The sequence below is a fragment of the Hoplias malabaricus genome, chromosome 15 (genome assembly GCF_029633855.1).
Source record: "Hoplias malabaricus isolate fHopMal1 chromosome 15, fHopMal1.hap1, whole genome shotgun sequence".
Lineage (NCBI taxonomy): Eukaryota > Metazoa > Chordata > Actinopteri > Characiformes > Erythrinidae > Hoplias > Hoplias malabaricus.
Genome location: NC_089814.1, coordinates 19,608,424 through 19,824,092, shown reverse-complemented (window position 1 = coordinate 19,824,092; position 215,669 = coordinate 19,608,424). Strand labels below are relative to the sequence as shown.

General features: G+C 40.1%; 1 protein-coding gene across 2 annotated transcripts; it reads right to left on the bottom strand.

Moving 5' to 3' along the window:
- Positions 1-8,089: 8,089 nt before the first annotated feature.
- igsf9bb (immunoglobulin superfamily, member 9Bb) lies at positions 8,090-141,574 on the bottom strand. Of its 2 annotated transcripts, XM_066645711.1 has the most exons (21): positions 141,403-141,574; positions 105,962-106,153; positions 98,176-98,322; positions 70,834-70,985; positions 61,292-61,409; positions 56,211-56,352; positions 53,353-53,498; positions 49,389-49,531; positions 48,769-48,909; positions 48,565-48,681; positions 47,917-48,067; positions 46,784-46,895; positions 39,931-40,106; positions 38,895-39,121; positions 36,703-36,787; positions 34,862-35,023; positions 33,674-33,719; positions 23,925-24,011; positions 15,757-17,397; positions 12,306-12,433; positions 8,090-11,052 (listed from the first exon to the last, which is right to left on the bottom strand). In XM_066645711.1, exons 1-21 carry the CDS (start codon positions 141,464-141,466, stop codon positions 10,838-10,840), a joined length of 4,392 nt encoding a protein of 1,463 aa, XP_066501808.1. In that variant the 5' UTR covers positions 141,467-141,574; the 3' UTR covers positions 8,090-10,837. The 2 variants fall into 2 exon arrangements, with proteins under 2 accessions (XP_066501808.1, XP_066501810.1); XM_066645713.1 differs by lacking the exon at positions 23,925-24,011.
- Positions 141,575-215,669: the final 74,095 nt, after the last annotated feature.

The following is a 215,669-nucleotide window of genomic DNA, read 5'->3' as shown; positions in this document are numbered from 1 at the left end:
ACTGAAAATGGCTCAGTTATTTAACAACGCCTGAGGCAAAGTTTTACAGTATTTTTGCGATTAAATATTTGGCCTAAAAAGTTTATTTACCAATATCTCACTCATGGTGTCGGTGTAAATGCAAAGGCTGAAGTAATATAAACCTTTATCATATCATATGGGTTTTTTATGATTCAGAATGGTAATTAAATGGCCGTTTTTGTGTTGCAGACATATCACCACCAGTAATCTTAGGCACAACCTTCAACAACACTCTACATTATTTGTTTTCAATCCTGGGGCATTTCTGCAAAATGGCAGTTAATGATGGCGGGGACTGGATTGTGTTTTTGTTTGATTCTCAGTTTTGTTTTTACCTTTTACAATATTATCACAATTGATTTACAAATGAATGAATGGGGACATTGAATTCAGGTAATAATATTAATAAAACTAATACTGTTATCTTTTTGATTACTAGCATAAAAGCTAACTGACTCATCTCATTAATTGGAGTCCTGAGGTAGTCAAAATATTTATCTTTTAAATTATTTGAATGTTTTATTAATGTTTTATCGTTGTAAAAGTACAAATAAATAATGTCTAGTACAAAATAAGATAACATTGTTTATATGAAGCAAAGGCATAAAGAAAGCAGGGAGAACATGGCACTTTTGGGCAAAATGCTCTTCACGGAAGGAGTCAATAAATAAAATAACAGCCTTTATAAAGGCTCAGTAAAGCCCCTAGCCCAGTACTCAAGAATATGTGAAACACATGAGAGATAATAACACATGGAAACAAACGGATGGAGGATTATCAAATTGCAACCAAAACTGCCCCACACTACTACTAAATTACCACAAGGCAAGTGTTACAACTGGGAAATGCTTAACTCTAGTACTCAGCATAGACCTGCCTCAAAGCATTCCATTACATGTATAGCATATATTGGCCACCACCACACAGCCCTGACCATCGCTTCATCCAGTCAGTCCAGAGCAAAGTGCTATTGTCCAGGGGTGCTTCAGAGAAAATGCAGTTCCTTTTCCAACACTGTTCACCCCTACACACCTCTTCTGTGGTGCACTCAGGCCAGCTCCCCACTATCCACCCAGGGGCACACAAGCTTCCTTGGGCTGAAGAGCCCCTTTTTCCCATCATTTACCAATCTCTGCAACTTGACACATGGAGCCCCCCCTGCACCACACAACATGGAGCTGGTTACTATGGGGTTCCCCCACCTAAGATTATTTCTGTGTGTGCTACATTCACTGCTCCTGGTCCTCAGTGTACTCTCCACCCAGTCATTAGGTGTGTATTTGCCATGTTCTTCTGCTATCTGGCTAATATGGCTTGCTGGTGTGAGAATTGCTAAGAGCTGCTCTACCTAGGTTTGTCCATCCAGCACATAAGCACATATAGCAATGTGTACAGATGCCATGTTGTTATTTCAGTTTTTTTTTCAAAGCAAGTGATTAATAGACTTTTTGCAAATGGGGTGGCAAATGAGGTAATTAATTATTGGGAATTTAAGGGCTATTAAAAATCAAATATTAATGAGATATATGTATAAAATGTATAAATATCCTGCTGACAGGATCTGCTAGCACAGGCTAATACTCCAGCAGCAGTACAGTGTTTTTCTGACAGTTAATTTTGAGAGAGTAACCGCATAGCCAGTTCAGGGTCGCGGTGAGTCTGGAGCCTACCCGGAATCACTGGGAGTAAGACACTACCTGTTGTGCCATCATGCCTCCCCTAAACTGAAGATGATTATTCATATTTGCAGTTTCACTGAAATTACTGTGTATTATATCACCAAATACATTTTAAGCCTTTAATAACAAATGGGAATAGCAACCCTCTGAAAATATATATTTACATTTTTTTAAATGGGAACACATGTAGCATATATATAATGTATAAAGTATGTTATTTATGTATCAGTGGTCTATGCCCATGTCTGTATTGTGTTAGTTAAGTCCTGGTTTACTTATAATGACTGTAAAATTGTTGTTGGTCTTGACTGATAATTAATGCCTGTAAATAAAGTGCAATTTTATTGGTTTTAATGTGAAATGTCAATAGCTGAATATTGTCTATTGTAGTTAAATGCCACTTGTGTTCTAGGCCAAAACATTTTATTCACTGAAACATCAGGTATCACCAAACCAATTAATCAATCAATATATCAATCAATCAACATATTGATTATATTTTATTATGGGAAATTTCCCTGTTGTACCCTGTTTTTAAAATACTGCCCAAAAATGTAAATTAACATTATGCAGACTCACACACATAGCTTGTGTTTTGATTCTTTTATTATATCAAAATACAAAACATTTCTGAAGCAGAGTAAAGGTTACATGACACTACAGCATCTGAGCATGTCAACGTAATGAGCTTTGGAGCATGTAAAAGAAAATTAAACTTAGTATATCTGAAATTACAGCTCTATTTTTTTATCAGGGCTACAAGTGTCAGATGACATGCCATGGTTTGAAATTATAAATCAATATGACTGCCCCCCCAGAGACATCCCACCATCTGAATCACTCCAGGCTGCTACTGAGCTGGCACAGCTGAATTAAACATACAGGAGCTTTATGAACTTTTGATAAAGGAAAGATTTTAATGGCAACATGTTTCATTCCTCACATTTCCCCCGTTTTTTCAGTGATTGAAAAGAGGTGGGGAAATTTGTTACAGAAACTGCCTTTTGGCTTGATCTTAATCCACTGGCTGTGTCAGTCTTTACATAATGAACAGACAGAAAAAAATTAATATGCACAATAATAAACACAATGCTATCTACCTTCTCACCATTTCAAAGGGAGAGGCTATGAACTGTTGGATTTACATTCAGTTTGTTTAATAGTGGTGGTAATGGGCCACCGTGTACCACATGTCTTTTAAAATAAATTCACTAATCTGTATTTGATTAAATTATATTTGATATCAATCAAATCAATATCTGAAGCCATCAAAACAGTGATTATATGGCCATTTGGTCATTTTAATTGTGCATAAGAGAAATCTGATTTGTTTTTTCTTTTTTTCAAATACCACATGGTTTCAACAAAACATATTCATGAGTTCTTAAATAAACGACATGATGTGTAAACCATTCTAGGAGATGCTATATGTTAAAATGTTTGGGAAATGACTGGAGCTTACATCACAAAGGGAAATACTACAGACTCTAAAGGGTAAACACTCCTATTACTGCAATTAGCAAATGTGAATAGGAAAAATCAGTAAGAATGACTTCAACAAATATTTCGAAAAACTGAATCAAACAACAGTAATGAACGTTCTGGCAAACTTGTTTAGCTGCAAACAAGGAAGGCAGGACCTAACTGTTCTACATTTTCTTATTTTCATGTATTTTTCTTGCATAATCTTCAATATAAGTATATATTTTTTCCCATAATGAGGCCTACATTTACATATGTTCACTTTTGTCTCTGATAGGGGCTTGCTGACAGTGTCATATCGTATTTCTTGCCATTATAGCACATTTTTATACGCAATTGCTTAGACTGCAGTAAAATTAGTAGTCTAACAGAAATGTTCTCTTTTGTATCAAATATCATTCACAAATACTCTCAGCTAGGTTTTCATTTTAATCTGCAGATGTAAGTGTGAGTTGTACCACACAGATATTTCATTAGTGATGGAGTGCTTACAATAAGCGTGAACCAGAATCATCACTTGAGTAGACCACAAAATGGATCAGAAATAGCACCAAGTCATAATGTGGTCAATGTTGTAGCTGAGTAAATGTACACCACAGATGTTTCTAGAAAAAGTTACTGTGAGTGGAAGAGTATTTACTACAAAAGCAGTTCTGGAACATCTGCTGTATCGCTAACAACCACACTTTCGCTACCACTGCAGCAGGAAATAAATAAATAAAAATAAAACATACATTTTCTTTTTTCATAAACAACACATCTAACTCGGAATACACTTTCTGGACTTTTATCTTAGTACAAAAGTAAGATTCCCCAATTATCTTTTTATATGTAGCTATAAATATGTTATTTATACATACAGTTCACTGCCAAAATATCTCTACTTGTACAGTCTGCTTACTAGAAGAATACATATTACACATATCTTGCACTGTGCTGCTATACATATTGCATGTGCCCCACACCTCCCATCCATCAAAAGCCATTGAAGTCAATGAAAGTAGACACAGTAATCCCATGCAAACCCGTCACTGACATAAATGGCCTTATAGGACAACAATGCATCGTGGCAAAGTTTGTGATGAAGAAAAATAATAAATCTGTGTGTATACAGACTGGTGAACAGCGAGACATAATATAGGGATGCAGTCGAAGGGTTTTTTCACAGTTCAGAAACTTACACAAATGGGAACTGATGGCATGATGACACGTTATGTCACTAAATGATGAGGTTTGGTCCATGTAGAAAATGTTTCTAAAACTATTTTGTTATAAGCTGGCAAAAAGAATCAATCAGTCAGTCAATCAATCGCTTAAAGAATGTCAAGCCTAATACAGGAGCCTAATTTATGCATAAGTCTTCAGCTCATGTAAATGAATTACCCCAAAATCTGCCATAAACCCAGCCGTTTTATCCTTGCGCAAGTGAAACAAAGCGCGTTCATGTCATTGCATTTACAAGCACAATGTTAATCTTTCAGACATCTGCATATGATACGAAAAAGGATATCGTCAATACTCTAAACACAAGGTATCGGCATCTCTCAGCAGAACTGCGCATGAAAATGAAACGGATGAAATGATATGCTCTTACAAGCGGAAAACTTCCTCTCCCCCAGTAGAAGACAATGCCATCCACTTTGGTTTGTAACATATATATCTTTAAATCCCTTTGTGGACTCTTAAGCTAGTTTGTTACTTTATAATTCATATAGTAAATATCTTAAACTGAAAGGCCTGCTACATGTTCCACTATACAGACCATAAAATGACTTTTTCTCATTCACCCATCAATATCCACAGTGTGCAACAATTTTTCATATACAAAAAATATATATTGCAAGATATGTGTTCTTTATTTACACCTTGTGATAAAAGTTCTATTGTTGTGTGTGTGTGTGTGTGTCTGCTGTTCGCTGATATCCTGATAATATTTGTTCCATATTCCCCCACTCTCCACATTGTGCTGATACCATGCCTTCAGGCCTCCTTCTCTCTCTAAAATGTACATCAAAATGATAAGCAGCATCAAATCCCTGATGTTCTTTAAGAGGTCAACTTTAAAAGGAATAGTTTACCCATACATGTTAGTGCCACAAATAACCAGTGGAAGCTCGCTGTCACCAATCAGCATGAGGGCTTTTGCTAATCTGTGACAATTCACTTTCATTCATTGATTGCGACATTAGCATCACTAAACCATTCCTTTGAACAGGCAATTTGCAGATCTTTGATATTTGTGTTGATTTCTAGAAGTATCCAAGCGTTATACAGCTATGGTTCAATTTTTGAAAAGATATACACATGTTACAACATAGTTTGGACATTTTAGTGTCTCATTTATGACACTTTAGTTTAACATGGTGTAATTAATGTTTTTGTAACATTGAAACAACTGTCACTACTGGATCAAGCAAGTAAAAAAAAAATGAAATACAAAGAACAGCATTATTCTAACATTTTGCATTCGACCATATGTCAGATGAATTAGGCCAAATTCACCACACTGCAGGTTAAAATACGTTATGATTAAAAAAAAAAAAGATGACATTATCTGCACTTGAAAATATGAAATATACAGAATATTCATAGTTCATCTATTTGTGTAATTTAGTGTTAAAACTGCACTATGTAAGTTTAGAGAATTGGTGACCACTCTGGTGGAAATATTTGCATGCACAATGTACAGAAGATCATTTCGTAACGTGGGCTGTGCCATGTTCCATTTGCCAGAGCAGATTTTTATGATTATAAGCATGTTCATGTTGAACTAGAATTCAAAACTCGTTAATGGAAATGTCTTCCATGTTATGAAATTAGGTTTGTTTCTAAAGAACTCATTTTCAGGAAGCAAACAAAAGAACATATCATTTCAAACTGAAAAGAATGACAACAAAATATAAACTCTGGCCTCCATTTTCTTACTTGCTCCATGATTCAAATCATTCCATATTTAGGGATGCCTTACTTTTCCATTCACTAATTTCAGAGCTGTATATATAGCACTGTGAGACAGGCCCAGCTTATGATAATCAGGTAACCAGCCCATGGACGTTGACATTAAATGTGTGTGTGTGATGATAAAACGAAATGATGCCTGACATTGTCTGAAAAACTCCCATCAAATCCAACTGAACTCGAGTTCTAAATAAATATTTCAGGCTTTACAGAGTGAATCACAGCAGTAGAAGCACACTGTATTGTAGAAATGCCACTTCTTTCTCTTTTAAAAAACTTACATAGTGTGGCTTTACATTTGTGGTTGCAAAGAATAACCATAGGCAATGTTGGCAGGTTTATCTCATATTTTTTCACCACTACTGTCATCGCTATAAGTGATATAAAACAAACCAAAGAAGACACTGCTCATTTCAGGCAAACAAACAGCAGGCAACTCTCTGCACTCACATCTCTCAAACACATCTGCTCTGGATAATAACATTCAACAAAACGTCAAAATCATGCAAAACACATACCTGCTACTTATGTACATCCGTTACATGTGTTTTAAACTGCCAAGACATTGACAAGCTCTGACCAAGAGTCTATTAAAAACAAAACGGTGATAATAATATATTTTAATCACAGTTAAACATTTCAGGACCCAGCTTTGAAATGAAATGTATATTTAACATACAGGTTTCTTGATGACACTGATGTACATTTAAGATAATGTAACCAGTTTAAGCATTATTATAGTTTTGAATGAGTTTCATTAGTTTGTAATTGTTTTTAACGAGGGTTCTTTGTTTAGCAGCCCCTAAAGAAAGAAATCCCAAACATAGAAACTAGACACAGCACAGGTCAGTAATAATACATACATCTGCAAAGACAGCATGGATCTGTTTAAGAAATCCTCTGAGATTAAACAATCAAATTATTAGGCAAGACATTGTCGTAAGTGATTTCTCACAGATATGGCATCGGATAAATGCACAGATGGGTAAAAAAATATATATACATAATAAAACAACACAAAAAATGAATCATGCTCAATCAAAACAAAGACTATAACAATGATTTACTAATATGGTTGTTTTATTGAAAAAATTAAGCAAACTCAAATAATGGATTGGAATGGAAAATATTTTGTATTGAAAAAAAAAAGTAATATAATGTTTTGTCTTTGTATAGATATAAATGCTGTAAAAAATAAATACAATATAATAATAATAAAAAGTAAGGTTAGGTTGAATTGAGGTTTAAATCACCAGCGTCACAGCCACTTTATGACAGTTACAGTGCAACTCTATGACATTCAGTCATTCTGAGCTCCACAATTCACTTAATCAGACTCTTAACTTTCTTTTATGGCCATGTTTCTTCTACACTGTTAATGAGCCAATGTTCTGTCAGTAATGAGTACTCTCCAAACACTTCCTTTATGACTGTTGCCTTGCCTCAACGTAATTACATAAGACCTGATGGTGCTACAGAGAATTTATGATAGGGCCATCATTTTTATAAATTAATGAAAATTGGTGTGTGTGTGTGTTCCCATTAAATACATAAAACATACCAGGTAAGTAACAACAAAATGTTCATGAGTGAATATGTTTTCAAATGCAGGGTCAGAAATGTTTATTTTCTTGTGTGTTTCTAAAGCTGAAAAATGTTTTCATGCATCAAAACCTTCATGGAAAAAGTAATGTACAAACACACAGTTAGAAACTGAATCCAAAATATGAGAAAATGTTTTATGAATATAATAAGTTGCGTGCATATATTGTCCAATATATTCAAAATTACTCAAATTTTATCATACATTGTGCAATATATGCTATTATATATATATATATGTATATATACACAGTCTTTTGACATAGTACAGTACATTCCTAATATTTTGGATATTTTTCTTGATATTACTCTTTTGTAAAACAAACAAAAAGAATATTTTCTTTAGGTAATTAAATAGTTCTATATCTTTTACAAAGCACCATAGTTGACAAAAATTGCCCAGATAAATGTATTGTAAATACTTGATGAGCACATATTTGAACTGAACTACGTGACCTATTGTGAACATCTGTAATCTAAACTGGTATTGCCACTTGCCACGCAGTAGCATTTCTAGGTTTGTAACTGTTATCTAATCAGACAAGTTACCTTAATTATAAATGGAACAACAATTACGGATAACAAATTTCAGCTTTTTGCAAAGACTGAAAATCCTTCTAACAGTGTAAAAAGTAGCATGATCTATAAACAGAATCGCAAACAATAAACGTTTCTCTCAGTACAGCATATCTATAAGCTTCAAATGCTGTGGAACTAGTTGACAGTCAATCCCCTGACCAAGGCAAAGTGAAATCTCCCATAGGATTTTCCTTTATCATCATCATGCCTACACACGGACACACTGTAAATGCGCTGGTGCGTATGCACATAAGCACAACATACATCAGAGAACTTCCTGCATTTAACAAAGTGCAATCACAACAAAAGAAAACTGCATCCACGCAACTTTCCAGCAGGCAGATTTCCTTACTTAAACTCAGCCTGAGGTACATGCCTGCTCCTGTACATCCAAAATGTTCTCACTGTAGCTAAAAATGTAAATGCAAGTTGGTGATCACATTCAGCACCCAGATGTAAGTCAAGTATGAACAAGGAAATCCTTAACGCTAAAGTGCATTTTGATGGACATTAAAGAATGGCCCTCAAGATGCCACAGCAGACATTGGAAGGCTGACTCATAATAGACGTTGGATGATGTTGAAATCCTATTAAACATCAAATACTGTGGTGTTAAGGTGAAGAGCAGCAGCCATGTCTGCTGGAAGATCAACTTAGCGAAACTGAGTAACTTCAAGAGATTACAGTCTGAAGACTCCATAAGGTCTATAGCACCGGAAGTAGGCTGTTGAAAATGCCTGTGTTGTACTGATTGGCCATTGGGAGGGGCTTGATCATGAACCAACGCAATCAATTTGCAAACCCAAACAGATTAATGCTCACCCTAGCTTAACATTGGAGTTCCGTTTAGATGGCTGGAGTAGCAGCAAACCATTCAGCCAAGCTACGCCCTTATCAGCTTTCCTGCAGGTCCAGTGTTATTCAAAAACATACCCACAAGTTGAGCACCACCCTGACCACCACCAGCAGCATCCCCCTTCCTACACTGGCCACCAAAGTGAATGTACATGAGCCCAGATATGTCTGTCCTGACAGTGAGAATACATATTAACCGGTAGAAAAGAAGCACCCTTGGATGACAGATACACATTAAAAAACTTTGGCCACATGAGGAAAGCCTAGTCATCTCACAGGCATTTCCCCTAAGGTCTGTCCAGAGGAGACAGACCGGCGCTGGGGTGCTGCTTCTACTCGCAGCCAAGATAAACCAGGAAACAAAAGGCTACAAAAATGGCCCACGAAGGCAGTTGGTTTACTTTTTAATAAACTAAACAAAAATGAGAAACGAAATGGAGGCAAGCACACAGGAGCCCTATTAAGGCTTAAATATGCCTGTCTAAGACTAAAGGGGAGTATGTTATATAGATGAAAAAAATACTACAGTACAATATGGCACAAAATCCTATCCTCCTCACAGTACAGTACACTTATTAGTTTTATTGATTAAGGAAGCTGTAGTATTTTTGGCATTACTATAGTTTGTTTTGAATAGGAGCTTGTCAAATTAACAGAAGCTAAATGAGCATCAGCTTAAAACATTACATCACAGTGATTACCAAGATTTTGCTCCAATGCAAAAACTTACTTTCAGAAATTAAGCTCAGAATATGCACACACATGGCCACAGCAGTTTCTGGTCATAGAGAAGAAATCTGTGTGCAGCTCTGGGCAACCATTTTGTTCCCTTTTCAGTATCATTTCACCACTGACAGCAATACACATGAATCGTTGTGCTTTGAAAAAAGTAAGGCCCTCCGCCAAAACTGGAAATACTGATCATTCCACCTTCCAGGAGAAGCAAAGGAAGAATCCTATACTGTATGTGAATGGAACAGACCAAAAGCACTGCACAAACACACAATGCTTATTATGTACCTTTTATACACAATACCATCATGGGTATAACAGTCATGACCTGAAACATCTACACTCACGCCAAAACCCTAACATGCAACAGTTCTCAGAAATGGAATGAAATGTTTGTAAATATCTGGAGATTATTGAACATTAGTCTGTACAGCAGTGTTGAGCTGAGGAGTCTCAGGCGACTCTGAGGTATATTTGGTCTACGTGTGAGAACCCTGTGTTCTACGGAGACAGAGTGAGACTACTGGCAGAATGGAATTACAGCAGGAATGTGAGGAGTCATGACAGCTGTAAACTATACTGATGAACTAAATGCTGACCTGCTGCCGACTCTGCAGGAAAATGTACCCACCCCCCCAAAAAAAGGAAAAAAATGATACAATACTGAAGGACCCTCCAGTAAATGTTTAAAAAGGACCAATTTTTCATTTGAGGTAATCTTGCACTGGAGCAAAACCTTGGAACACTACCAACTGACAATATCCCGTGACAAAAGAAGAGAGAGGGGAAAAAAAGAAAGTAAAAAAAAAAGACAGTGGAGTGGGACGTGAGGTGTGGATACGGAGTGTGGCTGGCTGAGCCGAGGTGCCAGGATTACTCAGTGCAGGATCAGTGGGCTTTGGGAAGAGTGTGGCCTGGTCTGTTGGCCCTCACAGGAGAGTGGCGTGGTCCGGATCTGCTGTGTCCATACTGGCCAAAATGGCCTTCTGGTCTTCTGATGGAGGGCGACGGTACAGCAGAGCAGAGAAGCGGGTGTACGGGTCCTGTCTGGTTAACTTCCTCTTCTTCTTACGGAGGTAGAGAGCTTCTTCTGGTGGGAGGACCTGAGAGGTGTGGTGCTGCTGGGTCTGAGAGGGCGGCACACCTGCAGCCAGTGAGGAAACATGAATCACAGATTATGAGGACAGACAAGGAATGTGGGTTAAGGATGTGTAGCGCGTTGTACGTCATTCAGAAAGAAAAGAAAGAATCTTTGAAGTGACATTGGAGTGCAACACAACAAATACATGATCTTGAAATTAATCTCATGTCCTTTTGAATGTTTATGAGAAATGTCTCGTTTCCAAGAAATCTCTGTTAAAAGTCTCAGTTTAGCATTTGGTTAAAGTCACATGCCGTGACAACACTGGGTTCTGGGGGCACAGCTAAAAGCAACGTGAAACAGCAGTGAGACTTCACATTTAACCCATTTATAGCAATGAACACCCACATACACCCAAACAGAACGATGGGCAGACAGCCACAGTGCCTAGGGAAGAAAAGTAGTGCCAGGGAGAACAGAACACCCATTTATGTGAATCGTCTGTGTTTGTCTTAGACACAACACCAGAGGGTATTGTTTTAGGGCACCAGGCACAAAATATGTAAATTTTTCCTTTCCCAAAGACTTTAATCCATCGCAGTTAGTTGAGATTTACAACACTACAGGAGCTATTTTCCTTACAAAAGTGAGTTTTAAATTCATATTACTTACTAATATAGTACTTCTCTAATAGGAAATAGTTGTACTTGAACAACTAAGCCCTTTAAATAATTGTACACTCTTCATAACCTTCATGTTGGTACTGCATCCTGAGGTGCTTTCTGAGGATGTTCATACACAGCACTCCACACAAACACAGGATAAGCAGGGCAGCCATCTTACACAAATAGATAAAGCCAACCACAGCCCTAAGAATGCTTAATTACATATCTGAAAGTCCATGATTGTGATGATTTAGAGATTTGCTTTTAGGTGTTTTTAGTTGATCTACTAGTTGTGAAGCCACACTGGAGAGTTTAAGAGATTTAAGACATACAAAGCAATCAACAAAAGTGAAGCCAGAAGTGCTGGTGTTGGAGAAGGGCTCCCAAGAAGGCGGTTCAGTAACACAACACTAACTACTCACACCTCAGTGCTGTGCTGTTTGCTGCTTGGAAAGATTCAGTTGATGTATACAGACTATTTGACTGAGATCTGCAAAACAGGGTGGGTCTGGTCAAATTAAGAAGGCAACAAAGTTCTAAAAAAGGGAAAGAGAGGGGTCATAACTGCAGCATGTAATCTGCATTCGTCATTTAGCATTACATACACCTGCCACTGCACACCGCTGATAAAAAAATAGTAAGAAGACTCACCAATTTTCCTTCTGGTCTTTGAGTTGTTATTGTTGACTGCAACCTTTTTGACTTTTTTGACTCGTTGATATCTCAGTGCTTCTATCCTCTCAGACCCTGCAGGGCCACTTGGCATACCTCGACGTTTTCTGCGAAAACGACAAAGAGAGGCAAAGCTATCACACAGAGGAAGAGCTGTCCCATGGCCTACTATTGATAAAACACTGGCCACATATGGCTTGGCCCAATCCAATCTCAAGTTACTGTAGTGAGTGCCAAGCTATAGGCGTACCAGATTACCTACAGACCAGTCCAAGACATCCACACTGTCAGAATCGGGCAGCTTGTTCAGCATGACAATTATGGAGCAAAAAGTGATTTGAGTGGAAAGAGAGGTATACGCAAAGCTACAAAGGTATGTGTCTTTCTGCATAGTCAGAACAATGAAAGATAAATCAGTAGCTTGAAAGTGTTAGAAATTTTGAAATTTGAGCTTGAGATTACTGTAGAAAATAAATTGGACTTTAAAGAGGCATACCTTAGTAGAGGAACATATTATGTATCTGTTTAGAGAGAAATTTGAAGAAATTACTGAATGGCATAGAAAGTAAGGTTACTAAGATATAGAAATTGTATGCTATTAATAGCAGTAAAAGTATGCATTGTCAAACATTTAGATTGTATTCACAGTCTTCCCATCCAAATACAATATGGAGGCACTAAAAATGGCAGCCCACATACTCTGCCACACACGCACGCACACACACTCGGCTCTGACGAGGCACGGTAAAACAAGGAAAAGAGCATTATAGTGGGGCCGTCCGTCTGCTGGGGCTGCAGAGAGAGATTAAAAGCCATTAGTAGAGGGGGGAAATCACAGCTGAGCGACAAAGCATTGTCAAAAATGTGTTCATAGACATGAATACTGTCTACAATGGGCTTCACCATGCTGACAGGGGGAGAGATGGCGGGAGGGGAAAATGGCTACTTGGGAACAGTCACATAATGAAAAATAAAACAAAGCACTCGGACAACAGATGTAACAAGAATTTAATCAGATATTTGTTCGTTTTTCAACTGAAGAGCAATATTTAGCGATGGCATGCATGGAATTTTGCACATGGAACAGAACTTTAAAGGGGAATACTCTGAAAAGCACTTCACTGGGCCGGAGATGTAAATTAAAAGGGACAGCTGTTTGGTGCCCAGAGCAAGTAGTATTTTCCCCATTACAAAGAAAAGTGCATGAGCTCTTTTGATAAAATCCTTTTTTTTAACATGGTAGTGTTCTGCAGTCCAAACTTATACATGCAGTTCAGTGCAAACATGTGCTTTGGTATTTTTGTATTTAGACTCACATCAGTGCTACAGAAAGGCTATTCTTTAAAGTGTACATTGTGTAAAATTGTCCTTGTACAAAGCACTTACACAAAATAAATTACAATATGCAACTCAGTCTCATGCTTGAAAAGTGCAGAAGGTAAAACTGCTGCTTTCCTACTTTGATCCTAAGCATTAGCTATTCATGCTCTTACACTGGTTAAAGTGTAATCAACTGCACAACTACGTTACTGAGAAAATAGTTCATTGTAAACATAGGCGTCATTGTGAATATTTATATTATTCTTTTAATAGCTTTGTTCGTTAAAGAGGTTCCTCAAAACGCACCCCTGCAAAAAAGTGCTCACCGTCCAAAATGTGTGTCCCATCTTTCAGTAATTCTTCCCAAACAGCCTTTAAAGCATGAGGTTGTGTTGACCACATGATATATGCCAGATTTCCTAATCAGGAATAACTAGAAAATTCCCATATGCATATCAAAAGAAGAATGCATATAGTACTCAAGACTGCAGAACTTAAATGCATGGCTGCCTATAAAATAAACAAAAGAGAAAAAAACTGCAGGTTTGTGCAAGAAACTAAATAAATCAAGATCCACAAACTTGTATTCCCCTTTAAAGAACAAGGTGAATAAAAGCCCCACCTGCTGCCCCCCCCCTTTCAGACATGGATCCAACCCTTACCTATTGCGGTGTAGAGGACCTGGTCACAACAACGCTGCCCAGATAGCTGAGATCAATCAAAAACAAAGCAGGTAAGACTCCAGGAGTCATCAAGAATGACCAACTGCCCCTAATTGAGATGATGACGACATTGCAACAGATGAGAGCGGACAGTCCCTGCAACACGATTCGCCCAACAAGCCTCCCCCCTGGCAGTCAGAGCTGGGGTGACCTGGGTGATGGGGGATGGGAGAAAGGGGGAGTGTGGGAGAGGCAATCATGCGGTCAGATTATTAAGGAAAAGGAGAGGAGCCCTGTGCCCGCTGTGCTGGACACGACTAAATCAACCTCCATTTCATACATACTGTAAGTCATCCTAAAAAGCCTGGAGTTAGTCAAAGCAGGGCTTCATTTTAACTGCGTTTTGAATGGTCAATTGGGATGCACATGTTGGGTTCCTCCTGTTGGGTGAAAGGCAGGGTAAAGCATGACACAGAATGGAAAGGCTGGGGTCCAGTGGTGGTGTCCCTCTGATTCCAGGCTTTTAAGGGGCTTTGGTTCTGCATTTTAAATGAACTTAAAATTGCATTTCTCCAGACACTTAGCCCCAAAGGTCTGTCAACATATCTGTGAAGCAAATAATCCATCCTGCCTTGGGCTGCTTTATTTGCTCCTAATATTGCAACTCAATGAACCTTCCTTGGTTTTGGCTCTTAGACAAGTGTCTTTAAGTGCTTCACAGACCTTATGAATGAAATTTGATGTCTGACATGAAAAGCAGCATTAGTGAGACTGAGAGCTACATTGCTGTAAAGCACAAATCATCTATGTAGGAAATGATTTTGAATGGTTTGAAAAATGTAAGGCATTTAGGGCAGTTTAGCAAAGAGCAGATGAATTTCAATGCAAATATTTTAGCATACATTGCTAAATCTGCTGTGTGTTCCTAGGAATGTTTTTTTTTCTTCAGTATATGAGAGTAAATATACATCTTTTAGTTGTATACACTCTCAGAAAAACTGTCACTGTGGCAGTACCCTCAAGGGTACAAATTTAGTACTTTTGGACAGGAAACATAATTGTACCATTTTCTGTGTTAAGTGCAGATTGCATTGAAGTTGTGTTGATTTATTAAGCCCTGGTATATCTCCTGGACTAATATTTTGTATTTCTAACTTACATAGTTCTATACTGAAAGCTTACAAATATTTACCTCTCCTTCAGGAGAAGGAAGTCTAATGTTGGACTTTTAAATCACTGTTGTGTCTTTAAAGGTACATAGGCACTGTCTGTACAGTGAACAGCAATGTACCCATATAGGTTCTTTTTTTTTCTGCCAGTGTATATCAAAATTGCTATGCTTGTTTATAATACTGCACTGAGGCCTCAAGGAAGACAAATATGTTAAGACTCTGGGCAGATGGTACATTAGCCATTTGATTTGTTTCCTGTAAGTCCATTGCACCTACCCTGAAGCTGATAACTGGGGCGGAGAGGGTTCTGATGGAAGGATCTCCTCCTCAGTCCTCCTGTGGGTTGGCATCTGCCCAAAAACGTTGCTGCTTTCCATGGGGGGTGATGGGGACTGGGATGGATAGCTTGTGGCTGAGGAGGCAAAGGCCATGTGGGAGCGGTAGCTAGGACTCGCCCTTCGGCTGCCCTGGCCTTGCGCAGGAGAGGAAGAGGGTGAGGACCTCCTGGAGAAGGCGACGGAAGATGGGGGCTGCAGAGTGATTTCAGACATCTCAGGAGGGATGGGTGGCTGGACAATGCTAGGACGGGGCCTAGGACGCACTACAATCTCTGGTGAGCCCTCGTGAGAGCTAATGGGGCTCTGAGTGAGAGGTGAGAGGCGGGAGGGCTGGAGAACCACCATGCTGGGTTCCATCCTACGGGGCTGCCTGGGGCTGAGCCTGGGAGTGAGCTCATACCAACGTGTATCCAGGCTTCCAAAGGAGCTAGGGCCAACCATATGAGACGCTGGGTCAGGGTAAGGCAATACTGGCACACCCATACCGTGGCTTGTGTGTCTTAGCTGCCCTAGACTCTGTGCCTCTTGCATAGGTAAACGCTTGGCTGGAAGGCCCTGAGGCTTGACTTTGCTGGGAGACTTGCCTGGCCGACTTTTTGGGACCTCCAGCTGCAGGATACCAGGGTAGGAGGGTAAGTGAATGGAGGCAGGTGGGAGAGCACTAGGAGGCAGGACAAGTGGAGGAGGAAGAGGAGGTTCCCGGTGAAATTGCAAAGGGTGATGAGGGGGGAAGATGAAGTGAGGACCTTCAAGGGTGGCAAAGGAGAATTCAGGTCGTTGCCAGATATCTGGGGAACGGGAGGATGGGTGTGCCAAAGGAAGGGCGCAGCCAGAGACTGCATAGTGTTGAATCTCTCCCTCACCAATCTCTTCCGGTATCGTGGGATGACCAAAAGGACCTTCAAAGTGGTAAGGGGGTGAAGACATGACCGAGCTAAGTGGGCTGGTGTCTGGCATATAGAAAGGAGGCGGAGGCTCAGGTTCTCCAGGACTGCCTAAATAGCCGTAGAACTGGCCATGGGAAAAGGCTCGAAAATGAGGAGCACCACGTATCTGCCCTGTTGCCTGAAGCCGACTGCTCTCCATGATGGTCATACCTTCCATGGGCCTCTGAAAGCGGGGGCTATAGGCTGGCGGCTGTAAGTAAGACTCCTGGCTGGAAGAGATGGGCGAGATCTGATGGGTTCTGAGAGCGGCCATCATAGGAGGCATGGGTCCTGGATCATCGTTCTCTTCATCAGACTGTCGAAATTCAGGGTAGAGATCTGATTCTTCCACAAATGGGAAGCCCTCGATACGTCTGGGCTTGACAGGTGTCTCTGCCTCTGTGGGATCCATGACAAAGCGACCATCTGGACCACGGCTGATCAGCTCAATAGGTGTAGTAGCCTCAGCTTCATGCTTGGAGACACTGTATTTCTTACTTATTATTGCTCTTTTTGTCTTCTTGTACAAGGACAGCTCCTTCTCCTTGGCAGGACTTTGTGGAAACTTCTTAGTTCGTGAGCCATCCTCGGGAGACTCAGATGGTGGTCCCAGGGAACGGACACTCTCTGGACTCATCTTTCCTGACGATGACCTGAAAAAGACAAGAAACGGATTTGTAGCAGAACTGTAGATAGAATTAATAAAACTAACATCTGAACAGGCTTTTTAGTACGTGAAATTCTTGGATTTGCTTAGATGAGAACATTCACCCAAATTTTTATTTGAAAACAAATAAACAACAAAAAAGGAACCAATATAGCTAGAGTTCATCAGTGTTTTAGGTAACCTGTCTGTACTGCATGACAAATATCATTGTACACATAAAGTACATGTAAAGTTGTGAACATTCACCTATCCTTGTTCTGCCAGGAAATATAATTGTTACTATTTAAAAAAATGGAAGGTCTGTGGCCTCCTGCAAGTTTTCAAACACTCAGTCTTGCTTTAAATTTATGGTTTTCATGGTCTGCTATTCTGAATGTGCATGTATTTATTTATATGTTTATTATACATATAAATCAATGTGGATGAATGCATTTTTAAAACGCTGTTAGTCCCTTTCCTCAAGTGAATTTTAGCTGGTTAACACAAGTTGAAATCTGTTCATCTAAAATTGCACTTAATGTGATGTCTGGACTTGTTTTACAGGTTCATAACAGATTTGTCACACATATAGTCCTAGTTGTGTCATTTAAGAATCTAGTGTATTTGCCTCCTTCAGAGCCCATAAATGTTTACTTAACAATAATAAATGCTATTTAACCTTCCATGAAAATCTCGATAAATCATGATAAATGTTTTATCATGTTGTTGCTAAGATATTCTGTGGCCAAGTACTGATAGCTATAGGTTTATATGCTTTCGTTGTGACTGTTGTGCCTTATTTTTCCTTCCTTTAGAAAGTGTTTTGAATAAGCATCAGAAACAAGCACACATGGGGCTGTGTCCGCCACAATATTTAAAAAGAACACAATCCGATTCTGGGCTGCTTATATTTATTTGACCAAATGAGACAAAATCCAGAAAACAAGAGCGAGAATCTGGAGATTTTCAGAGCCATAGTATTTTCATGTTTAGCAGTAGTGACATAAAACACACTGTCGCTGAAGATGTAGTTTCTGCTGAATCACTACAGCCTTTACATGCGCTTAAATGGCTGCAGTGATGGAGCTGGGTTTCCATGGCAACTGCCTCATGATGACCAACTCTGGAGGCAGTGATGTCATCCCTGCTTCAAGAGACAATATAATGCACCAAACAGGAGGATTCCTACTCGCCCAGTCAGGGATATGTTTACACACAACAAAGAAACAAAGCACAGATGCAAATTTTTACCACTGCTCAATAGCTACAAATAAGCATTTATAGCAAATAGCTTTTCGGCATGAACAACTATGGCTTTCACTAATCTCGTCCTTTATGCAGGTTAAAAATGCAGTACACCCCACTGCTCTTCTCAGCCTGAAGGTCGATGCAGTTGATTTGATGATATGTTAGAAGCAGACGTAGCCAGTGAAACCACCTTTTAACATATTAATGAAGTCATTTGCACATCCAAGAAACACAGCACAATACACCTAACACTGGAATACTTCAGAGATGTACTTCAGGTACACTCATATGACTCAAATCAGGGCTGTATTTATTGTGAGGTTAAACAAATCTGGATACAACAGAGACCAGTTTCTACAACTTAAAAATAAGTTGTTAAAAATACATTAAAAGCCACTAAGTACTTTATAACAGTGAAGACAACAATGTTTTATTTACCTACAAAATACCATATACCCTTTTATAATAATGAGTCTGATTCTCATTATAATGAATATGACTGGCATCATCAAAATAATGACTTGATGTCAATGATTATGGGAGGCAAATTCTTAAAACTTTATATAAAAGTCTTTTGAAACTTTGGTGCTATGACTGCCATAGAACACTGAACGTCTCCTGCCCTCTGAAATTCCCTCAGACTGCTTGACCTTATTTGTGTAAAGAACTGAACCATAGGAGAATACTGACAAAAATGTCTGATCAGGACATTCAAAGGGGACCCACTTGAATTCACCCAAACGTCTTCAGACCAAACACACTGCTGTTGTTTCAGTTTAAATGGTAAGAAACATTTTAACAATGTAAATTCAGCTGCAAAGGACACTAAACAGCACCTGTTGAACAAAGTCACATCCACTTATGATGTACTTCACCAAGTGTAAATAATTTGTGGCACAGAGAAGTCACTCGTTCCACTATGCTAACCAATAACAATACCTTAACAAAAAAAGACAGCAAAACAAGAATGAATAGCTGTAAAAATTGAGGATTCAGATGCAGTGCTGTACACAGCTGTGCAGAGTGGTCACGCTCGGGTGTGCAGGGGTGTGTTGGTCACAAAGAGGCGATTCAGAGGAGGCTTAGCATCAAAAGCGAAAAATCTGAAATGAAGACCGTGAGGTGAAGATTAAAACATGAGACACAGCTTTTAACTAAATATAGAATACCTGTATATAGTTTATGATTAAGTGGCAGGCAGAGGTGGGTAGCGTAACATAAACTTAAACACTACTTAATTGATTATCTCATAATTATACCTTTTCTCACAGAATATTTGGCTTCTTGAAAGAGCTGGGTATTATTTTTTAAAAACTCATTTTATATAGAGTTTACTTTTCATTAGCTAATTAGTTTAATTACATACTGAACATATAAGAAATAAACATAAATAAATGTTAAGGAATGTAGCTGTCAGCGAAAACACTAACTATCTTCTTTAACAAAACTACGTGTCACAATAATTACAAACAAATACGTAACTGAAGCATGTTGCCATTTAGATTGAAGTCTTCTTGAGTGTTCATGAACCCTTAAGTGGTCATCTATGGTCACCACAAAGGCCAATTATTATTATTATTATTATTATTATTATTATTATTATTATTATTATTTTAAATGAACATGATAAATAATACAGTGTACACAAATTAAATGGCATAGCAGTGTACAGATCTTCATAAATGAGATACACACACTTGAAAATGCCCATAGTAGGGCAATAATTACAATGTTTTTTTGAAAACAAGTGGAGCTGCAGTTAATCTGCCTGGAAAAAAAACATGTGTTTTGTGACTTGCAAATCCTAAATTAGTGTCACTATTACAAAAAAAATGTAAATCTTGTTTTTTGTTATTACCAAATTATTACCCACCTCTAGCTCCAAGCTAAAATGATGGAAATGAAGACAGAATGATGTAGATTCCAGATGACGCCTCAGGCTTTCAAAATATCTAAAAGTTGTAAATATACAGCCCGAAAAATTTGACTTTTCTGAAAGTCACCTGCAGTATTTCCACACATGCAAAAGCTCTGTTTTAAGTAGCCACTGTTGGGTGTTTAATATGTGGTCCTGATCACCGTTTGAGTCACAGTGGTATTATATAATCTAAGTGTATTTTTAGCTTGCTCAAGGACATCCACTGTGTAAAGTTTCTAAGAAGATGCGTCAGATGAAGAAGCAGCAGGCCAGTCTGTGAGTCAGTGTCAAAGGTCAGTAAGGTGTGTGCTGAACCTGCTCTGGGCAGGCTCAGAAAGACAAAGCAATTTAATTATATCCCCTTCAACACTTAATGTTAATATAGAACACATTAAAACAGATGCACGTAGACTGTGTGTATATGTTATTAACTAATTTTACTCACTCATATATATATATATATATATAATCAAATATATCATATATTAGTTATATATTTATTGAGATTCCCTGTGGAAGACTGTCCAGGCGCTTGGAATGGCTATCTGCCACTCCATGTATCTGTACTCACTGCCCTGGATTTATTAAAAGCAGAGACAAAATTTCATTTTGATTTACAGTAGCATTATGTACCTTGTTGGTGGTTACAACATAGCTCTGTTTTGAGGAGCACAAACAAAGAACACTGAGCTAATCAGGAGAAAATACCACCACATAGAGTTCACACATTTAAAATGACACAATTTATCAAATGTATTTAGTTTGCATCATGGTAAAATGAGCTTTTCTGCTTTGTGGGAATGCAAACCTGTCTGACAGCATTTTAACTACACAACAGGTTTCTGCAAATGTATGTTCAAATAAATATGATAAATAACCTTTATACACTAAACTATGTTAGGCTTCACAACACTCTCCACTAAATGTATCATTATTTATTGTTTATTGTATATCTAGGTATTGTCACCAATCTAATGCTACATGATGTATCATCCTCCACTGTCCAACACTGGATAGGGACCTCAAGAGGACCATAGCAGACCAGACAGGTTTAGCCGGGGATAATTCTCAGCACAGTAGTGTTACTGTAGATTTACTTCCTGTCAACTCTATCACCCCAGGCCCAATGGACTATGACTTCTGCAGCAGAGTCTGGCACAAATTAGATATATGTTAAATATTCAGTTTGAGGACCATCTGCTTCAGCATCTAAGGAATGTTCATGCTAAAAATGAGTGCTTGATTAAGTCCCCTTGAATGATTAAGCTTAATTTACTCAAGTGAACTCACAGGGACAGGTTTTTTATCAAGTTTCATCTGCCTTTTACACCAGCCACACGTTTGCATTAAGGTTTTAAACCACGTGTTGTTAAGAGATAACCTTTTGCAATGCAGTGGTTAGACAGAGGCACAAGCCTTGAGCTCAGACTGAGAGAAAATGGATGATTCTTTAAACCCTAGATGGGTGCGTTGTACATTTTGATATTCCCACAAAATGCATGTGCAGTCCATGTTACAGTTTCACTGTTGTACAATAACACCCCAGAAGAATGTTTTGGCCAAACAGAACATTTATTACCTCCTCTATCTCTTAATCACTTAACATTAATGTTTGTCTCAATCCATGAGAGCTCTATTAATCCCTTGGCTCATTTAGACTCCATGGGAATGCTGTTTGTAGGAAAATCTTTGCACTGTTTGTGTGGTCATATGCTAACCACACACTAGAAGATTTTGAAAAGGCTAAAGAAATATAAAGAAAACTACTTTTACTTTTAGTCACACACTGAGGTTTTGTTTTTTATTGAAACGTCAAGATGAGAAAAGTTTCGTCTGACACCTAGCCCCACCACCTTAATCCCAAGAGAGTGGAGAGTGCCTAGCAAAATTGGAAATTTGTCTCTGACATAGAAATAACTTGAAAAGTTGTCTGGTATACAGTAAGGCTGACACTAGTACAATTAATGGCCCTGAGCAGTAATTTCTAGTCATATTATACAGGTATTGCTCATGCCCATATTCACAAAATGGTGTGCTTTGTCATTAGTGACTTCTCTGGCTGATTGGCTCTTTCCACAGGAAAGTGTGATTTTAAACAGACATATCTACAACCCTGTTTAGAGTTAGTGACTTTCCCTGAAAATGTCTCTAAACTGACAAACATTACATAAACCATCTGCTGTGCTGAGAATGATCCAATACTCAACTGGTATGTTGATACAATTGCACCAATACTATGGTAGTCATTTTTGCTTTACAAAGAGATTGAATTGTCCAGCTCTAGTCAGTATTTATAAACCTACTTGTACCTCACACAAAGTGTACAATGGCATCTCAAAGTGTCAGCTACACTATGAATAATATGAATGTGAATCTGGTTTTAAAAAAAAAAAAAAACAATCAGAGCAAGGTATGACTCCATTTCCACAGGCTCCTATTGTCATCATATAAGGCTGTAGGATCTGTCAATGTCTTCGCCTGTAAATAAATCACTACATCAAGCCAGAATGGGGATTCCATGATGAACAAACAATCTTAAGCTGCATTGCCCTCTGCTGGACACGCATAACTGCAGGCTGCTTAGAACTAGATATATGAATGACAGGCAAAGGTGGAAAAAGACTAGGGTCTCCCATGAGCACAGCAGGGGGTGAGCAGGGGTCCACAGCCCACCACAACAATCAGGCCCAGCAGCGCACATTTACAGCAAAATCCCCACTGCTGAGTTAACACGTGAAGTGTTCATTTGTACTCTTTAAAATAAAGGTGCCAAACAGGTACATTTTGAGCAGACATTCATATCCTGGGCCCTGTAGGCCCACTACCCTTCACAATTATAATACTTTCACTGCTCCAAACACACCTGATCCAACTATTAAAACATTTAAAATCCTGTATTGAGCGGAATCATTCAAGCTTTTTCCTGCATTGCAAGAAAACAAGGTAAGTTACAAGTACATTTTTGTACGTTAAGATACAAGCAATGTAAATGTAAGCTAGACCATGCAACAAAGGTCTTCAGGTTCAGTTGTGTTCCTTAAAAAACATTTTCCCAAGATAAAAGGCTCATGTTTGTCCCTTTATTATAACCTACCATTTTGAGAAGAGCAGGTAAAGCAATAAAATCTGTAAATCTTAAAAAAAATTACACTGCAATGGAATAAAGGTTCCGAAGATGTACCCTTGAGGGTACCACCACAGTGACATGAGAGGTACCAACCCAAAGCAGGAAACATGTAAGAACCTTTATTTTAAAGAGTGAGAATTTAAATGAACACTGTGCATGATAACTCAATGCTGGGGGTTTCACTGTTTCGGAGCATTCGGCCAAGCCAGAGCACACTGCTGCAGGAGGTACAGGCACTCACTGAGGACTTGAAGTTGGGGGCTTGTAGCTGCTCCCATTCTTCCCCTCCCAGAATGGCTCTATACCAGGCAAAGGGGTTAGAGGAGTCCTGCGGTGGAAAACATAACAGAAAAAGGAGGAAAAAGGAAAGGGGGCAGGGGAGGATGAGGGCCATCAGTGAGCTTCAATTTCCACAAAAACCAAAAGAGCAGGAGGCAATGCGTGACAGAAAAAAAAGGAGAGTGAAAAGAGAGAAAGATCTAAAAGACACACATATTTTGAATAATTCTAGATTTATTAATACATTTAAACTATGAATTATAAATTAAATTTTTAAGTGCCCCAGCTGATATTGCTACTGGCAGCACACGCAGAGTAGTCTGAGCTGAGAGCTGCTTTTGATATCTACACTCGAGTCAGAGAACTTGAACTTCCAGCATAAGAAATGGAAGGCCAAATAAACTAATATGAAAAAGAGGGAGATATCTGTACTACAGCTTAAAACTGAGGGGCAAAGTTTTCAGGATATTGGAATGTTTCATTCCAAAAGACATTATACTCCACTTTTGACAACAGTCAAAAATAAATATGAGTACTATCAAAGCTATTACTACCATGATTTATACCACTATTTTTAGAGAAATAAACATGTGATGTTCATTATCAGATATCATTCAAATACATGCGCATCTAAAATTATTACAAATGAATGTTAAGGTTTTTGAACAACCGAAATGAAGCTCTTCTGTTTTAGAACACTGTAAATGAAAAAAAAATATTCTTGAGCAGGAATGTTCTAGAACAGTGGAATAGAGAGGAACAGCAGGAATGGAGTGCAAGATAAGTGTGAATAGAGGGTCAATCTAGAACAGTGTAAACAGAGAATATCTTTCTAGAACAGGAAAATAGATGTGAACATGTGAATGGAGGAGGACATTCTAAATGAGTGTGAATAGAGAGGAATATTCTAGAACAGTGTAAATGGAGGAGGGCATTCTGGATGAGTGTGAAGAGAAAGAGGATTATTCTAGATGAGTGTGAATAGAGAGGAACATTCTAGAAAAACTTGAATGGAGAGCATCCTTCAAGATCAGTGTGAATATAGAGGGACAATCTAGAACAGTGTGAAAAGGGAAGATCTTTCTAGAACAGGAAAATAGATGTGAACATGTGAATGGAGGAGGACATTCTAGATGAGTGTGAATAGAGAGGAACATTCTAGAAAAACGTGAATGGAGGAGGACATTCAAGATGAGTGTGAATAGAGAGGAACATTCTAGAAAACCATGAATGGAGGAGGACATTCTAGATGAGTGTGAATATAGAAGAACATTCTAGAAAAACGTGAATGGAGGAGGACATTCTAGATGAGTGTGAATATAGAAGAACATTCTAGAAAAATGCGAATGGAGGAGGACATTCTAGATGAGTGTGAATATAGAAGAACATTCTAGAAAAACGTGAATGGAGGAGGACATTCTAGATGAGTGTGAATATAGAAGAACATTCTAGAAAAATGTGAATGGAGGAGGACATTCTAGATGAGTGTGAATAGAGAGGAACATTCTAGTACAGCAGGTAAAGAGAACAATCTACAAACCCCATACCCAAACAAGTTGGGATTCTGTGCAAATGTAAATAAAACAAAATGCAATGATATGCAAATCAATAAATTGTATATTTACTAGAAAAATTGTAAAAAAAACTGTTGTATGTTTTACATTGTACATTTTAAATGCTGAAAGTGTGTAAGTTTATTGTTTTTATGAAAAATATTTGCCCATTTTAATTTGATGCCTGTAACACATTCCAAAAATGCTCAGATGGGGCCATGTTTACCACAGTTCAGGGCCTCCATTACATATTTTTTTGTTTTATTGTTTTTTGTTTCATAATGCACCAGTTGTTTTCAGTGGGTGACAGGTCTGGAAAAGTTTAGCACTCTGACTTTTTTACTAAGAGCCATCCTGTTGTAATCCATGAAGAATGTGGACTGGCCTTGTCTTAGTAAAACAAATGCCTTGCCAGAAAAAGACATTGTCTTACTCTATAAATTGTATATATTGTTAAGCATTAATGATGCCTTCACAGATGTGCAATTCACCCATGTCATGTGAATAATACACCCTCATAACGTATCACAGATTTTTGCTTTTGAACTGTGCACTCTTTACATGGTGCTTCTCCTCTGTAGCCTGTAGAAAGTGTCTCCCATAATTTCATAAAATAATTTCAAATTTTGATTTGTCAGACCACAAGACACACTTCTCCACACTTCATCTTAAATGCGCTTGGGCTCAGATAAGGTGGCATCATTTCTGGATCCTGTTTGCATATGGTTTCTTCTCTGCTTTTGTTTTGAGTTATGAGTTTTAACCTGCATTTGTGGATGCAGTGACGAAACCTGTTCACAGACACTGGTTTAGGGAGGTGTTTCTGAGCCCATGCAGGGATTTCCACTACAGAATTGTGTCTGTTTTTAACGGTGTGCCACCTGAGGGCCCAAAGATTACAGACCACAAATATTGGTTTTGGGCCTTGTCCCTTGTCTACAGAAATGTCTCTGAATATTTTAATGTTATTATGCACTGCAGCTGAAGAAATCCCTACATTCTTTGCTATTTGAAGTTGAGAAACAGGATTCTTGATTTTTTTTATTTGCCTTTACAGTTTTTCAGAGGAGGAATCCCTCTCAATCTTTACTTCAAGACCTCTCCAAGATGCTTATTTTAAACCCAGCCAGCTCACTGACCTATTGCCATATATCTCATTTATTTTATTGTAATATATAAATAATTTGCACATTTTATTATGGTTTAACTGACATTTTGGCACAGCGTTTCATTTAGGTTTGTAGAACAATGTGAATTGTTGAATGTGCCATAACAGTGTGAACAGAGAAGAGCATCCAAAACCAGTGATTGGATGAGAAGGTTACAGACCATTGTGCATGGAGAAAGATACACTACAACAGTGCAAATTAAGGAAGACATTCTACAAAATGGGGAAAGGGGAAATCTTGCGTGAAATAGGAATATATTTAGAACAGCAGGAATGACTAGGAACACTCCAGAACAACGTCAATGGGGGATACTATTCTAGATCATAGAGCACTAATTCTGCTGGTGTGTATTGGAGAAAGATGGTCTGAATGCTGTGGGCTTTGGGGCTGAATTTGTGACTTGACTAAAAACTGGACAATTTATTTAGATTTACCTTAGAAAATATTATGGAATGACATAGAATTGGCCTTTGGGATAAACCTTTATAAATGTTCTTGTGTGAGGGTATGTCATGAAAAGCTTAAGTAGGAGCCCTGTAGTATTATTAATGATGACCTAGAGTAACACATTACAGCCAATTAAATAATTTTGCAATTCTGGACAATCCACAACAATGCAGGAGTTATGCATAGTATATACACACTATATAAACTCTACTAATAAACAATCATGTCCAAAAAACTAACAGGGAGAAGCCTTATTTAGTCAGAATATTAGAATATTGTCTCTATGTATAAACAGAAATACTGCTATAAGATTTTCTATTTACATTAGATTAAGAAAACATCACATTTTTAAAAACCTCAGTATGTCTTAGTTAAGGCTCGACAATGCGGCAAAAAATATCACGATATATTTCAAAATTTCAGTCAATACGATATAATTCCGATAGCAATATAAACAACATAAAAGCCACAGAAAAACTGCCCAGAACAAACAAGAAACATGACATCACCGTCAAACATAAACCTCTTGGCTTTGTCAATATTAATATTTTTAAACTAACTTTAAAATTGAAGGCAGTGAACTGGGCAGTGCCCTGTAATGTACGTCAGTCAGTGACAGATGTTGTATGTAATGTATATTGAAATATTGAAAATGTGTTTAAAAATCATATTGTTATTGAACCATTTTATATTGTGATATATATTGATATTGAATTATTGTCCAGCCCTGGTCTTACTTGAGTGAGAGTTTGTATCATGGCAAAATAGCAGAGGAAGTCAGAACCTTAAGGGGACACTGTCCAAAATGAAAAGTGTAACCATTTGCTACATCTGTTATAATTATACTCACTCACCCACTCATCTAACAACAAAGATGCTATAATTGCTATAGACTATATATGCTATACAAGTGATGTATGTAACATTAATGCTCAAAACTTGCTAGTCTTATTAACACATAATATATGTGGATGTTTGCTTACATTGGATTCAATTTGTAAAAGCATATTTTATGCTGAAAACCTTGTTATTAAAACTGAATTTACTTTGAGTATAAGAACTGAATGTTGGAATGAAAACCGATGAATAAAAACATGAACATTGTATAAAACTTGGTCCTGAAACTGACAAGACTGAAGATTATGGGCTACATATTATTGAATAACATGACAAATATCAAGTTAAACCCTAATTTTTTACTGAGAAAGTGAAGCCAACATTAAAGAACATTAAGACCCTCATTTACCATGAAACAAGAAGTAGCTGTTACTGTTTCAGAACGCTGAGGTTATTCAGAATCATACTGAATGTAATGCACTGTTTGGGGAAGATGAAACCCTTTCTCTGAATATTTGAGAAACCTTTTGTTAAACTGCATGCTTCACATAAGACAAATGATAATCTATCTTGCATTATCAACTTACAATTACTAATACATTACTTTCAGTCTAGTACATTAGCAACATCAAAATATCCTGCTCTGTTCTGGAAGCACTCATTCATGAGTCTCAACTTTTCATCATCAATGATGCCATTCCACTTATTTAATTTTGATTTGGACAAAACTTTTTAGTCTTTTTCCATTAGTCATTATAATTAATTATAAAAACTTGTGTGAATTCTGGTCTTTTTGAGGCCAGTGTCTGTGCTATCCACAGCAGAGTCTGGCGTTAAGAAAACTCACAACAACACAAACTAAAAAAAAAGAGTCCTGTTTTTCACCCACCATCTGAAGTGACAACACTTGATCACACTGATTCACTGTATCATACCTAAATCAATACAGGTTAAAAAAAGAAGCACTGTGCAGCATGAGTGCACTCTTTATTGTGGGATTATTTCAATCAGCCTGTAAAGCCCGTAATTAAAATTAAAATGAATGCCTTAGGTTCACCAGCATATCAGCTCCACAGGAAAACCGAGATAAGCCTCACATTTAACTCAAAATGGAAAGCTAATTAAAGAACCTACAGTGCTGTTTCCCCCACCAAGACTGTATTTTCTCACACAACAGCGTTATATCATTAAGTCAATGTGCTGTGCAAGTTTTGTGCTTCTTTTCCATTTTTTATGCTGCAGTGTAACAAGTACTGCAACCTGGACTTAAGGCCTGTTTAAAAAGCACTGTTGAAGAAATAGAGCTCTCAGAGCACCCTAGAATAACACCTTGGGTCTACAGCACAGAATATGCAGTAAAACACAGTTATCTATAGGAAAATATTTTGATATTATTTATAATCTGAGATGGGTAGTAGCTAGTTCAATTTACAGGTAATGCGCTTATGTAGCTTTTAATTTTGAAGGATTATTTTTTCATGAGAATTTTTATTTTAAAAACCCACTATTTTATTTATCCACTGCTCAAGAGTTTCCTTTTTGTTTTTAATGTCACTATATCATATTGGTGACTGCGTCTTTTTTTGATTTATCACTCTCTAAAAATGCAATAAATCTTTCTGAAATGTCTTCAAATCTGTAATGTGTTCATTCACTTGAATATTTATTTAATGGACAAAAAGTCTAAGAAAAGATTTGCAGTGATTTAATGAAGAACAAATATAGAAATTGATGTTTGCAACACCCTCAAAAAAAAGCTGGGACAAAGGCAAGTTTACCTCTGGGTCATATCACCTTTATTTTAACAGTACTTTTACTGTCTTACCTCAGATCATGACCTTACAGAGGTGGTGCCACTTGTCTTGTACACCCTGCAGTGTCTCACATGGTGAAATAGCTTAGGAAGAGGTTTCAGACTATAAATGATCCAACACCTGCAGTCTGCAACCGCAGAGCATGCCGAAAAAGACACATTCTATTTAAACAGCTGTTATGGCGGAAGAAGGCTGCAAATGGGCAGTGACCTCCAGTGATCTCCAGTCATAGTGGCCTCCCATTACACTCAAGATCACCAAGATGGGTGCCTGTGAATGCCGTCTGCACCTCACCCTCCTCACTCTAACAGCTTCCAAGCACAGACATCTGCAATTTTCCTGTAAATTCCTGTGGTGATGTGTTGGTGGCGAAGGGGAACCCAGAGGTCCCTAGTCACAAAACTGCACATTGACAGCAGTCACTAGAAAATCATCTAGCTCTTAGATTGAGAAAAGAGCACAATTCAGTAGCTGCATCTATGACTAAGGAGTCCTTGTCAGTCCCCTCTGCTCACCTGGGAAGGAGGGTGCTTAGAAAAGGTGCCCTAAACACAGGCTTTCTCTTGATCCTGGATGGAACACTGCATCCCAAATGCAGGGCTGCTATCAACCCCAGGGAACCCTTGAGATACATCAATGATATTGCAGACCTCAGCGAGATGCTTCTCACCAACGAGGGGCCACTCAAAGAAGATGGCAGCTATACCTTTCCAAAGGACAACTGGCCAGTAATGAAAACATCCAGGGAGTCGGATTTGCTATAAAGAAGAAGATTGTCAGCCAACTTACTTGCTGTCCCATTGGTATTAACACACAAAACATCAAGAAGTCTACTCCAATCTGGAATGGCACTGACAGCTGAGCCCAAGGAGGACAATCTGTTCTTGTTGGGGGAATTCGACTCAAGGGTTGGAGGGGCCTCTGACATAGTGTGCGCTACCACTGGCAAGGAAGGCATGGGAAAAGCCAAATCCAATGGCATCCTCCTCCTAACCAAGTGCAAGGAACACTCCCTACTATTAACCAATAACTTTCTCCACCAGAAGAACAAATACAAGACCATATGGATGCAGCCTCAATCCAAATAGTGGCATCTTCTGGACTACAAAATTGTCCATGTCTGCGACTTGAAGGATGTCCACATAAAACAGGCTATGAATTCGATGACTTTTTGCTTGACAGACCACCTGGTTTGCACTATCATTAACATTCGTCTCGCTTCAAACTCTGACGCCACCCGAAGACAAGCAGAAAGAAACTGAAAAAAGGCCTGGCATTATCCTGCTGAAATAAACATAGTTTTTGGGAAAAGATGTCTCCTTGAAAGTCGCATCAATGGTACCTTCACATATATGCAGATCACCCATTCGGGTTGAGTAGTATAACAGTAATACTGTATACCGCAGTATTTAAAAATGTGGATAAATCCCATTCATAAATTAATTTAGGGCTTAATGGTTATGCACATTCGGTAGTGTTTTCCACCCTTTGCCTTTACACAATGAGATGTCCCCTCACTCTGAACCTTTTCATAACATTATAAACTGTAGATGTTTGTACTGGCAGAAAATTCTCACATTTTTTTTGCATTAAATGGATGAGCAACAACCGCTTTTTGCTTGCAAAGGCTTGGCCTTTGGTGAATGCTGCTTTTACATGTTTTGTATTCATAGAGTAATGCTTCAGAACAGTGTGACATGAACTGTGTAAAATCTTCACTCTGATTTTGCCCCTGTCCCAGCATTTCTGGAGTGTGTTGCAGGCATCAGATTTTTTTAAACAAAACAAAATCTGGTTGTTCAGTGAACACAATGAAAATGTTTTCTATTTACATCCATCACCCATTACATTATGATTACCTCCTTGTTTCTAAACTCACAGTCCATTCACAGTCCAGGAGCTGCGATCTTTTGATTGTTTTGATTAAACTTTTGATTGTTCAGTGAAAGAATTAAACATTTATTCTGCTTGCAGAGTTCTGCTTGCAACTAGCTATGTGTCATAGTATTATTTGTGTAATGCCTTCATGTCTGCTGTTGACAAAAAAAACTGTACATTAATGATAGTGTATGAACATACCTTTAAACTATCCAATATTTCCATTCATTCATTATCTGTAACCGCTTATACAATTCAGGGTCGCGGTGGGTCCAGAGCCTACCTGGAATCATTGGGCGCAAGGCAGGGAATACACCCTGGAGGGGGCGCCAGTCCTTCACAGGGCAACACACACACACACACTTTCGAGTCATCAATCCACCTACCAATGTGTGTTTTTGGACTGTGGGAGGAAACCGGAGCACCCGGAGGAAATCCACGCGGACACAGGGAGAACACACCAACTCCTCACAGACAGTCACCCGGAGCGGGAATCGAACCCACAACCTCCAGGTCCCTGGAGCTGTGTGACTGCGACACTATCTGCTGCGCCACCGTGCCGCCCCCCAATATTTCCAATTAATTCCAATATATTCCCAAAGATCTCTAAATTTCCATGGAAAGTTTACATTTTGGAATATTTCCCAAGTTAGCTAACGTTCTCATGGAAAGTTACTGGTAATTTATCAGAAATTTTGCACCCCTTTTCAGCCCTAGAAACCACAGCACAGATATGATTTGGGTGGTAGATCATGGAGCTTTTAAACACTGTGTCCACTCACTGTCCACTCTGTTAGACACACATACCTAATTGGTCCACCTTGTAGATATAAAATGAGATTCGTGTTGGTCGTCCTATAATCGTTCATCTGTGGACACAGGACGCTGTTGACTGGATATTTTTGGTTGGTGAACTATTCTCATTCCAGCAGTGACACTGGGGGGTTTAAAAACTTGAGCAACCCTTCGGCATCTGATCCATTCATATCAGTATAACACACACTAACATAGCACCAAAATGTCAGTGTCACTGCATTGCTGAGAATGATCCGCCACCCGAATAATACCTCCCCTGTGGTTGACTTGACCATTGAAGTACAGGGATGGTAAAAGGCTAACAATTTCTGCAGAACAACAGATGACACTCTGTAATTGTAGAAATACAAAGTGTCCCTGTTTGGTCACTGGAGCTGAGAGACTGGACTGTGAGTATAGAAACAAGGAGGTGGTCATAATGTTATGGTTGATCTGTGTATGTTTGTCCATTAAATAAACGTTCAAGTAAAATGGGGTGGGTCAGAACATTGGATTTGGGCCACTTTTACCTGCTGTGTGAATGTCGGCTAAATCACTCAGTACTTAAGACGTTTTTTGAGCTGCTTTTGTACAAATTGTTTTGGGCCCATCTACACTCAGGATTATGTAGTCAGTATTTTGTTGTGTCAAATGAACACATGTAAACTTGAGTATGGATTATTCTACTCTACCCCGCCTCTGTCAGAAATACAGTCTGGAACTATTCTCATGGCTATGAATTATCATTCTGTGATTCTCAAAATGTACAAATATTTGCAAGCTTATTAACTATTATGAAACTATTATGAGTCGATTTGTTTCCCATATTTGGTCGGGTCCTGAGGTTTTAATATAATTACCCCTGAGCAAACCTAATTGCTCTTGAACTTAGCATTTAGTTTAATTACATACTGTATGGCTATATAGAGTAATTTCTATCACTGATGCAGTAATTAAACCAAACATAAGCAATAAGCACTCTGGCAACTAGAGAAAAAAAATGCAATGCTGCTAATGGGCTTTGATGAAAAATGCCTGGCCTGACTCTGTGACCCATTCACATCCATGTGTTACTGGACTTTAGCTGATAAGTAATTTATGGCAGTGCCAGTAGTGCAATAGTTCCAATGTGTGGTGTTTGTCAAGTTTGTGGAATAACACCAGTCTCACTGCTTTTGTAGAAAATGAGGGTTGGAGGGAGTTTAAAAGGTTACTTACGGGGTCTCCACGCTCTTTCTGCAGTGTGTTATCGAAAGCGGAGGATCTATGGAAAAAAACCAAGACAAAAGACAAAACAACTGACTAAATAAAATAAAAGAACAAGACTAGAGTTATATTTCCAGCATCATGTATCTCCAAAATAGCAACTTTCAGCAGAAGTCAAGGTAAAAAGGTTTTATTTCAAGTAATTTTGGGGCATTCATGATGAAATTTTCACACGACATGAAGCCCAGCTGCTGTGTTCACATGATGTGGTAAACTACAAACTGACAAAAATGGAGATACATGTTTTTCGTTGTACAGCAACAATATTTAGCTTGGACACCTTTCGAGAAAATATCCAGAGATTTTTTGACCTTAGAGAACGCTGGTTCTCGCTCTCATTGCAAGTTTGGCGCTATTTAAAGTGGCTTCGTTATCGCAGACGGGCAATGGGATCCACACAGATCAAAGGGACAGTGCCATCTGTTAGCCCCAACAAAACCACCTCCAGCAAACACCCAAGTTTCCTAACGGTCTCCCATCCAAGTAGTAGCCAGGGCCAAAACCTGCTTAGCTTCAGTGGTCTGGAAAACCTGCTGAAAGGTATTAATAGGAAGTTGGTTCCCTTTTTGCTGCAGCTTGTAAACTTCTGTGCAGACTTTAAAGTAAGTGTTGGGAGTATTTCTGTGAGGATTTGATGGCATACAACCAAAAGAGCTATAGTTAGGTCAGTATCTGATTGGAAGATAATGTTTGAGGAGCTCTAAAAAGCTTTACTGCTTTTACTGGTTTTACTTTAAAGTAACCAATGCATTACCTTAAGCGTGATCATTAAAGGCTCATGTGCAGCTGCTCCATTTTTAAAGGTTTCATGTACAGAAGCTTCATCCGTTAAGTTGTGAATTCATTAATTATAACTACAAATCTATACATAAGAACCTTCAGATGTTTAGTCAGGTGTACAAAAAATGTGCTGAATGAGATGGTACATTTTAACACTGCAACATTTCACAACATCAATACCACAAATCTGATATTGTGAATGAAGAAATAAAATATCACGCAGTCGTAGTGTAGGAGCCTGCTATGAGGCTGCTGTGTTTCAGCAGCGTGATGGTGAGCAGCAGTGAACTGAGCTGCAGCATGTGTGTCAGGCTTGGACAAGATGGGAGAAGACGTCTGAACTGCGAGGGCACCACTGACCTCGTCTCCTCTTGAGCTTGCGCCGCCGCTGTTTGTTGACGAAGCAGGCTGCCAGCGTACTGAAGAGGATGGCGGCTGCCAGGAAGCAGATGGTGGCCACAATGCCTGCCACCACCGGCCGCGCCAGCCCTTCGTATGGCATGTCTGGCGGCGGGAAGAAATCTGACAGACACACAAAGGGTCGGCTTAGGACAAATGCACTGGCACTGAGCACAGAGAAGGCACTTTACAGAAAATATGGACCCTGGCATTAATGTTTAAATCACGTCAAAGGACATTTCGCTTAAATTTTACTTCAAATCATGACTTATTAAAGATCATAAATGAAAAGCCCGGGAGTCTGTGTATATAAAATATTCTCATGTAGACATTAAGAAGTTCTTCCAGTTTGAAATATTCATTAGCTCATTTTCTAAATAGGACAAATATACTGTAAAATATGAAAAATATTACAAAGAAATAGCTATAGCAAATAGTAAATTGTTATTTTAATACTATCTTAGTGCATTCTGTGCTTGAGGAACCTTTAATGGACTGCACAGCCTATCTATCATATTATTGTGCGTGCTTTGACTATTGACTAAGGCTAGTCAGAGTCCGCGAGGCTCAAACTGTGGTGGCTTGATTGGAGAAGTACAACTCAACCAAGCACTTTAGAGAAACAAACTAATATTTATGAAGTTTATATGTATATGTGTGTGTGTGTGTGTGTGTGTGTGTGTGTGTGTGTGTGTGTGTACGTGCAGCACAAGTGGCAATTATGCTGAAAACTACTTAGAAATAACAGACTGGATGAAAGTATAAGACATTGTTAATTAAGAGTCACCTTAATTATAGTTCCTGTAACATGTAATTACATGCTGAACGGCATCTTAATAATAAACTAATTAAAGCCGTTTGTGGGCATCATTCAGAAATTAAGTCTGACTGTAAAGTAAGGGTGGGTGAAACATCAAAAACATAAGTGTCAACATATTTGAAGAGTTTTTTTCAGAATATATCACATACATCACAATATTTTGAAGTTTGACAGTTCACAACATTATTTAATCTTATGAATACATTGATTCTTAGCATACACACTAAAGGAACTAGTGGAATTTGTGAATATTCTTAAACTTAGTGTAATAAGTAATAATCAAAAACACAACAGGGATCCATGTCGCTATGCTTCCTATTCCTACAGTAAACACCCACAGACACTAAACAATCTGCCAACAGGTTTCACCCTTCCTCTTAGCTTCAGCCTAAAATTAGATTGCTGTATTTTATTTATTTTTTTCACCTTACTTATCTTTTTCCTTACGTCTGAGACAAACTATACATACAACAGCCGGAACACTCCAGTTAAATAATGTAACATCACACTGCATCCAGCAGGTGGCAGTACTGTAACATCAAATATGAAAACTCCTCAATGACTCTAGTTTTGTGGTGGTAAACACCCGAAGATAATTTGTGATAGGTCTCCCAGTAAACAAGGAACGTCCCTGGACGTTCAAAATAGGTCTAAAAGTAGTCTGTCCGTCAAGGACATATTTTAAACGTCAATGGACGTCCAAAATCCATCTTAATAAGTTAGTTAAGTGGTGACCAAACAATAACGTCAATGGACGTCCAAAATACGTTTAATAGTCGTCTTTTCAATGTCTGTGTTTGGACGTCTTTTCAACTTTCATTTTCAACCCTAAGAGAACGTTGATTAGACGGCAGTCATTATGTTATTTCAACGTTGAATCAACGGCTAAATGTTTACTGGGATGCTTGCTTCAGTATCATGTAGCTAATGGAAATACAAAATGAAGCAAGCAGCTATGCAGACGTGTGTGGATTCCACTGACCTGTACTGGACACACCGACTTTATTACTAGGTTCACTGATAACTTCCTCCATAACTGCCATAACTCTGAACTCATACCAGGCCTCCTAAGGAAACAAAAACAGAAAGATTCAATCACGGACATGAACACAAACATACAATCACAAAGGGACTGCCTGATTCCACTGTGTGTCTTCTGTGTTTTAGCAGCTTGGAGATGGTCATAAAGCTCACAAAGAGCAACCCCAAAACTTACAGCAAATTGCACAGTTCTTCTTGCCCTTTGTTAGTTGCAAGTGACAGTACTGACCCACAGGTATATTCTGTCCCCTGTTCAGATCTATATTTCTGATCTGGACAGTTTTTTGTGTTTCGGAACCGACTTTGCATTTGAAGATCATTTTAAAAATCATGAAAAACATTTCTCACACTGTGCATTTATGTATAAAAATGTGTATGTAAAGAGAGTTTCCCATTTTTTTAAGGGCCGGGTAGCAACACAGATTAACACTGTGTTACACAAAGTGATAATTATATTAGTGTGACCAGACGTTTTACCCGGACATGTCCTCTTTTTTAGACTTAAAAAATGTGTTTTTCTAGAGCTTACATGAGGTTTCGAGAGGCGTTTCGTTCACAAACTAGCCCTCCCCTACTCCGATTGGTTCACTTGAGTGAGAAGGGGGCGTGGTGAAGTAGCCTAAAATCTTCTGATTGGACGGTCTGGCTGTAGAGCTACCGTTATTGGTCGATAACCTTCTCTGTAAACATTTAATTGGTCAGTCTGCACATCAGTAGTCCTTGTTTACGTCAGGCAAAGCTCATGTACCTACCCTCATCTCGAGCAGCTATGAGGAAACGTAAATGTAAGTTCTCGGATGAATTAAAAAAGAAATTCCCATGTTTAGTGTAGCAAATAAAGGTGTAAAGGGCCTAAAAGCACACATGGGTTCAGCAAAACATACAACGGCAGTGAGGGGCGAGACGTGTCCTCTTTTTTACCATCTCAGATCTGGTCACCCTAAATTATATACTGATCAAATATTGAACAAAACCTCAGAATAATATAACAAGGTTTTTTTTTCTTTTTGCTAATTTTATATATATTTTTTCTTTTTTTCGTTTTGTACTGCATGTTTGTATGTTTGTACTCCACTAGAGGATCTATACTGGGCAACAACTTCATTTAAATGGGTGCGCTGCACCACCTACTGTTTGTTTGGGGTAAAAATTGCACATCTTTCAACAAAGGGATCAGTAAGTCATTAAGTCTGTGACTCAATAAGACACTGTGACTCTCGCAGAATGGTCTATTGTGATGGCTATGGACTATCAGGCAAATATACTGTACTTAATTTCGAAGTTTAAAAAAGTTAAAGACTAACTTAGTGGTACTGTCATTGCTGCTTGCTACTTCAAAACAATCAGCAACCAAAATCATTTGTATAAAAAATGAAAGTGGGTGTACCTTCAACCAGAAATGACCGTGATGAAGTGAGCACATTTACCTGTCACAACATTTGCCCAAATTTAATTTAGACAGCCTATCAGCTTTCTAGATATCAGGAGAGCAATGCTTATAGGGTCACTGACGGTGAGGACACTGTTCTGAACTTAATGACACTCGACATAACAAAACTGAAATTCAAATAATTCCATTAGTAATGTAAAAGTTATTAATATTAATCATTGCAAAACAATACTTAAAACTTAATGCCCAGTCTTCATTGTGAGCAGAAGAATAAGAAAACTCATCCTCTAATGTTTTCATGTTTTAAAAAGGATTAACAGGTTCTCTTTTTCCTAAACACCTCCTTTGCCTCAGGACACTTAAACCCCTACTGATAGAAATTCATTTCCAGAGTGAAATTTGACTTTTAAACCATTATTTCTGATCAAATGAAAGCTGCAGAAGTGGGTTTCTGTGTGACTGATTGCAGAACAAAGCTCTTGCTTAGGGCTTTTTAAGAATGACATAAAACCTTTTCCTCATCCGCACTGTGAAGAATATATAACAAGTAAGCATTATGTAAATATGCAGTGTGACAGAGCACCGTGCACCTTAATCAGAGCACAGTCTGCTAAAAGAGATGAATCTGCATGTTCCCAGCAGGAACCTATGCAACGGTGTGAAAATGCCATTTACTACCAAGCCCTTGTCTGGGGACCCACGTTCTTAAACACTGTGTCAGCAGACATTAGTCACACATTCACCTGAACTAGATCTCTGGCCAACAGCTCTGTCTCTCCAGCAGGAATTGCATCATCCAGGACATCCCACCTCTCCCCGAGACGAAACTCCATGATGTAATGATCAATTGGCGACGTGTGATTGGCTGGAGGGAGCCATGTTAGAAGGACTCCCTGTTGTGTCCGGTTAGCTGTGAGGCACCGTGGTGGGGTAAGCAGCACCAGTGGTTCAGGGGTACTTATAGGAAATACTGCAGCAATGAAACAGAACATGAATTCAGATTAATCACGCAGCATAAAAAAGACTTCTCTAGCCAGCAACTAGGTGAACTTTAACCGTGCTCGGGCACAGAAGATGAATGTGATCTCAATGTTCTGATACTCACTATATAGCGAGAAAGGGGTCACAATATCCCTTAGCCACCTAATCTTTAAAGCATAAATCTTTAAGGCATGTGAGAGTGTTGAGTGTCGACAAAACAACACAAAATAAGCCATAAAGTACAATCCTGAACTCCATAGTGCTGTGCAACAGCACTTTTATTCCATGTAAAAGCCACTGTCTGATGATGAGTGCATGTTTGGGCTCGGAACATTGAAATGCAGTGTGAGGGCAGGCCAGCGGGGGAGCGGGGAGTGGGGAGGGGGGGGAGGAAAGGAGGGACAATTTGTTTTTCATTCACTTATTGTCTGTAACTGCTTATCCAGTTCAGGGTCGCGGTGGGTCCGGAGTCTCCCGGGAATCACTAGGCAGAAACACACCCTGGAGCGGGTGCTTGTCCTTCATAGGGTGACACAACACTCACACCTATGGACACTTTTTGCGTCTACAAACGTGTGTTTTTGGACCGTGGGAGGAGACCGGAGCATCCAGAAGAAACCCACGCGGACACAGGGAGAACACACCATACTCATCAAAACAGTCACACTGGAGCTGTGTGGCTCTCTATTGAGAGAGCCACACAGCTCTATTGCTATGGGGAGGTAATGGCTCTAAAACACTCAATGGGTGCACATTTAAGCACTATGTGTCCTGTACAATTTCAGCATACAAACTTACCTAGAGTGTTCACAGTGACGACCTCGCTAAAGGGGCCTGTCCCCAGCTTGTTCTGGGCCAGGACGCTGAACTGATAGGCCGTCTCGGGCGCCAGGCCCTGCACCAGCAGCCAGTGCTGCCCACCGGGCACAGGCATGGAGAGCCAGTCATGCGGACCCAGGTTCTCCCTCTTCACCCTGCGGAGGGAGCCACACGCACAAAGAGAGAAAGCTCAGCCCTGAAACACAGCACACAAATTATTTCACACACACTCACACTGCTCAGATAATGATCGCCATGTCACTCACAGTATTGATGAAAGCGTTGCCTACAGCTAGACACCCTCTCCAAAAAAGAGAAAGCCTATTTAGCTTGGTGTAAGCGCTTGGTGATATCCAATAGTGCAGAAGAATGTGCCAGTTTCCCCAAAGGATCAAGAAACAGCATGCATCTGCCAGTGGGCTTTACAACCAAAAAGCTCAGTTTCATAAGGATACAGCTCGTGCCTTTTGTGGCTTGAGGCTCTGATGGTAACATAATCCAGAACAAGTGCATTAGCTTTAATTAGGACAAGTCATGGAAGCGCGAAATCTACTCCTGACAGTGTGCAAACACAAACATAATTCCAGGTGACAGACGTGTGTGGAGGACGGTGATTGTGCGCATGATAGGGGCGGAGGCCTGGGAGGGACATAAATCAAAGCGTGCTTACTGTGCGCTTACTGTCTGCATGCGCTCTACTCTGATATACTGCCCACGGCGTGCATGAACCTGAGCCTTATTTCACCTCCACAATCACTCATCCTGCACAGTCACGAGGGGGGACAGTGAGTGGGAGTGCGGCCCCATTTCGCTGATGTTAACCCACACGCTGCTTCTGTCGGTTTGTGAGTGCCTGTTTATAATGTTCCTGTCAAGGAAGCCCTGAAGAGAGGACATTTCACAGGTGTGTGGGGATGATTCCCTGTTAGAGGTGTGCAGAGGTAATGGAATCAGTTAACCATTCCAGGTCACAGAATTCCAGTACTCATAGAAGAATAATATAGATACCTAACAACCTTGCAGTATCAAAGCCCCACAACTGTCCAATAAACAGCCTAAAAGCTTTCCTCTTGGAAATACAAGACAAAATGTATTGTTTTATATTCTGCTGATTTACAGCTTTCTATGTTATACGCTGTACATGTGCTCACAAGCATTCTTTTGTTATAGTGTGCTCATAAAATGTACGTAGTACATGAACCATACCTGGATATGCATTGCTTTAATTGAACGAACATAGCCCTGTGGACTCTCTGGCCTTTGTGTTACTCACACCAGCACAGTGGTCATCAATCCCTACCTCTACAATTCACCGGAAATGGCAGCCACATGCCAAGGGTCTACGTCAATGAAGCTGCTGTGGAGAGCGGTGGAAGTTAACTCTAAAGGTTAGGACCATTCATACAGGACCTTTAAAGTATGAGTCACTCAGCCGCACTCTTCCGCTGACATCTTTAGTCAGCTCTTGGCAGTGGCCTACGCTCAGGAGAGACACCTGCTGTGTACAAATCAGGCTGGAATGTGCTAAAGCCAGAGTAGGTCAGAAAGGTGGGCAAAACTATTAAAGCACTCTGTCCATTCACTATAGGCCTTTTGTATTGTTTTAAGTCCAAAAGTTTCAGACACCTCTTTTCTCCTGAGGGATTTCTGCTGCTTTAAAAGTGCAATCATTGCTGACACAGACATATTAGTATGCACTCTCATCTACACAGAAAAGCACTGCCAGTAGAGTGGGAGACTCTGCATTACATCATTGTAAAGAACCCTTGAACCTGGTAAAAGCGCTGTATAAACATAAATAGTTAACTTAGTGAAGAGGTGGTAGGACAATGCTCTTCTAGAGCCACCACATGGAGAGAGATGGGCCTCTTGCCATACAAAATTAAGATTGGCACATATTTATGTGGAGCATAGAGGTGATTCTTTTTTTTTTTGTATTTGGGTCTATGGGTGTGTTTGTGCGAGTGGGAGCTGCTGCAATATCTGAAGGACTTGGAGATTACGGTTCTGGTCTTAATCTGGTGGGCGGGCAGGGCATGCAGTGTGAATATTGATGCTGACACTGTCCTCTGTCAGTGCCTCTCCCTGTAGCTCAAAGGCACAACGTGAGCAGCCTGTTCAGTCTCTCTTTCACACACACACACACACACACAGACACACACACACAGTCACTTACACCAGTGTAACACATTGCCTCCTCTATACTCTCCATTCCCTGAACTGTCTGAAAAGCTCAGCCCTTCAGGGCAGAACAAAGTTTATTGCACCCCAGTAGAGGAGTGCTGTGTGCTTGTGAAATCCTATACTGCTGCTTCAGTCACATAAACATCATGGATAACTGGACATTGCATTTTTCAAAATGTAATTATTTATTTTTAAAACAGAAGACTTGGATGTGATACTGTCAAAGAAGCGCTGTTTGCTCCCCAGTCCATACGGTCCACATATGTGAACTAAGCTGTTTTTTTATTCATTCTTGTAATGGAGGTTAGGGAACTGGGGGTGATGACTGAAGTGTCCTTGAGCAAGGCCCCTAACCCCTCAACTGCTCCCTGGGCGCCAGGGCTAGGGCTGCCCACCGCTCCGGGCCTGTGTGCTCACTGCCCCCTAGTGTTCAATACTGTGTGTGTAAATGTGTGTTTCACTGCATGGATTGGGTAAAATGTAGAGAACAAATTCCTCTGCGTGGAATCACAGTGTCCAGTAAAGTGATTCTAATTCTAATTCTAGGCATGCAACAAAAAAAAAAGTCTCATATCTTGTAGACATACAATAGAATGAGACTAGAATCAGAGACTAGATAGAGACTAGGACACCAAACTCGAGTTAAAACCGAGACTAGGGGTAGAACCACTGGACTCTAAGTCAAGAAAGAGACTTGGACATCAGGGTTTAGCAATTTTTCTGAATATAAACATTAAAGCAGAAAAAATGTAAACTAATTTGAACTTAAAGTTATTTATTATATATGATACTAATGAATACTGAAGAAACATCCATGCATTCATTATCTGTAACCCTTATCCAGTTCAGGGTCACGGTGGGTCCAGAGCCTACCTGGAATCATTGGGCACAAGGCAGGAACACACCCTGGAGGGGGCACCAGTCCTTCACAGGGCAACACAGACACACACACACATCTACGGACGCTTTTGAGTCGCCAATCCACCTACCAACGTGTGTTTTTGGACTGTGGGAGGAAACCGGAACACCCAGAGGAAACCCACACAGACAGAGGGAGAACACACCAACTCCTCACAGACAGTCACCCAGAGCAGGGATCGAACCCACAACCTCCATTTCCCTGGAGCTGTGTGACTGCGACACTACCTGCTGCGCCACCGTGCCGCCCACTGAAGAAAAATTTTACTCTAAAGTTAAAGTCATAGAAGTAATAGACCTCACAGTTACTTCAGGTAAAAGCTATTCTGTTAAGATTTAGAGGGAATGTCCACTTAAAAAGACGTGAAGTGTAAGACAATTCAAAAAATGTGCTCTTAAGATTAGCTGGAAAAATGCTTTGTACAGTACATTGTCTGATATGTGCAGGCTTTATTAAAAACAGTTTACCTTTTAATATAGTTGAGGGTATAATGGGTTAAATCACACACATTTTGTATTGTCAGTTCAGAGAATAAGGTTTGCATTTCTAACTCCATTCACTCCAGCCTTCTTTTGTTTAACGATGTTATCTGCTTACACCCACAAAGACAAATCAGCAAAGGCACGGCGAAGCATGTTTCCATTCTATAGGGAAGAGAGCACAGAGAGCTATAGAATGCTGATATTCGCGGTGAATATCACTGGGGACCGCGCCAGTGCGGTAGCAGAGCTGGAGGGCAAGCGCAGGCAGCAGAGACAGAGAGGAGAGAGAGCAGGGAAAATAGAGGCACATCAGTCACAAAACATGCTGCTAGTTAGGTAAGCTGAGGCAAGAGCTTGGGATAATGGATCCAAACATTCTCATAGCAAAATAACACCCCAAAGCCCCGGTAACAATCTCTGCAAACACTTGATCTACCTTTTATCCATAAGCAACATGATGGAACAAAGTTGTCTCACTCATATTTACCATATGAAAGGGCATTCTTTGCTGTTGTACTTACATACTGGCAATAATGGCCTTTGTTTACAGTTCACCTACTGTAGCACAACGAATGTACTTCGCTGGATTGGGAGAGGACATATGACAGGATTCTAGACATTAATACGTTATATTCTTGCATTCAAAATCTTGTAAGGTGATGAAATATCTTTGCCCGGGTCATTTCAGCATGATCTCTTTCCCGTTGGGGTAATCCATAACATAACCAGAGGAAGCAGAGCACATTACACATACAGGACACAAGGCTACACCTGAGTAGATGTAGTGTATACATTTCAGTGGCCTGTCTTAGCCTTGTCATGCTGCATTTTTATAGGTGTGTGTCACCAATATTTATCTACTTGTACATGCTATCCAGTGCCTGTCTTATTTATGATGCAGTAGTACATATTAGTCACAGTACATCTGTTCTGTTCCTCTGTAGAGTGAGTCTATGTACTACACATTTTATATTGATAGAATTTACATGTCCATCAAGAGAAAAAAAAATATCCTCATGCATCTTGTACAAGGCCAATGCAGATTCAGGATGTCATCATATCGATTTTGAAAAATTCTCAGTTTCAAAAACATTCAGTGCAACTTGTGATGTAACAGAATGTTTATATTAATAGACCGGGCAAATCTCTTTGTCAATCTTATGCAATTATTGTGCTCAGTGGCTTAGGGTGAGAGTCAATGCTGATGCATTCTGTAGAGCCAAAACAAAAAATAAGAAATAAATAAATATAATAATAATCAAAGGTTTCCAGACAAAGATATTCCATTTGTTTTCATTCTCAGTTAAAAGTTGATGTCAATTCTTACTTTGTATTTCTTTGGTACTACAGTCTGTCAATGCAAATCCCATTGTGTGGAATAGTCCATAGTTTCCCCATTCCTCATTCACTCCTCAAATTCCACCCCCACCCCAACACATAGATACAGCAGCCTTTCAGCAGCAGCACACTTCAGGGTCCATATGTATCAAACATCTTAGAGTGAGACTGCTGACCTCACCTGTCAGGGGTGATATCAGTAGGAATTATTGGATAGTGTAGCGGCGAACACCACACAGAACGGAATTTTGCTTCCAGACTGAGGTAGAGACTTGCTTGTGTAAGACAACTACTATCAACTATATCCCTCAGATATACCTCTTGAATAAATAGTACTTAAAGGAACACTACGTAATATTTTTACCCTAAACTTATATAGTTGTGCTCAAAAGTGTACATACCCCAGCAGAATTTTTGCTTTCTTTTCCTTTTTTCAGAGATTATAAATTTTCAGTGGAGCCATTTACTGTCAAACGACTGTTTTCTCTTTTTAAATCATAATGACAACCAAAAACATCCAAATGACTCTGATCAAAAGTTTACATACCCCAGTTCTTAATACCGTGTATTGCCCCGTCTAACATTGATGACAGCTTGAAATCTTTTGTGGTAGTTGTTTAATCAGATGGTAAATCTGCCCATTCTTCTTGGCAAAAAAGCCTCCAGTTCATGTAAATTCTTGGGCTGTCTTGCATGATCTGCACGCTTGAGATCTCCCCAGAGTGGTTCAATGATATTGAGGTCAGGAGACTGAGATGGCCACTCCAGAACCTTTACTTGTTCTGCTGTAGCCAATGACAGGTCGACTTGGCCTTGTGTTTTGGATCGTTGTCATGTTGGAATGTCTAAGTATGTCCCATACGTAGCTTCCGGGCTGAAGAGTGCAAATTTGCCTCCAGTATTTGCTGATAACCTGCTGCATTCAAATTTGACCAAGTTTCCTGTGCCTTTGTAGCTTACACATTTTGGATGTTTTTGGTTGTCATTATGATTTAAAAAGAGAAAACACAGTCGTTTGACAATAAATGGCTTCACTGAACCACTAACCGTAAGAGGAAAAAGTTTTTGTGTTATCATTCATATCTTCTGAAAAAAGATCAAGAAAGCAAAAATTCTGCCGGGGTTTGTAAACTTTTGAGCACAACTGTAGCTTCAGAGTCATTGTGATGCTCCACTGAGCTGTAATATGGAGAATAGAGCCTCTGTCTTTGCTACTCTGGACTCAGCACCGTAGACACTGCACTATGTACCTTTTGGAGAAAGACCACTCCTCCTCCTAAGTACACTAGGGGGACCACCAGGAGCAAAAGAAAAAAAAATCGTACCTATGGCTTAAAGGTGCTGTCCGTCATTTCCTAGAGTCATCTAGTCATTGTTTTCTCAGCATAAAACAGCAGTTATACTGACACCTAGTGGCCTGAATATTTCGGAGATTCTGTACTAACTATATATTAAAGCAACACTAGTTACAATTTGGCATTTCTGCTTCTGGGCTCCCCCTGGTTTTGCAGATTGTAATTCCTTTTTACAGCACTGCCCTGAAATCTAGTGGGAGGGGTCAGGGAGGAAGAAGAGGTTTCAAATCCTCCTCCAAAAGGTACATTGTGCAGTTTCTGCAGTGCTGAGCCCAGAGTAGCAATGACAGAAGCTTATTCATCACAATGACTTTGACGCTGTCATTTTAAAGTTAAAAAAAAAACCTACATAGCGTTGCTTTAATTTCTTCATGTTAATTAATCTCTGAGCTTTTCATGTCTGACTCATATAGTTTCTGAAGTACTTTGTGGTTCCTACGTTTACAAGATCAGCACTCTTTTTCAAAAAGTGTATGATACACAACACCTGAGGAAAAGAGTTAGGAAAGGAAGCAGAAGCAAAGCATGCTGGGATGACTCACACATGGCCGTACCAGACTGAGAATGTCTGCTCGAAACCTCCATCGTAGGCAGCTTCCCACGAGACGTTGGCTGAGGTCGTCGAGACCGAAACGCGGACGTTTTTTGGGGCGTGAGGGCTTGTGCCTGCAGAGAACAGACCGTGTCTGTCAAAACAAACTACTGAAAACAAACACTCACACACACTCACTCACACACACACATACACTGACATACATGGTTTATTCTTAACTTGGCCTACAGCACTTTCTGCAGACAGAGGTCCCTTAGTCACACTGATTAGCTCAGTTATCCACCCTTACACCCACAAACACATTCATACACACTTGCACAGAAAGGGGAAAAGGACGCAGAGTACAAAGATACAAAGAGTGAATCAATTACCCTGTGTCTCTTAACCAAAGGCAGCAGGCCTGTTAACAACTAGCTAGTTTGAAGTCACTTACAATGGACAACATTCCTTTCTAAGCAATTAAATGAGCTCTTTTGTACAGGAACTTGCACCAGATGCATTCGCCTAGGAAAATACAATAGATAAAGAGTCAAAGAGGCAAAGAACTGGTATTGAACACCTGCAAATTGCACCAGCAGCTGCTGCCCAGCTGCTAATGTGAAGGACCACAAAGATACTGTCCACACACCAGCAGCTAAAAATCATGGCATAGCAGTTTGAAGGCCAAGCTGGTGGTCCAACCTTTCTGCAGCTGCCCTGTTATAACAGGCTACTTCTAAATCAAGCAAAACAACCACAACCCTACATGAGTCCCCCTCAACCAACAAAAAGCCTTCCGTAAATCAAATTAGTCTGTGCATGCTCCCAGCCAAAGTTGACACTCGCTCGTGTGTGATATTCAAATGGCAACAGCACTGCACTCCACTGGCCTGGCAAATTGCTCCTCACTGTGTCTACCAGGTGCTGTAGTTTTACAAATTGAGCTTTTGAGAGGCATCAAATCACGCAGATAGAATGATACTGCCCCCAGAGCAAACAGAGATCCCAAGTCAGCTCTGCTTTCAATTTAGCAAATAGAAATGCACGGACTCTACGTGCATTCTGACCATAATAGACCCCTGGAGGGAGGAAATGTGATATTAGGTGGTGTAGGTACGTCACTTGGCCTGCGTCACCACCTGCGTCGGCTCCTACCGATTACTAGGAGGTGCGTGCTGGCAGTGATGCTCGTGGCGACGTTGGTGGCGACACACTCCCACTCCCCGTGGTCCTCCTTGCTGAGAGATTTGAACTGTAAGCTGCCTCTCGGTAGGACGTTGTGCTTGCCCCTGCTGGGCTTCCCTACCTTTGCCAGAAATAAAAAGAGAGAGAGAGAGATGGGGAGGCATGAAAATAAGGAATAGAAATAAGGAAAAAGAAATAGGAGAATGAATGAATGAATGAGTATGTATAGGGCTGAATATATGTATGAATATATATAGGGCGTTGTTGTCAGCTCAGCACACAAAATTTAGTATAAAATATTAATATTTACAAAGCCAGTAGGTTTTGTTTGAGGGTAATGTCATGTTTCTTGTTTGTTCTTTGTAGTTTTTCATTGGATTTTATTCTGTTCCAATCAGTATCGAAATGATATCGTATCAACCAAAATTAAGAAATACATTGTGATATAAATTTTAGCCATATCATGTGTATACATGAAATATTCATGAAATACAGCTGAAGAAACCTCTCATCTCACAATAATTCTCCCTGGTTATGATTTTTTCAGGAAAAGTGCATTTAAAATGATGAGTTAACACTATATCCATCTGACTGAAACCACTTTTTGATGAAGGTTACCTTTCGCCAGGTAATGTTGGGGAATGGGTCTCCTTCTGCCTCACAAGGGATAACCAGCTCTCTTCCTGCTTCCTGCCTGTACTCTCCTCCAGGAACCACCAAAAATTTAGGGGGGTCCTATGCATGAACACAGAGGGCATCAGAGGGCACACAAATATAAAATGTATACTTGGTATGAATGGCCATAGATGTATTTGTAAGTACCTTTAGCACCAGGGGGGTGGGAGGGGACTGTCCCATGGTACCCAGAGCGTTGTAAGGCACGCAGGTGTAGGTGCCGAGAGAGTCCTCTGTCACCTCAGCCACTCGAATACTCCCATCCTCCATCTGGCTCCAGCCAGGGTACTGAAAGAATTGGCAGCATCATTATGCTCCAGGTGTAAGATTACAATTGTCACTTTACACAATGTACGTTCAGCTTTTAACATGCATTAAAACACAATGCCTTCATTGTGAATGGTAATCCCTCACTTCTGAACGGTACTGTATCTCAGGCATTCCCTGCTGGAAGCTCTAAAAAACAAGTTCATGAATGAGTGTGAGTTTCTGTTTCAAGGATGAGATGATATCCTCGTTCTCTGAGTCGATGCTGAGTCATTGATCTTTGAGAGCGAGAGACTAGAGAACAGTGCAAACCTTCCTGAGTCAGTCCCGCCTCACACAATGTTTTTGAAAAGCCTCCAGTAGTCGGTAAAGCTGAGCGCTACAATAGGACTCATGCACCAAGCCGAAAGAATAAAATAAAAGCAGAGATAACCCTCTTTGGAATATCCCCAAAGCACTGCTGTATTAGCCGGCTGGATGAGAGCAGGACACAGCCTAACCTTCTCTATCCGCAGAGGCAGGCCGTCTTTTCTCCACTTCACTGAAGTGACAGGTGGGTTGGCATCCACCGGGCAGCGGATGTACCCCGGCAGTCCGATGGCCACATAAATGACGGGTGGCATGTTCACCACGCGGGCAGGGTCTGCAGGACACACAAGAGTAGAGATAGTGGTTTAGTGAAAGACTCTTAATATAGAGGTTATTTAAACATGCAGCTCTAGAGAAATACTTTTTTTTTTAATAGTTTTTCCTTTAAAGTTAACGAGAAATTGTAACTGAAATGAATGAACATGAATGAATTGTTCTTTTCGTAGCAGAAGAGTAAGGTAAATGTAGCAAAACATAAAGATAATATCAATAACCAGTACCCTGAATGTGCTTTTCTGGGTACTTAAAGGACTCTGATTAAATGCTAGTTTCATTACAGGGAGAAGTGAATTAGTTCTGTTTAAATGAGTGTAATACAGCGCTGTATCGTATGTGAAATGCTGAATCATTGTAGGATGGCAGTTTTTAAAATGTGGCACTGTAAAATGTGGTTAAACAGAGTGAATAATCAAAAAATTTGCCAGCAAAATACATACTGTGTTCAAATTTCTATTCCCAAAAAAAGGCAAATGTTTGTCTTCTTCTCTTAGTTATAGATAATTGCAAGCACAGCAAGTATAAACACAACATCGGTCAAAAAAATAAATAAATAAATAAATAAACGTTAGATGTTTAAGTCATTGAAGCCAATAAAGTTTCTTTAGGAAACTACTTGTCCTTCAAAGCCACTGCTCCAAAAAATAATTGTTGGCACTTTCATTTGAAAGACTGTAGGTCAAAATGAAAGCTTCTGCACTACTGCTGCATGTTTGCGGTCATTAGGCCTCACTGCTGAACCACTGGCTGCCTTTCAGCCATTAGCTGACAGCAAGATGAGAAGAGATATTCCCCCCAGATTCCGGCAGCGAGCGAGCGGATAGCTATCCAAGTGATTAGGCTGGCATGCGTGACATGGATCCTCTAATGATGGAGTAATCCCCTAATCAAGGATCATGTGCTCTCGTGCTATGGCCAGAAATATGGATAAGTCTAATTCTGCTGGACGAGGGAAAATGAGAAATGCCTTGAGCAAGGAGCATCTGACCTTATACTAAAAGAACCAGCAAATGCAGACAGGCGTGAAAGGAAGGATTCCTTCAAGTGCAGAGGTTTCTTCTGGATAGGGAGTGGATATCTATACCACCATCACAGGTACACAGTCAGTCATGTGTAACAGAGCGTAGATCACTGTCTCTCATTAGAGTGCAGTCTACTGTAGGACTAGCTGGCGGGGGAATGTGCGCTGAGCACTTTGAAGAAATCCACTGCTCCATCTTTGCACTCGGAAAAGTGCCAGGGTCTATTTTTAGCAGAGATGGAAGATTGGGGGGTGGGGAAGGGAAGATGTAAGACTAAGGAAAAAAAAATACTGGAGAATAGCGAAAGAGAGGATAGAGGAGAGGGCAAAAGAGTAAAAACAGAGTAGAACAGACTCAATAAGGGAGAGAGGTTTGTGGAAAGAAAAAAAAAAGCTGCTGATTGTAGGCCAGTGATGAAGTGCTGCCAGCCGTCTAGTGGGGGCGCCAGTGTCCACAAGCACCAGCCTGCCAAATGTCTGCAGGTGACGTCACTGCAGAGGAGAGGGTTTCCACACAGGATGATGTCACCCTCTCCACATTGCCCCCTCCTCTCTCTCTCACTCACACATCTGAATCAGAATCACTTCATTGGCCAAGTACATTTGCATGTACAAGGAATGTGTCTTGCTGAAATGGGCTTATATAAATAGACAGAATCCCAATCATGCACAAGTCATACAAACAAGTACAACACTGTTTCAAATGCTACTATAAAATATAGAAACTATATTGTCCATAGAGTATTTATGCATGGTATAGTTAATCAAATTATACAAGAAATATTCAAAAGATGGCAGACTTCACTAAATGCACAACCTGCAATCTCCTTCAAGAAGCATGCAATAAAAAGGATGCTCCAGAGAAGTTTCACATGAGCTTAAGGTCACCGTGCCCATTGCCAGTTGTTTGCTAGAGGGATATAAATTCCACCAGCACTGAGCTGTGAAGCAGTGCAATTGCATTCTTTGGAGTTTTATTCCGTACCTTTGGGGTGAGTTAGACTGAAATATGTGATCCAGAACTAGTTATCGAACATCGGTACCTGATGCCATCAAATCCACACAGCAATGGGGAAACAAAGCGACTGTTACTAGAACGCTGGTCGAGCAGATGTCCACAAGCATTGGGGCTTATAGTTCATGAATGCACAGAATGTGAACAGGAATGTTCAGTCTAATGCTGCTGGCGGTGGGGTGGGGGGAGCGGCATTGCAGAGCCCAAAACACAGGAAAAGACTGAACGAGATTCCTCACTACACACACCACAACACATATCCCCTCAGCTCCAAACCAACAGGGGCTTCTTCAAAAGACAGCTGTCGCCACCAGCTGTCTAACGGCACCATGAGATGAGTGGGGAGGAAGTATTGCATAACAGCAGCACACAGATCAATGCTACGGTTAGGAATTAGAGCACTGTTAGGGTTCTTAAACATGATGGCCTAACCCCCCTTCAGCATTTGTCTTCACACTCCCAGCCACAGCTCAGCTAAACTATGATGTAATGCCTGCCTGGCTTCCACCCCCCCCCCCCCCCACCACCACCCCCCACACACACGCTTCCCCACTGAGCTGAAGGGGGCCAATCTCATGCCCGAGACTGAGGGAATTCAAAATGTCTGTTGCCTTGGATACCGCAGTCACAACCAATGGCACATCGTCTCCTCTGGACAGTGGCAGAGCCGGTATAAACATCCTGTTAACTTTTCTCCCAAAAAACCTCTGGGTAAAGAGAGACTCATGTATTGAATGACCACTCAGAATGTCTTCCCTACACACGTGCTGTAGTATAGAGGACATTGAGCCATGACTGACTGATCTCCTGGCTTATGCACTCAAGGTCACTGTTTCAATTCAAGCCTCGACTCCAGGGACAAAGAGCCATTCCAATCTCCAGGCTGCAAATAGAAAGTGTTGGGCTGTTGGCTGAAGGAAACACACTCCCAAAGCCCACGCACCAGCACACAGAATTGGCTCAGAGACCGGCATAACCTCTGATCAATTACGACATGAAGCCATAATAGAAAAAGAAAAAAAATCACAGTTCAGTTCTGTTATTCAGCGTACATGCTATATGAAGAGCAGTGTAATTGAATTATATGTTCCAACCCACCATGTGGATGATATAGCCCTGAGGATGAAGGCTTTCATGTAACTTTCTTATCATAATAGCATGTAATGAGGGCATACATTACATAAAAAGCAAAGTAATTAATTCCCCTATTTAATCCTATGGGTGTTAAATTAGTATTTTATGCCTGTAACTGGCAGAGACAACATCCAAATGTGACAAAAAAGTCCATTTAGCGTCTCCAATCTTTATCCTACAGAATGTGTCACACAGAAACCAGTGATATCATAAACTTTTGAATGCAGCTGAAATCCTTGTCTTATAAACCCATACTTAAGTGCCAGCTTATCAAAAAAAAGGGGATTTCTTTGGGGTTTTTTTTTATAAAATATAGTAAGAAATAGGGTAGACAATGAGAATAAATGTCATTTTAATATGCTAGTCTTAAACACACCCTAAAAAAAACTGTTCAGAGTTCAGAACCTCATCTAAAAAATAGTTAACTCATTGACACTAAGTGGAAACAAATTGACCTCAGGCAAAAAAAAGAGGTCATGGGACCTCCTGTACAAAGCAATGTATAATGCCAGTGACATCTATCAGACAACAGCAGAAGAAAACATACACGTGCAGTGCAGCGGCTGGTATGGGAGAGTCTACGGGACACTAGGGAAAGCTACAAATGATACAGAAGTATTACATCAGCAGAATATGCGCCCTGACTCACATTGCACTATCAGGTATGCTGATGCAGAGGGGGGGCGGCCGAGACTGTTACTGGGACTGCAGGTGTACTTTCCAGCATCTTCAGGTTTCACCTGGGCAATGATGAGGGAGCCATCTATCAGGATACTCACTCTGCGCTTCAGATCACTGCAGAGAGTGGAAAAAACAGCTAATTAAATCAAAAGGGGAAAAAACAAGAAAATCTCACAAATCAAAACACTCACCAAAAGCTGTCCATAGCCATCCAGAAAAGGAAATTGTGAAAATCAAAACAACCAGAGCAGACAGAGTGCTTGAGTGAGCTCTATTCATGCCCCAATCTCCCCCTGCTCTCCTCCCCTGTGCTTTCAGCAGAACAAAAAAAAAGCCATACGATTTTTTTCTATAGAGTTTGCAGGACACGCATGAGGGAGTCTAGGATAGCTCAGGGCTATGGTACTTATAATCAGTGCTAGTGGAGCGTATGATGACACAAGCATCGTGCCACTGGATATTTCTGTCAGGGGAGCAAGGAGAGCAGAGGACATGGAGGCAGAACTTGGGCCAACTCACATTTAGACTGAGCTCAGACCAGACTCAGATCAGATAAGACTAGAGCTGCAAGGGGGAAAATGCAGAGAACAGCTGAGAGAAAAGTAGAGAGAGAGAAAGAGAGAGAGAGAGAGAGAGAGAGAGAGATGCACAAATGGCACTTGTCTACATAAACAAACTGTTTTGAAGCACTGTAGTGCTAAACAGATCAAACTTGTTTTTTTTTTTAATGAATAGTAACTTATTAAATGTGTGTATACAGCTTAATTTTAAACTTTTTTTATCAATTGCTCAAAGAAAGGGAAAATTCTCATGGTTCTCATTTTCAATCACAAGATAGAATTTTATCAGATTATATCTGCCCAGTATCATTTATTTTCAGAATGCAGAATTGGATACACTGAGTTTGTCGCTAGTCATTGTGACTAACAATTTTAGTATGACAATATGTAATCGCAGAAGAAAACATATTGTATTGTCAATTTTTCCAATATCGTGCATCCCTAGACCAGACTTAAATCAGACCAGACCGAGCTCAGTCCAAAATAAAACCAGTATTATCAGTGTGTAGTATTAAAAATACAGTCTAGAGAATAGGTATACTGTAAGAATTCAGAAAGGTTCACTTAGAGGACATTTCCTCAGGCCAAGGTTAGGACTATCATCATTTCTAACTTGTCAGTTTTTGCTTATGTCTTTTCTTTGTTTAGAGCACGCATCTGAATTAGCCCTCCTCTGATTCACTTTATTCTGCTGTTCTTGCTTCGTACCTTGCCTGTCATTGCGTCGCACTCCCGAATCTGCACAGATATGATTGGCTGAGGAGTGCCTTTAATGATCTTAAAAAGGACTTGATTGGTCTGTGTGTTTACTGCACCACAAAGCGCATACTATAAAGACAAAAAAGTTCCGCCTCTTAAAATAAACTCTGTCAAAAATAAATTCTCCTCCTCGGTTTGGGTTCGTATTGGACAACGTCTGGAACTGGGCCGTGGTCTGCCTATTAGCGACCTCTGGTCTACAGTCATGAACTGAGTCTACAGTCAGAACAGGATCAGTTTAAAGTACCGCAGATATTTATTTTCTCTACGTTAAGGAAACAGTTAAAAAATAAGTTTGAAACTATGTTAATATTGTACAGGTTTCCAACAATGTATAACAAAGCTAAGATAACTAGAAAGTTGTGAGCTGTAGATAAATGATGAGCTGTAGATGAGTGTGTTTTAATGGGGATATCTGTATAGTATTTGGAACGAAATTAATAAACAGTACAAATTAGAAATCAGTGACCAAATCTTGTGTATAAAATAATATTAATAATAAATGTAAAATGTTAGAACATAATATAATTTGTATTAAATAAACTGTAATTTTAAAAATTAATATTTTTTACTATGACTATTATCATTCAAAATCCATAATACACACAAACAATTAGCTGTGAATAATCAGCACACAGACTGAATGTTGCACATTTAGTTCCAGTTCCAGGTAGAGGCCATGGGTAGAAATGTCTACTATCCTCCCTCAGTGAATGAAAGCTGTGACCTGGCATGTGATTACAAATTACGCCGTTTCACATAAAATCTATTCTATTTACATAGGAGAGTTCTAAAAGAACCAGGCAGGTCTAAACTGAGAATATTTCTTGGTCCGGACCCTGGAGATGAAACTCAAGCAACCTGCTTCCACATACAGGCCGTTTTGACTAAACTGAGCACTTTGACTAACGACTAACAACTAACATATTCAGTAATGACCTGTTACATAGAAATAACTACATTGTGGCACAGAGTTAAATTTTAATAGTGACACATTGGCACATGTACCATGTGATGAAGAGCAAGAAACCAGTAAGCAGCACAATAATTCAACATTACAGTACCACTAAATCTGCAGTTCTGCTGTTCGGTGACAGCATGTCAATTAAGACACTGCTCACCACGAGAAACCTATATTTAATATTGCATTTAAGCCTAATATTAATCTTAAAGTGAGAGATATTGACATTTATACTGAAAGTCTATGTGTAATGCGAAAAGCTCATATATTACATCTACAAGTAACCATCATTAACCAACCATGGTAAAATGCCTAATGACTTCCTATAGTTTCCATATCTAGCGTCTAGACCAAAATTTCAACTTTTACGACTATGATGCTGTTTTCGCAAGCAGTTTTTTGGCATTGCTTCAAAAGAAACCCTTTTAGCACCTTTAATTTAACAGTGTACAGATGGTCATTTTAAATAAAGAGGGTCAGTGTATGGACAGTGAAATATCCCAAACGTGAGATATGGTACTGTAATGAACCCGATCATAACTTTACTTCTTGAAGAAGACATTATCTTCTTCCCAGAACCAGGTGTATGTCAAGTTGCCGGGGTACGCCTCCGCCTGGCAGGTGAAGAATGCATCCTGGGATATGTTTACGGTAATGTTCTCTGGAGGGGACACGATAAACGGAGGCCCTGCAAGTCAAAGTGAAACACACAATAAACCAATAGGTTCTGCTTTCTTATATTTGCTCCGATCTAAGGTTGAAGGTTAAAGACAGATCAGTGATACATCAGTCACTCAGAACACACCTTTATAACACTCACAGACTGAGCTCCTAGACACCGTGAATCAATCACACAATAAAATCTGTCAAGCTTCAAGTTAAAATACTACATAGGCAACACCTGTCCTCCTTGGTCAGTACTTACCTTTCACAGAAGAAAATAAATCAGAAATACAATCATACAATTAATTGTACATAGATTCAGTTTACAAATCTAGCAATCATTGTTATCTCAATAATGATATAACATTATAAACATTATATAACATTATAAACGTTTTTATAAACATCATAAAAATTGTATTATTATATTATCAACAAACATCACAATAAGGACCATTTTGAACAGAATTTCTGAATTTTTATTTGTATTTTGCACAAGGATGGGAAAAATTTTGCCATTTGAGAGCTTAGTTTGCTTAATTGCCCTTAATTACAAAACAAAGATAAACAAAATATTAAAAACTACTGTCTATACTTGCTGCACATGCACTCAGAAGCATGATTTAATTCTGAATTCAGCACATCTCAAATTGCCTGTGGAATACATAATACATTCCTTACACATATACATAATTTTTATATCCATTGCCATAACATTCTATATCCATATCATGAAGCACTATGGCAGATGTTGCAGAACCTTACAGTTTGTAAGCTGGGCCACAGATTAGGAACAAACACTGGATTAGAATGTCAATAAGTGAGATGATCAGAGTCATCCCCACTGTGTGTGTTTGTGGCTATTTTGGCCTCAACACTGGTCTCATTTTACCAAAACCTGAAGGCCACACTTCAGCTGGGAGTTTCAGTACAGAGAGAGGAAGAGAGAGGGGAGGGGGATTTAGGAAAGACCTAACTCTGCAGACACCAAAGTGTGCAACTGAGAATAGAAACTACTACAGAACACAAACATAGGCAAATGTGGCACTCCCATACTGCACAATCAAGATAAACTCTTACAGTTGAAGTCAAAGGATTCCGTACATCTTGGTGGTACACTTTCTAACTCCATTTATTTCATATAATCATACTTTTATTTGGCAGTTTAATTAGGGCACTGTCTTGTTCACATAAGAAAATCTTAAAAAATATTGATTTTTTAGCTTTAATCAAGAAGATTATTCAGTATATCAGAGGTTCTGAAGGAATTCAATAATAAATGTGATGACACTTAGAAGCCAGAGGAGACTGCCAGATTTGGACTAAATTATTAATTGGACAATTAATTAAATGGAGCAATTTCCAAATAACAAAAGATACCAACAAATGTAGTAACAATTTTCTGCAGTTATAAAAATGTGCACTAAAAAATTCTAGGACTAAATTAACTTTAATCCATGTTCAAGTTTAAGTTAAAACAAAGACATCAATTAATTACCTGGTGAATGAGCTGAAGGCATAAGATAGCAAATATATACATCCACCATTAAGAGAGTGCTACACCACTATATCCTGAGGCTACTTTTCAAAATGGATGTAAAATGTTAGACTGAAGTTTGAACAGGATTACTAGGACGTTGAAATAATAAAAAAAAATGGTCACATAATTCCTGAGGAACCACCCCACCCCATTCCACCATATTCTAACATCCATAAACACATACTAACCCACGTTCATCAGGAAGACACGTCCTTTAGTCTATGCTTTGCTGGCATCCAAGACCCACCCCTCCTAATCTCATCTCACAGACTTATCAATGTGTATTCATGATTAAATCTGTACCTACCCCCTCTGGCACTATTAATGGTTGCTCCATGTCAACAGTTCCACGTGAACGCATTACATCGACAAATGCTACAAATCTGCTTATAATTATCCACAGTCCTGTATCTGTGCAATCGGTTTTGCTGGAAAAAAACTGGTGATTTTCAAAAAAGTGGGATAATGGAGGATTATTTAGAAACACTGAAGTGAAACTTGGTCACCAATGGGTCTTCCAACAGGATAATGGTCTTAATTATTTCTCTCCCTAGGACAACAGTGTAAATGTATTGGAGCAGCCATCACAAATTCTTGATCCAAATCCCACTGTGGGTAGAACCTAAAGAAATCAGAGCTAGGAGGGCAACAAATATGACTGAAGTACTCCAATTCTTTCAGGAGGAATGGCTAAAATTCTAGTAGTGCCAGGCTACCTGACATATTTTATTATATGAAGCAATCAAAATGCCAAACCTTACGCAATTTAATAAATAAAACACTGAATATTTTCTTGCTCACATTTAGTATTATTTTAAATCATGTCACAAACTTTAAAAGTGACACACAAGCTCACAGGTTTACAGAAGTTCACAGCTAGCACTGGTTGATTTCAGCATTCGATCTTGTTCTGACATGCTGTCTTTTCATTCCTGATAAACAGTGAAGAATATCTTCAGAGTGTCCTTAAGATTACCTACTGAAGGAAAGTGTGCTAGAGTGCATGCTTGGACAGTGCATGTTATGTAAGCCTGAGTGCAAAGGATTCTCCACACACACATGGTCTTGGCTCCATCTTCCTCAGCTCAACACAATAATGTGCTTCTTCATCCCTCTGGCTCATGTGTACAGTGGAATCCCACGGGAAAAAATGCCAGATAGAATTACCCCTGTCATAACATTGTCATGCTGGCTGGTGTCTGGAACACTGGGGGCCTTCAGAAGGATTTTCCAGGGCACCTATAATCAGCAAGCCCTTAAACCTGATTTAATACACCAATAACTGTAATGAATACAAAGAGATTGTTTTAAAGTAAATAAATTAAAATTAAAAACTAGCTGATGTGCGGTAATATTTAAAGCCTATTAAGAAGAATATTTGTCCCCTTTTTTGTTGCAGTAACAGCTTATACTCTTCTGGGAAGGCTTTAGACCAAATATTGAAGTATTTCTACGGGAATTTGGTTCAACTCTCCCCCAAAGAGCTGCTGTAATGTTGGATCGATAGGTTTGTTTTACATAAACCGCACCAACTCATCCCAATGTGTGTACAACTGAATGCCTGTGTGCTAATGGGTGTACATTAAGTGGGATATTCGTTTCTCAGTGCATTAGCACGTTCATTTTAGGATCTGGAGGGTCTACCCACACAAACTAAAATAAAACAACCCAGTCTTTTCCTGGTCTGCCAAAATCAGATAACATGGGAAAAAATGAGTCATTCTGATTTTCTGCTGATTCTTTCAGAGTGCGCAGACACTTCAGAAATGTCCCTCCTCCTCATATGAGTTTTGCTATTCACAGCGCTGGACATTCTTGTGTGAAAATGTAAAAAATAGGTTCACTCTTTTCTCTCCTGGGCTCATTCTCATTTAAAGCTATAGGCTCTGAAACTCGTTCGAAATTAGGGTGTTTGGACAGGGGGAGAACAATGCTCTGGTGTTTGATTCTTGTTATATTTTGACCAAAGAATATCACAGACATTTCAGTAAAACACAGAGGAATTGTGTTAACTTGTGGAAAAGTGGGTATAATGTTTCCCTTTAAAGTATCGGACATATACCATTCTAGTCATGAAACAACACCAGCTATTGTGTATGAACCTTCCATGTGTTCTATTCATCAATTACACAGAACATCCCTATATTGAATTCATAATAAGTCTCATAAGTCCATATTGGTTGAGTTTTCTGTATCTTTTACAGGTCTAATACATATTGCCCTGAGTGATTAACTGGGGTAGAGAGCACAGAGTGGTGATCCTGCTGGCTATAACCTGCTCCACTGTGAGAGTAGTCTCCCACAGTCAGGTCTTCACTCTCTCGCCCTATTTCACACATCCAACATACTGAGCCCAATTAGCTACTTCTCCACAGCTCTACTGCACGAACCCTGTGGAGCAGACATCTTAGTGACAGAATATACACACACAGTTCTCAGACTCAGACAGAGAAACACATTGTGGTTTGCTTAAATTGAAGTTACTTCTCATTTTCACAGCTTATTTTTAAAATTCTGACAGTTCTTTCTCTCTCTCTCTCTCTCTCTCTCTCTCTCACACACACACACACACACACACACACACACACACACACACACACACACACACACACATTTGTATATTCAGGAAAAGTGAACTAAGTGTCAGGCCAGTTGTTTGAGGTGATACTCATTTCATTGTCAACATCTGACGGTAGAACAAAAGGGTTAAAATCTTGAAACACCAAGTGAGAGGGACACATTTTGTGTACGGTAGGTGTGTACACCAGGCTTACTGGATGTTCAGCACCAGTTAGATCCATTACTAACCCTCTGGGGCATTTGAAAAACTTTTGAAATTTTAAATAACCTTTAAATGCACTCGATCAAGATGTGTTTCATATCAAAATGTTCAGAGTTATCTCATCTCTCTCTCTGTAATGAGGTCCCATTTGACCTTGAGCGCTGTAAAGAAAAGTCATTCAGCACTAAAGCTGAAAAGCTGAAGTGTTTTAGACCTTCTTCATAGCTCTTATGAATACATACATTTGAGTGTTTATAGGTCAGTTTCACACAAAACAGATGACTCCAGCTTAACAGTTTAACCCTCTGCCAGAAAGCTGTTTAAAACTCTACTCTTCCCATAAAATCAGCAAATTATATCCTACTGTCTGTTAAAGGCTTCTAACAATATCCCCTTCTTAATCTGCACTTAAATAATGTTCATTTCAACTGATGTTAGCTTTACACGAACATGCTATTAGAATACAATAGCATTTCTTCATTTTGACCTAGGTTTGACATGTTAGCCTAGCGCTGACAGTCACTTTACCTCGGCACAGCAGATACAGAGCATGATTGTGCAATAAAAGGTTCTTCTAATTTGGGGTGTTCAGAGACCTACATGCAAAGTCAATCCCACATGTATTTAAAAAAAAAATTCTACCTTGGACAAGTAGGCGTGTGGTATGAATGGCCTCTCCCTGGACACTGTAGGCCCTGCAAGTGTATGCTCCTCTGTCCTCCCGGCTGATAGACAACACAGTCAGACTTCCATCACTCACCTAGGGGACAACAGCATGTTCATTATCATCATTACACACAATCACTTGATTTCTTCTGCACTTTACTGGGTTCTTTTTCAACTTTTTTATTGTTGTAAAGAACAAGCGTGGTTCAGAAACTAGTACAAGGCTAGCCTTGTGTGATAAGGTAATGAGTGAAGCTTCAAAGCTGATAACAGCCTTGTTGGTAAAGAGACAGTTTCCTGGAATGTAACATATTTTCTGAAGATGGAACGGAGTTGAAGAATTAAAATACAATGAATAATAATAAAAATAATGATAATAGATTTTTCAAAGGCATACATCATGGAATTCCAGAGGAGCTACACTATTTTTCGTATTTGATACGCATGCCATTACAAAATTTTATAAATCATTCATTCTTTTTTGTAGCTTTTTTCAAATGCTCTGGGAATAAAAGCATAAAAACTCATTTTGAAATTACGTATATACTTTACAAGAAATAATCTCTTAATATCTTAAAGTGGCTAGGAGCTAGCTCTACATAGTTACCTTCACTGGGTATACAACTATACAACTAGTCTATACCTCAATCTACACTTACTCCTTCATAGGATTGGTTCCTTAGGTTTATGATGTAAGAAACCCTGACTGTCCAAATTTTAATTTGCAGCTCTGTTTACAAAAAAACATGTTGGAACAAATTAAAAACTTGATTTTCACACTCACATCTCATTTACAACAAGGACACATAATGTCACTGAAGCGTAGCACTCCCTAGTACCCTTTCTGAGGCAGTGAGTGACTGTGTGGGTAAATGGATTACAAGATTCAAGGGGTTGTTTACGTCTAAGCATGGTTCTTTTAAAGAATCAGCCATCAAAAAGTTTATGACTCCAAAAATAACTCCTCCGTAGCCTCACTCCAGGAACACTCTTAGCACTTTAACCTTTTTGTACTAACATTTTAAGCACACATCTCTAACACTGCAGTGCAGGAGAATTAGAACTTAATTCCAGTCTTATCTGAATTTGTATAGTTCAGAAAAACTGGCACTCTTAAAAAGTCCACTGTTCCACTGTTTATGTTAGTGGAACATTTTATACAGAGTATTGTGGACAATCACAGGCCTGTCGTTTTATTGTAGCTCAAAAAGGGCCCCACTGCCAAGAAGTGAAGAGCGAAGAGTGAGATGGCGTAGGAGAGATCAAACAAACCAGGCCACACCATCAGAGACTTAAAGATCAATGTGCTCCTGTTCTCTCTTGCCTTGCGCCCACACACGCACCATTTCCATTTTATTATAGCTCCCCTCTGCTGCCAGTGCTAGCCCTGTACCACAGCTCTCAGACCACTCCCCCCTCTTCAAAAACACTCCAGAGCCTCCTGCCACTATCAGATGCACCAGTTTCAGAAGAACTAGGAGGACCAGTACATTTCTTCCAATACCAGATTGTGAAGAGGCCTCTTATGACCATCACCCTTACACTCCTGAACAGAATTACGCTCAGATAACAATTAACAATATAAAGCAGTGTTAAATACGCTTCTGAAGTGTCTCGTTAACAACTAGGATGTTGATTATTTATTAGAATTCCTTGAACCTAGACTTTAAAGCTCTTCTAATCCATCTCCTTACTGAATGTCTTGTAAAAGCCAAAACAATAAAACATAAAATAATTTAAGCATGTAGAGGAAGGGATCTGTATTCTGAAGGATCCCAAGTCCCCAATAAGATTATTCATATTATGCAATTGTTGACATTCATTTAATTATTTGTTCACTTTCAGTAACCACTTCATCCTGATCATGGTGATGGATCCAGCTCACAGGTCTCCCATCATTGGGTGCAAGGCAGGAACTCACCTTGGGTAGGGCAATGCAGGGCTTGACACATTTACTCACAACTACACACAGTTTCACGCAGCCAATCCACCCAAAACATGGTCTTGGACAGTTACAGCTACATTACGACCAGGATGTGTGTCTCAGATTGTATTTGTTTGGTTTGTCAGAACAGCTTCAGCTTTCAGTAAAATAAGTGATCTGAATCTGTGAAGAAACTGGAAACCTGACATCAGTGTGGGATGAAAAACCTATGTTTTCCAGGCGGAGCCTGCGTTATGACCCTTAAGCCTCAGAGGACCATAACAGCATTTCTCAATTTATCCTACACAGCTCTGTGACAGCACTTGTTTAAAATTACATGAGGGACATTCTTTGCTAGGGCCATGCAGGTGGAGCGTATTGTGTGGAAGCAGGACATAGAGCAGACACAGGTTTATGCACATCTCTGCTCTTGGTAATTAATGATTCAGTTCTCCATCCTATACCACACTCTGGATTTTAAATGAGTTTCTATGTGTCTTCCAATGAGTCAATGGATTTGAATTACCCTGAACTGGGCAAGCGGTTACAGAAAATGAAATAAAAAAAAACATAACTTGTTTTACACAAACCATTTTAATTTATTTTATTTATACTCTTTATTTAGGGGCGGCACGGTGGTGCAGCAGGTAGTGTCGCAGTCACACAGCTCCAGGGATCTGGAGGTTGTGGGTTCGATTCCTGCTCCGGGTGACGGTCTGTGAGGAGTTGGTGTGTTCTCCCTGTGTCTGCGTGGGTTTCCTCCGGGTGCTCCGGTTTCCTCCCATGGACCAAAAACACACGTTGGTAGGTGGATTGGTGACTCCAAAGTGAATGTGTGTGTGTTTCTGTGTTGCCCTGTGAAGGACTGGCGCCCCCTCCATGGTGTATTCCCGCCTTGCGCCCAATGATTCCAGGTAGGCTCTGGACCCACCGCAACCCTGAATTGGATAAGCGCTTACAGATAATGAATGAATGAACTATTTATTTATTTTTATTTATTTAAACAACACATGCTTAATTTGGGGCGGCACCGTGGTGCAGAAAGTAGTGTTGCTGTTACACAGCTCCAGGGACCTGGAGGTTGTGGGCTCAAGTCCCACTCCGGGTGACTCTCTGTAGTTTGGTGCGTTCTCCCTGTATCCACGGGTTTCCTCCGGGTGCTCTGGTTTCCTCCCACAGTCCAAAAACACACGTTGGTAGGTGGATTGGTGACTCCAAAGTGTCCGCAGGTGTGAGCGTGTGATTTAATGTGTGAGTGTGTGTCCCCCTGCACAGGACTGGCGCCCCCTCCAGGGTGTGTTCCCGCCTTGCTCCCAGTGATTCCGGGTAGGCTCCAGACCCACCGCGACCCTGAACTCGATAAGCAGTTGCAAGCCTTGTCACAACTGCACTATGTAAGTCTATAATCACAGTATGGTATTTTATCTATCGTGCAGCCCTGGTGGGGCATGTTGTTGAGCTTCCTATTGAGGTAAAACACTTTTCATGTCTCCAGAGCCGATGTGTCTGCTTTAAGCAGTTCAGCTGGAGGGTTTGAGCTGGAGCTGAACATAGAGACTGACTGAAATTCAATAATGTCATCTTATATAAGAGTACTACAACTCAAAGACAATCAGAGAAAGCCTGAGCTGAAAACTGAACAATACCTCCCTTAACACAGAGTATACGACCACACACACACACACACACACACACACACACACACGCACGCGCATGGACAGTCTCCGTAAGTTGAGAACACATAAGTGCAGCCCATTTACTCAACAAACAGCAGCAGTCTAAGGCACAGTAATTACTCTAATTACACAGATGGAGACACATGGCCAGGCTACAGCAGGCCCAACAGCCATATACGAGCACACACACACACACACACACTCACACACACAAGAAAACCAGAGCCAGGAGAATCAAACCATTTATTTTTCTCATATAGGGTGAGACAGAATAAATAGAATAAAATATACTCATCTTCTTCTGGAACTGCTTTATCCTGATCAGCCTCATGGGCTGGAACCTTCCTAGAATCATAGAGTACAAGGCAATACACATCCCGAATGTGGTGGCAGTCCATCACAGGGCATCACAAACTAACCCAAACTAACCCACATAACTTTATCAGTTGATATTGTGAACTAATCGTCGCATTTATTCATTCAGAATGCAAATTTTTATTGATACTCAGGTAATTACAACAGGTGTATTCTTGTAATATTAAAGTTAAGAAAACTATTTACCTTCAACTAATATTCTATTTCACATATCAAGTGTTTGTTAAAACCTTTACGTAGATCCGTCATGAATCAGCAGCTCTGATGAATTGTCTTTGTATTTAAGCAATTTGCTTAGAGTAGATAACTTCGGAAAGTGCACCCCAAGCACTGTTGCTCGTGCCAGGACGAGGCGAGGGGGTGAAAGGATGTTAAAAATAGATCACTTGTGTTATCGATTGCAATGTTCTCTGTGGTGCAGCGAGGGAGAGTGTGGAAGGTAAATGCGTAATTGAGCTGTCGTTCGCCAACCTCGACATCCATCTTCAGAAACCATAACACACGCAGCTTACAGCCAGTAGTCACACACTCTCTCTCTCTTTCTCAGCTCAACACACAAGCAGACAGAGTGACAGCTACCTGTACACACAACCAAAATACACGGACCACTCCATCTTTATAGGATGATTTCTGTGATCCTGCCACTTGCTGAAAGACCTTATTCATGACTTTACAACGGACTCAGCACAACTCAATGTAGTGTTTGCCTTTCCAGCCTAACAAACCAACACTGCTTGTAGACACAGGATATAATTACCAGATTCAGCGAGTTTAAGGCACCCATTGTGGGGTACTTTGGGATGGGGTGGGCACTAGAGTAGTGTTTGTGATTCCAACCATCCACAATCTGTACCAGACCTCACTAAAGGCTCATTTAAACTCCCTCTGCATATGGAAATGTATGTGTGCGCTTCAAGCGATATAATCGTCACTGCTCACATACTTCCTTGCATCAGCTCCGTTGACATTTTTGTTGAGCAAACACATCTAGTAGAGGGCAGTTTGGAGCACAAATCAATCATGGCAACGGCGGAACACACCAAACCTCTCACAGACAGTCACCCGGAGGGGGACTCGAAGCCACAACCTCCAGGTCCCTGGAGCTGTGTGAAAGTGACACTATAGAAGGAGTGTCACTGCTCTTAGGAAGCATCATAAGATATATGTAAACAATATCACTGCATAAAATTCTTCAAATTAAACTCCAGCTTTAGGATTTTCTCTGTAAGAAGCCACTGCTACACATAAAGCACTAATAGAGAGCATGTGGCATAGCAGTACAGTGTCTAACCAAATACAACCTACAGTGTTTAGCCAGGAAGCTTTAGCAGCTCTGCTATAATTAGAATGATAAAGCACCCTCTCTATGAATGATGTTTGACTTTCTCATCAACATCTGCACCACCTCCTTCTCATCTCAGTTCAACTTAATATTCACTGTCACTCAAATGAAAAAAGCTGGGCATAGCAAATATGCTTCCGAACAATACCTCGTCTTTTTACAGAAGTGTTTATTCATAAAGGAAAAGACTTCTCTCGCCAGGCAGTCATTTTTCAGCTAGAGCTCAGCTACGTGTATGGAAATGGCATCGATCCATGAGCTGCTGCAAATCAAAATCCCTGTCACAAAATTGACTGAAACATCCATTCCTCTGGAGTCGTCTGTGCTGAGCGTACCATCTTCAAATACAGATGTGTTATATTGCTTAATGTTGTTCACTGTCTAGAAACACCATTTTTGGATGTTTTGAAGAATGCAATAAATAAGCTTTATTTAACTGCCAATGTTACAAAGAAAAATCACAGTGCTTTCACTGACTGACAAGACGGCATTTGGTAAATACACAAAATATCGGGACAAAATAAGAGTGAAACGTTTAGCGTAATTTCAAATTACAGTTATCACTCACTACTTCACGGCTCATATTTCGCAGATTTGTTCCTTCGCGGATATTGAGGGAAAATCTAGGAAAACCGTGAAAGATGAATAGCCAAAATATTTCATTAAATCAATTAAAATTTCATAAAATTCTTCTATATTTTTTGCTATTATTAGCCCGTTGTTAGCAAAGAAAAGTGCACAAATCTTTATGATTTCATTTTCAAATCCTTTTCCTCTTCTTTTTAGTTCATTTATTATTCTATATGTTATTAATATGAATAATGTAGTAGACCCTGTGGATCCTCTTGGTAGCAGACGACATGCATTATTCTGCACAGTATCTTCTTGCAGACATAGTGCGTTGTAAGATGACCTGTGATTGGGGCAATTCGAGAGACGACAAATGTGATTGGTGCATAAATTAATGCTTTCATCTGCCCCTTTTTGTCTCTCTATTGTTCATGTCCACATCCGAGCAAAATTTACTTACGCTAAATCACAGCTTAGGAATTACTCTATTAAAAAAACTGGTAGGATATCACATGTAGTTCCAGCTGAAAAACATTATAGAATCACTGTTTAATGCAAAGGGTGGGTTGTGAACAGTACAGGGAGGATTTTAAAAGTCCAAATACTCGTTAAATACATAAAAAAATATCTTTCCTCTACTTCATGGAAATTCGTTTTTCGCGGGTGGTCTTGGAACGCATCCCCCGCGAAAAACGAGGGATCACTGTACATCGTTCTGAAAAATTACATTATAAGCAGGTTAATACAAGGGGTATGAAGGATGACGCTTAACACAGTTTTTTGCTGAATCAAGAAATGCAATCTATTATGTTTTGAAAAAAGGCAAAAATTAATTCTATGCAAAAATACAACCTAAGATCTCTTTGCAATTTTATCACTCAAATAAAGTCTCTAGTGTTTTTTACAAAAGATCCCAATTTTTCCAGAAACAGTGTTTGTTAAATACAAATATTAATAAATATTTAAAAATGATGTTTATTTTATAAAATAAATAATTTAAAAGAAAAAAGACAATTTATTTTCTAACCACTCTTTATTCCTGTCAAGGTCACTACTGTTACTGTACCTTTAAGACTGTCATGTCAATGACTTCTGCTGTCCTATATTGCCCTGTACTGTTCTACAACCAAGAAGCATTACATTCCGAATCACACTCTGTAACCTCAGTTTTCATGGGCAGAGCTATAAAATTAATTTGTGAACTCAATAAATTCAGTTTTCCACAATATACACCCTTTAGCAATCTTTTGTTGGCTCAGTTATGTTCGATATGAGGTCATGCGGTTTTGAAAACACATATCCCCACCTCCTCTGCTCAACCAAACCATATTTAGAAACCAATTTCAGGAAGAGGGTTCTCCAAAAAACATCTTTGTCGTACATCCCTCAAAGCTCTTTTGACCAAACATAAAGAGCTTATCACTCTGTTCCAGATATCCCACACTGGAATCAACGACTATTGTTTCGGTTGCGGTGACTTCACATATTCACCCAGGGGTGTAAATGAAGCAGGGGACGGATTTCTGACCAGAGACACAAATGAGCGCTTCAATTAGCTGAGGGCGTGGCGAACAGTGAAAGCAAAGAATGGATCAGTGCTAAATGTTTAAGGAGCAGAAGAGGGATTCAATGCCTCTCTGCTATAACTGAGATTAGCTTTTTCCTGGCAGTTCTGTGAAAATCTCCTTCATGACCTCATCATGCAAGAGCCAGCACTGAGAGGAGGTCATGGATTTCCTCGCTGTAGTAAAAACTCATTGTACATTTTTAAAAGTCCTGCACCATCTATCGCTGAAATGAGAACTTTGAAGGAGAAAGCAAAAATGTGTTTAAATTTTAATGGAAGTAAATGTCATTCCGGGGGGAGGAGAGAGAGAGAGAGAGAGAGAGAGAGAGAGAGAGAGAGACCCTTCATTCCAAAACCATTAATTGTTAACATGTATAATGAATTCAATTATGAAAATAATGTATGTTTCACACAGTATTATGAGTAATATTAACTGTTACATTACTGCTGTTAGTACTATTGTTATAATGCTTTGTTAATACTGTACTTCTCAGTCATGTTAATAAAGCTATTCTGCACTGAGAGAAAAAGAATAGAGAAAGGAAAATGTAAGAAAGGACACAGAGAAAAGATGAGAGTGAAGAGGGGAGGAGAAAAAAAACGAGAAGAGAAAATATAGGAAGCAAATGAAAAAGCCGAACTAGGAAAAAAAGAAAAAGAAGGAAAAGAAACTGCTCACATGCCATACACTGAAATGCCCCTCAGGTACAGGACCAGCAATGAAAGCATTCGCGCTGTCGGCTGAGCCTCATACACACACATACACACACACACACACACACACACACACACACAGAATCTTTCCCATCATTCCCTTCATTGAAGAAGAGAGAGCAGATGAGTGCTTGTGAAAAAACACACAAGCACTGTGTTCTCTTTTCTCAAAGTCAATATTACAATGGTGTTGTATTTTCTAACTGACAGGGGAGTGGAGCGTGAAGCTGGTGACGGAGAGCGGAGTATATGTCTGTGCTCATGAGAGAAAGAGGAAAACAACAGTGTTTGCCTGTCATTCCCAGCCCTGCTATATCCTCCACTCCTATCCCTCCCTGCCAATATAAGCATAGCTCAATTAAGCGAATGTGACAGTATACCATGACGCGTGCTTCAGGGCCTCCCTTCGGCTCAGGATGATCATTCCTTGTCGTCTGAGAGCCGGGACTAATTTCCATATCGAATTAAAGCAAAGCTATAAAGAATAAATTGAGTAAAATGTTGCATGAGCGCTAGCAGCCTGCATGCACACTGCCGCTTACCATTCCCTGTGATCCAGCGCACGTTACAACACAGATTAGCATCACTGTTAAAGACAGCAAAATGAGCCTGCGTTTATGGCACATGGCACAAACATGTGACACATATGACAGGTTTTATATTCTCACTCTTGTGATTTTACATAATGAGACTTCTCTTATACTACTACACACAAACAGTGCACTAAATGTTAGACCAGTGTTTCTCAAAGTGTAGGTATTGCAGGTGCGGCGCAATAAATCTGAAGAAATTAGCATTTCTTTACTAATGAGCCTGTCTTTATTAATTCCTTTTTGTTTTGCCTATAACGTTTACTCAGTAAAAGCACCCACTCACAATGGATTTATTAACAGCCCTTAAACATAGAAAAAACAAAAAAAACGTAGCTAGCTTGCCTGGAAACAAAATATGCTTTTATTCGCAAAACTTTTATTTTGAAAATTCGCTACCGAGATTACTGCGTTTTGGCAGCGAGTCAGACACGGTGGGTCTTCTTTTAGCCTTCGTTAAGGAACCTGTTCAAATATATAGTTGTTCCATGGGTCATACCATGGTATGATATCATATATGGATGTCATACCATGCCATGTGATGCCAGTTTGTAGGCAGTTCTTCAAATGAGTGAATTCAGCTGTGCAACAACTGATGTGTGCTCTGAGAGATTTGAGCCCAAGTTCACCATGCAAAAGGCATAAACCCTTCTCTGAAAAGTACAGGCTGTTACTGCACTCCGCTGGCACCGTTGATATGATAAGAAAGAACTGGTAGTGGGTGTCTACAAACACCCCCTTGGCCATAAAGTTAACTCACCTTATACTTGGCACTGTCCTGTAAGGGGTCACCCTCTCGCAGCCAGCTGACCAACGGTTTGGGATTCCCAAAGGCCGTGCAGCTCAGAGTGATGCTGCCCCCTTCTTTAGCCTCCACGTACTGCGGCGGCGTTTCCGTGAAGGTGGGAGGAGCTGCAACACACACATGAAAGGGCTCAAGATGTTGATTTTCCACATACAGGCCACTGACGTCAACAGACAAATCACCTTAACAGTACTGTCAGGTACATAATACCAAAATGAGCTGTGTCTGATGTGTCTGTTTACAATAGAGGCTATAAAGCAGTGAGTTATTCCTCAGCTATAACCGCAGCCACAGGGATTCAGGAGGACATCTGTGCTATTACTTGATACCTGTGCAGCACACGGCACTACAGTCATGAATCTTCTCCATGCACATATGCAGGAGTTTATGAGCACTTAGTATATATGAGCTGCCACAGCTCTCTCTCTGTGAATCACATCCGAGTGCTACTCTAATCTTCTCTCCAGGGCCTTTCATCCCAAACCTCCAATTTAGTAGCTTCAGTGTGGCCAAGCAGCATGTCCCTCCAATAACTCCAATGGCCAGCAGCTATGCCAATAGCCTAGTTTTGTGACTTGTCAGGTTATATTTGGCCTCTGACAAATCCTACCCAGTTATGGTCAGGTTCAGACAGCTCTATGTAAGATGGCATTGTGTTAAGATAAAATCCATTGTGCTGTGTTCATTCAGAAATGTGTCAAATTGCAACTGGTTTGAAATTCTGAAAAACAATTTCTCAGTGGTTTGTAAAGTTCAGAGAGATTTTTGTCAGATTTATAAGGCTGAAACAGAATTTAGTAAGTTGTTGACTCAGCTGACTTCAGTCAGACTTTATTCAGGTTAATGTTGGGGAAGTGGGCGGCACGGTGGCGCAGCAGGTAGTGTCGCAGTCACACAGCTCCAGGGACCTGGAGGTTGTGGGTTTGATTCCCGCGCCGGGTGACTGTCTGTGAGGAGTTTGGTGTGTTCTCCCTGTGTTGGCATGGGTTTCCTCCAGGTGTTCCGGTTTCCTCCCACGGTGCAAAAACACACACTGGTAGGTGGATTGGAGACTCAAAAGTGTCTGTAGGTGAGTGTGTGTGTTGCCCTGTGAAGGACTGGTGCACCCTCCAGGGTGAATTCCTTTCTTGTGCCCAATGATTCCAGGTAGGCTCTGGACCCACCGTGACCCTGAACTGGATAAGTGGTTACAGATAATGGATGAATGAATCAATATTGGGGAATGACAGAAATTTGCTGCATTACACTATGTAACTATTTTGGGTGGCACGGTGGTGCAGCAGGTAGGTTGTGGGTTCGATTCCCGCTCCGGGTGACTGTCTGTGAGGAGTTGGTGTGTTCTACCCGTGTCCGCGTGGTTTTCCTCCGGGTGCTCCGGTTTCCTCCCACAGTCCAAAAACACACGTTGGTAGGTGGATTGGCAACTCAAAAGTGTCCATAGGTGTGAGTGTGTGAGTGAATGTGTGTGTGTCTGTGTTGAATGAATGAATGTCTTCAGACTTCCTAAAACCTGGTCCACACTACAGGACAATCGGGCCTATTTTTCCCGACAATTGCAAGAGTTGTCCCGATATTAGGGTGATGGTAATAGTTATGATGGTGTGGATAGTCCAGAATCCCAGTGTGGTGGGGGCCACTCTGACTGTGAAGCGTAAATATGAAACATGTTCAATATTAATAAGTCAGAATCTTGTAGTGTGGGGTGAACGCTGGCTCTCACCATGCCTGAAAGACCGTAAACTAATAAGAGCAGAGCTGGGTAATTACACCTACATCCGCCACAAACAGGATGTGTTTGTTTACATCTACGCTGTGTCTGAAGTGACCGGAGTTCTGTCTACTGAGGCAGTATTCTGAGGGGGGAAGGTGCAGAGATGTGTCTGTATTTAATGCTTGTTTAAAATGTTGCCTTTTTTTTCTGGTGAGGGAGCATTAGTGTACAAGTTGTTTCAAAATGCTGCCAGCAAGACAGCAAGGTATGTGCTGCTGTTTCAGACACAGCCCCAGTGTACGAGGATCTCCCATCTGCTCTCGCGATGTCACAGCTAGCGAGAAACTCTGGCGAAGTTTTGAGGAGAAGAACTGTCTGTCGGTGTTTCATTCGGGGTGGATTGTGTAGTGTGTGGACTTTGAGGATTAACAATGAGCAAGCACTAATACATCTGTGAGTAATGTTGTTATGTGTGGGGTAGGTGTCTCACATTTTCAACATCGGTTAGGATTTTTTAAATCCTTAAGTGGAGGCCAGGCATAAGCCGTTAGTGCAAGCTCCTGCATATCATTCAGGGGACAGTGTGTATCAGGAGGCAAGTGCTGGTTTGGAATGAGTTACGATGCATGTGTCTCCTGAGGGTAAATGCACAGAGAAGGAGCTTTTGTAATGTGGCCTCTGTGTAGTTCTACTCACACTTTTTCACTTTGGACCTTGGTGGGGGGTCAAATCCAGGTATATAAAGAAAAAAAAAAAAAACCCTACCTCCACAGATTCTGCATGCCTGCACTTACAGAACTGCAACCTTTGCATATCCTTAATAAAACATTTGATCAAATTTGTGTGAAAGCTGGGAACGTGAGGTGAGAAGCTTAAGTGTGGAGCTTGGGGGTAAAGATTTAGGTGTTTGAAATATTTATATGGTGCGAGAGCACTCTGGAGACACTAAAGTGTGGATACCAGCATTAAAGTAAAAATACACTGAAGACAGAGCAGAGGCAGAAACTTGGGGACGTACCGAAAAAACCTAACCTCAATTTCAGACAAAGACAGCTCTAAATACATTTAACCCCTTAACCCTAAGGGTGGAGCCAGACATCAGTCCTTCATTTTGATTGACATTTGTTTCATAGTACAGGGTGAGTCAAAAGTCGCAGGACACTCTATCTGAATACCCCAGCAAGTAAAGGGTGAGGGGGCCTATATTTTAGGCTATGTCCAGAACATGGCCACCATCTAGAAAGACGCCATATTGGATCATGGACAAGTTTGTCCAATAGGAAGGTGGCCATATCAAAGCATATCAAAGAAGGGTGTCCTGCAACCTTTGACTCACCCTGTTGTTACAGAGTAATTTAGAAGATAGTTATTAAGTAGCGATCATTTTAATAACTACATTAAATACTACAATAAATACATACCTAGGGTTCAAGGGTATAACCACAAATGTGAGCTAATTATGCACTGCCACTCCTGTAAGAACTATGGGCGTGGACAGAAGTCACTGAGCTAAAAAAAAAAAGTGGTGCAGGCACAGCAGTTGTGTGGAGTGAAGTGGGGTTTCCTACACTCCTAACACAACATTTATTTTTTAATATTCAGTTATTTTTCTGATAAATATAGCTCAATAAAAAATATTTAAGGTACACAGTTAAGTCTTAGAGACAAGCTGTTTATTGTTCAGTAATAAATCAGTTGTCAGGTGCAACTTGCCAAGCATGCACCCCTGCTGTTTCAGCCTATAGACACACAGCACCATGAATAAGATACTAATCACTTTGAAGATATGATTCAAAGGGCAAGAGGGCTGAGCTTTTTATAAACTGACTTGAACAATACAGATGTGCATAGAGAAATTTAAAAGTTTCCTTTCACTCGATTAAAGTTGAGATGTTTGTGTATTCTGTGGAGGGAGAGGCGTCTCTTCAGGTTCACAAGGCAGTGGAGACAGTGGGGGCCCATGGCCAAGAGGCACAGAGACATCTGTCCACTCAGTGCTCCATCTGCTCTCTGACCAACTTCACACACACAGTCATTCAGCATTGACCAGTGATGTTGACCAAACACAGACCCTTGCCTTTTTTCTCTCTTTGAGCACGAGTGCCTGAAATTAATTCTTAAAGTGGCAGAAGATGGCATTGTGACAGTTAAATCAATGTTCACAATTATAAATAAAAAATTAAAATAAAATAATAATAATAATAATAAATAATAATTTCTAAAACTTAAAGTATGTAGAGTTACCATTTGCTAGCTCTCCAGTCCATTTGAACAATGGAAAAAGGTCCGATTTGTCCGCAGCCCAGGGAAAATATAATATTTTTTTTAGTATGTCACTGGCTGATCCACGAAAAACAGCATCTGGAGGTGTTAGGTCAGTGGATAAAACTCAGAAAGTTGAAAAGCATGAAGAATTGAGGATGTAACTCTAGTCTCGCTCCATATATGGTAAATATTCACTTATTTTTGTTGTAACAGATAATTTAAGGTGGAGCTGACTCCAAATTCAAAAGAGCACTACCTGCATGAAAGTAAACAAAGACAGAAAGTGCATCAACACTAAACAGGTTGAGTTGCAAGTTTCAGTGGTAATTCAAACAGTGAAGAAAACTTACAGACGAGTTAAACATCCACCACAAACAATACTCAAACATACTATTCCACTTTTAAAAATGCGGAGCTTCTCAATGAAAACAAACAGTAGTTCGAAGGAGTTGTCTACATTCCATTTAACCCTTTAATATCAATCTAATCAACTGCTAATACATTAATATTCAGCTATCTAGTGTTACCACCAGCCATCTTATTTCACTTATAAGTGAAAAGAAAACTTTGAGGTAGTAACAATCTTCCTCAAAGTAACCTCTGATCTTCAAAAGCTCCTTGCACATTCAAGATGCATCTCCAGAAGGCAAGTTCCCCGGTCTATAAACAGGAAAATCTCACTCTTGTGAACTACTGTGGCAGCCCTGTAAGTTCTGTGTAGACATGATTACAATATATTTTTTGAAGATTACATTTTTTATTGTCCATTTAAGGGGTTAAAAACTGCTCAGTAAATCCTCCGTTGGCGTGAGCGTGTTGCCGTGAGCACAGCCGCATTTATCAATTGATCTTAAGTCCTGCCTCAGCTTTTTAATCAGCCATTTTGCATCAGAGCGCCACAGCATTCCAATGAACCCATTGACACTAGCGAGAGTGATCAAGACACACACACACACTCACAAAATGAAGAAGCAGCTCTGTTTTTGCTGAATCAGACTTGCTCAGCCATACACCTGCAGTATGCAGAAATCAAAGCAGCACTACGGAAGCAGCACAGCTCAGACACAGAGAAGTTGAGCCACATTTTAGTCATGTTTCTTTTGATCACACACACACACACACACACACACACACAATACTGGACTCCTTCTGGTTGTTGTGTGTAGTCTGGGTCACACTGTACCTGCAGAGTCAGTAAAGAGGGCTTTCTGCTGGGACTAAAGAGAGCTTTGCATATAAGCGTCTCTAACTGTGGCCTTGATACAGTTGGAGATTACTGCGAGAGAAGTGTTGAGTGCACCTCAGAATAGAGCTGTTACATTCAGCTCTGCACCATCATCTGTGCAGCCCCTACAGGCAAACTCACACTTTCACATACACTTTTACACAGAAACGAGAGCGATAACTACATGCGCACACTTTACGGATGTATGACACTTCTGCCAAAAACACTCCATACACCACTTGAAATTGTTAACCAATATAATGAATGAAAATTTCACATTAAGCCCCATCCTCAGAAGATGCCAAATTTGAACACAGGTGATGGAAATGATCTCTGAGGCTGAGAGTTCTGGAGCTCAATAAAGCGGTATAAAGCACAATAGTTCAATAGGCTTGTGATTCAGAACAAAATTATTCTCAATATTTTCCACCACACAGCCCACCTGTTTATAACTGGAAAGCATAACGTTGGGTAGTTGGATACAGTGGTGGACTAATGGTTAGAGGACCAGGCTCGGTACCAGAAAGTTGCCTGTTTGATCCTCAAGACTGGTGGGAATATCCATGGCAAGTTCCCTTGAACAAAACACTGAACCCAAAATTGCTCCCTGGGCACAGGGGATGGTTGCCCCCTTCTCTGGTGTATGTTCAGAGGCCCTAGTGCACTAGTGTGTGTGTGTTCACTGCCACAAATGGGTTAAATGCGGAAGGCACATGAAAACTTAGGGAACAATCACTTTTCACATTTTTACACAATCGCATCACTTTTTTTTTTTTGCCATGTCTTTTTCACTTTAATGTGTGTGCACTGTTTTATGTTTGCACTAGCTTTGCACTAGTTGCAATTTAATATTGTGTATTGTCTTATATAGCACCTTGGCCCTGGAGGAACACTATTTCGTTTCACTGTGTACTGTAAACACTGTACATTGTGTAAATGACAAACTTCTTGAACTTGAACTTGACCTTAAAGGTTGTGTTATTTTGAGGAATATATAAGGATGTTAAACATATAGTAAAGTGAGATGAAACTGATGATGTTTAACACTAGAAGAGCCTAGCACCAGTCATTTGACCACAGTGACGTGGTCACATTTCTGCCAGCAGGTGTCGCAAAGGATTTTACAGGATTCAGGATGGCCCTGCGGACCACTAGCTCTACAAATGGAGAAACCCTGCTCTATTGGCTGAAATGAAACATTTCTCAGCAAAGTTCCAACATATATGTACAACCTTCCTAGTAGAGCAGAAGGTTTTAACTAAAAGAGGAGAGAAACTCCCTAAGAACACATCCATCCATCTGATCCGCAAAGGGGTCACAACATGACCTGCCGACTTGGCCAGCAATCCACACAACAGAACTGGCTAAAGGATTTAGAGGTATGCTCTTCCTGAGGCAATGCTCCTATTTCACCCAGTCTTGGGACAGGCACGAGGAGTACAAGCACAACTCTAGTGTCCAGGTAGAGAATTAAGAGAGAAAACACATAACTCTATACGTAGAGTGAAGCAACAACACTGTCCATCTCATGACCGCACTACCCAAAAGTAGTTTTTAGCTGTGGTCCTCGGGCAGCACCGGCAGCACGGCAAAACAACAATGGAGGAGAGGCTTGGGTGAGTCCCGAATAGCACCATACTCCCTACACAGTGCACTTCACAGATTATAAAACTAAAACTACTACACTAAGACTAGTTCAAGAGTAAGATGTAAAGTTTATAGTCTAATATAAATGGTTTTATATTTCTACAAACATCGCAGTACGTAAGTGCAGGCACCACTAGTATATCCCCTACACTGTGCACTACATAGTGATGAGGGAAACATTTGGGATTCGGCCAATCTCCCAGCACAGCAGTAAAAAAAATTTGGCTGGCTTTTTTCCTCTTGTTTACTGTCCTTCCGAATTGTGTCATTTCAAAAATATAATCTTTCTTGTTGGTGACTGAGGTGATGTGTATAAATGTATCAATGTGAACATGTGTGTCATTTCAGGGACAGATTCGTTTACATTACAGAGAGTTACAAGTCACTCACATTTATGAATGTGAACCATCAAGAAAGCCAATCAGAATTGATTAATGAGGCTTTTAATTTGAACATAGAGTTAAAGACATGTAACGTAAAACGCAGGCTATGGGCAGTTTAAAGTAGATTTTTTTCCCAACTATAAAGTGAGTGTGAACATGTCTGAGCTAGATTCCGCACTTCCACCGCAGATAAAATGAGACGCTTGGATCACAGGCACAGATTGCAAGAGGAGCCAGGCTATAATAAGGCTTTGTGGTGACACACAAGCAGATGTTCTCGCAAGCAAACAAAAACACACACACAGGTGAGAGCTAATTGGCTGCAGAAGTGTGAAGCTGGACGGATCTGTTCCCTCAGAGGCCTTCGTCCTTCTCCTCATCCTCACCCTGGCAGCAGTCTGTGAGCCCCAGGCCTGTGTGTGAACCTCATCAGATCACACAGCCAGTTTACGTGCTCAAATATGCATGAGCTGCTTTGGCTAAACATATGCTAACAGAGCAGGTCTCCTTAGCACAGTCTGTTCTCCGAGCTCAATGTCACATTCTTGGCCTCAGCAGAACAGTCCTCCCACTCCCGTACCATGTGTGGCTCCTAACCCTGCTCTACACAAGTGTTTACCACTGTGGTCACGGCTGGGGTAGTTACACAAAGTTAACAATAACAAATGACTAGAAATAATCTCTCAAAATGTGATTACCTTCAGTAAATAAAGGCACTCAAACTGCTTTCAAGAAGTATGTTTCAACAACAATTTCAAGGGTAAGATCCATTAGTCTTTTTCATGCTGGAGACTTAATTCACTTTATTTTTAACCATTTTTAACTGATTGTTAAACTTGGGGCGGCACGGTGGTGCAGCAGGTAGTGTCACAGTCACACATCTCCAGGGACCTGGAGGTTGTGGGTTCAAGTTCCACTCCGGGTGACTGTCTGTGAGGAGTTTGGTGTGTTCTCCCTGTGTCCGCGTGGGTGTCCTCCGGGTGCTCTGATTTCCTCCTACAGTCCAAAAACACACATTGGTAGGAGGACTGGTGACTCGAAAGTGTCAACGGGTGTGAGTGAGTGTGTGTCACCCTGCGAAGAACTGGCGCCCCCTCCAGGGTGTGTTCCTGCCTTGCGCCCAATGATTCCAGGTAGGCTCTGGAGCCACCGCGACCCTGAACTGGATAAGCTGTTACAGATAATGAATGACTGTTAAACACTTGTTTATCTGTCTGTTGGTGTAGCCCTCTTCTGCTGCCTCTAACAAAATAATTGGCATCTGCACAGATCTGCTGCTTAGATCTTTCCATTTCAGTCATAGTCCCATTTGATATATCTCTTAAAGCAATGCATTAGAGGTGTTTGCTGTAGGGATACCTGCAGGCGTTGTAGGAGCACCTCCCAGGGCAGCGCTAGACAGTGCAGTTCACATATGTTACAGCCTTTAAATCTCAAAGTACAGCTCGGCTCTTTAGATCTCCAACATCCCATTCTGGATGGCTGATCTCAGAATTAAAGCTGGGGCTTCATTCACTGTTCATCTCTCCGGTGGGATGAGCTTATTCTGATACCTGACTGCTGCTGTATCCATATGTAATGAACTTCTTCAGGAACTAGCACAAATCTGCAGGGCTGGATATAGTCATGTAGCCAAAGTACTAATACTGTGATGATTATTCACTTCAGTGCAAGTGAAAAAAATCAAGGATGAAAACTACTAGCAATTTCACTGACCTACTTTAAGCTAATATTCACTGTAATATTAACATTAGCTGGGTATAAAGTTCTCACCAAAATAAAATCTATCCCTGTTTGAATTGTATTGTCGTTATGAAGTCTCTCAAGACAAGATTAGACCATTCAAAGGGAACTTTGATGAAAAATTCACATCTCCAGTATTTTTCAGCCGCTGGTATTCAATAAGCCACTCAAATTAGACTCTGTATCCGTGTCATCCCTGATCTGAGTATTTTCACCCACAAGGTCAGAGGTTTTAATGTGACAGTGCAAAGATGAAGCTAAACTGTGAGAAACAGACACTAATACAGTAGAGCTATAAGAGAACTGCAAAACAAGAGTGAAGATATACAGAAATCTGAGCAAAAGCTGCAAACCCAAGACCCTCTGATTCTCACTGGGGGCTGAGGCAAGCTCATTACCTTTTAAAGGGACAGTCACTGAAATGTACTCTTCTGAAATGAGCTGTTTATACGGGGTGAGAATGGGGAGTGTTGTTTGATGCTTGTGGTGTTTTAAACATTTAACATGACACAGATGTTTCAATGAGATGTACATTTTAATATAGTTACTATTTGAAGAATGTAGCACACTACAGATGAAAAAATATTTCATTAATGTTCAATGAAAAACATGTAAAACATTTTTTGGGGGAGATTTAGTTTGCTATATCTTTTGAACACAGCAGCTGTTCACATTTTGTGAAAATGTCATGATGAATGGAGCAGTAGAAATACTTTAAATTACTTGGGAAAAAATCTTTTTCTATTGACTTCCATTGAAATTTAAAAATACCTTTTTTGTTTCTTTGTTTCTTCTACTGTAACATTGCTATTTTGGAAATGCATGTTTTTTTTGCACGGTGATGATCTATGAATCCAAAATGTAGCAACCGTTGTTTTACATATATATTTTTTACATTCATTCATTCATTCATTTATTCATTATCTGTAAGCGCTTATCCAGTTCAGGGTCGCGGTGGGTCCAGAGCCTACCTGGAATCATTGGGTGCAAGGCAGGAATACACCCTGGAGGGGGCGCCAGTCCTTCACAGGGCAACACAGACACACACCCACACATTCACTCACACACTGACACCTACGGACACTTTTGAGTCGCCAATCCACCTACCAATGTGTGTTTTTGGACTGTGGGAGGAAACCCACGCGGACACAGGGAGAACACACCAACTCCTCACAGACAGTCATCCAGAGCGGGAATCGAACCCACAACCTCCAGGTCATATTTTTTACATAAGTACAGATATATAAATATATACAATGTGAGCATGAAAAGAATGTGTAAAATATAAATGAAGCATGTTATTAGACCAAAAGTGTCCTAGCTTTGGCATAAACTACAGAATATAAGATTTAAAGAAACCAACATAAAACTATGTATCAGTTTCTCTCACTTCAACCTGAGTGTGTTTACATATTCAGTGCAAACCGGGTAGAGTCTAACCTAGGTATCAGCCTTGAAACTGATTTTCATGAGCCATGCCACAAGAGAACAAACGCAAGAATTGCATGAAGGGCAGATGGTTGTATTCCTGAGCACACAGCATGGACATGACTGTTTTTAAGATCAGACTGGATGTGGTTCGCTGCAGTGTCAGATACATGATCTACCTGAGAATCAATGGAGACCTTCCATTCAATACAGCATTTCACCACATCATCACCTACATCTACAGAACTGCACTGCAGTGTCTCTCATTGGTTCATGTGAAGGTCCTGGAGAAGGTAGGAAGGTAGAAAAAACACATTTCACCACCCTTTGCTGATCCTAGTGCATTTATGGAGCCCTTAACTAGTTTAAGATAAATTACACAACACTACAGTAAGTAAAGGCTACTATATGTTACATGGTTCAAAGTGCCCTCTATGGGGTGTTCAATGATTTAATGTGGTAGAACATTAAATCTTGTTGTATGTGAATGTAATGTTGACATGTATCTGAGAGTCATGGCTTTAGGTTGTTGTCTAGAGCTGGATGATATGGCCAAAATGTTGATATGGCCAATATAATTACAATATCAACATGAACCATGCCACAGAAATCCCCCACTAACTCTCCCGATTGATATCTGTACCTTCAAACTGAATCTGACTAATGAATCTGCCAAGTCTGTAAATTCCTTCTATAAACATATAATTTAAAACAATAAATCCACCACCTTCTCTCTCAACAGAGGTAGAAAAAAATGCTGCAGTTTCTAGCTCTAATTTGTGTTTATATTCTACCTACATGTGTTTTTCAATTATTTTTTGTGATTTATTACTTTACACTCATTTTATCAGCTCCACGGACCTTACAGGAGCACTTTATTAGAGCTGTATTAGAGATGGTAGTCCCTGTGTTTCTCTGCATACTTTCTTATCCCCATTTCACCATGCTCTTCAATGGTCAGGACCCCTACAGAGAAGGTATGATTTGGGTGGTCAATCATTCTCAGTGGATCAGACACATCAGTGCTGTTGGAATGTTTAAACACTGTGCCCCATCACTGTCCACTCTGTTAGACACACCTACCTCCTTGGTCCACCTTGTAGAAGTAAAGCCAGAGACAGCTCATCTGTTGTTGCAGTTTGCATTGGTCGTCCTCTAGTCCTCCATCAGTGGACACAGGACTATTCTCACTCCAGAGGTGACACTGAGGGCTTTAAAAACTCTAGCAGCACTGCTGTGTCTGACCCACTTGTACCTGTACAACACACACTAACACGTCGCCAACACATGAGTGCCACTGAAGCACTGAGAAATCATGCCTGCTCTGTGGAGGTCCTGTTGGGGACTTGACCATGGAAGAGCAGGGAGAAATGGGGATATGAAAGTATGCAGAGAAACAGGTGAAATACAGTCTGCAACTGTAGAACTACAAAGTCAGTTAAGCTGAAAAAAACACACCCGCCAGTCCTTCACAGGGCGAGACACACTCACACATTCATTCACATCTACGAACACTTTTGAGTCACCAATCCACCATGTGTTTTTGGACCATGGGAGGAAACCAGAGCACCCGGAGGAAACCCATGCAGACACAGAGAGAACACACCACACTCCTCACAGACAGTCACCCGGAGCGGGACTCGAACCCACAACCTCCAGGTCTCTGGAGCTGTGTGACTGCGGCACTACCTGCTGCGCCACCGTGCGTGGAAAAACATGTGAAAGCAGACAGTAGAAAGGAATGGAAATACTAAGTGAAAATCAGATCTTGCTGGTCCTACTGCACGTACTGATGCAATTACTAAACCCAGGGTTATCTCACTCTTTATCTTTCTCTTTAATTCCTCTCCATTGTTCTCTGTATGTCTGTCTGTCTCTGGCCGTCTGCCGGGGAATGCAAATGAAATGGATAATTGTGTATTATGACTTTGAAACCTACAGTCGTACAGGATCCATTGTAACACAATGTTGAATATAAAAAAATCACACAATGATTCCACCAGAGTCAGTTTACGCTTTTTCTGAGACAATGCAGAGCGGCCAGATTGTCTATATCTGAAAAACAGCAGCGAGTGCAGCAGAAAGGAGCAGAAGACTGAGCAGTGGATAGAGAAAGAGAGATGGAATGATAGTCAGAGCTAATTACACACACAAACACAAACACCGCAGCCATCCTCCTACAGGCAAATCATAATGAGCAAATCCTCTTTACCCACACTGATGGAGATCTAGAAGATCATCCACACAGACACTACTGGCACAACTCCACCTTCGAGCCCACACACACACACACACACACACACACACACACACACACACACACACACACACACAGCAGATCATGAAAGGATCCAATGAGGCTTTTCATTTTCTACATGCATTATATATTTAATATATAACTTCAGTCACTAATCTACTTCAGTCACTTTGATCTTAGTCAGCCAGTCCCACTGCTAAACACATGTTAAACACAGCTAACTGTGTAAAGGGACAGAACACTCCTAGGGATATGGTTAGGGTCCAGTTTTTACAGTTGTGGACTGACTCCAGATGTACATCATTAAACCTGTCTGGAGTCCAGTTTGAGCTTCACCACTCACTCAGATCTCACCTAATTACAGGCATACATCAAAATGCAGCCTGATAGTTTGCTACACAAACAGACAACAAGACTATTCATGGGTCTTAACCAACACAACTGAAAGCATGAAGAGTAGCTAACCAACTTGGTTCAAATACTAAGATTAATAGACTATCACTGGAGATACAAAAGAGAGTCAACATGGTTTGGCCATTGTGTGTAAAGCCTATCATATGTGTATACAGGGCAAGTCAAATGTCACAGGAATACTCCAGCAAGTAATGTGTGAGGGTGCCTATCTTTCAGGCTATGTCCGGAACATGGCCACCATCTTAAAAGCAGCCGTATTGGATCAAGGGTGGGTTTTTCCAGTGGGAAGGTGGTCATGTAGCATATCAAAGAAATAAAAGGGTGTCCAACGACTTTTGCCTCACCCTGTACATACAAAGCATATGGAACGACTACAGAAGGTCAAAAGGGCTGAACATTAGCCTTATCATCAAGAGATCACTGGTTCAATCCCTGGTGATGTCTCAGGCATCCAAGGCCAGGAGTCTTAAGTGAGGGTCCATCTCGCCACTCATCACAACCATGGCCATTTGTCATCTGATGTGATGGACCCTGGGCAGTGGGCATGCTTCTAAAGCAAGTGAGGCAGTCAAAAGATGGGGCATTAGCGGCACTGCGAGGAGAGGTAGTGGTTGAAATTGTGAAGTTGTGTTTCTCAAATGAAGCATGTGTCTTTACTGCCCCAGTGTTGGTGGCAATGTGTGACGGGGGAGTTCAGTTTATAGGGTAGAATTGGAGAGGTCTATTGATTTGGTGGAATTTAAGCAAAAAATAAAAAAGAGGTGAGGATGTACTAAACTCTCAAGTTCAATCATGTATACATAAAATCATCCATGTATACACTGTGATTTCTTGGTTATGAATTGAGATTTTTTGTTCTCAAAATGCTGACCGTATTTGACGTTATCAGAGTGATTGAACGCTAATGCCAAGTGTAAACAGGGGCAAATTTATACACATTTTTGCCATCATTCTCCAGTGATCTGTTGTTGCATGACAGTGGACCATAACGCCATCTGCAGAGCCACTGAAGCATATGGCTTAGCCCACACTGATGAATTCTCAGCACCCACACAAGCATGAGGCCATCAGCACCACGGACAGCTCCCCACGTCAACTGCATCAACACTATGGACAGCTCCTAACCCATCGGCCCTGCCTGTGGCTGCAGTATGACCAGCTCCTCACAGACCTCCACAGTGCAGTCCACTTGACCTTTCCTCTCACCACCCACAACTGCATACTTTTATAGCAACTGCAGCAAAGACCAGCTTTACAGAGCACTAGAATAATCCCATTCCACATGGTGAATATGTGAAGCAGAAGTCAGTTTTGTCATACGTTAGACCAATGAAATTCTGACCATTGTCAGAAAACCTGGCACTACTGTTGTACCTTTTGCTGTCACTGTGGTGGTACATCTACATTATCCAAACCCATTTCAACCTTACTTGGTTAGGACTGTTGGAAAGCAGTTTAAATTTCTGTACAGCTTTTTCCATCTCATAGAGCTATGAGCCCACTCTGTCACCCTCTTAATTAAACACACAGCTGTCTAGCAGCCAATTAGCGCCTCTGTGCCCTGACAATGACTTCATCATAAAAGCAGAAGGCAACCTCACAGCACAGTGTTCCTCAGTACTTGATTCATGGGGCCAACTCCTACAACTCCCACCATTTATTTCCCTACTGACATGTTTTTAGCTACATCCTTCAAAGGACACCACACACCTCTGGTTCCCTAAGGAACCTTTAATCTGATGGTTTTAAACTGGACTTGCTACAAAACACCAGCGCGGTGTCCGAAATGGCTCCCTATTTTCTATTCCCTATATTCATTCAAGAGGGGGGAGAATGATTTTGGACACTAACTCATGCATGTTTTCACCAAACAGAGCTGTGGATTATGTGTCGCAGCTATTCACTAATGTATATCTGTTGCACACTACCTATATTACTACAAAATGGTGGAACCACAAAATACTGAAATATACAGTGCATACGGAACCATTTTGGACACAGCGCAGGCCTTTCTTTGGGTCATAGATTAAGGTGTTGCTTAAGATTAAGAAGTGTGACCACAGGCTTCTTCCAAGACACTTAAGGGCAACTCACCACTCCTTTCTTTAAACTGCAGCTAAAACACCATCACTGAAAATGATGGGGTGAGAGGGGTTAAAATTTCATCTATAAAGTGAGCCAAGTCTGTAAGGCCAAGCCACCATTTTATCCTATTCAATCTGTCACTAAAACAATCCCAGTGAACAGCTTAACATGCAAAGAGAATGCAAACTGCCCAGATCTTTCATAACAGTGGAAGACGCTCGTGCATGCTAGCACTGGGAGCAGAAAGAATGAAGGAGAGGGTGTACCATCATAACCACACAGACTGTGAGGCCAACCCTCTAGGACTCTAGAGCTGTTTCTCAATACAAAGTACGTCAAGTTCAAACCGCTTGTACTTGGTAGTGCAAACCTGGCAAGTTCAACTCACGAGTACAAACTCCCAAGGATGGGAGGATGCTGAGATTGTTGTGAAATGCATTCTGGGATATCTGACTCTCTCAAATCTACAGAAATCATGTCCCAATGCATCCACAATAATACGAGCAGAGCAAGAACACATCAATCAACCTTTATCAAACTCGGGAGTACAATGAGCATGACCCTCATTTACAGTGAAGCCAAGTACAGAGCAAACAGTGACTGATATTTTACAAATAACAATCTTATTAATAATAAAAAAAAGTAGCAAAACTATTTTAAAATAATACATGAAATATGCATAAAATGATGAAACAGAACACAGTAATTGCAATCAAAAAGGAAAACAGTATTTATAAAATAATAGTAACAGTAAAAATAAATCCACACAAACTGTAAAAGATAAAAAGATAGAAATCATAAAAGTAATAAAAGTAGGAACAAGTCAATCCAAATAAATGAAAACAAATGAAATAAAACAGTTGCAGGTTGGTTGGAGGAGGTTAGAGAGTAAACATTTTAAATGAAACTTTAAGTGGCACTGCTAAAAGCAGATTTTCACAGTTCAGTAAAAACAGCCCAAATCCAAGTATTCGATCTGGATGTGGAGTTTTAAATGGAACACTACTTGGGCTGCCACTGATGACCTTTCCCAAGTCCACAAGAGCACAAGTACAGATAAGAACACACATCGAGAATCAGTCCAGGACTTCTGCTCTCAGACACCTGAGACAACACCCACTCACTCCCACTCACTGACACCTGGCGATAAAAATGAAAAAATGCTTAGACCAAAGTGTGACTCAGGAGCCCAGTTATTTGCTCTTCTTATTTTAACAGATTGAGGGAACATTTGGGCTTGGATTTGCAGAAAAGTCTTCTGCAACTACTGACATCTGACATTTATTAGCGCTATTAGCTGCATATTTACAGCCCTAATCTCATATCATTCATTATCTGTAACCGCTTATTCAGTTCAGGGTCGCGGTGGGTCCAGAGCCTACCTGGAATCATTGGGCGGGAATACACCATGGAGGGGGCGCCACTCCTTCACAGGGCAACGCAGACACACACACATTCACACCTACAGACACTTTTGAGTCGTCAATCCACCTACCAACGTGTGTTTTTTGGACTGTGGGAGGAAATCGGAGCACCCGGAGGAAACCCACGCGGACACAGAGAGAACACACCAACTCCTAACAGACAGTCACCCGGAGCGGGAATCGAACCCACCAGCCCTAATCTAACAAAGCATAATATGAATGGCTGGAAAACCATTTGAACTGAGTTTGACCCATTCCTAGATTTGGAAACTAACTTTGAATCATCTATTTCAAAAGTTTTTCATTGAGTTGCACTTCCATTTCGGAACAGTAAGTGTGCACCAGTACGGCACTCCGTCCCTCTCCACTGAGCTGTGTTTTATCATGAGAGTTGGGTTTGCTCTGTCCAGTAAATCTGCCCACAGTGCTCCTGACTGCATCACACTACTCTAGGTTATTTCTATCTGGGTCGAAGCATATTTCTGCAACTACTTATTTTTTTCCTCGCAGAGCTGCAATGTTTGCTTACACTATACAATAATCTGCAGAAAGCAATCTCGATGTCACGACATGAGGAGGAACACGGTTTTGCTGCGGTAGTCCATTCACAACACTATCTGGTCTGGCATGAGGCTGAGCCTAAACAACAGCAGCTCTCCGACTGTTGGGGGGGGATCTCATTAAATCCCACAGGATTAACGCTGACGTGTCGTCATGCCGGAACAGATTTAACCGCTTTGCTCTCCTCTCTGACCCTGCCACGAGGAATGAAATATGTAGACCGCATTCTACGATAATCGAACCTCTGACCTCAGCTACAGAACATAACACTGTGGCTCCTCAACAGCTGCATTCAAATGATCATCAAGAGGTGATTACAGAAACCTAGGTGAGATTTAGGCTCTTTTTCTGCAGTAGTCTGGGAGGCAAAGTTTAACTCACAGAGACTGGCCTCTAAGGCTCGAGCTTGCACTTATTACATACAACGAATATAAAGTCTGAATAGTTCAAGAAAAAACATTGTTCCTTACAATTAAGTCTAAAATGAAAATTTCCTCCAAGTCAGTCTGGCTCTTTCTTCTGAGTAAGCACTGTTTCTTGTGTAAGTGTTTGTTGGCCTGATGTGCCAGAAGACAAAGTATATACAGTAGTTTTTATTAGATATACAAATATGTTCTGAAGTATTTTTGTGTGATGTATAATTGTAATTCAAAATTCAAACATATGGGTGGCATGGTGGAGCAGCAGGTAGTGTCCCAGTCACACAACTCCAGGGACCTAAAGGCTATGGGTTCAAGTCCCGGGACTTGAAGTTTGGTGTGTTCTCCCTGTGTCTCCGGGTGTTTCCTCCAGCTGCTCCAGCTTCCTCCCTTGGTCCAAAAACACACGTTGGTAGGTGGATTGGCGACTCAAAACTTTTTCTCCTTTACGGATTTCAATAAACACGGTGAAATTTGAATTACAATTACACAGTACACAAAAAAAAACTCTTTAAAACTTATTTGTACACCTAATACTTCTGAAACCTGTGAAAACTTGACCAAACACTTAATGTTCCTAACTTCACTCCAGATGGCTGTGTCTGCCCCTTAATACTTGCAGTAAACTATTCTGAGTGGCCCTAAAATTTCATCATACACACAGCCTTGTCACATTAATGCAAACAGACATGGGAAAAAAAAGCATATTGAATTCAGAGTTGGATTAAAAGGCAAATAGTCCAATTAGTTAATTATAATCCAGGCCCTGAAATGCATTCCTGTCAGGATCTGCGAAATTGGCCTGGCATTAGACTGACTCTGAAAAACAATAAATTGAAAACAACAAACAACATGTTTAAAGCAAAATTGCTTTTATTAGATCTAATTCCTTATGCAAATAAGCCACAAGATATAGGCTTTATCCACTGAGACACAATAGAAAGACTTCAGAATTGAGGACTGAACAAAGTACAGAGGATTCGTTCATTCAAGCCTCATATCCTACACGTGCTAAAAGAGTGCATTTCAAATGAAGCTTAAGGAACAACAGAACAACACAGCGATGACTAACACCCCATCAGGCTGTTTACACTCGGACAAGGGGAATTGCTCAGACTCGTATGGGGACCATGGTCTGTTTCACTGTAACTGCCTCAATGACTGCGGCCATTATGAGCACAAACACTGCAGGCCAAACTGTACTAATGAGCGCAGGCCCAGTGCAAAACGTGCCTTGATCTGATCCAAAATGTACTTGAATTTAACGTGTGATTGACTATGACTGCATCTTATCAGCCTGTCCACTCACTACTCACTCATGAGCCTGAAGGTGTCAGAAACTCAGGGTAATAATGCAGCAGTGAACAAGCTGGACAAAAGAAATTGGGAAATAAGAGGGTTATTTTACTCAGAATAAGAAAACAATGAAGTGGGATTCACTCTCAGCCATGCACACGGCCCTGAATACTTTACAGAGGCTTGTAACATTAGGCTTGGATGGCGGTTTCATACTAAACACAATGTACTATAAACAATGCAGTAGTTTACAACATCTATACACAGTTCAAAAATATCATACATACATGTAGCTTCCCACGATTTCACATACCTCCAATTCACCTCACACCATTTCACAGTCTCCCTCAGCACATGTATAAAAAAATCCATCTCAGGTGTGAACGAGGTAATCGCACTCAGATTTGGACCAAAACAACTGTACCGAACCCTATGAGAGGAGGTGGTCTTGGTCCAGTCCCAAACAAACTCTGGAGCGATTCATTTCTAGTGAGAATGTGATCCGACCTGGTGTACACAGCAGGACTGTGCTAAACTACTCCCGCAGCCTGCTCTGGATATGAGTTAAGGTACTCGGCAGAAATTGTCTAGGTTAAAAGGCAAATACTAGGCCATTTTAAATTAGGCACTAAAACATGCAGGTCTGGGTGTCCACTGGGGGTCCTGGAGCCAATCTATGGAGGATGCAGAGGGATGACTGTGATAAAAAATTAAAAAAACTATAGTTCTACAAATAAAACATAATATATCTTCAGGTTATTTGCTTTTAAAATGTTCTTTCAAAGGAGGCACTCAGCAACTCAAAATCAATATCGCTGTGTAACACCAACACGGCATTTAAGCGTACAGACAAGGTATCTACCCGAGAAAAAGGCAAAGGTATGTGGAGAATGTCCTACTTGAGCAGACAGTGTCTTCTCCTCTCTGTGTGAGACAGCACCAAAGAGAGAAGCAACCTTGACAGGCATGTCTAAAGATCAAATGGAGCAGGGGATAAAAAGACTCATGCTATATAAAGGGATATAAAAAATAAATAAATAAATGAATAAAAGAAGCTACACCGCACCAGCATCCATGAAAATGTTCCCTCTGCTCTCGGAAACCGTTCTTGATATTAAAGCCATTACCTGCAGGCTCCTGACTGTATATGTCTGGCTGGGGATTATTCTTCCTTAAATAGCTTGACCTTGTGTGCACGGTTATGGTCTAATAATGATGGTGGAACAGTAGCAAGGAGCAAGTAAGTCTGTTAGTGCCTGAAAGTAGATGTTTGATTACACTGCATCTGGAAAACCAAGTCAGGCTAAAGGATAGCAATACTGGGAGTTCCTCTGTCTTATTTGGCCAGAGAATAATCATGTGGAGATCAGGGATGAGCAGGGGTCGGCAGTAAACCTATCCAATGGGCAGATTTACTTGCTGCCCTTGGCATGAGAACAGCAGACTGAGGAGGGGCGGTTCAGTTTCCTGAAACAAGGTGCTGCCGACACTGCCAACAGTGATATACGGTCCCTCTGATGAAGACAGCATCCTGTATAATACTGGAGCTTTCGGATGTCCTGACTGGCGCGAAGTCAGATACCTTTATCCTGACTGAGTTTGCAAGGCCCACCTGAGCAGGAGTTTGCATTTTGGTGAACGCTGGCAGATATCCTCCCAGTCAGAATAAAAAAACATGTAACTCTAAATCAGTAACTTTAAAGGATGAGGAAAAACCTTCCTTACTTATTATGGAGATTAATGCAGGAAGGAGTGATTTCAAGTTAATGTTCAGCTTTTTTCTGGAGCATTGTTTCCTGAATAAAGGAAACAAAAGAAATAGCAACAGGCTTTTTCAAATGTTGTTAGCATTAATGTCAATGAAAAAAAGCTTTGTCCCAAGAGTTACAATATGCTAGAGTACACCATAATATCACCCAGTGAAAAGAACTCTTTATTGTGGGGGAATTATGTTCTCTCTGGTTTGTTTATGTTCAGAAGCTCCTCCGTTTAATGTGGAATAGTATGTTTGATGAAAATAAAAACGACTGTATGTGGCTGAAGTTTAACTTGTCTGTAAGTTTTTATTCTCTGTTTGAATTATCACAAAAACTCTGGAATTTGTAACTGAAGTAGTTCAGTTAATTTTTGTAGCACATTCGGTAATGCAGTCATCTCCTGAATTTGGAGACATTCCACCTTAAGTATTTAGAAACTGCAAAAATAAGTCAATATTACCCACCCATGGAGCAAGAATAGAGTAATATCCTCATCTCGATTTGTGCTTCTCAATGTGCAGAGTTCTCTCCTTTGTCTAAAAAACTCCAGATGCCATTTGTCTGCTGTGAGCAGAGAGAGTGCTAAACCAAATTTTTTTTAACCCATTTACAGACACCGGGGCTTGTAAACAGACTAGAGAGCAGCAAATGGAGAGGAAACATTCACATTAAAATTGTGAATGTCGCCTTTCTGTGAATCTGAATTAACATTAAAGTGACCTCCTTGTTTCTACACTTACATTGTCCATTTTGTTAACTCCACGTCCCATTCTACAAATGAAGTTCTACAAACAGTCGCTGATCAGTGGCTCAGCAAAATTAGCCTCCTTTTACTCTATTCCTCAATGATCTGGAACCCCAGAAGCCACCAAAGGACAGGTATGATTTGGTAGGTGGATCATTCTCAGCGCTGCAGTGACACTGGCGTAACGGTTGTGAGATGTGTGTGCTGTGCTGGTATGAGTGGATCAGACACCGCAGTGCTGCTGGAGTTTTTAGATAAGATATATATAGCTTTTTAGGGAGACCACAAATATCTGAATAATGTCAGTTATGCTCTGTATTGCAACTATTGTGGAGAATTTTGTAGGGATGCACTGATTTAGATTATTTTTTGGGCAGATACGATAACCGATAATTTTATGTTTTTGTAATTAAAGCAAATTTACATAGGATTAAAGCAAAACATATTTTTATCGCAGGTTGTCATAGGACATTTCTGTACGTTATTAATAAAAATGTTACCTTTTAAGTACATTAGTGTAGTTCTTATATTGTAATCAAAGATTTATTGCTGGTTCCGCATGAATGGTCTCTAGAGGGGCACTAATTAGTGTAACACCAGGTTTGTTTTGAAGAGCGAGGGAGAGAGCAGCATAAAGCGGCTGCAAGCGAGTGAGGGGGAGAGTGTGTGTGAGCGACTGTTTGTAATAGTTTATCATCGTTTTTCAATAATAAACTCAGACACTGAATGACTCAATATCTATTTTAATGTATTTTTTTTTTAAAAGAAGAGCTATAGGCACTGTGGTTGTTGTTTAACCCGCTTTGTGTGTGTGTGTGTGTGTGTGTGTGTGTGTGTGTGTGTGTGTGTGTGTGTGTGTGTGTGAGTGTGTGTGTGTTTGTGTGTTTACACCACTATCTGTGTGTGCGTGTACTGAGCGTCACTCATATTTTTTTTAATTAGTTTTCACCACAGAGAGATTTAATCCCAGAAATCTGCCGAAACTCTGAAAAACTTCCACACGGCAGACATAGTTGTGTATTTATAGGCGTCAGTGCCTATGTGCAAGCACAAGAAAGGCACCAAGTTATTGATATAATATCAGCTAAAATTCCAGTATCCGACCGATAACAATCAATAAAACAATATCCACATATCTGCAAATAATATATCGGCCGCCAATATATCGTGCATCACTAACTTTATTTTTAATGCAACACTAGGGAATATTTTTACCTTAAAAAGTAACACTAGGTAAGATTTGGGCTCCCCCTACAATTGCAGAGTGTAGTTTTGCAGCACTGTCCTGAAATAAATGGGGAGAAGAGGGAGGCAGGTGGTGTCCCACCCACCTCCAAAAGTTACAAAGCACAGTTTCTAAAGGGCTGAGCCCTGTGTGACAACAATAGTGACTATATTCACTATAGTGCAGCATCACAAATATTTGGAAACTGTAATATTAAGGTGTCCCTTTAAAATGATAGCTTCAAAATCATTGTCATGCTTCACTGGCCTGCAATAAGGGGCAAAGAGACTCTTTAATAGCTACTCCAGGCTCAGCACTGCAGAGACTGCACTTTGTAACTTTTGGAGGAAACTAGGTTGGCCACTACATCTGGTAGATACTGACTGCTACCAGATGTAAAGCTTTAGAGACTATCGGTTCAGCAAAATTGTTCTAGGTCTGTATCTCTACAGAAAAAAGCATGGGAGGAAGTTTCAACTTTACAACCCAGTAACTAGATTTATAGACAATGTTTTGATATGAACAAGCACTTCCATATGTCAAACATATGCATGCACATGTACACACGACTCTCTCCAAACATTCACTCTCACTCCTTCAATGCCTAAACCCTGCAGAGCTTATGCTAGATTACATCATCTCCACCCCTCCCTCCCTTCTCCTCCATTCCCTGTGGCCTGTGCATCACACTTTGAGCTTGTGAGGCTGAGAATATCACAGGAATGTTACAGCAACAGCAGCAGCGTTTCTGAGGAAGGCAACAGCATCTTGCTGGGATCAAATCCCTTCTCTGACAGGCCAGCAGAGCACCACTCACTCAGCGTCACCGCTCCTGCATTAGTGTGCAACACACAGCGGCTTCAGCCCGCAGCACATACTCTCCCCTTCACCGTTAGGAGCTTTCCCCAAGGCTCGGGGAATTCATCACTGGGCCACATGCATATATTCATGCAGTTACGTAAACGCTTTTTTTTATGCTGTTTTTCGAAGCACGGTGGGCTGCAATAACGTCACACAGAGTGGAGAGAGGAGAAACTGCAATTATACCGGACCCATATTAATGACATTAATAAATGGCCTCCTCTACCTTCTACGTGCTGCTACTAATTGGGCTTTTTCACAGCAGAGATTAAGTGTGAAATAGAGGCCTGAAGTGTTCTATTACATGCTCTGTGACAGCGATACCATGCAGCTCAGTGTGTGTAGTGTTAAGTAGCCCTGGGTGAGGGTCAGGGGTTTAAATACAGTAACAAATAATGGAAGGGACAAAAATAAACTGTGCAAACTGACAGTGACACCCCACCTGTCTCTCTGAAGGGATGTTCTTTTGGCCTTTTTCATAGAAACGTCTGTCAGTGATCAAAAATCATGTGTGCAACCCATTACGGTAATGTGGCAGGTGAGTGGGAGGGGCTTGTACCGTGTTCATACACATGTTAAGCTGACTAGGCTTTGTGGCTCTGTCATTTTACATTGAAGAATGTTTCAACCTGAGGTGTGATTTTACTGTGGTTTTTGTGGTTGTTCTTATGTAGTCATACATACAGGCACTGTTTTAATCTAAGGGAATCTGAATAATGAATTAATACATTCATTCATTGTCTGTAACCTCTTAGTCAGTTCAGGATCACGGTGGGTCCGGAGCCTACCAGGAATCACTGGACGCATGTTGGGAACACACCATGGAGTGGGTACCAGGCCATTGCAGGGTGACACACACTCCACTCAAAAATTCACTAATACCTAGAGACATTTGAGTAGCCACATCCACCTACCAATGTGTGTTTTTGGACAGTGGACATGAATCAGAGACTTACAGTCACCCCTGGACCGGGACTGGAACTCACAACCTCCAGGTCCCTGGAGCTGTGTGACAGTGACACTATAGAAGGAGCCTTCTAGAACAAAGTGTCACTGCTCTTAGGAAGCATCATAAGATATTTGTTAACAATATCACTGCATAAGTCCCGCTCCGGGTGACTGTCTGTGAGGAGTTTGTGTGTTCTCCCTGTGTCCGCATGGGTTTCCTCCAGGTGTTCCTGTTTCCTCCCATGGTCCAAAAACACACGTTGGTAGGTGGATTGGCGACTCAAAAGTGTCTGTAGGTGTGAGGGAATGTGTGTCGCACTTTGAAGGACTGGCGCCCCCTCCAGGGTGTGTTCCCGCCTTGCGTCCAATGATTCCAGGTAGGATCCAGATCCACCACAACCCTGAACCGGATAAGCAGTTACAGATAATGAATGAATGAATGATCGCCCTGCATTAAGCCCATTCTTTGACAGCTGTGTAACCTGCAATGGCTGTAACACTATTGTAGCATTTGGCAGAGCAGAGTAGAGACAAACAAACTGATACTAGTGTTTGTTAGTTTGTTAGTCACACTCAAATGTTGGGCGGTACACTCGTGCACACACACACACATATACATGCACAGAGCTGATAAACTGGCCTGTCAACACTCCACCTTGTCTGTGCTGAGCTGCCAGATTTAAGACCAGACATGGTGCACTCACACACACACGGACTGCTGCAGGGCTCTTGTGGTCTCATTCTCTCTGTTGCAGGACCAGCCGATAAGGCAAATCACTATTTTTCAATCTGCCCTCACACAGACAGTCTGTGCTCCACTCTCTCTCTCTCTCTCTCTCTCTCACACACACACACACACACACACACACCCTGCTCCAGTCTACACAGTACAAGACAGCAAGATGGGCCATCCAGATTTAGAAATGTGATCCAGCGACCTCAAAACTAAGACACAGTAAGCAAAACCTGTCAGTTTCCCAGTAAACTGTCACTGTAGGAATCTCCAATTTGATGCTTTTCCATTTCTGACATCATCTGAAAATACCCTCTGCATTTTATTTGGTTTTTATGAAACAGAATTGTGCCAATATCACTTTTGGTTGAAACGTCTTATATTAATGCACACTGTTATGAGTGTTACACAAGTTATGAGTGTTATTCCTTCTCTTGGATAGTTTTTTTTATATACAAGATTTAGGAGACTGGCACAAGTTTGTTAGCAGTCTTCCCGCATTGTGTGTCTAACAGGTATGAACTGGAGCTGAAATCACTTTGGAGATTTGGGTGCAGGAGACCTCACTGGCCTAGTGTGTGTCTGTCACACAGGCACAACAAGACAGAGGCTGTGGTGTTCTTGTCTGGACTCTTTCCAGCTAAAGTAAGTGGTCCCTGGCCATTCCGATTGAAAAACTCATTAAGCTCTCCTGTCCAAGACCAGTTTCCTCACAACATGTGCTGCCTTCACAGGGTGTTTCTGAAAATTTACTTCAACTGTCCTCCAACAGTGTGTTATAAGCTTGTAAAGTGACTTTCCATAAATCAAATGATTCCCATGTCATGAAAGGATTAGTCTCAGTCTCAATTACCCAGGCTTCCGTGTAACAAAAATAATGAGTGTACTAACAGTAATTATCAGAAACTGTCACCTGGTCATCCACACTGCTTTCTGTACACACGGCCATGCACAGCCCTTTATAAGTTTGGTGAGCAACAAACCTGCGTTCTGCGGAAAGTCACACGTAGCAAACTGCACACTTTCATAACATGAAGATCAGAGCATGTGAAGTTGAATTCGTTGGTGTTACAACTGTGTGTTTTCATATTAGTCTTTGTACACAATCTTAAGTGACTCTAAAACGTTGGTAACCAAGCCGTCGGTCACGATCGACAAGTTCATCTCCAAGACCATGCAAGTCAATCGCAATATATCATGGCTGCTTCAGTTATGGAGTTTGAGTTACTAAAGCTGCGTCATTCTGTATCTGCGGTGGTCCTCTAGCTAGTTAAGCAGGGACATATAACGCGGCAGTCACACAGGGTTTGTGTCCGCAAATTTGGACACATATATTCACGTCCCTGATCTATAATGCTGCTGCTCTGTACTGTCTGAGCCGACATGGCGGCAGCTTGGTTTCAAAACTAAAAAGCAAAACTGAAAGCAGGTGCTGAATGCTGATTTTCTGAATAATAGAGCTGCCCCCAAGTATTTGGGTATTCAGATATTTGTTCGTAGGGTATGTATTCAACTTCTAATTTTGAGATTCGGATATTAAATGTTTTGTATAAATGTGGTTAGCGATAAAGGCAATGCTCCACCACATTCAGGCTCCAGCAGTAAAAACAGTGCTCTCCCAAGTCCACCCGTATTCAGGCTCATCAACATAGACGTATTTGTGCAAGTAAAGCCTAAACCTCAGTCCTATAAAACAGCCCAACTTTCTAAAACAACACACTTACAACAAAAAGAGGCGACACTGCAGTTCCTTTTGTCAGTTTTGAGCCTGAAATTAGAGCACCTCCTGGGTATGAGTATGCACAGAGCTTCTATAGGATATCAATAGGTAGCACAACTTGACAGAACACCTGCTTAGCACTTGCAGACAGTGTACAGCCTCAGGTACCACCATAGCCAACACTCAGCTGTACATTAATGAAGTAAACATTGTTTTATGTTATTAAGGTGATGGGGACATAAACAGCTTTGCTACTTAAGTAGCCGAAGCCTGCCATTTTTGTTGGTAGATCTTTCATTTATTTCAAACATATAAAGATTATAAAAGGTGATCTTATACCTAAAAAAGTGCAAAATATGCTCAAATATGGTTCTGAATAATGTGCTAATTGTGTTCATACAATGCAGAAACAAGCCTGATCTTTTGAACAAACCAAAGGCAGAAACTCACCATTCACTGTGAGGTGTACCCAGGTGCCATTGTGGAAGGTGTCGTACTGCTGCTCCAGCATCAGAACCTTGCACTCGTACCAGCCCTGATCATCTGATCGCACCCTCTCAATCCGCAGAGATGACTTTCCATGCAGACTGGCTCGTCCTGAGGAGAGAAGGTATTATGAGTTAATGCCCACTTCTTTTCAAGCATATTTATGCAATGCATTTCCTCTACAACAAAATAAACAATTAGTGTTTTGGGCTGAACTTGAATTGGTAGAAAAAAAAGCCACAATAATAATGTTCCCCTGAAGAAATGTGTTTCTAGAAAATTGAAATCAACAAAACATGTTATTTGACCAAGTTTGTCCAAGTTTTGTGAACAAATGAAGCAAAAAGGCGTATTTAAGAACTTGTAATGACCAGCATGTGCCTGGGAGTGGTGATAAATGCACATATCCACACTTATGCGTGTATAATTATGACTGCAACAGAACGCTTCAACAGTACGTGACACATGTAAACACTGAGACTGAGCCCTGGGTGAAGCTGTGTGTAAGAGCGCTGGAGGTTATTACACAGCCCTGCTTCAGTAATGAAATCTAAGTGTTTATGTTTCTGCCCGAGCGCACACACACACTGAGCCCTGATGAGGCGCTTGCTTGGTGAGTCCAGCATTAGGGCAGAGAGTCAGTCTAGGCAGTCTCTGTAAGAGCGGGGGGATGGGAGAGGAGCAATGGGAGAACACTCATAGCCTATGGTCATTACTGACACTCTTTTCCCAGCTCGGTGGAGGAAAAACACAACCCTAACCACAGTAGACGCAGGGAAATCCATCAAGACATTATGGCTGTAGCAGCATGGGTTGCCAGCGACACTTGCCGTCTTCAAGGGTCAAGCACTGATGGGGATTTATGCCTCTTTCTCTGAATTCTGGCGACCGCTCTGAACAGATGGCAGGCAACTATATCAGATTAGGCAAAGGCAATTCGCTTCAAGACAACAGAAGACAGGGATATTACACCAGTCTCTTTATCCTATCAGAGAACTTTCCTTAACAGCAAAGAAGCGTGTTGCTGCCAGCTCTACAAATAAGACATCGATACAGTTACACAACTCCAGGGTCCTCTGGATCTGGATGTGACCCATCCCTTAGGCACTGTCTGTGAAAGGTGTGTGTCTGTGTGGTTTTCCTGTGTGCTCTAGTTTCCTACAACAATCCAAAAGCATGTGTGTATATCAGTGGCTTTGTATAGATATCCACAGGTGTGAGTGTGCGAGCGACAGAGTGTGTGCTGCCCTGTGATGGACCGTTGCCCCATCCAGGGTGTGCTATTGTTCTTTGCCATGCACCCAATGGTTCTGGGAAGATTCAGTACCCACTGCAACACTGATCGGGATGAAGAGAGAAAGAAAGAACAAAAGAGAGAATATAAAGAAAGGACAAACTTATAGAAAAAATGTACGAAAGAAAGAACATGAAAGGACAAGAGGACAAGAGGAATGACAAAAGAAAGAAAGAAAAAGAAATGAAAAAGGAAGAAAGAAAGAAAAAGGATAAAAGAAAAGATGCAACTATGTGCAAAAGAAAGAGCAAAAATGAAGAAAGAAATACTTGATACAAATAGTAGTCTAACCAGTTTCAGTAGGTTAATATGAAAAAAAAATGGCAGTAGACAAATACTGCACTGCACGTTGTGTTTAAGCCTTTTTCAAGCTAGAAACATCCTTATTTTACCTTGCTAGGCCAGAAATATTCCTGTGCACAAGTGTTAGCGTAGCACTAATGTTTTAGGAATCCCAGAGAGATGCTAGCAGACGTTAGCCTTGTCATATTAACCATATTTTCCCTCATTGTTCGATTAAGTTTTGACACCTATGGCCCAAACTGAAGGCCTAGCTCTAATAGTCATTGCTTGCCACTGTGTGACATTGATGTCCATGCGTGTATACTATTTGTCTGCTGTGGGTTAGGAGACACACTCCGGATCTCTGGAGTGTTAATGATGGCAGGGCTCCAGATGTTTCTCCTGCTATTCTCTCTTGTGCTGACACAGAACTGTCACACTGTCATCATCCGCACGCCGTATCCGTCGGCCTGTCCGTCCGAAAAGCTCCGCTTACCACTACCACATGCTCTGAGTCATGACGAGTACCACCAAACAGACCGCTCTTCACTTTCAGACAAGAAAGCCAAATGTGAGCAGCTCAAGATCACTGCTGCCAGATGGCATGATGCCTCCTTAGGCTAGGAGACCTTTCTACAAATCTCTGTCCATAAACATTTCTAAAGACACTTGATCTTTTAGGTAGATGTGGGTGAGAGAGTCTTCTCCCTGCAAAAGCATTCACAAGTTCAGCTTAAAAGCATGCCACCACTTTCTGGAGAAGCATAGATCAATAAAGCTGAGCTGGAAATAGAAAAATGGGTTACGACAGCAGGGATTGGGATGTCTTTAAAGCATTGTTGAAGCAACAATGACACACACTGCTGGTTAAAGATAGTCCTCAGGTGGAGACATTCTGGGGGAGCTGTAGAGGTCAATACAGCAGGTCTCTCTCTCTCTCTCTCTCTCTCTCTCTCTCTCTCTCTCTCTCTCTCTCTCGTGTGTTTTTATGCAGCTTCGGTGCTCTTTTTTATTTTTACAAGGACTACAGAAGGTGACTTTTTCACCTGTTTTTTCATTTTCCTTAAATTACCATTTCTGTTACAAAAGGAAGCCTTTAGCATTGAATATATGTTGAGTCCAGATGTTTAGGCACCAAAAAGTAATGACTCCCAAAGCAATATATCTACTATAAATGAACTGGACAAAGCTCTTATTTATCTGCCATCTTTGGCCACTTCCAGGGATAACCTCACTCTGTGTATAGCATTGATTGAGCTCAAACAGAGGCATGTCAGATGGCATTCTTTAGCTGCGTTTCAATGAGCGGATGATGAGGAATGGTCCCATTGTGGGAGATGAAAGAGTGAGCTTGTCTGGAGCACATTGAATGGCCTGTTCAGAGTGAGATGACTCTCTTTACTCAACAGTGAACTGTGACCGCTGACAGCTCTGCCACTGCTGCAGCCGCACAGGCCTAAACAAAGCAGCGCTGTGTGATAGAGAGCAGACATTTGTCTGATCAGAGGAATGATCACAGGAAATGTGGAGTATGTATGGGGAAGCCCCTAAGCACAGAGGATGAAGGCCAAAAGATGTTCACACACACCCACACACACAAACACACACAGGCATGCACACCTGTTTATTTTTATACTGGGTCAGGATGTAGGGGTGAATATGTCTTAAATGGTGACTACAAAACATTACATAACATTCTTCTAATGCAAGTTAACGTACAAATTTGACCATTTCTATTGGCCCATTCTTCATGACATTTTAACATATTCCCACTGTTGTTATAGTATCAGCAGCTATTTATTGTAGCCTTGTTACTGAAACTTGGGGCTAAACCTGAATATTTGGGTATTTGTATACGTTCGTTGGGTAGGTTTATGGTTTTTAATTTTGAGATTTGGATATTCCTCTTTTTAGCTAAAAGGTAGCAATAAAGGCAATGCTCCAATTCACCCATGTTAAGCCTCTCCAGTGCTAAAAACTCTCTGAAACCACTCCACTCCACCCATATTCAGGCTCAGCAACATAAAAGTCCTTGTACGAATAAACTGAAAACAGCCTAACACACTAACACCGCCTGCTTACAATGAACACCCCCCACCACCCCACGAATATTTGAATGTTCATCGTATATTCCTGCCAAAGCCCTAAAGCCCTAAAAATGGTATTTGGAACAGCACTACTGAAAATATAATGTTTTTCTTTGCTTACAATTGATTGTAAATTTTATTATAGAGTGCAGTGTTTCTTGATTCTAATGTACCCCTGGAAATGGAGCTGGTGAGCTGCCTTTGAAAACCAAAACAATAGTGGCCGTAAAGTTAGGCGTAGTTTACTCATCGTGTATTTGCGTGTTGTTTTTTGGACTAAACACAGCTCTGCGCCCCAGTTCTCACAGATCAGTTTTACTTGTTGCACATTTGGCTTTCACTGGAAATTTTTGTCGGCCGAAGGAGCATATCAACCTCTTTAAAACACCTCAACTTAAATTTACGAGCTGCCGTTGTGAGTCCGATAAAAATAAATGTGTAAGCTGCTGTAGTTTTTACAAGCGGAAAATTTGTGCTGGATTTGAACGAGCTCTGCATTTCTTGATGATTGACATAATTCTGGCCAATCAGCACTCTGCAGGGTTTACACATCACCGTTTAGAACCTACTCGGCTCGGTTGGAACCCCGTGCGAGCTGGGACTGAAAACTTACTCAGTTCCATGGACAAGGTACCAGATTTGGCCAGTGGAAAAGCAAAAGAGCTGTGCCGAGTCATGTAGAGTCATGTAGGTTCCATGCAGTGGAAAAGCGTGATAGGTATACCTTCCTAACGATTCTACTTTGTGACGCATTATGAAACAGTGCTGTAAACTGCTGTGAGAATTTTACACAGTTTGGGATTATTGTAAGGGTCAGAATTAGGGGTGGTTTAAGGTTTAAGGGTGATTCTGGTGCTGGGCAGTATGACCAAAATATTATATCACAGTGTTTTTCAATATTATATCTGTTTCACGGTATTTGCCTTTTTATTTAACCACATTGATTGCGAGACGTATTTCTGCAGTAGAGTGGTTGTACCCTATTCCACTGTCATACGAATTGTACTTTGTACAAAAAAAAAAAAAAAACATTTCCACATTATACAGGTTTGCATGGTCCCACAGTCATAATCAGTTTTCAGAGGGTGGCACTAAATTAATGAAGGAATCACATGGCATGACAGTTTATTTAACAACTTCAAAACTGTAGGCTAATTTTCACAACTTATGTAAACCAGCTAAACTCTGTTAATGTTATCAATCTTTCACCATTTTTTTTTTTTTAACTTTATGTCATGTCCTGTGTTTGTTTTCCCCACCATGTGATCTCTTAGCACATGGCTCTGTTTGTTTTTGTTCGTGTCTCCGCCCTCGTCCTCGTCAGTCTCGTTGGTTATCTGCCCCCCTCGTTATCTGTTCCAGGTGTGTCTCGTCTTTATCATGTATTTAAGTTCCCTTATGTCATTTCCTGGTTATCGGTCATTAGTATTGTTTAGCTCTTTAGTCTGTCTCTGCTGTTTCTCGTTTGTTTTCCCGTGTCATGTTTTCCAAGTCTAGTCTGTCCTTTCAACTATTGTCATCGTTTCCTTCCCACCGTCATTGTAGCAAGTCTGTCTGTTTCTGTTTGATTATAGTTCGCTTTAATAAATGTCTGTGTTATTAGTGTGTGCGTCCGACATCCATGAATCGTGACACTTTACCTTTTAATTAATTTACAACATATTTAAACAAATAAGAGGTATTTAGATGTAAAGTAGCCAGGGCTGCTTGTAAACGGAAGAATTCCCAAATATCTTTATTAAATAACAATATTTAAACAAATAAATAATAACAAAAATCTTAAATAGCAACAATGTGCAACTCCCAGCAATAATACCATTGAGACTTTAGCTCGACAGCATTTGTAGTAAGTGTTTGTTTAGGCCACGGTTTTAAACCCGTTTGTTTGGTTTTAAACCCGAAGTAACTCCAGACAACAGACACGGCTCATTTTTTCAGCAAAAGACCTTCTGGGTCATAATCTTCTACTTCAATATCTGGTACATCATCTGGTTCAGAACTTCTCCTGTTCATTTTCACCATACTCAACAACTCCGTGAATACTTGAGCTCCGTTCCATGCGTGTTTAGCAGCACAGCAAATGAAAAACGCCCCCGTGAAACAATTTACTACCGCGCTGTTTTCCAAACATGGTTAGGATTTTAAACTGGTGTAGCGGGTATATAAACAATTCGGTTTTTGATGCGAACCAGTATACCACCCAGCACTAGGTGATTCTGAACCCCTTTAAGGTTGAACTGTATTCTGCACACATTGTTTGAAACTAGAATGTGTACCAATGCATTCTCAAACTAGAATCAGGGCGCCCACTAGCACAAGGTTAATTGTTCCACATGATCACAACAATTTCACTGGTGTGATCAACAAATATCATCGTTGCACAGTTTTGTTTTTTTCCTCAAGTGCATTATGCCAGGCCCAGTAAGACGGCACCCTAGACAAACCCTTTCACACATATCAGCATTGGCCAAAGAGTAAAGATTCCTTGGTACAGATTGATTCAGCAAGCAGTGGTAGTGGGTTATGGGCTTTTTTGTTTGTTTGTTTGACTGTTTGTTTATTTTTCACATAGCAGCCCAGCACTGTTTGCAACATTGACTTCACCTTCGGTTTTATCATCAAACACTGCGAAACACCTACCAAAATATTTTTACTATCTATTCATTTGCACTTTGTAGCTTTATGCACTATAATGTGATATTCCCTGTGTGTTGTATGATCTTTGGTTCTGACAGTGATTTTTGGTACAGCTGAGCTGCTTCCCTGACTGCTAAAGAGCACAGTCACTTCAGAAAGGAACTAGTGTCGCAGTGCTGCAGAGAGTCTGTCTACAACACATTTAGGTATTGCACATTTGTATGCAATACACTTCATCTGAAGCTAGGTGCACAGTGCTTGGTGGAGCTGCTGGGGGTCTGAATTTGTGAGTCCTTTCACCAACATTTCAACATTTCTGTTCAGTGATTAGGAATGCGTTAAAGCTGCTGCTGCTGGAAAATTCAGCTGAGATTTCAGGAGTGTGAGTGAAAGGGGGGAAAATTTCCTCTCCATCTCATTACCATTCAGCGTGAGCACGAGCCATTAAAATTGCATATCCTGCCCCTAGCGACGTCTGATAAACTATCAGAGTTTCTATGCTTTCATAAATCTGACATGCTCTTAAATGATGCCCTTTCTGTCTCAGACTCTGTATCAATGGTGTAATTCCTAATCTCGATTTGAGAATAAAACATTACATTTGATCTGTCCCCCTCCCACCTACACACCCCAATCACCCACTCCCCTGAAGCTTTCTCTGATCCACAGGACTGCACTGCTTACATCTTCTAGGTGTTTGCTGATTCACACTGTAGTTGACATCACAGAATAACAGGTTTTCCAAATCCGACTTGTAGAGATGTTCTTGTTGTGTTTAAACAGATTCTCTCTGGCATTTAGATAAGCCTGTTGTATAAATGTGAAGAGGAGCTGGGAAAACGGTTGTCCAGTGAAAATGGCCACTAGGACAATGTTTACAATTTTCAGAGGATATTTAAAAAAATAAATTAGACAATACACTTGAAGTGGTCAAAAAAATCAAAAAACAAACAAACAAAAAAACAACCTCAAGATTTTGTTTTTAGACAAAGGTCATTTATCTGACTTTGTAATGCTACATAAAGTGTTATATTTCTCTGTAAAGTAGTGTAGGTGAATATAGACCCTATATGTCTGTTATATTTTATTTTTTTTAAAAAGATTAAAATATTGGAGTAAAGAAAAAAAATAGTGCAGGGAAAGAACAAAAAACCCTTGGGCTTGTACTTTCCCACTTAAGTCTGATTCAAATTAGAAACATTTCTGGGTGGTTTCTCAGACAGGGGATAAGACTGGACTCTATCCTCCTTTCAATGGAAAAAATCAGAATTGAAACTGCTGTGTAGTCCAGGACTAGGCTTAACTGACAAATAGAGCTGTAAATCCACCCACAATTTTATCAGTGCATCCAAAACATCTGTACAAGTTACTAAAACACTCCTTGTGTGTGAGTGATTGTGTGAGTGAGTGTGTGAATGACATAGCACAGTTGTGTTTCTGGTCGGCTCACCGGCGTATTCCGGGTCCACATGGGGAGGGTAGAAGCGGAAGTTGATGAAGAAGGGGATGGGGACTCCGAACTTGAACCACTCCACCACGTAGGGCTGGCCGTTCAGTGGGTGGGCCACGTCACATCCCAAAACCACAGTCTCCCCAGCACGAGCCGTCACAAACTGAGGCTCCTCTCTGACTCCGTGGGCACCTGCAACAACACACACAAACAAACTCAGTGAGGGACATCACAGGCATATGGAAAAACAGTCAGAAGTGGAGCTTGCACTAACAAGCAGTAACTTGGATCATGGCTCCAACAAACAAACCCCAGGACCTTGGAGCTGCGTGACAGCGACATTAACAGTTGCACTGCCATGTTGTCCCCAGCCCTGTACACATTTCAGTGAAGACAAATCAATGTATCACTTTTTCTCCCAGAGTACATTTACAGACTTTAGCCCCCAATGCTGTCACGTACAATGCATCAGCTGCCCTCTATCCCATCTACAACACAGTTTCTACCACAGGACGGTGACCAGGTATTATTTGGGTGGTAAAGTGTCCGCAGCAAAGCACAGACACTAACATGATACTGGGAATTCACTGTGTGGGATTCTGGTGTAAGTGTATTGGAACCGTGATTCTGCTAGAACTCCAGGTATTGTTACACTCGTCAAGTTGACCCTATTTCAGGGCCAACTTAATTATCCCCAGAAATATGAAGGGTTTTTTTTAACCCTCACTTTAATATTCCTTCCTGAGGTCCACTTACGCCAACTGTATCTCTTAAGACAAAATTCTGTCTTCTTGTCCCTTACAAATGAACAGACTCTTTGAAACTAATTTATGTAAATGTGATCAGTGGTTATAGACTGACCTCTGTGGTTTTATGCCTCACTTAAAAGACACTCCAGCATTAATGGATGAGACTACACTGCTCTAGACCAAATAGCATGAATATAAAGGAGCCAGTCTTTGTGCCATCACAACAAAGAATTTTAAACAGGCAGCAGTTTAATTCCAGTATGCCAACTGTGTAGACTAGTGATTGAATGGTACATTTGGAATCAAAGCTTATACACTCACAAAATAGGGGATAGTTCTTTATCCCATGACATGGGTCTTTTAAGGACACCAATGTTGTGTTAGGGGCAGAACAGCAAGTAACAGCAGACCTTCAGCAAGTAAAGCAAAATACATTTATGCCACTAATAAGACTCCAGGCTATGTGTTCTACCAGAGCATTGATTTCCAGTTCATTCTTGCATGAGTAAACTCTATAACCTGATATCGTGTAGCTTTTTTTTTTTTTTATAAATCAATATACACACACTCATTCATCCCTGTTTACTCATCCCTGGCTGGGATCCGCTGCCTTAAGCAGTAGAGAGCCAAACAAAGCTGAAACACTAAGTCCTGCCTTATCTCTCTCATCCCAATTCTGATTAAAAGGGAATTCCATCACGTTTCTAAAATTTCCAGCATAATTCCCTAGCTGTGATGTGAAAGAACCCATTTAGAGAGATTTGATGTGAAATGGTGCATCGTAGAGAAAGTTAAAAAGTTAAACATACTGGTGACAGGACTAAAGAGAGTCATGTAGTAATAATATAGCCATTTAATTTACTATCCAGGTACAGCCGTCAATCTTAGTGGCTGCTAATGTTTTTTGCTTTTTTTAGTTCTAAACAAGTAACATCCACCCCGGTTCATATAAAAGCCACCTCTGTGGGGACCTTCGGAGGCTTTAAGCTCTTCAAACAACCTGTGACAGTCAACAATGCTGTGTCTGACTTGGAAATGCCCAGCCACATCCTAAAATGCAGCACATTGTCACTGTCAGAGGAAGGCCTAATATTTCCAAATCTAAATCCAAAACTTTAAAGAAAATGGGAAAAAAAACCTTCTCAGATCTCCATATAAAGTAATATAAAGCTATTAAGTCCATATAATTTTGCTCTTCTTCTACTGGTCTATACATAAGGAAACATTTACAAAATGCTAAAGGCATTGGGTATTTTCAAATGAATACACGAAAAATAAATATATAAATAAATAAATAAATACAAGGTTTTTAGAAACAGCACATTTTGTCCAGATTTGGCAATACAATCAGCATGAATAAACATACAATACTGCAATCAATATTGCCTTAGGCAGAACAGTGCACTGGCAGTTGCAAAATCCCCAACGGCAAAAAAAGGAAAGCAAAATTGGCGTTAAATAAATGCTTCAACCCACTCTTACACTCCACTCTGCTGCAGTTTCATTAGTGTGCTGTATAAACACAGCAGAGAATCACTGCAACACACACAGATAAACACCATTTCTCATGGCTGAAGCTCACAATGCTTAAAGCACACATTTCTCTCCTCAGTGCTCTTAGAAGCCGGAGTCACCTTGGCTAGAGGTCACAGTGCAGACTGCAGCCGTGGAGTACACCATCTTATAATATCGTTATATGATATTTTTAGATGACAAGCATTACATTATGATTTTCTAGTCCTTGTGTAAGCACAACATCCAGGGCTCCACACTGGTAGAAATAAGTTACATAAGGACACATTCAATGCTGTTTTAAGGGAAGAAAAAAGCCCAGTAAAATAATCCATGGCAGGTTTAACATCATTTCTGTGTAGAGTAGCAGTAATCAAGAAGCATGAGGCCATTTGATACTACTGCTCCATGATAATGCTTTTTACCTAGTGACAGTATGTCATAATGGCCAAAGTGTACACTGACCATGAATATAAGACTGGACTTGGTCTGACACAGCAGGTTTAAAAATGCTGCCTTATTCAGACGCATCATTTCCATAGTGAGACATGTCACAAAGCTGTGGAGTCGAATGATGAAGCCCGCAGTTGTGATTAAATATTCTCGGTTGTCATAGCACTCTCTACTCTCTATCCCTCTTTCTCCCATCCCAGCACTGTCTTTCCCTCTCTCTCACTCTTCCTCCCTCCATTTCTTTCTCTTTCTCCCTGTTCTAATCACGGGTCCCATCTTCCTTTCTCTCTCTCCTTTCTTCACTCCCTTCGCTCCATCCATCCCCCATAATGATGTGCTGATGAGCGGCGCGATGCTGTCTGTGCGTCCCCGTGCGTATACCCCAGACTCCCCCGTACGTCCTCTACCTACTGCAGTACCGCCTGCTGATTGGCTGCCGATGACATCACCGGCGAGCAAAACAAGCTGTGGAAGGTATGACTTCACTGTATATGCATGGTTAAGAGCAACAAGCAGTTAACAAGCTCTTCTCCTCCAGGACTGCTGCCGTTTACAATGAAAGACACAGGGGAGAGGGACAGTCAAACCATTTGATCTTTGGGGGAGGGAGAGAGAGCGAGAGTGAGAGAGCATGAGTGAGAGCAAGGGAGCATGAGAGACAGAGTGAGTGAGAGAGAGTGCAAGAGAGAGTCGTTTATATGCACATTCACATCCTTCAGAGGGGGCCTGAACACCCAGTCTGGTTGATCATTACAGACATTAAAAGAGCCATATCCTACATTTTCCCCCACTTGTTTTCATTGTTGATAAAAACATGAGGATTTTAACAAGACCATTTTTCAACCCTATTTTTATCCTTTATAATTGAACATTGTGATTATGTTCTTTGTGTTTCAGATGGGTTTAAGGAAAGTGCTGCTCTGAACTGCTTCTGAATATTGTGCCTGCGTATTCCAATGCATTGGATTTTGTGACATCACACAAACTGTGGACTGAAAGAGACCTTCATTTCGATTTAAGGACTGGAGAGTGGTATGTTTTGAAGCAATGTTCACATTCTGTAACAAAGTCAGCAAGTGAGAACATTATTTTTTTCCTTAATATTGCATTCTGAACGGACCACCATAAAAATATTTCAATGTGCTCTGCATATTTTAATCTGTTATAGAGCTACCTTATCATCTCATAGCAACATATAAAATACAAAGTAGCTCTAATTAGTTGCAACCATAGTTTATTCGGGTATATTAATTTGTTAGGTGCCACTGCCTTCATATGAAACCCTAAAGTAGAGGCATAAATGATTTTCACAGGTGCAGCAAATGAAAAAAAATCTTGTACAAGGGAACTAGTGACTGGATGAGACTGTCACTGAACAGAATATTTCTGTGAGGAACTAAATCATGATCAAATTTAAAATTATTTGTACACTTGAGACACATGTAATGATTCCATGACAGTCTGTAAACATGCATAGAACTACTGAAGAAAAGGTCTTAATTAATAGGTTGGCAAAGATTACTAAATGAAGAGAACAGCCATCTTTCAGCAGCAATATTTCCTTGGTAACCAGCCAATTCATCTTAAATACACATCTGTCTTCATCAGTAAAAACAGCCACACAAGAGCGGCGATTAACTGCAGAGTGATTAAAGAGAATGAAAAATAAGATTCTAAATGCCCAAACACTGATATTAAATCTTCATTTGATGGTAATGCAACCAGGAAAAGCTCAAAGATCACTCCTCTACGATGAGACTTTTTCCCAGTCTGAGCTCCTGTGATCAAAAAGCTTAGTGAAGAAGCATTCAAATCAATAGAGAGAAAAAGGCATGTGCCACAAACAAGTAGGGTAATATTGCTATGTTTGATAGAGCAAACCTAATGGTATTAATTCCCCCTCAGGTCCCTCATAATTGCTCCACTCGCCTGCATTTACCCAGACAGACAATGACTAAAATATCCTTGAGGTACTGATGAAGCTTTGTTGGAAAAAGCAGGGTTTGGCCTAGTTCAGCTGCTTCAGCCTCAGTCCTGTGGATAGATCACTCAGTGTACTGAATCCTCCCCCTGCGTTCACACATTTTTAAAATTTCATAATTTATGAAATTATGAGTGAAGGGATGTGGTAGGGCTGGGCAATTAATCAAAAATTAATTGAAATCAACATTCAGAACTTCTAACCAAAATATATATTTCTATACTGATTAAATCAATTTTTTCTGTTATGTCACTACTGTGTGTTCATTTACTGTCTCTTTAAAACCACACCACCACACTGTAGTCACATGATTCTGCCCCATCTGCTACACAGAAGCAACATGGAGGAGACTCTAAACGCTGAGACCGACCGAGTGACTCGAGCAGCTCGTAGCAAAGAAAAACACAGCATCTATTGTTTGGACATGTCATTTTTTGACTTTAATTTAGATGACACTGAACAAAAAGATGTAAACACTGAGAAAAACAAAATGTTACAGCAACCAAATACAAACAGTGCTCAAGAGGAACAAGCTCCCAGCAACATTAGAAAAAATATCCCAGCTTTAATACTGGAGCACACTGAACCATTAGGGTCAAAAATACGAAAGCAATATAATTGTTCATTAATCATAACTGTGGTAAAATGTACAATTAATTGTGATAATGATTAATTGCTCTATATTGCCCAGCACTAGGATGTGTCGATAACCTATCAGATCTAAGCATGGTGTCTGCTTTACTCTGCCATTTTTAAACAGTGTGCCTTATTTGGTCCCTACTACAAATGGCACAGAAGCTCATTTTCAAAACTGGAAAGTTCACCTTAAGATTAGAAATGCCCACAGTCAAAGGGTAACCAGTGACTTTGGCGACAAATGTGAAAAATTGCCACACGTACGGGTGAATGTAGGGTTAGAAGGAACCTCTCTCTGGACCATACCCTTGGATGTCAAAAAGGCACAGGTCTGCCCAATTCTCAATTGTCCACTCTCCAATACACTGTCATATCTAACTATTAAGCTTACAGCAGCCTAGCCCTGCCTATGTACACTGTATTGTGCTCTGTATTGACAGCAGTGGATTATTTAGTAAATGCAGGTTATGTATATCAAGGTGAGAAATTAAAATATTGGCCTATGTCTACAACCTTATAATTTCAGGGGTTAAATAACTGACTTATTCAGATGTGAAAGATCCTTCCTTCTGCTTGCTACAACATGCTCTTAGAAGCTCAAAGTGTGCACTTTCAAACTTGATCTCTTTTGACATCCAACACAACCTGTCAATTACCGTCAAGGCGATGGACATGTTGGGGTGACACACCTGCCCTGAATTAAACATAAGAGCCAGAATTCCAATCACGCAGTGTGCTCTGTTAAGCTTGCGCTACTCTACTGTATTTCCCACTTCTGCTGCAAGCCTGTAAATCATTATATTGGCGTTATTGATGAACATCATCTCTGCTCTAATGACTATCCCAATAAAAACACACGCTTCCTATTTGGTTTGCTTGGATGAAGAAAATGTTGCCTCCCTTTGCTTCGATAAATTACCATAAATTAGTCCTCGGTAATAACCACAGGGTAAAGATGTTAAGGGGTTGATGGACTTCTAATTGCAAAGGAGGAGTGAGGACAGTGTATAACTCATCTGAACAGCGTCCAGGCACAAGCATGGCCACTGGAGCAGAGGCTCAGATCACGGTGCCTAGCTCTAACTGGCTGCCATTTCTAATGCACATTTACACAAGACATATTATTCTTAACAGTTTCTTAAGTTTGATGATTTAAGCTACTGTTACTTTTGAAGAATACCATTCACTCCATAAGCAGAAAGCAGCATGCTCTGGCTATAACTGTAATCCCATATACCATAGTATTTAAAAATGTGAACAGTATCTCAAAATGAGGGCTGTATTTCAAAAATATGACGTGTGTGGTGTGCAAGTGCATTTAAGAAAGAGACACAGTTCGCTGGAGAAAAAAGTGCCTCTGCTTCTAAACAGTGTAGAGCTTGTCTTAATTTGCATGTTTTTTTTTTTTATTTTCTGTTCTTCAGTACAACAACCCCCCACCACCCTGCTCTCCTGGCTATATATACATATTGAATCACAGGAACTAAACAACTTCACTTCAAGATAGCCTCCACATTCAATGGACGTTGACATAGAAAGGTTTTATTTCAAGTAATTATGGTGCAATCCTATTGCTCCATTCATCATGAAATTGTCACACAATGTGAAGGCCATCTGCTTTGTTCAAATAATGTAGTAAACTAAAAATCCTCAGAAGTGGTGATACGTTTCTTAGGACAACAACTATTTGATTTTTCACTGATGGTCTGTACTGGGATGCATTAAATTTGGCTAATACAGTAAATTAATTCATAAGATAAAGACCAACATTAAGACCATTAACACTTTATAACTTCCAGTGCAAAGTCATTCGGGTGGATTTGCATTTGAAAGCTCTTGCTGAACATTGACTACAAGCTACTGCATACCATTCACAAACACCAGCAAACTGTGTCCCATATAGAGAGCGAACTTTAAAACAGATACATTTTAAAGCGCACATCTTCAAAGTGCTGGAACGTAAAGCCCTCTTTCTCTAGACTTATATAGGAAGAAAGTGGGTCTTAGGCAGAGCTTCTTACCCCCTGGTGCATGGTGGTATTAGGGGCAGATGGCTGAGGATGGATCAGCGCTCTCTTGGTCGGAGGGTAATGGTGGTATGCAAAGTACTACATACAGCTCTGCTCTCCCTGGATCAGCTCAGAGCTCATCCAGAGGGTGTACTGTTTTTATATACATATATATCACGCATTTACATCTTTGTTTTTTCAAAATATGGTTCAGACTGAAAGGACTTCTCTAACTCTACCTCAGATTTGCTTTACGGGTTTTATCAGGTTAAACTCTTAACACTCCAGGTATTTTTACATGTTTCCTTCCTTGACAAACTAACGTCTTGCACTTCTCCAAATGGCTTTTTACCCTCAGCAAACAGGAAAAACGTTCCTAGATTTAGTCACCTAGATTTATTCTGATATTTAGTATTGTTTCTTCCTCTTTAAGGCTAGACGCGTTGGAAGGGGGGAGCGTTCCCCCGATTGGCTGTAGACTGGGGCCGCCTCCCTCCCTCACCTCCTGTGTTTAAACGGTCTCAGTAGGGAAAGGACAGACAGTGAAAGGGACCTAAGCTTTGAAAACCTATTTATTGTTTTGATCGTTGTTTATTTTGATTGTTGTTTCCACATAAAACTGTCAGCATTGTCTCTCTGCTGAAGCTTGGTTGTTTCCCTGCCTCCTTGGTTGAGCATCGCCCCTGATTGGTCTACAGACATGATGGACGTGTCGTTAAAGCTGAGAGCAATAGCAGAGATCCACAGGGAACATATTTCAGTAATTTATTTATTTGTTGTACATTATTTTGAACCGTTGAGGTTTTTTTTTTTCTTTTTGCTAGTACTCTTTGCACAAACATGAAGATTATTAACGAGTGAATTGACAGAAAGAGTCAAATTTGGTCTTGTTTTGAAGGGGACAACCTATGTAAGCACAAGTATCCTTTTTGTGTGAATTGCGTGTGGGCTCTTCAGGCTTTTTATTTATTTATTTATTTTAAAGAGAGCTCATGTATGAAATAACAAATTATTTTTTTTTAATTCAGTAGTCATACATTTTAGAGTACTGACTTACATTATCAATTTCTCGAGAGTCTTCCCATTCGACTGATGTATAATATGTACACAGTATGTAAACAACTTATAAGAACTGCTGCAGACTAAATGTGCAACAATCTAACGATTTCCCAGTGATCCCAGTGTATCGTGGACAAATTCTTAATTCTTCACGATCTGATATCGTCATATCGCACACCCCTACATACACCTGTTTCACACAATGTTGCATTCACTTTGCACTCCCCTTTGATATTTCCTTCCAAAGGCTCTGAGTGTATCAGATAGCAACTGGGCCTACCCCTTTAATCCTTTCGATTCAACAGAGGACTTAATCCACTTTATATGATTAAGCTTGTGCAGTGTTTGGACTGAAAGAGAACACATTAAATCCAGTGGTGGTTCTAAAAGGCTATGGTTTGTCAGTAAATAACAGAGGTTCCAGCATTCACAACACTGGTTCCAAAAACACTGAGAAGCTGAATATGAAAGGTCAAATCCATTGGCTATTGATCAGAATAGGTCTTTTTTTACATTTGGCCAATAATGAGTGTCAATCAGTGGTGCAAGATACGTGAACCAGGCTTCACTGAAGGGAAATATTTTCAGTCTGGCAGTGCTGTATAATATCCAACACTGACCAAACCAGAGTAATAAACATGGGGGAATCAGAATACAGACTTTAACACCGCTTTGTACATCATACAAAGAGTTAGCACTTAGCAGCACGAACAACCATTCAAGATCTGGTAGATGGCGATAACTATTAACATCAGATGAACAGTAGAAAGCTTTCATCTTTATGCTGTGAGAACATTTTAATGTTATGTGTTTGCAAAGTTCTGCAGCAGTAAATTTACCCAGCTTTTCCCAACTCTTTCCAATCACAGCCCCTTTTAAAAGTATAAACATTTCAAGACACCCCAGTTAAAAAAAACATACATTCTGCATAAAGCCAACAGTCAAAACACACACACAAACACACCATGGAAGCCGTAATTTTCCATAATTTTTTAAATATACTTTCTTGAAATTAAGATTGTAATAACAGCAGATCAAGTGAATGTCAGAACAGATGGGGCCTGTCGTTGCTTAATGGCTGAGGGTTTGATTCCCATGATAGTCAGGGCCAGTGGGACTGAAGGAACAATATCCTCCTCCCTCCTCCACGACTGAAGTGCCCTTGAGAAAGGCACCCAACCCCCAACTGCTGCTGTGTGTGTTCATTGCCACAAATGGGTTAAATGTGGAAGACACAGTTTGTTGTATGTTGTACAATGACTATAAATTGCACATTCGATTTGCTGTTTTATGCAACAATTTGCTCGACACGTCCACTCACAGCGTGAAATCACCGTCCTGCTCCAACGACAGGTCACAAAGAAAATGGCACGGTGGTGCAGCAGGTCACACAGCTCCAGGTATCCTGAGATACCGTTCTCCCCGTGTCCACATGGGTTCCCTCCGTGTTGTTCAGTTTTCTCACACAGTCCAAAAACACATGTTAGTAGGTGTGTTTAAAAGTGTCCATAGGTGTGAATGTGCAAGTAAATATGAGTGTGTCGCCACGCGAAGGACTGTCCCAACCGTGTGCCCAGTGATTCTGAGTAGGCTCCGAGCCCACCATGACCCTGAACTGGATAAGCAGTTACAAACAATGAATGAATGAATAATTCACTAATTTTTAGATACTGACAGATAAGGCCAGAATATTCTGAATTACATCTTAATATATTTTGACTTTATTTTTTCAAATCATTTGACTTTGTTCGCTACTTTAATCTCAAAGCAATCAGTGCTGCATTTTCATGCTAAATTTTGTCACAGTTGCTTTTATTTTAATGTCAGCAACGTCAAAATATATTTGATAACACTCACACCTATGGAGACTTTAACAGAGCTAATCCACCTGCCATCATGAGTTTTTGGTGGATTGTGGGAAGGAGGAAACCCTCAGTGAACTGAAGAGGAACTGCAAATAAACTAGTTTAAATACATGCTTATTTTTGCTTGTGTAAAGTGTTACTGCATCTTACCCGCCATCAGAATCTAAATAATATTAGTAAGGTCTACACTGATCAGATCATCTCTCTGTTAAGCAAAGGCTAGGTTTTTCCTTGAAAATACAGGATTGGATACCATCGGTATTCACGGGACGTGGAAAGAATTTAGCATGGCTGATGTTTGTCGCGGCTGCTCTGAAAAGCCGAAGAGCATGACAGTAAAATTATCTCCTTGTCATGGTGATAAACGGTCAGGGCAAATTCTCATTTGCGTATGACCTGCAATGACAATCTCACTGACGTCTCCACTGCTCTGAGAATGAGAAAATAGCAGCTTTTTCCTGCTATCACATGCTAACAACAAAGCTTCACACCCAGCAGTTAGGCAATAATGACAGGAAAGCACTTAATTGGGTGCTTGATTCAGGCCCGTAAGACAGTGCAGTGGAGGAGCCGGTGGTGTGTTTAATTAATACAGTGTGTTTACAGTGTGTCCTGCGTGCTGGAGTATCCGGCCCTCTCGGCGGGACTCCCGGCTTGTTGTGTGTGACCCGCTGTAAAGAGAACACCCAGAGGAGACACAGTGATCACTGCACTGACTACTGTGGCACTCAACACTACTACTGACACACACAGTATATCAAGGGTCATACATATAACACACTGCAGGTCAGAGATGACCCTTCGTTCATTTAATATCTAGTCATGTGTTTGACCTCCATAACCATCCTTTGTGTTTAAGGTGCTTTTTAAGGGCGAACTGCTGACTGTAAGTTTGTGTAACCTGATCCTAACGCCTCTTGCATTCCACAGAGACCCTCCAAAAACAGAGATCTCAGCTGAAAAACTCTTCAACCCCAGCAACACAGACCACTATAAAACATACTTAAGGGCACATGGCCACACATCTAACTACAGTGAAGCAACAAAGAATTAAAATATTATTTTAACTGCAGACTTGTTATTCAGGTATCATTATCTATTAGCTGAATTATTTATTAAATGAGTAATGAGTCATGAGTAATCACCAGCAATAACAAAAGCATTGCGTAATTAAATGTGAATTACTTTTCATAACTGTCTCACTGAAATCACTGTGTGTGTGTGTGTGTGTGTGTGTGTGTGTATTTCATTTTCTACCTGACTGAATTGAAACAAAGCTACATTACGTTTGAACAACATAACATACATTTGTACATTACATAGTACAGAAAATTAATTTATGCAAGAACTCGTAAGCTAATCGTAAGACATGCTAGACTTGAAACCTGAATTCCTGTAGACTGTTCAGGAACTATTAAACTAATAGGTTATGAGAGAGGATTTTAAATGGAAGCCCATACCACATGAAGGGTTAACGTAACCCATCTGTGATGTTCCATAACACAGTCTGCTGAACTGCAGCTATGTTCATTCATTCATTCATTATCTGTAAGTGCTTATCCAGTTCAGGGTCGCGGTGGGTCCAGAGCCTACCAGGAATCATTGGGCGCAAGGCGGGAATACACCCTGGAGGGGGCACCAGTCCTTCACAGGGCAACACACACACACACACATTCACCTACAGACACTTTTGAGTCTCCAATCCACCTACCAACGTGTGTTTTAGGTCCCTGGAGTTGCGTGACTGTGACACTACCTGCTGAGCCACCGTGCCACACCTGCAGCTATGTTCCAAATGAAAATGTATAATAAAAGTTACCTGCTTGGATTAGGCTGCGCTAACAAATACACTCTTCGTTAGACTAAGAAAAGCTTATAACCGTGAGTGTGTTACGACAAAGTAAAGTGAGAGCTGGGAGAAAAATGTGCTCCTGAATTCCTGGTGTGTAATCTGTTAGACACATATTCATATCTCATAAAAGTAGCAATTTTCCCTTCAATATCCGCCAGCTGTTGTGTGCCTGTGTTGTCAAGACTACCGAGGTTAATCTATCCTCCAGATGGGAGACGTATGATTAAGACTCAGCTTCCCAAACTCCTCAGAGGGCACTGTCTGATTTAGACCCAACTTTTCACCGCGAGCTACTGCTGCGATTCTGTCCCAGTAATGATGTTAGGGGCTGACTCAATACCCACTCAGGCACCGAAAGAAACAAAATATTGGATTTCTCTAATGAGGTTTTAAAGCCTCCTTGACAACTGCTTTTTTTAATTGCTGGCAAATAATCAAAGACTGACAGAGCTGCAGAAATATGCTCCATTTCTACGGTGTCTTGCACATTAAAGGTGAAGAGATGTGGGTCATGTGGAAAAAGGACCTTCAGATAATATCAGTGTGACAGGGTACAAGGGTTAAAGATGCTACACACATACAGTGATCAACCATAACACTACGACCACCTCCTTGTTTCTACATTCATTGTCCATCCTCTCAGCTCTGGCCATAAAGGAGCACTCTGTAGTTCTACAAATAAAGACTGTAATCCATCTGTTGCTATATATACTTTATTAGCCCCCTTTCTCCTGGTTCTACAGTGGTCAGCACTCCCTACACACTACTATAACTACTTGGGTGGTAAATCTACACTACAGATACATGCAGATTACAGGTACTATTTGGGTGATAAATCATTCTCATCAGCCTCGTCACTGGCGTGGCGGTGCTGTGTTAGTATTGTGTGTTGTTCTGGTATGAGCAGATCAAACACAACAGTCCTGCTGGAGTTGTTACGCTCTGTCCACTAACTGGACACACCTACCACATTGGTCCACCTTGTAGATGTAAAGTCAGAGACAGCAGGTCTCTGATGGTCATCCTCTAGTTCATCAGTGGACACAGGACACTGCCAAAAGGAGGCTGTTGGCTGGATGTTTTTGGTTCTCAGTCCAGCAGTGAGACTGGGGGCCCCCTCCACATGGATACATTTTTATTTCAAATCAGAGGACTTTGTCTGCGGTTCACCCTCCTGTGCACATGAAACCAGTGTTTTAAGTCACTGAAACAGCTCACCGTTCTCGTGTTGACAACAGTAACGAAGTTAACGGAGGTTTTCAGAAACGCTCGTCACTCTGCGTCCCCGTCTCTGGCTGAAATGCAAATAGCTCCTCACTCCCTATTTAGCGACTATATAAGTCATTAAGCTACAATGTATATGCAGCTAGCACCAGATGTCAGATTTCCACATATGATATAAGTATAAATTATGATGCTGTATTAAAAATACACAATGCACTCTTAGGATCTAGATTCAGTAATTTCATGAATTATACGTAGGGACTATGGAGTGACATAATATTAAACCAACTTTCTCTCATGTGTCTTGGTGTTTTGAGGTCTCTGATTAATAGCTACTATTGCTATTGCCCCACTGGACTGACATGAGAATGCAGCTATTTTTGTTTTTTTCTGGACGGCGATATTTTCAAAAATGAAGAGAGGAAGATAAAACAGATGTGTGTGGATGGGGCCACATGTTTAAAAAAATTCTGCCGTGTCTGATCACCTCGTACCAGAGCATCACACACTAACACACCACCACCACCACCACATTGCCTAATGCTACCAAGCTTAGACGCTAAATGTTGGAGACACATGAAGATTTTTTTTTTCTTAGGTTGGGGTTGTGGCACTGCTTATAGCAAATAAGTAAAATCTAACCCTTTTAATTACTGGATTGACAATTGACTGTGCCTCAGCACCAAGTCAATACACTTACCACCTCTTTAACATCTGGTTAAAAGGAGAATAATCAATGGGCTTTAAGAGCACAATATTTGAACAGCACTCTGCAACTGACAAAATCAGGGTTGTCCATGGGCATTTTTATGTTTATCTCACAGTAACGAGAATTCTGTAAATTTCAGTAGTCAGTATGAGACTAGATACATAAGAATTAAAGGAAACATCACCCCTCTGTCTCCCTTCCCACTGATACTGATACTGTATTATGAAATTGCCCTTGGGGAGCCCCAGAGCAAAAAATCCAAATGTTACCTAGTGTTCCTTTATTGTTAGATATTTTCCTAAGTGCGTTGCAAATAACACATTGCATTTAATTAAGTATTAAAGTTTGAAATTCTGACAATCAGCAAAATAATTCTATTATCACTTATCAATGTCACACAAGGAATTCTACATCAAAACATTTCTGCTTTGTCTCAGAGGGAATTGTCTGCAGCCCAGGCTTGCCCATTGGTTCATACCTACTATGGACACTGATGTGGCACGATGCATGTGGACCAAGTGACATAACTGTGGACAGAACAGCAAAGCTCTGCAATCTTGAGCATGGAGGCATGTACTACTCGAGCATGGAGACGTGTACTACTCGAGCATGGAGGCATGTACTACTCGAGCATGGAGGCATGTACTACTCGAGCATGAAGGCGTGTACTACTCGAGCATGGAGGCGTGTACTACTCGAGCATGGAGACGTGTACTACTCGAGCATGGAGGCGTGTACTACTCGAGCATGGAGGCGTGTACTACTCGAGCATGGAGGCGTGTACTACTCGAGCATGGAGACGTGTACTACTCGAGCATGGAGACGTGTACTACTCGAGCATGGAGACGTGTACTACTCGAGCATGGAGACGTGTACTACTCGAGCATGGAGGCGTGTACTACTCGAGCATGGAGGCGTGTACTACTCGAGCATGGAGGCGTGTACTGCTCGAGCATGGAGACGTGTACTGCTCGAGCATGGAGGCGTGTACTACTCGAGCATGGAGGCGTGTACTACTCGAGCATGGAGGCGTGTACTACTCGAGCATGGAGGCGTGTACTGCTCGAGCATGGAGTCGTGTACTACTCGAGCATGGAGGCGTGTACTACTCGAGCATGGAGGCGTGTACTCCTCGAGCATGGAGACGTGTACTGCTCAAGCATGGAGTCGTGTACTACTCGAGCATGGAGGCGTGTACTACTCGAGCATGGAGGCGTGTACTCCTCGAGCATGGAGACGTGTACTGCTCAAGCATGGAGGCGTGTACTACTCGAGCATGGAGGCGTGTACTACTCGAGCATGGAGGTGTGTACTACTCGAGCATGGAGGCGTGTACTACTCGAGCATGGAGGCGTGTACTGCTCGAGCATGGAGTCGTGTACTACTCGAGCATGGAGGCGTGTACTACTCGAGCATGGAGGCGTGTACTCCTCGAGCATGGAGACGTGTACTACTCGAGCATGGAGGCGTGTACTGCTCGAGCATGGAGACGTGTACTGCTCGAGCATGGAGACGTGTACTACTCGAGCATGGAGGCGTGTACTACTCGAGCATGGAGGCGTGTACTACTCGAGCATGGAGGCGTGTACTGCTCGAGCATGGAGTCGTGTACTACTCGAGCATGGAGGCGTGTACTACTCGAGCATGGAGGCGTGTACTACTCGAGCATGGAGGCGTGTACTACTCGAGCATGGAGACGTGTACTACTAGAGCATGGAGGCGTGTATTGCCGGAAGTGTGAAAATGGAGTCAAACAAAAGACTACTTTCTCAGAATGTGTCAGATTGAGCAAAACATGCATGGAAAAAGGCCCATATTAGACACACAAGGTCAAATGGTTTGTTATCATATCAATTTGTTGAGACTGCTGTGTTGTTCCTATATATACAATATAGAATTTGGATTTTTTTGACATAAAAGTTAATAAATTATGTGTGGTCTCTGACTTTTGCACAGTGCTGTATATAGGTACAATAATCTACACATGCACTGAAATAAGAACCTCAGTAGGTTGTGTCCACAGAAGGTATGAATCAGCCATTAGAGACACTATCACTAGGCCCATCTATGTCTAAAGAGTGCTTTATCAGCAATGCTCCAGCTCCAACATCGGCGTGGAGGCTGCAAATCTGACAACAGTGAGCGCACTCTAATAAATGAGATTGTGAACATGCTGGGGATCTGTGGCAGAGGCAGCTACAAATCCTATATTGTTGGTGAAATGTTGACTGTATCCAATCCTCTTAGTCTGCAACTTTTCCTGAGTGGAGAATCTCTCTCTCTCTATCTCTCTCTCTCTCTCTCCCTCACTCTCTCTCTCTCTTAATCCCTGGATCTCCCACAGCAGTGACTTCCCCAACTTTAAACAACACCGGAGGCAGCTAGAGGATCTGAATCGAGTACAGCACACATGCACACACTCACACACAGACACACACACACTCACAGACACACTCAGCTGAGAGAGGAGGTCACACAGCTAATCTGAAAACAGGCTGTTCACCCTCCGGGGAATGGACACCCGTCTCATTACGAAATACACATCCTCCCTAGTGCTGCCTTGTGCAGTCCTGAAGAGTTTATGGTAATTTTAAAATATTAAAGTAATTATTTTAACTATAAACACATTATTTGTGTTAAACACTGCTTCCTTTAAACCATCTATGTATTACTCTCATCACCAAGACACATAAATGGCATTCTCATTTAGAGCATCTCTCATTTAGATTTTGCAGTTTTATGAACATGATGATGCAAACTGTAAACAGCCTTTGCCTACAGACTTACAAAACAAATGGGAATAAGCCCTCAGTGTGAGAACAGACAGAAAAAACATGAAACACTCTCAAAGCAAGTACATTGTTAACAATTTAACATACAGTGAAAATAATCAATGTTGGTATTAGCTTCTTATTTCTAGCTTTATTTCTAGCTGGTTTCTTATTAAAAGACTGTCCCAGTTTAAACAGAAGACTTCATGGGATTGGAGCTTCTTAATCAAAGTTTTTGGTGGTACTAAATGTTCAAATAATGGCACTTTTCCACTGCATGGTACCATGCTACTCGACTCTACACGGCACTAATCGCTTGGTCCATGGCTGGTTTTCCACTATAAAGCCCCAGAATGTAGTCGATGATGTTGCTAAACCCCAACCGTAATGGGAAATGTGTGCTTTGGAAACCACAGCAGCAGCAGCGGTAACGTTGAGCATCGTGTATCACTCATCGTGTATTCGTATGTTCTTGTTCTTTGGGACTGAACACAGCTCTGTGCCCCAGTTCCAAAAGTTCAGTACAGATTTTTCCTTCCTTGTTGTTCCATCCTAGCTCCCACAGGAGTTTTGTCAATCCAAGCAGTATTTGAACATCTTCAAAATGCCTTGGCGTAATTTTACGAGCCGCCCCTGAATCAAATAAAACATATGTGACAGCTAATGTGGCTTGGATATTTTACAAGCAGCTAGTTTGTGCTAGAGGTCTACATGTACCTGTCTCTCTGGACAATCAGAGCTCTGTAATGTTTATACATCGAATTTAGTACCTACTTGGCTCGCTCCAAACCAGGCGCTAGCAGGTATTAACAAAAAATACCTGGTTGCAGGGAGTAGGTACCACATCTGCCTAATGGAAAAGAAAAAGACTGGAGCCTAGTCAAGTTGAGTCATGTAGGGACCATGCAATGGACGCAAAGAAACAAACCACAGCTCCAATTAGCATTCAAACAGTGTCAGTTTTATAGAAAAAACAGGTTTCCTGTTTCCTAAGATGCTTTCAATACTTTCATATTTTCAATTCAGCAGTTGTGATGTAAAAACTATTTTCAATACGGCGGAACAGTCCATTAACAGTAAGATTTCAAATAATAATGAACAATTTGCAACAATTCTAATAGTAACATCAATTTTAAATATCTTTAAAAACACACACACTGTTTTGCTATATTTCTGTTCAAAAACACCTGTAGAAAGTCTAAAATCAACATGACATTACATAAAAAACTGGCAGCATCCATGATTTTTTGTTTTTTTTTCCCCCCAACTTCACAACAAACCACATGAACGTGAGTCAGGGAAACCTCAGATAAAACCAGACTTCCACTTTAAAGCATTTCAGCCAAAAACTTTAACTTTCAGGTTATAAACACACAGGCTCTCACCTGTAACATGTGCTGACGTCTTATTCAAATTTCCATTCCAGCTTAAATGGAGCAGCAGCATCATTTAGGCTTTCTATTCCAATTGCCTGTTCCACCTTAACATTCTGTGTATTTCTTTTTAACTATTTAAGCTGGTAATTCTGAAAGCTCAAATAAGTAGCCAAACTTTATTTTAGCCACACTGTAACTGGTAATTTAAAGCCCTGAATTCATATGTAAAAACAGCTTATGTCAATATCCCAGCAGACAGAAGACTGACGTTCTAAAAGCAGCCTAGACATGCCTTGCTCATTTTGTACCATTTTGTACTCTCAAACAGAGAGCAAATTCTGAATGAATCCCTGCCCTTACTGAAGGACATGACCCAATTCAAACATATGGCCTGTTTGCACCACAACATTTGATTACTCAGGCAGGACTATTAGGGAATGCATTTCTGTGTGTTTGGGCTTGTGAACATATGGCTAACAGTAACACCAGCACAAGCTCGGCATCAGCCACCCTTACATAAGCTGCAGTTTGATTTTCAGGTAATATATCTCTCTATTTATATCTGACAGTTATTCCCTGCCCACCTGCCCCCCCCCCCACACACTTTTTTTATACTGTGTACAAACCTTATTCATGTTCTACACCTCACCGCTGTGTGCAGTCGGCAAAAAAGGAAGAACAGAGAGCACTCGCTAGCTAAACACACTCTCATTCTGCCTCTGAATGGCTAAACAGATATTAGCACAGAGCTTTTTCCAGTAATGTTTCATTGTTTCGCCCTCAGGTCAACCCGGATACTCACTGCTTATAACTGCAGACATCCAGCAGCAGTGCTTAATGGAGTATGGATTGAAGTAGCTGAAAAAAACAGAAGCATTTCCTCCAGTGGACCTGATGTGGTTTATTTCACCCAGCGTAGGCCTAAATGAGTTCAATGTTTCTTGCTTTGCTCTGAAGAGACCATGCCATTCTCTCCTGTGTCTCTGAGTCTGTATTTCTGTCAGGAAGATAATAACACACAGCAGAACCACTGTGACTAATACTGTATACACTAACCTATGTTACCCTAGGGTATTTTATATGTTGTTGGGACCTCTATTCCAAACCCCACCCACTTTCACTATATTAATGTGTGCTTATGCAGTGCAGCACACACACACGCTACATAATGCTACCACTAAAAAACACAGAATAATGTATTCTTGTGGCTGAATGCTATAATTGGTCCATACTGCACAGCTACAGCACACAAGTACACACAAAGTCGTATACACTCTTACACACAACAAAGACAGGGTTTCTCTTTCTCTCTTTCACACACACACACACACACACATGCAATATTTTAGCACTTCAAAGCATGCAGTAAAATAAGTTAAATCAATCAGATCTGAACATATTGTAGATAATCCCTTACAGATGTATGCAGTAATCTAAATTCTAGAGAAAAGCTTGTTCTGAACCGGTTTCTCTGTACAGTACCATTTGTGTGCAGATGGACATAAATGTGTCACCTTAAAGTGCTTGCCTCCACATCTTCCTTCTCTCTGCCATACTGCTGTTATAATGGAAGCAGATAATTACAGGACCAGGCAGCCCTTAATGGCAAAAAGCTAAATGACAGCCTTAATTACAGTTCCATAGTTAAGTGATAGCAGGCCATAGAATGATTTTACAGACAGCAGGACCACCGCCCTCCTTCTGCTGTTGCTCCATCATGCAGTACATTTACATAAGGCCAAACCAGATGATCTCACTGGCCCAAACTGGTCCAAGACATGAGGAGGTCACAAGGCACACACAAAAAAAGAAAAAAGGAATTTCTGAATTTGTGCATTGTTTCTTTGTAAAATATTACACTATAAGGCCAATTATCAATCCTAATTTTCAGTGTTTAATTAATAGGTAGTTTGTCTCCCTTTTGCTGAAGTAACAGTTTCTACTGTTATAGGGATTTTCAGTAAGTCATTTAGACTTCAGTACATTTGTGAGGTAGGGTTCTGATGTTGAATGATATGCTTTGGATCACAAATGACGTTCCAACACATCCCAAATACATTAAATGGAGCTCCATCTCTTCAGGGAACAAGTATCCATTTGTCTCTGATATTTCCTTTCACTGAACCTGCTGACCTTATGTTCATTTGTAGTTTATACAGAGCATTCCATTTTGTTTCATGGTTTTTTGTTTGTTTTATTTTGATAATATATTTTCAGCTAACTTGGGGTGTTAACAAACTTGTGCATGTGGTGTACTACATCAAACTTTACATCAAGATTTATCTTTTTTAAGATACAGACCCTTTAAACTCTAAAGACCCAGCAGTGTATCCAGGCTTCCATTCCTCACTCTCGTAATTACATACTTTATAGTTTTATAGTAGTTACTGAATAATTCAGAATCACTACTGAATAATAAAGCATTATATTTCTAATGCTTATTAATGAATAAGAAGCCCAGAGTTTGAATTGTTAAAAGGCTGATAAATCTCTGAGTGCAGTGAGGGCACTGAGGGAACTGCAGCAAGACGTAGCTGAGAAAGGCCTGATCCATCAATGCTAACCTTCAGGAAGTGACAGTGAGTGTCCCTCCTGGCCTGGACAGTCAGCAGCCCGGTCTACTGCAGTGCGCTCCACAACCTAATGCGCATACACACACACACAGCCCAATAAATCTAATTTTAACAGATATAGTGCACCCGGACAGATTGAGGGAGATGGATGCACAGATATGTGGGCATGGATTGATTGTTCTCTGAAGAATCAATTGAGAGGAAAGGAATAAAAACAGGCTTGGTCTTATAGTTTAGGTCTAATGTTGAAGCCTGAAATCAAACGTACACAATTGATACCTCAAATTTAGCTGATTAAACAGATCACTGTGTTTAGTGTCTCAAGTTTACGTCTTAGTTTTCTTTTTTCACCTAAAACTACGACCTAAGAAGTAACAGAAGCTCCTGGCTGCTATTAATATCATGCTAGTGCTGCATTGTCAGACTCTCAGGGAGTGACTTATGCCTGGATCAGACTACACAATATTTTTGCTTTCACAATGTTCACTATGTCAGATAAGTGCTATAAACTCGTGCCGTGTCTTGGTCGGGAGACTGGCAACACTACACGTTTGACACCGACTATTCCTGTTCACGTCATTGCGTGAGGTCAAGAAACTGTCAATCATGGCTACAGAAGCACTGGGTGTGCTGCTGGCGATTTTGTGTTTCAAAAAGAAGAAGAAAACACAATTGTGGACCCATTCCTGTGTGTTTCAAGGAAGGAGAGAATAGACTCTGTCCTGCAAAGAGAACTTGAGGTAATGTGTTAATATGTCAAGAGCATTTCCTCAGTTTCGTTTTTCCACCTGACAGCTGCAGCAGTGGCCACTCCCTTTTTTTTTCTCTGTGTTTACGTATGCACGGCAGACAAGCGCTCTGTCCACCTATTGGTCATCGTCAAGGAACATGCCGTAGGATATGTCAGGCGAAAAGATCCAAAACATTCTAACATGCTAGACTTTTCGCCGTGGTGTCGTGGGGCGTCCCAGACACCACATCGTTGATCTTTCATTATGTCACACTACACGATGGTTACTCACCCCCGACACATATTCAGTTCTGACACTGGAATTTGTCAGATACGACAACATCGTGCCAAAATTGGGCTAAATTCATGTAGTCTGATCCTGGCATTAGGCATGACGTGTAGACGGGGACAGTCTTTATTATTCACTTCAGACCTGTACCAGAGCACATTCAAAATGCAAAAGTGTGTATACTGTATACGATGTACAGACTGCCAACCAGCATGCAACTGGTAGAATCCTGACAGAGAGACCAATTTAATGCACTGAATGTATCAGACACTCCGTCTACTTGTGGGTGGAGTGTCTGTGGCTGAGACCAGTATCGTGCTTATATCAGCACACACTCACCTTTTTTTGAATTTGAACGTTAAATTTCTGACCAAAATATATTGTTATGGAAAATAAGAAAACATGCCACGAAAACCTCTAATATACATTTTAAAACCTATATTTGGTGCAACCTTTTTATTTTATAAATACATTTTATAAATGTCATAACCCACATGGTGGCAAATACCATCATAAGCAAGTCAGTCTTATGTTAATTAGTAGAGAAGATATAGACATATAGTTGGCCCAGTTCTACTTGTTATCTATAACTTATACGTTTCTAATAGTTTTTTAGCTACATTAGCATTGTTGCTAATTAAAGATATACATCACTAATAATATTATTTGAGAATATGTAAAGGTTAATAAACAATGAATCTGTTAGCCACAGGGCAAGAAAATAAACTTAATAAACAATAAAATGTATTCCAGGGTTGCAGGCTTTAGTTTTTAGGTGACAGCACTTGTGTTGCAGCAGCAAACAGAGGTCGCATTTATGAATGAATCAGCCATTCATTCGTGAGTGTTTTTTACTTAATTTTCAAGGGAAATCTGTAGAATTTAGTGTTGGACAAATTAGGAAGGTGTCATCAGCTGAACCTATCAGCCAAAACTAACTAGTACAGCACTAGATGCTAATGATTATTAGAGGGAGGGAAAGTGTGTGAGTTTCCTGGGTAGAGGGCTGGAGTACAGTAGGGGAGTATCTCATGGCCAGGGCATGAATGTTTAATGGGCATGGAGGAGCCGGGCGGGAGGAAGCTGAGTGCGCCGCATCAATGGCTGGCTGAAAGATGACCCGCAGGAGGAAGCAGGCCAGCCAAAGGGGTGGAGAAAAGGGAGAGACGGTCAGCATAGTGACCCCTGCACTGCTGAGTCCACATGCCACACATAGTTACACACACACACAAATCTGTCTCCTTCATTCTTGGACAAAATGTAGCTCTGCACTGGTCCACTAAAGCTGCCAGGCACAATAATAAAACTATAGTCAGCTTATGACATGTTAAAATGGTTCCCCTCCAGGACAATATCCTCAGCATCTCTTAAACTGCACATGTCTATTGAGTTCCATGATATTTGAATAATGTGTTGAAACAACAAGAAAAAAGTCCCATTAAAAATCTCTTGACTCACTTCTTCTTCATTCAGATCATATAGGTCCCAGCCCAGGGAGTCCGACCATTGCTTATGTCTTTGAACTTCATACTGTGCAATGACTGGAGATCTGTTATTTATTATTATTAACCAGGTTTATCCTGAACCACAACAGTGATTTACTACACAAGTGTTCAATATTACATTACATCAGTCTTAAATCCATGGAACTGGCCAAAAAACAACATTCAGGTGCTGGCAGTCAGCTCTATGCTGTTGCAGAATATGGACTGACAAGTAAAATGGACTGCTGTGAATGCTGGAGAACTCCTAAAAACTGTTTTTCAGCTTTCAGTTTTCACTATGTGTTCAGTATGAAAGACAACATATGAATTATGATTATTTTTCAGTGCATTTGCACATAATTTGGGGATCTGGAACTCTAATCAACCCAAATCAACCCAATCTGGAAAATAAACACCAGTTTTCAGTTGGTTCAATCAGTAGTCTTCTAGATAGATAGATAGATAGATAGACAGACAGACAGACAGACAGACAGACAGATTGACAGACAGACAGACAGACAGATAGACAGATAGATAGATAGATAGATAGATAGATAGATAGATAGATAGATAAGCTATAAGGGCATAAACATAAACTAAAAATGTAGTGGAGTAAAACTGACAAAAGGAGTGCAGAGAAATATTTGTACTAATTATGTATGGTGGAAATGGAGAAGAAAAAGAAGCAAGCAAAATTAGCTAACAACCTGCTTCTCACTCCTTGGTTTCTGAGCTTCAGTGAACAGTGGCATATAGTCATTTAAAGAAACAGGTGCTGAAACCATTCATTCTGAATAGTGCTTTTTAAACAAAGGGAAAACAGGGCTGTGTTGCAATGGCATTTTCTTTCTGAAGCATGTAACAGGTGTTTTATCAAGACCCCAGGAATCTGTGTTAACTTGAGGAAAAGGGGTATAATATGCAAAATCTGAGGCATTACTCTAAGGATTAAAAGAAAAACTGAATGACATTTTCATATAATCAAATTCAGGTCAGCTGTACATCAGGGTTATCCCCAGAATTAAAACTTCCACTTACCCAAAGGTTAAAATGTACTAACGGAGCGATTTAAGCCGACAAGGAATTAGCTGGATAACAATAGGAATGCCAAGTAGAAACATAAAAATAAAAAGGAGCAACAGTTTCCTGATGGAATGCCTGGCAAGGCCTTCTACACATTACAAAAAACAAAAGAACCCCAAACCTCTCCTCATCTATGCACATGCACAATCGTCCCTGCTTAACAAGATATGCCAAGAAGGATGCAACATAAATTACCACTCCAGTATCTCATACACAAAAACAAATAACTCAGTGTTGTCTATTTGTCCCTGAATTAAGTGCTCTTCTTGTGTTCCATAAAAGGTTGGACCAAAAGGCACAGTTTATTGGTGACAAATTCTGGCACATAAATTTTATGTATTTGTGCCTTACAATTTTGGCATGTCCTTGAAAACACTGAAGTTCATCCGCTGATGTCCTATTTGAGGGAACACATGTATGTTCCAGCTATTAGCAGATGCTCTTATTCAGAACAATGTAAATGATAATGTTATATAATGTAGATAAATGCAGCAATAGGAATATTTGGTATAGCATTGTGTTTCCACCCAAGTTGGGAAGTAAACCCTGATCCTGATGTTAACCACTATGGTATATCACTCACTATTATCCCAGGAAGAGTGCCCTGTTTGGACAGCCCTAGCAGTAGAACGAGCTCAAACAACAGAGAGATCTCACTTCAATATGTTAAATCTTTGCACTAGTTAGTCTAACATATTGATTAAAAGTCAATATGGAGTAAATAACATCCTAGCATGACAGACACTAGCTTTAATAAAGTTCATGTTTACCTGCTAGGTAGCATAACATATTGTCATAAAATCAATGTGAATTCAATGGCAGTCCCAGAAAAAGGACAAGACCGATATTAGCAAGCTAGCTAGGCTTTTGGACTCTTGCTTGGACAAATGATAAGAAACTGCCCTACAGTTCAACCACAATGCTATCAAGCAAGAGCTAGCAGAGTTAGCACTAAGGATCTTAATTTGTTGTGACTCAGCAGGCTAATGAGGAAATGGAAATGGTTTCAGTCCTATTTTAAAGGATGGTCCTATCAGAGGGAAAAGATCCATTTCCACTCCACTGCCTGAAACTGCATGCAGCCTTAGTTTAACTTCAGATTTCTGAGCATCAGATCTAAAAGTCTGGTGCTCACATGCAAAGCCAAGAATGGACCAGCCCCTCTCAGCATGATGGCATTGGTCAACCCCCGGTCTGTGCCTCCAGGTCTTCAAGTTTGGCTTGCCTTGAATCCCCATCCTTCATTTGACATTGAAGGCAAGCAGCAAGACTCTTTTCTGTCTTGGCTCTGAGATGGTAAAACATACTTCCACTGGCTGTCTAAACAGCAGTCACTCACTGTTTTCAAACAAAGACTGAAGTCTCATTCTGCAATATTCAAACAATCACTAATCCTGCACTTATTGACATGTCTTGACTGAAAAAGTTTGAAATGCAGCACTTCTCTTTCTCAGTTGTGAGCTGTTTGTTATTGCACTTATTTTTATTTAGCTTTTTTCTCTTTTTTCGGTATCAGCATTATGTCAAGTATTATATAAGTCCAACAGTATTTGGATTCTGATCCTATTTGCACTGGCAAAGATGTATTCTTTAAGATGATTATTATAGCATTGCTATAGAAAGAATTCACCAAAGCAGTCACATTAAACAGAGTATATCTGCCTGGCAATTAATTCATTCATAGTAGAATAAATAGCAGTATTTTTTCACCAACACATTGTTTTAATTAATACTTGTGTTATTAAATCATTCTCTCCTAAATGCTGAAACGTTTTATGTATTAAGCATTCTTAATATTTGAATAGTGACAAACGCCTAACATCAGAATATGAAAATATACAATGTGAAGTCTTCGAAAGCCTGAGACAACTGGGCACATGGGCCAATAAAAAAGGTCAATATGGCAGAAAGGTAACAGTCCATGTAAAAGTAGGACTTTGCTCTAAATCTCCTTCAATCTTGACATTGTATGTGACAATTAATAGCAAATAAAATGTAATTTAAAAATCCATAATTTGTAAATATACCACAGATAAAAACTGTAAATTTTTTGGTCTCATTTCTAAGCTGTAAAGCTGTAAATCTTTTCCAATTAATGACAGAAAAACCTCAAGTAAACAAACATTACCTACGTCATTACTTCAGAGTTTTGTATCATTTTGGACTTTTTTATGTTGTGTATGCACACATATCACATTCACCCAATCATATGGTGCAAATTTAGCATGAAAATAGCTAACATTTATAGAACATAATCAGATTAAATCAGTAAAATGAGCCCAATTTCTAGCAGGCAGTTATGTAATATCAGTGACAGGCCAATTCCTACCTCGGTGCACCAGGAAAAGTTGCTACAGTACCGTACACTGTCAGAATAAATGTCACTATGGTGGTACGTTTTGCTGTCAGGGAGGTGGTACACTCAAGTGTACATATTCTTACCTTTAGTTAGGGCATTTAATTGCACCTTATACAGTTATAATTGTACATTTTATAATTGTGTTGATTTATTATGTCCCATTTCATTTTTTTCGACACAGTTCCCCTCTTTTTCTGGAGAAGAGAATGTAATGTTCCTTTAGGCAACAAAACTGGACTCTAAAACCAGTGTCGTAACTTTGAAGGTACATTTACAATGTTTGTACCTTTAGTGACCATAATGTACCAACTCTACCATACCTTTTTTTCTGAGAATGTAGCTTACTAATAAATTCTAAACATAAAAATACACAAGCAAACTTGGCTTACAGAGTACTGACTGTAGTAATGAAGCCACCTAATACCTTTAGTAGGTGGTGATGATGCTGCCTCAGGATTCCTCCTCTATTCCAGCAAGCCAGATTGAACACCCCCACCCCCACGGTGAGTCATACTGAGCACCTCCACACACACACACACAGCCCACTCTACCATCAGTCAGCGGCACCACCACCACACTCCTCCATTACTCATCTCCAGCGTCACTGTTCTAATACCTGGCCATTAATTAAGCCTGTTGCACCCATACATTGGGGCCATTGTAACACATACAGTAAAATGGTACACTCTGTATTCTGTGAAGATCCAAAGATGCTTCTATAGATTCAACAAGTCTTCAGTAATGAAAGGTATGAACTGGTAATTTGCCTCATTTGCCAATTAGGATTTTTTTTTTCTATGAGGATTTGATAGCATTCAACCACAAGGACAACATTGTGTTCTGATGTTGGATGCCTAATTCTCACTCCAGAGAACAAAGTTCCACTGCTCAACAGCTCAATCCTGGGAGATGCCCCTCCAGATCCAAAAGATACTTGGTACTGAGCATAGTGTCCTGTCGAGCTGACATCAGCACATTGGCTTTTACAATCTGAGAAATCCTGGATATAGATATAGATAAACAAAAAAGTGTGCATGTATATATATATATATAGCAAACATTTGGTCATTAGCCAATCCCTAGCCAGGGTGAATGGGAGGGTTGTGTCAGGAAGGGCATCTGGTGTATAACCTGTGCCAAGTGGAGTATATGGATTGTAATGACCTGCTGTGGTGACCCATAGCGGAAGTAGCCAAATGACAAAGAAGTAGAAGGAAACATTTGGTCAAGTATTAGTCTATGCCAAGTATTACCATGTGGCACTTGGGAGGAGAAGGTCTGCCATGACAATGATAGCACTGACCAGTATGTGCATCCTGACAGCAGTTCAGTGACCTTATGGATCTGATGAGTCAGGAAGACATCACTGTAGCACAAGGACCATCCACAGAGGGTTATGTCATAAACAAAAGGCCCAGTAAAACAGAACCAATATGTGCAGTGTGCCCTCAGTATATAAATCTCCATTGAGCCATCCATCCCTAGTTGAAAATTAAAGCAGAATTCATTCTATTTAAGCAAATATATTCCTCTATTGTTTGAGCACTGAATAATTAAAGTGCTGGAAGAGGTAAGGAGTAAAGGGTGTCTTGAGCAAAGACAACAAGAAAGGAGAAAATTCTGTAAGTCAACATTGCACAATGGCTGTAATTTTACATGATTTGAAGATAGAATGGACTGAAGTCCCAAACAGAAAATACAGACTGTTTGGGACACTTGGGTTTTTACCAGCGATGACACAACAGGGTTGACTGTCTTTAGAGTGCTGTAGGATCACCATTATACATCAGGACATGTGCATGGCAAACTTATCGACCGACAGCTCATGCTCTTAATTCTTCATGGATCAAAGGCTTTCTGATCAGTGATTTTTTTTACACTGCTAAAACCAAAGATACTACTTTTACACTGACCTTGAGACCAAAAGGCTTGATTCGTAATGACTCTTATGAATCTTTCTTTTAGTGCATGGACAGATGCCAGCCTCTTCACTCTCTGCTTGGCAGATACATAATGTAAGGTGTACAGGAAGGTTACAAGGTGAAAGGGTTCTTTCCCTGAAGAGACACTTTATTATAAAATGTAAAACACATAGAGAAGCACAAAACAAGTGAAGAAATAAGGGAGAGTTCCACATGCATGAAGCAGGACAAGACTTTCTCAATAAAATTTCTCAAAGGATACAGTCTGATGAGGTACAGCCTCCCTCTCTGTTACATGCTCGTTTCACAAGTGGAATGTGTGCAAGGAACATACAGATGGATTGATCCCTTCACTGAAATGGCATTATAGCATAAATAAATCAGGCAGCTGGCATGTTCCCCCCCGTACAAGAGTGGTGTTTATCTTAAGTGTTGGTGAGCCAAAAATAGTAACATACTGACCTTAACTACTACAGCCGCTCAACTTCATGAATAATTAACCAAGTTCCACAGGGCCCTTTTGAATGTGTCTATATATGGAACATCTTCTTCTAGCCTTACTTGCATTGGCTCCCCCTCTGTCTATCAGCCAGAAGAAGAAAGATGATGTTTTTTTTAGTAGGAGCAGGGGGGCTACAAGAGGGGGAGGAGAACAGAGTCAATGCTGGCCCACATATCAGTTGACTGACATGTTAGCCTGGAGCCACAAGAGGCCTACTATCATCAGCATCAAACTGATGGGTCCCAAGTTTAGTCCAGGCATACAGAATGGCACTATTGAATATGGCTTAGAAGACCCAGATATTCAGTGAGGAATAAGGCTCCCAGACAAACATTTGCACTTATGTATTTTGGACACATTTTTTGGCCAATCTGATCTGATAAGGAAAACCAGCATATTCCCATGTGACGTGAGACTACACTGAGAAAAGAAATGAAACTTTGAATGTACTTACACTTTTCAAAGTCACTGGTTTGCGTGTAATTATATCAACTACATCCAGATATGAAATTTGAAAATGAAAATATATCTCAATATAATGTATATGATTTAATTTAGGGCAACCCTTTGATGTAAAAAATTAGCAAATTCAATGCAAAAAAAAGGTATTAATAGTGTGAGCCACCTAAACGAATGTCCAATCTCAAATACTTGGAAAAATGCAACTGAAAGCAAAATCACAATTACAAATTCATTTAGAAGCATTCTTCAAATCTAGAGAGACCTAAAATGATCCAAGCTCTGTTCTAGCTAACAATCTAGCTAACATTAAAGTCTTCAGACTCAGAATAAATTTACTAAACAAAGTGTAAAGATAAGCTCAAATGTCAAAGTCCTTCTTTCTGAAATGGACGCCAGGTCACTGATGAAAAACACCACCTTTTTTTAAAGCATCAAAAGGCTTTGCTAATGCTGCCGTCTTCTGGAAGAATCTGCAACCTGCTAAACATGAGTGAACAAGTGAGTGAGGGCATAAGTGACTGACTGAGCAAGAGTGAATGTTTGAAATTGAATGAGTGAGGAAACTACAAGCCAGGTCCATAACGCACTGCATATCTAATAAAAAAGTGAAGGACACTATAAGCCAATCAGGGGTTCCAAAAGCAACTATCTGTCAAGCCTCAGTCTCTTTATTTCTTAACTCTGACCCAGTACCCCTGAGAAAGATAAAGAGCTGTAGAGCTTGGGAGGTTTAATATCCACATTTAAAATAAGTTCTTGCTGCACACAGTGCCTGTGGGAGACCTCTTTGGAACACAGGCCTCTCTCCAGGGCTGTGGCAGACTGCTCAGGAGAAAGTGTATCAGAGACAGGAAATGGCCTTTGAAGTGCTGAGAGTGGGGAAATGGAATCCAGGCAAAGAGACAGATAAGATACTCACTCCACCTTCCAGAGAGCTAGGGGCTGAAGGGCCATTTAAAGGTGCTCTAAGCAAATTTTTACCATTCAAATTAAACATGAACTTTCAAAATCAGTGCACACTAACAGGAGCCATAAGGGCTCACAAAATCAGGACAAAATAAACATCACAAGGACAAGGTAGATGTTATTAAATATCAGTGCTATAGAATTCTTCCCACTCATGATTCACACTGACAGTTCACTGACAAGTCTTGGACTGTAAATATGCTTAAATATTAAAGGATTGGCGGATCTTTTTTCTAATGTTGCTGGGAGCTTGTCAGCCTCTTTTTTGTTTGTTTGTTTGTTTGTTTGTTTGTTTGTTTACATGCACTGTTCATATTCCGTGATGGGATTTTTCTTCAAGTGTTGAGACTTAACTTTGGTCGCTGAAACTGTTTTCTTTTTTTTTGTCAGTGTTTACATTTGACCTCTTAATGTTCAGTGTCATGTTTACTACAACCAAAACATGTCAAAACAACAGACACTCATTTTTCTTTGGTACAAGCGGCTCTAATTGCTCGGTTAGCCTCTGTGTTTAGGTTCTCCTCCATGTGGCTTGGGGCAGATTGAATGAGGCAGAATCACGTGATTATATGCATAGTTGTAGTAGTAGTAGTAGTAGTAGTGTGGTTTTAAGGGGACAGTACATAAACACACAGTGTGTTTGGGGCGTGGTGTAATTTAACAGAATTAACAAAAAAAATAGAACAGAACTAAAAGAAAAACTGATTAAATGATATACGCAAGATTACAACAAATAGAAATTCTGAATGTCAATGTTGAATCATTTTTGAGTGAATGCCCAGCCCTCACTTTGAAAACAGGAAATATAAAGGAACTGCAGTTTTTCAGACCCTAATATCTAGGTTTGAAACCCTGGGCTAGTTAGGCAATGCTTGTTTCAAGATACACAAATAGTCTCGGCTTAAATGACTAATTGCAGATTTATTCCTTTATAACCTTCTCTCTTTTGCCAAATCACTGGAGGCTATACATTTGCAAATTGGCCGCCTCAGCTGTTGTTCCCAGTGTGGTAAGTACCCCACAGCCTTCAATGCAATCAGCCAGTCAGCTGCATTCTAGTGTCAGATCAGAGCTCTCCCACTATGAGTGACTTGACTGATGTTATAAATCATAATTAGGAGGCATTAAAAGTACTGGTGAATCAAGCCAACAATGTAGAGTATTTCAGGGCATTTTCTCTTCTGTCTTGAACGGGGGGATTTTGGCTGCAGGATTAAAAAATTAGTGATAGATGTAATGAACTGTGCTGTAAACTTGGCCATATTTGATGCAAAATTCAATGCACTATTTAGTTAGTCCACTGAGGGGGAAAAACCCACTCAATAATCAATCAGGCAGAGGAGAAGGAAGACTTCAGGGAGCCAGCAGACTGCAGGGCTAGGAAAATATGTGGAAAAGATGTCCAACATTATCCAGCAGCAGCTTAATGAAAGTTGCTCCAGGCTTTCTTCCTCTCTGCTCTCAGTTCACTCTCAGAAATAAAGGGACCAGTGATGGTTCTTTAGAAAGACTCATTAAAGAACTGTGCCAGGTTCCATAAAGGTCCACAGGGTGTAAATCCTGGTGTAAAGTTTGAAGACCAGTTTTGACCCTAGTAGGAACACTAGGTAAGATTTAGTACCTTTGCTCCTGGGCTCCCCCTACAGTTGCGGAATGGAATTAACCTCTACTGGTGATTTATTGGGGTGGTTTTCTACCCTCATACAAAAGTTACATAGTGCAGTTTCTTAGTGCAGTGCTGAGCGTGAAGTAGCAACTGTTCCTCCCTATACAGGTCATTGGAGCATCACAATGATTTTCAAGCTGTGAGTTTAAGCTAAAAACACTACCTAATGTTCCTTTCCCCAATTGTCTAAAATACAACTGAAATTCTTTTATATTTTTTCATGTGCATTTTAGATAAACAGATTATAATGCCTAATCTGACAAAACTAATCTGACATTAATAAGTAAAACATGCCACATGCATAATAAATGAATAATGCAGACATTATGAAACATTGGATGGACTTGCTTTTTAAGGAAAAGTCTACTCCAATCTAGGTTCCTAGAATCACTGCGAAGAAAACATTGATCAGCCAAGCTAGAGTTCCTAGACCTGGAGTTAACTTCAGCACCTTTTCAGCTCAGGCTCATGACTCAGAAATATGAACCCATCGACCTTGATTCTCTGCCTATTTGTCCATTGACTATAACCCATCCATTCAGTGCTATGGTATCAATTCTCTCCTATTATGTGCTCAGACTGGAGCCTGGGTTCTGTCGTTCCACCAGAGCTCCATTCACTCGGCCATGCAGAGTACTGCTAATCAGTTTAAGGGAGACAGACGGTTTCAGGCAGATGCTCGTGAGGTAGTTAAAGAGACACTGCTCCCTCAGGGAAGCCACAAGGAACCTTCTACAAGTGGAATACAGTCTGCCTCCATTCAGGCCGTTACAGGCCCCGCTTCCAACAGACCTTTACCTTGACCAGCTCCATCGGCTCATGGCTCTCTGAAGTGAGAAAGCCGAGAGCTGTTCGGCGTTTTGTGTTGACGGAGCAGAAAAGCAGTAAAGCAGACAGAGGCCAGTTCTGGAGCCTGGCCAGGTTTAGAGCTGCTGAAATTAGACATGTTTGCCAGATGACAGCTAGGCTCACACAGCAGTGTTCTAGCACGAGGAGGGAGCTGGAACGAGTGAGTCTGGGTCACACAGGAGGGAGATGTGGAGCATATGCAACACACCACATGGCCGGCATCACGAGGTGCAAGGCACAGAGAGATGAGCGGACAATTCAAACCACAGCAGCCAAGACAATGAACGTCTTCTCTTCATGTCAGAAGTAACATATGTGCTGAGGAATAGTGTATCTACTGAAGATGATCTTTACAGCTGACATCAACCTACATACATTGTGTATATATATATATATATATATATATATTTTTTTTTGTGGATCAGAAAATATGTCATGTAATAATTATCATAATTTTTCTGTTACCTTTTCATCCTGTTTAGAGTCCCAGTGGCTCCAGATTCTACCCAGAATCACTGGGTGCAAGGCAGGAACAGGGCAACCAGCCAATGACTGGGCATCACACACTCATCCAGTCACTCACACACTCACACCTGTGGGCAATTTCACACTGCCAGTCCACATATCATATGACATCAGATCCCATTCAAAAATCACAAGAAGGGGAAAGGAGTTTGCACGAGTAAACACCCAGTGTGATGAAAAGTGCTCCCAGAAATGAGTAAAAACACTTAGCAGGAGGAAAATATACATTTGCATGAGGAAATGTACTCTCACATCTCACTGCCCTTGACTCCTGATATTTCCTAGAAATGTTATTTTTTGTTTTCAAACCGAAATTGGACAACGGGTCTCCTTCTTTTTCCCATTTTCCAATTTCAAAACAAAACATGTGACCAGAAGGTACATATTCTCCATGTTTGTTTTTCTGTAGCTGGTGAGTAGTGACGAATCTAAACATCAGCCAATAGCGTTCGTTCACTGGCAGAAACGACCCTGAGCCCCGCGTGAACTGTCAAAACGACCCCCTGTCAGAACTTGAGGGCAGAAACTTGCCTCCCATGCAAACAGAACATGTATAATTTCTTTGTGAGTGACAATACATTTCCTCGTGTTTTTCTTCACACCCAGTGTTTTTTTTTTCTTTTTTTTTTTTTGTGTGAACTTTTTTACCCCTCTTGCAAATTTTGAATTGGATCTGAACACATACCTACCAACACTATGAGAGGAAAGTGGAGCACATGGAGGAAACCCATGCTTATACAGAGAGAACACACCAACCTCCTTACAGAGGGTACCCCAAGGTGAGGATCAAATGCAACCTGTAACACCACCACACCACCCAGAGAGTGTCGAAGCAATGGAATTTATACAAACAGTGTCACCTTACACAGATGTTATATCTGCTTTACATTAAAGCTTGTACATAGATACAAAGAATAAGCTTTTATCACTGTCCATGTAGGTCTGTGTCAGATGTCATGAAGGGCATGTGTAGTTCTTGTGTAACTTTATGAGCACTGCTCTACCTATTTCCTTTAGGTAATGCCACAAAACCTGCAGAGGTGGGTGGACATGTATATATTTAGCATCATATTGGTCTTAGAGCACATCTCAAACTGAAATGTATGGCATTTGATGGCTAGTCCTTGTCTGCAATATTTAGCCCCCTGGTGGACGCATTTGGAACTGCGGGGCTATATGAGTCCACTGCATGAGTCCATGCTCAGTGCATTTGCAATCAAATACATGCATGACTTTTCCTACATTATCAGCATCAGATCAGCATGAGCACTGCTTCTTTGGCCAAATGGGGTCCCATCGTCAATTCTGTGTTAGCTGTCATCACCAGAATCATGTCATCTTGAGAATAATTAAGGACTAATACCCTTTAAGCAGATAAAAGCTCAAATCAAGCCCAGGGACTTTCAACAGCCCACTGAAGTCAACCAGCTGAGCAAGTGTATGATGTACATTGCACGAACACCATGAAAAGACCCAAGGAAAAAAAAACTATATATATATACAGCCTCAAGTAAGAGCAGGTGCACAAGGCACAGGTGCACACTGCAGAAACAGTGAAACAGTTCAAAGTGCAGAATGCAGCAGAAGCTGTCCAGTCCTTAATGGCAACAGACTCATCAAAGTCAATTAAAGTCCAGACAAATGTCATGCATCAGAAACCACCTCCAATTTCACAGCATCTTCGCCTGCAACTGAGGGGAAAGCTTTGGAACGTGTTGAAACATCGCCGTAAAAATGAGGCTAAAGCAAAATTAAAGGAGTAATCAAGGTGAAGATGAAAGAGGGGGAGAGACGCGAGAAAGCGCAGCGGTTTGGAACACTGCACTTCAACTCACCTTGAGCAGCCGTTCCTCGGGTGCTGAATACACTTGCTATCAAAGTGGCCACATACCAAATCATAGTACTATTGCCCACCAGTGAGAAGCCTCATCATATCTCAAAGTGCCCCTTTCTGTGAATAACTCATCGCCCCCCACAGGACCGTTCAGACGCGCTGAGTGCTGCTCCAATCCCTTTCACTCATTGCCCTACACACTTTTCTCCTTCGCTTTCTCCGGCGCTTCCTTTCCTTCTTTCCCTGCGCTTCTCTCCTTTCGCATTCTCTCTCTCTCTCTCTCTCTCTCTCTCTCTCTCTCTCTCTCTCTCTCTCTCTCTCTCTCACTCTCTCGCTCTGTGGAAGAGACAGAGCACCTGCGCCAGCGCGAGGCGGACTGAAGGCTCCAAGGCGCGAAACCAAGCGCGCTGCGGGCTTTAGGCACTGACTCCGCCCCCGCCTCGCGTTCATTGGCCGCGCGTAGGCGGGCTTTGGCCGCCGATTGGCGCGCGCCTCGTCACTCCGTGAGTCAAGCCGCTCTTCAAGGTGAGTTGGAGCGCGCGCGCGCACTGGCGGGGCGACTCGAGCCGCAGTGTGGTGCGCAGGAGCGGGGGGAGAAACCGGCGGCGTCCTGGAGAAGCAAAGGACAAGGCTCTCGGGGAAAAGCGTTTAATTCTTTACCGTGATAAAAAAACGGGGACGCGAGGGGGCGGGGGGTGGTTGAAGGACAAAGGGGAAAGCTGAAGGAGGAAGGGGCGACGGGATGAATTGATGCGGGGCACGCGCCGTTCCCAGTGCGGTTACGCGCGTTACGCACGCCTCAGCCTCTGCTGCGTTGATTCACCTCGCGCACGCTGATGAGAAGCTGTTGAGTCATTTCACGCGTCTGTGGCGAGATCACGCACTAGCGTGAAAAAAAGAGAGAGAGAGAGACGGGGCTTTCTCTGGCCAAATTTCACGCTGCTGAGTTTGTACTGAGTGAGAGGACACATCATCTGCAGGCAACTGAAACCTTCTATGCAAACCTATTGGTATTCCGTTACTTTCTGCACAACTTTATAGAAAACGCCACCGTATCGCCACCTGAGCCCCTCAGACATCTCAACCCAGTAAACAAGGAACGTCCCTGGACGTTCAAAATAGGTCTAAAAGTAGTCTGTCCGTCAAGGACATATTTTAAACGTCAATGGACGTCCAAAATCCATCTTTATAAGTTAATTAAGTGGTGACCAATCGATAACGTCAGTGGACGTCCAAAATGCGTTTTATATAAGTAATTTATTTCGGGACCAATTAATAACGTCCATGGACGTCAAAAGGACGTCTAATAGTCGTCTTTTCAATGTCTGTGTTTGGACGTCTTTTCAACTTTCATTTTCAACCTTAAGAGAACGTTGATTAGACGGCAGTCATTACGTTATTTCAACGTTGAATCAACGGCTAAATGTTTACTGGGAATATACTCAGACAAAAAAATGATTACGAGATAGAACGTCATAGTCATGAGACACTAAATAAGTGTTGTTAATGGAAAGACATTATTCTGATATACTTATTAATTATTTTGAGATAGCAAGTCAAAATTATGATACAAAGTCAGTAATGTGAGGTAGAAAGTAATAATTATGAGATAAACTGGTATAAGTTAGAAAGTAATAACTTTGAGATACTACATTATTATGAGATAAAAAAAAAGTCAAAATGATATGATAATAAATAATTAGAATCAATTAGGAGATTCTATATCAATGTTGTTAAATGGAAAGTCATAATATTGAGATACAAATGTATTAGTTTAAGAGAGAAAGCCGTTTCAGAGAGTAAGTTGACTCACAGAGCCTCAAGACTCTTCTCAGTCCTGGCGCTCAGATGGTGGAAAGAACTTCCACTGTCCCAACAGCGGACTCTCTTACAGTCTTCAAAGACAGAATGAAGATCCATATCTTTGTGACCCGCTTAAGTGAGCACTAATCTAAGTGTTCATCGTAACAGACTGTTTTTGCACTTATACAGCGATTAACTCCTTTCTTCTAAGTGTGAGCACTGACTAGTTTTTTTTTAATGTGTGCACTGACTAGATGCTGTGTATTGCACTTACTACATTTAGTTCTTTCTGGGTATCAGCACTGGCCCTGAGCAAGGGTCTGAGCTCAGAGGGAGTTTGGACTCTAACCTCTTTGTACTAGCTAGGATACACATTCTGTCTGAGCTCTAAGCACTTTTGTGAGTGACTCTGGAAAAGAGCTTCGGCTAAATGCTGTAAATTTAAAATATTAATATCTCATTTTTATGAGATATTAAGCCAGTATCATAAGAAAATCATTAAAACAATATCCTAAATGTCTAATGATTTTTCAAGAAGTGAAAATGGGATTTTCTGGCATCTGAGAAAAAAAAACCTGATGGAGAAAAGAGTAAACAATGTTACGCTTACACAGGTCACATGTAACATTTTATCTAATATGTTACATTCAGCAAAGTATACAATGAATTGTGCAATAATTGTGTGTTCAAATGATCTGATGGGGATAAGTTACTGAATATCACTTAGAAAATCAGCATCAGTCTGACATTGTAAGACCCAGCCAGAGAGGACCGGCTGTGTGTGAGAACACAGGGAGATGACCGGGGGTTTTGATCTGTTCCAGAGTTCAGACTTGTAGTCAAATTTGTCCCCTTCCTAAAAAAATTTAAATCACACTTAAACTCCACTTTCCAAAGACAGGCTAAGTATGTATCCCACAGTAACACAACATGATGATGATCTTCCACATTGTCTTGGGAAAGTCAGGGAAGAAACTTAATAAGAACGCTGGCAACTGTGTCCCACAATAATGTGATACTCACACTTTTGACAAATTTGGAAATAGGTCACATTAGCCTACCCTTCAACAAAACCACAAACCGCGGAGATGTGCTTTGGGACAGACCCTTAGTGTTGTAGCAAAGTGCTGGGTTTGTGATGAGACTCACAACCTTGGAAAGGCCTGTCTTGTTTAAAATTGTACATACGACACCATTTTCTCCGCCTGCACATTGTTTAAGTCAGATCTGTGTACGCAGATTTATAGACGACTGCACACATGTCTGATTTCCATTTTAACGGGCAGTTTGCTGTACAATCGTTTGAGGCAATGATTCTAATGGAAAGCTTGGTGTTTTGCCAATGCTTACTTAACCTGAAACTGCCATCCTCTTAGGGGTTTATGGAGAGGGAATCTTAGGTTGGCTGTAGCTGCGAAGCTCCATTCTTGTAGTGCGTCTCTTCTCTCACAGATTTAAATGTCATCATTTTACCAAGTGCTAGAATGTTCATTGTATTATTTCAAATGAATGAAACCTTTGAGTACAATTCAGTACTCTGTGGAAGTCAGAGAGCACTGAAGCTTCATAAAATAAATATCGCTTATTTTCCTCTTTCAGAGCTCAGTTCTTTGGACATTTTCCACATTCAAAATTCAGTCTTAGAAGTTGCATTTTTTTCTTCTCTTGATCAACACTGTTGGTGCCTCAGTGCTGGGTTTCCTAGATTGATTGGCTGGGTGAAACTGCCCAAAATTGTGAGTGTGTGCTGCCCTGTGATGGACTAGCACCTTATCCAGGGTGTGTTCCTGTATGGAACCATGACCCTGAACAGGTTAAAGCAGTTACAGGAGATGAGGAATGAATGCAACAGAGTCTTGCTCTGTTGTGTAGAATTGTCCTCTTACAGTGAAAGGCTGGACCTGTGATACTTTTCAGAAGCAAAAGTATGGTTTCATTTCTGCCATCTCTCAAAGGTGAAGGCTTTCAGGTCTGTTTTCATAATTTGTCATATTTTTCCTGCTTCTGTTAAAGCCAATTTTGACAAATGTTCATCAATTGGTCGATTTTCCCATCAGAAATATCCTTCTGAAAAGGAATAGTTTGGCTTTATTGGCCATTTTGCCAGGAAATGAAATAAGACTTGGGTGGTCTCTGACTTTTGCACAGAACAAAAAAGTAATAGTAAATGCTTCATGATGAAAAGAAAATATCAAGGTTATATGGAGTTACCCATTGAATGAATACTGTTAATAATGTTTTCAGAGAACTGACTTCATATTTATGCATATTTATAGAGTTTAGACTCTAACCCCCACAGACCTTACCGTCTGAATTATACACAGCCCTAGACATATGCTAAAATATTATGTGTGGGTTGACCACACATTAGTTGGCTTTAAACTCCAGCTTGTACAATTGGTTTCCAGAGAGTTCCACAACAATCATCATCACATATGCCTTGAGAGAACACGTCATATTTATGACATTAAATCAGTTTGGAGAAGTAATTAGTCAATTAATTAGTCAATAAAAAATCAAAGGTAATAAGACTTAATTAAGAGATTAAGCACCTCTTAATTATGAACACAGTATGCCATAATTATGCCATGGTACCTTATAATTACAATATTTTTTTTATTATGGCTAACTAAATGGCTACGTGGGGCACTGAGGTGATGAATGTATTGTAGTCCACTGAGAAAAATGCTGTATCGACTTGATTCAAATGTATACAGAGTTTGTACAAAGTAATTATTGTTTTCTTATGTTTTGTCAATGGTTATTCATTCATTCCCCTTTTGTAACCGCTTCATCCTGGTCAGGGTGGCAGAGGGTCCGGTGCCCAATCATTGGGTTCAAGGCAGGAACACCAGAGAGCAATTTCACACAGCCAATCCATCTATCAATATATGATTTTTGAACTGGGATGTACTAGACAACCTGGAGGACCCACACAGACGCGGAGAGACATGGAGAGAATATACAAAACTCCTCACAGACGATGACCTGCGGTGGCGTTCCAAGCCAAGGCCCCTAGAGCCTGGAGCTGTTCAGCAGGAACAAAACCAGTAGTAGCACAGTAATTAGTTTGAGGTAACACATACATTACTTGAATCAAAACAACACACACTTGAACCGAGTAAGTGAAGTGCTGAATAATCCTTCTTCACTGTGATCTGCACAAAGTACAAGCGGCAGAGGTCACCTCTCTAGTGGGATGATTATAAGAGTCGTTTCCCTGCAGTACACTCCGTCACATTATCTTCAGAAATATTCCCAGAGAAACGTTCATGTGGAAGAACCCACTCAAAGCTGTCCTTATCGACCCACACTCAGTGACACACACTTTGCTCAGAGGGCCTTGAAATAAACACACCTCCAGTGGAGACACTGGAGTGGACTTGTATGGGCTCTTAAGGCTCCTCCACTACATTATTTGTGTTGTACTTTTGTCATTCACACAGATTTTCTGCATCGGTAACACTGCCTCCTTACATCTTTCAAAGGCCCACATACAGTAAATGTATCACTGATAAACAACCGGCACGAATAATGACTCATATGTACTTTGCTGTAAGCCATATAATATTTCAAAGACCAGTGCCCAGATGAAATGTAGTGCTCTATACTTTGTAGGCTTCTCTGATACAACTTTATAGCGCTGGGCTACTTCCTGCAGAGAAAAGAGCTCACAAACCTCAGAAGTAACCTTTCTCCATTCACCATTACAGGGGAAAATATCGGATCTGTGTACAGAGCTGAAGACCTCAAACAAATCAATTTGTCAGCTCCATGGAACACTCATTTCTGAAGAGAGATAAATAAAGAGAGGCTGCTGGAGGAATTACTTAGAACTGGGGCCACAGCACTCTGGGGGCTACAGTGTGTGTGCGGGGGGTGTTCAAAAGAGGTCTAGAAAGATCTATGAGGTATGTGTTTAATACACATTTGCTGTGGTATTTATTTAAAATGGCTGAAACTAGCAACATATTAAGCAAGAAATAAAGAAGGGCTGAAAGGGGGAAGGATGAGGTTGCCCCACCAGCAGCACTTACGCATACAGAAATGTGATACATGGCAATATGTTGAAATAAGGACTGGATTCATTCATCGTCAATAACTGCTTCATCCTGTTCAGGGTCACGGTTGGTCAATATCCTACCAAGAATCATTGGTGCCAGTCTTTCACAGGGCATCAGACACCTACACATTCACTCCAACGCTCACACCTATGAATACATCTGCACAGCTAGCCAGTCCACCTACCAGCATCTGCATATGGACTGTGGGAGGGAACTAGAGCACCTGGAGGAAACTAATGAAGACACAGGAAGAACACAGCACAGATAGATGCCAAGACTGAACCTAGGACCTGTATCACTATGCTGCCTCAGGATTGGATGAAAGTATTTTCATTTTCTGGTACAGAGCTCTGGGCTGTGGAACATTAGAACGATGTTCTGGGGAATGGTGAAGCATCGTCAGTCACTTCCAAAAACAGAATCCTACATAACTTGACAGGTGAAACCTTAATAAAATGTAGCTGCTGATAGTGATTTTAACGTTATATGATATACAGCATGGCTTATGTTTGGACATATGTGTTATTATCTCTAGAGGCTGATACCTATGGTTTGTGTAGTCAAGATATATTTTGTATTCGTAAAAATAGCAGGAACTCTTTATCGAGGGTAATCAGAGCATCAGCGTTGAGTCTATGACTGTTATCTGCTCACTTCATGTTTGGATGAGCATGAAATCCTTTTTTATTTTAAGAGCATTACTATCTAAAACAATTGGGGAAGCAGTGAAATGTGGGAATGGATGCAGTTATCTTTGCCTGTGGTGCTTACTTCATAAAATGCTGGGTATTTCAGAGCACTTCCTCAGGTAATATATGTGTGTGTGTGTGTGTGTGTGTGTGTGTGTGTAATCATGTCTGTGTCTAATTTGGATGAACATGACATTCTCTGAATTATAATGGAGAGAGAGAGAGAGAGAGATACATAAACACACAACCGAAATCCCCATTATCTTTCAGATCACTCAGGCGGAAACAGACTTTACATATCAGCCCTTTAGCTCTAAGAGTCCACGGACTTGTGTATCACTTGTGTATGTATATAAATATAAGCACAGTGATACACACCATGAGGGGCTTCCCGTATATAAAAAGAGATAAATGTTTTTGTTTTCCTGGACAGTGACAGTAAGCTCTGTCAGATCACAGTCTGGTATCAAATGGAATTTTAAAGGTAAAGAAAAACTTTAGCACAAAAAGGACCTACTGTAATGTACACTTTCACAATTTTATTGTTTTCTTCCATGAAATTGTCTTTAAAAAAGATTTGTTTACTACACATAAAGAAAGAAGCAAAGATATGCTTCAGAATTTATTCAGAAAAACTTTATCAATTAACTTCCATTCCATATTGTTCTCCTCTCGTTGCATTGTAATTTTGCAGATGGTTTAATACTGAAAGCAATAACATACAATATAAACCACCATGTTTTTGTTTGTTTTTGTGAGATTTGACAATGAAATACTAAGTTAGAGTAACTAGTCAAAGATCACTTTTCGTTGTCCTCTCAGCTGTGAGTGAGTTTGCTCTGGGGTTTCCCTGGGGATCTAAGACTTACATCTTGTGTTGGATCGTTTGTGAAAAAGTTGTCTCTAACCTTTTCCTTTGAATGTGTAATGGCCATGTGTGACACGATGTGGCCCCTATGACAGAACTTCTGTGTGTGTGTGTGTGTGTGTTTGTGAGAACAGAGAGAAAGAGACTTATGATAAACAGAGAGAAAGAGACTTATGAGAAGGACAATGTATGTGTTGACACTGGTGTAATTCTCTTTGAAAGCATTAAATCAGCTCCAAGTTTAATTAATTTCGCAGGAATTGCATGAATGATTTCTTATGACCTTTACAAGTTTCTCATTAAAATTTTCATATAAACTGCACACTCTACTGTATATTTTAAGTCATTATTTATCAAACTTAAATACCTGGTAAATTTCATTATTTCGCATTTTATGTGTTGTACTTTATTGTTTAGGGATTAATGACCAGAAAAATGTCTGTAATGTTCAGTTTAGGGGCGGCACGGTGGCGCAGCAGCTAGTGTCGCAGTCACACAGCTCCAGGGACCTGGATGACTGTCTGTGAGGAGGTGTTGTGTTCTCCCTGTGTCCGCGTGGGTTTCCTCTGGGTGCTCCGGTTTCCTCCCACAGTCCAAAAACACACATTGGGAGATGGATTGGCAACTCGTGAGTGTGTGAGTGAATGTGTGAGTGTTTGTGTTGCCCTGTGAAGGACTGGCGCCCCCTCCAGGGTGTATTCCTGCCTTGCACCCAATGATTCCAGGTAGGCTCTGGACCCACCGTAACCCTGAATTGGATAAGCGGTTACAAATAATGGATGAAGGAATAAATATGTTTCTTCTGACCCTTTTTTATTGTTCATCATTAGCAATGCCTTCACAGATGTGTAGGTCACCCGTCTTATACTTTGTAGGATGGATGGATGTTCAGTTTAGACCCAGACATTGTAAGTACATAATACATATCAGCAACAACATGGCATTAATGAACAACAGGTCATATTAAAATAGTATAGGAAATAGAGGACCTATACATTAATTTTCTCTTTCTGTTCCATAGTGACAGCATGTGGCAAATTCAAGTTTAGTTTTTTGGAACATACTTCCATTTACTTTTCAAATATTTACTACCTGCACTTGATTGAATTTTTTTGGGGGAATATTTTCCCCTCACAGTTAATGCTCTGGGTGTGTTCTGGGTGAACACTCAAAAAACCCATTAGAATTAGATTTTGGAGAGAATTTTTTTTCTAGGCAAAACTCCAGAATGCATAAAATTTAAAAATTCCCCTCACATCATTTCTTAAATATTTTGTCACAGAATTATAATAATATGTGAATAGTCCTATTCTGCTATGTTTGACTGTGGTGAATGCATTTCTTTCTCTTCATCATTCATTTGTGGGAGGATTGTGCAAGATGTGGAAGGATTGCCGTAAAAGTGGGTGGAGATATTACTGGAGGTAGTTTACAGGGACTGCTTCAATTACTAAAGTTAGAGCAACCCACAGTGAATAGTTTGCGTCAGATTTTTTGTTTTTAGAATGCCAACTAATGCTGTAATTTGCTTTACGCCAAATAATTAATATGACTAAACCCACTCAAATAAACACTAGCCCTAGCTGCACACACAAACCTTCTCACCTTATCACTAATGTTTGATTACTCCTTTCCCTTGAGTGAATGGGAAAATTAAAGCAATCAAGATTGGACAGGAAAATATTTACTTGGCATTTTGTATCTTGAATGGCATTGTGTAGCAGATGTTGATATTTACCCTGTTTCTGGGCCTTTATTTTTACACAGGATTTTTAACATTGACCGGGTGATATCTTGGTATGATGTTAGATGAAAAGTCTTTAGTTTTAGCTGGAGGTGCCCGATTTGTGTTCGCAAGGCATGCAGCTCTTACTTAAATCTTGGATTTGTGTTGTGTCAAATATAATCTTCATAAATGTTTAATACATGTGATATACAGTACGTGTCTGGTTATATGAGTTTGTATTTTAATCAAAATACAGTGTCTCTACACATTATTTTGGTCTACTGTCCTTTCATTTTGGTTTCATGTCAAGGGAATTCAAACTAATAAGAATACAAAAAACTGTAATCCTATATTCAATGCACTGAACTAAGTGACAAAGCAGGTCCATAATCATCAGTTAGAATTCATGAGGTTTTCTAAAGCCAAATACCAGCGCTGTCTACTGCCTGCTGAAACTTTCCTCTTGTACCCGCAGGAGATAACAAATAGGACTTCTGTGTTTTTCCACTCCATTAAAGGATTTACATATTTCAGAAGGACAGAGTATGTCTCGTATAGTGGTCTGTCACTTATCCCTGCTCAGGGTGGATTTTGGACTGACTGTGTTTCATAAAATATTAACTACTGCCTGACAAATAGAAAAACACAAGGCAGGGTCTTAGGGTCTTAGGAGTTTGTGAAACAAAAAAAAATTTCATAAACAGTGAACTGTTTAACTGTGAGGAGTTTGGTGTTTTCTCCCCGTGTCCGTGTGGGTTTCCTCTGGGTGCTCCGGTCCAAAAACACACATTGGTAGGTGGATTGGTGACTCAAAAGTGTCCGTAGGTGTGAGTGTGTGAGTGAATGTGTGTGTGTGTGTGTGTGTGTGTGTGTGTGTGTGTGTGTGTGTGTGTGAGTGTGTGTTGCCCTGTGAAGGACTGGCGCCCCCTCCAGGGTGTATTCCCGCCTTGCACCCAATGATTCCAGGTAGGCTCTGCACCCACCATGACCCTGAACTGGATAAGCGGTTACAGATAATGAATGAATGAATGAATGAATGAACTGGTTAATGTTCATAATGCTAATGCTATTTAATACTTATAAAACCCTTTTTGAGAAAAGTTGTGACACTGTGCAAAATGTCAATAGAAACAGAAAGTGCAAATCATTTAAACAATTTATTGAATTAAAAATAAAAAGACAAAATTACAAATATTGAAACAGAAATATTACAGTTTTCTAAAATAGTGAAACAATTCAAGAATCATGATTCTCTACTTAAAATAATGAACAACATAGAGATTTCATCATCTACAGAAGGTAACATCATTAAAACATTCAGAGAATACAGAGAAATCTGTGCCTGGAATGGACAAGCAAAAACAATATTTACTCATTTACTGGCAGTGATCTTCAGTTTCTCAGATAGCACTGCATTAAAAACAGAAAGGCTTCTGTAGTGGAAATTACTGCATGGCCTCAGAAACACTTGCCAAACCACCGTCTGAGCACAGTTCATCGATGTATCCACATATAAAAGTTAAAACTCACAAATGCAATAAAAAAAGTATTTTAAAATAAAATAAAAAATGAATCCAAATAATCAGCTGCCCTCTCTGGGCCCAAGCTTGTTTAAGATGTATTTAGACAAAGTAGAAAATTGTCCTGTGGTTGACAAATACATTTTTGGAAATTAGTCCCTCAGACTAAAGAAGAGCAGGACTATCCAGCTTGTTATAACTGCACAGTTCAAAAGTTTGCATTTGTGGGTGCATTAGTGCACACAAGACGGGCGACCTACACATCTGTGAAGGCATTGCTAATGGTGAACAATCAGGAGAAACATATTTATTCATTCATTCATTATCTGTAACCACTTATCCATTTCAGGGTCGCTGTGGGTCCGGAGCCTACCTGGAATCACTGGGCGCAAGGCGGGAATACACCCTGGAGGGGGTGCCAGTCCTTCACAGGGCGACACAGATTCACTCACTCACTGACACCTATGGACACTTTTGAGCCACCAATCCACCTACCAACATGTGATTTTTGGACTGTGGGAGGAAACTGGAGTACCCGGAGGAAACCCATGCGGACACGGAGAGAACACACCTCACAGACAGTCACCGGGAGCGGGAATCAAACACACAACCTCCAGGTCCCTGGAGCTGTGTGACTGTGACACTAGCTGCTGCGCCACCGTGCCACCCAGAAAAACATATTGCCATCTCGAAAATGTTTTTTTTTCCTTCTGGGAAGGCTCTTTAGAAAAAGAGTCTGGGTGCTAAACTAATCCATACCTGTCACACACTAAAAAACAACGAGTGCAATTGGAAACTAAATAAACTGTATAATGCAGACCATGCAGTGCTGAGCTGCTGAAATTCTGTAACGGGAAAGAATGGGAAATTATTTAACTTTCAAAACTACAGCAATTGGTCTCTTCAGTTCCCAAGTGTTTAAAAGAAGAGGTGATGCAACATAAACATGTCTAGCATCAAGGTCAAGATATTTTTTCAAAAAACAAAAAACAGTCACAGTTTAAAAGTTGAAATATTGCCTTTTTACCAATGATTAAATGATTTCCACTTTAGCTTTTCATATTTAGTTACTAATACCTTTTCTGAATAACTTGCTTATATTCTCTTACGTAGTGTTTTATTTTAATTCAGTTAACCCTTGTATGGTGTTTTGGTCAAATTGACCCATTTCTAATTTTTACATGAAGAAAATTGGTACATTCATTCATTCATTCTCTCTAACAGCTTATCCAGTTCAGGGTCATGGTGTGTCCAGAGCCTACCTGGAATCATTGGGCGCAAGGCGGGAATACACCCTGGAGGGGGCGCCAGTCCTTCACACCTATGGACACTTTTGAGTCGCCAATCCACCTACCAACATGTGTTTTTGGACTGTGGAAGGAAACCGGAACACCCGGAGGAAACCCACGAGGACACGGAGAGAACACACCAACTCCTCACATACACACACAGTTATTATAATCTAAGCACAGAGAAGCTGTTAGCTCTCACTTTTCCACACTCTTTATCCTCTGTCATGTGGCCACCTACAAACCACTATTTGATGTTATTCCATATTTTCTCGAACTATATGCCTCACACCTGCACATCAATGGGGTGTGACAAAAGAGGTAAATACCTCTAAATCACACTTAAGTATCCTCAGTTGTTCATCAGCATTTCATTAGATAAAAGTGGCAGAGGCAGACATGACTTAATGGTCTGAGGACAGTGCTTGGTACCGGAAAGTTGCCGGTTCGATCCCCAAGACAGGCAGGAACATCCTTGGGTTAAGAATGGCTGCCCACTGCTCTGGGTGTGTGTTCACTCCCACTAATCATTAGTGTAAGTGTGTGTGTTCAATGCCACAGATGGGTTAAATGCAGAGGTCAAATTTCATTGTATGGTTGTACAATGATCATATGGCGCTTTACCTACATGAATCTTTTCCTGGTCCCTGGAACCAGGTACTAAATTGTGATGTGTAAACCATGCAGAGCCCTGACTGTCCAGAGACACATGTCAATCACCACAAAATGCAGAGCACTCAAATCCAAAGTCACCGCTTGTAAAAACTCTAAAGTTACAGCAGCTTTCACATTTATTTTTATTGGACACACAGCGGCAGCCCATAACTTTACCTCGAGGTGTTTTGAAGAGGTTTAAGTGCTCCTTGGGCCAATGACATGTGACAAGGAAAACTGATCTGTGAGAACGGGTGCAGACCTTGTTCAGTCCAAAAAACAAAAACAACATGCGAATACACGATGAGTAAACAGCACCTAAATTTAATTCTATTTTCAAAATAATAAATGCTAATGTCTCAATTAATTTTTTCCCAGATATACATGATTTATGACCCAAGTCTTGAGTATAGTGGATCTTTAACATCAATAATAACCTTATGACAAAAAACGACTCACACGTCCAATGTTTATTGTGTTCTAGTAGATACTAATTGCAGTCACTGAACATATGTTACCTCTATTGTTTAAAATTGAGATAAAGAAAATAAATGTTAATTGTTTATGAAGTCAAATTTTATATCAGAATTGTTTTTAAGTCCCCAAATATGTCCTGGGTCAGTTTGACCCAAGGGATACCAGAGGGTCCCAAAAGTGAAGACAATACCATGTGCTAACAGGTAGGGAAGGTAGCACATGGTAGAGTAACATACAACATTATAGGACAGCCCAAGATAGGGCAAGGGCATGGCATTCAAAAATTAGTAAAAATTACATAAGCAAACACAGATGCCCAATTTTGACACCTTTGGCATAAACTAATATTTTGGTATGATGGTATACTGCTCTTGATTTTGATGTAGTGCTTTGTCTTTGTTCTGCTCCAGTGTCGACAACAGGAGGATGGGTTTCCCATTTTGAGTCTTAGTTCTCCTTAAGTTTTCTTCCTCGTTCACATGGGGATTGGACCCAAAATTCTGCCAAGCTGTTTTGTGAAAACACCAGTTGCTTTATAGACTAACCCTTGTTCTCTGTTTGTTTTGGTCCCTCATCTCCACCTTAGCTCCGCCCTCTCGTCAGTGTCTCCTCTGTGGTCCTGCTCCTCAGTGTTCCTCATCTGTACTGTGTTTATATAGCCTATTGTTTCAGTAATCCCTTGTCTGGTCATGTATGTGTGAATGCGTGTTTCTCTTTTTTATTTATTTATTTTTCATATTTCACCACCAGCTCACGGTTGTTTTGTTTCTGTTCTGTCACTGGTCAGTATATTCTAGTTAGTTTCTAGTGTCCCTGCTCATGTTAGTTTTTTTTTTTTTGTTTTGTTTTGTTTTGTTAATAACCTTTCATTCCTTGCGTGTACGTCCGCTTATTAGTCTCCCTCTAACCGTGACATTGAACATGGGTTTAGGTTACTCTAACTCCCTGTACTAGACTACTGACTATAAATCTCAGTAGTTCAATACATGCACAGTGTTTTACTCAAATGTAGACCTCATCAGGGTGTTACACTACAGACATTCACAGTCTTACAGCTCCCACTTAGCCTTCAGTTTCTAATTATTTTAGGTCCCAGGCATATTCAGTAAAGTAAATTGCAATTGATTGACCCCCACACATTTAGTCAATGCCATTAATTCTCCAGTCAAAATGACAAATTGAGTTCCCTCAGATAACATTTATTTGGCTAAACTGCTATGTGTGGTACAGTAAATGCAGCACTGAGGAAAGTCTCACCATAACTTCTTTCTTGTTGCTTTTGCTTCTTTTCATACAGTCTCATAACATCTCACAGCATTTAGAGAAAAAAATGCTGTCCAGAGAAATATTTAGACAAGTTTTTATGTATGTATACATTCACTATGCCTAGAGGCAACATTTTACAGGACCTAGATAAAATCTGTTGTAAACAAGGGTAATTTCTACAGAAGTATTTTCTAAGAGCCCTCCTCTAAACAACTCAATTCCATGTTCTATTTACAGCTTTAATACACCTCCTAACACAAGCCAAACAAAATGCTGTTAGTTAGCGGAACTGTTCTTGATGCTAGAGCTAATGTTCTCCTTTTTTTAACTTAATGTAAAGTGTTCTATATATAAGTTTAAATTTAGATTTTGGGGATTTTTTAATCTATGCTAAGTAATGTTTTGTTCATAGGCTAACTTCTGGCTTGTTGTCTGTGAAACATTGTTCATGGGTACAACATCACCCCTTACTTTTAAATCCAGCTCATTTATTTCCGTGTCAACAAATCTACAATTCCACGCACATTAAACCTGCAATTCTTCTGTGTTTTCCTCAGACAATCTGCCCTGGCTTATGCATAGCCCTCTACTGGTTTATCACTTATCAGGACAGCTGTGTGTCTTTAAACAAAAGGTTAGGGTTACTGAGATTTTTGCCACTAAAACATCCAAACAAAGAGTCAAGAATAAACTCTAGATCCTTTATTAGCTCTCTTCTTCATTATCTAATGAGGCAGCAAAAGACAGCAGGCCATAAAAAAGTTAAGTGGCTAACTGACCAGTAAATGTTCCTTGAATGATCTATAAAAAGGCTTGTGATGTTGTTTCAGTATGGTTCAATCATCTATATGATATGACTAAGTTTGTAGACACCCACTCAGTGAATGTTCCTTCTGAAAACAGGAATGTTAACAGAGAGCTCCAGAAACAACCTCTGCACTTTACAACTGATAATAGTACATTGCTGTGATTGCGTTAAGCCACACTGTCAGTATTGAAAACTAGTACTGATGTTAAATTGTTGTTAACTCTGGATCACAATCACCATTCCAGCTTTTCTTAAAAGCAGCTCCAGAACATCTACTGGTAATGCTTTTCCATGGACACTGTGCAAGCTCTAGGTATACTGTGTGGATGTAAGCATCCAATTATACAGATATTTTACAGCTTCTTAGCTTGTTAACACTGTTATCTCATCAAGACAGCATATTAGACCTTTAATCTTGTCTGAACAAGGATTATCTGGGTTTCATTACAAAATTTCTAGCATAATCTTTGATGTGTAAATTTGCACTGCCATATAGAATCTGACAGACACAGACAGGGTCATTAAACATTTATGTAACAGGATTAAACCAAGACAAATAATTAAAAAATCATTATAGTGCTTGCTCTTTGTGCTGCTGGCATTAAACTGCATTGAACCTACACTCGGCGGACTCGCTAATGAATAGTCAAACATGTGGATGTGAATGTTGCCTGTGGCATAACTAGCTTTAGTGACATGACTGACAGTGTGTGAGCTGGTAGCATTGGGCCTGTTTTTAAAGGTATATCTACAAAATGCATCAGACATCTTGCTGCAGGGGAAGATGACTGATCCCTTCTTTTTCTGGGAAGTGTGCTTCCAGCGAGATAAGAGTTAGAAGTACGAAGAGAGCTCTCCACACATCATGACATTCTGTGTGAGTAGGCTTCCTATAGCTCCCAGTGCATTATTTAAAGCTGAACTACACGCACAATTGTGCCCACTTCTCTATCACATTCTCTCTGACACTTTTACTATTTATAAGATTCCCACTCTTCAGTCTCATCCTTATATTCATCCAGTTAGATCACACTCTGTTGAATAGGTGGTGATTCTATATTTCTGTTCATCTTCTTCACATCCGTAGTGTTTCTGCTCACAGCTGGCCAAGAAACAGAAGAGCAGTTGTTCAATGAATATCCTTTGAACTATCTATAAAAAGGGTCTGTTTAGACTCAGACTTACTTATATGGGCATGCTTAACTTCATGTCTATTCAAGACGTTCACAAACCTTAAAACATTGTACCAATTGGTATACAAACTTGCAAACAGCCCACAGGAAGAGTTTTTTTAATTATTATTTTATTATTATTCAATGTCACTCCTTACTACAACAAAGGACATTTGTATAAAAAAAAACTTTTTCAAATATGTTTGCCAAGCCAGTGTAATCCCTCTTCCTTCCCTCCTGGGCCAAACAAATAATTGCATTACTGTCAGTTGGAATGGCTCAATGCAGGGACCCAAGGGGAGGCTGGCATGGATGCTTGGCCCTGGCACTTTGGCTCTGGGGAGATGATGGTGGCAGTGGTGGTGTTGGGGGTGAAAGTAGGTCATGTGTAGAGTGGGCCAACACCATTCTCACTCTCTCACTCTTTAGCCCCTGGCTGCTGCTGCATGTGGCTGCCGTCAATGCACCACCCCCACCGCTCTGAATGACCATAACAGCTAAGCAGTTACAACAGTATATTACAAACAACGCAGGGTTTTTTAGAGTACGTAAATGACGCCTAAAGGACCTGTAAGTGTAAAAATCACACTTGAATTTTAAACAATTTCCACATAACGTAAATGTTCTACTCATTCTCTTAAAGGCTCCTACAGGTCTCTTAGCTTGGTCATGGCTCTGGGACAGTTTTTACAGTAGGTTCTTAAACTAACATTTAAACCATATTGGCACCAGCACAACCAACAATTTTTACTAATACCAGCAGCATTAAAGTGCAAATCAATGTTGTCGGCATGCTGTCCATCTCATCTTTTGTATTACCATCTGTAATTAGTCTGAAAGTTTGAACCATCAAATGTTTTCACACTGCACACGGACTGGACCTTGGTTTAATTTGATCAGGACTGAGAACGCCTATTTTGTTTGGACCAAATTTTGGTCATTTAGTCAAGACCATGGGGCACCTTTCACACATGCCATGTTGGTTTTCATCAAACTGAAAAGCCCAAAAATCTGGACCAAACCAGGCATGTGTGAAAGCACCAACTGCAAAGTAATATAAACACCTTATCATCTAAAAAAGAAGCCCCTTTGGACTGAACCCTTGCTTCCTTTAAACCCTCTAAACCAGAATTTCTCAATCTTTTTAGACTAAGTACCATACAATATCAAACCTCCAATACCACCTATAAGCCATATCAGAGGACATGCACACACACCACAAGCACACAAAACTAGTATGCCCTCAGCCTGCTGAGCCTATAGCAATGCAGTGGATGTGACTAGATCAGTGAGCTTTAAGTGGAGATCTGGCTCAGCATTCATTTTGTTACAGTACGTGGTATTGTCATCTCTTTGGCAAGTGTTAAAAAAATCTTCACCAGTTTCGTATGGCTTACCTGCTTTTGCAGTACCAATGCTAGGATTGCAAGGAATTTCTTGGACTTTGTAAACTGGGATGGCAGTATTCTTTACAGTGAATGTGTACTGCTACAGACATTTAAGTCGATATTTGCCCACATGGTATTTTGGTATTTATTCATGTAAAACATTAATTTTACATAAACAGAATTCTGAAAACTTTGAAGCAGATTGCGGAATTTACACATGAAAACTTTTTTCCCATTGTATAAAACTGAAAGATTTTATAATTTTGGGGCCTAAGTGCATGTTCTTAAAATCCTGTTCACTTAATGTTCATGTGTCTGATATCAAAGTTTTCATAACAGTCTGAGCTCTTTCTGTATCGAGGTCCTGTTTGACCCTACAGCTATGCTAAAAGACCCTAAAGCTGAACAGTTGAAGACTTGTATCTCTAATGAAACCATTCCTTTATCTATTGTGTGTCAAATTATCAGTTTCGCACAAAATGTAAACAGACACACAAATTCACCAATTACAACTAATGACGTATCTTGTTTACCTCAACTCTTAGCCTCATACGATCTTGCAATCAAGAATGTTTGAACTGTATTCGTGAACTGTTTTGTGGTAAAGGCATTCACAAAAACACCAGTAAATTTTGAAGTTGATGCACAGACATGTTCATTGACACCTGAGTGTTCAGGTCAAAAATTCATGTAAGATGTTCCATGTAAGTGGCAGTTATTTCTGAAGGTCTAACAACTATAAACATATGTCAAGTGTTTAAAAGTTTGCTCTTCCTCTCTTCCCAACACTCAGGATAGTGCTAGCCAATGCAGGTGTCCCTTAGCTTAACTAATATAAGAGAACCAAGCATTTTGTGTCTTCCTCCAGGAGTATGGAGCTGTCAAATGAGGTTATGTTGATAAATGTTTGACTAAAGTATCATCCAATGAATACTGAAAAGTAGTGTTGCTCTGTGTCATCTCTGTCCTCATAACCATTTTCCCTCTTATTGTTAAATGTGTAAGGTGAGCAAACAGAAACCCTCCTGATGATCTGTATTCACTGTCAGTAATGTGTGTGTGTGCGTGCGTGTGTGTGTGTGTGTGTGTGTGTGTGTGTGTGTGTGTGTGTGTGTGTGTGTGTGTGTGTGTGTGTGTGTTTTCAGCCAGACACTTCTGACCACCATTAAATAGAGGTCACTCCAGAAAAAAAAAAACATTCTCCATAAAATTCTTATTTGAGGAACCTTCTCCACTTTACATTTCAACATCACCTACCACTGCAAATGTTTCCTATGGCACCAGAGTGTAATCTGTTTCCAGCCACAAAGCGATTTTTAAATCACTATCATAAATGTGGAGTTAAAGAGCAGATATTTTTCAAATATTGTGTCAGAATCATATCATCAACCTAAGAATACGACTTGAAACACTGTAATGTGGCAGAGTAGTGCTGTTTTTGCCTAAAACATTGGTAGCTAGTAGGGCACTGGGCTATAATTATTTAGTCTAAACTGCTGGCATTTTCAAATGTCAAATACCAGCTAAAATAAAAACTAACTGAGCCTGGCTCTGATACAAATGTGGAATGATTCACTGATCTGAACACACAGCTGTCTTTATCCTGTAAATGACACTAGTCGACTAACCGCAAGGTCCTCAACCATTTATATTCACATGACGTGAAATGAAACAAACTAATATTATATTAGTTTAGCTTTCCAATTAAAAACAGGCATCTCCATTTTGGTGAATTTTTAGTTCAAACTACATTTGAACACAGCAGTTGTCCTGTAGATTGTGGTGAAACGTCATGATGAATAAACCAATAGAAATGCTACAAAATAAAAGTTTTTTACATTGATTTCCATTGAAAAATTAAGACTAATTTTATATAAAATATTTCCAAACAGCCATATTGTACATGTATTAGTACTTTTACCCCCAGACGTTCACTGTTGTTTTGTTTTCATTGCTTTCTGACATTATATTTTTCTCAGAGTTTCTCTCTTTTTTATATTTAAATGTAACTCTTAAGACTGACGTACTTTAGGTAAATGTCTTAGGGGCTTAGCCAAAACCTGCTTTTCCAGCACAGCTGAAAAAATGTCTGTTTATAGTTACGTCATACAAATGGTCTGAAGTTAACCAAGAACCTTAAAGGAGCCCAGTAGAAGAAGGCAGAGCTAAAAGGCCACTGGAATTGTTTTTTTAAGCTTCCAAATGTACTGCTCACACTTTGCTCCATATAATCCTTAAGTGGAAAGAAGGCTAAGAGACTGTAAAGCAACCTAAATTAATTTAATTTTTTTATGTGAGGTCATGACAGCTTCACAAATACAATAAACATAGTATGTCTAACATTTTATGCCCCACCCATTCAAACCACAATAATAAGAACTCTAACTGCTTTTTTTAATGAGAGTTAGTATGTAAAAATGACTTATGCCAATAAACAAACACAAGCATCATAAGTGCATATTTAAAATGTAGATGACCCTTTAAGGCTTATTTTATGACTGAATGAATGTAACTTACTTATTGACTAAAATGCTATCATTACATATTGCACTAGATGAAAGATGTGTTTTTAAATAAAAGGCTTGTGAATAATAAGCTTAAAGACATGTTATGTTATGAAGTACGACTGATCATGTGAGGACATGCCGTATCCTGACCTTATGGGACAGTTCAGGCATGACCAATAGAACAGAAGAAGTAATCATACACTGTGTAGCATCCTCTGTGTGTTTACATGCATGTAAGCCTGAATCCTGCTAGTGCACATAGGGGATTAGGTGGAGAGCATGTGTGCATATATGTGGCTATTCCCACTCAGGCCATAAGCTGCCATGTCCTGTTTGCCTTATGCTGTGTGAGTGTGGGCCGTGATGGAGTGTGTCCGAGGGGCTGTCAGTGTCACCTCCCGTATGTAAAGCCCTCAAAAGAGGGAGTGTGGTTATTTTCAGCACCTTGTGTGTGCCCTGGGCCCTCTTAACATCTGAGTATTGACAATGACTCTTCAATATAATAGTCCACATACAGCATCAAACTGACAGTAAGTCAATCTGACATATGGACATTTCAACAGAAAGCATGGTCTGTTATGATAATGAAGACTATTTGTAATGTGTTCTTCCTGTGCTTGCATGGGTTTCTTCCAAAATAAAATATTGAGATATGTATCCTGTATCACCACAATACCTTCAAATCTTATATTTATACCATATCATTCTCTCCTAGCATGAAATAGAGTACCTAGGGATTTCCCAGACTCAATATGCCTAATGATACACATTCTAGCTGCCCATCTTTGGCAGCCCACCTCTCTTTCCTGTACCCCTGCAGTGTGCAGAGAGAGCTGTCACACTGTGAAGATGAATGGGGGCTTCCCAGCTCTGTGGCCTATATTTACTGTAGGGGCCCAGACTAATTGGTTTCTATTTGGAGGAAGGTGGGGTGGTGAGGGGGTCTTTGCAGGAGAAATTGCTGAGCCACAGAAAGATGAGGTAGAAGGAATGAGAGAGAAAAGTGTGATTACCTAATGAAAGCCTAAAGTGGAGAATCTGGGCCAAATGAAAAAGTGTTTCCCCAGTGACCACGCAACACTGTGTAATACCGTTTATAATATTTCATATTCTAGTGAAATGCTCATTAGCAAGCACAGAGGGAGCAAAACTGCATTGTTAGAAACACGAGGGAGTCAGAACATAATGTGATGAATTGTGTTTACATTACTCAGATTTAAAGGCAACATATATGACTGTGGGGAAACACTGTTCTCTGGTTTGTTTACATTCAGAAGCTCAGCTTATTTAAAGGTGGAATGGTATGTTTTGGGGGGCGGGGGGGCTTGTTTGTATGTGGCCGAAGTTTAACTTGTCTGCAAGTCTTTGTTCATTGTTTGAAATACTACAGAAACCCATTCATTACTCAAGTTGTTTAATTTTGTAGCTCTGTGTTTACTTTCAAGCAGTTAGTGTTCTGCCCAATTTAGAGTCAGTACAAACTACAGCAAAAATAAATCAATATTACACACCTATGGAGCAGGAATAGAGCAATATTCTCATCTCAGTTAATGATTTTCAACATTTGGCGGTCTCTTTATGTCTAAAAATCTGTGGCACATAGATCATTTTTGGTCCTCAGTGTCTCCCGAGGGTCTATATTACAACTTATCCTGGGACTGGTTTGAGAGCCAATACCCAAAGATAACTCTTCCCTATATTAAAAGGATCTTTATAAAGGCTGTTTTTGTGTATATATGTACAGTATATAGTCTCTGTTATGCTTGGCATCCTTGTAGGTAAATGTAGGTAAACTGTGCTCTTCTCCAAAGCAGTTCAGACTGAAACACTCCTTATAACTTCAACAGGAATGGGTAGAGCTAACTGCTGTAGCTTTAATAAGCAGCAATACATAACTAACAAAAACTATGCATCTTAAAATATCATATAGAGTCATTGAAAGTTTCCCAGGGAACTGTACGTCCAATTCAAAATCCCCTTAAGAACCTTTTTTCAAGAGTGTAGGAGGTGTGAGATAAACACTGGAACACTTCAGAATTTTGTTGTTTGGCTCGTGAAAGATCAGAGCCATTCTGCACCTCCCACAGCTGAAGTCTGAATCAGTCGTACTGAATTCACATGTGACTGAAGGAGGTTCACACTGGGACAATGAGCCGACAGACGTGCTGGACGAGTAGGAGAGTTAAAAGCTCTTCATGATTGATACTCTCAGGCTGTAACCGGATGAAGCACAAAGATGGGCATGTTAGCTGCTAGGGGTACGATCTATCTCTTGGCAAATACTGTGCCATCCAAAAGCAGATGAGTGATTATGATCCCCACTTCAGACTCCAATCTGCTTGATTCAGGCACTTGCTGCCAAATTGGTCAATATGCTGGCCGAGATCATCTGGATTTACACAGATCAATTGGTGTAAACCAGTTGCATTGGCATATTGTGATTAGCGGGCCATGTCATTTTTTGTTTTTTTTTGGGTGTGTGTGTGGGGGGGGGGGGTGGCAGGGGGTGGTCATGCTTTTAGCCGCCAAAACATAGTGTTGCTCCCTCTTTTGAAATATACATATTACTTTTTCTTTTTAAGATCTTATAAATATAATTATCTTCTTTTTTCTTTCTAATTGCATGCATAAATATATCTATAAATATATAAATATATGCATCAGATACCACCCTACTGCTGAGCAATAGATATTACAGTAATTAACAATTTGTAGCATACTATTTTTTAAGTATTATTTAGTAGGCAACATGCCCTTCTGGATATAGCCAGAGCTAGGGCTGTGCACAAACACATGAGCTTTTTTTCTGGCAGAGGTCTAGCATATGGTAACATCTGAATTTCATAAAACGTGTTTTGTATTAAAATCATGAACAAGTGCCAATTGTACACAGTGAGTCCACATTATACTATACCTCATCAGGCTTGGAGGAGTAAAGCATACAAAATTACTAACAAAATGCCTGAATGAATACATTGATCTTTGTTTTGTGTGTTATATGCAGCCATTACTCCTGTAAAGAGGACAGTACCTGACTGAGTCTGTGTCCTTATGACAGTCTCTGTATGCCTGGCCTGCCTGTCTTCCACTGCCTCTTCCTCGTCAATCTTAGAGTCAAGGTATTCTACCACAGTTTGTATCTGAGTTTTTGCTAATACCTTGTCATTTCCCAGAGAATCACCTGCAACAACAGATTCCACCCCCACATTCCCTGCCAATCTCGCTCATTGCTATAGTTACTATCGGCCTTGTGAACGAGGAGCATGGCTCAATATCACTGTGAATTTCTCTCTGCTCTTCTCTAATACTTGCTCTTCTCTGACACAAATGCCATCCTTTATGGATCCATCCCCATGTTAAGCCCTCAAGACAGGATTATGGACTTATCATCTTTATTGACAGACTACAGGTATGAACAGGATTCATTCTGCTCCAGGGCTAAGACAGCATTAGCGGCGTCCTTGCTCATCCTTTCCTCAAATGCCCTGATCCTGGAGGACGAGGAAGAAAACATGGCACTTGGGAAGTTGCTTTGTGGGATAGTGATGTGGACACTGAGCAATATTGTTCTATCCATGAACATCAAAGCCCCAGTATAAGATGCTGAAGTCTGCTTTACTGAATCAACAAGTGATAGTGCAGTGCAAGGTTCTTAGTAGACTACCTGATGTAATGGGACAGAGAAATAAAAGGGTTAAAGCTGTGCCCTTTAGCTGGATGGTCAGTGGGAGGGGCATACCTGGTAAACAAGGCCTGTTGAAAATACAAAATTGATTATGTTATTTAACATTATGTAAATGGTTGATCTAGAAGATTCTGTATGTGGGTACAGCCACTCCTCTGATCTTACAGCTGAAGGGCTGGATTTGTCTGCTGTACTGCTGACTTTGATTTTTATGCTTACATATATTCATTATGTCAGTGGTTCCCAAAGTGAGGGGTGTGACCAGTGCTGAGAGGTCAGTGCTGAGCAGCTTGGGCACAGCAAAGAAAAATGAGACGCAACATGCATTTAGATTTCCACCCTAAAGGCAATGTGTCACTTTATTATATTTTGCTCAAGAAATTTCAGTTTTATATGAATTACAATGTTTATAATAGATCTTGTGGAGTTTGGAATGGAATCAGGGGGCTCAACAATAATCTCATCTACAAAATGAGGGCATGGCAGAAACATTTTGGGAACCAGTGCATTATGTCACAGTGTGTAAAACACTTGAAGAAACTGGCTCTGACTGAAAGCATTAGGTGCTGGGGCATTATGGGAAATGTAGTGTGTGGGTTATCAAATAAAGCTTCATGGCTTTCTTATAATATTGCTTTGGGTCTGATGCTTCTGCTGATGTCATTTTTTAACAAGTACAACCCATAAATCTTGTCATTAAGACAGTTGTACCATAATTCCTTTTTTTAACACCATTTGAAAACAGTAGCCATCCTAAGATTAAATAGTCCAAATATCAAACTTGCAGCACTTGTTATTGTGAATAATAACTTGCAATTTTATTCAGATCAATAGTAACTCAGACTCAAACACTCCAACTGACAATGCTGCAGCCTTTCGAAGCCATGTCCTTTTTGACTTTTTGGTTGAGTTGTATCCGCATATTAAGTGAACAGCATATGAAATCCTTTAGACACAGGCATTTTTTTTACTAAGATAATCATCACACCCGTCCCACTTGCATTTGTTATTTTAAGACCCTGAAATAATGTTTCTCACTCAGCCCCAAGAGATAAAAACTGAGTTGATTCTCCAATTTACAGTTTCGGGAATAGATTAATTTTTAACTGGTGCGTTCAAAGCGGGATTCTGTTCTGCGAGTGAAACAGGCCCAATGTCCCTCAGCTGTTGCTTTTGTTTGAGGAACTGACTGAATGGGAGTGGATTTACATGTTGACACTTGTCAACAACAACTAACGGAAATATAAGCCTACAGTTCATTCACAGAAAAATTCATGCATGCTTGACTTGTATGAGACTGATGCACAATGCGGCCCACACTGATGATTCACAGTAAACAATCAATCAACACTGCATCAAACACTGAAAACCACACACACAGAAATGGATCTTCTAGGTAATGATCTGTTTTTGTTTTTATGGCCTTAGAACAGCATGTATTTGCTGAATGTAGGACTATAAAATTACCCATTCAGGCCAATGCTAAAGTGTACATGAACTTCAGTATCATTAACTTTGTGAAGCTTCAGATATTCATTAAGCAAAGAGCCTAAATTATCTTTACACAAATGTATAATTCAGCAGCTAAGGAATGAACAGAGAAGCTCTATATGTCCAAATATTTGTAGGGACCCTTTTTAATAAGCAAACTTGGTTATTTGATAGCAGAACATGAGCCTAAGTTCACCATGTCCCATATCAAGCATGGGCCCTGGAGCAGTGGAATCGCATTGTCTGAAGAGATGGTGTTATACCCCATACCTTTGGGATGAGTTCAGTTGGCTTTTGTGATCCAGAACAAATCCTCCAACATCAGTAACTAACCCCATGTATGCTCTTGGGGCAGAATGCAGTCTATTTCTCCTATATCTAGTATAAAGTATTTCCAAGAACGGTAGAAGCTGTATAGAGGTTGTATTGTCTTAGCTAGCTTAGCAGCGGGTAGTGTCGCAGTCACACAGCTCCAGGGACCTGGAGGTTGTGGGTTCGATTCCTGCTCCGGGTGACTGTCTGTGAGGAGTTGGTGTGTTCTCCCTTTGTCTGTGTGGGTTTCCTCCAGTTGCTCCGGTTTCCACCCACAGTCCAAAAACACAGGTTGGTAGGTGGATTGGCGACTCAAAAGTGTCCATAGGTGTGTGTGTGTGTCTGTGTTGCCCTGTGAAGGACTGGCGCCCCCACCCAAGGTGTATTCCCGCCTTGCGACCAATGATTCCAGGTAGGCTCTCACCCCTGAATTGGATAAGCGGTTACAGATAATGAATGAATGGATAAATGTTAAATATTAATTTAAGATTAATAACTTTTATTGTGTGAGCTGTGAGGTATGGTGCCGATGTTGTGACTAAGTTCTAACAGCATGTGCTCTTAAAGAAATGAAAGGTGAACAGAGCGAGGAACAGCATGTGTGTTGGATGTGGTGGACATACTGTCGACAGACTGTGTTGTGAATGTGACATTCACAGATTTCTGACGCTAAATGCGTGAAACACTGCCAGACATTAGTTGGAGGGGATCAGCCACTCGAGAAGAATCGACTTTGGCTCTTTTTTTTGTTTCAGAATGAAGTGAAACTTTTAATCCTGCTCACAAGTGAAAGATGAGATGATTTTGTAAAATACATCAGAGATATGTTTCTTTCTATATTCTTTTAGACCAAGAAACACCTGTTAAAACACCCTCTATCTGGCACATAGGTAGATAAATGTATCGAGAGATGGATGGACAGAAAGTGACAACAGATGGATGGACCAATACACACATAAAAACTGTTAAAAAAACACATTCTGGTAAATGGATTGACCATACAAAAGAGTCCATGAGGGGTGAGTGGATGAGTGAGTGTGCCCTGTTATGGTCTAATGATGCCACCAATGTATATCATCATCGCCATTTTAAAATTGGAACAGTTGTGTCTTTTCTGGAGCCTGTATTTATTTATTACATCATTCCTCATCATTTAAAATCCATGTCTGTTCTTTACGTTGTGTGAGCATTTCATTGTAATGGATCAATACTGGGGTCACTGAGGTGAGTCCAATATCAGAAAGAAATCTCTTATACGTTTACCTGCACATGGTAAATGTAGCCCAGAAAAAAAAAATTATATATATATATATATATTATTTGATTACCTTGAGTGAAGTCAGGCACTGATGTTGGATGATGTTTTGGAGCACTCCACTTTGGTTCATCCAAAATGTGTTGAGCTCCATTACCCCAGAGAACAGTTTCGCTGATCCTCAGCTCAGTGCTGGGAGGAAGCTGGAGGATATATCTTTTTTGCCCACCTTTGTCGATGGGCATGATGACATTTGGCTTATGTTCACTGGCTCCAGAGTATACCTTTAATTTTGTGCTTTTCTGTGGGGATTATACAAACTGTGTATGTGCAACTGAACATCCAGGTCAACAAATTGATCAATAGGAGAGGTGACAATGGATAGATGGGTGGATGGATGAATGGGCTTGGAGTGGCTACTCAATTTATCACACCAAAGAACACACAATCATTTTTGTGCATGTTTTTCAAAGTGTGAATCATACATAGCAGTGATACTGGAATTTTTAGACTGTTTTGAGAACAGCCTACCAACCTGAAATTTCCAGCAATTTTCTAGTCCTTTGTAACTGAGGAGTGAAAATCTTCACTCACTCATAATATTTCACAGTTTTTACACTGATTTATCACTGGATTAGGAACCTTGCATCTACACTTCCTGTCTATTTTATCAATTCCACTGACCATACAGGAACACCTTTTAGTTCTACAATTATAGACAGTAGTCCACCTGTTTCTTACTTTCTTACCCCCATTTCACCTTGCTCTTCAATGGTTAGGACCCCCAAAGAACCACCACAGAGCAGCTATGATTTTACTGGTGATGTATTAGTGTGTGTTGATACTGCAGTAATAATTACATTACCCCATTTCCATAGGTAAAAAAATCCCACTCAAATAGGGCTTTAGAGATGGATTTCTTTGAGCAGCGCCATAAAATGAAATGACCTTGATTTTGAAACGGGTCTTAGTTGTCAATGTGAGTTGTATGTGCTGTGCTGAGTTGTGTGAGCTGACATAGGGGTGATGTCCAGGTGAATCTGGAGTGACCAAGCACTCAGCTCAGAAACACACATGAGGAGCAGAGGGTTGAGTGGCAGTGCAGAACATTGCTCCTGACTGCGTCTCCCTGCGGACACAGCTACGCTCCCAGCCTCAGGACCCAGCTCTGCTTACTGCTGTCACTCACACTCTCATTACACACGCCACAGCACACACACACACACACACACACACACACACACACACACACACACACACACACAGACCATGTGCTCTTATTGACACAAAGGCACAGTATTGCATCAGACTAACCAAAGAAGATTCAAACGCCATTGAATAGGTCGATAAGATTGGAAAAGGATGCCACCAAGAGCAAGAGCACTTTTTTTACCTTGGTCTGAAAGCACATTTTAAACAGCAGCTACATCCACATTTTTCTGTGTAAAAGCTTTGTGTGTTTGTCCTGACACACAGACTTATTTCAAACTATTGAATCAGCATCCACATTCAGCAGGAATCTCTGTTTAAGAGAGGTTGTTGTGAGTGAAAGATTATGAGTTTATAAACTATATGGACAAAAAATATTGGAATACACTTCCTTGGATTCAGGTGTTTCATTCAGTCCCATTGCCACAGGCTTATAAGATCAAGAACCTAACCATGCACTCTGCCTTTACAAATATTTTTGAAAGAATGGGGCTTTCTAAAGACCTCACTGAATTTAAGCATGGTACTTTAATAGGGTGCCACCTTCGCAAAAAATCAATTTGTGAAATTTGTTCCCACCTAGATATCCTACAGTCAATAGATGCTATTATTGAAAATTGGAAGTGTTTAGGAACCACAGCAACTCAGCCAAGAAGTGGCAGACAATGTAAATTTACAGAGCCAGGTCTCCAACTGGTAAGGCACACAATCTGTAAAATTCATTAATGACTCAATGACTTCCAAAACACTTCTGACATTAGCATCAGCACAAAAACTTTAAGAAGGCTTTAGCTCAACTGTGCCACAGTTCACAAAGCAAAGTTGACTGAGCTGCACACAGCTCTTACCTCAACCCCTCTTAACACCTTTGGGATGAAAAAGTACAGCGATTATAAGTCAGGCCCAACCAACGTTAATGCCTATTCTCACAAATCTTGTAGAAAGCCTTCCCAGAAAAGTGGAAGCTGTTATAGTTGCGAAAGGGGGACAAACTCCATTTTAATGCATATGGATTTAGAATGAGTTGTCAAAATAACTCCTGTATGTGTCCCAATACATCTGTCTATATATTTTATGTGAGTATGTATGTGATTATGTGGGTGAGGGAGGGAGTGAGTGAGGTAGAATATATCAGTAAACTGTCTATTAATTAAGAGCCTCAAAGATAAGAACACATTACCCACAGATGATAAAGCAGCTCCCACTAATTAAATGTCCGAACATTCTTGGCAGGAAAGGCCTTTAAATATGTGAAGGGTGTGTACTATGTTTAGTGAAATAGTTTAGGATACTGAAATGCATCCAATTTAATATTCCAGAGTGCTGCACCTCAGATCCAGATGTTCTGCAGTTCTGTTCGATTGCGCCAGATGGCCTACATCAGTTGGTCATACTGAGCACGCTGTAATACATCTCTTATGTGCTTGTCTTAAGTCATTAAGGGAAAGCTTTATAGCTGCTATATTGCCTCCTATTTCTGTTATAAGAAAAAAAATACAGATGTTCAGAAATTTTTCTTGAGGCAAACATGCTTTTAAACTCAAAATATCAAAACAATATGATGTTGTTGTTGTTCTTGTTGACTTCTTAACATCCCACCTTGTACTCATCATTAGTTAGATGTGAATTACATGAAACTGCCTTGTCGCTCCCTCGCATACATTTACTCAGTTACAGTTAGGAGCTTCACCACAAGGGGCACTATTTCTCATGTATTAAATTACAATTAGGGGCTGCTCCACAAGAGGGTGCTGTTATATTTCGCATCAGTGAAACTTTGATAATTCATTCATTCAATCATTCATTCATTTTCTGTAACCGTTTTCATTGTGGTAATCAGGGTCGCAGTGGGTTCGAAGCCTACGCAGAATCACTGTTCATAAGGCAGGAAGCCACCCAGGACAGGGCACCAGTCCATCACTGGGCATCACACACTCACACAGCCACTAGCACTCATCTCTCATCTGTGGGCAGTTTCACACAAACAGTCCACTTACCAGCATGTCTTGTCATATAGTGGAAGAAGAAACTGGAGCAGGCAGTTGTCAAGATTGAGCCCAGTGATCCTAGAGGGCTGTAGCAGCATGTTTGGCATGGTACAGTGTTAAAAGCATTGGCTCCCTGGGTTTGATCCCAGGTCTGGGCAACCAGTCTGTGCTCCACCAATAAGAGTCCTTGGGCAAAACTCCTAACACTGCTTTGGCCTACCTGTAATACCAGTAACCTTGTAAGCCACTCTGGATAAGAGCGTTTGCCAAAAAATCACAGCAATACTACCTGTTGGGCCATTGTGACCTTTGTGATACCTCTGGTGAATACGGTTACGTTTAAGTTTCCACCTGTTGTGCTGATCAGGAAGTGCCTAAGAAAACAGCAGTGATGTCGATGGAGTATAATAAATGAGGAATCATTCAGCAAATCCCCTCGTCCTTAAGCCAACCCACCTAAATAGTTCATCAGGTCTCAACACAGTTAGATCAATGTGCTGAAGGAACCAGGTTGAGCATGGATTTTAAGTTCTCTGCATCAAAATGTATATGTGGAATTGTTACTGAAACAAGTACATGCTCAGGACTGTGAATACCTGCAGTGAAAAAAAATGTGGTGTGTGCTTGCTTAACAATATTCTCTCTTGACCACATTTTCTTTAAATAGTATAAGGGAGTATTATAATAAATATAAATGTTGCTCTAAAAATGTTTAAAAAGGTAGGAGTCTGGCCATTGATACAGTGTGATCCGCATGTCTTAGCAGGGAATTTAAGTCCCAGCTGCTGGGTGGAGAGCAACTACTATGCTACAAAGCACAGTCTAAATCATAGGGTGATGCTACCATTGCCTTTTCTACTGAAGACATGCCATGTCTCAACATGAGTGTTTAATAAATGATGGACTGAAATGTTAATGCATCATGATACATTGATATTTCAAATTCTGTCTAGTGTTTTCTTTTTTAGCAAATGTTAACAAATTATCTCTTAAAAAAGGTTATTTTCAACCATCAAGCCTTCAAAATCAGGATGACACTGATAGTGTTATCAGCGTCACTAAGAGGCACTGATAAGATGATAATTAACGAAAGCAGCTGAAAATAACTCCTCCCTGCTTATTTTCCCCATTACTCATTCTGGTAAACACTGACCACAGAACACAAGTTACATCAAGTGCCCACCTCCACAGCAGCTGCTTCTATGTTCAAACCTTTCATAACCTTTTCTCAAAATAAGGCCACATCTAAACTAGATGTAGGGCTTATGCAAATAATATCTGGGTTGTAGTGTAACACAATTTTACTGATACAAACCAAAATCACAAAGCAGGAACACTTTTCTTTGTACTTTTTAAATGGAGCCTGTAGTGAGTGGTAATGCCATGAGGCAGCAGTCAGCAAGGGACATGGGGACAGAAGCAAAAGAGACAAAATGAAATGATTGGATCTGACATTTCATTAAACCAATCAGAGAGAGACGCCCGGTCTTAAGTCATCCCCTTGACTCAAGCTGACATTTGACATCACCCCTGGCCCCGAACATGCCTCAGGACATATATTATAGCCATATATCCACATATACAAACATAAGCCCCTTTCACACAAGCACAGGAACCCAGTTTGCCCAGAGGCACTGTATGGCAGCTCCCTAGTAGAGACTCCAGGTGAAGTCAGGCAATCCGTGTGAACACAGCAAGGAAAGTCCTGGAGTTTCTCCTGCATGTGCTGCACAGGCACCGGACCATGCCTAAAGCATGCAGAACATTTCCTGCTGTGCGAATGCTTCTGACACAGAAAATAATCTGCTGTGTGCTGCATGTCTGAAAAGACATCTCCAGACTTGATACTCCAGAGTTCATATGTGAAAGGGACTATGTATGTAATGTATTCATTTATTGTCTGTAACCGCATATCCAGTTCAGCATCGCGGTGTGTCTGAAGCCTACATGGAAGCACTGGGTGCAAGGCAAGAACACACATTTGTGAGGGTAATACACACTCACATATTCACTCACACACTCACACCTAGGGATACTTTTTTCAGTAGCCAAACCATTTACCATTGTGTGTTTTTGGACCATGGGAGAAAACCAGCAGATGATTTTGTAGAAGCCATTGTGTAAGCCAGTTTTTGAAAAATTCCCACCCACTACATTTAGCCCTTGTTCCAAAGCCATTCCTTTAAAACATAAATACACACATGGCCTAATAAGCCACAGAAAGAATAACACAATATCTCACTCTCCAACACCATCCACCTACCTCATGCCTGATTCACATGTAAGAAAATACCCAGCAGCTACACTGGTGTTCCCTCTTGTTTGTCCTCTGGCTTCAGCCAGCCACTTTTTGTTTCAATAGTTTCAGTGGTCCGTGATGCCTCTGCCTTCCTTGGCCGGGGGTCCTATAGAGCACAACTGGACTCACACTCTGGTTGAGTAAGATAGTCCATTCTCTACTAACAAGTATAGGTGGCTGGCACCTGATGTGATAGATCTGGCCAGTTCTCACCACTAGTTAATTTAGCTGTTCAGCAGTGTTTCATAACTCGCAGTTCAAAAAGAAAGGGTGTGTTGGACTTGTGTCTCCAAGGAAACAAGTGTGCGCCTTCAACTTGCTGAGTTTGGTGGGGCTGTGTGCCAATGGGGAAGACTTACTGATGAGTGCAACAGTCGCAAACAAATAATAATTAGGTCAAAAAGTAAGCAAAAACAAGCAAGATTGGAACAGTTTCCAAAACTAAAGTGTATTTTGTTGTGCAGTTTGTGATGATCAGTTACAGAGCATGAGTTTTCTTCAGTACTGTCCGGAGTAAAAAGATATATTATTTCTTACCTATATGTTCTTAAAGAACTAAACTGAAAATACCCATGCTGTGTCCTGGTCTTATCATCTAGCATCAGATAAAGTTGTAATGTGTTTATCTCAGCGTTAGAGGAGTGTGACGAGACCTTTCACAGCACATGTTCACTGTCATTTACCACTTGAGTCATCTACAGAAGTAATTGGACACTGAGCGGCCTGTAATTCAGTTAATGTTCCATTAAAATCTTGCCTTCAAACTTGATTAAATCGAGAGTGACATATTAATGTCACAATAAGGTAAGGTTCACTATCCTCCAAGCCTTTTTTAAATAAAGAGGACAGCTGCTTTTAGCAAGTGTAGGTTCTGAAAGGAACCTACCTTAAAACAGGGAAAATACACCAAACTCCTCACAGACAGTGACCCAACACAAGTACTGAACCCAGGGCACAGAGACCCTGGAGCTCTGTGGTAGCAACTCTACCTGCTGCACCAATGTGCCACCTGCCAGAGTTCTCTGATTATCTCAAACATACAGGGACCTTAAAACTCCATTTGGGAAGGATTATTACATTCTGAACCTGACTGGTAGAGTTTTAGAACTTTAGCAAAGTCTAAACTCAGATTAAAACTTCAAACACCAAATCTGGAGAAAGTGTGGATGTCTGTGACATGTGCCCAACCCAAGAACCCTTTAAGGACATGTGGGTGTAGGACGTGTGAGATAAACACATGAACACTTCAGAGCTTTTGTTGTTTGGCTCGTGAAAGTTCAGAGCAATTCTGCACCTCCCACAACTGAGGTCATTCGTCTGAATCAGATGTACTGCGTTCCCATGTGACTGAAGGATCTGAGGTTCACAGAGGGACAATGAGCCCATACAGACATGCTGTAATTCAGTTATTCATGAGCCATTTATAATATAAAACCTGTCTAAAATCAGACTAAAACTGGGCATTTGAGAGCTGAAGCCATGTATGTGTCAACAGATCTGATGTATAAGTTCATGTTCTGTTCATTTTCTAATTGGAATTAAATATAGAAAATCACTAAAGGGAACAAACTTGAATAAAGCATTTTCTCCAGATGTATGTACACTACAGAATTCAGCCAAAAAATAGTAAAAGTGCATTACAGTTTACAGATGTGTGTTTTTTGTAAAAGTTTCCCACTTATTTTCCACTAGAAAATCAGTGCCATGTTATCTTCTGTAACTGCTCCATCCTTTGTCCAGGGCTTTTCCCAGAATCACTGAGCACAAGGCAGGGACACACCTCGGACAAGGGGCACCAGTCCATCAAAAGGCTTTACACACACATACATTTACTCATGAATAAACTGATCTATTTTAATAAACAATTAATATAGATCACTCTTTTTGTAATGAAGTTATATAATGTAAGAGTTTTAATTTTTGAATTAAATTACTGAAATAAATAATTAATAATAATTTATGGAGATCCACCTGTGAATAATTTCATACAGCCAGTCCCCCTATCAACATGAATAACTCCAAATAGGCACAGTTTCCTGAAGCAAGGATCAAACCCAAAATAACGAGACCCTGGAGCTGCATGGCAGCTACAATACCTGCAACACCACCGTGATGCCTATATCATGTGAGCAGGAATGCTGTTGTGCACAGGATTGTAATATTTTTGTTGTTATCATTTAATCCTCACTAAATTCCAGTTTCATCAGCATTTATGTTCTGTATATTCATTCATTCATTATCTGTAAGCGCTTATCCAATTCAGGGTCACGGTGAGTCCAGAGCCTACCTGGAATCATTGGGCGCAAGGTGGGAATACACCCTGGAGGGGGCGCCAGTCCTTCACAGGGCAACACACACACATTCACTCACACCTACGGACACTTTTGAGTCGCCAATCCACCTACCAACCTGTGTTTTTGGACTATGGGAGGAAACCCACACGGACACAGAGAGAACACACCAAACTCCTCACAGAAAGTCACCTGGTGCGGTAATCGAACCCACAACCTCCAGGCCCCTGGAGCTGTGTGACTGCGACATTACCTGCCGCGCCACCGTGCCGCCCATGTTCTGTATAATTTTACTTAAATTAGTGCTTGTGATTCCTTACAAATATCTAACTTTGCCACAAGAATATATTCAACATTCAGAAGATTTCCTGTGGGTAAATTATTCTTGCAGGAAAGAATATTCTCCCTCTCTGACATTGGAGCGCATGCATTAGTGAAAATATGGAGGAAGAGTGAAAATTCTCTTCTGAACTGTAGTAGCATAGAAACTAAAGTCACTAAAAACAGGAGCACTCAGTTAAATCATAGCTCACCCAAAAAGCTTTTTAAGTAAGAAAGCAAGTATATTTCCAGTTCTGTGTATTTCCCCAAGCTACAATGGGAGCTGCATCTGTGTGGCCAGAGAAGAAAAAGACCTTTCTCACATGTTCATTAGCAAGCGGGGATTGCCATTTGTTTCCTATGGCATCAGCTCTGTGGCTGCTCTGCTCTTCAGGATGCATGAGATCAGACCACTCTGTAACTGGGGAGTGTTCATTAGCAGTGAGGAGAAGCTAGCAGGGACATCCACCATAGATCCATTCTCATTTTCTCAATGGAGACTGAGCGATAAATCACAGCACTACATGCCTCACCCCCACTGCTAATGTCTTCTAGTGGTGCTCCAGCTTAATTACTACTGGACGCAGAACTGACAGGCCATCTGACTCTGCACTGCATACAAGCCAATGGGGAGTGTGTATAAAGGCTCTGTAATAAGCTAATAAGTTGTGATTCATGCAGTAAGGGGATGTTTTTTTCTGCCTACTTTGTAAAATGTGTGTACTTAGTGCAGATGACGATCATAATCATGATTTAAGCAGAACTGCAATATTTTGTTCTATAGGCAAGGTAAAGTTTAAGAATATAGCACAGTTCATTTACACAGACTTTGCGATGCTTTACATAAATAACAGTAAAAAGAACATCCAAAAAAACTGTAAGACTAAGTGCTAAAGTATTTAAAATGAAATTAAACAAGACAAACTCTAAAAATACAGCAAGGCAGAGTACAAACAATTAAAAGTAATCACTAGGACTGAATCAAAACTGTCAAAAGTCTCAGGCATGAGGGAAAAGCAATGGTTTAATCTGGATTAAAGGGGATTTAGCATACACCTTTTTCACAAGTCACAGCCCATTTTCACAATTTTAATCCAAAAACACTTGTTATAAAATTCTGTGGATTCTGAGGAAACAGGTCAGATGTGTTTATGAAGCCCAGTGTCAGCCCTGTGAGCTTACAGAGAGAAAGCTCAGGCTTTCTCTCTTTCAGCAGAGAAACAGCATCTGGAGGTGTTTAGATGGTGGAGAGACTTCCAAATTTTGAAAAACATGAAAGAGATGCGGATGTTGCTCTATTCCTGCTCCATAATTGGTAATATTTACTTATTTTTGCTGTTTCAGGTCACTTAACGTTGAGCTGACTCCACATTCACGAAATAACTATTTGAAAGTAAATAAAAACTGAGCAACTCAAGTTATAAATGGGTTTCTGTGGTTTTTCAAAGAGTGAATAAAATTTACAAGTTAAACTTTAACAAAGTATAAACAACAATCATTTTTTATCCAAAACAAATCTGAACAGCCCTGTTTCAGCGAATTCCTTTAAATGACAATGAGCTACAGTTCACTTCAGCACAAGAGTCCAAGAGCTCTGCTTTTCCTGGTCATTTTTTCTTGGTTTTGTTTCCTTGTCCATTTTTGCCATATTTAAGGCAAGCAGAAGGCTCACCCAAACTGAAGATTGAGGTAACCTCAGCATCACACGCACTGGACAGAGACAGATGGCCCACATCCAAATATAATAAGATACATTTTTCTATCAAATGACTAGGTTTCTCAATGTTGGTGAAGAAAAAAAAACAGATTAAGAAAATTCTACCCCAATAGAGAAAACTAATTTCACAGATTAAGTATCAGCAGAGAATGCAGACTCTTCTTGTCAACCATTTCCCAAAAGCTGAGATCATCAGTCTAACCCCACTCTTCCTCCAGGAGACTGTGGTGTGGCGTTCCCTATTTGCCAAAATAGGAGGAACAACCTCTGCAGTGGATAGAGATTAATTACTTACTTCTCTGTTCTTGTTACATCTGTTTTGCTCAGTTCTATATCACTTTATAGCCTGCACATCAAAAAGTGTCTAGCCCTGTGATTGGAGAGGCTGGGAAGTTTTAAAATGTCTGCACTCCACATAAGATGAAGGGGCAATTCAAATGACCAACTGCATCACATGTTTTTAGATTTTGGCAGACAACAATAAAATTGTTGGTCCCCAGATCTCGAAATTAATCTGAAAATAGTGCCATATTCCAGAATTAGTCCAAGATTAAACAGTATATATTATTTTAAATATGGACAAACTCTAGAACATATCAGAGATTCAGGCAGCAGAGGGATGGGTAGCTAAAGAATACGTTCAGTCTTATGGTTCATTGGGATTTACTGCTGTGTCTCTGCTTAATTTAATTAAGCAGAAACCAAACAACATTGAAAGGATTACCCTGAGACACAGCAGGCCTCTGTTAAGAAGTCAGCCTCCACTGTGCAGTCTTCCATATGTTCAGCTGTAGCTGATGGCTAGAGGCCAGTGAAGACAAGCCATGCATTATTATTATTATTATTATTGCTAGTTCCCATACTAGCCTGACTTGAAGAGTAGCTGTCACAAGTTTAATGTAAAGGCAAGTTCTTCAGTAGGTGTACACTGTAGGTAAAGCTTAATAATGTCACACTGTATGAAATGATAATGCCAATGATGTTTATAATGTATAGAAGTTTCAAGTGGATCCAAAAACCTAATCCCTAATTGCTTATACACCCAAGCGTCTTCATATGAAGACTGTTATAGAGAATGTTCTTGGAACTACTGAAAACTGAAATCATTAGGTACATTTTTTGTGATTTTTTTTTTCATCTTAAAAAGATCTCTGCAATTTAGTTGTAGCAAATTCCACTTGCTAATTAGTTCTCCCTATCACATGATGCTACCAAAAAATTATAGGAGGAAGCTATGTCCAAATTTGGTAAAATAAAATAATTCATTGATATAAAAATTAACGCATAAAATTTGTCATGTGCTTTAACAGGTAAATATTGACAGCACTAGTCCCAAATCATTCGTTCATTCATTGTCTGTAACCTCTTATCCAGTTCAGGGTCATAGTGGCCCCAGAGCCTTACATAAACATGCTGAGAGTTTTGAGGTTTCCTTTGTTTGAGTTGTAATCCCCTGTAACACAGCCTTTCTTCACCTGACTTTCAAAGCCAAAAGCATTGAGCAGGCAGGTCATTTCTTCTAGTGATACGTTTCCTACTCCTCAGGCTCATCCCTGAGCAGCACTATCAACATGTGGTTATACAGTTCTACATCTGGACTGAGCCAACATACAGACTTGTGTCTAAAAGACAGACATGGCTCCTGTCTTTGCTCTCTGAGTGATGAGTAGACTTGTCTCACCTCCTTCTTGTGATTACCTTTGATGTAATTGCTGAGCTCAATCTCCATCCAGCAGTCAATGTGCCGGTCATCATCCTCCGGATGACCATGTGGCTTTATACAAGGCCTCGCTCTTACAGACAGGAAGGGGGTCAATGAGGAATTGTACATTGCTCTGACCAGTTTTTAAAATGACAAATAAGATCTAAAACCTCATTCAGTATTTGGTATCTGTCTGGATTTCCTTCTAAATCACTGTAGCATTACATTCTTGGAGATGACACAATGGCAGATAAAGTGAAGAAGGCAAGATCATTCAGCACATCTTACAACTGTTCTTTGATTTGAAACATAAATGAATCAAATACCATTGCTTGTGAATAGCCACAGGGTATTCTTTAGGCTTATGTTACAGTCAGGACTTATAATAATGATACGTATGCAGCAGGAGCCTAATGATCGTGAAAGCATATTTCCTTGCATAACTGTATAAATGTTTTAGACTGTCTGCCCTGACCCACTTCACAAACAGCCTTTACTACATTTCAGTAATGCACAGTAATTGCTCTCATATGCAGACCTAATTGCTTGTGTTTGCTCAGGCATGTTTGAGCGCTGCATGTTTCTTAATTGCTCTTTTTTGTATATGATAATTACACACAGTTCCTGAAGCGAAGGTGCTCAGATGGGCTTAAGAGGCTTTTTAAGAGGAGCGTCATAAAAAAGAATCCATTTTAGGCACCCAAGAAGTGTGGAAGTGCTGAAGGCGTTGCAGCATCCTCGATTTTAACGATTGTTTGGCAGCAGCCAAAATTGTTCAGAGAATAAACAACTTATAAATAAAGCTCTAGACCTGTAGGTATTTTTTATGTTTATTTATATATTTCTGTATTAAAAAAGCGTTTTCTAATGGAATGTTCTAACAACATGGAAATGAAAGAAGTAGCAGAGATTTGGTTTCCACCAGTTCAGTCCCCACTTACGGTGACTGTTAGTAGGTTGACCATATGTCCTATATTCTCCAGACATGTCTTCTTTTGAGAACCTAAAAAATGCATCTGGCTCAGATTTCTAAATTGGCAAAAATGCCTGGGATGCAACTTTTGCTGTCTGCAGTCTTTCCCCTGTCCCATTTCTTGCCCTGAAGCCTTCCTTCAAGTGTGCACTTTAGGACACACGTGGAGGTGTTTCTGTGACCAATGAGCATTTTATTTTCTGCTCTATATTTTACAAAACTTAAAGTCATCTCATTACACACCAATACAATGGAAATTTCTGACCATTACAGACTTTCTGAAAAGAAAGTTATGCTTGCACAGCTTTTTGTTTAAATTTAACATCACAAAGAAACAGGTGAAATCTCCAGATTATTAAAGCCAGAACACACCGTATAAAATAGGCTGTGAATTACGTTACAAAGGGCACCATTTCATCCTACAGCTGTTTATACAGAATTGTTAATATTTATACACAAAGGACAGATTCCCAGTGATGCCCTGTTCCTTTATAAAATATATTTTAAATCTGGTTGATAAAATGTTATAGACATTACTGTAATCTTGTTGGTTCCTATCATGATCATGAGCTTTCTGATTTAAACAAGTTTCTTTAATGTCACTTCAACACAGTGATTAAGCTTCGTAGCTTAGTTCAATCATTCATTCATTGTCTGTAACTGCTTATCCAGTTCAGGGTCATTCAGGGACACTATGTCCAAAGTCCTTCATAGGGACACACGCACACTTTTGAGTCACCACACTCTGGATCTTGGAAGGAAATTGGAGCACCTGCGCAGACACAGGGAGAACACATCCAACTGCTCACAGATAGTTACCTGGAGTGGGACTTGAACCCACAACCCTACCTAGGATCCTAGAGTTGTGTGTCTGTGACACTACCTGCTGCGCCACAGTGCCTCCCTTTGTAGCTTAGTATGAAAAGAAAATAGTAAGTGTCCAAACTGTCAGGAACTGACAAACTAAAATATATTTATATTTTATTTATTATTTGTCATGTTATTATTTTTGGGGATGTTGGTGTTCATCCTTGCACCCATCCTGCACAAAGTGTCCTCTATTTTGAACAACAAATATGGTCACAGTAAATAAGAAGCCTACGCTAATGTTAACTTTACCAAATTATAAGGAGAAAGTAATCAACAATCTTTGTGATTGGCTAGCTGATGCTAGCTTAAGAACAATTATACTTAATGAGAGAAAGAGAACAGATTTGGAAAGCAAGAGTATGGGTGAGTGACACTGTGCAGTTTAGCGTTGAGGAGAAGAAAAGATGAGGCTAGCTGTCTCTGGAGAGGGTGAGTGCGCGGACTTACAGTCAAGGAGAGCAGTCATCTTCATTATACCCAAGCCCCGACTAGTGACACAGCACATCACTTTTCTACCTCGGCCTGCTTCATTTCCCACAGTCCCCCCGCAGATCTGGACCACAGCTACGAATATTAACAAGGCTGCTTGATAACTCCCTGAGGGTATGCCTCCTTGGGTAAGCAAGGTGTGAATATTACTCTGTCACTCCCACAAATGGAGCCACTGAGGTCCTGGATCGCGTGCAGTTAAGCATCAAAGCAGGGATTATGCTTCCTGAGTGCAGAGCCAGTCTACAGCCGGAAATGGAATATGTGGTGGGGCTCTGATTACTACTAATAATATAATCATAAACCTGCCCACATGCATTATGTTCTCTGGAGGCCAGACACATGTCAAGCAGCATGTAAAGAGGAGAAAGTGCTACATACAAGTGGCAGAATTAATGGGGAACTGCAAGCTGAATTTATTACAAAGTCTGCAGGACTCAGGGCAAGCATATATATGTCAGTAACTTCTGACCTCCAGCCCCTGTTTTAGTATCAACATTGAGGGTGCTGTTGAAGCTACTCAATTAAGTTTGCCATCTGAAAATTGTAGTACATGCCAAATAGAACAACTACTGGTTCCCTAAATAACTTTCTTTTGAGAATCATTTCTACAAACCCCTTTTCCAAAAAAGTTTGACACTTTGTAAGTTGAAATAAAAACAAGAATCTACGACTGGTTAATTCTCTTAAAATTTTATTTAACTGACAAAAGCACAGAGGAAAGATTTCTGATGTTTTCACTGAAAAATCTGATTGTATTTTGTAAGTATAAACATTATGAATATTATACATGGAATACACTCTAAAAGTAGCTTGTTTTGAAGAGAAATTTAAGTTGAATTCTCTGTGCCAAAGACTAAAGGGACCACACAATGTTCTCAAACCAACATCAGTCATGGTATGGAGGATGAACCTCAGTACCACAGCAAATGTGACTTGTTATAGGCATTCATGGAAATTTTGTGAAGCATATGCTGTCTTCAAGGTAATGTCTTTTCCTGGGAAGTTCATGGTTATTTCAGCAAAACAATGGCAAGTTTACATAGACGTCATATTTACACATGTGAAAACATTAAAAGAATGATGTTTACAGTGTCTGCGTTGTTATTTAGTTAATCTTATGGTGAACCTAGTTACACAGAACCCTGAGGTTCATCACAGGTTAATGGGTCATTATTAAACTGGATAATGTTTCTGTTTCATTCACATTCTCTCTTTCATTTGCTCCTTAAAGCTGTATCAGTCCTTCACACACTTCACTAATACACTGGAAGAATGTAATTTAACAACGTTTATGCTTTTAATGTGGTGCACTGTGTACTACATACACAAATCTTACATTTACATTTGCTTATTTATATATGATTAATTTTCTAGCAATTGAAAACATGTCATTGTAGCATGAGGTGAGTCCTATGTATCTTGGGATGCTGCACAAACAGTTTTTATTACGCCTACCAGACATTACCTGGCATTTCATACCAGAGATGCTACTGATCATAGACATAGTTCCCGGGCAATTAAAAAGAGTAATTGAAAGGAAAGGTGATGTAACTCCACGGTAAACCTGCCTCTGAGCAATCTTTTTCTGGAATGTGTTGCAGGCATCATATTCTAAATGCTTTTATATTTACAAAATACACTCAAGTTTTATGAAATAATTGGAAATGCTTTTGTACTATCATCAGTTAAATAAAGATTTGAGAAAATGAATCAATTTCACATATGGCATATTACAAAAATCCCAAGGAGAAGCCCCTTTGTGATCCTTTCCTTTTACAGAACCTAGAAGAAGTTATTCTTCATCAGTTATTCATCATTTCTGCACAATTTAGTCATGAATATGTAAGAAACCCTTCAAATTGGTTTGTTGCATTGTCTGATGCTGCACTGTAATGAAATTCACTGACTGTACTTATGTTGGACTCATGTACATTTAAGGTAAATCTAAAAAATATATTTATTTTAAAATGTGTTCCAATCGCTTAACAATATCCTTCATGGAGATTAGATCTAGATTAATTGTAACTCTGTACTGATATCCCTCTCGATCCTGCATGCTCTTATGTAGCTTTGACATTGTTTACAGTGTTGAAGGTGGTGGGTGAGTATGACGTTTGAGTTTATGGGGTGATCTGGACACTAGTGGTTTGAAAACCGAAGGGGGGTCTTTATGACTCACTGTATGACTGTATCGGTTATGTACATGTCCACCCTCAGGTAAATCCCCACACAGACTGCCACAGGGGGAGCACACACCTACACTGACCCCTGCTGTGTAGGACCCATCTACTGCAGCTGAGGATTCATGCTGGTAAAGCACAGCAACCTGAAGTGTTACATGAGGTACAAACTATCTTAGGTTTCTCTCCTTTGAAAAGGAGAGATATTGTTTAAAATGACACACATTTATGTTAATGTCATCAGTTTATTCATGGGGATATTGTGTTTTAAAATTGATTTTGGTGAGATCATTTAGTGTAGATTTTATTTATTTGTTTATTTGTTTGTTTAAACCCATCTTAACATTTTAGCAGCTGACCAGCTTTGTCTATTCATTCATTCATTCATTCATTCATTGTCTGTAACCACTTATTCAGTTCAGGGTCACGGTGGATCCAGAGCCTCCTTTGTGGTCCTGCCCTCTTGTTATCCTTCCTAGGTGTTTCTTGTCTGTGTTCTTGTATGTAAGCCCCCTGTTTCAGTCTTATCTTTGATGGACATTTCATATATTAGTGATTGTTGGTCTATGTTTGTTCCTTGTATTTCTTATTCAGTGTGTATTCTGTTTGTCTTCTTTTAGTCTGCTCTTGATATTCCTGTCCTAGTTCCCAGCTTGTTGTATATGTTCTGTGTGTTAGCCTTACCTTTGTTTGTTTAGCCCTAGCTATGTGTGTTAGCATTAGCTCTGTCCTAGCTCTGTGTTTAGCCCCTCTTCTCAGTGTCTAGCCTCCATGTCTCACGTTTAGTCACTTAGTCTCTTTTGCTCTCTCTCACTCTGTCTCTTGTTCTTTGTTTCCCACTGTTCGTATATTGTCAGTATAGTCACTTAAGTCAGTTTTGTTTTTCTTGTAATTATTTGCTTTGGTCATTTTTAGTTCTTCTCAGTCTTTTTTGCTTTTCTTCTGTTTTAAATAAATAGTGTCTTTGCATTTGTGTCTGCCTAGAGTTTCAAGTTCTCTTCTTTCATGGGAACTAGAGAGACAGAAGCAGGTAGTGTCACAGTCACACAGCTCCAGGGACCTGGAGGTTGTGGGTTTGAGTCCCACTCTGGGTGACTGTCTATGAGGAGTTTGGTGTGTTCTCCCTGTGTCCGCGTGGTTTTCCTTCTGGGCTCTGGTTTCCTCCCACGGTCCAAAAACACACGCTGGTAGGTGGATTAGCGACTCAGTGTCCATGAATGTGAGTGTGTGTCACCTTGTGAAGGACTGGCGCTCCTTCCAGGGTGTGTTCTTGCCTTGTGCCCATGAACTGGATAAATGGTTACAGACAATGAATGAATAATTTTCACTGAATGATAAAAACCATTAAGTATTGTATATTTGACTGTGATAGTCTTGGGGGTCATGAAATTATTCAGACATTTTAAGTTGTAATATCTGTACTTTTGATTAAAATGCAGCCTTCAGGAGAAATTTCAGGGCAGAAAGAGAAAAGACATAAATCATCAGTGACCTTTAAAGGTGCCCAGGCTTAATAACACAGAGCAGAAGACTTCAGTCCTCAAGGCTGTCAGCTCACACCCACCTGGCAGCCCACACCTGATCCACATGCTGACTCCTCAAACGTCCAGCGTTTCATCAGCATTTCAGTCTGTCAGCCTCTGAGCGAGCCCTCGGCCTTGGAACAGTCTGTACTCGCACATGCTGTGTAGTGAGGAGATCTGTGTGACTCACAGGTTGTGGTTGTAGATCTTTTATGACTGTAAATGGTGAGATGATGGGAAGGAGGCTTCACCTTGTCTTTCAGGCCTCTTGTCAGCACAGTGTGAGTCACCCCACTAGAGAGGAGAGGAAAGTAAAGAGGCAGTAGAGGGAGAGGAGAAAACAAATGTAGGAGGAGACAAAGAAATGGGGAGGAGGAGAGAATGGGAGAAAGGGGTAACAAAAACAGAGGGGGTATAAGAAGAAGAAAGTACAGGAAAGGAGATAGTTGGAAAGGGGAGAGGAGAACAGATGAGGGGGGAAAGGAGAGAAGAAAGTAGAGTATACAGACAGGAAAGTTAGAAGAGAGGATAGATGATTTTGGAGAAAAGAAGAGAAGAGAAAAACAAGACAGAAGAAGAGTGTGAGGAGAGGAGAACTGAGGAGAAAGCAGACAAGAAGAGAGGGAGCATGGACAGCGGAGGAGGAGAGAAGGTGGTGAAATGAATGGTTGATGGTGGAGCTACATAAATGAATCACAATCGGCCCAGAGACCTGCTCCCAGCTCCGTCACTCTATACGCAGCTTCATTCCCTTCCACTCCCCACCCCGCCCCCTCGGTTGCCATGGTTTCCAGCTACTGGCAAGCTTACATAGCAGAGGGAACACACAAGATCAGACTGACTTACTCCTGGAAGTGTATTAGTTTTCTACTTTTTTTTGTACTTTTGTGTAACACACTATTGATGTTTAGTAGTATGTGCCTCCCAATGTCTGTGTGAGTCTGTGTGTGTGTGTGTATGTGTCAGAAAGAAACATGACAGGGAGAACAGTGGGTGATGCTTCTCTCTCAGTCATTCAGGGGGTTTTAAAGTATTTACAACTGTTTGAGTGCATTGTGTTATCATTGTTTTTATGCTTGTTTCCTCCCTTTTGTTTTATTCAGCATCGTGTTGTTTAATGCTCCTTGTAGCACAATCTCCAGAGTCAGGCTGAGAGTTAGCTCTAGGTCTGTGTCCACTAAATTGCTTGTCATTGCTGTAAGTGTGATGGAACCATTAAGGAGTGATGAAAAACCTGCTGCCTGCCTCAGCATCTTCATTGATTAAGTTCTGTAAAACAGCATTTACGTGTGATTACACTGTTACTTTTTTTTTACTTATTAAATAACAAAGAAAACTTTAGATGACAAAACAAACTAAACTTTGCCAATTGTGATTGCAGATGCTTTTAATTCTAACTAGGTTATAAAAGCACTTTAAAAACAGCCATGAAAGAATCAGACAACAATTAAGAAGAGATATTAATGAAGGGTACCGGTCACTGGTTGAAAAATGAGTGCTAAAAAAAGTGCTGAACATACACTGCTTAAAGGGGAAGTCCTGCCTTCACTCAAAAGAGAAAATCAGTTTGCCTATAAAACCACTTGTGGGAAAAGCCCACTATAGCTATGGAGAAACATGTATCTACAGTTGCCAGAACAAGCTGTGAAATAGCCTTGTGTTTAGCTTTATTTGAGCCAAATGGTACAAATTATGCAATGTTTATTAAACTGTACCAGTGATTTCAAGTATATTTTTGAAATGTTACTGGGGCTTACACACTGATAGCAAACACATTTGGGCCTAATCTGTGCCACTTTTGGGACTTATTGGTCAGTACGGCTCAGGCAAATGTGTGGGTGCCTGTCATGGACAAATAGGAATTTAATGTGGACCTGGGACTGAGTGGAAATATGGGCCACATTTGGACTAAACATTACAATATAAGACATTATAATTTAGTCTTTCACCATGTAATAAGATAAATACCTGATTTGCATGAGTGAAAATAACTGTGCAGAAGCATTACAGAGTGAATAAACTGAGTAACTCAAGCACAGTAAATTCATTCATTCATTTATTATCTGTAACCCATCCATCCATTATCTGTAACTGCTTATCCAATTCAGGGTCGCGGTGGGTCCAGAGCCTACCTGGAATCATTGGGCGCAAGGCAGGAATACACCCTGGAGGGGGCGCCAGTCCTTTACAGGGCAACACAGACACACATTCACTCACACCTACAGACACTTTTGAGTCGCCAATCCACCTACCAACATGTGTGTGACTGTGGGAGGAAACCGGAGCACCCAGAGGAAACCCACACGGACACGGGGAGAACACACCAACTCCTCACAGACAGTCCCACAAACCCACAACCTCCAGGTCCCTGGAGCTGTGAAGTGACTGACACTACCTGCTGCGCCACCATGCCGCCCAAGCACAGTAAATGATTTGGTTTATTAGCTCCTAAACAGAGAGTCATAGCATTTTTAAAAAGTAATGACAGAATATTTTATATTTAACAACGTACCACATCTTTCCAAGATGAAAAAATGAAGAAATTAGCTTTTCCTTTTCATGCGTGCTGTGCTTGCATGTGCTACACACTGTATTTGTGAATGGAGGTTAGTAGAACAGGATGTCCTGAGTGTATGTGTGTTACATTGAAGAACAAATCCCATGTGAAGCTCCACGTGATGTGAAAGACAAAACAGTAATAGTAAAATTTCTGAGTGCTCATTCTTAACTGCTCAGTAGAAACCGTGGGCTGACTAAAGCTCATAACACATATGTGTCCTTAGGGAAAACCCTCTGTATTCATCCTCACAATAGCATTTCCATGTGGAGTGTATCACCTGGCAACCTGTGTTAGTTATGGTAACTGAGTTGTCATGTGGCACCCTGGTGTAAGAGCTAGTGTGCTGCTGGCCAGATTTTAAAAGGGCCAGCATTGTATTTGATGGTTTCCTGTTTGGCACCACATGTAAAATATGCTCTGTGCCAAATAGTGCCATATTCCTTACAAAGTGCACTTCCCAGATTTTAAAACTAATACTACTACACACAGGCAGGGCACTAAATGTTAGACTGGAGAAGTGTAGCTTAATGCCCTATATAACTGGTTTTACTGACTGACAACAAATGCACTTGTTGGTTTTATATGACCTACACTGTGCACTACGTAGAGTGGAGGAAGATATTTACAATTCAGCCCTAGTGTTTTGCAATTGTTGCAGAGTGGCACAAAAACACATTGCAGTTCCTGTGGTTGAGAATTAGGGTGGTTGTGGTTGAATTTAATTAAACAGTATTAATTAAACAGTGTTTACATACAACATCAAGTACTTTTATGAAATAATGTTTCAAACATAGGGTACCTTAAACTGCACTAAAGATGTTCCCAGATAAAACTGAATTAAAAAATGGATATAAAAGCACATCTACTAGACACCAACCTAGCTAACACACCCACGTGGAACCCAAAGTCCAGCTGGGTATCAGCAAATGTTCTTCACAGGTTAAAACTGGGGCTGTCAATGTTGGGACTAGAATGGTTTAAAATTAAAGTCAAATTGTGCACAAAATCTCTCGAAATTAGGAAACCAACTATGGTCAAACATGGAGCCCATATATATAAAACAGGGCTACCCACACTTTTCAGATGTAGGCAGCCTATGTGCATCACACTAATAGCCCACAGACAAACCCACCCAAAGCCTATGCCTATCTTGAAACCAGCTAGACCATGTTGGCCATATTAAGGTGTGCTAGCTGGGATCATAGCATATCCATACTAGACTAGAGCTTGATGCACATGTTTTCAGAGGACACTAATTTTTATTTTAATCTTTTATATATAGCTTATTACACCTCTCGTAACACCAGAGAGAGAAATGTGATATACTGACGTCACAGCAATCTGCGCACTGTTCTCACACATCAGACCTATTCTAAGCAGATGCCTTTTGAAATTCAATGCGAATTTGCACCAGCTTCATTAGCACTGATTATTTTTACCTGCTTGTGTAGACGCAGAGGAAGGTGATGTAATTTAGCTACCGAGCTGAGTGCTGTCTCATGCCAAAGTTGAAGACTTCTTCCACTTTTACTTCACACTCCTATATCACAGAATAATGCTTTAGAGGTTAAGAAGAAAGGCTTGTCCTCACCTCTGTTTAAATAATAATTATTTATGACACTGAACTAAAAAGAGTTAAACACAGCCTCTCTTATGGGCTCTATGTCTCTGCTAATGATTTTGAACAGGACTTAAATAGTTCAGTTCACTTAGAGGCAGAGCCTTTGAAAATCATTGCTCCAATGAAGTCAGCCACCATGGATACTTTGCTTGCAATGGCCTGCAAGAGCTGATGCTGATGAAACACCATGTGATACTGTTCAGAAATCATTCATGGACAACTAGTTCTGTTGTTAGTAAAACATAGTAAAACAGCACCTCATGGTGTATTCCTGCTGCAATTGCACTGTACGTCCAGTTGATCACACAACATATGGCCAAATATTCTAAGAAAGCCTTGATAGTTAGTGAATTATACTGCATTAAGTTTAGTGAGGTAAGAGATTTAGTGAGGTATATTGATGCTTGTTATATAAGTGTAATCTTGTCATTTATTTCCACTGGATTTGTAGTGATCTTTAGTTATTTATTTCATTAATTCATTCTATCTAACAGCTTATCCAGTTCAGGGTCGCAGTGGGTCCAGAGCCTACCTGGAATCATTGGGCACAAGGCAGGAGCACACCCTGGAGGGGGTGCCAGTCCTTCACAGGGCAACACACACACAGAGACACTTTTGAGTCGTCAATCCACCTACCAATGTGTGTTTTTGGACCACGGGAGGAAACTGGATCACCCGGAGGAAACTGGATCACCCGGAGGAAACCCATGCGGTCACAGGGAGAACACACCAACTCCTCAAGGACAGTCACCGAGAGCAGGACTCGAACCCACAACCTCCAGGTCGCTGAAGCTGTGTGACTGTGATCCTACCAGCTGCGCCACCGTGCCAACACTTTTTTTTATTGTTTATTTTATTTATTTGTTTGTTTGTTTATTTATTTCTGAGGGGTTAAGACAGATTGGGTGGGGGAAGGGGGTGCGGGGTATGGAGATCACACCTATCGTCATATAACCAGTACTCGAATGGGTGATTCATTATTAAAATGTTAATGGGAACTGACATTGTGTATAGAACTGAAAATGTCATGTATTTGTGAAAATGATCACAATGTAGAGCAATGCTGACTAGAAGCACACCGCACACCAAATAAAGAGTTATGAATTCAACTATGTGCTTCTATTAACAATTTGACAAGCCAATCGATTATATTTAGTACTTAAATAGTCACAGTTTAATCTTAACTGTCTTACTGCCTGTAAAATGAGCTTAGCCTAATATTAGCAAACATGTTTAGGCCAATCTCTGCAGGTTTAACACCTCTTTATAGGAAAAGGTCATCATATCTACCACTAGATGGCAGTGATTAGCAAGTTGTTTGTTAAAATGTTCTGTCATGAAGCACTGTAACAACGTCCCACTTGTGTAATTCAGTTTTATGACATAAAATTTAGTTAATAAATGTGTAATCATGACCTTTATCTAACCACTGATGTCAATATAACGTGCCCATGTCTATATAACACTGAAAGCCATGTATACTGAGAGGAACATATACATATATAAAACAAATACAATTTTCACTTACACCAGATTTTGACTCGAAACATTTTGTGTCGAAATTTGTTTCTTAAACTTAGTGTGAGTGCTTTAAAGCTAGAAGTCAATCACTAAAAACGTATATGCCCTAAACCTCTCTACACTTTCTTAACCTGCAGTTAGGTCTATTATAAGGAAACATAATTGATGTATTTTAACGAACATAATTCACTTATTATAAAAATGCAATTTCTTTGTGTAGCTGAATACTGTGAGCAGCCATTTTAATACACCATGTTTCTGATGAATTCTGATGAATTTGAGTTCTATATAAAATGTTATTTCTGAATTAAAACAACAGAAACATTTTTTAGTGTCACTTAGAGTGTTGGAGTGATTTGGGCTTGTAAAAATCTCACAATTCAACTGTTCCAAATTCAAATACCACTGTTCTGTACTGAATACAAAAAACATCATGACTAAAATGACTACCTTAATTGTATTTTACTTTTTTAAGTACGTAGTTCACATTGGGTGCCCTAAACAACAATGTATTGTAGATCTATACTAAGTTTGAAAAGGTTCAGGGAATTTTTTTTTTTTTGACTGATCAACTGTTTTAAGCCTTGTGACTCCATCAATAAAGAAAAACTTGGACACCAAATTGTATAAAATATTCTTATAACAACCAGAGGTTAAAAATACTACTCTCAGTCACTGGAAAAAAAGCTTTGTGTTTGATTTATTTAAATATTTTATTTTTATATATCATTTACCTCTGCATATTACACACAAGTAGATTTACTGAGACAACTGTGTTGATGTAATTATTTTACACAATTTTAAATGCATTTTTATGTATACTGTATTAATGTCTATTTTCAATAGTAAATATAGTTTTATTTTTACAGGGTATTTACAGTTTTTATGAAAAAGCACTGTAAAAATGTTGAAATTGTTAAAAAAAAGTAAGGTTCTGCTTTTGAGGTATATTTTGGCTTGTGAATTTCCATAAACTCAATGTAAATATATTTTCATTTCCTTAATTGTTATATCTTAATTTTATGTTAATGCGTATATAAACAAAATTACTATATACAGAGGAAAAATACTGACATTCACTGATAATCTGATTTTGCATGCTGTGATGTACTATGTGCAGTCAGCTGTAATTTATTTTTTTCTACAAAAACATTTATTTATAGGATAGGTTATAATGTATACATAATGTAAACTGAATGGTTGCAATATTCAGTATATTAATTGCAGTGGCAGCTGAAAGTTTCAAGTCAAAATATACAACAATATGGGTATTTAAAATAAAAAAAAAACTATACAAATCTCCACATAGAGAGCCAAAGGCTGTTAGCTGATAGAAAGTGCAATTCACTGTTTTCCCCATATTCCAGTGCTGTCAGAGCGATTTGTTCTGAGTACACCCAATGGCAGGCTTGAAGCAGTGCTGTGGTTGAGGAGTGACTTTAAGTGACTTTGCTCTGGGCAGGTGTGCCTGCTAACAGGTAGGGCCTGAGTTTGCTGAGACCTGACAGGGTGTTTAAAGCTGCTTGTGGTGCTGCTCAGCCTGAGGCGTTCCTGAGCTCCAGCGTTTAGTGTGGAATTGGTCTAGACTGTCAGAGAGCTGGCCTAGTTCAATATGGAGAGCCTGACCTTCCAAATAACTCACTTCAGAAAGAAATACAGGCCAGAAGCTGCTTTAGTCCCCACACTGCAATTTTTTTCAACCTGCTATTTTCAGTCTGTTTTGTAGTCAGTTTTTATATTCATACCTTGTGAGCAAGTACCGTCATTGTACTAAAAGCAAAGCACATAGAACCACACTTAAATTCTCCTCCCTTGCAGCATAGTTATCAACAACGTTTGCATCATAAGCACTCTGCCATCATAAGCATTGATTACTGCTGTCATAAACAAATTATACATGATAGGAGCTTGAGTCAATGTTTGCAAAAGTTTCCAGCAGCTGTGTGACTGGGACACTACCTACTGCTCCACTGTGCCACTCTGCATGACAAAACCAAAAACCTGTTTAGAATTAAGGTACAAAGTTAGCTTCACTGCAGAGCGGTCTGTAATTACACAAGAATACAAGAGAAACGGCACTATGCAACTTTTGGAGGAGGGCAGGAATGATATGGTCAGAAATGGGCCTTCAGAAGAGGGTACAGTACATTAGCTTTATTAGTATCACTCACTTCTCATATTCTAGTACATCTTAAGTGTTTTTTTAAGCCAAGGGTTCTCTCATTCTTGGCATGAAGTCTAGCAGACAAGCCCACTTCATCTGTCACTACAGCTCCCCCAGACACACACTGATGCTAACACTCACTGATGTCAACAACACACACTCATGGCATTCCTTCTCCATTTTAAACATTAGAAAATATTTGGCACGTCATGAAACAGCAACAACTGATGGTCTGGTGCCTGTAGGTTTCAATGCTTTCTCAGTTTCAAGGTTTATTTGCCATTTGTCACTAGTAAAATTGTATGTGTAAAGGGATTTTTTCCAGTGTGTACCTGTGTATATAGCCCACTGATGGTGGGGTGGATGTAGTTTGGTTTGCTGACTTCCTCATTTAGCCAAATGCATGATCATGGTGTGTAATGAAAATTCTGACTGTGCTGAGAGTTAAATTATGCCTCATAGTGTGGGAGTTCAGTTGTCTAATGAAATTAGTGTTTCTGTTTTATCACTTAACACTGATTGTCATAAAACCCCACATTCATTTCCCCCACACAAGCTTTTCAGAGAAATAAAGCTAAGCAGCAACTGTTAAAAGAGCACGTCAAATTGAGCACAGTAAAAAACTAATTTCATAATCAAAGAGGCATTTCGGTTGCATGAGTCTTAAAGGACCAATATTAAGATCACAAACTCTGTAGTCTGTAAATTTTGTCAAGCATGCATTTTACATTTACACGGGATTCTTTGGGGGTTGCTTGGGAAAGGCCATATACACACTGTGTATGTAGAACGATGAACACTCACCAGTTCCTGTTTGTGGTAAATCGGTTCCTCTATAAGCTGGAAAACTTGTTGTATAATCTTCTTTAAAAAAACTATTTAAAATTATTTTAAATACAAATATGACTTTCCTTGTTACAGGTCAAAAATTCTAGTTTTAAGTGACAGGTAGAAACATTTTATTTGCTAAATTACTTCTCGCCTTGATCCATATGACCCAAAAATGGAAGCTAAACAGCAAATCAGATGTTTCTGAGTTTATTGTGTGATGTCACAAAACCAAATCAATTTACTGTGCATATAACCAATATTTAACCTTCAGTGTGTTATCAGTATTCATATTGAAGTTAAAGGGTGTGTTTCAGCTTAGACGTCTTTGTAAATGAAGCAGAAGCCTTTAAGAACCGAGGACATTTACATACATTGATCAGCCAACACATTAAAATTACCTAAAGCATCTACATTTACTGTCCATTCTCTGCTCCACTTACCCTACAGGAGCACTTTGTAGTTCTGTAATTACCGACTGTACCCCATCTGTTGGCTTGCACATTTTGTTATCCCCATTTCACCCTGTTCTTCAATGTTCAGGACCACTATAGAGCAGGTATGGGTTGTGGATCATTCTCAGTGCTGCAGTGACACTGATGTGGTGGTGATATGTTAGTGTGTGTTGTGCTGCTATGAGTGGATCAGACATGGCAATTGCTGCTGAAGTTCATATAGAATGGATAATGAGTGTAGAAACAAGAAGGTCATTTGAATGATTTAGCTTATCAGTGTTTATCAGTCTTAAAAACACAGTAACAAGAATGTCCTGTCTTATTTTAAGAGACAAATAAAAGTAATATAATGTAAATCTTTTTATGTGGAAAAAGATTAAACAAAACAGGCCCTTAAAAGGACCTTATAAATCCATTAATAATTAACAAATAAAAAGTTTAAATATATTTATTTGAAAGTATGGGCAAAAATCTATTTCACAAATCTTTGAATTCTTGCAACTTGACTTTTGCAACATGATCACAGACTCACTCACATTTCATGTGCTGGTCTTTGTGGCATGTAGACGCCTTCATATGAACTGACTACACACACTCTGAGGAAGAATGATGGAATTTTCTAGTAATAGATGGAGATGGTCAATAATTTAACTTTGCTCATGAATCATTCACTTTTCCTCTGGTATCACATCATGACACTTAAGCACATGCCCATAACAACACCACTCTCCCAACAAGACTATCCACTACTTGGTCTGTCTTCACCAGGGAGAATCATCCTCCTTAACATGCAAATGTATGGCCTTGCTTCTGGAACTCAAAGCTAAAAGACTTAAAAGAGCGTTAAAGCAGCAGAAGATCATAAATAATTAACTAGGACACACGCATCTACATAGGCATTCATATTCATAGAATATGGGCCAAAATATAGGAAGTTTCAGACAGTAGTTCTTGTTTCTGTATGTTATTCATTGGATTCATTGAACAGTTAAAAACAAATGGCATTACCTATGTTTTCAAAGAGTTGTACTCAGGGAGGGAAATCTTACATAGTGTAATTTCTGCAGTGCTGAGCTCAGAGTACTGATGCCATATTCTCACCAGTACAGGTTTGTGAGGCATCACAATGATTTTGAATCTGTATTTTTAAGGTAAAAGTAAAACTTAGTGTTCCTTTAACACTGAATTGCATTTGTTTGCTCAGCACAATTTGGATTTTGTCCTGTTGCCTTGTTAATAATAACACACCCAAATATTACATTCATTTGGTGGTCTTGTGAGGGCCGAACCATTGAAGAAGAGGTTAAAAGGAGCCAGCAAAATATGCAAAGCTAAAGATACACTACAGAATATAATCATAAGACTACAAACTCAAGCGTTATGCTAAGTGAAATTGATAAAAAGTAATGTAGAAACATGAAGGTAATTTTAATGTTACGGCTGGGTGCATACTCTCTGTTTTCCATAACAACATATGTAATCTTTCTTTTTCTTAAGGATTAAAGGCTGCTTTTTGTTTCTATGCCCTTAAGGCTAAGATGTAAATATCATCTCCCTCGATATGCTCACTGGTGTTGTGCCTCATTCAATATACAATTCTGGATGAAACACTGCATAACATCAGTGTGAATTGGATGAACTCAACTGCTGAAAACTGAATTGACATTTATAAGTATATTATATAATGTTGCTGTCCAATTAAAAACATGAATCTCCCAAAATAGCAACTTTAGAGAAGTGAAAACTGATACACGCACAAAAACTGATGCACGCACAAAAAGAAAACTGATGCACGCACAAAAACTGATGCACGCACAAAAAGAAAAAAGATGCACGCACAAAAAAAAAAACTGATGTACACACAAACACAGACGCACACACAAAAAGAAAACTGATGGACACAGAAACACAGATGCACGCACAAAAAGAAAACTGATGCACGCACAAAAACAGATGCACACACAAAAAGAAAACTGATGGACACAGAAACACAGATGCACACACAAAAAGAAAACTGATGGACACAGAAACACAGATGCACACACAAAAAGAAAACTGATGGACACAGAAACACAGATGCACACACAAAAAGAAAACTGATGGACACACAAACACAGATGCACGCACAAAAAGAAAACTGATGCACGCACAAAAACAGATGCACACACAAAAAGAAAACTGATGCACGCACAAAAACTGATGCACGCACAAAAAGAAAACTGATGTACACACAAACACAGATGCACACACAAAAAGAAAACTGATGTACACACAAACACAGATGCACACACAAAAAGAAAACTGATGTACACACAAACACAGATGCACACACAAAAAGAAAACTGATGTACACACAAACACAGATGCACACACAAAAAGAAAAATGATGCACGCACAAACACAGACGCACACACAAAAAGAAAACTGATGGACACACAAACACAGATGCACACACAAAAAGAAAACTGATGGACACACAAAAAGAAAACTGATGGACACACAAACACAGACGCACACACAAAAAGAAAACTGATGGACACACAAAAAGAAAACTGATGGATACACAAACACAGACGCACACACAAAAAGAAAACTGATGGACACACAAACACAGACGCATACACAAAAAGAAAACTGATGGACACACAAACACAGACGCACACACAAAAAGAAAACTGATGGACACACAAACACAGACGCATACACAAAAAGAAAACTGATGGACACACAAACACAGACGCACACACAAAAAGAAAACTGATGGACACACAAAAAGAAACTGATGGACACACAAACACAGACGCACACACAAAAAGAAAACTGATGGACACACAAACACAGATGCACACAAAAAAAGAAAACTGATGGACACACAAACACAGACGCACACACAAAAAGAAAACTGATGGACACACAAACACAGACACACACACAAAAAGAAAACTGATGGACACACAAAAAGAAAACTGATGGACACACAAACATTGATGCACACACAAAAAGAAAACTGATGGACACACAAACACAGACGCACACACAAAAAGAAAACTGATGGACACACAAAAAGAAAACTGATGCACACACAAAAAGAGAACTGATGCACACACAAAAAGAGAATTGATGGACACACCAAAAGGAAACTGATGGACACAAAAACACAGATGCACGCACAAAAAGAAAACTGATGCACACACAAACACAGATGCACACACAAAAAGAAAACTGATGGACACACAAACACAGATGCACACACAAAAAGAAAACTGATGGACACACAAAAAGAAAACTGATGGACACACAAACACAGACGCACACACAAAAAGAAAACTGATGGACACACAAAAAGAAAACTGATGGATACACAAACACAGACGCACACACAAAAAGAAAACTGATGGACACACAAACACAGACGCACACACAAAAAGAAAACTGATGGACACACAAACACAGACGCACACACAAAAAGAAAACTGATGGACACACAAAAAGAAACTGATGGACACACAAACACAGACGCACACACAAAAAGAAAACTGATGGACACACAAACACAGATGCACACACAAAAAGAAAACTGATGGACACACAAACACAGACGCACACACAAAAAGAAAACTGATGGACACACAAACACAGACACACACACAAAAAGAAAACTGATGGACACACAAAAAGAAAACTGATGGACACACAAACATTGATGCACACACAAAAAGAAAACTGATGGACACACAAACACAGACGCACACACAAAAAGAAAACTGATGGACACACAAAAAGAAAACTGATGCACACACAAAAAGAGAACTGATGCACACACAAAAAGAGAATTGATGGACACACCAAAAGGAAACTGATGGACACAAAAACACAGACGCACACACAAAAAGAAAACTGATGGACACACAAAAAGAAAACTGATGGACACACAAACACTGATGCGCACACAAAAAGAGAACTGATGGACACACAAACACAGACGCACACACAAAAAGAAAACTGATGGACACACAAAAAGAAAACTGATGCACACACAAAAAGAGAACTGATGCACACACAAAAAGAGAATTGATGGACACACCAAAAGGAAACTGATGGACACAAAAACACAGATGCACGCACAAAAAGAAAACTGATGCACACACAAACACAGATGCACACACAAAAACAGATGCACACACAAAAAGAAAACTGGTGGACACACAAAAACAGATGTACGCACAAAAACAGATGCACACACAAAAAGAAAACTGATGGACACACAAAGACTGATGGACACACAAAAACAGATGCACACACAAAAAGAAAACTGATGGACACACAAAAACAGATGCACACACAAAAAAAACTGATGGACACACAAAAACAGATGCACACACAAAAAGAAAACTGATGGACACACAAACACTGATGCACACACAAAAACAGATGCACACACAAAAACAGATGCACGCACAAAAAGAAAACTGATGTACACACAAACACAGATGCACACACAAAAAGAAAACTGATGGACACACAAAAACAGATGCACACACAAAAACAGATGCACGCACAAAAAGAAAACTGATGGACACACAAACACTGATGCACACACAAAAACAGATGCACACACAAAAACAGATGCACGCACAAAAAGAAAACTGATGTACACACAAACACAGATGCACACACAAAAAGAAAACTGATGGACACACAAAAACAGATGCACACACAAAAAAAACTGATGGACACACAAAAACAGATGTACACACAAAAAAAAACTGATGGACACACAAAAACAGATGCACACACAAAAACAGATGCACACACAAAAACAGATGCACGCACAAAAAGAAAACTGATGTACACACAAACACAGATGCACACACAAAAAGAAAACTGATGGACACACAAAAACAGATGCACACACAAAAACAGATGCACGCACAAAAAGAAAACTGATGGACACACAAACACTGATGCACACACAAAAACAGATGCACACACAAAAACAGATGCACGCACAAAAAGAAAACTGATGTACACACAAACACAGATGCACACACAAAAAGAAAACTGATGGACACACAAAAACAGATGCACACACAAAAAAAACTGATGGACACACAAAAACAGATGTACACACAAAAAAAAACTGATGGACACACAAAAACAGATGCACACACAAAAAGAAAACTGATGGACACACAAAAACAGATGTACACACAAAAAAAACTGATGGACACACAAAAACAGATGCACACACAAAAAGAAAACTGATGGACACACAAACACAGATGCACGCACAAAAAGAAAACTGATGGACACACAAAAACAGATGTACACACAAAAAAAACTGATGGACACACAAAAACAGATGCACACACAAAAAGAAAACTGATGGACACACAAAAACAGATGCACACACAAAAACAGATGCACGCACAAAAAGAAAACTGATGTACACACAAACACAGATGCACACACAAAAAGAAAACTGATGGACACACAAAAACAGATGTACACAAAAAAAAAAACTGATGGACACACAAAAACAGATGCACACACAAAAAGAAAACTGATGGACACACAAAAACAGATGTACACACAAAAAAAACTGATGGACACACAAAAACAGATGCACACACAAAAAGAAAACTGATGGACACACAAAAACAGATGCACACACAAAAAGAAAACTGATGGACACACAAACACAGATGCACACACAAAAAGAAAACTGATGGACACACAAACACAGATGCACACACAAAAAGAAAACTGATGGACACACAAAAACAGATGCACACACAAAAAGAAAACTGATGGACACACAAACACAGATGTACACACAAAAAAAACTGATGGACACACAAAAACAGATGCACACACAAAAAGAAAACTGATGGACACACAAAAACAGATGCACACACAAAAAGAAAACTGATGGACACACAAAAACAGATGCACACACAAAAAGAAAACTGATGGACACACAAACACAGATGCACACACAAAAAGAAAACTGATGGACACACAAATACAGATGTACACACAAAAAAAACTGATGGACACACAAAAACAGATGCACACACAAAAAGAAAACTGATGGACACACAAAAACAGATGCACACACAAAAAGAAAACTGATGGACACACAAAAACAGATGCACACACAAAAAGAAAACTGATGGACACACAAACACAGATGCACACACAAAAAGAAAACTGATGGACACACAAAAACAGATGCACACACAAAAAGAAAACTGATGGACACACAAACACAGATGTACACACAAAAAAAACTGATGGACACACAAAAACAGATGCACACACAAAAAGAAAACTGATGGACACACAAAAACAGATGCACACACAAAAACAGATGCACGCACAAAAAGAAAACTGATGTACACACAAACACAGATGCACACACAAAAAAAACTGATGGACACACAAAAACAGATGTACACAAAAAAAAAACTGATGGACACACAAAAACAGATGCACACACAAAAAGAAAACTGATGGACACACAAAAACAGATGCACACACAAAAAGAAAACTGATGGACACACAAACACAGATGCACACACAAAAAGAAAACTGATGGACACACAAAAACAGATGCACACACAAAAAAAACTGATGGACACACAAAAACAGATGCACACACAAAAAGAAAACTGATGGACACACAAAAACAGATGCACACACAAAAAGAAAACTGATGGACACACAAACACAGATGCACACACAAAAAGAAAACTGATGGACACACAAAAACAGATGCACACACAAAAAGAAAACTGATGGACACACAAACACAGATGCACACACAAAAAGAAAACTGATGCACTCACAAAAACAGATGCACGCACAAAAACAGATGCACACAAAAAAAGAAAACTGATGGACACACAAACACTGATGCACACAAAAAGAAAACTGATGGACACACAAACACTGATGCGCACACAAAAAGAAGACTGATGGACACACAAACACTGATGCACACACAAAAAGAAGACTGATGCACACACAAAAAGAGAACTGATGGACACACAAAAAGAAAACTGATGCACACACAAACACAGATGCACACACAAAAAGAAAACCGATGGACACACAAAAAGAAAACTGATGCACACACAAACACAGATGCACACACAAAAACAGATGCACACACAAAAAGAAAACTGATGGACACACAAAAAGAAAACTGATGGACACACAAACACAGATGCACGCACAAAAAGAAAACTGATGCACACACAAACACAGATGCACACACAAAAACAGATGCACACACAAAAAGAAAACCGATGGACACACAAAAAGAAAACTGATGCACACACAAACACAGATGCACACACAAAAACAGATGCACACACAAAAAGAAAACTGATGGACACACAAAAAGAAAACTGATGCACACACAAACACAGATGCACACACAAACACAGATGCACACACAAAAAGAAAACTGATGGACACACAAAAACAGATGCACACACAAAAAGAAAACTGATGGACACACAAAAAGAAAACTGATGGACACACAAACACAGATGCACGCACAAAATAAAAACTGATGCACACACAAAAACTGATGCACACACAAAAACAGATGCACACACAAAAACAGATGTACGCACAAAAAGAGAACTGATGGACACACAAACACTGATGCACGCACAAAAAGAAAACTGATGGACACACAAAAAGAGATGCGCACACAAAAAGAAAACTGATGGACACACAAACACTGATGCACGCACAAAAAGAAAACTGATGGACACACAAAAAGAGATGCACACACAAAAAGAAAACTGATGGACACACAAACACTGATGCACGCACAAAAAGAAAACTGATGGACACACAAAAACAGATGGACACACAAAAAGAGAACTGATGGACACACAAACACTGATGCACGCACAAAAAGAAATTTGATGGACACACAAAAAGAGATGCACACACAAAAAGAGAACTGATGGACACACAAATACAGATGCACGCACAAAAAGAAAACTGATGGACACACAAACAGATGCACACACAAAAAGAAAACTGATGGACACACAAATACAGATGCACGCACAAAAAGAAAACTGATGGACACACAAACAGATGCACACACAAAAAGAAAACTGATGGACACACAAACAGATGCACACACAAAAAGAAAACTGATGGACACACAAACAGATGCACACACAAAAAGAAAACTGATGGACACACAAAAACAGATGGACACACAAAAAGAGAACTGATGGACACACAAACAGATGCACACACAAAAAGAAAACTGATGCACACACAAACACAGATGCACACACAAAAAGAAAACTGATGGACACACAAACACTGATGCACACACAAAAAGAAAACTGATGGACACACAAAAAGAAAACTGATGCACACACAAAAAGAAAACTGATGCACACACAAAAAGAAAACTGATGCACGCACAAAAAGAGAACTGATGGACACACAAACACTGATGCACACACAAAAAGAAAACTGATGGACACACAAACACTGATGCACACACAAAAAGAAAACTGATGGACACACAAACACAGATGCACGCACAAAAAGAAAACTGATGGACACACAAACACAGATGCACACACAAAAAGAAAACTGATGCACGCACAAAAAGAGAACTGATGGACACACAAACACAGATGCACACACAAAAAGAAAACTGATGGACACACTAACACAGATGCACACACAAACACAGATGCACACACAAAAAGAAAACTGATGGACACACAAACACAGATGCACGCACAAAAAGAAAACTGATGGACACACAAACACAGATGCACGCACAAAAAGAGAACTGATGCATGTACAAAAAGCTGTAGTAATAATGTAGTAAACTAAATGTCCACAAAACTTGAGGACTTAATTGAGGATTTAATTAAAAACTGACTCTATACATTTTTCCCACCCACTCAGAGCTCAGTCGGTACCATTTAATTTAGTTTTGGGGTTTTTTTTACACTAATATAAAAACAAATAGGAAGTTATTCAGCAACACCCTTCCCTTCAGGCACACTCTCTGTCCAGCCTCAACCACACAATCCCTCTTAACTTCTCATTTGCGTAATAAAAAAATATTGGCAGAAAAAAATGTGAAATGAGTTGTGTTTCCATCCACAGCACTTTTGCAAATAAACTTCACATGACATAGGCCCCATGATCTGGGATGGCATCGAAATGAGGGAGTGGGTCATTTATATCAAAAACACACTTTATATCAAAAGGCTTGATGAGATATTTATTTGTTGGGTGACAGTCTTTTCTGTCGGGTAGAGTTTGTTCTTGATGTTTTGAGAGGAAAGAAATATGCTGTGTGGTCTCTGACATTGCACTGTGCTGTATATTTACAATATTCCACGCCATGCACTAAAATAAGAAGCTTGGGTGGTGGTATAAATACGGAGAGGTAAAGTGCAGATAGGAAAAAAGAGGAAGGGGACCAATAAAATCCTGTGGTCATGGCATCAGGGCGGGGCTCGGGTATGTGCTGTATCGCTTGTGCAGTATGTACGTCATAGTTTATAAAAAAAATGTTTTCCATCAGCCTTTTGTACATTTGCACCTTTAGCGATATTCTAACCTCGTCCGAACATAAACTCTTCTTGCGATATTGGGTGCTTTTTCGAATTTTCGCCTTTTTTTATATTTGGCCTTTTTCCATTCAGGTTTTTTCATGTGCATTTTCATAATTCGCAAAAACTCGGTGGATGGAAAACCCACTATTGCTGAGAGCAAAAACTGAAAAAGTAACACTGACCCACTCAATCCGAGCTTATAACATTCACAACAAAATCAAAATATTCGTAACAGCTGACATTATCAAACAAATCACTTGAGAAAACAGACATGGAACATTATAATAATTTAAAAAAAAATCATATTTACCAGGGCACTTTCAGAGGTCCACAAACACCAGCACAATGGATATACACCAACAGAGGATACAGAAGTCCAGGGAGAACAAGTGTAGTAATCGTGCTCAGGAGATTCACTGTGTGGACACAGAGTGTAGTCATTCTGTGTCGGTGTGATAGCAGTGCAGCGACAGCGAGTGGTTCACCGGCATGACCGGAATTTTTTTTTCTGATGAATGGAAAGAGAAGAGAAAGCAATATTCCACAGTGCACCATCACCCCACATTACCGGGAAGAGGAGTCACTTACCAGGGACAGGAGTCAGTGACCCGCAAGAGCCCTTCTAGGAGAAAAGCCATGAGTTCAGAATCCTGTTGTAGCCTTTCAGCTGAATTTAGTGTTCTCCATATCAGAAAAGTCAGTCCAGCGTTGACTTTTGTCATGTCTCACTCTGTGTTAGTGGCTGTTTTTGTGGATGAACTTGTTTTTTTTCCTGTGTGTGTTTCCTGAATGTGTGTATTGTTGTTTTGTCTTGAATGTTTGGTAGTGGAATCCGACATCTTGCTTAGAGAAGCAAGCGTTGTGGAGGTTGGGAGGACATACGTTTATACAGTTCTTTCTACCTTAATTCCACTGCACCTTTACGCAGCAATGAGTCATTTGATGCTATATAATGTGTAAAATCGTGGATAGTGCACTTTTAATCATGTAATTAGTAATAAATATAACATCTTATTAATGAGAGCAACCACCAAGGGTCAAACTTCATTAGCGAAGCTCAGTTTGAACAGGCAGGTGTGGAATCCTACAGCATCTGGAGACCAGGTTTGGACTGCTGTTCTGGGAATTTCATTTAGTTGAGGGAACATGGGCTTGGATGCGAGTTGGGGGAGCTGGCAGGGTCTTAAAGGCCTCAGTACCTTGACAACCTGCCTGGAATGTTACCAGTAGCCTCAGAACAATGAGCGAGAGGCGTTTAAAACAATGCATTAGTCAGGCACAAGCTGTAAAATACTGTGTTTCACGGCCGCCTGCCTGCTTCATAATGCTTAGAGAATAAGAGGAACACACTCGATGAAAATAAACAATGCTAACATCCTTATTTCAACTTCTGCCTGCATAAATATTATGCCCGCACTGTACTTTAAGTTTTGAGAGTGAATGGTTTTTGGAAAGCATGGAATGGAAAGCAGCCACTTTGTCCAAATGTACAATTCAGCAACTTTAAAGGCCCATATCTAGCATTTTTCTTATTTTTTTTTTCTGAGACCCAATATATAAATGTATAAAAAGTATATTTGTGCTGCCATAAATCATTATATATATATGTACAACATGGATATATATATAATAAACAGAAGAGCATTACCAACAAAATGGGATGCTCAGGAGCAGTTGCACATGAACATAATCTCACTACGCCAACTGCAAAAAAGTTGGATAGAAAATTAAAAACCCCCAACACCTAGTGTTATCTGACACGACTGGGCACTATCCAATAGCTTGAATCAAATCATGTAAACCCTTTCCAGAAAAATAGAGTCTATTACCACATCAAAGATGGGACAATCCCTGTTAATCCATGATTTCAAAAGACGTTGGATGAACAGATGTCTACAGACATTTTGTCATATAGTGGATCTACACAGAAACTTCTGTGATGTTTGAGCCTGCATGAGACATTTTTGCTCGGTAGGGTTGCCATGCAACACAGGTGTGTGAAGACCCCCTACAATGTCAATTAGCACTGTAAAAACAGTGGGCTATATATACAAAAGAGCATGAATTGCATTGCTCCAGGTAGGTTTGTAGTGCACTGTCAGAAAATAAGTTACTGTACATGTACATTACTGATTATTAAAGGTACAGTTGGCTACAGAAGTGATTTCAGGGTTCAGTTGATTTCCTTAAAGGTACGTCACATTCTCTTTTCTAGAGGGAGAGGTGAATATTTGGAACTTTTCATAATAACTTTTGAAAAAAACATATTGAAAATCCTAATTGAAATTAATGCAAAATCTACAATCGAAATAGAATATTGTATATTTATGTTCCTACTAAATGTGAAAAAAGTAGAATGTACTGCCACAGTGACAGTTTTTCTGAGCGTGTGCTTTGAGTTTGGTTTAGCATCTGTGGCTAAGAGTGGGGTTTAGCAATGCACTAGGTCCAGGTGCTACTGTGTGGAACATCTGCATACATGGCAGATATCCATCTCTCTCTCTCTCTCTCTCTCTCTCTCTCTCTCTCTCTCTCTCTCTCTCTCTCTCACACACACACACACACACACACACACACACACACATACACGCATACACACACACACACACATGCATACAGTTCTCTTTCTCACATACTGTGTTGTCCTAACACACTCTCTTCCCCCTCTTCTCTGTTTCTCTGTTTCTTTCTCACTTTTTTCTCTCAATCCCCCATCTCACCTTATCTCCATGATTCTCTCACACACCTTAACACTCTCTTTCTCTTTCAGTCTATTTTCTATTTCCCATGTCAGTCTTTTTTGTTTGGGGGATGGGAGTGTTGTTCTCTCTACTTGTTTACGCTCTCATGAGATGTTCTCATGGATAAATGTCACCAAATCCTTCCTGAAACATTCCATTACCTAGTACAAAGCCTTCCCTGAATATTACAGACATTTACTGCAGCAATTAATATTGAATGAGTAGGGGTCCACATACATTTGGGAATTTACAGTAATGTCTTATTCCTTAATCTCTCTCTCTCTCTCTCTCTCTCTCTCTCTCTCTCTCTCTCTCTCTCTCTCTGTCTCTCTCTCTCTCTCTCTCTCTCTCTGTCCTATGCAGATGCTGGATTTGGACACTATGTGGGCCGTGGTTTGAATGAAGCTGTGTGCTACAAGAACTTGGGCTGGCATTGTTTCTGCATTTCCGCCAGCTCCAGCCCTGCCCCATTCAGCTCTAAATGACCGGCGCGTGTTTGGCGTGCCAGAGGCCAGTGCAGCTGTGACTGTGTGGGGGGCAGTGGCTGTGCCTGGGTCTTGGCAGGCTGAGGGGAACAGGTGGGCTCCACACAGCTAAGCAGAGCCGCCTGGGCCAGGGGGAGGTGGGGGGGCGGTGTTGGGGGGGTGGTGTTGGGGGGGTGTCGCTCAGACCACATGGCCGAGGGCACACCTTTTATATCACACGCCAGAAATCCTAGGCATCTGTGCTCCAGTTAGCTGATAATCCATTTGTGACTAATACCTGGAAGCAAGTAAACACAGAGCCTGGGAAAAGCCATTTATTCCCCATGCTATGCATGTATTAAAAGGGGCGGGGCTACTTTGACATTATATTGAACGTGGATGGAAATGTCTACACAGTCGTGTATCCACTGTAATCATGGTGTCCAGTGAAAAGATGGGGGGATTCAAATCAAAAGACCAAATAAAGGCACTCCCTTGACGCACATGACATTTAACACAAATCTTATTTTCTCTCATCTCTCTCTTCTTGTTCCAGGAGGAAGAAAGGCGGCATGGAGATTACTCTTCATTTCATTTTAGAAACGATTCCCAGAGCAATCCGACTTCACGTTAAGAGCTTTAAAAGAAAGGTGTAAGAGGTTTAGAGCTTTAATTCCCTCTGGAAAGCTCGTCTTAGGTCTCTGTATTACTACCTAAGAGCCTCTGTGGTTCTGTCTCCACACAGAGTTTTACTGCTGATTGATTCAGCCACTTTTAATCCTCCTTAATTTAGGTGCACAAACAATGAGGGCTTACAGTAACTATGACCTGGCCACCCTAAATGAATTAGGGAATTGAGTTCCCCTTCATGTGTGTGTGTGTGTGTGTGCTTCAAAGGCATCACGCTATGACTTCAGTGTGGTCCACTGACTCCACATTGGTGGATGTGAACACCAAATAGCTGCCTATATCCAGAATTCTTCATGTTTTTTTTTTTTTAAATGAATAATTAGTAATTAACTTGCTCTTGGTTGATGTGTGTGTGTGGTCTTGTGTGGTTCTCCAGTTCATTTGTCTGTTATGTATACAAATGGGAGACCATTTTATAGCTAACCGCTAAGCACTACATAGTTGATTGTGTGTCTTAGTCTTGCCTCTTTCTTCATGATGTCACAGTACATTATAATGTATTTTACGAGATTTGTTATTGTGGCAAAATAGAGAATCACTTGTACAGACTTCCTCCTCCAATGCTAAAGGGGTGTGGGGTGCTCAGATAAGTGTATTGCTAATCACAATAATGAGACACTGGCGCAATAACAATTAGATATCGTCATATTGCCCATGACTGTTTGCATGATATAACAATTATCAGCTCACGGCTAGTAGAACAAGTCAGCAGCTGACGATTCTTTACCTCACTGTTGAATGTGAAAACCAGCTGAATCCATTACACCATACTGATTAACCCTCGGGGTACTGTTGTGTGGCTAATCAACAAGAAATACACTCTGTGGATGTGTGCCTTGCCAAATAATAGAGTGTTACCCTTGGTTCACCATAGGTTGTGCTGATGTTGCAATACATTTGAGTGCAATTCTTGTAAACAGTTATTCAGCCATGATAATGTTTCGGTCAGCTAGCACCATAATTAGAAGTCATTTGGTCATGGCCATTGTTGCAGTCATGTATGTATTGATTCCCTCTTGTATGTGTGTGTTTCTTATGTATTACATCGTGACTTTTTGTGGTCCCTTAGCTCGAGGGTGTTGGATGAGAGCACCCAGAAGCTGGCAGCTCCCACTCTCTCTCAACATTCATTTTTGATGCTGGCAGGGCCTGGGCGATGCAGAGGGGTGTGGGGTGTGGAGCTAGATCTGCTATCATCCCCCCCCCCACCCCCCACTCCCCTCTGAGTAGAGCTCCAGGCGGCCACCCTGTCAGCTCTCATTACCTAATTGGAATTGAGATGCAGCTGGCCTGCGTTTCTGCCTGCCATGCCACTCCTAGCACAGAACTCAGCTCCACTCTCTGCACACAGCTGACTGTCTGTGTACGATGAGCACAGCGTCTAAATGAGCTCGATAATTTCTCATCATAAAAGTGAGTTAAGATCACAGAGGAGCTCAAAACCCTGTCAGTGTCATACACAGGTGCTTACAGATGCAACCAGATACATGGGAGTCTCCAAAATTCTGCTGCATTTAAGATAAGACGAGTACAGAATATGGTTTCATGGCCTGATGAGTCGAAATTTGTACGGAACATTTCTTGCATCATGTGAAGCAGAAAATATAACCAACTTCTAAGGCTGTTAAAAAAAGGGTAAATATTTATGAGATAGGAAGCATGATGGCGCAACAGGTAGTGTCAGTGTCGCGTTGGGTTCTTCTGGGTGCTCTGCTTTCCTCCCATGGTCCAAAAGCACACAATGGTAGGTGGATTGGCTACTCAAAAATGTCCAAAGGTTTGAATGTGTGAGTCGATGTATGAGTGTGACATCCTGCGATGGACTGGTGCCCTGTCCAGGGTGTGTTCCTGCCTTGTGCTCAGTAATTCCAGGTAGGCTTAACTGGATAAGCAGTTACAATGAATGAATGATGACATAGGGTAGTTAGTCACAATTATTAAGCTTCTCAATATTGTGGTTTCCTAACTGATATATACTTCTTTTAAGTGGTGGAAACATGATTCCTTAAGAGTAGACTAGAAATTCTTTGTGGAAATAGCTAACAGGAAGCTGTCATTCAATAAGAATGTGTGGAACCGGATGCAGTTATCTCTGTCTCCAGCCAGCTCCTCTGCAGACGTAATTAACCAGTTCCTGCCATGACTCCACTTAAGAGAATTCCCAATCTAAACTACTGTAGAGGCTTAATGGGAAGAGATAAATAAGCCTTCCTGTACAGCATCCTTTACTTCACTCTGCTAATCTACATTCTACATCCAACTGTTTAACCAACATTTTTTCGAAAATGAACATGATTTCTAGGAATGATTGAGACTAAAAGTTAGAACTGTGCTGAGGGGTAAAAGTGCTGGTGTGAATGGATCAGACACAGCAGTGCTGATGGAGTTTTTAAAGGTCTCATTGTGACTGCAGGACTGAGAATAGTCCACCAACCAAAATCCAGACAACATTGTCTTGTGGGCAACTTCCTCTGACCAATGGTGAAGGACTAGATGATGATTTTCACAAACTGTGCAGCAAAAGATGACACACTGTCTCTGGGTCAGCAAGATATAGTGGCATGTCCGATGTAGTGGCAAGTCAGTAGGACTACACACTAATATTCTACTACAGTTATGTCACTATAACTACCACGCTGAGAATGAGCGACCACCCCAATGCTGCCTGCTCTGTGGTGGTTCCAATTGGCTTCTGACAAACAACATATGCAGAGCAACAGGTGGAATTATAGAACTACAGTGTGCACCTCTGCGGTAAGTGGAACTGATAAACCATGAATCTAAAAACAATAAGGTCCTTTTAATCTTTTGGCTGATCAGTGAACACTGTAACATCCATCCATCCATCCATCCATTATCTGTAACCGCTTATCCAATTTTAGGGTCGCGGGGGGTCCAGAGCCTACCTGGAATCATCGGGCGGAAGGCGGGAATACACCCTGGAGGGGACGCCAGTCCTTCACAGGGCCACTGTAACATCTATACTATAATTATCTATTAATGAAAATAGGTTTATGAATTTGCATGCTATTGTTTGTATTTATATAATTTAATCCTTTTAAAATACTACGCCAAAATATAATAACTTAGCCAACACAAAATTTGTGAGAAAAAAAAAAAAAACACTTAATGACCCCGCTACAAACCAAATTAGCTTAATGAGCGATCAATCTGCACTGGCCACTCTTCAACTTCTGATTGCACCATTTATGAGACTCCTAAATGTCCAAGCACTGATAAGACTCTTCCGTGGAATCTCTAACACATAAACAACAGTCTTAGCAGAACACAAGCTGAAAAATACCCCTTTTTCCCATTTAGAGGAAATGACATACATAAATTTCTGCCAGTGGGGGAAATGGCTGCTGTTTCCTCAAGAGACTTCGAGACTCCTTTGAATGGAAGAAAAGATTTGAAATAGAGAGAGCTCACATACTTCTGTTCAATTGAATAAAAAAGGCCCCAGCATGCATTTTTAGAGAAAATAAAGGCCTTGACGAGAGAACTAAGCAAATTTCAGAGCCCATAATATTTAAGCAAGCTCCCGGCAGAAAGAACTAATTGCCTTTGCATTTACAAGACATCTGTTGTGGCGTTGCAATGAAGCTATTCATTAAGCAATTAGGAGATCGTTATTCAGAAGGACAGTGTAGGCAACATTCTTTAAAGAACATTCTGCTTAAAATAACCAGCTGTGCACTTGCAGTGGGGAATGGCAAAATACAGTCACTGTCCAAAACAATAATGTCTCCATTTTTGTTGAGTTTTGGTTTGCTACATCAATTTAAACACAGCAGCTGTCGTTCACATTGGGTGAAAATGTCATGATGAATGGACCAATAGAAATGCTTCAAAATTACTTGAAATGAAATGTTAGTACATGGACATCAATTGAAATTTACAAAGTTTTTTCTTTTTTGAAAGGTTACTAATTTGGAGAAACGTTTTTATTTGGACAGAAACAATAAGCTGTGCCTGGTTTAATGTAGAACTTTTGTTTTGGAAGCAGGACAGATATATTTTGTCCAGAACTAGACTGATAGTGGGTTTGTCATGCACCTGAGGCTTTTTAGCTGAACATGAGTAATAAAGGGCTGCAAGAACATCAAAAACAATTAGATCTCAAATTCAGTGATTGAGTGAGTTTATGTTAGGCCAAAGGGTAGTGGAGGCTAAAGCCCTGTAAATACTTTTATTTACCACATTTAATCTTATTCAGTAATTAATAAAATATCTCTATATATCGTCACTGTTCAAATAAAAACATGTATCTCCTAAATAGCAACTTTACAACAGAACGAAAACACTTTACATTTCAATGGAAATCAGTGTAAAATATTTTATTTTGAAGCATTTCTTTTGGTCCAGTTATACAGTCAAGGACAGCTGCTGTGTTCAAATAATAAACAAAAAATTGAGATACATGTATTTGATTGGACAGCCTTACGATGTGCCTTATAGCTATTAGAGAAAAGAAATAAACTAGAGGTCCACATACAAGCCTTCGGGATGTTAATCCCCTCTGTGAGGATTTAATTGCGTTCAGCTACAAGAAGATTAGTGAGGTCAGGTACTGATGTTGAATGATTTGTTCTGGATCAAAAACACCACTCCAGCTCATTCCAGAGGCATTTATATGGAGCTCCATCACTCCAGAGATCCACTGGAACATCACCTCTCCATAGCACAAGGTATGCTGGATTTATACAAGTCTAAACCATGCGTGGCATATTGGGTATAGTTATCTTAAAAAACATCATCAAAAAGTAGTTGTCTTCGTTTTTTAACCAAGAGAACCTTGCGCAAGACAATACCGTGACATGTAGAAAGCAAGTATGGATTTAATCACATAAAGGATATGTTTTCAATTTTGGTTGAAGTTTCTATTTTACGACTGACGAATGTTCTTGCTTCATCACGTTTCCTAACATTCCTCATATCTGGAGACCCAGGATATTTAATTTTATTACCCTGGAATTAAGGAGTGTTCCATAGACGGTGAAGCAAAAAATGAAATATGACATTGTGTTCAAAAAGGAAAAGAAATGTTTTGCACTCCGCTACTCTGCTCTGACTGCCATGGGTTGCTCTGGAGAGAAGGCCATGAAACACTAAGCCAAAAGGATCCAGCTATTTACCCTACATCCGCCACAGTGAGCACTTTACACAGCAACATCTGCCATTTCTGCCCTTCCAGAACACTCCGTTGTATTGTAATGTACTGAAACAGCATGAAAGACTGAGGCACAGGAGGGGAGATGTGAAACTATGAAAATGCTGAGCTCACTATAGTCTGTCTTTGTTTCTCACAATAAGACCATCACTTTCATTGTTTTCTTGACACAGTGGTACACATCGCATACAGTGATGTTACTGAATAGCACTATGCTTAGCAGTAAACTTTACATAACGTTGTATTCAAACACAGCATCACAGCAATATGAGAGATGGTTTAAAGGTCAAAAGCTAGTCATTTTTCACTGTGAGGGAGCCCAGGAGTCACCATAAATAAATATAATAACCTTTTTTTCCATAATTGTTGTGTCATTTCTTTGCTTGTATGGAACCTCTGGGTTGTTCGTTTTTTTAGGACTGTTACAGATATGAAAACTTAATCTGATGATAACAGTCCAGAGCTCCGCCTGGTCGTTACATGGTCGTTCCTTCTTCTCTATCTTTTACTACTGCTCTGGTTTCTCATGACGTATGAACTACATGTGCTTAATGGAACAATCACATTTGGTTTCTGAAAGAACCATGTAAAGGACTGTTTTTGTAAATGAGATGTAAATGTGTTAAGACGGCTAAAGAACCACCCTAATTCTCCAAATCTTTTACAGTTTTTCAAGGGCTGTACATCAAGACAAGGATTAACATGTCTTTTTGTGAGTGTGTGAACTGAATGTGCACTCCTCCACATGGGAGTGACATTACAACACACTCGAGGGAGCAGGGCCGATGCAGGCTTCACTTCCCAAAAGAAATTCAACTTTGCCTCGCTTATGTTGACATAGCAAAGTTTTGGCTATCGCTGAAGTTTATCAGCAGCAAGGACACGCTGAGCATCTCCTCTCTGCCAGCTCTGCAGAACCAAGGCCTAATTCTTGACTCCAGCCATGGAGCAAAGCAGGTCTGGGCCCATGCTGCCACTCAGCCAGAGTTGATGAGCTGGAAACAGATGCCCAATGAGAGCACTGATTGGCAAGAAGGTGAAGACAAGTATCAAGTCCGTGTATTTATATCTCACATGTTTCATCTTTTATATTTAGAGTGCATCAGTCAGGGCGACTCAGATCCACTGTCATTTCCATCTCATGAAAAAAGAGATGAAAATGACATTTATGAGACAACCTAAAAATGAAAAAAAAAATTTCAGTGATGCGTTCATGTATATGATTTCCTTTGGAATACATCCAAGCGTAAGTAAATGTAAAAATATTAAAATAAAAAGTATCAGAATGCATGAGTCTGGATGGTCAATCTGAGCAAATAAATAGGGCATTTTGCCCCCAAGGAGGCAGTAATCACTTAGTGTTTAGCAAATCTGTTACAAGTATTTCCTGGATGCGGTTATCATAAGTGTTTAACAACTGGGAATGCTAGCCCAGTAGATGTAGTCCATGCTTATAAATCATACGTTTAGTTTTTGAGAGCCTGAGAATCTTAAGAGGATCCTTTCCGCGGTATTATTTATTCTTTTTTAAATTTATGATGTTTGTTAGACATTTTTCCCCCAAATACACAAATTATAGGATTGAACCTACAATTAATTGGAATATTTCCATGAAAATATATTTCCTTTCATTTTTTTCTTAAGAAAATAATATCGTTATTGTTTAGCTTTGCTGCGGACCAAAAACTGGCATGAGCTTTCATCCAGGACAGCCCCAATATGTTACATGTCGTTTTACAATAATATTAGAATAAATAATATACAAACCAAAACACATATGACTCTTGTTGGGAATCAGCACCTATACCTAATTCCAAACATCAACAGAGGGCACCACTCCTGTGCCCTTGTTTCAGCTGCTGCTATGTTATTGACAGGGCCTTTATTGT

Excerpts from the sequence above, each read along its gene's own strand:
- igsf9bb (XM_066645711.1), bottom strand. The coding sequence starts at position 141,466 with ATGATTTGGTATGTGGCCACTTTGATAGCAAGTGTATTCAGCACCCGA. Across the intron at positions 46,896-47,916 it reads CACGCACCTCCTAGTAATCG|GCACAAGCCCTCACGCCCCA; the intron begins GTAGGAGCCGAC and ends TGTTCTCTGCAG. Across the intron at positions 24,012-33,673 it reads AGAAAGAGCGTGGAGACCCC|GACTCCTCTAACCCCTTTGC; the intron begins GTAAGTAACCTT and ends TTTCCACCGCAG.